The following is a 283,255-nucleotide window of genomic DNA, read 5'->3' as shown; positions in this document are numbered from 1 at the left end:
TGAATGTAATTACACACTCACTGCACTTGCTTACGGTAATCGAACCTCAGACGTCAGCGCTAGAGGGGCTTAGCAGCGGTGAAGTATTGGTTTTAAATTTTAATTAAGAACAAAAGAAAACCTCAGAGGTTCGATTCCCGAAAGGGAGTGAAGTGAGTGTCCGGCTACCTACCAGGTAAAGCTTATGGTCGGACAGCAAGTGACGTAACATCAGCCACGGTGCCTTCAGTTGTGAGAAGCAGATCATAGAATGATTGAAAATAGTTTTGCATTTACCTTTTTAGTAAAAGGCGAGCTTTTAAGCCTGAGAAATCACCCCGTAAATGCACACGTTTAATTGCACGTGTTAATATGTATGCTTACACAGTATTAAAAGACACTCAAAAATTAACGTCATTTACCATCAGCCACGGTGCCTTCAGTTGTGAGAAGCAGATCATAGAATGATTGAAAATAGTTTTGCATTTACCTTTTTAGTAAAAGGCGAGCTTTTAAGCCTGAGAAATCACCCCGTAAATGCACACGTTTAATTGGACATGTGTTAATATGTATGGTTACACAGTATTAAAAGACAGTGAACAACGTCAGTTACCTTTGTTCCCGCGTTTGATAAAAGGTGAGCTTTTAAGCCTGAGAAATCACCCCGTAAATGCACACGTTTAATTGCACATGTGTTAATATGTATGCTTACACAGTATTAAAAGACAGTCAAAAATTAACGTCATTTAATTAACGTCAGTTGGAGAATTAGTGATGAGTGAGTCAGTCAGTCAGTCAGTCAGTCAGTCAGTCAGTCAGTGAGTGAGTGAGTGAGTGAGTGAGTGAGTGAGTGAGTGAGTGAGTGAGTCAGTGAGGGCTTTGCCTTTTATTAGTATAGATTACACCTCAAATTTAACCTCCCATTAACACAATTTTTCTACTACTATCAAATCAGAAATTTGCTAAAAGGAACCTGCCCAATTTTCCTCACGTCCCACCCATTTCTATTCCAGAACCAAACTGGTTAGTCTTGAATACTCAGACAGCATCTCAACAAAGATCCTAGGGTACATTAGGGAAAGGATCTTTCATTTAACATCTCTGAAAAGGAGTGGAAGGCAGCCATGCATAGAATACACTCCATCTCCATGTTTGCAAAGCATTCAATTTAAAATCTTTTATCGAGCACATTTGTCTCATTTAAAATTGTCCAAAACGTATCCACGGCAAGATTCAACACGTGAACGTTGCAGTTTTGCTCCTGCCTCACTGGGCCACATGCTTTGGGTATGGACCAAATTAACCTCATCTGGACAAATATCTTTGAATGCCTATCAGACAGCCTTTGGTGTCACAATCACCCTTAATTCATGAACAGCCGTATTTGGTGGAATCCCAGATGTGCTTAAAGTGGAGAAGGACAAATTGATTGTAATTGCTTATACCACACTACTAGCATGAACACTTATCTTGCACAATTGGAAGAATCCCATCCTACCTGTTATAAGTCAGTGAGTATCTGATGTTTTATATTATTTGAAATTGGAAAAAAAAATTCTCACTTAGAGGATCTGTTCAAAACTTTAAAATATGGCAAGATAATAATAATAATAATTCATTACATTTATATAGCCTTTTCTCAGTACTCTTCGAATAAACATTTATATTGGGGAAAAGGACATTCTCCTTTCTTTGTTGTTTTTAAAGATTTGCTCATGTTATAGACTCTCCTATCTTTCTCTTGGGCCGGAGTTGACTTCTGGTTTGTTAAGTTTGACTTGATTGTATGGAATGTTGTTTTCTTCAAATAAAATCAATGGAATAATAATGTATGCAACACAGCACAATTTAACTGTTCCTATTAAAAGGTTTCTTTTGTTATGTTTTTCTTCTGTAAGTTTCTTCTCAGAAAAATAAATATTTTAGACATTCAACATATATGATTGTGTATTTCTTTAAACATTCCGCTGTATTCTATGTTTTACAGAAATTATCATACATTTTTTTGGAACCAGTTTGCCTGAAATGTTTAGTGGTAAAACTAAAAAGTAAACGAGCATAACATTCTCATTAAATACAGAATGAGATTGTTGTTCTACTAGTACTTTACATTCATTGAATTCTTGCTGATCCTTCTACAATTTCCATGTTTCTCCTTTATCAAAGCTTTTCTTTATTTGTATGACTAGGGGGCTTCGCTCGCCAACCCCCGGTGTTGGGAATGACAAAGAGCGTGATGTATGAATGAGATATAGAATAGTGTGACGGTGTAGATGATGCAAATAGAAAGCACACAATAAAGTGTGTGGCACAGTGTAAAGGTTTATTTGAAAATTTCTTTGTACACGCTGTTTAAGTGTAAAAGGTAATTCCAGCTCAGAACTTGTAAGGTCATTTAAGATGGTTATTGTTGTGATCAGAGTCAAGTTTGTCAGAGCTTAGAAAGAGTTGTGTCTCTCCAGGAAGTAATGGAATGACTTGGGTATTTATGTTTTCCACATTAATATTTTTTGGACATAATATAGTGCGTTGTGTTAAAAGGGGCATTTGGTCTAATGAGATTGCTGTTCCAAATCTCTCTGTAACTAAGTCGTCGCAGATAAAGGCTTGAGGAATTGTAATAATATGTGGCTGAAGTCCATCTGTATTGGTGAGTGTACCATCTCTCAGTTGTAATAAGCAATTGTTATGATCTGGTTCTGGACATCGTATCTTTTTTACTAACTGTATCTTTTGAAAGCAATGCCAATTGTCTGCGTATTTTAAGGTGCACTGAACCATAGCTGAGTGCATGGCATCTGGAAGAATAGCTAATCACTGTCTAAAATCTCCTCCTCATAAAAGTACCTTTCCTCCAAATCGAATATTATTATTCATAAACGTTTATAGAAGTTTATGAATGGTGTTGAGTAAGTGACTTCATGCCATTGAACATTCATCAATAAACAACATTTTTTCAAGTCGGATGTCACGTGCAGTGCCACCGTTAATGTTCATAGTGGATACCGATTTGTAGGATCTAATGTAGTTGATAAAGATTTCACTTTCAGGTACATCGTCAGTTATAAGCTTCTGTAGATATTCAGTATATGAATGTAAAGAAGGCAGTCTAATTTGACCCTTTTGACAACAACGTGTAAATGTATAACTTGTATTGCCAGTTGTTTCTTCAGGGAAGTGAACTGAATGAGAATGATTGCAAATGACATTCATTAATCCGAATGAATTTTCCTGGTGTATGTTTTGCTTGTGACGTTTGAGAGGCGCGTTGTTGCATGTGTAGTATTTGGGACGTGTTGTTTTGGAGCTGTAATCGATTTGCCTGTGCTGTGTGAGAAGCCCGTTGTAGCCTTCGCTGCCATTAACGTATGTCTGAGACGGGAGGTGTTTCGTTTTGAATCCGTGCCTGTTGCGATGCAGCACTTTGATTGATAGTTTGCGTCACGTGGATCTAGGATGTAGATTTGTGCATATTTGCGTTGTTGATTTGTTTCAGGGTGCACTGTTCCAATGCGATGCAGTATTTGTGCACATATGCGAAAGCAGTATGGGCCATTGCCTTTTGGTGGCCTGATATTTACTCCGGTAAATGCAAAAGCAAATGAACTATTGTAGGATCTAATGCAGTTCATAAAGTTTTTACTTTTAGGTACATCGTTAGTTAGAAGCTTTAGTTGAGCTTTGCGTTTTTGGAGTCGAGACATTTTTTCTTTTAGAAATATGGATAAGTAATAAGGAGTATTGCACTCACTGTTAATATGGAGCCTTTTCTGCGGTTGAACGGTTAATAGTGCCTTATTGTAATGAGATCCACCTATGCTGCATAGCCGTCTATTTTGTTGTTTCTTTCGTGTTCGTGTGTTTGTTCCTGTTATCCTTTCCTTTTCGTGTATTCATGACTTGTTTCTTTCTCAGCATGCGAAATATGGATAAGTAATAAGGAGGATCGCAGTCACTGTTAATATGTTTCCTTTTCTGCAGTTGAACGGTTAATAGTGCTTTATTGTAAGGAGATCCACCAATGCTGACACCTATGCTGTCTAGTGTGAAGGTGTTGATGTTCACTTTAGAATATGTGGCTTTGGGTGTCACTTCTTATGGATGTGTGTGGTTTGGGGGGGTTGAGGATTGTTGTCGCGCGAGCGACTTCTTTCTTTTTGTGTTCCTGTGTCTTGTTGAATCCCCCTCTTTGTGTGTGTCCCGTCCCTTGCTTGTAGGGTGTGTGGGGTGGTTTTGTGTTCTTTTTTTTGTGTCCCATGGGCTTGTTCAATCCCCCTCTTGGTGTTTGTCCCGTCCGGTGCCTGTAGGGGGGGGGGGGGGGGTATGGGGGGGTCGGCGGTGCCTTGCTGTTGTGCGCGAGCCTCTTTTTTTTTTTTTTTTTTTTTTTGGGGTCTAGTTTCGTGTGCAATGTGTTTCGTGCTTTGCCTGCGTATGACTACTTTTTTATGTGCCTTTCCCTTTTTCGGTGCTCGTTGCGCCTCATTTCTCCATTTTTCCTGTGCTCACTCCTTTTTTCTGTGTCTTGTCCGCCTCTCGCGGCCCCTTGTCCGCCTCTCGCGGCTCCTCAGCCGACTCTCGCGGACTCTTTTTGCGCCTGCGCAGTACGTCTTTTTGCAGCTACGGCCCATTGCCGGATGATGGATTGCGCCTCATTTCTCCATTTTTCCTGTGCTCACTCCTTTTTTCTGTGGTCGTCCGCCTCTCGCGGCCCCTCAGCCGACTCTCGCGGACTCTTTTTGCGCCTGCGCAGTACGTCTTTTTGCAGCTACGGCCCATTGCCGGATGATCCGCCTCTCTCGCCCTCTTTTGTCCGCCTTTCTCGGCTCCTCAGCCGACTCTCGCGGACTCTTTTTGCGCCTGCGCAGTACGTCTTTTTGCAGCTACGGCCCATGTCCGGATGTGCCTGCGTCCATCATCCGGTTTAGCATTCTCGGTTAGTAATATGGATTCTTTTGTCAAATTTATATCTGCAGGGCAATTATAAGAACATTTCTTAGCAGTTTACGGCACTGCTTTTCTTCTGCTCCTGTTCAGAGGTTATCCAAGCTGCCTCTGGACATTAATTTATGATTTAATAGTTTGTGTGACCTCCTCTTTCCTTTTTTCACTTGTAATGACAGGGACAGCCTGCTGCATGAGGATGAAGCAGCACTTAAATAGCTGTTAATTTTTTTTCATTTGTTCTTAGGACCCATAGAAACTTGCCTTACAACAAAATTGTTCCGTTTTGAGAGGAATCCTGACACCCCCAAACCCAAAGCAAGCATAGTGTTTGGAGAATCAAAGAGTTGTTGATGAAGTTCCTGAGGCTTAGTTTTTCATTAGTTTTTAAAGTGCTGTTCTAGGTATGTGGTGCATCCATAAACTGGAGGAATAAGCGCCTATGCTTAAAGTTTGTATTTGCAGAAATTGTGCAACGAAGTGAAACATTATAGAAAATCATAGCAAAAATGGTAAATATTCTACTTTCTTCTGCTTTGTATTTTGTTTGATTATATGTTATTAAAATTCAATATAATTCAGTGTCTTTTTGTATAGAGCTTTTTACTTAGTTTAGGCTCAGAGCATTATAACAGTTTCACAAGTAAAATGCAGTTACAGACTTTCCGAATTAATAATTTCATATACCTCATTTGTAAACATTCAGATTTGTTTAAACGTAATAAAACAAAGCAGTTCCAAACTGCTAAATATAAGAGTAACCCAACAATATCTGTTCATTAACATTATTATTGAGCTATGGACATTTGATGACAGTGGAGAGGAAAACAAAAACTTATTTCCTGAGGAAAATAAACATTTTGGGGGATCCCAGGGTAATTAGATCAAACAAAATCAGCTATCTTCACAGTCCTGGAGATCCCGAGCTGCACACCCCCTTCAAATCACTATACAGCAGGGCTGTTTAATTATGTATTTAGTTGGGCCAGATTTTCAAACCAAGAAATTTAGCTGGGCACGACATATGGTGAAAAAACATTAATGTTTTAAATTTGAAATTGACAGATCTTCAAGTGTAATAATAATTCTTTACATTTATATAGCCCTTTACTCAGTACTCAAAGTGCTTTGCAAATTCCACTCAGGGAGGACCCTGCATGCAAACCCTTGATCTCCTTATTGAGAATATGCGGTGCTACCATTACACCACCTGCATAGATGTACTGTACTACATAATGTTGTGCTTGATAGCTTAAAATTACATACACAAAATTTCCAAAATTAAAGAATATTAACTGCGGGTTAATAACATTCTACAAAAAAGCAAAGCAGTGCTTAATTTAACTTTTTAAAGAGAATTCCAGACGTTTTGCATGATTTCATCAAATGCAGTCTTTCTAATTTGTTCTTTGCTTTAAGTATCAATAGCTGTTCATCGTCCTCGTATCAGCCATGAATCTGCAGAATTGAAACGTGATTGGAGGGCCAACCAATCGTATGAAGAAAAGTGCGGAGACAGTGCTTGTCAGTAACGAGGCTCTCGTTGGAGTAACAATTAGATTTATTTGTGAAAACTCCTGTTCACACTCACTTAATGAAAGTGTAATGTAACTGAGACTCAGAGCACAATTAATTATAGTATAATTTCATATGTTGTCCATAGCATGACCAGCTGTTGCGGCTGAGGTGCCAGTACAGTGTACTGGTGTGTACATCACCAAAAAAAAAAATCTCGACATCGTAGACTACTACCACTTCTAGACACAAAACAGTGTGCTGCATTGCGGGTTGAATATTGTTAGGCTATACAGAGCATTGCATTCCTAGTCTGTACTACTGTAGGAATATATGTAGGTATTTCTAAAGGCTCGTGAAATGTGTTTTTCTCGGTTTTTCTCTGTGTTTTTGGTGGGACCACAGGCTGGGCAACTTAGAGGTTGCTTTTGGGCCGCATGTGGCCTGCAGGTGTCTATTTGAATAGCCCGGCTCAACAGTTTAAATCTGTGCTGAACCATTTAATATAAAGATTCAAATATGAAGACAGAGTCTTTCCATCTGTTGATTCCAAGGCTCCCAATATCACAGATGTCTTTCAAGGGCAGGAAAATGGCTTGGATGTATAGTTGTGACATCAAATACAACAGGATACTGATAAGGGATCAAAGTAGAGGAGGGCTAGTAATGGTTCATAGTTATTGTAATACTTATATTTTTATGCAAATGACAAACAGAATTGTGATATGCACAGCTAATCAACAACTTCAGTCAGGACTTGCAAGACTAAAACGGAGAGTAGATCGTTTCACCAGCTTGAAATGCTTCAACTTTCATATCATTTAAGTTAGTTGCCGAATGCACTTGAGTGTTATGCCATGTGTACATTTTTAGCTTGTTTACTTTTGCAGTATATAATAATTTCCTCCCATTTGTATTCATCTGTTGTCTAGACCTGAAAGTGGTGTTTTGTTTAAAATTAGGCAGAAATATGCTAGGTATATTTGACTTTGTTTTTTTTAAGTTAACCATTGATGGTCACACACAAGATGAAGAGGCTAAATAATTTTTTTATGCTTCCCTGTATATTGTAATGGTAATGAAAAAAGCTTGAGAGGTGTGTTGCTTTGTTGCAGGTTTTTGAAAGAGTTTACTGAACAAAGATTGATAAGCATGGTTGAGCTAAATGACCTGTTGTCATCAAAACTTTTTAATGTTACTTTGTTAGGGAGAAATGTGCTTGTATTTATGCAAAATATGCTTTACATATGTTTGCTTTATATGTGGACAGTGTCATGGATTTTCACTCCATCATACATTTGAAGAGGGTAGTGACCTACTTTGTGCTCACAAACATACACAAGTTGTATAAAAAAGCATTTGTGAAATTTGGTTATGATTTTTTTGGTTTTGGCTCATTGTTTTCAATATATGACCTATAGGGCTCTAGCCTTTTACTTTCTGAATGTCTTACTGTTTTGCCTGCAAAGTTTTACACTTGCCAGTTTTGAAAATGTTTGCGTATACAGTAATCCCTCCTCCATTGCGGGGGTTGCGTTCCAGAGCCACCCGCGAAATAAGAAAATCCGCGAAGTAGAAACCATATGTTTATATGGTTATTTTTATATTGTCATGCTTGGGTCACAGATTTGCGCAGAAACACAGGAGGTTGTAGAGAGACGGGAACGTTATTCAAACACTGCAAACAAACATTTGTCTCTTTTTCAAAAGTTTAAACTGTGCTCCATGACAAGACAGAGATGACAGTTCTGTCTCACAATTAAAAGAATGCAAACATATCTTCCTCTTCAAAGGAGTGCGCGTCAGGAGCAGTGACTGTCACAGAGATAGAGAGAAAAGCAAACAAATCAATAGGGCTGTTTGGCTCTTAAGTATGCGAAGCACCGCCGGTACAAAGCTGTTGAAGGCGGCAGCTCACACCCCCTCCGTCAGGAGCAGAGAGAGAGAGAGAAACAAAGTCAAAAATCAATACGTGCCCTTTGAGCTTTTAAGTATGCGAAGCACCGTGCAGCATACTTAAAAGCTGCACACAGAAGGTAGCCAACGTGAAGATAATCTTTCAGCATTTTAGACGAGCGTGTGTATCGTCTAGGTGTGCGAACAGCCCCCCTGCTCACACCCCCTACGTCAGGATCACAGATAGTCAGCGCAAGAGAGAGAGAAAGAAAAGTAAGTTGGGTAGCTTCTCAGCCATCTGCCAATAGCGTCCCTTGTGTGAAATCAACTGGGCAAACCAACTGAGGAAGCATGTACCAGAAATTAAAAGACCCATTGTCCGCAGAAATCTGCGAACCAGCAAAAAATCTGCGATATATATTTAAATATGCTTACATATAAAATCCGCGATAGAGTGAAGCCGTGAAAGGCGAAGCGCGATATAGCGAGGGATCACTGTAACCCTACTGCCTATTTTTAGTATTGTATTGCTTGTTATATGAGATTAATAAACTTATGGAGTTTAACAAACATTAAGGTAAAAAATCAATGTCTGAATACTCCAGCTCCCTTTTAATAAAAAATTGACATATATTGATTAGTAGTGTCCATTTCCCTCTAAACTGCCTCCATCATCCTAATTCAGGTTGCAAATTTTTTGTCTTCAATTTAATTTGTTAATCCAATGCAGTTTTTTGGATAAATGAATAATTTGTTATTGCACAGTGGTCAGCGCAAACTGTTTCATAGCTGTAGAGCCATAGGTTCAACCTGCCCCATCTACTATTTATGTAGAATTTATACATTCACCATGTGTCTGTGCTTGCTTTTCTTTTTATCCTCTGCTTTTCTTCTTGCGTCTGTGTCTAGTCAATTTTAAATTGGCTCCATTTAAGTGAATATCATTGTGTGTGTGAGTGTGTCCTTGATTTGCAGCCGAAGCTGTCAGAATAGATCCCAGTCCCCCACGATTTTAGTGTGTTTAAGAAGTTAGGCACCTTCAGCTGAAAATCATGATAATTAAGGACAACATTCACCAGAAATCATAATTCACATTTACTGTGTTAACCTTTTGTTTTCTTTTCAAAACATTATAAATGTTTACTCATTTACCATTGTATTTTTGCCCTCTTGTTAATGGTGTTAAATATAAAAATGCTACTTTTCATGGACAAAATTGTTTGTCACAAATAATTTATGTAAATTTTGAATATGCAGGTGTGCATAGTACTCTGATTTTTAAATATTCTGATTTACTGCAAATTACTTGGGAAGCACCTTGGTTATGAAATGCACATTGTTTCGTTCGTGTGGTAACTGACATAATCAGGAAACTTAAATTTATATAAAATTGTCAGGAGCTGCTGAGACGGCTTTTCTGGTTTTATTCTGAGGAAGCAGGAGTGAGCTGTAAGTAGTGCATTGCTCATCTTGTTCTTCTTTTAGCTGAGAGAAATCTTCCCAGCTTCCTTCTTTCACCGTTATGAAAGGAATATATCAATGACATAATATTTATAAAAGCACATCGCTGACATGGTTGTAACAAATAATGATACAAAACATTGACTATAATAGATAGAACTCTGCAACCTTGGCATATGCAAACTAATAAAATCTAAAGCAATAAAATAAAAATCTGTCCAACTTATCGGTTTTTCATTCTTGTTTACCAGCCATCTTTCAGAGATGGAATTTAAAAGCCAATTTCATGAGCACACATTTTTGTTAGTGAGTGGTTTTGTAATTAAGAAAAGGCCCAGTATGTCTGTATAGTATTTTTATTTAACAGCAACTTCATGTGTAAAACATCCCTGACAAGCAAACTTATATACACAAATCCATGTGCCAGTTTCTTTATATACGTATGTCAAAGCTTGCTTCCTGTTTTTTTACAACACTGTAGTGCCTTATCATTTGGAGAAGAAATACAACCCTTTTTATTCTTCTTCTCCTGAATTACCATGAAACTGTGCAAAAAATATGATTTATTCCAGTATGTTTTTAAAAGTGAACCTTGTGATCTTCATCTTTTCTATTGATTTTCAAAGATAGCAGAACTGCTTTTGTTGAGAAGATCACCATCCTCAGTTAAATGTTTGAGCTGATTCAAATTATTCAGTGTTACCATAGTATGTGTCCAAATATGTTATAGCCGCCATTAAAAAAAAAAAATACAAAATTATTCTGTTCAAGCATAATTTTTTGTATATTCCATATGTTGACCAGTCTTTGTAAACAGAAATGCTTATACTTGGGTTGTATTGTTTTGATTATTTGTTCAGCTTTATTGTAAATATTATTGTAGATTTCGCTGATTATAAGAATAAATCCACATTGTAAATATACAAATGAGTAAATTATAGATTATAAATGCTATCATCTTCCAATGCTAAAGTCATGAACTTCTGTTTAAGCAATGAGTTCTAGCAACTTTATTTTTTGTTTGTTCTTTTCTAGGTTTCTGGTATTCTGTATCTAGGGGATCCCCTGCATTTTCATGGTAACTGAGACAGATCAGAGGTAAGAGAATGCTAGTGTAATAAATCCACCAGTTTTATGAATCTGACTTATTCTTATTTGCAGCTAAATTAATATTGGGACTTTGGGGGCAATTTAGGAACTAGCCCTAAAAGAGTAACAAGTCAGTTCCAGAACTCATTAATACTGAACCAATTAAAAGAGTAACAAGTCAGTTCCAGAACTCATTAATACTGAACCAATCTGTTTGAGTTGCGGCAGAGAAACTGTTCCAGTACAGCTATGAGAAGATACCGCAGGCTTCACCTAGACATGAACTGGAGTGGGTTTCAAGCACCATCTTCTTGATCTGTAAGGCAGCAGCTGTTAACCACAGTACCACTTCTTCACCACCCTTGTAGGATTTATTTGACTTCTATATGAAATTATAATGTATTTCCTAATGTATCATTAATTAATTTTAATCATATAGCCATTTAACCCAATTTAAGTATCTGTTTATTCTATGTATAGACTCATGGTACCAGATCGTATTTTGGCTATATTGTAAAAATGCATCTATACTGCTAGGTTGCCTGCAGCAGGCATACTCCTCCTTGAAGCCAAGGCATTGATGGTTATAGATTGAGATGGACTAGGGCATTTGAGGAAACGGAACAACAGAATTGCTAAAGTGCTTTGTCCTATTTATTTTTCATTCATAGTGTCCAAATTAAAGTGAAGTGCAGTTTTCAATAAATAAATAATTCACAATAAAAACACAGTGCTGATGAGGAGGTAAAATCAATAAATAAAAATAAAGGGTAAAAATCACGGTTAGACTTGGTCTATAATATTACTCTTCCCATTGCTGAACTGTCTCTCTCTTAACTTGCTTAACTCACTCCTCATGATCACGTTTTCATGTGTAAACACAAACAGTCAGATTCCTCATTAACGATTCCACAGCCATCTATCTGGCTTTGTACCCACGTGCATCTACACTCACCCAGCCAGAGTACATGGATTTTATTTTAAAAACTTTGCATACTGGCACACACCACTAACTCACTTCACCGCAACATCTCGGAGAGGATGGTTGATTTAATGTTTTGTTTTAAAGTACAAAGTATAAAATTCCTAGCAAGGATTTTGTAACATAGTTTCACATGTGGTTTGGAAAACAAAAAGAGAACATAACACAAAGTAATCTTGTATTACCTTTATCAATCAACCGTTTATGAAATCAGAACACTTTAATCCAGAAAAATAAACTGATGGAACTCCAGTGCTTTACAAATATACTCTTTTCCTATTCATTGCCATTTTTTAGGTTTTACTAACACACCTTTCAGATTTGTAATTGTGCTGTTAGCCCCTACCAATAGATGATTTTAAAAGTTTGCAGTTTCTGAATGTACCTGCATGTGGTCATGTTTTTGAACAGTTGCTTGATCAATCAATAAATTTTGTGCTTTAAAATAAAAGGAAGGTAAAGCTATAATGAAGTTTTTCCTTTGTGTTTTTATAAACAAAATCATATTTTCTATAAATCTTGATTCTTGACTCAGACAATGTAATTTATTGTCTTTGTTATAGTGCCTTTTATATTTAACTCTGCTGAAAAAACAATTTTAGTGTCTAGCATGATGTCTCTGGCTTCACTTACGTATGTTGAGCTTTCGACACTAAAATTACTACCATCATTCACAGGGTGAATATCTGTTTTTAACAGTGTTGGTGTGCTAAGTGCATGTAAAATGAACAGATTGCTTGAACAGTCGATGAAGTGCAACTTGCTTATTGAGAAATGATCCGATTGAACCCAGCATTTGATTACTTTTGTCATGAAAAAAGTAAGAACAAAGAATTTGATAACTCTTGTGTAAGTGAATCTAGAACTGATGATATAAGCTGCTAACAGCATACTGTAGTTTGAACAAAATAATTACAGTGAAACACTGAGAAATATATTCTGTAAATATTACAAGATTTGATATTGAGTTATTTTGATTGTTAAAAATCTGTAATAATGTGGTTTCTTATGATAGCTACTTGCGATCTTTGTTTGCTTTGATATTTATTTGAACATTTAGCAGTAAAAAGCTCAAAGTTACCCCAGCACTGTAAAATGTTTGTTCTAAATACAAAAGCAGTGCATCCGATTTTTCAGATTATAAAGACATGTTTATTATATAGCCTGAAAAAAGTGCTGCATTATTTAGGTTAATTCTGCTCATAAACCTTGTGACATTGACCTTTCAAAAAGTGTAATATGGACTGTAATGTTGAATGAAAATAAATACATATGACAAACATAAAGAAAACACTACATTTTAATTGCTGTGTTTAATAATATTAACACACTAGGGGGTTTCGCCCCCTGCTCGCTTCGCTCTCCAACCCCCCCTGCCTGCGCTACACGCCAGCAACTTTGCATCTCTGCCGCACGTGTATGTGGATTTCACTTTCACCAAACAACAAATCTGTTGATTCTCGCTGATACGCCTCTTCATTGGGAAGAAACGCTACTTTTCACTGATGGCAACACGAATTAGACGATCTACAAGTCTCAGACTTAAAGTTTAAATCCGAACAATATATTCAATCTCTTTTCGCTGTTCTGTTATTTCACAGAGTAACAATTTCCGTTTGCTTGTGCTAATGTGATCTTTGTTATCATTTCTTTGAGACGTTCGAATTTTCGTACTTCCATTATCTCTTAACCTGCTTTGCATGTGTATTGCGCCAACGTTTTTGAATTCTTTACGACATTCTACTGTGTCATCTACTCTGCCTTTTATTTCTGGCCCTGGGCTTGGTTAAATCTCTTGGCACAAAGTCTTGCCTCGCAGGAAGTGAAAGTGTCTCTGTGAGAAAGTCACGTCTCGTCCCAAGATTTTTTTATTATAATTTTTATATTTATATATATACTAGCAAAATACCCGCGCTTCGCAGCGGGGAAGTAGTGTGTTAAAGAGGTTATGAAAAAGTAAAGGAAACATTTTAAAAATAATGTAACATGATTGTCAATGTAATTGTGTTGTCATTGTTATGAGTGTTGCTGTCATATAATATATGTGTATGTGTATATGTATATATATATATGACAGCAACACTCATAACAATGACAACACAATTACATTGACAATCATGTTACGTTATTTTTAAAATGTTCCTTTACTTTTTCATAACCTCTTTAACACACTACTTCTCCGCTGCGAAGCGCGGGTATTTTGCTAGTATATATATATATATATATATATATATATATATATATTTATATATGTATACACACACATACACACATATTATATATATATACACATATATATGTATACACACACACATATATATATATATATATATATATATATATATACACACACATACATGCAGTTTCAATAACATAGAAATCAATATAAACAACATTAACATCATTATCATATGAGAATATGAAGTAATATATAAGAAGCACATTTCATATAAATATAAATTATTAAACAGTAAAATCTTCTTCTGTAATTTGCTACCGTGGCTATTGGTTTGTCTGTCCAGGATTTTAAATCACCTGTAGCTCGCAAACCGTTTCACCTATTGACTTGAAATCTGGTACACATATAGAACGTCACGTCTACTATCCGCTTTATGGGTGATGATTGTATTACTCTTTTTATCCATCCATCCATCCATTTTCCAACCCGCTGAATCCGAACACAGGGTCACGGGGGTCTGCTGGAGCCAATCCCAGCCAACACAGGGCACAAGGCAGGAAACAATCCTGGGTTTTTATCTTTATTTTATTTTATTGTAGAATCAACTCCTATCTGCGCACACCAGGGCGGCCGTGGGCGGATGCGTATGGTGTATTCACTCCACGTTATCGTGCATTGCGCTGTCACTGGTATTTTGATAAAAGAATTTGAACAACATATAAGAAGCGTATAAATTATTAAACAGTAAAACATTAACATTTAAGAAGTAAAGTTACATTAAGTACTACTGCAGTGCCTTCGGGTATACCTCATTTTTTGTTTGCCCATTACATGCTTAAATGTATACATTTTTTGGTGCACCTACCCGAGAACACGCGACATATAACCGAGCGTGGGAGAAGCATGGATTTTAAACACGCGTTGAGTTCATCTGCTGGTCTCCCTCGTGGAATAACTGGTAATGTTTGACTAAAATCTACAGCGAGTAAAACGACATTACCTCCTATTTTGTTTTTACGATCTCTGAGATCTTGCTTTTTTCGGTTCAAGGCTACATAAGCTCTTTTATGTTCTATGGTGTACTTATCCCAACCCATCATCTTTGAATGTTGCAAGACTTTCGCCTTGTATGTAGATCGGGGTAATTACATTCATTGCATTCCTAGTCTGAATCACAATCTGATTGTATGGGTGGTTACCTGGCACTGTAGGGTTGCCACCCGTCCTTTAAAATACGGAATCGTCCCATATTTGAGAATGAAATTGCGCGTCCCGTTTTGAATCAATACGGGACGGGATTTGTCCCGTATTTTTTTTATCATTTTTTTTAAAGCAGCGTCTCATGCAAATCATCCCACACGCATTTTATGTAGATGCCTCCTTTCCTACTTTTCATTGGGTAATACTTGATGTCATCGTTAGTTTGATTGGTCTTTTTAACTGTCCAGTGAGGAGGGGCGGGTCTTTTAAGTAGAGTCTGCAAACTGTTGGCACTGGGATGTGGTACCCGCTGCAATATGCGTCCCTTATTTTTTTGTATTAAAAGTGGTAACCCTACCTGGCAGGTAACACTTATGTTTGGTCATGAAGTCGTCTAAAATCCGCCACGTGCCCTCTTTTAATTGTGAGAAGCAGATATATATAGCCAAATTCTCGCGCTTCGTTGCGGCGAAGTACTGCTTTTAATTTTTTAAAAAGAAAATAAAACCTTTTTAAACGGATCAAAAATATACCAATAACAATTTGTTAAGGATCTGTTTTTTTGTGAACCTCGCTTTTCACAGCTGTCCCGCTACAGCGTGTGTTTCGTTTATTTGACAGTATGTAGATCGTGGTAATTAAATTCATGGCATTCGTTTTCTGAATCACAATCTGACTGTATGGATGGTTACCTGCCAGGTTACGCTTGTGGTTGGTCAGGAAGTCGCCTTACATCCGCCACGTGCCCTCTTTCTGTTCCCAGAAGCTGATCATAGAATGGTTTTAATAGTTTACTTTCAAATAATGCAGAGTATGCGACACGTGTTTCTCCTTAATTCTGGGCTCATCAGGCATACACACTCACTGCATCCCCTCTCGAGAATCGAATATCGTCAGCGCCAGAGTTGAAGCCCCTAACGTTGCGGTCAGCAAGTGGGCTAACATCCGCCATGTGCCGTCTTTCAGTTGCGAGAAGCAGATCATAGAATGGTTGAAACTGTTGCCCCTAACGTTGCGCTACGGCGTGTGGTTCGTTTATACCTCGTGTCTTCTCATTAAACTTTTATCTCGCGAATATGTTATTGCAATCCGCAGCGGGAGCGTTTCTATAAACTTAATTTAAACTTACGTTTTACACCGTGCTTTGTTTCCCTTATGAACATGCTTGTATGCTTCACTCGCTCCCTTCTCAATTGTTTAATGAATTTTTTGTTCTTCGCTGTTTGCGGCTCCTCCTTCATTTGTCCCTACTGCGTTCACAGTCTTTTCACGTGATTACGTGGGAGGCGTGATGACGTGACACTCAACTCCTCCTCCCACGGCCATCGAGCTGCCGTCCATTACAGTATATTGTGAAAAAAGAGGTTCCAGTTATGACCATTACGCGTTGAATTTCGAAATGAAACCTGCCTAATTTTTGTAAGTAAGCTGTAAGGAATCAGCCTGCCAAATTTCAGCCTTCCACCTACACGGGAAGTTGGACAATTAGTGATGAGTGAGTCAGTCAGTCAGTCAGTGAGTGAGTGAATCAGTCAGTGAGGACTTTGCCTTTTATTATTATAGATTATATGTTTATATTTCTAGCCAAATTAAAAATGTTATTGCCGTGAGAATGTGATTGTTTCCATGCTACCTTCACTCTAAGCATTGTTTATAAAATATCATCAGATTGGACAGTCGTAACTACTGCTTCTGATAAATGTGCTCCAATATGTGACAAAATGTTCAGATTGTAAAAGTTGCTGAGATTTCTTGTAGCTATTGTATCTAATAGAATGAGCAACCAATCATTTTTATTTATGACTATAAGCATGGTTTATACTAATTGCTAATCATCCCAATGGCAGAATCTTTGCGGAAAGAATTGCTTGGCCCCACCCCCATGACCTTTTTTTTGTTACATGTATGCAACTGCATTCATTGGGATGGTGTCTAATACAGACTATGTAAACTATTGTTGTGTATTAATTGTTTTTTCTTAAATTATGTTTTCTAGCCTTATAGACTAAAGGTGTTTTTAGTGTTGTTGTTATTAAACTGAGAACATTACAGATGTAATATTTAAAGTTATGGCTGCCTCATTTGTCTTGTAGTCTTAAAGTCACTTCTATCAAAGCTGTTTGCCATACTCGTTACCTTTTAAATTTATGTTATGATATTTTGAAGTGAAGCTAATTAGATTCCATTTGGACTTTAGTGGCAAAGCAAAAATTAAATTAACTTTTATTTAAATGTATGCATTAAAAGTGGCACAGCTGGGTTCTGGGGCCTCTTCAAAATATTTTTTACCAAGGAATCCTTTTGCATGAAGATTGCAGCATTTCATTATTTTCCACATTGTCCATGTGTCTCTTGAAGGTGTGCAGAGAACCTTTGTAGAGAAGTGTGTCTTGTGATTGACTGCCATCCTGTCCAGGGACAGTTTCTATCTTGTGTTCATTCTGGGAGAAGATTAAAGCAACCAAACCCTAACCAGAGTGAAGCAGATTTGAAAGATAGAGAAAAGGGTTTAACTTTCATAGATTGCTAATTTAGTGTTAAGTATAACACTATTTAGTTTTTAGTTTTATTTTTTTCCTGACATTTTAATATGTCATTGGATTTTGAACACGTCATCTGATTATTTGTCTGTTTTTCTAGCCTGCTGTTAGAGATGAGTGAAAAAATCAGTATAAATGAATATATCTGTGTGATTTCTTATTGATGCACTGAGGGCAATATCATTTTTTTTTTTTTGGAACATATAGGCATGGGAATCTGGGCAGCATTGTGAAAGTTTACAAAATACCAACTGTTGGTATGTATTAATAAAATGCATTCAGCCATCTGTTGGAATGAAACAACTGTGCATCTAACATAAATAACAAAATACACTTTGACAGATTTAATTTCCTAGTTGTTAGCACTTTTGCCGAGATTTCTTCTGGAATATCCCTTTGCACATTTGCTTTATGTATTTGGGTTAATTTTGTTTTTTATGGCATTAAAATTATCTGGCGTTACAGTCAATAAAGAATGTAATAATTCAGTTTTGCAAGCATCCATCCATCCATTATCCAACCCGCTATATCCTAACACAGGGTCACGGGGGTCTGCTGGAGCCAATCCCAGCCATTACAGGGGCGCAAGCATTGTCAATTTAAAATCAAGTGCTTCAGTAAGTTGCAAACTAGGGCAGTCTGTCCAATTCTAGCCTGCAGAAGCAATTGAAGGCTGATTTATACCAAATTTAGTATACACAAATTGATGTAATCAAAGTTGAGAAGCAAGAAACCTCAGCTGAAATCATTTGTGACTTTCAAGTTGCTGCGAATCCATGTTAGCAAGTTGAATCTCCACAAAAGTTGCAAGCAAAAGAAAATGAGTCTAATGTCCTTAAAATAAAAAAGTGGATTTGAAGCATCCCTTACAGGATGTTGGAAGTTTTTATCAGTATCAGAGAGCTGAATAATTCAAAACATTTTGGTTGATTGTAAAAGTTTACTTATAAATGGAAACAAAAGGCCAGTAACTGACCTAAATGGCTTTGCATCCTCTCATCTTTAACTTCCCAAAGAAGAAGTAGAACACTTCCTATTAATTACTTATTGAGAGTGGAACAGCTTGGTGGTTATACATGCATGTTATGGCAACATACTGTGCATCTGTATAACCTCATGTCTTTGAACACACAATTGTTTTTATTCAAACTATTTTAAATATGAAATACTCAAGTATTATTTGAATGGTCTACTATAAATATTTGGACTCACCTTGATCAAAGTCAGATTGAGCAATAATGTGTATGTTACGTAGTATAACTGAATATTTACAATTTTACTGTGACACATGAAATTCATTTCCAGTATTAATAAAAAAAAAGTTGGATGGACTGAGTCAGTGTTTCTGGTTAGATTAGGGTTTTGATTTGCACTGTAATTTCAGTCGAATAAGAATTAGTGGAACAAATTCTAATATATCACAGGATTATATCTCAATACTTAATGTTTTTACAAATATAAAAAAAGTGTATTCTATTTTGACCTGGATTGGATCTTGACAATTGCCACCCCTTCTATATCCACATTTGCCATTAGAATATGCATAAATAAATAAAACATTCACAATTATCACATCTTCAATGTTGACTCTGAGTTAAGTAGCATGATGTAAGAATCAAATTTCAGAATCTGACATTTCACTACAAACAAAATGCTTCTCTGACTCATCCTTTCAGGGAAAACCACAGTTTTCTTAAATTTACACTAGTTGTTAAAATGCTGTGTTAGTTTAAATGCTTCTGTCTTCCTCTTGAGTCTTCATTTCTCCTGTTCCATATATCACTCAGGCTTTGTTCTAGACATGTGCTTTGCCTTTTTTGGCTGGCAGGGAGGAAGTTGGCATGGTGGTTGCTAGTGTGTGCTTCTGTTTGGTCTGCACAAACCAGCTGACATGCTGCAAGGAAGCTAGTATCAACCTCCCTTCTTCCTGTGATAGTGGGCGCTACCATGTCAGCCATCCGTTTTGCTCCTACCACCTACTTACTGACTGAAGTAGTTTTGGCCAGTGCCCTATGAAACTGTACATTGAGAAAGTTGGAGACACCAGTTAGGGCGATAAAATAACTTGCAGTACACGTGATGAAACTGTAGTAAGTTAATGGCGTCCGCCGACTGTTCCTAACTGATTTTTTTTCTTGACAGAAACATAGAAGCAAAAGTCAGGTAAGGGAATGAGACAGCTATTGCCTCAATATACAGTAGGTTAAATGTACGGTAGGCGGTGTTAGCAGAAAAGAAACGTGACTTATTTATTCTTTCCTTCCTTCCCTGTTTAGTACATTTTTGTACTTGAATGTGTGGTAAACACTACAGTAACTGTATATGGACAATATTAGCAATAGACCAAAGTCAGCCTTCTGATGTTTTTGTTTTTATTATACTGTATTGTCATCTTAACTTTATTTGTAGTAAGATTAATAACATTCTATACACATAACAATAAACATTTTAAAGATTTCTTTAATTATGTACTCTAAACTTTCTGCCCACCAGTTTAATATTTCTTTGTTACATGTATTTGTTGTCATGAAAATATATCCTTTAAAGCAATATTGAGCTTTTGTTTCTTGAGTATCCTGTGTACTTATGGATCACATAACTTGAGGCATAGAAAACGAACAGAATAAAATGACTTTGAACTTTCTGCTTTAAAGACATCACCCTGGAGCAGGGCAAATGAGTATTGGACTGAAGTTCCATTAGTTGGCTAGAAAACAACATATCAAGTAACCGTCATTCAGCATCAGACAGAGAACTTGCAGGTTGTAATAAGATGCTTAGAGCATTTTTTTTTATTTATATCTCTTAATAACACTTCATTTTCTAAAATCCTGAACCATACATAAAAATAAAATCCCAATTTTAACTCACTCTGGCCACCACCAAGCCTAAACTGGATTGTCTCTATATATCCAGGCAGTGATGCAGTGTTTTTTTCTGAATGCCATTTTAATATAGTGCCATGGTTCTACTCATTGCTTTAAGAGTCTATGTGTATGTATATATTTTTATATACATATGACACAGTTCATTAAAAATTATATCTCACTTTAGGGCCCTTTTATAAATCATAAAGGACTCTGCATTTGAATGCAGTTACCTTGAGTCACGCTGCAAGTGTTGCTCTCATGTTACAGCATTTTATTTCTCCCTTTTCCCCTCAAACATGCAAGCACTTCTGTCCAAATCTTGAATCATTCCTTATGCCTTCTTGAATTTGTGTGTGTACTTTTCATTTTGAAGTGCCCCCTTAATAAAGAGAGAACCTTGTCTTTAACATCTTTTTTTAACGTTACCTCTGCTGTATGTGTAATTTCAGAACTATGATTTCTGAAATTTAGCAGGTAATTGTATTTTCAATTTTTGTCATGATAATCAATAGTTCTTGCTTGGAGACTAAATTATTTCATCATATACAAGGGTAGTTTGTAATTTGCCTGTGTATTTTGTCGATGACAACAATAAATAAGACACATATATCTTACCAGTAACTGATTGATGGATACTTTTGATTTCTCATTGATTAATGTGGAGAGTCTAGTTCAGTCTTTTCAGAGTAAAAATTAGGTCAATATTTTGGTATATAACAAAGTCACACAAGTGTAGTCTGATTGAGGTATATACACTATAACCAACAGCATATTCAGTTGCTTAACATTAGTGTTTGAAACTTTAGGGCTATGTAATTGAAGTGGTGGCTATATTTGTCATCTTGGCCTTAACTCCTTTTTGTGAAGTTTGGGGGTGAAAAACCTAATTTCAAGATGTTAATCTTTGACAATTGTGTACTATGTTTCTGAATACATTAATGTGGCTAGAATAGAAAGATAGTCTGTTATATGTGCTTTGTTCATGTATCCTTGTCTTATTGCCTATGTAGCACTCATGTAAGCAGTATCACATTCTTAGCCTTCCATTGTTTGCTTACATACATATAGGCCATTAATTTGCTACAGCTATGATTGCCTCCCGATTAAAGTTGTTTTCAGACTGCCTTCTCTGCTAATTAAGGGTTTATTGCATTATGCAAGGAAGCATGCATTACAGTGGTTTATTTTTTATATTAATTAGATACTCTGTAAACAGTGAAAGATGTCATAACATATAGGTATGTTTTTAAAAGACTAATGTAATATTTAACTCTTTAAACAAAGACAATGAAAAATGCTTTTGCATGGAAACCAAGGAGTTTGTTTAAGTTAAACAAACACATTCAGGATATTTGGGAAAATAACACATATCAGCATGTGTGTTTTATTTGCTTAAGTGAAGCATGTCAATCTCCCTGTATATACATATGCTTAATAAAAACAGATTACTGTTCTTTCAATTAATAAACCAAAATAATTTTATGACAAATCTCCATCAGTACTCTAAATGCTAAAATAACAGAATCAGTGGGGGAGATCGATACAATTTCATCACAAAAATATCTCTAAATCAAAAATCCATTAATGTGCTTAATTACAAGAATCATATAATCCAAACAGAAAAATAATCATAAGTGACCTTTAATTAGTGCTTGAAACTTTCTTTTCATACAACCACTTGTTTACCTAAAAGATACTGTACTTTAAATATTGCACCTGAAAAGGTAACCATGTTTATAGCGATTGGAGTACTAAAATATACATATTTACCTGTTTTGGCCAAACAGTCAAGTATATATTGAATACTGTAGAAAGTGTATTGATTACCTAAACAAAGGTTATCTGCATCAGAAGCATCAAGTTTAAGTTTTTAGGTTAGTGGCTCAGTAGAAACAGTTATGACTGAAGTGGATAGCTTATACATGCATAAGGAAAGTGGTGATGGCTAACTGTACACAGTGACATCAATGGTAATGAGTGAGCTTTTCATCATGGATTCCTTTTGGACTGTCAGTGTTACCCTTATTTTAGACTATTTTATTTTTGTCTAAATAAGTGAAAGAAAGATATTAAAAATATTACAAAAGTAGTGGTTTTTATGTATGTTTTGATTGGTTCTTTTTAGAGATTATCTGGTTTTAAAATATACACACGTCTTGAGCAATGTACTGGGTTTATCTTCATTGTAAGACTGAAAGTAGTTGCTTATGGTGTTATTTCCATAGCCTTTCACTCGCTTGGCAATGCAGTTTTGGATGGAAATCATAAGTTTTTGTGATAGCTGTCGTCTATGCTGCTCTTTTATAATTTTAGTAGATTAGAAGAACACATTTGAATTTAGTTTGGAAATTAACTTTTTGTGCTTGGAAGATTTTTTTAGACTCATAGAAAAAAGCCTTAGGTTTATTCTAACAAGATTCAATAATATATAAACATGTTACTGGTGTAATTGATCTCATATGTTGAGAAACATGTTGGCAGTGCTTTAATTTGTTTATCTTAAAATTTTTGATTTAATAAATAAATAAATATACAGTCCCTACACAAACACTAATTGGCTCTGAGACTATGCCAAAATGGTGAATAAATGGAGGAGCCTCTAGATTTCAGGAAGCCTGTATTTAACCAGGGCATAAATAATAGAGAAATTAACAAAATGATGACATACAGTATGTGATAGAGGCTTTGAATGATACCAAACAGAAAATAAAGAATAAAGTGAATCACAAAAGTAAATATGGTTAGTGCTCAACTTAAAGTAAAACATTGTTAACAAGCTTAAATTTTACCTGAAAAAATAGATAATGCCCCTGACAAAAATGACTTCTTTGGAAAATAAATGTAAAAGAATTTTCAGTAAATTTATAAACCCCTAAAACCGAGCAAGAATGAAGAACATTAGAGTTCCTCGTATTTGGGAAGAATTATAATGTGTAAATAACACCAAATTTATTTTGGAATTATTCACAAAATGTTTTGGAGATACTGTTAAAGGAAAGCCTGAAATTGAAAAAGCTTATTACGTGTCTATTTCTTGAAAAAGAGAATATGATAGTCTAGGGACAGGAGAGGTTCTGCTTCAGAACAATCAGATCTGCATTTTCCTAACTTTCCTTGGTAGCCACTGAGTTAGAGGGCTGTGTAAAATGCTTTTATGTAATGGCTATGAGCTGCAGTACTAAGATAAGGTCTCTGTTTTCCCAGCAAAACTGATGGTTATGATCGATTCAAGGTTATGCCTACACATAGAGCATTCCTGAAAGGGCAGAAAAATAAATACATTCTCTGTCCCACTCTTTTTGAATTCTATATACAAATAAGCATTCTGAAGTAAGCAAAAGCTTTAAGTATTGCAGATTTCAGAAGACTTTAATGATAAGTAAACGTAACATGTACAGTATATGCTTTGCATTGTATGCGTCCTTAACTTCATCTGTTATATTTTAGTAGTTCACCTTTCTCAAAGTTACTTTGGTTTTTCTCTGTTTTCTTCCCTCTGTGTTCTTATTTTAATAGGGAAAGATACTCTTTTAAATGTTTGACTCGGGTGTATCTTAGTTTAGCACAAATTATTTATCTACTGTACTCTAGTCATTCCTTTTTTTTTTATTTACCTTCTCCTGTTATTTCTGTTTCTTTATTATTTACCTGATTCATATTTTTATTGTTTGACTGTTTTACTGATACTAGGGTTCACTTTATCAGACCAACAGGAAATGCACTATATATCTGCTTATCATTTGTAACTAGAATAATTTCTTTGTGAGGAATGACGCCAAAGCTTCTTCAGAATCTGGGAAGAATTTGTTAGTGTTATTCTAAAATAAGTCTGTTGGGCTACAACCTGCATTGTTTTTCTTTTGAGCAATGTTTTTCAACCACTGTGTTGGTTGTGGCTGCCACGGTAGCTTGCAAGTTGCCTTTGATACAGTGGTAGTCGTACATCACAAGAGATTGCTCTCGTGCCCCCAAAATCCATCATTGAACATTCCCACCCAGCTCAGTCAATCTCGCTCAGTTCCCCAAAGGGGACCATCCAACCCTAACACCCCCACCAAGCTCTCGCGATCTTTCCTGGTTCATGAATGGGGAGAACTCTGATGATCACGCTTGATCCTCTCAGGAGAAAGGTGAGTCGAGAAGACACTTGCATGGGAAAAAGTGGGTTGTGACACCAGAAAGGCTGAGAAACACTGTTTTAGCTGTATTAGTGACAATGCTGTACAATAACTTGTAATGGGCCTTTTATTCACACAGGTCTCTGAACTGTGTAGGGCTTGGGCTTTAACTGTTAATTATGATTTAATGTTAAATTTTCTTTTGATTTGGAATGTTTTAATGATTGTATTTTTGAGATGGGTGTTTTGCATGTTGCAATTTGGATTGTAAGCTTAACAAAATGTATTGAAAGATATTATGTAAATCACTATGTAATATTCATGTATATAAGAAAGACAATTGTTCATATTTTAATGTAAGGAGAAGAATAAATAGGTAAACTTGATAGCATGCTGAGTGTTATATTTTTGTATTGAAAAGAGAACTGCCTGTTTTAAGTTAATGTAATATACCAATAAATGCATAATTTAATGTTTTCCTCAGTATTGATAATCTGTGCATTCTGTGTGTCAAAAGTATAGTTTTCTTTAAAAACTGTACTTTGAGCTTTTTTGATACTGCCAACAAGACATGTTTAATTTGGAAAGATTTCATAACTTTTCTGGGCATTTTCAAATTCTAGTCCCGAATCCCCTTTATGACATGACTTATTTTTTTTAAAGCTTTTGCCCTTAATTTTATTTATTTACTTTTGAGAATGAATTATTTAAAAAAAATTAGTGTAAATGTAGCTGTATGTGGCTGTAATCCAAACCCATTAATCCAAGTCTGTGCTGTGTACTGTTGGCTTTTACTTGAGATGAATAATTTTCAGTGAGAAGTGGAAAACAAGAAATTCACACTGTAGATGAAAAAGACTGTCATTGACTTTGAGCACTTTTGAAGTCAGCATTTTTTTGTGATTCTAAAGCCTTGATTCCAGGGAGTTTTGTTTGTCTTAAGGATATTTGGCCATTCCTTTATCCTGTTCTTGCAGACTTATATGTTCTTTTTCTATCCATACTTGGTAACAGAGTTTCACATTTTACCTTTTAATATTCAAGCTCTACTTACATTGGAACGTATCATTTGCTGCTCTGAGCTGATACCTGTAAATTCAAGTATTTTGATTCAATTGACTGACTTTTAAAATCACTACTTAATGCAGTCACTTGTTGCCAGCAATTTTCTTTGATACCTTTTCATGTATACTTTTAATAATTTTCCTATATTTAATGGTGAAGTAATATTCAAGAAATTACCATCCATTTCTTAGTCAATAAGCTTGCCACAGGTGTTGAAAACTATGTCTGCCCAAAACCTTGAATGCCAAAATACAGTAAAGAGACAATCTTTTGATTAAGGATAGTAGAGAGTGTGCTCACGTACAGACTGTGTGTGTGGTACGGCAGCTGCACTTCCTCAGAAAAGAAAGCGCTCCACAGGGTCGTCAGGACAGCAGAGAGAACAATTGGTTGTACCCTCCCCACTCTGGAACAAATGTACACCTCCCGATGCCGCAAAAAAGCAATAGACATTTCACAGGATTCATCACATCCTGGTCATTGCCTCTTCCAGCTTTTGCCATCGGGCAAGAGATACAGAGCAATGAAAACCAGGACAAACCGCCTTAAAAACAGCTTTTATCCGAAAACAATCATGGCCCTGAACTCAGAATAAAACTGCTCCATATCATTCTACATATGTGCAATATAGACCTTAAGTCAACAAGTGCAATTTGTATATTTATTACTATTCGGTTTGTTATTATTTTCTCTCTTTTTGTCTTTTTAACTCTTATTCCTCACACTGAGTCGACTGCACCTTCAATTTCGTTGTTCCTTTGTAAAAGTGACAATGACAATAAAGATCTGTTTGTCTGTCTAAAACTACATTCAATAGGGAAAACTATGTTAAATTGGTAATGGTTTGCCCCTCTTTCTTAGTTTATCAAGATAATGCTAATTTGTGCTTGATATTTTAGTCTGCATCTCAGACAGTTATTTCCTTTGGTATATGGGAGTTTTATTCTGTTTTCTTTGAATTATGACTCTTTATTGGAAACTAAAGGTTCATAACAATTATAGCAGGATGGAAGAACATGTTTTATTTTTTATGTATTGTTTTCTCCTTTGTAATGCAGGTTATAAGCCATGGCAGTATGGATCCAAGCCCAGCAGCTGCATGGAGAAGCCTTGCATCAGATGCAGTCCTTGTATGGACAGCATTTTCCAATTGAAGTTCGGCATTACTTGTCCCAGTGGATAGAGAGTCAGACATGGTAAAAGAGTGGACTTGTGTATTCATGGCCACACCTAATAAGACAAATATACTAAATGTTTTTAATTTGTTTACATATGAATGTGGTAAGAGTTCTTTGGTTTATTTGTTTTATGCTCATTATGTTTCACAGTAATATGGCTTTTAAAAAATTAAAATAAATAAATAAATAACAAGACATCTATTATTTTTCTGAATTTGCTAATTCAAATCCAGGGTTAGTCACTTCTATTTACATTATAAAGAATTGTTATAAAATATTCTTAAAATTTAGTAAAAGAAAATACAATTATTATTATTATAATTACTTAAACTGAGCTAGATGTGCCGCATCACTAATTTAATTGTTTTATTTGTGTTGTCTCCAAAAAGTGTACAGGTAATGTTCAAGCAGGTTAATGAAAATCAATTCTAATATTAGCTTCAAAGAATAGTTTTTGCCATTATTCATTGAAATGAAATCATTTTCAGTAAAAAATATTTAGAACTAAAATGTAAATGTAGCTTGCCATTAATGTAGCATCACGTTCATTTTCACTCAACATTATAGAATAGGATAGCAAGGTGTTTAGTATTTTTCTCTGTCTGTTAGAAGTTGTTGGTATGTTTTCATAATTTTAACATATTGTTACATTAGAACTACTCTTGCAATAACTTTCCAAAACTTTGTGAAAAACTGTCTTACTAATAATTTGTTGGTTGACTGTGTTTTTAACTAGTGACCCAGTTTTTTTTTTACATAATAAATGAATTTCAAAGAGGATTCATTTCACATTTCTGGTTATATTTATGTGTCTTGCATTTCTTAATAATGTAAAATAAATGTGCACTTCTGACATAGCCTTTTTTTTTTTTTTTACTCGATAACATGAATTTTGAATTAAACATAAAGGACAAGTATAAACAGTTTAACCTTAAGTGCAACTTCTCATTTATTGACATGCTTAGCTTGATTTCTGTACTTCAGCAGATATTGATGTAAAATGTACTTCTCCTCATGTAGAGCTAAAAAGATTTAGGTTCAGTAAAATTGTATATAGACATGCACTAACTTTTACGAATTTCATTTGAATGTAAGATTTAAAAATTGCAAATGATTTGACTTGCTTAGGGAACATTGGTTTTCGTTTTTTACTGTTTGCAAATTATTTGGCTGTGTGCTTAGTAGTTGTGTTTACTACAGAAGGTTTTAGTTTTTGTTTCCTTTGGGTTATTATGTGATCTCACATTACTGTTAATGTTTTTAATTGGACATTTGCTACCTAGGGGATAGTGCTGTGCATGCAGAGGATTGAAAGCAATATTGTACCACTTGTTCCACTCTATTCTAAATCCAAGGCTACAAATATTTTTATATACTCTGTAACAAATTCTATAATCTTCCTCCTTCATTTGAAACTCCTTTTTAATATCCATCAGCCAAGAGCATAAAGCTATCATCTGTAGTTGCAGGCATTTGCCAAAATGCTTTATTCCTACCCAGCTTGTTAGTGGGAAAACTGGTGTGCTTTCTAATTGGGGGAAAAAACAGGTGTGCTGTTAATGCTGGGCTACAAGACAAATTAATTGTGAAGACTAACACTGTTAGTGTGTTGCTTTTGTCAGTTTTCACTCCTATTCAGTTGTGCTACCTAAATTTATATTAATTTGATTTTCATTACACCAACATTATCTGTCATAGAAGTAACTGAGCCCTGTACCTGTGAAGTACATTCTCTCATACTACAATTTTTTTTCCTTCTATTAATTAATATCTGTATTAAAATATATTTACATTTATGTGAGACTAATTTTTATATATTGGAATGTTTATAAATACATATTACTTTATAATGGTATGTTTTTCATTTTTTTTCTTATTAAAATAATAAATGTAGGGACACCATTGATCTGGATAATCCTCAGGAAGAATTCAGAGCAAAACGGCTGCTAGAAAATTTAATACAGGAGTTACAGAAGAAAGCAGAGCATCAAGTTGGAGAAGATGGTTTTCTTTTGAAGATAAAACTGGGACATTATGCTAACCAGCTTAAGGTTTGTGAATTCCTGTGGCAGGTATTAGGGAAAACTGTTGCTTTTTTATTGCCTTTCTTAAATCCTGTTCCTGGAGCTGAGTGCTTTTAATGTTTTCTCTAAAGACCACATATTATTTAGCTACTTACTGGGTTGTGAAACACTTTCACATTGTTTCTTCTGGTGAAATACAGATTGGAAAAAGTCCAATACCTTAATCATTCGTACTTTAAAAAAAAAAAAAACCAAAAAAAAAACATATACACATTTGCTGCACTTGAAGACAGATTAATTGCATAGATTAAATAGTCTTTATTTTTTTCTCCAGACAACCTATGACCACTGTCCCCTGGAATTGGTCCGATGTATAAAACACATTCTGTACACAGAACAAAGACTTGTGCGAGAAGCATCAAATGTAAGTCATTTATTAGTGTTCCCTTCCAAATGTCAAATGTGTTCATTGCTAGTATTTGAAGTAGATGGATTTCTTTATTTGGACTGTAAATGATTCTTTCTCATACACCATTTAGAGCAATTTCATTCACTTCTTGATATGATCCATGTGGGTCAGTCTTTATTCTTTTCTTCTTGTATAAGAGGACTTTCCTTCATTTGTCAAAGATGGCTTTAGACTTTAGAAAGTTGGAAAGTTAAAATGCTTAAAATTATCATCATCATTTAAAAGCTCTACCCCTATAAAGTCCACAAAACTAGGTGAGAAAAGGTCCATTATAAGGAGTGTAGCGTTGCTGCCTTGCAGTAGGGAGATCATGGGTTTGTGTCCCGGGTCCTCCCTGCTTGGAAGCACTTTGAGTAGTGAGAAAAGCGCAATATAAATGTTAAAGAATTATTAGTATTATTAGTATTACTATTATTACTGTATATTAAAATATATAAAGAAAAACTGAGCAGATGCAGTGGCCCATCAGACTTATTTTAGAAGGAGATTATTGAGTTTTTGACAATTTCTGGAGAAACTTTGCACTGTTCCTTGTCTAAAAAAATGTGTTATTTTCTGATTGTACTATTTTATTAAAGCAGAATATGAAATACTATTACATTTAAAATAAGACACTTTTCATAATTACAAGGCACAGTTCTAATAAAATGTTTGTAAGGTGTCTATCAATAAAGGATACAAGGCTAACTTAACGTTAAATTTGGTGCTTAATGTAACAAGCATATTGTTTACTAAGCAGCAAAGCCAAATTCTTTATCTGTAATTTTCTAATTCAAAATGTGAACTTCTGTACAAGGTTATTATAGTTTTGCCTTTTTATTTTAGTTTTTTTTTCTATATTTTTTCTGACCTTACTTGGAAATTCAGTTTAGTTTTAGTTTTCCTTCATTGTGTATTTTTAGTTTTAATTTAGTTTTTCTTTTACAAAGACATCTCTATTTTATTTATATATATATATATATATATATTAGTTTTAGTAATTATGGTACGGTTAAAGAGCTACTATGGTGTTAATTTTTGTGTCACAATGAGACAGAACTGTACACTTAACAGGTTTGTATATAATATGAGTTTAATGTTAGTGGAAGCTCACTACATACACTTACATGTTTTTTTGTATTTTTTTTTTTTTTGTTCTTTATTTCACCTTATACAATTTCTTGTATTAGGAATTTGTTAGTTTTCGCATACCCCATGGGGTCAGAGCGCAGGGTCAGCCATTGTACAGCGCCCCTGGAGCAATTGAAGGTTAAGGGCCTTGCTCAAGGGCCCAGCAGAGTAGGATCTCTTTTGGCAGTGACGAGGATTCGAACCGGCAACCCTCGGGATACTAGCGCAGATCCTTAGCCTCCGAGCCACCACTCCGCCCTAACTACTATTTGGTTTTGTCTGATAAAAACAAGCATAATCAAAACCAGGTACTGAATATGAAGAATTATACACAATTTTATAATTTTTAAAATAGTTTTGGTCATTTGTGGTGAAAAAATCTGCACTGACTGTTGACACTTTTTTTCTCTTCCTTTTATTGCCCAGAATGGGCCAATTTGTAATGAAATTTAGGTAAATTTTAATGATTGAGGGTTTTTTTAACTCTAAATGTCTACAGCACACAACATGTCCTGCTCCAACGACAATGTGCTTATAATGAATGCCTTCAACACTGCATTCAAAAATCTCAAATATTGGGCTTTCTTATTTTCTACCAGCCATATTGATCTGTGATTCCATCTCAGGCACAAACAATTTATAGACAGGATTTTGGCACCTGCAGGCCTGAAAAGATATAAAAAAATAGAAAACAGAATCTGCTGTGTGCTGACAGGTGTGACAATGAAAATCATGGGGGGTTAGGAAGAGTGGGGCTCTTAGGCTTGAATCAGTGTGCAGATCCTACCTAGCTATATTGAGGGAAACAAAGAAAAACATGCATTTGGTGACAAGGTTAGGGGTAGTGAGACTTAAATAAACCATCATAAGAACAGTAAACCCATAATGAGCATAGTAAGAGCAGGTAATAAGAGTACAGACAGGCACAAAATGACAGAGACGGCATCTGAGATTAAGAACAATATATGCATTATCTAAACCTGTTTATCCAGAGCAGGATTACAGGAAACCTGAAGCCTACCCCAGCAGGTTTGGATGCAAGGCAGGAAAAATCCCTGTTATACAATATGTATGATATGGCTGATGTTAAGAACAAAAAGAATATGATAATTTCAACTATCTATTGTGAGAGAGAGAGAGAAACATTGAAAAAATGGGGACAGATATTTTAAAACATAATTCTATTACTGAATTATTCTCACAATGTCAGGTATTTTGAGCTGTGAATATTAACTAAAAATGATAAATTAATAAATATAGAATAAATACTAAAACACATTAGTATGTTTAGCTTTTCATCACTTGGCAGACTCTGCTCGCCTACCTACCAGTAGTTCAGCAGAGACATTGCCAACTCAGGAATTTTACAAGGTTTGTATTGCTTCGTTGTTAAACGACATTTTTAAAGCAAAAGTGATTGGTCAACAACAATATGCTGATCTTGTTTGATGACCTTGTCAGTCTCTCGATCACTGCTGTTTTATTTTCAAAAATTGGGAGTGACCTCCCCTAGATTTTCTTGTGTACTCAGATATGGGGATGGATATTTGAGGAGTAAACCGCAAGACAATGATTATATTATGTACATTAAAGAACCATCAACAACAAATCAAATTAATAATATATTGAACAATTATTGTAAAAGTAAAGTTGAATAAATTGGACTCTGCAGCTGCATGGAATAAAAAAATCGAGTATGTGTTCAGGTAAAGAACAACGTCTGGTTAATGGATTTGGTCCAAAAGTTAATACAGATCTATAATTTTGGTGTAACAACCATGTGCCAAATTTTATCAATCTACTTCATTGTGTTTTTGAGTTATCATGCTTACACACACACACACACACACAATTCCAAAAAACAGTATTTTCAGATTCAGTCAGATATAAAACGTCAAGATTCATGAAAATCTTGATGTAGAATTTTTTTTCATGATTATTATACTTTCTCTATACTTCGTATGTGAAGTGGCAGGTGATTTTGCTGTCAACAAAAATCGGGCACCTGAGAAATAAACTGAAACGTTACTCACTTGTGATTTTTCAGTCCATACACTATAAAGTTTTTGTTGACCAGCACATTCCAATTTCAGGCCTTTTAAATTACATCTCGACATACAACAAGCTTAAAGAAAGGCAGCGCGTACATCACTTTCTATTCCACACACATTAAGCGCATATTCAGCTTGCTCTGTCACCGCAAATGCTATGTATACTGCCGCCCTCCGTCACCAGCCACTGTTCACTGGATGAATATGTGCGGGCAGCTCGTGGTGGATGACTTTCAATTTTAGAGTTAAAAGTTACAAGAGTTAACAACTAACAGCAAGAATATTTATTCAAAAATGAAAACTAAAATTATTTTTAGTAAATTATTATTTTATTTCAGTTAGTCTTTCCAGCTACTTTAATAGTTTTGTTTAGTTTTTGTTTTTCATTTCGGTTTTGTTAATTATTTTATTTCAGTTTATGAAAATGTTTTTTTAATAATAGTTTCAGTTTTGATTTTAGTTTTCGTTAACTTTAATAACCTTGCTGCTGTACTAAACACAAGCTCACTTACTGTCCACACTTAGATAAAAATTGTCTATTTTAATTCAAGGTCAAAATGAAAAGGCCTCAACTCACTAAAGGAACCTCTCTCTAAAATTCTGCCAAATACACACCTCTGTTTCCAATGCTCCTTTTCTTACACTTTCAAGTTCAGTGGGACAACATACTGCATATATCTGCCCTTTCCCTCTATGCAGCAGACTCCTCCGATTTCAGTTTATTACTTTCATTAAATGTGAAAGACAATTTTCTTGTCTTTTCTCTCGTCTAAATTCTGACTGTGTTATTTCTTACCAATAGGAAGTGCTGAAGAGCAGATCAAATATTACTATTTTATTTAATGCTTTCCAACATGTTGTAGAAAAAGAGTTTGACATTTCTTCATGACTGTGACTGTAGACCTGTAAATTGTTCTGAGGCAATTCTGGAATGTTCTCTAAAATAATGTTGCGCACAAGTGAGTTGACTGTAATGTTTATTCAAATTAATTTTGAACCCAGGGGTCAGTAGTACATTTAGTGCAATCAGCAATTGAGGAGTTTAAAACGAGTAATGAAGAGGACCATATCCTTCCACAAAGTGAGATTTTTTGTTCCATTCTTTTATTTATAGTTCAGTCAGCAGTTGGCTAGCAGTTGCAGAAAGCACTGATGATAATGTACAGCCCTATCCCGTTCAGAATTTGAATGTGGAGTAATCGGTTGGCTTAAGTAAAGTAACATGATCCAAACACAGATAATATATTCAAACCCAGATTTGTGTAGCAGGTTAGAGATATTCCCATTCTACTCTATTAAATGCTTTTTCTGCATGCAGAGTTAGCAAGAGCTCTGAAAACCTGAAATACTGAGGGAATGTATAATACATCAAACATTCGTCAAGTATAACAATAGATGTACAGTATGTCCAGTTTGATCTTGTGATGTCTGATTCTGTTAACTAAATCTTTTACCAATACCTTGATGTCATTATTCAGTATGGAGATTTATCTGTAAGGTGCACATGCCAGAGTCATCAATTTATCTAGGACATTGTTAATGGGCTTCCCCTTCTTTACCGTTTAATGTGATGTGTATAGTACTCCTTAAATATAGTAGTAATTTCTTAATTGTCCCTAAGTTTGGTACTAGTTACATTGTTAATCTCTGTAAATTCATAGTGACAGTAATAAAGTATCAACACACACACACAAAATGGTACATGCATATAATGAAACATATATATATATATATATATATATATATATATATATATATATATATATATGATTGTGTGTGGGTGTATTTTCAAGTACACTTATTTATTTTGTGTGTGTGTGTGTGTGTATATATATATATATATATATATATATACACACAGACCAATCCAGTTCTAGGATGTCTGCTGCCCTAGGCAAAGTTGAAAATGACGTCCCACCAACCCCTTTGCTTAGAGAGAAATCATCACTGCCAGATCTATACACTGAGATCTGGCGACAGGACTGGAAATAGCAAAGTATTTAGGACCTCGAATTTGCAATTTGAGAATGTTTTGTTATAGCAATGTCTGTTTACAAGACTGTCTCAGAAAAATATGCTGTTGAGGAGAGCCATTTTAGAAAGTAAATAGGAATCGGGCTGTATTAGTAGTCTGTCTTTATTGCTTTTAATGTGTCTCTAAAGAAAATGAAGATTAAAGAAAGAAGTTATTACTAAAACTACAGTTTAATTTCTATAATTATCTATTTAAACCACCAGCTAAATGTGTGCCTTTTGATGATGGTGACATTCTACATATGCATTTTTTTTTTACTAAGACATTACTGTAACATATGCATGTTGTTTAAATTAATAAAATAAATTGAAAACATAGCATAATGACTACATTCAGTGAAACTCAGAATATAATTATCTTTAAATAGGAATCTTTACCCACAATTCCTATTTACCCTATGATCATTTATGCAAATAATGCAATCTACCTATGCAAAAAAATGCATAACTGTTTTAGTGTGGCGAGAGTGAAACTCGCAAATGGTGGTGAGCAACAGAGGTTTTAACTGAAGTTTTAAAGTTTGTCCATTTGGAAGGCGATCATAGTTTGGGTTAAATCAGGTTTTAACAATTCACTCGAGCTACAGTACTGTTCTCGTTTAGATTGTTTAATTTTATTTTGCCATGTGTTTCTCTTCTGTACTGCAGTTTGGGGAATATTAATATTTGGCATCATCATCATTGTTGTTGTTTGTGTTATTGTTAGATTATGTAGGGCAGTGGTTCTCAATCTGTGGGGCGGGCCCCCCTAGGGGGGCGCGAAGTAACATAAAGGAGGGCGCGAAGATGTGAAAAAAAGAAAACAAGAATCAAAAATATGAAAAATACATCTATTGAAACCAAAACAAATTGACTTAAACTACATTTTGATACTAGAAAAATAAATATAGAGTTAGATAAATGTTGATAAAAGTTAAGTAGGTATAATAAAATATGCACCTATGATATATCATTAATTAAAAAAGAACAAATTGGTATTAGTGTGCTCCTTTCAAAAAACATTAGGGGGGCGCGATTAAAACTGTTATGAAAACTCTGTTCCCAAATACTTAAAGGTTGAGAAACGCTGATGTAGGGCATCAGAAGTTAAGACCGAACATTTTTAGTATACGAAAATAATATAAAACAATATAATCAGACATTCGGTTTCAGTCAGAGTGTTCGTAGAACTGTATTGTTTGAAAAAATGTTGCATCGCCCAGGGCCATTTCTGGGCAACAGATTGTGCTGTGCATAGTGCAGGCACTGCTGAGGCACACAACATAAAATTTTCTTTGTGGTCCGGTCCGATCCAAACACATTTTTCTAAACAAAATAAAGATGAGAATCTCTACATGGGGCTGCAGTAATGTACCCTGAACACTAGCGCTTGCCTAGACCACCTATGCCCAGAAACGGCCCTGCGTGGGTGTGTGTGTTTTTATATGTGTATATATGTATATACATACATACACACATTCTTACACTTAAAGTCCTGACACATGCAAAATTATACCATAAACACATAAATTACATACAGTTTGATACCTATAAATTTATTATTGAATGGTAGGTTTTGTCACCTTTATCACATGAATACCTTTGTAAATATTATAAATAAATATTACAAAAAGCAAATAATATGTGGGCAAATTCTTCTAATCACTTTTGTGATGCTGCTTTCAGTTAAAATCTGTCTCTCAGTGCCTGTAATCAATTTCAGAGAAAGCATCTAACTTTTCCATTTACATTCTAGTACTGTATACTGTTTATCTCCCTCTCTCTCTTGCTATAACAAGTCATTTATATATACCTGTCATAATGTTTAATTGTCTGCCATTGTCTATCGTGATTTTGTGATTCACGAAATAGGTCACCTATTATGATTTATATAAAGTAAGAATGGACACAGAAACGTATTTCATTGGCTGTTAAATCTTGGTTCTATTTTACCCATAATCTTCAGCTGGGGTCTCTCTGTTTGTTAATGTATGGCTGTTTTTAACCCCTAATTTTTTATATTTCTGGGAATTTCAGTCAAGCTCTTCTGGAGGTGGTCTTATAGACAGCATGTCTCAGAAGCATCATCAGATAAACCAGACTTTTGAGGAACTACGGCTAATGACTCAGGACACAGAAAATGACTTACGGAAATTACAGCATAATCAGGAATACTTCATTATCCAGTACCAGGAAAGCTTACGCATTCAAGGTGAGGACAAAAAATATATATTTTTATTGTATTGTGACTACTGTTTTTAATGAAATTGTATAATGTTCACACACATTTTTATTGTCTGGTAACTGTCTAAAACAGTCTGTAGTAAAACATGTTGTTGCTTTGTATTAATTACCCTGGGAATATTTTACCATTCATGATGCTAATTTGCAGATGTAGTTTAAAAGTTGCTGTCAATTTTACTCTCTTATTCCTATGGATTGAATTTCCTTTTTCAGATTCTTAAGTTGTGGTAGGTGTCATAAACAGTTCTTTTCTTAAAGCTGCTGCATAGCTGGTAATCAGGTTTTTGTTTTAACAAATGCATATGAATATTTGTCTGCATTTTTGGTAATAAACATAACCTGTCTCATACATGTGGTGAATGATGGTGCAGTTGTAGTGACTGTATTCCTGAGGCTAAAGCTAGGGAGGTTGAAATATTAAAAGTAAAAAGAAATGCAATGCCTAGAATGAATGAAGGGAAAGCTAAATAGCAGATATTCCAAAGCAGAACAACAGATATGCATTCCTATACATCAGGAAGTTTTTCTTACACAGTTCTGTTTTTCCATTTACCAAAAAGCTTCCTCGACGCTTGTCTTAGAACTTTCCCACTTTCTATCTATGTACTGTTAATTTAGACCTAGCTTCAATTCTCCTCTTAACTCTACACTTATTAGTCTCAAGGCAGCTTTAAACTCCTCCTGTGGGATCAGTGTCAGACTAGCCTCAGAATCACTTTTGGTACAAGAAATTGGCATACCTTTTCAAAATGGATGCCAGATTAGAGGTATCTCTCTAATTGTTGTACCTCTAGTTGTTGTATCTTATTTGATATTTATATAATTGGTTGTCTAGTGATAATAATTTGTCATTGCACAGTTTGAAAACTTCAAAAAAAAAAAAAAAAAAAAAAAAAAAAAAGCTAAGGTAAGTAAATATGAAGGAGTCATCTTTACTCTTCTTCTATTCATTTTATAAGCTCAGTTACTTTATCTGTGTGACATCCATTGCCCAAAATAAACAAAACCAGAGATGAATGCTTGCTTTTCACAAGTGAACTTGGATGCATAGCTGCCTTCTTTTATAGTTAATTAATTCTAGTATCAACCAGTAACTTGACATTTTAATTTTGGCCACGTTAGAGGAATTCCATTAAAACTGGTCTGAACACAGCAGATACATTCGGCACAGAGTAAACACCCTGCTGGTATTTAGATCCGAGACCCTTGAGTTTTGAGGCAGCAACACTTTTCATTCAGTCATGGTGCGTATGTAATGAATCCATCATTCTTACCTTCAGACATCTTTCTAATAATAATAACTTTAATGAATATTGTTTTTTTACCCCATTTTTTTCTATATTTTAATTTCTATTAGCAATTTTAATTTTCTCACAAGCCAGACACTTATAGTACATCATGATAAAAAGCATTATGTATCAGCTTAAATATATCAGCCGTGTATACTATATATATATATATATATATATATATATATATATATATATATATATATATATATATACTAATACTAAACCAATTTTTTTCCAGCCCAACTTTCCAGCTTGTCAGCTCTACCACCAGCTGATCGACTGCTCAGAGAACAGACTCTGCAGAATAAAAGAACAACAGTGGAGGCATGGCTGACACGGGAAGCCAATACACTACAGAAGTACCGTCTGGTAGGTCCAAGTATGGGTTTACGTTTAATTTTATTTTGCTTTGTAAATGATTTTAAGAATAATTACATATGAAGAAAGTTAATTTCTTTTATAAAGATTCACAAATCTGTTGAAATGAAAGTTGTTTTTACAACTGAATAGTTTGGAGATTTAAAATTTCTAGTATACCAAGTCTTCTCCTTTCGGTAAAATTAAAAATAAACTGATCAATGATGTCAATTTCATATTATAAATTTATAGCTAAAACATATATTTCCCCTAGTTGCACAATACACATACATGTCAACAGGGTATTACTGTCTCTTTAACATCACCGGGTGACATTCTGTTTGTTCACCAGTAGTACATGAACAGTTTGAGTAAATTGAAGGTTTCTGGAAACTGGTAACTCCTCCTTGTTATGGGAATGACAGATGCCTTTAAAGTTATTGTTGAAGTACTGAAATATTTATAGCTTCTCCACATCTCTTATTGGATATTGTTATGTAAAAGATGTCATTACAGATTTTATTGCTTTTCTCTTTATTAATAAAAATGTTACATATCCAAAAACTTTTAACCATGCTTTTCATCAAAGACGAACCCAATCAATTTTAAAATTCAACCTTAAAACAGTTCAAGACCTAGAAATTGTTAATAGCAAGGAACGGAACCTTAATGTTAGTTTTGTTTGTCATTCAGCAGAACAATTAATTAATTAGGTTAACCTTACTAAGTACCTAACCTTTTTTTTTTTTTTAATCTGGAATTTGTATGAAACTTTTCTATTTAAACTTTAACTGAGTTTTGTTTCAATTTTAAAAGGATCTAGCAGAGAAACACCAGAAGACACTTCAGTTGCTCCGGAAACAGCAAACTATTATTCTTGATGATGAGCTTATACAGTGGAAGCGTAGGCAACAGTTAGCAGGAAATGGTGGTCCTCCAGAAGGTGGATTGGATGTTTTACAGTCTTGGTATGTAAAGAACAGCATTCCTTCATGTATAGTGATATGCTGTCAAACACCATTTCATACGCATCAAGGGGCATTGTCTATTCGCATACATTGCAAAAGTACAAATTTAACTTTTGGGGCATTTTGTAAGGTCTTAACATCCCTCAGTCGCTGAAATTTTGATAGTTCATATTTTTTTTTTTTTTTTTTTTTACCTCTGAACAACTTTATTTCTTAATTTGCTCAAATTTAAGAAAGCTGTTAAGATGGCAGAACTTACACAATTGTTGAGCATCCTGAAGCAGGAACAGACTTGTAATCTAATGCATAAAGTTTGGTACATACTTTACCTTAGTTGCAAGTTTGAGAAACATAAATAGTGTTTTGATTTCAGAACTTAAGGGATTTACATTTGATTGATGCCATAATGTCATGATTTCCCCTGAAAATTTGTTCCAAAAAATTGTTTAAATGGATGCATAGTCAGTCACTCTGCATAATTTGATAATGTTTCTTTGAAATATTATCACTTGCCTCGTTTCTGAATTTTGCACAGTACAGTAAGTCTTGTAAAATTGCGTACATCTTCTAACACACAAAAATAAGCTGTTGAGAGTTTTATGTGATATGCCTCTGTGTGGATTTGCCATAGATTTTTAAAGAGCTTTTTATGACTTTACTGTATGTACCCAATCTATGCTGGTATGCTGATAGAGACCGCATTGAGTTCATTTAAAAAAAAAATCCACATACCATGCTTGCTTTTTGAATCAGATAGTTTTGTTGTAATGATAGGTTTCTTTGGAATTTTGACAGGGCAAGTCACTGTCATTGCACCACAAAAGAGATGCAGGTTCTTTTGGCTACAGCACAAAGCACAGCTGGATTCTTTGCCATTTTGACTGTATTAGAACTATTTAATTTCTGTGTAGCATACTGCAGCTATCTTTTATAAATAATTTAATGGCAATGGCAGGAATGGAAGAGCTTATATCATTATGTGTTGCTAAAAAGTTGATACCTTTTTCTAAAACCCTTAGGCAAATTGATTAATCTCTCTAAGTGTTAAATTAATGCACAAGTATTCTTTTCTATAAGTATGTTGGAAAATTATCTGGTAGTATAGCAAGGGACATTGGTAGGATTCCCAGTGTAACTGTTTTTGTTCTTGATAATAGGTGTGAAAAATTAGCAGAAACAATTTGGCAAAACCGGCAGCAGATCCGAAGGGCAGAGCATTTGAGACAACAACTTCCAATTCCTGGGCCAATTGAAGAGTTGCTCAATGATTTGAATGGAACGATCACAGATATTGTGTCTGCACTAGTAACCAGGTCTGCAACACTTTTTTAATGTTTAAGGAAGCATAACAAAGTTTTTACTTTAATACCTTCCTTTAGGACTTAAGTTTTACTGTATATGCATATGAAACACCTTTACTAGAATTCTTGTTAATACTTGTTTTCTAAGCAACAGATTCACAAATAGAGGTTTTAACATACATAACTGCATTTTAAAATATATAATGAACAATATACCAGAAAAATTCAATATACAGTAGCATGTACAGAATAGAAGCTAGTGCATGTGCAACCAGTGTTGGTAAAGATGGATTGCAATCAGTCATTTTAAGGCAACAAAGATGTTTGCTGCATGGCAGAAAAACACATTAATGAAAAGTGTTTGTTATGGCGTTGAGTGGCATTTCTTTAAAATGATTGCTTGATTCCCATCTCAAGCAAATATCCCTTCAGAGTGTATTTTTGTATGTAATGTGCTAAAGGATACTTGATTGTGATCTGTTTACAGAATTGATGGCCTTATGTTCCCCAGCCTCGGAGATGCTTTCTAATTATGCACAAGAAAACCTACTAGTTACAGAAGTTGCTTTTGTGTGATTATACCTAAACTGTGTGGTTCCATATTTGAAACTCTCTCTCCCGAGCTTACAGTTGCAGGTCAAGCAAATCCTAATAAATGGTGGCTCAACATACAAAGTTCTTTGTTTGAAATTGGTATAAATAGACCCTTTATCAGATATTTCCTCTCATAAGATTTAGCTAATAAGGAAGGTGCCTAGGAGGCTGATTGCTTATGTGTTTATTTTATGTTCTTTAATGTAGATTCTGTGCTTTAATTTTTGTTTAACTAGTTTTTGTGTTAAGCATTCGTTCATTATCTTCTTTGTTTTTATTAGATGTAATTAATTATTTGTATTCATGATATTGCATTCATAAAATATAAAACTCTGATTCCCTGGAGTTATTGACTTCATTCAGTAGGGCTTCTGTTCTTGGAAATTGAACATAATTAATTTAATTTACTTGTGCCTGGTGTGAAATAAATTAATAATATGAAAAGCATAACTTTTTTTGGACAAAAACTGTTGCTTGTTCAAAACATCGCAAAGTATTCGTATAGCATATATATGCACCTTGCAAAACAATCATCATCACCTGTCTAACATCCACTTTTCGGGTTTACCCAGATTATCCAATTCTTGCACCCCGATAAATCTGTTTACTCCTCTTTTCATTGTCCTGGAAATCCATTGGGGTGAATCCCATTCTGTTCACATGATCTGACGCTATTTCCAATCACATCTTATTTGGCCTGCTCCTTGGCCTCTTCCTTTCCACATCCATCTTGGTGCACCTAGTCCCCCAATATTTTCTGCTTTTCCCAGTTCTTTTCTCAACTATACGTTTATCTAACTCTCGCTCTTTGGCAGTCCACACATCCATTTCAACATTCTTATCTCTATTCTTTCCAACTTTGCTTGATGTTTTGCTTTCATCAATGATATCTCACTCTCATAAAACATACTATTTTTCACACAGTATTTATAAACTTTACCCTTCACTGCTAGAGAGATGACTTTTAGAGTCAGAATGGGGTCAGTTACTAGGGTTTCTTCCATGCACCTCTCACACTTGCTTGCACCTGCCCATACCTCTGTATACTGTATATTCACATTCAACATATCACCTAAGTAAGAGAATTTTCCTAGTTTCTCCAGAATAACAATAATGCTGATGTTTATATTCAGTCTCCCTATATCAGCATTCTGTATCTCAGTCACACACTTTCTAAAATCAAAATTGGCACTTTCTACCTAAAGGTTATCTATCCTTCAGTCCACCACCCACTTCCAACAAATATTTCATTTGGTTGAGCTTTTCTCAACATCTTTAACTCATATGGTCATGGAAAGACATCGTTCACGCCTTATGCCTCTTTGCTTACAACAATTGCTTTGGTCTTTCCTGCATTTACCTTTCACTTCCAAATCAATTTTCCATTTCCACATCTACTTCATTTCTATTTCCCACTTTCATTTTCCGTTATCCCATCTGCTGTCATGACTGCTGTTTGTTTTTTCATATACATTGATATCACTCCAGACATTAACCATTCACCCACACTTTTTTTAAATGCCCACCTCAACTTCCTGGCAGATGTATTCTCTAGATCTATATAGATATAATGCACCTTCTTCCCTTCATCAGATAGCTTTACTTTACTGACTGGGCTGAATTTATAATCCTGTGATTTCATGTTAGAATAAATCTTTATATCTCTTGTTTATCATAAAATGGGGCTAAAATCAGCCTTCTTCATTTCTGCTTCAGTACATCCTTGATAGTGAGATACAATGATGAGAGTTACAACCAGTATAGGCTGGTTACAGCTCATAGTGCCACATGGGTCCCCCCACCTGCCTATGACAGATGGAACTTGGCTGAACCACAGGCAGGGGAAATCAGTTTTATGATGGTCCTGAACCTGATTGAGTGGGGAGACTGCTTAGATGGCTGGGGATATGAACTTGAGTTAGTGACTAAGAAGTTTGAAGGAGTTAGTATAAGGATTACAGAAGGAAAAGTGTGTTGCTTACAGGAGAAAAGGTGGAAAGATGAAAGCTTAAGAATGTTTTTTGGGAATGGTGGGAGGTGCAAGATTGTATGGCATGTGGAAAAGTGCGGACAGTGCTGCAGTTGGCACACTTATGTCTGAAAAATGGGCAAAGTGGTAGAGGTGAAGAGAGTGAATGAATGTGTGAAGATGGTTGCTGAGAATTTGACTATATTCTCAGCATGTGTCCCACAGGTTGCCAGATGAAATCAAGTGAAAGATGAGTTTTGGAATATTTTGATGGTGGTGATATCTTGGGTGCCTCAGGAAAAGTGATTGTAATGGGTGTTGGCTTCAGTGGATGTCTTGGAGACAGGGCTGGGCAATACATTGGATTTTCGATTCTGTATTTAATAAAAATCAATACATAAGAGTCAATATTGCAAGGGTAAGCATTGTTTGCAGATGATTTGATTTTCCCATTATGACAGCTCAGGTAGTACAGAGTCTAAAGGTAAAACACACATTACTGCCTATGAAAAGACTATCCGGGCAAGTGATGCCTCAATAGGGCCCACTAGTCTCCATGGCAAAATGGGCCCCTGCTAAGCAAATTTGAAAAAAAATAAAAAATAAAAATAAAGTACTAGCTGACAAGCAGTGCAAGAAAAATTAACAGCTGCAGTGGCTACCATGTTGCACAACACAGTTTTACCTTCAGTTTACGGCCACAAAATACTCATACTTTGTCAGCGTTCAGATAAATACAGTAGCCAGTAATTTTCATCACACCAGAAGTGACACGTCCACGCAGTGTGCAAAACCTCATCTGTCCATTTCATGTGCATTTAGCTATAGAAATGCTACAAGCACGAATAAAAGCAACAGCCTTCCTGTTTTTTTTTCTTTCTTCAGTGTTCATATATTAGTTATGGGATAAACTGCATTACCAGGACTTCTTTTTCATGTTGAGTTTGTTTTTTTTTAGCTGGTGAATGTAGCTTTTTAATGACTGTGAGAAACTTTGATCCAAATGATTGTTACGTTGTTGTGTTGTCTCATCCCATTTAGTTTTTTTTTTGTCTTTGTGTTCTTAATGAACTTTGTGCATTGCTGCTTTAAGAAACTACAGTCTGCCACCTTGCAATGTTTAACTTAACACTGACATGTGTGTCTGTGATCAAATGTAACTATATATAGAATTAAAAATACACTTTAAGATTAGCTAAAAACGCATAGATTAGCTATGTCTATGTTTATAATGTTTATCTTTAGTTATATGTTACCTTTCTACCAAGCATTCATTCACATCTTTAAACGTGATATGTGAAAGCATTTGTGATATGGTGTTTTTTTGTATACATAAATGAGAGTTATTTTTCTACAGGTTCATTTTTAGCTTTATTTTGTGATTTTGTTTTAAGAACTGGTTGATAATGTTTTAAAAACTATTTTTACTTGAACTGTCAAAAGCACTATCAAGGTATTTTACTCATGATTTCATGTAGATTAACTGTTCTGTTTCATTATTTATTTTAGATCACACATAAAAATAAATGTTATTAGACTAAAAAACTGAAATTTTTTTTTGTTGTTGACATTTGTCAATAAAAGAATTAGATCTACTATCACCCTCTGTGCTTAATTAATTGACTCTGACTGGAGTCAAATATATGCAAATACATAATTTAAAATCATTACAAATTATGTAAAGCATAAAAATGCACATGTGAGGTAATTAAAAGCTTTGGCTTTCCATATATAAAACAAACAAACAGACAGAGGGCAATGTTTACTGACTGGCAGACACTGGTGCCGGCAAGGCAGGCAAGAGTTTAAACATAATACATACAGTGGAAACTCAAACAGGTTGAGAAGGCATACTAATGGTTGAAAAAAAAAGTCCTATTTGAGATGTTTCTTTGAGGCAAGGCTATTCATGAAATTGTTACATTTTGGGGGAAACAGTCTTCTTAATATTTCATATTAAGGTGTTTTGAGAACATACTGGGATATATTGAACATTGCATTTTGGCTCAAAATAATTGCAAATTCAATTTATTGTCTAGCCTTACTAGGAGCCAGGGTGCATGGTTATGAGGAAGTCCATGGTGGCTTTAGCTTTGGTGCCAGGAATGCTGAGAGTGAGAGGAAGATTCTGCCGTTTGGTGAGCAATAGAAATAGTTGTGTGCAGCTATCTATTTTTAAGAAGGAGGAACACATTTTATGGCATGGTTTTAAAATTTGTATCGCTATTAAAGATGAGGGTATACACCAAGTTAGATCAGAATATTATGAAGACCACCCATTTTTTTGTTGTCTAGTTCAAGTTTTTGGGGAGTCAGTGACTGATAATGGGACTTGGGCATAATTAATTAATCCCAGTTTGTGTTTGTTGTCAGAGCCTCTTTGAAGAGTACTGTCCAATTTCTTTTTAAATTTTTTATTTGATTAAAATAATCATAACACAAATTAAGTTCAGAAACATAATTGAAATGTGGCCTATTCACAGTATAAGGTTGGGGATAAAACTCCAATCAACAGGTGTAGTAGAAAGAATAAACCCCTGGGGGAGGGGAAAGTGTGAATATTCGGTTATAACAAAAAAATGAATGGGCAAATCAAACAAAGTCAAAGTTCTGATGAAATCAGCCAAATGGCTGCCAAACACTAATGTGCATTCTAGTATCATAAGTTCATACTGGACAGTGTCAAAAAAGGATTCAGTTGTTTTTCCATTGAATTCTAAATATCTCTTGGGCTGATTCCCATTGACACGAGTAACCTGGCATTGAAGCAGCTGTACCAAATGTAACCGAGTTAGGGTCATTGATAATTCAGAATGATTGGCAAGCACTTATTTTTAAGGCAGTGTTTAACAGTGTTTAGCAACTCCAAATAGGGTACTAGACTGAAATAAAGGGATTTCATCCTGAGACTGTTGGGGCTTGTTTTTGCACAAACACACAGATCAGCCAATACCTTTAGAGACTGCAGTAGTCAGTTCTTCTAGAAATGAATGCATGGATTGTCTTCTCTCTATCTTGCATATAAAGAAAATCTCATTATTTTCTTGTGTTTCGTGATGAAAAAAGTAGGTTTTGATTAGTGTAATGTGTGTGGTAAAACACTAGTGTCAAAGATAATAACCAAATTGCTTGCTGATTCAGGGAAAAGCCAAGCAAAATGACACCTTTTATTGGCTAACTAAAAAGATGATTACATCTCACCTGAAGAAGGGGCCTGAGTTGCCTCGAAAGCTTGCATATTGTAATCTTTTTAGTTAGCCAATAAAAGGTGTCATTTTGCTTGGCTTTTCTCTACATTCATAATGGCTAACACGGTACAACACCGTAGTATTGCTGATTCAGTAAAAACTAATGTTTAGGCCTACTGATTTAAAAAGTGACAGGATTTTTTTTGTTTTTTTTTTAGTATTCAAAGACCATTACTTATCAGTAAAAGGAATCTTTCTCTCTTTTTATTGCTGTTAATGAAAAGTAAAACTGAGTATCATCTTAATATGGGTGAAAGTGAATATTATATTTTGTGATTATATCTTCCAGTGGTAGCATGTAAAGTAAAACCAGTAACAGTCTTGAGTTCTGAGCCCTAAGTGACACCATATGTAGTGAATGAGTAGTATTCTCATGTTTCTGTGTCTGAGAATTTTGTTTCTTATAATAGATTGGAGTGGTCAGTTGTGTCAGAAGTTGTACTTGTATGTCAAATAAAATACTAATTGTAGTGTTTCAATTATCTTGACATAAAAATGTCATTGACAACATAAGTTCATGTTGTTTCTGTTTTGTGACCTGTGTAAAAGGCAGATTAAGCTTATAGTAAGGTGCCTTAAGCTTTAAGGGTGCTGCTGAAATTTATAATTGGTCTATTATTATTTGTCACTGAGTAAATTTCTAAAATATTTATTTGGTTAAACCTTTCACACTTTTAAGAAAGGTACCATTCCATAATCTATTAATAGTGCCATGAATGCATACCTGAACGTTGGTTTTGGTTGGGACTGGGTCTAAGAGACCGGTAGTAGCTTTCATTTTATAAGATGATGTCAATATACACAAGGAGAACCTTTATTTGACAATGTAATATTAACTTTGTGAGGTCAGTTTGTAATCTGGGATCTTAAAATATCTATTATACAATTAATGAAGTTTTTAAAATCCATTGAGGATGATTATTTGCAGAGTATGTATGTCAATTCATATTTCTCATTTCCCAAATTAGCAACTGTTCTAAACAATATATGAGGCTTATTTCTGTTGTCATCTTTGAATTTGAAGCAATATTCAGAGTGGGTCAGAAAATAGCTCTTTTTTTATAGTTTTTAACACTGCTAGTCTGTGTGGTTTGTAAAATGTATAACTTTTTTTTAATTCCTCTCCACCAACACTTTAGTATTCAGTATTCTAATTTCAGAGCTTAGCTGCTAACTTTTGTTTTTGATTTTGTATATTGTTTCTAATACCTCTTTTAGGGAAGTAATTATACTTGTATGTCAACTGATCTATATTGTTGAATTTTTACATATTCATATCCTGTCAGCATTGAATGTAATTTGGGAACCTACCTTGGGACAAGTTTTCAGTCCATCATAGACCACATTTGCCCATACTGGGTAAATTTAGAGTCATTAGTAAGCTTCTTCTGTACATCTTTAGAGTGTGGGAGGTAAAGACCCATTTAGACTTGTGGAGGACCTGCCAACTCCACACAGCCTGTGTCCCCTAGTAAAATAAGGTACCTCCGAAAATTAAGTATGCTGTCACTGATTAAAGAAGCAATCCATTTGTAGTTAGGATTATTTTCTTTAGGTTTTTGAAAAGCTAAGTCTAGAAGTCATTCCTTATTGACACAAAATATTAGAGGTCACTGTAGTAGACATAGCACATTGTGAAGCAGGTTACTATGGTGATTGTTAATGTGGTGCAAGTCTAAATTGCTATATAGTTTTAGAAGGTTTAAAATATTGTGTTCTGGCGTTATAGTTCCAAAATAAAATGTTCCTTTGTTTAAAGAGAACATAATTTACCACATTTTGTAAAATAACCATCATTTAAAGCATTGCTAATTGCCTTAAATAATGCTTGTTTTACTGTTTCCTTTAGTGCTGTATCTTATTAAACTGGTAGTCAAATTACCAGTATAACACAGTTCATTTTTTTATTTAAAAAAAAAAAAAAAATTCAATTATTATTACTATTTGAATTCTAAATGTCTGCATCCCTTGTGAGACATGCTCGAACACCACCAGACTGACACCACATCTTTATAAAAGTACACACGCCCCCAACACCAATCACCCCTACTTTTCTCTCACTGTCCGTGGGCCGCCTTTCCTCTCTCCATTGGAGCCTCGTCCTGCTCCCACTCCCGACTCTAGCTCCCCGATTGTAGGGAGGTGGCCCCTTTTATTCTCACCCGGACGTGCTCCAGGTGCCTGATGACATTCTTCCGGCACCACTTCCTGGTGTGGCAGAAGTGCTGCCCTTGCACCAAGAAGCACTCCGGGCGTCCCTGGAAGGGTCCTCATCCATCTTCCCGGGTGTGGCGTAAGTGAATGCCTCCTGGGCTCTCTGAGGCTCGGGGCGCCCCCTGACAGTGCCCACGGGCCCCAACGGGCTTGAGCCTCCTTGGTCCTCTCCTGTGGTCCTCTCCTGATCCAGGGCGGTTGCCCCCTCGTGGCCCGGAGGACGTATACACCACCTCCGGGTCCTTCCAGGCGTCCTGGCCGGGTCTGTCCCCCAGCCTCCTGTGACACCCAGTTTATCTTTCCAATTTGATTTCTTTCCACAGCACTTTTATAATTGAAAAGCAGCCACCACAGGTCCTGAAAACACAGACAAAATTTGCAGCCACTGTACGACTGCTGGTTGGAGGCAAGCTGAATGTGCATATGAACCCTCCCCAGGTGAAAGCTACAATAATCAGTGAGCAGCAGGCTAAAGCTCTCCTAAAGAACGAGAATACCAGAAAGTAAGTCCTTTTTGCATTGTGTGTGTATATTTTTTCTTTTTCTCTATAATATGCTGTACATGTCCTAATGTTCACTTTGCAATGGTTAAGTTTAGTCATACTGACCGATGGCCCTGAGCTTGATGAAACACTGAACATTCTGGATTAAGATTTAATTCTAGTTTTTAACTACTGATCGGTCTACTTTATTGAGACAACTGGTATGATTTTAACGTACAATCATTTGAACCCAGCATTTACAATAAGTTTAACATTTTCTAGCTTGCATTTTAGTTTTATGCATGACATGCTGTAGTATCATCATCATCTGGAGTTTGACTCCTAATCACAACCAGCAGCATCTGATGCAAACAAAGATCAATTTAAAATATGGAGGTTTTTTTAAATTTCACATGAATGTTTTTTGATTAAGAACCAAATTTAAATAAAAAATATTAGATACTCTATTGAATAAGGGCCAGAACTCAAAGTAAATACCTACTTAAAAGATAAAATCAAAATTTATTTTCGACAAACAACAAAAGAGATGCAGTTGTTCATACAAAGGTCGTTTGATAAGTGTGGTAAAAAAGCAAGTTCTGTGTTTTGGAAAAAATCGCTGCAAACATCTGTAAAATGTAGGCAATGTGTCACTTCTGGCTTAAATTTGACCTCACCTAGTTTGAAGAGTAATACTTGTTAGCCATGATGTCGCCAATTAATTGTGCCGCTATCTCGTAGGAATTTGCCAAACTTATCAAATGACCCTCGTATATGAAAAGAAATATTTATTAAGCTGATACAGCTTTTTTTCTCATATACAAGTATGGGTTTAGTTTAATGATATTAAGACTAAGGTGATTATCACAAGCCTAATAGTGTTTTCATTTTGTGCATTTAGAGAGAAGAAAATATAATCACACTGTTTTTTTCCTTTCAATTATAGTGATAGCAGTGGTGAGATCCTCAATAACAACTGTGTCATGGAGTATCATCAGACAACTGGGACATTAAGTGCTCACTTTCGAAACATGGTGCGTGATGTACTGATTTGTGTATTGAATGATTTATGTTGCCGATGTATTATCTAAATTAGTTTTCTATTCTAGTCATTAAAAAGGATCAAGCGTTCAGATCGTCGAGGGGCTGAATCAGTTACAGAAGAGAAATTCACCATACTCTTTGAGTCCCAGTTTAGTGTTGGGGGCAATGAGCTTGTATTTCAAGTTAAGGTAAGTGGAGAGAATTGTGAATGCAAAAAAGATATCATCGGTGTTGTTGAAATGCGCAAGAAATTTCCCCTTGTTTTTTAAATTTTAATCAATTAATGATTAAGCTGCTCTGTTTCTATGATTAGCAGGCATTCAGGGTCCTAGCAATTAGAACTGAGTGTGACAGGATCTTAATTGTTACTATCTTTGCTTGCTTATACATTCTGTGAGTAACAGTGTTAAGTTACTTTTGTGTGTCATTATCATAAGCATAGGGGGAAATGTAAATGTTGAAGAGTTCTGCTGTTTTGAATTGGTGAATGGAGAAGCACCTCCTCCCAGCATGTTCAGGAATTAGACGGCCATGAATATTGGCTACTGCTAAAAGGACTCCTGTTTTTCCCATCACCATTCCTTTCACTGAGCACACTTTTAAATTGTGAGCATGTTGCTTTCTAGGGTATTCTCTACACAGTAATGTATGCTAGCTTAGCCCACCCCATCTAGTTTAGCCCTGTTTCCACCAGCCACCAGCTGCATTGGGTAACTGGTGGAAGCATCTTTCATTTTTTTCACTTCACTCAATGGACATTAGTGAAGTGAATACCTAGTTGTGGTTTCCAGGCAGCTTCTGTGTATTCACTAACACAAGAATGTAAGTGAAGCAGATGCCAGGCCCTGTTTGTCAAGTGTCTCTATGTATTAACAAAGGAGAGTAAGTGAAGCACATCACATTCTGTAATTGTCTAGTGGCTGCTGTGTATTTACTTTCATTATGAAGTAAATAAATCCTTTCATTATGAAGTAATAAAAATCCTCAGGCTTTTAGGAATATCTGCATTTGTACTGTGTACTATCTGCAGGTGAAGCATGAAGAATATAGCTCAAGCAAAACTTGTCTGTTCTTAGTGGGACTTGAAACAGTTTTCATTTTTGCAGTTTGTTGTTTTCATTTGCAGGGTATGTATAGTAGAGAACCACAAATCAATGCTTCTGACCACTGGCTTGAAGCACAGTCAGAAGTACAATAGCTTTTACTTTTAGCTAACTTTTTGTAAATAATTGATCATTTGTATGAATGATTACAATAAAATTAATAAAATTTAAAAAAAAAGTACAATAGCTACATAATGCATGAAGGCAACTTCAGGAAATCATTGGCTGGATCTACAGAATCACAGCTAATCTACAATTAGGAAGTCAGCAATGTATTCTACAGCAACTTTACATCAGTGCCTTGTAAAAAATAGTAATTTGTCTGTTACAGTTCGACTGTTAAGTGTACAAAATTATTGATCTAGATTGACCATAAAAATCCAGGTAGTTGTACTCCTTGAAATTAAAATTTTTAGCAGCCAGTGAAATTAAGCGTTGTATTCCCTTTGTAGCAACACTATGATTACTGTGGTTTCGTACATAAAGAGAACAGATTGTACCTGCGATTATAAAATAAGCATGTTTTGTTTAGGTGAGGATAATAGACCTCTGCAAACTTTATCAAAAGGTGGACGTTTTGAGAAAATACAAAAAAAATAACAGTGTAGGTGCTGGTTTGGTCTGGTATGCATTCACAATTGCCAAATAGATTTACAGTATTAAACAGATAAAATTTTGTGAATAGCACAACGTTGTCACATGACTGATGTCAGTGAATTATTTAGTGGCTTTTTAGTTACTTTGGTCATGTTAATTTTAGAACTATCCCCTTAAATAAACATGCACAATTCTTATATGACGTTTTGGAATATTCTACAGTACTTCGACCATGATTTAAAAAAAAATTATTGCAAGATGGAACTGCTGTTATGTCTACTTCATTATGATAAATAAATAATTATTTTGATGTTTTATAGTTAATGCAGTCAAATTCAGCAAGATTATCAAAACAACTCTTATTTCTTTCCAGACATTATCACTTCCTGTGGTTGTGATAGTCCATGGAAGCCAGGACAACAATGCTACAGCCACAGTGCTCTGGGACAATGCCTTTGCTGAACCTGTAAGTTCTTGTTATTTTCCTGCCTTGTTTTAATAATGTAATCTAGTCTTTTTATCACTGATATGGTTTCCTTGTATAAATTCACATTTAATGTGCCATTTTCATTGTGATTTATGTAAACGTCCCCCCACTCCATGCAAAAAATGAATAGATGAACAGGTATTTTTAACAATGAAAACCACAATGAATCCTGCTGTCAGAGTTAATTGGATCCCTGGTTCAGGATATATATACTATGTAATATGTAAATATGTAAGTTGAAATATTATATACTACTATGCATGATTTTACAGCTGATTAGTCTGTAATAAACGAAAGTGAAGCAAGGTTGAGACGTTTCTGCAGCTTAACTGGAGTCCACCTGTGGTAAATTCAGTTGATTGGACATGATTTGGAAAGGCACACACCTGTCTATATAAGGTTCCACAGTTGGCAGTTCATGTCGGAGCACAAACCAAGCTTGAAGTCAAAGGAATTGTCTGTAGACCTCTGAGACAGGATTGTCTGGGGAAGGTTACAGAAAAATTTCTGCTGCTTTGAAGGTCCCAATGAGCACAGTGGCCTCCATCATCCGTAAGTGGAAGTTCGAAACCACCAGGACTCTTCCTAGAGCTGGCCGGCCATCTAAACTGAGCGATTGGGGGAGAAGGGCCTTAGTCAGGGAGGTGACCAGGAACCTGATGGCCACTCTGTCAGAGCTCCAGAGGTCCTCTGTGGAGAGAGGAGAACCTTCCAGAAGAACAACCATCTCTGCAGCAATCCACCAATCAGGCCTGTATGGTAGAGTGGCCAGATGGAAGCCACTCCTTAGTAAAAGGCATATGGCAGCCCACCTGGAGTTTGCCAAAAGGCACCTGACGGACTCTCAGACCATGAGAAAGAAAATTCCCTGGTCTGATGAGACAAAGATTGAACTCTTTGGTGTGAATGCCAGGCATCACATTTGGAGGAAACCAGGCACCGCTCATCACCAGGCCAATACCATTCCTACAGTGAAGCATGGTGGTGGCAGCATCATGCTGTGGGGATGTTTTTCAGCGGCAGGAACTGGGAGACTAGTCAGGATAAAGGGAAAGATGACTGCAGCAATGTACAGAGACATCCTGGATGAAAACCTGCTCCAGAGCGCTCTTTGGGCGACGGTTCATCTTTCAGCAGGACAACGACCCTAAGCACACAGCCAAGATATCAAAGGAGTGGCTTCAGGACAGCTTTGTGAATGTCCTTGAGTGGCCCAGCCAGAGCCCAGACTTGAATCCGATTGAACATCTCTGGAGAGATCTTAAAATGGCTGTGCACCAACGCTTCCCATCCAACCTGATGGAGCTTGAGAGGTGCTGCAAAGAGGAATGGGCGAAACTGGCCAAGGATAGGTGTGCCAAGCTTGTGGCATCATTTTCAAAAAGACTTGAGGCTGTAATTGCTGCCAAAGGTGCATCGACAAAGTACATGGGATTTCTCAATTTTTTTATTTTTAATACATTTGCAAAAATCTCAAGTAAACTTTTTTCACGTTGTCATTATGGGGTGTTGTGTGTAGAATACTGAGGAAAAAAATGAATTTAATCCATTTTGGAATAAGGCTGTAACATAACAAAATGTGGAAAAAGTGACGCGCTGTGAATACTTTCCGGATGCACTGTATATTACAGTCCAAGGTGTACAGGGTGAAGACAAAAGGAGACAGGACTGTCACAGTGAACATGTTCTTGGCATAGAATGCTTTACTTCACTTTATTTATCTTTTTCCTGTTTGTATAGGCTGTTTGTAATTGCTAATGCATTTTCTGTTGTGTTATATTTTAGGGAAGGGTGCCTTTCATAGTTCCTGATAAAGTGCTTTGGCCACAGTTATGTGATGCTCTTAACATGAAATTCAAGGCAGAAGTGCAAAGTAATCGAGGACTATCAGAGGAAAATTTGGTGTTTCTGGCTCAGAAGGCTTTTAGCAGTTCCAGCATAAACCCAGAGGACTATCGTACTATGACAATGTCCTGGTCTCAGTTCAATAGGGTAAGTGAGATTTTTACTTTTGCCATTGAGACCCAGCTGCTTATCAAAACATCATTGATGAGTACTTTGCATGTATTTCCTGTAAAATAGTTTTATAATAATTGCTTCACTATAGTCACCAAAAACCTTGGGTTTTATTGATCTAATTTTAAGTTTTCTAGCTGTAGGATTTTGTAATTTTGTTCATTTCTTTTGCTACTTTCATTAAAATGGAAGCTGTCAAGCAGAGAGCTGACTTACCCTGCAAGAGGAATTGTATCGTCCAAAGGCAGTTAACCCTGATTTTGTAGAGCTGCAGTGGCTATACAATTCAACTGCATCCACTTCCTTAAAGATTTATTTTTAAGTTTAACATTTCTTGTTTCTGTGCTTCTTTCTTTTCCTATTTTACAAAATGCTTCTGCATTTTGAAACGCTTAATAGTACAGACATATAATGTTAAGGCTTTTTAGTTTATATCAGTACCTTTCTCATTTGAAAAATGTTTAAAACTATAAACAGGTTTTTGAAACTGTCCTTTAAAAACTTGCTGTTTGCAGCATCAGACATATGGAGGCTTACGAGTTAACAGTTATACTGAATGTTAGCGCAAAAATTAAGACATGTTTATTTAAATAGGGCTTTTAATAAGCAGCCCAAGCATCCAGGTTGCTTATTGTAATTTAATGTTATTTGAAGAAACAGGTAATGAAAAAAGTTATCAAAAAAAAAAGTTACGGTTCGTCTTGGTTACATAGTCAAATGACACTAAATATATGTAATTGGTAATATTTTACAATATCTGCTTCAAGAAGTGTAATTAGAATGAGTGTAAAATATAAACCTGTACAACACAGGTGCTACTAAACATTAATTTCGGTAGGGGTAAACCATAAATGTCTGCAGTGAGTAATTCCATTTTTACATATTTAAAAAGATAGGTGGGCCTATAGTTAACATGGCAGTTTATCTTGGAGTATAGCTTCTTTTACGTTTTTGTGTTACTTGGCCATCTAACTAATGGTGATGGACTAAGTGGTGTAAGGTTTCAGATTACAGGAAGTTCATGTATTTGCTCTTGGCAATGCTGTCCAATCCTAGTTCTGCCAGTTAGCTCTTAGGACCAATAAAAATAGTGTCAGCTGTGCAATTCATAATTTATTGAACATCTTGTTGCTTATTGTCAGCTAAACTTGCAGCTTTGTAATATATTATTCCTTTATTTGTTGAGAATCCCAGGATTGAATTAAGTGTTTTTTATTAAACAGCTAATATTTTAAGACAATTCTGATTCAAGTTTGCAAAATCTTACTGTTCAGATTTACAATACATAAGGGTCAGATATTTATTTATTTTTAATACAAGTTTTGGTAATTCGAGGACAATTCTATGGCAGGTTGATTTGACAGACTAACACTTATTTCAGGTTGCTGCCTGAATGTGTTTTAGGCTCCCTGCAATCCACTTTTTACATAAGCAGGTTTGGAAAATTAGGAATTATAATAACTGGGTACTTTTGATCTTTATGCTAGTGATTGTACTTTTAAACAGTAACAACAAATGATGATAAGTAGAGTTAAGGATAAACTGATAATACTCAGTACTTTCAACAGGAGAGCTTACCTGGTCGGAATTTCACATTTTGGCAGTGGTTTGATGGTGTTATGGAACTTACAAAAAAACACCTTAAACCTCATTGGAATGATGGGTGAGTAATCATTTTTTTTCCCATTAAAGACACATTTAATTCAGTAATGAATCCTTGAGGTGATTGATTACCTTTACTAATGATTTGACATCTTTGTAGTTTGAACATTGAATACAGTAAAAGATCATTCACCCTTTCTCTTGTCTTTAACAAATTTAACAATCACAATTATGGTCCCATTGCATTTATGGAATGAAGACAGGTGATGTTTTTTAAAGTCTTTACCTCAATAATACTTATATTTTCAGGAACACTACAAAGGTTTGTGAAATTCCTGTCAATGTTAAGATCCAGTTTCACCAAATAATTAAGTTATTGCAGGAAACATTTAAGTGGTCAAAGCATGTACTTCAAAGGCATAGTAGAAAAAACAATATTTAAGTATCTTGATACTACCGTGGATGTCTCTTTTTTATCCTTGCTTTATCTACTATCATGTTTAATAATTTTTATGCATTTTTTCTAGGGCTATTCTAGGATTTGTAAACAAACAACAAGCACAAGACATGCTCATGTCAAAGCCAAATGGTACCTTTCTTCTGCGATTCAGTGATTCAGAGATTGGAGGTATTACAATAGCATGGGTGGCAGAAAACCCAAACAAAGCAGGTATGTTTGTTTACTGTTATCGAATAAAATTGACTGTATCTATGTGGTTAAAAAGCCCTGCTTGCGTTTGGTAGTAAGTTTTGACCCTGACTTAAGTTTCTTCTTCCATAATGTAAAGTAGCAAAAGATCAAATGTTCATTTTATAGCTCGATCCTTAGGAATTAATGCACATGTTCATAACAAGAGAACTTGTCTTGCTTCCCCCAAGGACTGGGTATAGCCTGGCATCTGGTTTATTTCCATTGAACGTTTTCCAAGTTTGATGGTTTGGTTTGTTTCTGCTCTGAATGTTGAACTCTTTCCTTCTTGTGAACACCTCAGTGAGGCTGTGGTGGTGTTGCAGTCAGTGATTGCTTTTGGCCCATTTCTTTATTCAGATGACCAACCTTTACTTAACCCTCACAACATCTTTGTGCCTTCAGGGTCTTTTGTTTCATGGAATGTAAAGAAACGGTACCCAAAACGAAGAGTAAAGTACACTAAAGTAGATGCATTGATAGGTATATAAATAAACAGTACTTGATTTGCCGCCTTCTTCTTCTTTCGGATGCTCCCATTAGGGTTTGCCAAAGCGGATCATCTTCTTCCATATCTTTCTATCCTATGCATCTTCTTCTGTTACACCCATCACCTGCATGTCCTCTCTCACCACATCCATAAACCTTTTCTTAGGCCTTCCTCTTTTTCCCTTGCCTGGCAGCTCTATCCTTAGCATCCTTCTCCCAATACACTCAGCATCTCTCCTCTGTACATGTCCAAACCAACGCAATCTCGCCTCTCTGACTGTCTCCCAACCTTCCAACCAGAGCTGACCCTCTAATGTACTCATTTCTAATCCTGTCCATCCTTGTCACACCCAATGCAAATCTTAGCATCTTTAACTCTGCTACCTCCAGCTCTGTCTCCTGCTTTCTGGTCAGTGCCACCGTCTCCAACCCATATAACATAGCTGGTCTCACTACCGTCCTGTAGACCTTCCCTTTCACTCTTGCTGATATCCGTCTGTCATAAATCACTCCTGACACTCTTCTGCACCCATTCCACCCTGCCTTGCACTCTCTTTTTCACATCTCTTCCATAATCCCCATTACTCTGTACTGTTGATCCGAAGTATTTAAACTCCTCCACCTTCGCCAACTGTACTCCTTGCATCCTCACCATTCCACTGACCTCCCTCTCATTCACACACATGTATTCTGTCTTGTTCCTACTGACTGTCATTCCTCTCCTCGCTAGAGCATATCTCCACCTCTCCAGGGTCTCCTCAACCTGCTCTCTACTATCTCTACAGATCACAATGTCATCAGCAAACATCATAGTCCACGGGGACTCCTGTCTAATCTCGTCTGTCAACCTGTCCATCACCATTGCAAATAAGAAAGGACTCAGAGCTGATCCCTGATGTATTTCCACCTCCACCTTGAATGCATCTATCACTCCTACCGCAGACCTCACCACTGTCACACTTCCCTCGTACATATTCTGTACAGCTCTTACATACTTCTCTGCCACTCCTGACTTCATCATAGCTGTCCTGACTTCCTCCTTGCTAATCCGTGTGCACTTCCTGATTCACTATCTCCACATCATCCAACCTCTTCTCTCTCTCGTTCTCTTCATTCATAAGCCTCTAAAAGTACTCAACACACTCACCTCGGTTGTGAGTACATTTCCATCTTTATCCTTTATCACCCTAACCTGCTGCACATCTTTCCCAGCTTGGTCCCTATGTCTAGCCCACCGGTCCTTTTCTCCCTCCTTAGTGTCCAACCTCTCATACAACTCATCATACGCCTTTTCTTTAGCCTTTGCCACCTCTCTCTTCACCTTGCGCCTTATCTCCTTATACTCTTTGTCTACTTTCTGCATCTCTCTTGACTATCCCACTTCTTCTTTGCCATCCTCTTCCTCTGTATACTCTACTTTATTTCCTCATTCCACCACCAGGTTTCCTTTTCCTCCTTCCTCTGTCCAGATGTCACTCCAAGCACCCTTCTTGCAGTCACCCTTACTACATCTGCTGTAGTTTCCCAACTGTCTGGTAATTCTTCACTACCACCCAGTGCCTGTTTCACCTTCTCCATAAACTCAACCTTGCAGTCTTCTTTTTTTCATCTTCCACCATTTGATCCTTGGCTCTGCTCTCACTCTCTTCCTCTTCTTGATCTCCACCGTCATCCTACAGACCACCATCATATGCTGCTTAACTACACTTTCCCCTGCCACTACTTTGCAGTATTCAGTCTCCTTCAGATTGACTCTTCTGCATAGGATGCAGTGTAATATTCATTTAAGTAAATGGTGTGTCAAAATTAACCAAAAAGACAGATGAAATTTAGTGTGCTTTTACTTATTTGAAATGCAAGAAATGACCATAAAAAGTTTTAAGAGTTAATATCCTATAGCTTATTTTATAGGTTATTAAAAAAAATTCTAAAGTTTTGTTGCAATATTGTATCATATTCGCTAATGAACTATTTCTACTAGCTGAATAATTTGCTTTTTTTTCTGTAGGTGAAAGGATGGTGTGGAATTTAATGCCATATACAACCAAAGACTTCTCTATTCGGTCTCTGGCTGATCGAATTAGTGACTTGAATCACCTACTGTTTCTGTATCCTGACAGACCAAAAGATGATGTCTTCTCCAAATACTACACCCCACCCCTCTGTAAGATGAGTTTGTTTACCATTCTTAAACATATGTTAACATTTTATAAGCAAAACAGGTAGATTTCCATTTTTAGGAAATGTTTATGTAATACTTGCATTAATTTTGGATGGATTTAATTTTTATCTGTCAGAAACTGCTTGTATCTATATCATAAGATTACATTTGCTGCTTTCTTTCCTATCATATTCTGAAAGAAGCATTTAACATGTGCAAAGTGACTCATGGAGTGACCACACCCTACATACACTTTATTAACAAGTTTAACAGTTTTATTTGGTTCTCAGCCTTGGTAAATGACAACTAAACCTTAAAACAGACTGAATAATAGATGGAATACTGTGACACATTACCTAGGATATTTGATTTTTGTAGATGTAATGTACAACTCAGACTCTGTGTGAGACTGATACAAATAACTTTATCTGCAAATATTGCAGTTGTAGAAATATCTATGAATTTAATATGTAGGTTATTTTGGATTAAACATTTCCTAGATATCTATAAAAGTATAAATGAAATACCAGCCTGCATACTTGAGAACTAAAGCTTTTACTGCTCTCTCTTACCACCCACTTTAACTCCTAAAAACAAACTAGCACAGCTCCAACCCTGGCCTGGTCACTAACTGTTCTAGAGTTTCTGTATTCTCCCTGTGTCTGAATTAGTTTTTTTTTCCAGGCTCATCCTTTAAATCCCACAATCCAAAAACAAATGTGAGGTTAACTGGTGACTTTACCATGTATGAGTGATTATGCCCTGCAGTGGATTTAGTGATTCATCCAGGGCTGTTTCCTTCATTGTTCGTGATGCTGCTGTGCTAGACTCGATTGAGGAGTTCTAAAAGTGGAGAAATTAAGTGATTACAATTTTGGCTTAATAAAATTTGATTGTTTCAAGGAGTATAGTGTGCAGAAACCACTTAAACTTTAGAATGCAGTTTTCAATTTGAAACTGTACCCTTTCTATGTATGTTTCTTGTCTTTAAAAAGTTTCCACTGTGTGCAGATATGTGCCTTCATAATAGTTCTCATTCTATTTTTCATTGTAGTATCAGACCTTGTCATTGGCTTTGGGGTTTTTATTATGTGTGTTTATATATATATATATATATATATATATATATATATATATATATATATATATATATATATATATATATACACACACACACACTGTGTGGAGTGACGTTACTCCAGCCCCACCCCCGTTGGTTCCCCCTCCTCAAAACAGTATGGGTCTACGATGGCAAACTCTGCAAGGCGCACCAAACTGTATCGCGCTCACTGTGCAAGGGTCTCTGATGAAGTTCACGAGGGTTGGTTTAAGTCCAATAGCGAAAGTTTTTACTTATTTACTCAACCATTCAAATGGAAATGTGCCTCGTTGCTGCACATGGCAATGGTATCTCGATGAACGGTTTGCAGAATGCTTGCGCACAACTGTCTACGGCTCTTCCAGTCTCTTTGTGAGTTTTTGCAATACCATCATTTTGTATGGATGGAAATTAAGGTCCTCATGCAAAATCCTCCTCAAAGATGTGTTGGAAATACCTAAGGCAGAAGCAGGTTTGCTTGTTGAACATCTAAGAGACTGCAAAATTGATGCCCTTTCAGCTTGGATGTTTTCAGGCATTCATACATTCTGAGGACAGCCTGGAGATTTTCTGTTCAATGTTGTTACCCATTTGTCTAAATTTAGCCACCCACTGAAGAATTGTGTTCCGATTTGGGACGTCACCGTTAGGAGGAATGCTGAAGTGTGTTCGGAAGGCGTGTTGCGTAGTGATGATGGATTCGTTGTTTTTGAAGAATGCTTCAATATCAAAAGCACAGTGCGCATCAAACCAAGGCATGTTGCTGACTGAAAACTACAAAGGATTGCCTATCAAAGGACCCCCAACCTACTTGGCTGCCTCTACCTCCCGCAATGACCTTGAGAAATGTAGTACTTCATTTTAGCTCACCCTGTATTTACACACAAAATGTTTTTACATTGATCGTCTCAGATTCTAAACTTATATTAAAGAAAATATTTTTCTCGTTGGTCTACAAAAGAGTGCACATTATGCCAACAAAAAAGAAACAAATTGAAAACCTTTCAACAGTTTGCTAAAAATAAAACTTTAAAATTGTAACATTTACGTATTTATACACTTTGCATATAAGTAAAGTAAGAATATATTTACAAAGTGTCACCTTACCATCGTAACCAATTTGTTAATGGTGTCCAACTGTGTAGGAAAAGGGTGACTCACCTGTTATCACTTAATTGATGACGATTATTCCTCCCTTTCCTCGGTGAGGTCTTTTAGTATGGTAGAGATTTTCACAAAGCAAACCAAAATGAAAAGTGTACACTCCAAACAATTTAGAGATGTAATTCTAAAGAAGCAAAAATCTGTGGAAAACTTTCAAGACCATTTCAAGGGCAGTAGAAAAAAATATATAAAATTAAAATATGAATGAATAAATGAAATGCCAAAAATGCTAAATAAGAATAAATCAATATACACTTAAATAATACAGTTGTTCAAATAATAGATAAAGCATAGCTACATTGTCTAGGTTAGGCTGCCCCTCTGAACTCACCGCCAGACAAGAATGGTACTTTCAGAAAGGCTACAATGGTGCCAAATGTTACTTTGACTGATTTGCAGAAATCTGTGACTGCGATTGGAGTGGATGTTCACAGTTCAGAATTTACCAAGAAAAGGACTAAATGGATGGAATGACAAGGAAGAAGCCCTGGATGGAATTTACAAAATGTCTCTTGGGAGATCCTGTCTTGTGGTCTGATGAGACTGAAGTGAAACGTTCTGGTTTAAACACTAATATCAGGCATTCATGGTGCAATTTATAGAAGTCGTGGTCAAGAAGACGACTCTCCATGCATGATAGAGTAGTCACTCGCATCTGTGCTTGAACTGTATGAGCATGTTTGGCCTCCTTGACATGACATTGGCTGTTTAGTTGGATGTGTGTTTCTATATGAAAGTTATCGTTTTGAAATGAAAAAGGTTAAAATGAGCATGACGATAATTCCCAGTGTACTGTGGTCATTGCACAATGAATTTCACGAAATTTGATGATGACTTCAGAAAAATGTGTCATCAGACTTCTTACAGTACAAAACCGCCAACAGAAAATTCTCCTATGACAGAAATTCTTCCGATTGTATGACAGCCCAGTCGTAAGATGCAATCAGACATTGCATCCCCTCTTATGCTGCACATGCAACGATGGCCAGTGAAGCTGAAATTTGAGCTGTCTCAAAAGATCAGTTGGTAACTGCAGATCAGGCTTCAAATCTTGCCAAAATTATTGAAATGCTGGTGCCATAACCTTTTAAAAATGTTTTTTTTCCAGTACTTTATCAGTACTAGTATAGCGTACATCCTTAACATACACAAACACTGAATCCAGAAAGTGTTCACAGCCCTTTATTTTTTTTCCCAGTTTATTTTGTGGCCTTTTGCTGTTTAATATTTTCCTTCACCAAGCTGCACTCAGTGTCATAAAGCATAAACAGGATTTTAGAAATGTAAATCTCACAATGACACAATTATTTCAACCCTTTACTCAGTACTTAGTTAAAATGCCTTAGGCAGTCATTACAGCCTGGCGTCTTCTTGGGTTTGACATAACAAGTTTTACACACGTGGATGTGGAGATTTTCTGCCATTCTTCTCTGCAGATCCTTTCAAGCTCGGTCAGGTTGTATAGAGACCATCTATGGATAGCTATTTTCAGATATCTACAGAGATGTTCGATTAGGTCTGGCTGGGCAACTCAAGTACATTCCCAGAGTTTTCCCTAAAGGAATTTCTGCGTTGTGTGTGGTTTGTTCTTAGGGTCTTCGTCCTGTTGGAAGGTAAGACTTTGGCCCAGTCTGAGGTCTATCTTGTGGGCTCTATAGCAGGTTTTCATTGAAGATATCTATGTACTTTGCATTTTTTCAGATTTCACTCAGCTCTGTCTATTTTCCCAGTCCCTACTACTGAGATAAACAACACCAATTACCATGGCCTTTCTCCCATGATTGTTCAGTTTGGCCATGTGACAATGGTCTAGGAAGACTCATGGATGTTTCAAACATTTATCATTTAAGAATTATGAATTATGTGCCCTCAGGAACCTTCAGTGATTCAGGATATTTTCTGTAGCCTTTCACAATTGAATTGACCATAGGGGGGCTGCAAAGAAGGTGTAAAAGCATCTGAATGATTTGTTAGTAGAATGGGATGCACCTGTGCCAGGTTTCAGGTGTCATAATGAAGGGTTTGAATACTGTGACATTTCAGTGCTTTATTTTAATAAATTTTAAAAATAATGAATGTTGTTTAATGTGGGGAAAAATGTGTTTAAATGATTTTAGCACATGGCTTCAACATAGCAAAATGTGAACAAAGTGAAGGGGTCTGAATACTCTCTGAATCCAATATGTGTGTGTTATTGATGGTATTTTTTTTAATTTGCATAGTTTCTAAAGCGTTTGTCTTTTGGTTATGTGCATTATGTACTGCCAGCAAATATGCATTTATCAGAAAAGCAGCGATTTTTGTGTTTCTGCAAAGTGATTTAGTTTATCTTCTTATTTAAATTTGGGATTTGCAGTCCCATAATTAACCTAATTGACCCAAGTTCAGACATCACATCCTGACCCATAGTTTAAGAAACACTGTTTTAGTCTAGTACATTATTAACTAGAGCTAGAGATTATTTCTACCCTCATCAAGCAGTAAGCAGGAAACAACCCTGGATGAGAGATCAGTCAGTTGTAGGACATGTATACATGTAATCTGTGCCCAATAGATTAACCTATTAACTTAACATAAACATTTTAGTTATCTGTGTGGAAATTGACTCACACACAGAGAGAATCTGTAAATTTTGTCTCGATGGTTAGGCTGATTACTGGACTAAGTACCACTGAGCTGTGTAGCAAAACATATGTTATCATAAACCAATGTGTAAATGAGTGTTAGTATACTGTATAATGGCAAATAGCTCCTATATAATGAAAACTGACAGGTAGGGTTGCTGGCTGTAAATTGCCACTCTACTTATTTGTTTGTTTTTTTTTTTTTAAACAGCTAAAGCAGTTGATGGATATGTGAAACCGCAGATCAAACAAGTGGTGCCAGAGTAAGTCTTTATAAGAAGCTATATTTCTGTTTTGCCTTGAAGCATAATTTATTTTTTATCTTAATGCATTCCAGCAATTTAACATGCATTAATGCTTGTAACAAAAGGATTCTTTATAAATTTAGGATAAGTATGCCATTCTTCTCCCATGCTTGCATCTGAGAGTGTTAGATAAAAAGTAGGCTATCTATAGCTCTTGTCAGATATTATCAGTACTGTAATAGCAGTAAGGATTGGCTGCAGTCATGTGCTGGCTGTTTGGCATTCTTTTTGACATCGTATCAGGATGTGAGATGGTAGGCATTGCAGTTTGAAGTATGTTTCGTGTTAGTAGTTTCAAATATCAGTGCTGCATCTTGCTATTAACATGCACTGGAAGCTGTGCAACTGACCAAATGTAGAATTGTTTTACTTGTTGTACTGCAGACATACCACCCCATAAAGTTATTCTGGTGTTGAAACTTGAGCATGCATCACCTTGAACAACTAAAATAGCTTTTCTTAACTGCATCATTTTTAGAAAATGTTTCTTAGAGGTTATTGTGAAACAATATGAAAATGCCATGAAAAGTACAACTGTTATAGTAAGATAATACACACTTTTATTATGGCAATCGTCAAAGCAATAATTGGATTAGATAACAAAGCAAAATGAAGAGTATTGTAAATAAAATGTCATCTTTCTCTAGGTGTTTTGAGTACGTTTAAAAATGATCTTACTTTCCCTGCCAGATAAAGTATACTTTCAGAAAATTTGAACAGTGCCTTAGGGAATTCCGAATTGTTTTAGATTTTTGAAAGCAAAGCAGTAAGTCATATGTTCATTCAGACGTCCCACCCAAGCAGAGTGGCAGACATTTCAGGCTGTAACTAGTTGATGCTGAATTTAATCAGTGTTTAGAGTGTCATAAACTCTGACAGACAATGGGAGAAGTGCAAAGCATGTGCTGTAAACAATCTATGCTTTTTGTTACTGTTTTAATGTACTGAGATGTTCTTTTGAGCTTTTTACAAAAGGTATTTCACTTATTTTAATTAACGTAGGTTTGCTGATATCAAAACTGTAATGTTCATATTAGCAAAGTTAGGTGTATAACCAGTCACCTTTAAAAATAATTTAATGAGTGCTTTTTGCTTTTTCCCTTCTTAAAATGATATGGATGTGTTGTTTTACTATATGTATGCAATCTCAAGATACAGATCAATACTTTACTTTTTTTTCTTGAAAAATGGAAGTATTCCGTACGTATTAAGGCTTTTCTTTATAATGGGACTGTGGTAGCCTTTAGTTCTATTATAAAGCACAAGTGTGGGCTAGCTATTTTTTTAAATTTATAAAATATGCCTCACTTTGGAATGTTATATATTCAAGTGTAGTCTAATTAATTCCTAGTCATAGAAACAAACAAATTGTTTGTCAGTTGCCATTGTATTGTTGTGGGGTGATCGGCGCTTTATAGATTTGTTATGGGTTGGCCTGCTCCCATCAATCATAAGCTTAAGGGCTAGCTTATATTTCACGCTCAGAATGCATATACGCACGCATCATGGCTGCTGCATGTTCCCAGCGTTCTTTTGCTCCGTCCTCTAAAGCCCATCATCAGAAATTAATGCGAAGCGTGTGCAAGTTGCATTCTCAGCAAAAATATGGGTGTCCGAGTTTTGGAGTGTGATGTCAGCATCATTATTTACTATAAACGTGACAGAAGGCCTGCAGCTCCAACTGGATCAATCTGCGTGCTTCGATGTTTGATGAATGGTTTGATGCGGTGAAGCAAATCATTAAACTTTAAATCCTGACATGCAAATGTCTTCATGGTGCTTTTCTTCATCCATTTCTCACAATTGCAATACATGCTTCACATATTCCCCATCATAGTGACATGTTACATTTAAAGGTATCACATGCTGTCTCGACATCCTGTGTCACTGTTTCCATCTTTTTTTTTTCTCTCCACCTTCGCAGCAGCAACTTATTTCTAACAGCTTTCTTCTTTCAACTTGCAACACAGCAAAACCAGATGTTTTCTGCCTGTGATGATTTCTCCGTTTTGACACCTGGTGGAATCCTCCATATTTACTTAAAGTACACACGCAAGTATAGACAGTACACTGCTTGCTTATCAGTAGCATCCTCAAGTTCATGCGTTGCGTAGCGTTAAGTACTGTATATCCTTGGACTAACACATTCCAAATGCATGTACGTACTTTAACCTTAAACACTGAATTTGAGTAATGCCTGCACAGCCTATTTAGTCTTTAGTACTCTGAAAAAGAACACCCTAGCTTTGGTTTAAGGATACCAAATGGGAGTCTCATTGAAACTGGGGGTAGATAAGCCTTATTTATTGCCATTGTGTGTAACTCTTTCCCATGCTGCTCACTGTTGGTGGTGTGTCTTCTCAACTGCTAACCCTGTGGGAGAGAAATGGCAATCTGCCCACACTAGATGACTTTTTTTTTTACTATATTACCTCAATCACTCAAGATATGCAGACAATGTATAGACATTTAAAGCAAATCAATAATTTATTGGCAAAAATGGATAATAGCAAAGCATAGGCATACATCCCTAATGAATGTATGCCCTTATTTCAAAGTCCATTATAAATGTTGAAAGGCAGTATCCAAAGATGCATCGCTGTGAAGGAGATGAGGGACACCTGCACTTGTTATTACCCAGAAGTCAAGCTGATAAATGGATAGTGTCTCTTGGGTCCAGCTGGATGGAGTCTCTCTCGCCCTCAGACAGTCTGTCCATTTGTCCCCATGTGTGGTTTGGGACTCCGTGATGATGTTCACCAAAAATTGACTAACCACTCTGATTGACAAAAAGCTGCAATCATGAAAGTGTGTGCAAAAAACCTTGTCAAGAGTGTATTTGTACTGTATCCTGTTTTTCACGGTTGGGTACATTCCACAAGGCCTCTGATTTACAGAGTAACTTGTCTACATATGTATATACAAAATAATAAACCAGAATAAAAAGCAGGCTACCACAGTCATTGGCCTATATATGAAACATCTATGAGAAAAAGTCTATTCACAGTTAAACTCTTAGTTCACTGAAACCTGTCTGAACAGCATAAAGCAATTTACTATATTTTTAAGCAAAATATCTGCAGTCACAAAATGGCAGTTTTTCTGGTACAACTATGAAAACTGGAGCTTTAACAGCAAATGTACATAAATATATATGTGATTACAGCCACTGGTCTCATGTCTACTTCTGTAGTTTCCTTGATCTGGTTAGAACATTTAATGCAATTAATTAAAACATTTAATCCTGTGGGGTTTTTAGTCCTGAAGTTTTCTTAATTTTGGTCAATGTTGGAAAAAGGAATTTGGCAGGCTAGACATTCTAGTCCAACATCCTTACCACTTTGCTAAATGAATTAATTTAATTTTTTACTAAGTATAGCTCTTTGCTTAAGTGCAGTTATTATTCTATCCTGGTCTTCCAGACCTATATATTGGTTGAAACTGGATTTATTTAACATACAGCAGTGCTTGCTACTCAGTCCATTTCTGAAGTGCTATTTTCTCCTTATGACTAAAGAGTGCACTATTTCTCAATTCCTCAACAGCAAATTATTTTTTTCCTCTCATCCTTCTTCGAAGTTGTTTTGTACTTCAGCACTTCTTGTCTGGCAGGTTTTTGTGTCCCAGGGATAGATCTCGAGTGCATAGTAAATACACGTATTTCATACTGACCTCACAGAAATGGTACCACCCAGTTTAAATTATGTGCATATTTTGATCATTGTAAGTGACTTGTATAGTCCTGTAATTTTCTCAATACCATCTATGCACAAGAAAATGGAAGAATCGGATAGTATACATTTTTGCATTGAGTTTATACAGATGGCCATAATAATAATAATAATAATAATAGTAATACATTTTATTTATATAGTGCCTTTCCCTTGCTCAAGGCGCTTCACAGAGTCTTAGAAAAAACAGCAAGGAAAATAACTGTGCTGTCATGAAAGAAACAAAGTGAGAGGTAGCTCACTCTAGGACATTACATTCAGAATGAAGTAACTACAGATGCCCAAACAAGTAAAATCAATTTCAATATGACTAAGAAATTTGGTAAGAGCAGGGAAGCAGGTAAAGACTAATTTAGCCAAGTTGGCTGAATAAGTACAATTCCTGGCTACTTTTTAGTCAAGCAAGCAATGGCATGTACTATAAAACTTGTAAGTTAAAAAAGTCTTAATTAACTCTTTTACAGTCTCTTATGATAAATGTAGAATCTCCGCTCTCAGTACTGTCTATAAACAAAAGTCCTCCAAAGCACAGTGAAAGAGACAAATCATGAGAAACAAATGCAGTGAGTGTTTCAAAACACCTGTGGACAGCAAAGAAACGATAAGAGCAGCAGTTCAAACTGCATAACTTTTGGGTATCGCTAGGGGATATTACTGTTTGAAAATATGAACCAACTTTTATGATCATCTGATTATTAAAGTTTAAAACGACCAAATACAACTTTTAAACAAAACAGCAAGCATGAATATATTACTAATGAATTAACAACCCCTCATGGATCTCTGCTGGCTCATTCCTCATTTTGTTAGTTATTTAATATGCATATTGTATTGGAAAATGTTACAAAACATGTGGCAGGAAGTTGGCCCACAGTCTGTGTAGCAAGCTTGGCTACATTCTATAACTCTCTAATCTACTTGCTTGGGCAAGCTTAGATGTTATCAGTTTTTATTGATCAAGTTACTTAACTGTCCTCAATGACATACCCTGTAAGCATGTCAACAAACTCACCTTTTATTGACACAGGACATGTTTTGTAATTAAATTGACCCAAGTGTAATATTGCTGTATTGCCCTAAGGGGTCTACGTGCAAGATCTGTCGTATTTTCATAGTGTTTTGTATACCCTCTGCAGTTCTTACTGTTGTTTTTAATAAAAAGGCTTGGTATGAACCATTGTTTTTTTTGTTTTTCCCCTCACTGTGCCTAACCATTAACACTTTTCACATTAACCATTATAGATTTATGCTAATTGTAAATTTTACTTAGATTTTCACTGGCCTCAAGGCAAGAAGATTAAAAATAAGCCTGGTATTGAACATCTGATACCATTATTTACAAGTCATGCAGAAAATAAAGTACTTTATATGAAGACATTTCACAAGATAATAACTTCACTGTACTGTGATTTTTATATTCTACTCTGAGTGTTGCAAAACTGCTTTAACTGTGAAAGTTGTTAAGCTTAAGCTCTATTTAGGTGTTTTGAACCTTAGACAGTCCTGTAAAAACAGAAGAATGACCTTAAAGGCATGGAGATTTTGAAAAATATTACCATATTTGAATTTGTGTGTCATGTCTGTATTTATTGATTATATTCCAACTCTGATATAACAGAAATGATAGACCATGACCTTGCGTTAGTAAGTCCATTTTTAGATAGTTGGGGCTCAGCTAAGAAATGCTCTAAGAAAAGATGGTGTTCATGTTATGTAATTCAGCAGAGAAGCTGGAGACTCGCTTGACAGTTACTAAGAAGTCAGTGTAACTGATTAACCATTATAAAAAAAAATGTAGCAGGACTAAACTGATAAAGACCATTCTGTGGAGGAGTTATACAGAAGATTTCCAAAAGATGCAACAAATTTTGTATCAACATGCCTAAGGAGTAACTGGGTAGTCATGGTGAATGATAAACTGGATGTCCTTATTGAAAGGTATCTTAACAGCATTTGCCCATGAGTAGTGGATGTGTTCTCTGAATTGCACTGCTGATGTACGGAGGAGCTTAATTGCAAACAACTTTCTAATCCCCAAAAAACTAGCCACTCTCCTCACAGCAACCAGGAGGAACAAGATGGGAAATTTTTTGATTATGGGAAGGCACTAAAGCGAATAGGAGAAAAAGCAAGGATTATTTGCTGATTGAAAACAAAACAGGATAAATAATATTCTGCAACATCAGTGCTACTGAATACACTTCTTTCATTTGGCCATTTATCCAGAAATGTTTGTGAGTTAACCTTATCTTACCATACATATTGATACAGCTGCCATTATTATTATTATTATCTTTATCTTTATTATAGATTAGTCCCTTGTTTCAATAGACTTAGTTTCTCATGGAAATGCATGGAATCTACTGATTCTAGTGATATGTCATGTTAGCTTATGTGCCGTGGCCTTGTGTTAATCTATTAAGTATAACCTTAGTCCATCTAGCAGTGGGTTGCTTTGTAGATCTACATATTTATTCTGACCTTATTTATTTTAGATAGGTTGCACTTACCAAATGTTTCAATTGTCATGTTAAATCAGTGAATCTTCCATCTCCAAACACCTACCTGTATGTCCTGTCACAAACAGGGCAATACATTCTCAATTGTATTAATGCAGCTGTTTAAAAACAAGATTGATTATGAAATCATAATTCATTTTTTATATTTTTGGTATGCCAAATTTTAATTTAAATGTGTTTAAATGTGTCTGATTAGCATCTATGCCTTGACTTGGTTTTAGTGATTGGCAGCAATGACATGATGTGACCAGCATCAAAGGAAGACAGTTATTAATTTCCTTGAAAATTTGTTTCCCTACACAGGAGTGTTGGATATCAGGTTTTCATTTTGCATTCTGATAGCCTTTGTATAGTACTCAGTATAGTATTCACTTTATTTTTAAGAGTTTTTTCAGGTATTTCTACTAGTCTCAATGACATGCATATTAGGATAGTTAATACATTTATTGTCCTGTAATGCAGTGCTCCGCAACCTTTTCAAACCTACGACACACCAAAGTTCTTCCTAGAATTCCGCGGCACATCAAAAGCTATAATATATAGCAGTGGCGTCGCTTTAGCGGGGGGGGGGGGGGGGGGGGGGGGGGGGGTTCGGCTCCGCTCCGAGCGCCAGCTATTTGGGGGCGTCCAAACTACGGTACTTTCTTTTTTTTTTGTTCCTTGAGGAGGCGCAAAAAAAAAAAAATTCTTTCAGCTTTGGGGCGTCAAATTTTTCACCGCCCCGGGCAACATGATCTCCAGCTACGCCACTGATATATAGATATGAATTTAATACACAAATATTACAATAAATTTTCATTTTTTATTATAAGTATACATTTATTATAAGTATACATACATAAAAACTATACTATATTAACTTTTATGCAATCTTAATAATTATTATAACATAATGACTGATTAATGTGATACCTGCGCTTGTTTCAATGAACACAAAAGTTTTATATTCTGCTCAATATTTGACAGCGCAACCCGAAGTTCTTGGTCAAGATCTTTTAAGCATGACCGCTTATCATTTTTAATTAACACAAGAGTTGTTTGTCTTTTTTGGCATAACTGGGATGGTTTGAATTTAGCTGGCGATTTAGTTTACTGGGTGCCATTGCCTCGTTTGATAGCTGATCGCCGCAAATGATGCATTGTGGCTTTGGAGCCGTTTCGTCACCACACCACGAGAATCCATATCGAATGTAGTCTTCGTTGTACTTCCTTTTCACAATCTTCTTTGGGTTTTTTTTGCAACACTTGTGCTGGGTTCTTCATCATCTGTACGTGAAGACGAATCTTTTCCACGTAAAAATTTATCCATATTTAAAGGGGTATAAAACTAAATATGAATCACACGAAGAACGTTAACCATACACAATTCAGCAACACAACTAATAGTAATGAATGATAACTACTGTCGCAAGACGAGTGAATGCGACGTAGCACGACTAATACGTCAGCTTGAATTGAATCTAGGTGAGGGCACGGAGCGATCTGCCTATCAAAGCATACTACGGAGTTGTCTGGCGACTACGTAGGGCCTACGTCGTAGGCGACAGGCGATGGGATTTATTATTTCAGAGAAATGACACATAAAATTATGAAACCTTTAAAAGGCTATTTACGCGAATATTTCATTGCACGTATTCTCGTTATTGTGTTTCTAAGGAGGACCGTTGAAATATTATTTAGTTAGAAAATTGTCTTATTTGACCGCGTCACACCTGTATCGGCTCACGGCACACCAGTGTGCCGCGGCACACCGGTTGCGGAGCACTGCTCTAATGGACTGGCATCCAATCTGAAATTGGTTCCTGTGTTGTTACTGATACTGCTGAGACAGATACTGGCTATCTGTGACCTTTACTTGGAATGAGTGGCTTCAGAACATAGAAGCCTGTGCATTTTTTTTGATCAGAGATGCTAAAAGATCCACATGTAGAATTCCAAATACTGTAAACATACATATAGCGAATGAATATTGTTTCTGTTACACATTTCCCAAGTATTGATAATAGATTTTATTTGATTGCTTTTTTATTGATAGTAGTTTTATCTTGATTATTTTGTTCTGTAGGTTTGCAACAGCATCCTCTGATTCTTCCAATGCCAACACATACATGGAGCATGCTTCATCACCAGCTGTTGGTCACTCACAAACATACAGCATATACCCTGCCAGGTAAGCATCCCTGATATTTGATGTATTCAAACAGATACATTTCATGAAAATGGAAAACATTTTATATTCTGAGTGCATATTTTATGTTAAATTCTTTAAAACTCATCCAGATCCTGTTTTTATTGTTTGTAGGTATCTATATGGTAGTGCAATATGTCAGTTTCTACATTTGTAGATCAGTCAGAAAAAATGCTCTACAGTACATTTTAAGACCGTTTGGGCCTGTCACATTCCTATTTGACTTTTGAATGTGTTCAGCTATGTTTGACAAATATTAATACTGTTATCGTTTTTTCGTGTCTGCCGTTTCTATAGGAGGGTGACAATGAGTTAAATTCCAATGGATGTTTTTCAAATGTTGACAAGCAATAAGCAAAAGGTATCGCAGAAAACCACAGAAAACAAAAACATCAAAAAAAAGCAGTACAAGGAAAGTTCGGGTATCGTTGTGCAAATGTGTACAGCTGAGCTGCGACCACAGATCTAACTGCTCTGTGGATGATTCATTCAAGCATTTCAAAATCACTTCGGTGTAATGAAAGTATCTGCTGGATGTACTTTGTAGTAACGAGATTTCTATAGACTCGTGTCATATGGGGAAACTGTCGGGACCATAAAATACTTTTGTTGTAATACTCTCTCACCTCGGTCTCTCTCCTCTCTCTGCGCCGCTGCAAAGCCCTGCCCGCCAAGCGTTCTGAAAAGTCTGAGTGAGTCTCCATTGCCGGCAGTTCTCTCGCGGCCTGGCTGTCAGACGGCTGCAACCCGGTAGTGGGCCGCGGACTGGGGGTTGGGGACCCCTGCTTTACATGATGAAGAAAGAGGAAAAAAAGACAAAATAATTAAAATAAGAGAACACTAATTAACATAGAATAAAAGTAAGGTCCGATGGCTAGGGAGGACAGAAAAAAAAAAAAACTCCAGACGGCTGGAGAAAAAATAAAATCTGCAGGGGTTCCAGGCCATGAGACCGCCCAGCCCCCTCTAGGCATTCTACCTAACATAAATGACATCAATCAGTCCTCATCATATTCAGAGTTCTCATGGAAGGACTTGATGATGACGGTCACGTGGACTTGTGGTCTTTAATCCATTGATGTAGGGACATCACGGTGCTTTGATTAGGTGGTGGTGGTGCAGATCGCCACCACAGAAAACCAGAAAAAGAACAGAAGAGAGAGTAGGGGTTAATACAGATTTTGATGCCACCATGAATAATAATGGTAATTAATTGAATATACAGAGCATCAGGAATTAACTAAGATGAAGCTATGGGAAAGCCATGTTAAAGTAATGTGTTTTCAGCAGTTTTTTTAAAGTGCTCCACTGTATTAGCCTGGTGAATTCCTATTGGCAAGCTATTCCAGATTTTAGGTGCATAACAGCAGAAGGCTGCCTCACCACTTCTTTTAAGTTTAGCTCTTGCAATTCTAAGCAGACTCTCATTTGAAGATCTAAGGTTACGATTTGGAGTGTAAGGTGTAAGACATTCTGAAATATAAGTTGGAGCGAGATTATTTAAGGCTTTATAAACCATGAAGTATTTTAAAGTCAATTCTGAATGACACAGGTAACCAATGTAGTGACATCAAAACTGTGGTGATGTGCTTGGATTTTCTTTTCCTAGTTAAGATTCTAGCAGCTCCATTCTGCACTCGTTGCAACCGATTTATGTCTTTTTTGGGTAGTCCTGAGAGGAGTGCATCACAGTAATCTAGTCGACTGAATACAAAAGCGTGAACTCATTTCTCAGCATCTTTCAATGATATAAAAGGTCTAAATTTTGCTATATTTCTTAAGTGAAAAAATCCTGTCCTAGTGATCTGATTAATATGTGATTTAAATTCAGGTCACAGTCAACAGTTACCCCTAAATTCTTTACCTCCTTCTTGACTTTTAACCCTAATGCATCAAGTTTATTTCTAATAGCCTCATTATATCCATTATTGCCAATCACTAAAATTTCAGTTTACTGTTTATTTAGTTTGAGACAATTACTACTCATCCATTCAGAAACACAAGTAAGACATTGTGTCAATGAATCAACAGAGTCAGGTTCATCAGGTGCTATTGATAAGTACAGCTGCGTGTCATCAGCATAGCTGTGGTAGCTCATGTTATGCCTGAGATAATCTGACCTAATGGAAGCATGTAAATCGAAAACAGCAGCGGACCCAGGATAGAGCCTTGTGGAACACCATATAGAATATCAGGTGTCATAGAAGTATAATTACCACAACTAACAAAGAATTTTCTACCTGCCAAGTGGGATTCAAACCAATTTAAGACACTGCCACAGAGGCCCACCCATTGACTAAGGCGATTTTAGTTTTCAGTTACCAACCTCTGTAGGTGCCACATCTTTTAGTTCCTAATAAGTTAGAAGGTAAAGCTTGAAGGCCTATTTAAGCTTAATGCAAAGCCAAATTTTGAATACTTTTTTTGTGCATGAAATGATGTAATCGAAAGTAAAGGAGTGTGTGCTAGGTATTGTAGGTCTCATTTTATCTGTTGATCACAGTGAGGCTGTAGAAAATTTGATACAAATGTAACCCAGGAAAAGTTGCTGCTTGTTGGTCAAATACATCACATATAATAATTAATCTGTTATTGTTGTTTGCACCCACACTTTTCATTGTGCAGCCACAGGCTATAGCACATAATGATACTGCTAATCTCTCTTCTTTTATTTAAACAAAGGCATTCCAAGTCTTTACATGTTTTTAAAAATAGAACGAATAAATGTATGTATATATACAAATAAATAGAATAGAACAAATAAATGTAATCATTGACTGCTTCATAATTATTATCTGTATATCATTCACCTTTACCTATGGTGACTTGCAATTAAATCACTGTAACAAAAACACAGAAGGCTTACTATTGCAGTATATCCCAAGGCTAGATATAAGTTGGAAATCTAGAAAATGACAGTTGTTTGATTATTAATACGGTCAAGTATAGCTATAGGTTCTGGATGAGAGCAAAAAAGTTGGAAACTAAGCTGTTCCAAGGTGCTTTGTAAGGAAGTTGTTTTTCAGTGTTCAAACATTTCATTCAAGCAATAACGTGCTCATTACAGGCAATTAATAGTTTCTGGGCATTTTGCTTGTCTTCATCCACACCAGCCAAAGTACACTTCTGTGTGGAGTAAAATTCTGCACTAAACTGCTGATAGAAACAAAGTCAAATAAAAGACATTGGCATTTTATGTGAGAATATGGAAGTTTAATTGGGAAAAGACCATGTAAATGATTTCCTTGTTAGTATCATGTAATGCATGTAGGAATGTTCTTGTAGATCCTATCATTTTTGAATCCATGTAAACATACTCAGACTAATGCATATCAGTTACTGATTCAGGTGACAGATTCAAGACCATTTATGTTAGTTTTCAGAATTTTTGTAAATTTACCACACTTTTTAAATTGACATATTAGGTTTATATTGTGCTTTGTTGGCCGTGCTAATTTTGAAAAAAAAAAAAAAAAAAAAAAAAATCTCCTTTATTGCTGGCTCCTTCACAGTGAAGGAAAGTTGAACAAACTGTCTTTATTTTTGTTTCCTTTTTTTCTCTATTTGCTTTCCAGTGGTGACCCAATGCTGGATGCAGATGGCGATTTTGACCTTGATGATACAATGGATGTGGCAAGACATGTTGAAGAGCTGCTTCGGCGACCAATGGAAAGTCAGTGGATAAGCCACACTCAGTCGTGACCTTTAACCTTTGCCCTAAAAGAATATTTGCAAAATTATCTGATGGTTTAATTCCATAGAATGTTGTTTCATATTTTTTTAAGGACCGTAATGTGAAATGTTAATAATAATGGTTGTGAATCTAATATTTGGAGCATGGCAAGCATATCACATTTTCTTTGTTTTTGTCTTATTGACTTATTACTTTTAATTTCTTTTAATTGCTTGTAATACAAAACAAAACTGTTGTTTTTACTGCAGTGATAAAGCATATGATATATTGTAAAAAGACAATTTGCATATTTTGTGTTTTAGAAAATGGAAGCCTACTGTACAAAGCAATCCTTTAAAGTTTTTTTCTTGGTTTGTTGGCACACAAATGTTACCTTTATTGAATTTCACTGCCTTGCCATGAAACAGGATTTTATTGTTTATCTTTTTTATTTCATAAAGGTTCCAAACTTTTGCAGTCATTTAACAAGATAATTATTCCTGTCAGTTTCTGTGTTTTAGAAATATTTGTGTTTTGTTTACGCTATGTGGAAACAGTGAACCCAGTTTTTGGCAGTGAACTGAATGTTTGATGAGGGTGCACTTTGACTCTTGATGAATGATAGAAGGAATCTCCATTAAGCAGGATTATGGATCTAGTGATACTAGCTTCTTTTTATGCCTACTTCTTTGTTAATTATACAAAACAGTATATGCATTTAAAAGATGGAAATAATAAGTTGGGGTTAAGAACTTTTTGCCCTTTGTATTAAATGTATTATGCATTTTGTAACATTTATTTTGTCCTAGATCCAATCCTTTTTCTCCAGTGGCCTTAGTATTGTCCCTACATTTGGTATTTATGAAATAGTTTAAAAGTGTTCCCACTAAAATGCTTTGAAAACTTACTTTGATATACCACATAGATAGGTCCTCACTAATAAGCCATAAGGATCTCAGGAATGTAACTGACTGCAGAAAACAATGTATTCATGGGTTTTGTAGCATTACAGTGTTATGAGTATAAAGAAATATTTTTCTCAAATATTATTTTCCTATCTATATACCTATTGCATACAGCTGTATTCCTGGACATATAATGAAAATTGTCCATTGAATCAAATGAACCTTGGAATAACAACATAAAAATGCCATACAAAAATCTTAAAGGTATACTGAAAGATGTAATGTTACAATGAAGCTTGTTAATGTGTTTTGTGTCTAATTGACTTCTTTCTTGAAAAGATACTCCAGGGAATTATATTAACACCCATTATTTCCAGTATATTGTAATGTAACTTAGATAGCTGGTCCAAATGAGCTGGGCTCTGTCTTTCTCTTTCTCTGTTTCTTTCTCACACTCATGTATGTATAAAATACATACACAAATGTATAAAAGTATAGGAGGAGCTGTGCTTTTTTTTTACGTGTTTTTATTCAGTTCTTGGACGTAAGTTTACAGAAGACATTAAAGTTTTTCATTAAATAAATACAAAATAAATAAATAAATGCATGTGATACATAGAAACATTTCTTCATGACAGAGACGAGGTGACCATGTGGGAGGATGAATGTTCAACTTTATTTAGTTTGTTTTTAAAACTGAAATATTTTTAAATGACGAGTGACTACAGGAGTTAAGTGTAATTATTCATGATGTATGTATTCTTATCAAGTGGAAGCAATTTCTTTCAGCCATTTAGAATGATTAATGGCATACCCCAAATCCTTAATTTCATTGAAATGTTAAAAATCTGAAGAAAAATCTATTACATGTTGCTTCTTTTCATTCTTTACACCATAATACCAATATTTATTTGTATTATTTCCATGGTGCTTGTGAGGGTTGCACTTCTAATTGTAAGGCATTTGTGTACTTGATATCATTCTCTACTTATATGTAATCATTGTAAATTTTCTATACAGCAGGACAATTGAAAGGATTTTCAAAATTAACAAGTGGATGTTAAAACTGAAAATCAACAATTATTAAACTCTCACTTGTTCCTAATTGTAACAAACAATGATAAAGGAAAAAGGAGACCATCCCCATGAAGCTGGAGCACAAGCCAAAACTGTTACACATGGGTTGTATTGGTTTAAAATTGACACATCTGTTCATTCTTCATTTAATCCAGATTTTTATAGAGGTTTTAGTTTTCATAATTACAGTCTGACCCCTGCCCTAGTGCCTCTTGGATATGGTAGATGTGTCTGATTCTATTTCAGCATTTTCAGAACTGAAATATTTTGCTTTGAACATTTTACTCAAAATAAATTATCAGGTGATTGTAATTCAAACCAAAATGTAACATCAGTCATCTACAATCCTTTTTTCCCAGAATTACTTAAGAATTGAAGTACAAGAAAATAATTTAAAACTATCAGAAAAATAAACAAATGTAAGCATAATGGCAAAAGCACTTAGAGTATAAACAAAACAAGCCATACGCTAAATTTGAATATGAAGCATTACTGTTTACGGATGTCTTTTTTTTTTTTTTTTTAGCTGTGCAATTCAGACATATTACAAAAGGACAGCACGGAATGCTGTGTAAATGCCCAAAGAAAGTGCACATATAATTACTCGAGTGATGTTCATACCTCTGGCATTGTGCCATTCAGTTAACTTGCCCTCATCATTATCACTTTGGGGTAGTGCACTTAGATGTACCTGGTTATTAATGTTTGCATTTCTTTCTGTTTTACTAAACTCTAAGTGCTGTTATACATTTAAAAGTACCACAGTGTGCACCTGTGTCCACTGTTTAATTTCTGGGCTTGCAAATGATTTTTCAGCAGTTTTCCTGTTAAGATTATCATGTTCCTTCATGGACTGTTTTAAATCACTATTTGCACTACACATTACTATTGTCTCTTGGATTTTTCTTTGATGTAATACAGTTAATGCATTGAAATAGGTATACATTTACAGTTCAGCTATTCATTTTGGTAGATGTTAAAAATATCAAATAATCTGTACAAATCTTGCTGCTGTATGTGAAATTAAGTACATACTGATGACTACACAAGAGCATAGCAGTTCTGCAATTTGTACTTTTCTTACAGGCCTTGGCCTTTGTGTCTTATAGACATTTGGAAAGAACCAGAACAGTATTCACTTATAAGATGAATATTTTAAGATAAATAGGAAACAAAATAACCTGTAACCTTGCTGTTATTCTTCAGTAGGAACACCATCAAGCATTACAGGTACTATATTTGTGTGTAGGCTATAAACACTTTTCCCTGAATCGTGGGCTCTAACATTTTATTTAATGATAATGAACCATTTGTTTTAAATGAGTTTGAAAGTGCAGGATGACATTTACTTCAGCTACTTAGTGTTTTTCTGCTGAGATGAACAGTAATCACTGGTTTGACAGAAAATAATGCCTTCATTTAATAAAAAGTTCTTTGTTAGAGCAGACTGGAATTTCTTTTCAAGCTTCTGTTATGTAATGGATTTGCAGGTTTTTATTCTGTTTTGGAAAAAACAGGCCTCTATTTCGTATTAACTTGTGTGTGTATACTTAGAAACATTCTTAAAGTTATTAAAAAGATGGTGTGGGATTTTAAAATGTAAAAATAAAGCTCACTCCTCATTTTTTTGACAATATGTATAAACGTGAAACTTTTTTTAATACATTGAGGCTGCCTGGAGGGTACTTAAGTTGCAACTCTATAAGCATTTGGGAGTAGGTTGGTGGTTTAAACAAAACTGGAGTGATGTAAATAATACAAATTCTAGCCAAAATAGCTATCCCAATAGTTCTACACAGTGTAATGTGTTTAATGATGCAGTTAGTCACATTTGCTTCTTGACTTGACAGGGTTCAAGGGTAGTGACATCAAAACATTATTGCAAATAATGCTTCACAGCACAGGCTTACCTGAAAGTCATTTTGTTAATGTATGTTTGTAATCAAACCCCAAACGATTTTACATGTGACACAAGACTAGGTGATCCAAAAGGCCAATTTGGAGTAGCAGGAAGAGTGTTCCAACAAAGTGACATTATTGTTGACTACTTTGCCAATGAAAAGTATCTATTTTCTTAACAGAACTCTTGTGACATACTTCTTTACAAATGTACTGCCACTAAAACGATATAGAAAAGGCAAACAAGTGCCTTCATTTGTTTCTTGCTTTTATGTCAAACCACGGCTCTCTTAGATCAATATAGAGCAGGCCCTAATTCATTACTCTGCACAGCACAGAAAAGGCTTTGTGGGCTGAGCAATGTACAGTAGATGCAATTTGACTATGCAAAGGCTGCAGCCTCTCAGGTGAGGAGCAGGAGGTAAAGTGACATTGGTGCACAGGAGTGCTGCCACCAGCATCTCTGGGCTCCTGGACTGGAGGGGATATGTCCTCCAGCCATAGCCTATATCCTGTAAAGTGCTTTCTTTGAATTCTTAGGAGTGTGCATATCTACTGCCAAAATGCTTTGGTTTTGAAAAAAAGTATTGCTTATGAGATGGGAGAAACCTTTTTTTAACAAATTGTGTTTATTAAGATTTGCTAATTCTGGCTTATGACAATCTAGGTGTATTGTAAGTGTATTTTATCTTGTCATAACATATCCCATATGCAATGCCAATGTCTTTTCACTTTCTATTTTGTCCTGGCGCTTAAGTAAAGGGATTATTTTTTCAAGCAATGTTTGCACTTCTCTTGTCTTTTTTGCTCATTGTATAAATGACATTAAATGATTTAGTAGGCAAGGTTTTGCTGTATGGAATCGGCTATAATTGAGATGTAGTTTTTTTTTTTTTTTTTATCTTAGTCATGACAAAAATAAGATCATGTTTAGATTCACACTGTAGATTTGATTAAATTAAGCCTACATTTTTAGGTAACAGTTATGAGGAAAAAGTCATACCAGCCAAGATCTTTCATTCTGGCCATTCTGATTAACTTAAAAGATATATTTAGCTTTAGATAAACTGTATTTTAATGTGCTTAATTTTCTTTTTTTTTTTTAAATGTCTATCCATATTTGTTACATATTTGTTAGAAGTAATTTGTTCATAGCCTCTTCCTCCTAAAAAGTTTCTTTAAAACAGCAATTTCTAATGAATGGATACTCATGTGAACAACAGGAGTGCTCATTGAGGCTCCTCAAGTTCCACTGATCAGGTAGGCCCAGGCATTGCTACATAGAAGAAAGCAAATCTCTGTATAAGTGATGTGTGGTCAGATAGTTCTCAGCTTGAACCTGAAAAGGAAGTCCTACGGGGATGAATTTGTAGCTGGCCGAAGATTAGCCCCTGTGTACTAAAATTTATGAACTACAACTTTTGTTTTGCATTTGTGGTTTATAGTGCATATTTTTTTGTTTCAGAATTGAGTCAACATAAATGCCTATGACCACAAGTTCAAGTTTTGTGCTCTTGTTGAATTTCTATTGTTAGAAAAAAAAAAAAAAAATGTGCCTTTGGATATTCAGTCTTTCCAAGCCAATGAGTACCAGGAACAGCCAGTACCTTTTCATATGCCACTGTTGGGAGTTGGCTGCAGAATTCAATCATGGCAAGATATTTCATCAAGATGAAGCTGGCCAGTGTTTGACATTGACCAAGGATGAAAATTTTATTATCATGCAGTGAATTGTAATAGAAAGTCAAAGAATCATGTCGCATGAGAGAGAACAGACACACTATAGGCCAGGTGAATCCAATCTACATGATTATTTAAAAATGAGCAAGGACTTGTCCAAATTGAGTGCCCAGAATGTCAGCTCTTGAAATGGAGTATCACTGCATACAGTGTTACGAGGAGAATCCCGATGTGATGTATTCAGATTGGGAGTGAGAAATTTGATAACTGAGAAGTTGAAACTTGGATGTATCACAATGAGCTGAAGTCCAAAAAAAAAAAAAAACAATGGAAAAATGGAAACATGGTGATTCTTCAGCACCACAAAAAGCCACTGTCAGCAAGATTGTGTGTAAATTATTTTTTTATATAGAATATTGGTTTGTATTGATTACATGCCTCAAAATGTCTACCTAACTGGTCAGTTTTAAGCTGATTTGCTTTGGTGTTTGTTGCTTTTGTTGAGGAACCACTACAGTCTGTCCATCATCGCCCCTGCAACTTCATGATTATGCCCTGCTTGCTGTGCCGAGGTGGCTCTGTGAAAGTGTGGGTTCCAAAAAATGACATCCCACCCTATTCTGCAGATCTGGTCCAGCATGACTACCATCTTTCCTGCCAATCTGAAGGACCACCTCCAATGATGAAGGTTCCATCTCAGCTGCTGCAGAGTACTTCCATGGCTGAGAGTGGCATAAAAAGCCTTGTGAACCTTTAAACAAGTATGTTGGTGTTTATGTGGATCATGATGCAAAATAAAACTTGTTTGCTTTTTACTGGCATTTCTTTTTGACACCCCCCTCCCTGGATTGTCTTTAAAAGCAACCGTATATTGCACTTTACGTTATAGTAGATAGAATGGAAATGGTAGGGCACGGTGCAAAGGAAAGTTCACATGCATTCTTGTGAAACAAAGAAAACAAAGTACACAATGACCTTGGGAGAATGAGAAGATATGGTGAAGAACTGACTTTATATACTTCATGATATGCCAGAAGGAACCAATACATTTTAATTTTTTTGTGTTTTTCCAGATTATTCTGAAAAGACACCTAAATAAACTGTGACATTGGTTTTGGGGACTGTTGAATGTATCAAAAACAAGCCAAAGGATTTTATGAAGTGCTGGAAACCATCTGCTGAGCATTCATTTATATATTGGGCACAAGACTAAAAAGTTCATAGAAACCAAGATAAGGACAGTTATGTTTTAGTGGGTCATGCTGCAGCCTCATGGGGTTTGGACAGTTTATTTTTTTTTCCAGTTGGGGTGCTGCCTGTCTGTAATGTGTGTCCTCATTTCTGGTGAGACTCCATAAATGAGCTCTCTAGTCCATTAATGGCTCCTTCCTAGCGTCCCGTCCAGTGTGTGTTCTCACTTTAGGGCTGTTGCTGATTTGACAGCATCACACCATATTTGGTTAAATGTCCCATGGCACATTTCACTTCCTTTAGACATTTCTGGTAGCCATTAAGAGGCTTTTGGCATAGTTTTGTATGGAAATTTGACCACTCTTTTTGACAGAATTAGTTTCAACCAAATTTGTTGGTTTCCTGCTTTGGACCTGACTTTTAAGCACAGTTTACATATTTCCAATAGGGCTAAGGTCAAGACTTTGGGAAGGCCATTCCAAAACTAGCTTTGAAGTGTGTGCAGGCACATTGTCCTACTGCAACCATGCAATTGTGACTTACTTTCAATCTTCAAGGTTTGAGGATATACTGAAGAATACTTCATACACAGAACATGAAGCTAACCTTAATTAATTCTAATTCTTGGCACAGAAAACCTCCCCTTCACTTCCCCAAACATGCTTCTGGTCATTGTAACCAAACAACTCAGGCTTTGTCTAACCCTGGGGTGGGCAAATTCATTCCTGGAGGGCCGCAGTGGCTGCGGGTTTTTGTTCCAACCCAGTTGCTTAGTTAGAAAAACAATCCTTGCCAATAATTACATTTCATGGCTTGTTAGTGCTTTAACTCTGCTATGTCAAGTCATTCTCATATCCTTGATTTTTTTTTCCATTCTAAGGATATCATCCAAATACTTTGAAGTGTAAAATGGATGGGTAATTCTCAATCCTTTACTTTTTTCTCTTCTCTTTCCTTCCAAGTATTTAATTAAACCAAATAGTGCACGATAAATACACACAGGTGTAAAGGGTAACAAGCAAAATGGATAACTGCTGCTTTCTTTTGTCATTTGCATCTTATTGCTAATAAGGAGCAATTAAAAACCGAGAATACAGCTGTTTAAGACTTAAATAAGCAATAAGGGTACATAATCTTAACGAGGGAGATAATTAAAATGAAGCAGAAGTGTTTCTAGAGCAATAAGTGCTTCTTATTAAGCAATTGGGTTGGAACAAAAACCTGCAGCCACTGCGGCCCTCCAGGAATGAATTTGCCCACCCCTGGCTAACCTGATCATAAAACTTTTTCTCCAGAAGGCATTTCTTTATCTATGTGATCAACCATAAACACTCCAAACTTGAAGGTGTTGGTTTAGGAGCAGGGGCTTCTTTTTTGGATTGCAAGCTCTCAGCCCATGGCGATGTAGCTTGTCTGTGGACAGTAGCACTGGTGTTTCAGCAGCTTGCAGTTCATGGTAGACCTGTTCCTTGCTGGTTTTTGGATCTGGACCAGTTTCCTCTCAGCAGAGTGACAGTTTGGGTCTTCTTCCAAACACAGGCTAAGCAAAACATGGAGAAGCTACCAGCTGGAATCGATCCCTATCACAAACGGTCATCCGGGTGGCACGGTAAAACACATTTTTGAACCTTCAGTGCCACTTGGTAATCGACAATAGGTGTATGGATGTTTTAATACTTTAAAATAATACACAATAAATTGCCAAATAACTTGCGCATTACGTTTCTGATATATTTTGGTTCTAGAGTTGTTCAGTTATTCCACTGAAAAAGAAGAAGTTTGTAAGAATAATTGGGCACTTTCCCACCGAAGCAACCCTGTTTTCAGGAACTAGTGAGTTTCTCTGTGATGGAGACCCTGGGTCACTTGTGGTCCCTGGCCACTTTCATGTGTTGCGTTCCCACCACGCAACAGGAACTGTAAACCTCATGCAAAATATGCGAGGTGCAAACTCGGGCGCGTTCAGAAGTTCACGGGGGACCACCGCATTGCTTTGAAGTGGTGTTTGGAATGGCATACCAAGGAGGTATCTGTGATGAGTGATGTGGTATGAAATGCGACGTTCCATCTTCACCCACAACTCTCCTAAATCCAAATTATTAACAGATTTGTATGATGACGCTTGTGATTGTAGTCGGCTAATCAGCACAGAGCTAGTCAATCCATTAGATGACCTAAGTAGTCGCCATCATCTGAGGGCCGCTGTTTATGAAAAGTAAGGGTACATGCACCAAGGCCATGACAATAATGTCGGTGAATTGTACACAAAGGTGAGTGTGATCCAAATGCAAAGTGGGACTTCAACCTCCTCAAAGCCCCCTCCCCACAGGTCATCGAAGTCTAATAATACAGACTACCTGCTATGGACAACGAGGGGCAATATCTGTCAAACCTGTTCTAAAAGGGCTTAGGCTGGCACTGTCTGCACCCTACTTTTGGTAGTTCTTGGTTGAATAAAAAGTATATAGTTTGAAGTATTAGCTACAAAAAAAGAGTACCAAGAACTACAAATGGCCAGAGTACATGCAGTGGGGATGCTACAGAAGTTCCTGAGGTTCTTAAAAGTTACTGGGGTGGGAAAGCGCCTATTGAAAGTCCGACTATGCACCGACATGTATGCCCTATCATATGAGTGGATGGGAACTTTCCAGCACAACTGTAAAAATGCAGACCTCGTGTAGTGATGCCTCTCGCTCAACAGCGTGGGGGCCGTGGGCTCAGCTGCTCTACACTTTAGCGACATCTAGTGTCCACTCGGCATTACAAGTAAAGTTGGACGATCAGAGGAGGGCGGTTTAAAGAACCACATCCCGGTGCGAAGGGTCACCGTCGTGCAGTGGAAAGTCGAAACATCCGTTGAAAAGAAATGCTTCCCTTTAGTTTTTAAGTAAGGCTATGCAGTCCTCGCATTTTTCCATATTTTCGGAGCTTGTTAGCTCGAGCTTCTTTTCAGTTGTTTTGTTTTCCTCCGATTTCAACTTTAAAAAACGGCTGCCACGTCGCGAATGTACCTTGTGTTGGGACAGGACGGAGTCGCCCTGACAAATCTTCGCCAAACTACAGCCGGGCCGTCGCGAAACACGACACGGAGCTTTCTGACCACTTGCTGCACTTTAAAGTGATTTAAAAAGTACCTGCCGTATGGGCCGGCCCTGCATTCCTGTTGGAGACTTCTTCGTGCCAGTCATCTGGACGTTGTTACCTGATTGGCTGTCAGCCTGCGAACGCCGTACGGGAAACCGCCAAATCACAACACGGAAGTAGACTTCTGCAGGTAACTCGTCGTCGTGGTCGTCTTGTTTTAATGTGCGGGTTCGCTGGTTTTATTCTCCCTTTACCTATCCGACGCTTTACTTCAATGGAACTGCGAATATAACAATGCCTAATATTCGTGTTTACGTATTTTTAAAAATGAATATGTCAGACAATCAGAGTCGCTGTATTGAATAGATGGGCTTTGCTGTGGTAGAGAGTGACGCGCGTTTCGATTCTTTAGATCTACCAATTTAAATCAATCGATACTTTTGCATAATTTAATCAGGGTTGTTCCTTCTGATTGCATCACAGATATATAAATGTATGGTTAGCACATATACAGACGTGGACGGATTTGTTGGTAACCCCTCCACAACAACCTACACTTGTCTCCGAAATAACTTGAACTGAACAAAAGTACAGGTAATTGGCATCCGTCATTGTTGTAAGTATTTACCAAAAATTAGACTTTGATTTAGATTTTTTAATTAAACAGAATATTTCAAATAACAGCACAAATGAAATTGGCACAGACAGAAATGATGGGATCCTTAATATTTTGTTGCACAACCTTTAGAGCAGTGATTCTTAACCTTTTTTTGAGTCACAGATCCCTTTAAGAATCTGATGAAAGTTATGGACCTCCTTCCAGAGAAATATTCACATAAACACAACTTGGCATGCAATGAATATAATGTATTTATTGAGATTTGATTGTCTCATACATATATGGCATACACAAATTATTATTAAACTTTAAACAATATAAAAAAACACTCATTTTATATGCAAAAAGTAAAGGCCATCCATAATAATTATGAAATACAATCCTCTTGTGCAAATTAAAACAGATCTACTACTACGCTTTCTACTAGCATTACTACTACTCTTACTACATCTCCTCTCTCGTTATCTCCTTTATTTCAATGAGAAGGTTGTTCTTGTTTGCCTTGAATAATAATATGAAACTGTGGAGTGGCCTTTGATAAGGTGACACACACATCATCTTTGACATCCAATCCATTTCGACTTTTCATTTTGATAGAAACAAGTGCTGAACGCCCTGCTTCACAAAGGGTATCGGAGCACTCCTAGCTCCCTTTACCAGACGTGGGTGGGCTTGTGTCAATGCCCACCAGAATTCTCCAAGACTCTTTGAGTTGAGTTCATATACAGCAGCGCTTCCCAATTCATTTTACCCTCGCACCCCCTGTGACGGACGAGGCCAATTTCGCACCCCCTTGGTTTGAGAAGAAGTATGAAAAAATTTGAGGTTAACGCAGAAAAACAGATCACCAATTGAAGCTTTATGAATAATGGATACTTTATTAACAGCTAACAAGAGGGTGGAAAGAGCAGCCTTCCACACCTCAACCACACAAAATACAAGTATGAAACGATGTTCTTTATAAAGAAATTTATAGAAGGAATAAATAGTTTGAGAATTTTATGTTGTTTAGGCTCTTTGACTTATCTCCTGCCTCTTCTTTGTAATTATCTCTTCGAAACGTGGTTCTTTAGGTGTTAATTGGATATAAGTAGGTTCTATTTAGTCGACAGAAATATCTTTGGTAGGAATGTAAGTTGAATTTACTCTTTAAATTTCTATGGTGAAGAAAAATTTATGCAATGACTGAATTTAACTTAACATTCCTACCAAAGATATTTCTGTCGACTAAATAAAACTTTAAATAGAACTTGAACAGATACCATACCATACCATTTTTATTTGTTAAGCGCTTAAAAACACAGCATTACAACTGACCAAAGCGCTGCACAGTTAAAACAAGCAAGACTAAAAGCAAAATATTAAAAACAAACATTAAGAGAGAATTAAAACAGAGACACTAAAAACAGGTCAGGGGACCCAATAAAACAGAGAAATAGCAAAAAGCAAGTGGAAATAAGACAGGTTAAGAATTAAAAGCCAATGTGAAGAAGTGCGTTTTTAGGTGTGATTTGAATGTGGTGACTGAAGTGGCCTGCCTAACCATTAAAGGTAAGGAGTTCCAGAGCCTGGGTGCACAGACGGAAAAAGCCCTTTCACCACGAACTTTAAAACGTGCCTTGGGAACGGTTAGGAGCTGCGGATCTAAGAACACGAGGGGGATTGTGACGATGGAGCAAGACACTCAAGTAGGCAGGGGCTAGACCATTTAGTGCCTTATAGGTTAAGAGGAGTATCTTAAAATCAATTCTGAAGCTAACCGGCAGCCAGTGTAGGGTTTTTAAAATCGGTGTAATGTGTTGGCTTCTGCTGCTTCCAGTTAAAAGCCTTGCAGCCGCATTTTGAACCAATTGGAGTCTCGAAAGAGTGGCTTTACTAATACCATATAGGCAGGAATTAGAATAGTCGAGCCGGGACGATAGTGCTAGTGATAGTATTATGAACTAAGTGCGCGTAAGAGCGGAAGTCATCCGTTTTAACAAGCAGCGTATTGCACTGATACGAAATGGCCTGCCCATTTAATGATTTAGGAATGGATAGATAAAAAACGTTTTAGTACAATTGTTTTTAATTTTTCTTCTCCTTGATGGATTCTGGCACCCCCAGCAACAGTTGCTCGCACCCCTTTGTTGTGCAAACACCCCCAATCGGGAAGCGCTGATATACAATCAATTATGGAGAATCCACTGCATCCACTTAATAGTATCATCTCCAGACAGAAGAGCAGCTTCAGCGACAGATTGAGGAGATCGTTCCTCCCCCAAACTATGCGACTCTTTAATTCCACCCGGGGGTGTAAACGTTAACATTTAACATTATACATAGTTATTGTCTGTTTTTCACCTGCATTATTATTATTCTTTAATTTAATATTATTTATTGTATCAGTATGCTGCTGCTGAAGAATGTGAATTTTCCATTGGGATTAGATAGATAGATAGATAGATAGATAGATACTTTATTATCTATCTATCTATCTATCTATCTATCTATCTATCTATCTATCTATCTATCTATCTATCTATCTATCTATCTATCTACAATGGTACCTTGAGATACGAGTTTAATTCGTTCCGTGACCGAGCTCATAAGTCACAATGCTCCTCTCTCAAATCAATTTTCCCCATTGAAATTAATTGAAATGAGATTAATTTGTGCCAGCCCCCCAAAAAACCACACCAATTTTTTGTTAAATGTTTTCAACATAAGAAAAATGTATTTATAATGAACAAATATTGTATACAAACAAAATAAAACCTAATATATAAAAGAGAATCTCAAGAAATATACAGATGTTGGCAAAGCCGATTAGCGTATTGTAATGGTTTTTTTCTTTCACTTTTGCTTAACTTAATTTTCTTCTTCACTAGTTTTTTTCTTTTTTGCCACGTTTTCCTCACTTTCATTCTCAAGGCGTTTCAATAGAAACCTGTCCAAGGAGCTTTGTTTAGTCCTCCCCTTTAGAATGTTTCTGAAATAAGTTAGGCGAGAGTCATTAAATAGCGCCGCTGCACAATCAGTTGTAACTTTTTCAGGGGGTTTCTTTTCTTTAAAGTTCGAAACTTTTTCCCACATTGCAAACACTTCCTTTATCTCACTTTAAGTGACAACCTCCTCCATGATACCGATCTCCTGCAGAACCTCCGTATGTCGCCGCGTCTGTAGTTCTGTCAACTCCTCCGTCGTCAGTTCCTCGGAATGTGCGGTGACAAGCTCTTTGAAGGCTTGTATTTCGAATTTTGGCTCGTAACTCAAGACAAAAAAATCGACCTGGTGACGGCACGTATCTTAAAAAACTTGTACGTTGGGGCACTCGTATCTCAAGGTACCACTGTGTGTGTGTGTGTGTGTGTGTGTGTGTGTGTGTGTATATATATATATATATATATATATATATATATATATATATATATAGTATGAATTATATATACACTATAGGCTGTATAGTGAATATAAATGTTAATTTTTTTTTTTCGGACCCTCACGGACCCCCTGAAACCTAGGGAGTCCACGGACCTCAGGTTATGAACCCCTGCTTTAGAGTTTACAGTCACTGCACTCATGCAAACAGTTCCTGGAGCTCTCCATGAGACTTGTGCTCCTGTCCGCAGGTTGTTTTGGCCCACTCGTCCAGCCGTGTCAGGTGTGAAGGGGGTCTTCTCCAAATGGCAAGTTTCAGTTCACTCCATAGATGTTCCATAGGATTCAATATCAGGGCTCATAGAAGGCCACTTCAGAATAGTGCAGTGTTTAGCTCTTCGCCATTCTTGGTGCTTTTAGCCGTATGTTTTGGCTTCTTATCCTGTTGGGGGGTCTGTGACCTGTGACTGTGACGGAGTTCTCAGACCCTGGGCAGGATGGTTTTTTTTTTTCTTCAGAATGTCTTGCTGGTCTTGAGATTTCATTGTTCCCCTGCACAGACCCAAGGCTGCTGCTCACGTCATCCTTTTTCGGTTTGGGGCGGGGGGGGGGGGGGGCACACAGCACTTTTCCCAAACACATTTGTGCATGTCTGTAGGTGCCATAGCAGTCACATGTCTGCACACTCCCAGTTTGGCTTGCTTTAGATAGAAAGTGAAACTTGTTTTTATTGAGACGTCACTAATTGGATTTTAAGCTACAGCCAAGACATTGCTAGTGTTGTTAAGAGTTATCACTGCTTAAAATTAAAAAATTTTTTTTTTTTTTTTTGACTGCAAAGCCCCCATTTTCATCCGCCGTTTGTTCTTTCGGCCTTCATTTTAGGACCCTGGGAGACACACATCAGTTTCATGTAGAGCGCTCAGTCAGCTTGCTGAATAATTAATAATAATAATTTATATAGCGCCTTTCTCACAACTCAAAGCGCCTTACATAGACGGGGGGGGGGGGGGGGAGTCATTTCAACCACTGCCATCTGGGTGATACAACAGCTGCTCACTGCACATTACCTGTCAGGTGGTCACAGGGTGATTAAGGGTTCCAGAATGACCAGGCTGTGGTGGGAAATTTAAACAGGACATCGGGGTATTCTGTACCCTTTCCAGGGAGTCAGGACCTCCGTTCTACATCTCATGTAAAGGACGGTGCCAGTTTTTACAGCACGGTGTGCCCATCACTGCAATGGGGGCATTGGGATCTGCACATAGAGCACAGGGTCAGCACCCCCTGCTGGCCTCACCAACACCTCTTCCAGCAAGACCCAAGTTTTTCTTAGATCAGGGGAGTCCAACTCCCAGTCCTGGTGGGCCGCAGTGGCTGCAGGTTTTCATTCTCACTCTTTTCCTAATCAGTGATCAGTTTTCACTGCTAATGAACTCCTTTTCCCTTCATTTTCATAGCCCTGTTTTTAAGGGTTCAGGCCTCTGAATTGATTCGTTTCTTCATTAAATGGCAGCCAAATAGAAATGAGATGTGAGACGAGCCTACAGATAAACAACTAAACTGGAACGTCAAAGTCCAACCAATTTCACTCCAACCAGTTTCTTAATGAGAAGCCAGTTCTTGCTGTTAATTATTGAATATCAGGACTTGTTGCTGCTCTCAGCAGACTGTTGATTTTCTGCTTTTTCTAAGACCACCGTCAAGATGTTTCGGTGACCTGAGCGGACCAACATGACTGAGACCTTCACCTTTCTTTATTTTCAGGTGAGCTGCTCATGTGACGACTTGTTTTGTGTCTCATTATTGTTTGGATGCTCATTGAGGATAAAGAAACAACTAAGGGGTCCGATTCACATCAATTAAAACAATGTTAATTAGCAGCAAAAATGGCTCTCTAATGAAGAAGATGGTTAGAATGAAAACCTGCAGCCACTGCGGCCCACCAGGACTAGAGAACATGAGAGCAACCATTAAGAAGGATATCAGGGAGGCTAAAAGACAGTTGGAGAGAAATATAGCAGATAAGGTGAAAGACAACCCTAAGCGATTCTTTCAGTATTTTAGTAATAAAAGAACAGTCAAGGAGGAGGTCAAGTGCACCAGAAATAGTAAAGGAGAATTAGAAGATACGGACAGTGAAATAGCGGATGCCCTAAACTTACATTTTTCTGAGGTCTTCACAAGTGGATAACCGCCGAGTGGTAACAGGGACTACTAAGGATGTGCAGAAGGATTTGTAAATTGTAAAGAGAGAAGAGCTGCTGAGATTAAATAAGATGAAATCAAACAAATCACCAGGACCAGAGAATATTTACCCTCGAGATCTTAAGGAGGCTGGTGAGTGCAGATAGAAATCCTTGGCACATATTTATAGGAAGTCTCTGCACACTGGAGAGATTCTGAAGGACTGGAAAATGGCAAACATCATCCCGTTGTATAAAGAGGGTGAGCGGGCAGATCAGAGCAACTACAGGCCAGTAAGCTTAACGGGCATCACAGGAAAATGAATGGAAGGAATTATTAAGGAGAAGATTGAGCAATGCCTGGCAAGGACAGGAGTTATTAGGAACAGTCAGCGTGGGCTCAGAAGAGGGAGGTCGTGTTTCAGTAACAGGCTGGAATTCTATGAGGAGGCAACAAAAGGAGCGGAGCTCATGATATTATAGATGTGGACTTTCAGAAAGTGTTTGATAAGGTGCCACTTGAGAGGGTGGGCATCAAACTACAAGAAGTGGCAGTTCAGGGTGTGGGTGCAGAATTGGCTCAGACACAGGAAGCAGAGGGTGAAGGTGTGAGGAACCTCATGAGAATTGGGTGATGTTAAGAGTGGTGACCAGCAGGGGGCAGTGTTGGGGCCGCTGCTGTTTTTTGTGTCCGTAAGGTGCTGCTGGAGTATGTGAATTTCCCCTTGGGATTAATAAAGTATCTATCTATCTATCTATCTATCTATCTATCTATCTATCTATCTATCTATCTATCTATCTATCTATTATATAGTGCCTTTCATATCTATCTATCTATCTATTATATAGTGCCTTTCATATCTATCTATCTATCTATCTATCTATCTATCTATCTATTATATAGTGCCTTTCATATCTATCTATCTATCTATCTATCTATCTATCTATCTATCTATCTATCTATTATATAGTGCCTTTCATATCTATCTATCTATCTATCTATCTATCTATCTATCTATCTATTATATAGTGCCTTTCATATCTATCTATCTATCTATCTATCTATCTATCTATCTATCTATCTATCTATCTATCTATCTATCTATCTATCTATCTATCTATCTATCTATCTATCTAATATAAATGAATGATTTAGATAGGAATATAAGGAACCAGCTGGTTAAGTTTGCAGATGATACCAAGATAGCTGGATTAGCAGATAATTTGGAATCCGTTATTTCATCACAGAAGGACTTGGACAGCAGACAGGCTTGGGCAGATTTGTGGACGATGAAATTTAATGTCAGTAAATGTAAAGAATTACACCTAGGAAGTGAAAATGTGAGGTTTGAATACACAATGGGCGGTCTGAAAATCAAGAGTCCACCTTATGAGAAGGATTTAGGAGTCGTAGTGGACTCTAAGCTATCGACATGCTGACAGTGTGCAGAAGGCGTTAAGAAGGCGAACAGAATGTCAGGTTATATAGCGCCTTGACGTGTGGAGTACAAGTCACAGGAGGTTCTGCTCCAGCTTTATAACACACTGGTGAGGCCTCATCTGGAGTCCTGGGTGCAGTTGTGGTGTCCAGGCTACAAAAAGGACATCGCAGCACTGGAGAAGGTCCAGAGAAGAGCGACTAGGCTGTTTCAGGACTACAGGGGATGAGTTATGAGGAAAGATGAAAAGAGTTGAGCCTTTACAGTTTAAGACAAAAGAAGATGAAGAGGAGACCTGACTGAAGTGTTTAAAATGATGAAGGGAATTAGTCCAGTGGATCGAGACGGTTATTTTTAAATGAGTTCATCAAGAACACGGGGACACAGCTGGAAACTTGTTAAGGGTAAATTTCACACAAACATTAGGAAGTTTTTCTTTACACAAAGAACGATAGACACTTGGAATAAGTGACCAAGTAGTGTGGTGGACAGTAAGACTTTAGGGACTTTTGAAACTTGACTTGATGTTATTTTAGAAGAATTATGTGGATAGGACTGGTGAGCTTTGGTGGGTTGAATGGCCTGTCCTCGTCCACATTGTTCTAATGTTCTAATGGAGTTTGACATCCATGCTCTAGATGGTCTCCTATCCAAATACTGGCTGGGCCCGAATGCGCTGACCTTCAGGTGGTATGGCAGCTGGCACAAGTGGGCATTGCTGCTGTATAAGGACTCTTTGCCTTTTCTTCCTCTTATTTATGCCGTCTCTTATCTGACGTGAGTCCCTTTTGTGTTCTTGTTGTTCTCACAGCCGCCCCACTGCCGACATGGTGCCCCTACAGGACGTGTGGCCCTCGGCGTGGATGCTGGCACCTCTTCTGCTGCTCCTGCTGACTGCCTCTGCACTGCTATGGAGGGGTCAGAAGCGGCCTGTGGCCAGCCTGCTTGGTCACTACCTGGCCACGAAGATGGTAGCCTGGCTGGGCCATCGCCAGAGGCGACTATTGGAAGCAAACACGCTGAACGTGCGGAGGGTCCAGGAGGGGGGCTTGTTGCGTCACTTGCGGCTGAACCAGCACACGGAATGGGGGCAGCAGCACAGGTTCAAGGAGGTGACAGGTGGGTGAGGAGGTGGCCGTCTTTATCAGAGACCTTTAGTCCCAACTCCACCCGTTGTTCACATTTTGCTCTCCTCTTCTCCTTCCAGGTGCTGACTCCTTTCGCCAGTGTCACCCCCTCACGCAGTATGCCGACTACGCTGAGCTCATCCACAGAGTCATCCAGGGAGTCCCGGAGGTGCTCACCGTGGAGAGGCCCTGCACGCTGACCCTCAGGCCGCCGTCCTCTGAGTGGGACCACGTGTACCTCTGCACCCCTGCAGCCAACGCATGCTTTTTCTTACAGGTGAGGCTTCTGACAGCCCAGGGTTGGTACAGTATGTCAGGCGCATTATGGTCATCCAGATGCCCTAAGGGATCCATCTGTCTCTCTCCTGCAGGGCTCTACCGTGTGGATGGACGCCGCCTTCCATGCCTTCCCCAGCACGCGGCTCCTGCAGAGAAGTGCCAGCTTTGGCAGGCTGTCATCCTGGAGGCGGGCAGAGTCCTGGATGCCCGCCGGAGTCTCGGTGGGCTCCTGGCTCTTCCGACGCTTGCATGCTGCCCCTTTCCAGATGGCAGACGAGCGAGATGCCCTCTATGTGGAGCTGCTGTTGGCTCTGAAGGACCCCTCCCTGGAAGTACTGGAAGCTGCCAGCGCTCGAGAACTGTGTGCTGCGTTTGCCACCCTGCAGGTAACCGAGTTAGCTAGAGCTGGGGAAAATTCTGGCAAACTTATTTTTTTGATGTAGTGCCTTACAAGTAAACACTCAGCAGGTTAGCCTGATGTTGTAAATTCCATTTTAGCCATCTAATCCAGACATGGCGATAGACACTGGCACAGAACACTCCTATAGATAGATAGATAGATACTTTATTAATCCCAAGGGGAAATTCACATACTCCAGCAGCAGCATACTGATAAAGAACAATATTAAATTAAAGAGTGATAACAATGCAGGTATAACAGACAATAACTTTGTATAATTTTAACGTTTACCCCCCTGGGTGGAATTGAAGAGTCGCACTAGTGGCACTAGTCTCATGGCATCTCACAAAGTTTTCTCTGGCCAGTCAAAGTCATTTGTATTTATGAAGAGTTTGAGTTTTGAATCATACCTTTCACAAGGAGCGCCATCTGAATATAGCGCCTTTCATAAGTCAGTTTATCTTGTGCTGTTTACGCTTTATATAGCGCCTTTTATTCTCATCCTTATCATAAAGTACTTTAAAAGCGCTGCGCTGTTATATAGTGCAAAAGCCATTCACATTGAGAACACAGCGATCTGTTTATAGTGCCTTTTGTCTCCGGCCAGTTCGTAAACATCTCTTTTATATAGTGCCTTTCATCTCACAGCACTCTGTATAAAGTGCTTAAGATCTTTAATCTTCATCCAGTTGTTTTATAGAGCAGCTGTTTGCTTTTTATAGCTCCGTTACCAATGTGCAGTTGGCACATTTCATATTAATCCTTGATTAACTTTATTTTAATGTCAACGCGTGTGAAATGATGAAGCCGCTTACCCAGACCTTCTGTATAAAAGCACTTTTAGAGAAACCCCTCATTCTAAACAGGCAATGTGTTTCGTTTGGTGCCTTCCTTAAGTTGGTCGGTGTATAGTGCCTTTCACGAGACGCTGTGCAGATGCCACTCAACCGCAGATGGCTCGAGTTGGCACTTTGTGTTTTACTTTCTCGTATGCGAAGTGTTGGGAAAGCATTGGAATCGTCGAAAAATTCCATTTTCTAGATTTTGGTGAATCTCTACGTTTCAGACCCCCCTGAGTCCGAAAATACCATTTTTGGAATTGTCTGTGTGTGTGTGTGTGTAAACACGATAACTTGAGTACGCTTTTACTTGGGTCAACCAAATTTTGCATACAAGTATTAAGGTACAAAACGCAGATTTCTATCAACTGTTGGGCTATTTCCGCTCACCGGAAGTGGTACTTTACCTTTTACTCATGCAGCCACGGAGTCCGATTTTATTCAACCTTTTATAATAATTGTTCAATATTAATTTGATTCGATTTGTTGTTGATGGTTCTGTAATGTACATAATGTAAAATTATAATCATTGTCTTGCGGTTTACTCCTCAAATATCCATCCCCATATCTGAGTATACGAGAAAGTTGAGGGGGGAGCGCTCCCGATTTTTTGTTTTAGACAGTGACATCTTCTGTAGAAGCCATCGTGTGTGTGTGTGTGTGCGCGCGCGCGCGTGTTGAATTAAATATTGCTCATTTCGCCGTTATATAATATTCCAAGGCGCTTTATAAGTATGCAGGTCAGTGGCGTAGCTAGGAGGGCCAAAAGGCTCTCAGTACAATTCGTGTGTAAGCAGCAGGGTTCGGAAAAATATCACCCATGAATCGAAATAAGTAAAATTCTCTGATTTTTATCCACAAATGCTTCAAAAATAATTTGCAGACTGGCCTTCTGTGACGGCATCAGACACAGCAGTTGAAATTTATGAGGCAATAACAAAAATAAACATAAACATTACACCGATAATAATTTCTAGGAAGATAATTTGTTTATTGTTTGTCTAATTTGGAGTGGTGGCTTTGAGGCTAGGGATCTGCACTGGCAATCAGAAGGTTGCCGGTTCGAATCCCGTAAATACCAAAAAGGGACTCTGCTCTGTTGGGCCCTTAAGCAAGGCCCATAACCTGCAATTGCTAAGCGCTTTGAGTAGTGAGAAAAGCGCTATATAAATGCAAAAAAATTTTAAAAAATAAAATTAATTAACAATTTCAAATTTCGTTTCGTTATCAATCTTGCTCTGCGCAGAAAACATCCCCACCCATCACTTGTACACTACACTGGTTCTGGTTTTCGCAGCGTAATTATATTAAACTAATAATCAGAACACAGCTTATCAGTGCGTTTATACTATATGCTTGTCTAGTTGATGCTTATAAATAATTATATGTGAAAATTATTGCTGTTTCTTTATATATGGGAAAATCTATACAAAATTGATCTTAATTTTTCTCTATACGTTATTTTAATTTTTAATTTACATAGGTTAACATATTCAGATATGTTGGAGAGGCAAATTGAAGCACCGCCCACCCTGAGCGGCACGAACTCGAGCTTCGCCACTGCTGCAGGTTCACCGTAATTGGCTGTTTTTACAAGTGGGCCCTAACTGTGTGAAGGGTCACGTGTGGAGTCAGAGGTGGGGACTGCACTGGCATCCCCGTGCTTACAGTTCAATGTCTTGGCCTCTCCACCTTGCAATTTCTTCTTTTTTTATTATTAATATTAACTAGCTGGCCCCCTTTTACCGTCCACATAGTAGTGAAACGGGACAAACTTTAAAAATCAATAAACAAGCAGATATCAGTAGCTAAGCGGAGGCAACGGTCCACTCCAAAACGTGGCCAGGGGTAGAGCGACTCGAACGGAAGCTGGCGCCTGAGTGAGTGAGGAGGGCCCCGCCCCCGCCCTCCTCCTGACGTCACGCTCCCGCCTCCCCTCCGCCCACAGCCTCTGTCCCTCGAATTGGCGCGAATATGTCGCTCCTGCAAGCGATCTATGATACTTAGCGCCATTAGAGAAGTCAAAATAAATCGGAATGCTCAAGCAAATTCTAGAAGAAAACCCGATTCAAATCCGTTAAGGAGTTCTCTCGTTCGTTTTCTAAGCGGATGTAAGATACGCCCCGAGGCTAGCGCAGGAGTGAGGAGGGCCCCGCACCCTCTGTTTCGGATTAGCGCGAATATATCGCTGCCGCAAGCGAACTATGATATTTAGCACAATGAGAGAAGTCGCAAAATCAAAATGGTCAAGCAAATTATAGAAAAACCCCCGATCTAAATCCGTTAAGGAGTTCTCTCGTGAAAAGCGGAAAGACAGACATACAGACAGACGGTGGATTTTATGTATAGAGAGATATGTCAATATTAGGATGGCATCAGGTCTCTGACTGTTGCTGCGCCCCTTTGCATTCACAGGAATGCTGGCAGCAGCTGATCGAAGACATTCGAGTGGGCACCCTCAGCCCACGGCTGGACCTGGAGCACGACCTGCGGCAGCAGGTTAATCGTTTACTCAACGCTGATGCCCACCGAGCCGATGATCTGCACCTGGAGTTTGAGAAGGGCTTTCGTGGGATCGCTCGCCGGCTCTGGCCCAACCTGAAGCTGGTGGCGGCAACGCTGATTGGTCCAAATCAGCTGTATGGTGCCATCTTGCAGAACTACTGCTGCCAAGACGTGCCCTTCTACTCACCAGTCTACACCGTGGCAGAAGGTCAGCGGAGGTGTCAAGTGAGGTGTTAGGGGTGATCTGGTTTGGAGGGACCACTGGACTCTGTGGCTCTCGTTTTCAAAGGGTAGTTGGCCTTTCCAAGCCTAAGGGGTCACCTGTATGCCAGGTTTCTGTCCTCAAGGGCCATTAGAATTTCAGTGTTTCAACTCCAAATCTGGAGAGCCATTGAGCTGCAAGTTTCAGTGCATAGGAGCCATAGAGCTGCCCACTGCTTGGCACTGAGAGCCATAAGGTTGCCCTTCTCCAGGAGCAGAGGGCCATTCTGGTGCCATCTTTTTAAATTGGTACTTCTTATTATGGATGGTCAATTCCAGTTAATGATGCCCACTGACCAGGCACCCACTTTGAGTCTGGAGTCCAACAAGCACTCTCTGTTCTCGATTTACACAATATAAACCCGTTGACTTTAGTAGACATCACCAAAGCCCAGGGGACCCTTTCGTCTCCTTCTTGGAATTTCTGATGTGCGGTGGTCCTTGTAGTGGAAGCACATGACCCCTCTGTCACTTACTGCACCAGCTTGGTCCCCCATACTGGTCAATCAGTAGTACAGGGTCAGGACTTTCTAACATCTGTCTTTTGTGTGATGTGCAGGGCTGGTTGGGGTGAACATCTGGCCTGAGAAGCCTGTCCCCACATACCTGCTGTGCCCAGGCGCCATATTCTGTGAGTTCATTCCAGATACTTGCTGGGAAGAGAAACAGCCCAAAACGTTACTCATGGATGAGGTGGAGGTGGACACTGTCTACGAGTTGGTGGTCAGCGGTGTCGCTGGCCTGTGCAGGTAGGCCCAGGGGTTTCGTTTCGTTGCCCTCTTCAGCTCAGCTGCTGTTTATGCTGTTGCTCTACTGTTGATAAAGATCTACTTGTATCCACTAGGTGGCAGCAGAGCACTGCTTCATTTCTATTTCTGCTCAGTTAAGTTTAGTGAAGCCCATCAACTGATTGAAATGCCAGATAGTTGGCACTAGATTGGTATCTGGTGACTAATTGGTTGATTAGTCAGCCAATCATATTTTAATTTCTAATTGCTCATTTTCTGACCCTTTCAGGTTCCGCACTGGCGATGTTGTGAATGTGACAGGCTTCCATAATCAGTGTCCCATAGTGGAGTTCAAGTACAGGTGGGCATCATTGCTGGCCAGATATGTGCATCATACCGGCCCCTGCATCCACGGGTCTTAATGGGTCTGAGTGGTGATTTCTTTTCAGACGTGGGCAGACTCTGAACTTGCGTGGTGAGCAGACCACCGAGGAGATGTTCGTGCAGGCCCTGCAGAGTGCGGTGAGACAGTGGGCTGGTGCAGAGCTTGTGGACTTCGGCTGTGCTGAGAGCAGCCTGGCAGGTGGGCACAGGTTCTGCTGGTCACATGTGCCCCTTTTTCGGATGGGTCAGTTGGGCCACCCTAAGCGGGTCAGTCACCCATTCAGCACTGTAGTGTGCCGCTCTGTTTTAGGCTTAGCTTTTGACTCTCGACTCTTTTCTAGGGTCTTTCTCTGTGGGGTCTGATCACCATTATGAAGTCTTTGTCGAACTGGTGGGCATCAGGAATCTGTCAGAAGACCAGCGGCTAAAGGTGCGTTGGAGTGGGCACCGAGAGCGAACCACAAAACCAGTGTGTACCCCATGTCATTGCTTATTATACTGCACAGGGACCATGCATTTTGTGGTACTGTCATGATGCCAATCTACCCCCTGTTGTGACTGCCAGGGTTGCAGAACTAAACTACCACCCTGTACTGAGGTGACATCCAGGTTTTGTTTTCTACTCCATTCATTGCATTGTGGCACCCACTATTGTCCTCCCCCATCCTGATGATGCCCATTGTACCCCATCTTAGTCTACACCATTGCTCATTCATTGATTTGTGGTGCCCTTAGTTTCCTCTCAATTGGTTTGAGGATGCCAGTGTTGCCCTCCTACTGGTTTGTAGCCTCCAGTATTGCACCTCTTACTGGTTTGACATTAGTACTCATTGTCAACAGGATGCCTGCCTACAGCACTGAAGTGCCCAGTGTTGTCTGCCCATCGCTTTATGGCACCTATGAGGTTTGTTTATTGGTTTCTGGCACTGCCCTCTCATTGGCTTGTGATACTTAGTGATACTGGCATATTTACCACTTGGGTGCCCTGCATTTCCTGCCCATTGCTTTATGATTCCCAGTGCTGCAGTGATACCCTGCCCTTGGTTTGTGGTTTTGGTGAATCATCTTTATAGACCACTCAGGTGCCCAACTCCATTTGCCCCTTTCTGCTTTGTGCCTACTGGCGCCCTGTCATTGGTGTGGGCTTCCCAGTATAGCCCTGTCATTGGTGGATGCTCCGGTGTGCTGCTCTGTCACTGGTGTATGATCTGCAGTGTTGCCCCCTCACTGCTTTTTAGTATCCGGTGGTGTCTGCCCGTGGCACTGAGCCACCCAATGATCCCTGCTCTCTGCTTTACAGTCCCCATAATTCTGATTCATTGGTTCCTGGCACTACCCTCTCATTGGTTTGTGGACCTTAGTGATACCTATATATACTCATATATATTGTTTAAGTGCCCAGCAATTCCTCCCCATTGCTGCCCTCTCACTGGTTTGTCCTGCCCATTGTTTTGTTATTTATATGTGATTCCCTGCCTTTGGTTTGTGGCTCTGGTGATTACTCTTCATAGGCCACTCAGATGCCCCTCTTATTGTCCATATTGCTTAATTGTGCCCTGTGCTGCCCGCTCATTGGTTTATGGTCTATGGTGTTGTCCTGTCACTGTTTATTTAGTGCCCACTAGTGTCTGCCTGTGGCACTGAGGTGCCCAGTGTTAGCAGAGTGTTGCTGTATGGCACCCATGACATTCATTGCTTGTCTTCCTGGGCTACTCCCTTATTGGTTTGCTATGCCCTGGTCAAACACTGCCTACATATCACCAAAGTGCCCCAACTGTGCTCACCCATTGCGTTGTAACCCCAGTTAATACCCGCCTCTTAGTTTTTGCTGCCGTCTCATTGGCTTCTGTTCTAAAGTGTAGCCCTCTGATTGGTCTGAAGTGCCTTGTGATGCTTGACTAATGCCAGAGGTGCCAATCTTTGTGTGTCCATTCCTCTGATGCTCACTCATTGGCTGGAGTATCCCGGTGATGCCCACTTCGATTGTCACAGCAGTCACTGGTAGTTCCCTTCATTGTGAGCATTGCCAATGCCAGCTGCTGGTGCCCCTGGATGATTATTGCAATGAGAATTTGCAGTGGTAGGCACTCGGGTGCATGTCGGTAACCGGGTGCCCAGCATCGTCGGCAAAAACTCCCTCGCCCCAGCGCCCTTTCATCTTGTCTCGGTTACATTTCTGTATTTCCTGTCACAGGAAGCTTGCTGGCATCGCCAAGCGCCAGTTTGTGTAGTAACTTGTGGCGTCTCTCGATGTCGGCCATGTTTCTCAGTCTTCTCATCCACCCGCCTCTTAGGCTGACTGCCCGCTGTTTGCTCCACCTGGGAGCAGGTGGGCTGAGGGAGGTCCTCACCTTTTTTGTTTTGCCCCTCAGATCCCCCCCCCCCATTTAATCCCACCCATTTCTCCCCCTCTCCCTACAGCTCGACCACAGCCTCCAGGAGACGTCGGCCACATACAAGTCGCTGCGCTTCAGGGGGAGCGTTGGACCCGCTCAGGTGCAGCTTGTCCGAGGCGGATCATTCCGGGAGCTTCATCGCCATCTTCTGAACGAGTGCCCAGGGAACCCTGCCAGCCTGGAAGTCCCCCGTGTCCTGCATCGAAGGGAGCATGTCTGTTTCCTTCAGAGCAGAATCATCTCGTAGCCTTGTGTGGAGGAAGAGGAGGGTGAAGAGTCAGGGCCACCATAGTCCATAAACAAATTGTCAGGTGTCCAAAACATCTGCACAAATGACAAGACCACCACCTGCTCCCACCAGTGGGTTTACTGGAATTGAACATATTGGGGGGCAAAATGTCCAGCAGGGTAAGGAGTGGCAGGGGTGTTGGCGGTTCAAGGCTTGCTGGGCACAGACTGGTGAGATGGGCGGGGGGGGGGGGGGGAGGGGCTCCTTACTGCTGTTTGGGCCACACTGGTCAGTATCCAGTAGCAGGAAGTGCAGAGGAGACCACCCATCCCTTTCCCACCCTGATAGTTTTACCTCTCAGCCTGGGGTTCTTGTAGGTGAGTTCATGGGACCAGGGTGGTCAATTGGGTGGACTAATGTGAAAAAAAAACATATGGACTGGGGTGGTCAGTCAGGGGGCTCAGAGCGGTCAAAAATGCAGACCAGTATAGCCATTTGTGTGGAACAGGGTGGTCATCGTGTGACCTAGTGGGGTCAATCATGTAAATCAGTGGTCAGTTGTAAGGACTGTTGTGGTCAATCATGTAGACCAGTGCAGCAATTTGTGTGGACCTGGGTGGTCATCTTGTGAACTAATGTGGTCAACTACATAGACCAGGGGTCACTTGTGTTGATTAGTCTAGTCAGCGGTGTGGAGCAGGGTGGACATTGATGTAATCCATTGTGGTCAATCATGAAGACCACTAATGGGGTGTATACATTAGTATCGCCAGTTCTGTAGACCAATGTGGTCAATGATGTACAGTCGTGGTGGTCAAAACATTCGAGAGTGACACAAATATGAATTTTCACACAGTTTGCTGCCTCAGTTTTTATGATGGCAATTTGCATCGACTCCGGAATGTTCTGATGAGCGATCAGATGAATTGCAATTAATTACAAAGTCCCTCTATGCCATTAAAATGAACTTCATCCCAAAAAACCACTGCATGTCAGCCCTGCCACCAAAGGACCTACTGACGTCATCTCAGTGATCCTCTCGTTCACACGGGTGAGAGTATCAATGAGGACAAGGCTGGAGGTCACTCTGTCATGGTGACTGAGTTAGGACAGAGAGGTGGAGAAGGCTTCAGGGCACACAAGAAAGTCCAGCAAGCACCAGGACCGTCTCCTAAAGATGATTCAGCTGTGGGCACTGTCAGGGCAGTGCTTGGTCAGGAATGGCAGCAGTCAGGTGTGAGTGAGGTGGAGACTTGTGGAGGATGGCCTGGTGGGTGTCAAGAAGGGCAGCAAAGAAGCCAAGAAAAACATCAGGGACAGACTGATATTCTGGGATTGGACTGCTGTGGACTACTGGGGTCAAGTCGTTTTCTCCGATGAACCCCCTTTCTGATTGTTTGAGGCATCCGGAAAAAATGCGCTACCATCAGTCCTGTGTCATGCCAACAGCAAAGCATCCTGAGACCCTTCATGTCAGCCAAGGCAGTGGGCTCACTCACAATTTGGCCTAAGAACACTGCCATGAATAAAGAATTGGACCCAAACATCCTCCGAGAGCAACTTCTGCCAACCATCCAAGAACAGTCTGGTGACCAACATGATGGAGCACCGGGCCATAAGGCAAAAGTGAGAACAAAGGGGGCTTGAGGAAGAAAACATTGAAATTTGGGGTCCATGGCCAGGAGACTCCCCAGACCTTTAATCCCATTGAGAACTAGTGGTCAAGAGGCGGGTGGACAAACAAAAAAGCCACCAATTCTGATTCTGTAAGAATGGGCCGCCATCAGTCAGGAATGGGCCCAGAAGTTGATTGCCAGCCTGCCAGGGTGAATTGCAGAGGTCTTGGAAAAAAAAAGAAGGGCCAACACTGTAAAGATGGACTCTTTGTATAAGCTTCATGTCATTGTCAGTAAAAGCCTTTGAAACTTCTGAACTGCTCATCATTCTACTTCAGTACACCAGAGAAACATCTGACACAAAGATCTAAAAACACTGAGGCAGCAGACTTTGTGGAAACCAACACTTGGGTCATTCTCAGAACTTTTGGCCACGGCTGCAGATGAGTGATCAGTCGCATAGCCGGGTGTGTGGATCAGGGTGGTCATTCGTCCTCAAGCCCACTGTTTTTTTTTTTTGCCGGACAGGGTGGTCCGTTTGCCCTTTTTATGCCTGTGCTGGCAGTTTGTCTGCTATTGCTTCTCAGACTCAACCTGCCCAGAATCGCACAAATAAAGTAAAGCTGATTTATAATGTGCACAGATAAATAACCCTAATTATGCTTTGTTTTTATATAGCGCCCTTCACAGGACTTTGCTTCATAAAAATGCAAATGAAATAAACTGGGTTGGCATGTGATGCACGGTAAGTCGAGTTGGATTGACACTCGGTGCTCATCCTAATTTGTTTCTTTTTCTGTTCCATTAAAAGGCGGCTGATGAGTTTGTTACTTGACAGTAAGGACTACTTGTGTGAAAATGTCCACCCTGAATTTATTCCTTACAATGAATGCCACAGCCTGTGCCAGCAGCTGTGGGCACAAAAACAGCTAGATAGGATGCCAGTCCTTCACAAGTCACCCACCCGTTCCAGTTGCCAGTTAATCTAACACACAGTAATGTGAGGGAAAGGCCGATGCCAACATTACTCGGGCGTTAAACCCATGTTCCTACAGCTGTGGGGCAGGGACACTGGCATGTTTTGACCAATCTTACGTTTATGGTGTAAATTAGGGGCTGATCGGGTGCACAAGTGGGACAAACCTGAAGTGGAATGCCAGTTTGTCATAGGCACTGTCACACAGCCACCTTCTGTCACAGCGGGTCGAGTCAGGGTCACTGGTTGGCCCAGCACCCACACATTTGGGGGGATCAATGTGTATACACCACATATGGCACTGACCAAGCCAGGAATTGAACTGGGGTCCTTGGAGCTGTGCCACTGGACCTCTGACCACAGTGCCACAGCACAGATCACAAAAGCAGAATCTGATTAACTGTGTGTGCCTGGAAATGGAAAACTAAAATAAAATGAACTTCAATGAAGGACGTGCGGGAATGAAAAAGAAAGAAAGAATTGAGGAGGCGGCTTTGTGCAGACTGGCTGTGACCTGCAGCCCCAGTGACTTTGTGCTGCTTTCTGTCACCTGTGCCTGCTGCTGCCGCCTGAGGTGTGTGTGTGTGTGTGTGGTTAAAGTAGTAGCTGGGTCAACTGGGGGGCCAGGCCTCCCTCTGCTTAATGGGAGTTGAGTGGGTGTGGCTGTTGTTCTGGAGGAGGGGTGATGACGAGTGGGTGTGGCTGATGTTCTGGAGGAGGGGTGATGGTGAGTGGGTGTGGCTGATGGTCTCTAGGAGTGGGTGGGTGTGGCTGTTGTTCTGGAGGAGGGGTGAGTGGGTGTGGCTGATGTTAGGGGAATGTAGGTGTGGCTGTTTAAGGTGAGTGGGTGTGGCTGTTCTCTGGTAGTGAGTGGGTGTGGCTGCTGTGATGGTGAGTGGGTGTGGCTGATGGTCTCTAGGAGTGAGTGGGTGTGGCTGTTGTTCCAGTAGGAGACCTCGGTGGGTGTCACTTGTGTCCCAGCACATGGAGGCTAGAGGGGCTGTTCTGATTGTGCCGGGGGTCAGTGTGGCTTTTGTACACAATAAGGGGTGGGGGGTCACTGTGACTGTTCTGTATGTGATGAGGGGTGGCAGGGGGGTGCGGTCAGTGGGAAGGTGGCTGGTTGTTTTACTGACCGGTGGGGGGGGGGACTCATGTACATTGACTGCTCTGCTTACTGCTGAGTTCAGGGAGGTTGTTCTAGGACAGGGTGTAGCTTTTGCTGCAGGGGGAGGGTGGCATGGTGGGGGGTCATGACTGCATGATGATGCCAGGTCTCAGAGTTGGCAATCAGTGTGGTTGTAATGTGAATGTATTGAGTGCGAGGGGTGGGGGGCTGTTTTTTGACTGTTTACCAGTTAGGGGCAGGGTGAAGGGCCAGAAGTTTCCAAGAACCAGGGGGGCACTTTTGGATAATCTCTTAAAATGGAGGTTTGGCGTTGTGGCTGTCTAACAGTGGGACTGTTTTGACAAACCTTGGCGCAGTTCCCCCTTGGTGGTACTTCTAGCAGTGGGTTTATTCTCATTTCTGCATTTGCGTCATGCTATTTCGGCACACGCCTAAGTGACGGTCACACCCAAATGTCTCCGAGCCTCGTGATGCTTTGTTTCCACAAACATGTTTGCAAAGTGCCACTTGCTCAAGGGGCGTTGGTCCACCACCAGAATGGCGTGCACTTAAGCTCCTTAGTAGGCCCTTTGAGAAAAACACCAAAAGCAGAAGCAGGTGAGCACATCGCGCTGCCTGGTGCTGAAGAACGTCTCCCATCCTGTCCTTAAACCGACTGCCCCCCCACAAGCCATGATGTCAGTTGAACAGCAGTGGGCATCAGGTGGCACTGCCCACTGCAGTCTCCCTTGTGCAAGCCCCCGAAGTCGAGCATTTCCATATCTGTCCCCCAGCTACCCCTGGCACCCTTCAGTATGTGGGCGATGTGCCCTGTGGGCACCTGCATGTTGTCCTTCAGAACTGAGTCTGACTGGGCATTGTGGGTCACCTGACACCCACCACTGGATACATGCTTGTTGTACTGGCATCATGGAGGGGGCAAATCTAGGACTGCACCCCTCCCCCCACCCGGAGACTGGTTGGCAGCAAGTGGCAGACAGCAGAGCCATGGGGGGCAGTTGGGCGAGTCGACTTTTACTTTGTACAAAGCAGCTTTCTCTGTCATAATTAGTCACTGCTGTTAGTTTTATTGTCTCTAAAGAACTGACGTGACGTTACTGTTGTGCTCTGAGCCCACCTGCGCTGATAACCCCCCACCCTAACCTCCCCAATTCTGACTTGAAACTCTTCGAAAGCGTGGGCACGGTGGTGCAGTGGTGGCATTGCCACTTCACAGTAAGGAGACCAAGGGGGTTCACGTTGCCTGCATGGGTTCATCCTGGTGCTCCCGTCACCTCCCACAATCCAAAGACCCCTCAGGTCAGGTGGACTGGCATTGCTAAACTGGCACTGCTGTGTGTCTCTGGGATGGACTGGCACCCTGTCTGGTGTGCTTGCTAAGATGGGCTCCTGCTGGCCCCTATGGCTCAGCTCAGGTTTGGAAAATGGATGGGAGTCTTAGAATTGGACTGATCTGGGGGGGGGGGGGGGGGGGGGGGGGGGCTGGCATCCCATCTGGGGTCTCTGCCTGCCTTGAGCCCCAGCATTAGAAAAACAGACAGCCTGAATAAAAAATAAAATAAAAATACAAAGAAGTGTGCATGCCAATGTCGTGACTCACGTTGGTATTCTCGTTATTGGCACAGTTCCCCCCCCCCCCCACGTGATGTGGAGTGACTTAGTGTGGGGGGCTCAGGGTGCAACTGAAGGCCTCTCGCCATCAGTGTGGCGTCTGCTTGTCCCTCCTCGTGTTCTCTGATTTGGGTGTCACTGTGCCCTGTGCTGGACTGGCACCCCCAAACTGGATCAGCTGTTGCCTTTGTGAATACCGGAGGGCACGTCAGACCCCCCCAAACCCCCAGACACAGCTGCTCGTTTTCTTGTATGCTGTCTTTCCACTGGGCGATTCTCCTCTGCTCCTCATCCTCGTCACCCGATTTCAGTTGGTCTGCCAGTCCCAGGAGTGCTTGATGTTATTTTGGACAATCGACAGTGTGTTGTGAAAAAGTATTTGCCCCCTTCCCAATTTCCTGTAATTTTGCTTATCAAGAACACTTCGCTGTTTCTGATCTCCAAACAAATTCAGTACAATACCAAAGAAAGCCAAAGTGGGCCCCCTACATGGGTTTTCAATTATCATTTGATTTATTGAAGGAAAAAAGTTCACCAGCATCTCATCCTTCATTCATTTGTTTGTTCGTTCGTTTTCCACCTTTCATCTGAAGACGGGTCGCAGGGGTCAGCAGTTTTAGCCGTCAGGTCCACACGTCCCTGTCCTCAGCCACACTTGCCAGCTCACTCCGTGGGATCCTAACGTGATATAATCCTCCCAGCAAGCCTGGGGTCTTCTGCGGGGTCTTCTCCTAGCTGGTTGTGCCCGTGAAACCTCCACAGAGAGAGAGTGGTCCATGTCAGATGCCTGAACCTCCTCCATTGGTTCCTCTCCTGGACGTCTGCACTTGCCACCATCGCTCTAAGGGAGAGCCCCGCCACCCGGCTGCTTGTACCCGGTGGTCTCGTCCTTTCGATCCTTACCCAAAGCTCGTGCCCCTAGGTGAGGGTAGGAACACATTGAGGGCTTCACCTTCTGACTCAGCTCCTTCCTCACCACTATGGAGACCACCTAACTGCACTCGCCGCCCCCATCTGTCTGTAAGTTTCACCACCCCCCCCCCCACTTGTAAAGAAAGACCCTCAGGGACTTATATCACCCTTGTGAAAATGTCATTGCCCCCTCAGTGACTCAATCAACCAATGACCCAACTTTAAGTGGTGAGTTTCTCCCAAGCTTGACTGGTTCCTCAGTGGAACCTTTCCAGCAATGTGAAGTGGGCTTAAGGGTCTCAACAAGCAGCCCACCATACCTCTGAAACAAAAAAATCTAGAGGCCCTCAGAAAGAAACTTTCAGAAATGTATCGGGGGGGGGGGGGAGAGAAAGGGGTCACTGAGCAACCTCTAAAACCCTGGTTCCCCAGGGCTATCATCTCAAATTGGAGGAAGCTTGGAATGGTGGGAGATGTGCCAAGGAGTGGACGGCCTGGCAAAATGACTCAGAGAGGGCAGAGAAAACTCAAGAGGAGGACCCAGATGAGCATCTAAGGGGCCTGCAGGCCTCCCCCAGCTCAGTTCAGGATTCCACCATTGGAGAGAGTTAGAAAGTGAAGACCACTGAGGAACAAAAGGCCTCATCTACCGTTTGCCAAAAACCACTTTGATTACCAGTACAGTCCAACGTGGAACTTCTTTGGAGGACGAGGGGTCCTGATCCACCTGAGGTGAAGCTCACTCAGCTCCCCCCGAACCCCCCATGGCCAAACATGGTGAGAATGTGATGGTGATGAGGTGGGGGGGGGGGGGGGGGGGGGCTTCAGGGGACTGGGTGACTTTCAGGAAAATACCGAAGGAGAATTTTGTGACCCGAGTCTGGAATGTGAAGCTCACTTGCCACTTGCATAGGCAGCAGGACAAGGATGTGACACCCAAGAGCAGGTCCACCTCCGATTGGCTCAAATGATACAGAAGGGGGTGGCCTTGTCAACATCTTGACTTGAATCCCCATTGAGATGTTGTGGTGGGACCTTAACTGGGCGATTCATAGTTGAAAACCCTCCAGTGTGGCCGAATGAGAACATCCCTGTAGAGAAGAGCGGGCTGAAGATGTCACCGCCGCGACGTCAAAGACTGACCTCCTGACTGACTGCAGCTGTTGATTAGGGGGGCAATTACTATTTCACATGGGTGGTGACATACTGTAGGTGTTGGTGAACTTTTTTCCTTCAAAAAATGAAATGATCTTCTAAAAACTGTGCAGTGCTTTCACTCGGGTCGACTTTTGTATGTACTAAATTTGTTTGGAGCTTTGAAACAGTGAAGTGTTACGAATGTGTGAGAAATCAGGGAGGGGCAAATACTTTTTCACGGCACTGGGGGATGAATAGGATGGTAGAACCTGTTGGGCTGAATGGTCCGATCTTGTTGCAGATGTTCTAATGTTCTGTTTCCAGTACCACAGCCTTTGGGTTGGACTACAACTCCCATCAGTCCTGCTGGTGTGTAGTGGACCCCTGGGCAAAAAGGGGGGCTGCCAATCAGCACACCGAGGAAGCCCTGGGAAGTGGGCTCTCTCTCTCTCTCTCTTCCACCCGTTCTTCTAATTAAATTTCATCTTAAACAGAAAACGCCGCACACCAGCTGTCTATGGGGACCATCCATTATCATTATCATTATCCTGGCCAAGTAAGGTCCCATTGGCCCCAGCTGCAGTGCCAGGCAGGCCATATCCTTCATTATAACTTGCCCATCCCACATTGCCCCCTCAGAAAATCTGGGTTTGAACAAGTGGATTCATCGAATTGATTACTTTTATTATTATATATTATTTGGCTGGTGTGTTTATCCAAAGTGACTTACAGTACAACATCTGAGATACAATTGGTGACATTTCCTTTGTCTTTCCAATTGGGGCACAGGCAGGTGAAGGGACTTCCGCAGGGTCACACAGTGGTATCTGTAATGCGATTTGAACCCACAACCTTGGGGGTCACAAGTCCAAAGCCATGACCACTGCACCACACTGCCTGATTATTACGCATTTTGTTTTGAATTTGTCCTCTTAATATAAACAAGCTGTGCTGCCCGTCTAAGTAATCAACGTAGACTTCAGCTTATTCAGTGACACCATCTGTTGGAATGCATTTTATAATCCATGTAGTAATAAATGCATTTGGTTTTTCATTCCAACAGATGGTTCATCACAAATGTTTGCAGTAATAAATATGTTGTATTATTTTTTCCAACAGATGGCGCATCACAAACATCACTGCTGCTTTTACAAATCCCTTACCAAATGGCATATAACAGAGATGACTCAACCAGACACACACACAGATACGCAGACACTGGTCCTTTTATTAAGGTGGATATTTTAAGATTTCCATTTATATTTTCTGTGGATTTTTGTAACCCACTTCTTCAGTACAGGATCTCTGGGCTCTATGGGGGCGCCAATCCCTCACTGACACTTCACGCTGGGCCAATTAAACTAATCTGTTCATGTAATTGTATCCGCAGTGCTGCAGCTCTGTAAAAGTAATTATTGCTATTTAATCTGTGCTCATATTGTAATGCAATTAATGCGATTTGATTATTATTATTTTTTTTTCTGTGCCGTCACAAGGCACCATCCAAATACAAATCGAATAATCAAATCCTCCAACCGGCCTAATCCATTTAAGGGTTGTGGGGCTCTGGACTTCATCCCATCAGGGCAGGAAGCAACCCAATGAAAGGGGTGCCAGTCCATCGCCAGCCCCCCCATCGGGCAAACCCACAAGCGGCCACCAACCAATCCGAGGTCATGAGGCATGTGTGGGGGCGGAGCCTGAAAATGTTGAGCCGTCAGTCACAACATTGATCAGAATGCTGACTGGATGCAGGAGATGAGTGACAACTGAAAACGGGCGGGTTTAACAATTAAATCGCAGCAGCTGATTTAAAAAACAAAGATGCAAACTTAGCACTCTGCTCATCCTGATAGATAGATAGATAGATAGATAGATAGATAGATAGATAGATAGATAGATAGATATTAAAAGCACTATAATAGATAGATAGATATGAAAGGCACTATATCATAGATAGATAGATAGATAGATGTTACGAGGGTCCGCAGCGTCGCCTTGTATCCTATGATGTGCTCCAGCAGCCTGAATTCACCCATCGGACACCACAACCCCAGAGCATTGAAGAGCTCGGCCTGGCCGATAGAGGGTGCTGGTGACTCGCATGAATGCAAACAGGCCACTTTGCTGAGATTACTGCGCTTCACCGTGGGGTCCGTTTATTCAGCAACAATTTATCCACATAAAAAGCACACGCACAAAGTCCACAATTTGCTAACTTGAGAAAACTTTTGCATAGAAATGAAATCACCTACTGAACCCACTTAATTCAACTTATTTTCGTGTGTGCAGCTGTGCTTATTCCAGCAGCATCTGGGGAAGGCAGGAGTAAACCCCGGATAGGAGATAACGGGGAAAAGTAGAAACGTCAAAGCAATGCATTTTTCATTTTTCCAAATACATGCTGCTTTAAATCTAATATTTAGTTTCCGTTAATGACCTAAATTTAAAATAATATAAATACGCTTTTGCATGTAGTTGTAAAATAAACGGTTTCCACAGCTCGGGTCCCATTTCGACACACTTGAGTACCGCGGTCATCTCACGATTGTTTACACGCCACAGTTTCCTTATCTGGGTTTAGCTGATTTATAACGGGATGCAATCAAGTAAAAATAGTAACTAAATAAATCAAATCCCTTTGATGTGCCAGATATAAAACGACTCCACGCTTATTAATCATTTAATACAATGCAACAGTAGCTTGACTGGCGGAGCTGTGTCTGTGCCAAGTGCTCGGAGGCTCTGTTGGCGATTGAGATCATTTATTTCGCATAAGAAACCTAAAATGGTGCCAAAAAAAAGGGTCCGCGTCCGTTTCCGTAGCATTTAGAACTCCATTAATGCGGCACGTGAAGTCAACCGGCAGACGCGCGAAAATCTGCATTGTTTTCGCCCAAAGGTCCACCAACTTAACGAACAAAGGAATCACCGCGAGAACTAATTTTTCCAATCATCCATTTACTGAATTAATCCAATTTTAAGGTCGCAGCAGACACTATCCGGACAGCACTATAGGCATAAAGCAGGAACCAAACCTAAACGGGACGCCAGATCCGCGCTGCTCCTAAAGAGCGCAAATTCCGTCCCATTTTGCTAATTGGGCTAATACAGGATTGGGAAAGGGACCCTGCGTTGATAGCGGGGGAGACATGCAAATTCCGTGCCAACGCTCAATAGCTTGATTAGTTAGTTTATATGACGACATTTACTTGATTTACTGCGACTTAGATAGATAGATAGATAGATAGATATGAAAGGCACTATATGATAGATAGATAGATAGATAGATAGATAGATAGATAGATAGATAGATAGATAGATATGAAAGGCACTATATGATAGATAGATAAATAGATAGATAGATAGATAGATATGAAAGGCACTATATGATAGATAGATAGATAGATAGATAGATAGATAGATAGATATGAAAGGCACTATATGATAGATAGATAGATAGATAGATAGATAGATAGATAGATAGATAGATAGATAGATAGATAGATAGATACTTTATTAATCCCAAGGGGAAATTCACATACTCCAGCAGCAGCATACTGATGCAAAAAAAAAAAAAAATTAAATTAAAGAGTAATAAAAATGTAGGTAAAAACAGACAATAACTTTGTATAATGTTAACGTTTACCGCACCCCCCTCCCCCAACCCAACCAACCATACCCCCCAGGGTGGAGTTGAAGAGTCGCATAGTTTGGAGGAGGAACGATCTCCTGAGTCTGTCAGTGTATTAGGACAGTGACTTTGTGCAGGTGGTGCATAGGGATGAATGAGCAGCGTGGACACCTGCAAGTATAATTAAACATAATTTATATGCCAATGTATTTAATCATTTTATCATAGTTCTGTGTCATAAAAGTATCTTCTGACGGTGTCCACGGTGTGAGCGAATTGACAATTCGGGATTAATTACGTGAGCCATATCATCAAATGCCGAATTTGAATGTGCTCAGTGCCCTTTATCCGGACACAGCCGTCAGACCATCTTTTTTATATATATATATATATATATATATATATATATATATATATATATATATATATATATATATATATATATATATATATATACACATGTATATATATATACTGTATATATATTTGTTGTTTTGTTTTGTTTTTTGCTGTTTCCATCCAGCAACCCACAACTTTAACGAAGCGGTGGATGCTCGGTGGCGCAGCCGTTACCGTGAATCTGGCGATCGAATGGGGTTTGCACGCTCTCGCCTTTTCAGCTTTTATTTTCCATATCTGAATCTGTAGTCTAATTTTGAATTTTATTTAAAGCACCTTAATTGTTCGTGCTTTCATTTAATATACATGCATACAATTGTCGCTCTTCTGGTTATTCTTTCAATAGTTTTTGTTAAAGATGCAGGTCACTCTACGATCACCATGACATACTTTAAACTCTCCTAAATAAATGGTCGACCATTTGAAAGTACTTGATGTGAAGCAAACGTCTGATGGGACCTGTCTTGTCCAAGCGTCCATTTACTTCATTTCGCCCATCCTGGACGGCCCACACTGAGCCACTTCAGATTGCTCTTTACACGAAATAACACAAACTGCACAGACTTTTGCTCCCGATCTGCAGCCCTTCCCACTGCGCCACTCAGCCGCCTCAGTTTACCAGTAGAGTGGGACGTCAATCCTCTAAACACGGCAGTGAAGCCAACGAGGGACTCCAACTGTCGAATATGCAGGACGGAGCCCAGGAGGTGACACCACTAGGACACTGACCTGAATCCCGGATGGGACCCCAATATCCTAACACAGTGGGCTAAACCCAAGATGTCCATTTAGTACACCTAGTAAATAATGGGCATCAATTTGGGTGGACCAAGTCCAGGATGGGATGCCAATTTCCAAATATTTTGGACCAAACTGAGGACAGGACGCCATTTTCTGATATGTTGGACCGAATCCTGGGCCGGTTTCCAGTTTTGTAATATTTTAGATTGAATCCACATTGCGCTGAGCCCAACAGGGGACGCTAATTTCTGAATAAACTGAACTGAACTCAGGAGGAAATGCCAACTTCCCAATATGTTGGAGCAAACCAAAGATGGGATGGCAGTTTCCTAATATGTTAGACTGAGTCCTGGGGATGAGACACCAACATCATAACACATTGGGCCAAACTCAGGATGGGGTCCCAATTATTCAGTACATTTGGTACTCCAACTACAAGACGGGACATCAGTATCCTAAAAGAGCGGTCCAAATCCAGGATGGGGTGTCAGTTTCCAGATAGGCTTGACCAAATTAAAGATGGGATGCCATTTTTTGAATATTTTGGACTGAACCGAGGATGGGACAGCAATTTTCTAATACGTTGGACCGAGTCACAGACAAAATGGCAATTTTGTAATACCCTGTACATTGGATTGAATCCAAGGGTGGGACAACAATTTCCTAATATGTTAGACCGAGTCCTAGATGGGACACCAACACCCTGACACATTGGGCCAAACCCAAGGGTGGGCGGGGGGGCAATTTTCCACGCCAATTTTCTAACATATTGTACTGAACCCAACAGGGGACACTAATTTGCAAATATACTACTGGACTGAACCCAGGATGAGACATCGATTTTGTAAGAGTGTGGACAGAGCCTGGGACGGGACGCCAATTCCTAATATACTGGACTGTACCCGGGATGGGATGCCAGTTCTCAGAACCAAAGATGAGACTCGAATATATTGGAGTGAAGTAAGGATGGGACGGCAATTTCCTAATACGTTAGACTGAGTCCTGGACGGGACACCAATACACCAATACCCTAACACACTGAGCCAAACTGAGATGGGGTGCCAGTTATTCAGGATTGTACAAGAAGGGGCATTGATTTCCTAACAGAGTTGACCGAATCTGGGATGGGAGGCCAATGCTTGAATACTTCGGGTAGAACCGAGGATGGGACAGCAAATATCTAATATGGGACTGAGTCCTGCAGGCGGGATGCCAGTTCTGTAATACATTGGACCAGGGCCGGATTTTCCTATAGGCTAACTAGGCTTCAGCCTAGGGCCTCAAGATCAAGAGGGACCTACATTCAAATTGTTAGCAAAATTTTATTATCTCTCATGTAATTTACAAACTTAAAAATGGAAGGTGAAAGGGCCTCATAAGTGGAATAGCCTAGGGCCTCTTTTCATATAAATCCGGCCCTGCATTGGACCGAATCAAAAGATGGGATGCCAGTTTTCTAACACATTGCATTGGACCAATGTTCCCTCTAAGGAGTAGCATATAGTGAGCAAAAAACATTGTTTATGAGCGACATTTTGTTTAAGCCAAAAATTTATGAGCACCAACTCCGACGGTCGGAGTGAGCGAGCGTGCGATAAGTACGAGCGACGCTCTGAATTCGTGTGAGGGAACATTGCATTGGACCCAATGGGAGATGCCAATTTTCGAATATACTGGATGGACTTGCTGTGGGATGAAATGCCAATTCCTGCAATACTGGACTAAACCCAGAATATGATGCCAATTCCTAAAATACTGGACAGAACCTGCGGACAAGACCCCAGTTTCCTAACCCAGGACGGGATGTTGATTTCTCAGTAGGGTGGACCAAACTGGAGATCCCCCCCCCCCCCCCCCCATGCTGTCCTGACACCCGTGTGATCGCATGTCCCGTCCACGGGTTGCTCCACCTCCCCGGTTCACGTCACGGATGGACGGTTAGACCCCCCCCCCCAATACCGTTAGGTGCTCTGTGGCCCCCTTGTGGGTCCGCGTGTATAAATAAAGCAGAGCGGAGGGGCTGCTAGGCAGGCAGGCGTCTATTTCCAGAATCGCCCATTAGGACAGACAGTAAAAGCCGGGGGTGAGCGCGAGGACGCGCGGCTCTATTTTTATTCCGCCTAATGTGTCTGGCTCCTTCATTAAATAAGCATTAGTCATCGCGTGCAGGGGCACAGGAGCGGAGGATGGTGAGGGAGGGGGGCAAGAAAGGGAAAGTGAACATAAAATGGAAAGAGATCATGGAAGGGTACAAAAGGGGGCTGGGGAGGGCACTAGAAACAAAAGGATAAAAGGAGGCCGAGACACCGGGGGGGGGGGGGGGGGGGGGGGGGGGGGGGGGGGGCATTACCAAACAAAAAAGAGGGACCCCCCCCCAACCAACCGTGGGGCGGCAAAAAACTGTCAAGAATGAGTTTAGCAATAACATACAGGAATGGGAACTGAAAGTAAAAAATGAGCATGTGGGGGTGAAAATTAAAGTCTGAAGAATTAGGGGGGTTGGGGGTGTGGCTGAAGAAGGAGGAGGGCTAAAGAGAGAGAGAGAGAGAGAGAGATAGAGGAGGAGGAGGAGCAGGAGGAGGAGGAAGGGGCCGAGGCGCAGGGAAACACGTGGAAGTCGGAGCCTCCGGAGTGACTGACAGCGCGGAGACGAGACAGCACAACACCGCACTCCACCGGACGGCGCGACAGATTGACAGGCGCCGAGAGCACAGGAGAGAGAGGCTCGTCCGGACGGACTGACGGGCGTAAGCGATCTGCACCACCCGCTCTACCGCCTGAATCGGAAGTCTCGTTCGCCGAGCTGCTGGAGGATTTCTTCTCGGGGGATTCCTGGCTGGGGTGCCTCGCCCCGCCCCGGCCCGCGTGATGGCTCTGTCGGTCTGTTGAGGATGGCCGAGGACGCTGGATCTGGAGGCGCACCGGAGCAGGACAGTGCGGGAGCTGCCGCCACCGCGGAGTACCCGGTCTCGAATGGCCGCTGCGGGGCGGACGGGAGCCCGCAGTCCTGCCGCGTCGGTGGCGGCGGCGGCGGCAGTAGCAGCAGAGAACACTCGGCGGAGCGCAACCCGGCAGCCGCGGCACCTCGCAGCAGCATCATGAAGGTCAGTATCGTCGCCGAGGGGACAGGGACAGGGGTGGGAGTCGAGGAAAAAGTTTACAGGGATCGGGGCGGGGGCATTGAGTGGCATAGACAACAACAAGGGAGGCACGAGCCGCCAGCGCGCTGTCCCTGTACTCCTCCTCTTTCTGAATGTCTCAGCTCGACGTCGCTCGCTTCTTTGCTGCAGAGCGGCACCGCAATAGCGGCATTAATATCACATTTCTCATTTGACCTCCAACGGGAACGCAACCTTGCGCACGAAATGCGGGCAAAACTCCTGACGGCAGCAGCAAGAGTCGCCACTCGGGCCGGAAAACCGAGACGGGTGTCCGCATTCACGAGGGCGGCGGGCAGCACAACCGGTCCGGCAAGCTCGACCCCTGAGGGACCTACGGGGCTGCGCTGAAATCTGTTTAACTTACTCGCTCCTTCTTAGACATATAGCGCCTTTTAACGCGAGTCGGGGTCTCTCCAGACATCTGAGTGACTTAGCGCGGTGGGCTCTTCTATCAGATTTGGGGACATTATGACAAGTCAGTGACTTTAGTGACTCTCTCGGAATCCGTGAGTGGTCGTCCCGTCCAGAGCGGGTCCTGACCCAGAATTGTGGAGGCTCGCAATATGAGGCACGCCATTAACATTTGATGGGAAGGACCCGTAAGCCCCCGGTGTCAGGTGCCGGAGCCTGGCCCGACAGATCAGAACGCAAGCCAGTCAGGCAGAGCCAGTTTAGAGTCGCCATTCCACGTCTTTATGGGGGCACCGGAGGAGGTTAACCCAGAATGACCAGTGTGCCGCACAGTCAGACTTCAGGCAGGTAGCACCGTATAGAACATGAGAGACGCTCGAGTACATAAAGAGACCCCCTCACTTATACGTTAGTAGGCCTGGGGGGGGGGGCTCAAAGCTTATTCTTCCACTTTGTGTTCTCCGTTTGTTACAGTGAATCAAACCCGACCACCGCGCGTTGTGCTCTTATGTTATTTCCACAGTTTTTTTTTTATCAGCGGAGCTGCCCGTTCACAGTTATGAGCCGAAACGCCGAGGGGGGTCCGCGTGCCCACCGCCGAGGGCATCGATCTGCCGGGCACCGAATGTCAGACGCGCGCTGAGCCTGGCGAGGCGGTTCCTGTCGGCTCCTCTTCGCCCGCTTGGACCACAGACGTCACGTGACAGGGGACTCTTATTTCTGCCGCTTCTTTTCTCCCCGAACTTTCACAGGAAATTCCATCCTAAGAATATTCCCGTTTTCATTGTATGCTCCTGTACTGGAACTCCTTTCAGGCCAATTCGCAGTCCTTAACATTAATCGATCCACATTATTGAGCACATCCATGGTGTACGCGCTCTCCGTAACGTTAACATTAAGGTTTCTATTCTATACAGCGCCTTTCATAGGAAATCCCATCCCCATTATGTTCACGTTTGTTTTCATTTTATAGTGACTTTCATGGTGGAAATCCAATTCCCGTTGTTTTCAGTTTGATTGTTTTGATTTATCACACACCTTGTGCCCTGTGTTGGCTCCAGCAGACCCCCGTGGCCCTGTGTTCGGATTCAGCGGGTTGGAAAATGGAGGGATGGATTTTATCACATGGCCTTTCATGGTTATTCCCAGAATTTTATTTAATATTTCGTTATCATTGCTGATCCTTTTCCCCTCCCTTTAACGTTTATCTTTTTATTTATGTATAGCGCCCTTCACGGTAACCGCCGTCTCCGTGATATTAAAATTCATGTTTTCATTTATAGAGAGCCTTTCATGGGAAATTCCCATTCCCGTTATATTCAATTTGATTTTTTTCCCTCATTTTTGACACCTTTTATGGTGGGTTACATTTCCCTGATATTTAAGCTGATTTTTTTTATAGCGCCTTTCATAGTAAATCTGGTAACAGTTGTATAAATGCCAGTTTTCCTTTCTCTTTACATTCAAATAAATATTTGTTTATAGCGCCTTTTTTTAATAAATGCCACCCTCATCATCTCCAAGTCAGTGTTTTCATTCTTTCATTCACATTTCGTTTGAAATAAATCTTTATGGGCAGCATGGTGGCGCAGTGGGTAGCGCTGCTGCCTCGCAGTTAGGAGACCTGGGTTCGCTTCCCGGGTCCTCCCTGCGTGGAGTTTGCATGTTCTCCCCGTGTCTGCGTGGGTTTCCTCCCACAGTCCAAAGACATGCAGGTTAGGCGCATTGGCGATCCTAAATTGTCCCGTGTGTGTGCTTGGTGTGTATGTGTGTGTGTGTCCTGCAGTGGGCGTGCACCCTGCCAGGGGTTTGTTTCCTGCCTTGTGCCCTGTGTTGGCTGGGATTGGCTCCAGCAGACCACCCGTGACCCTGTGTTCGGATTCAGCGGGTTGGAAAATGGATGGATGGATGAATCTTTATAGAGTGCCTTTCCTCAGAAGTCCCATTCCAATTAGTTACGTTTTTCTTACTTTATAGCGCCTTTCATGGTAAAGCCCACTCCCCTTATATTAAAATGAATCTTCATATCGGGCCTTTTCTGGTGAATCCTTTCCCAACTATATTTTATATAGTGCCTTTCATTATAAATGCTATCACCATTATGTTAAAATCAGTGTTTTCTTTCTATATAGTGTCTTTCATGTAACATCTTATTTCCATCCATCCATTTTCCCACACGCTGAATCCGAGCACAGGGTCACGGGGGTCTGCTGGAGCCAATCCCAGCCAACACCGGGCACAAGGCAGGAACCAATCCTGGACAGGGAGCCAACCCACCGCAGACATCTTATTTTTGTTTTATTAAAATTAAAAAATTATATAGCATCTTTCTGGTTAGCCCCATCTCAAATTTATTAATGAAAACTTTCACTTCATATAGTGCCTTTCCTACTAAATCCCATCCAATTATCCACCCATCCATTATCCAACCCGCTATATCCTAACTACAGGGTCACGGGGGTCTGCTGGATCCAATCCCAGCCAACACAGGGCACAAGGCAGGAAACAAACCCTGGGCACGGTGCCAGCCCACCACAGGGCACACACACAGCCAAGCACACACTAGGGACAATTTAGGATCGCCAATCCACCTAACCTGCATGTCTTTGGACTGTGGGAGGAAACCCACGCAGACACGGGGAGAACATGCCAACTCCATGCAGGGAGGACCCACGAAGTGAACCCTGGTTTCCTAACTGCGGGGCAGCAGTGCCACCGTGCCGCCCCCATCCAATTATGTTAATTAAATTTGTATTTAGTGAATTTCCTGCTAAATCCCATTGTCCTTTTATTTAAGTGAACTTTTCTCTATAGCGCCTTTCACATTAACGCCCATCCTCATTTTGTTTTATAAAGCGCCTTTCATCCCAGCCTGCTGTTTTGTGCCAGCCATGTCGGCTGTCCAGCTCAGGTGCCCACAGAGTGGCTGGCCGGCCTCTCTTGCTGTCCCTTTACTTGGTGACCAGACCCCCTCAGTTTTGCGTTTGCCCCTTGTGGTGGGTCACTTGTGACGTGTTTTGGCTGAGACGGCGAAGGCGTTGCATCAGAGGGACGGACAGCTGATGGTTGTAATGGCCGAGTTCAGCTTACAGGGGGGCTGCTGGATGTGACCTGTGGATGGGGGGGCTACAGGGTAAGGGCTGACCGAACAAGAATTGTCCATCCGTCTGTTTGGTGATGCCAAGGGTGCGGATGACCGCGGGTCGTCTTCTCTTTGTGAAGTGTTTATGGGGAGGTCATGTCCACCTTGTATAGAAGTTACGGCCAGCACTAGGGGGGCTTGTGTGTTTAAACCTGTGGTCAAGTCCAGGGTGGGGTGGGCTGCTCATCCTGGGAGGCTGGAGTGTTTATGTTGGTGGCCAGCATCAGGTGTTTGTATTTGATGGTCATGGCGAGGGGAGGCGAGGGGGCCGCTGTTGAAGCAGAGAGAGCCCACCGTGACAAGAAAAGGCCCAAGTGGTGACCTGTGTTTTGGAGGGCAAGACTGGCCAAGCCGGCAGGATTCTGCCCACTGAATCAGAGGCCGGGGTATCAGCGACTTGGTCATGCCCATCTCTGGACTGGTCAGAGTGCCCGTGGTGTTTATATTAGAGTCTGTGCCCACCTTTCAGGGTGGGCATTTACGTTAGATGCTGTGTCCACCATCCGGTCGTCCTGTGTGTTTAATGTTTACTTTTGGGTGTTTCAGAGGTCTTAGCCACCTTTGGGTGGTCATATTGGCAGTCACCCAATATGAGTTTTGGAACTTCAAAAGTTTTCCTTGGCACTCCTGTCCATCTCTGAGGCTGGGTGGGTGTTTTGCCAAGTGGCGATGCCCACCTTTAACCTTATAGGTCACGACCACTTTAACAGGTGTCCAATTCAGAGGTCACATCCATCTCCTGGGTGGCTGTGTATCTGAGCTCAGGTCCACTTTGCTGTCACCTTCTTAGCAGCCACGTCCACTTTGAGGGTGACCCGGGTGTTAGCATGACAGGTTGTGCCAGCGTTTAGGGGCTACTTGAGTAGTAAGAGCCCAGATTGTGTCCCCCTTTGAGGTGGCTTTGGGGTGGTGTCCACCTTTTGGATGACATGGTCACTTACTTCAGGACAACCTTTGGCCTCACTTGATTATTATTTTTTGTCCAGTTTTTTTGTCACTTTGGTGTGATGGCCACCGCAGGAGGGTCACTTTCATCTGAAGGGTACCTGGCTGTGTTTTTAAAGCTCAAGCCGTCCACCTCAGGGTCGGTGGCTCTTTAGGGATGTACCTTGACGTTCCTGTCCACTCCTGAAGTGGTCCTTTGTATCGGCGGTCATCTCCTGTTTTTTTTTGCGTGTTTACATGAGGGGTCATGCCCACCTTTAGGGCGACCTCTGTGTTCACATGGACAGTGGTGTCCGATTTAGAGGTCACCTTGTTGACAGATCCATTCGGTGCCCATTTGGATTGGTGGTCCTCCTTGTCAGGTGTGCCCCCTGCTGGTCAGGTTTGGCATTTCACTTCATGCCAGTCTGTGTTTGGCCTCTCATGGGATGCTTTCTCTGCTGCCCCTTGCTGTGCCCATCACAGGTCACTCACGGGCCACGTCTACTTGTAAGTCACGTTGGCGCCTTTCCAAATGGCATGCCTTCTTGGCAGCCATGGCCAGCCATGCCAGTCTGGAGACTTTGTGTGATGGTGCCCACTGTTAATGTTGAAGCGCTACTCATTTTTAATTAATTAATAATTTTTTTTTGTAATGAGTTGATTTATTTTTTTCCATGAATTTGTATAATAAAATGGATGCTGGCATCCCAGGGTGGCTTGTTGGCAGCCCACAGGATTAGCTGGGCACCAGATGGAGTTTCACAGAACAGCTCCATGCAGCTCATTAGTGATGGGGAAATTAGCATTTGAAAGGTGTGGGCGTGTGGCACCTTCAGGGTGCCCAGGATAAGGACATGGCACTCGGATACCACCTTAGCTGTCCACAGTGGTGCCCGCAGTCTGCCTTTCCCCCACCATCAGGCATTGCAGCAACGGTAGAATGGGAGCGGGCATGAGATTCAGGTTTGGGAAACTGCTGGCGGAAAAGGAAGACCCTCGTCCTCCCTGTCTGTCCAGGAAGTCCAGCGGCGTGAATTGAGCAGCCCACCCTGCACAGTGGAAGTGGGGGTCCGGTGGGGGGGCAGGGAGCTGGAACTTTCCAGACATCCTGTTTGTATGAAGCAGCCCTTGCTGACCTCCAGGCTGACGCTTGGCTGTCCCTGCAGGAGGAGCTGCCTTGGGTGGCCATCTTGAGGGGTGCCCGCCCTTTGTGCCCGGTTTATCTGCAGATGGCAGCCCTCTTCTCAGAGCTTGCAGCTTTGCACTTCATTTTGATTCCGTTTTCTGCACGTCGGCGTGGTTGGCTTGACGTCCTCGCGGCAGATGAAGTGATAAGCTGGCGCTGAGGGCGGCACGGTGACACGTGGGAGATGGTGCGAGCGGGAAGCCGGATGAGTCACGCCTCGCGTGTGCGGTGCGGGGTAACTTGGCAAAAACGGTGGCATCGGTTGCCCTTGACAGCTGCCTCCCAGTGGACAGCTGGGCATCACAAGTGTTGGGCTGGGCTCGAGCCTCTCCAGGTCTGTAAGTGTGCCAGGAGCTCCTGGGCACTTGGAAGATGGAATGAGTGGTTTGCATGCTTGGCCAGTAGGGGGCACAGTGCCCAGCTGTAGTTTCCCTTACCTGACAGACGGCGTGTCCTGCTGTGGCTGATTGAGTTGCCCCCCCTCTGTCTCTCCATTATGTTAATCCGCCATGGCAGGAGGTCATTGTGAGGCTCCTGCTTGAAGGCAGTGGGGGCACCTCTGCCCGCCATTGCCCTCCCTTTGCCCATGCCTGCCTGTTTATCCCAGTAAACATTCTCAAAGCTGTCACTAGGGGTGGCTCTGATGTGGCTTAGCGTGCAGGCAGTGCCCTCCTGGTAAAACGCGGCAGCAGTCTGGACCCTCGGGGGCCGTTGCCACTGAAGCAGCCGCCTGTGAAATCTGTGCCACCTGGGGACTCGACGCCTTTGAAGGCTGTTTATTATGAGAGGCGAGCAGCTGGCGCCGTAAAGAGGAAGGCACCCGTCTTCAAGTGAGCAGATGGGCCTGAGGAGCGGCATCCTGTGCCACGCTCCTATTCAACAGACGTGCAGCGGCCTCGTATATAGCACCTTTCACACGGAGTAGCAAGCGGTCTGCCCACCAAGGACCCTGGGGTCTCTCAGGCCGGCTCTCCGGATGCAGGCATTAAGATTTAGGCCACGAGGCGCAGGGTTAATCTTGGAGAGGAATTAGGACAGTGGCGGCCTTACTGAGAGAAGATCAGCGGGCCGATGAGAGACGGAGCGGCGGCTTTTACAGGGCCTGCCTTGAAAGGAAGGAGATTATCCTGATTGGCACGCTGCCCGAACGGTGTAACTTGTGAAACCAAGAAAAGCGAGTAACGCGAAACCCGTGGTGCATCTAGTGAATTAGAAGATAAATTGGCAGGCAGAAGATTAAGAAAAGGGGTCAAATGCCACCTTTAGAAAGCTGCGGGCCACAAAGGACTCGTAGGATCAGCTTCCCAGAATACAAAGTCGCCTTCCACGGAGAGTCCTGAGTATCAGGGCTAAATGGGAGCGAGATCATCCAAAATACGAGACTGCAGCGTGGGGCAAGCGTCAGGCTAGTGAGGTCTAGTGGGATCAGTCTCGGGGAACGCAAAGCTATTCTCCACGGAGACCCCCAAAATATCAAGATGGCAAGAGGGCAAAGTGGAACACAATTCTAATCATACCGGCTTAGTGGCAGGCCACTGCTGACTTGTAAGGTCAGTCTCCCAGAATGCACTGCAGTGCTTAGATAGTCCAACATGTCACACTGCATTTAGGGCAAGTGGCAGGCTAATCAGATCTAGCGGGGTCAGTCAATGCTACTGTCCTCCGAGACCCCCAGATATCAATTAGGATCTGATTGTGTCAATGCCTGACACGGCAAAGTCGCACGTCACTGGGGTCTTGTGAGGTCAGTGCTTAGATAGTCCAACATGTCCCACTGCAGTTGGGGCAAGTGAGATCTAGCAGAATCAGTCTCGGGGAACGCAAAGCTGCTCTCCACGGAGACCCCCAAAATATCAAAGTGGAACACTATTGTGATCTAATCTTAGTGGCAGGCCACTGGTGACTTGTAAGGTCAGTCTCCCAGAATGCACTGCAGTGTTTAGATAATCCAAAATACCAGAATACAAATCGACAGACCTGCAGGTCACTGACATCTGGTGGGATCAGCCCTTTAGAGTGCAACAGAGACCCCCAGAGACCCGAAAATATCAAACTTACAAGAAGATGAACACCAGTCAGATCTGATCATAGGGCACTCCCAGATAGTGAAGATCTAGCAGGATCAGTATCTATCTATCTATCTATCTATCTATCTATCTATCTATCTATCTATCTATCTATCTATCTATCTATCTATCTATCTATCTATCTATCTTATATAGTGCCTTTATCTATCTATCTATCTATCTATCTATCTATCTATCTATCTATCTATCTATCTATCTATCTATCTATCTATCTATTATATAGTGCCTTTCATATCTATCTATCTATCTTATATAGTGCCTTTATCTATCTATCTATCTATCTATCTATCTATCTATCTATCTATCTATCTATCTATCTATCTATCTATCTATCTATCTATCTATTATATAGTGCCTTTCATATCTATCTATCTATCTATCTATCTATCTATCTATCTATCTATCTATCTATCTATCTATCTATCTATCTATCTATCTATCATATAGTGCCTTTATCTATCTATCTATCTATCTATCTATCTATCTATCTATCTATCTATCTATCTATCTATCTATCTATCTATCTATCTGTTATATAGTGCCTTTCATCTATCTATCTATCTATTATATAGTGCCTTTCATCTATCTATCTATCTATCTATCTATCTATCTATCTATCTATCTATCTATCTATCTATCTATCTCTATCTATCTATCATATAGTGCCTCTATCTATCTATCTATCTATCTATCTATCTATCTATCTATCTATCTATCTATCTATCTATCTATCTATCTATCTATCTATGTCAGACCACAGATATCCCAAGCTGCAGGCGACTGAGACGCATCTGTATTGCTATTCGGACTTTCTAAGCTCCAGGCCGGCGAGGTGCAGTAAGATCAGCCTCCTTATTCGGCCCATTCCGAGTGCGTCAAAGCTCCACTTCTTAATTCCGCCCAGCCGGGGGCTGCTGTGTGGGATTTTAGCCTCAGTTCACCCAGTCCGTGGCTCAGAGCCGAGCGTCGTGCAAACAATCAGTCCTGACAGCAGGCAGATTATTAGTGGAGGAGATGAGGGGGCGGGGGGTGGGGGGTTGGGGGCTGATGCGCTTTGGTTTCCCCTAGCAACGTGATAGATAGATAGATGGATGGATGGAGGGGATGTCCAAGAATTGGCCTCTTTGAGATCCCTGTCGCAAAGGCCACATGTTTCACCTTGGGACCCTCAGCGACAAGTGGGTGTATCCGGACGCGACAGGGTTAACTCTGAACGACGCGATCAGTCCGCTGCGTCTCGGGCCTCAGAGCGCCTCTTATGCAACGAAGAAGAAGAAGAGGAAGAAGAAGCAAGGCTTTCAGTGGCTTACAGCAGAGTGCGGCTCGATAAGGAAAACGCGGAGATCGCCGGTCCGCACGTCCGCTAACTTCCCCTATTTAGGCCTCCTGTGATGCTCCTGTTTAATTCACGATGTCCTTTTTTTAACGAAGGTGCTTTAATAATCCCAGCCCGTTTTTTTTTTTGGGGGGGGCATATACCTCGGCTCAGGTGCAGTTTACTAATCATCTCTTATTCTGGCAGATGGTGCTCAGGTGTCCTTCCATCATTCATTGAAAGGTTCCTTCTGCCTTTCTCGGATGACATCCTAATCGCAGTAAAGTGAGTGCGCAGTTCACGGAGAAAAAAAAATGAGTCATCTGAAGGGGCTTTGAAAACACCGCGCTAGGGGGCGCTAAGCTTGAGTGATCCGGAGTTCCAACCCTGCATGAGTCGAGAACGAACGTCAAATACTTTGAAGGCTTGGTGCGTTTTAAATAAGCAGGGGAACTGGCGCTGCTGCTGCTGCTGCTGCTGCGCCTGCGCCCTGAACTGAACTTTTTACAGTTGGTCCCCCTAGGAAATGCGCATTATATACCGCCTTTCATTGCGTCTCAAAGAGTCCAAGCACTTTAATATCTAGTGTGTTTTATGCCATATTCTTTATTATATAGCGCCTTTTATAGCATCTGAGTCCCAACATTTTAATATCTAGTGTGTTTTATGCCATATTCTTTATTATGTAGCACCTTTTATAGCATCTCAGATTCCAAACATTTTAATATCTAGTGTGTTTTATACCATATTCTTTATTATGTAGCACCTTTTATAGCATCTCAGATTCCAAACATTTTAATATCTAGTGTGTTTTATGCCATATTCTTTATTATATAGCGCCTTTTATAGCATCTCAGAGTCCAAACATTTTAATATCTAGTGTGTTTTATGCAATATTCTTTATTATATAGTGCATTTCATAGTATCTCTCAGAGTCCAAGCATTTTAATATCTAGTGTGTTTTATACCATATTCTTTATTATGTAGCACCTTGTATAGCATCTCAGAGTCCAAACATTTTAATATCTAGTGTGTTTTATGTCCAGTTCTTCATTTGATATATAGCGCCTTTCATTGCGTCTCAAAGAGCCCAAGCACTTTAATATCTAGTGTGTTTTATGCCATATTCTTTATTATATAGTACCTTTTATAGCATCTCAGATTCCAAACATTGTAATATCTAGTGTGTTTTATGCCCAGTTCTTCATAATATAGCGCCTTTCATAGCATCTCAAAGATCCGAAGTATTTTAATATCTAGTGTGGGGGTCCCCAGCTCTGGTCATGGAGGGCTCCAGTGGCTGCAGGTTTTCATTCTAACCCTTTTCTTAATTAGTGACTGCTGCTAATTAACTTCCTTTCAAATTCCAAAGAAAATTTCACTCCCACCAGTAAGCAGGTGTCGATTCTTGTTGTTAATTAAACTCGTTCTTTAATTCCATGGCTTGTCGCTGCTCTCATTGCGCAACAGCAGACATTTCCGAAATTGTGGATTTTCTTTTTTCTAACAGCACTGATAAAATGTTTGGGGGTCCTGAGCAGATCAGCATTCCTGAGACCTTCATCTTTCTTTATTTTCAGATACTGTATGACGGACACCAGTTGTTTTGGCTCATTTTGGATCTCATGATTGTTTGGCTGCTAATTAAGGAAACAGAAACAATTAAGGGGTCCGAGTCTTCAAGAGCAAACCAATTAAAATGAATTCAAAAGAAGATACTTAGCAGTAAAAACAGGTCACTAATTAAGAAAAGGTGTTAGAATGAAAACCTGCAGCCACTGCGGCCCTCCAGGACCAGAGTTGGGACCCCCGATCTAGTGTGTTTTATCCCAAATTCTTCATTATATAGCGCCTTTCACTACTTGCTCAAAACACAGGTAGTGTGGTGCAGTGGTTAAAGCTTTGGACTTCCAACCCCTGAGGGTTGTGGAATTCAAATCCCCCCGCTGTCACTGTGTGACCCTGAGTAAGTCACTTCGCCTGCTTGTGCTCCAACTGGAAAAAAACAAACCAGTTAATTCTCTGATGTAAGTTATCTTCGAAGTTTTCTAACTGGCACTTTATTTCACAAAATCTTCTCTCCGTCCACCGGAGCTCAGGGTCACAAGTAGCCAATGCCTGTCTGTCAAAAATGGGCGTGAACCAATGAAGGGCGGAGCCCCGTCTATCATAGACCACGCCCACCCACAGCTAGTTTACATAACAAAACCCACTGAATCCAAAGTATGCATGGCGGCAAAGCGGGAACCAACCCTGGAGAGGACGCCTGGACAATTTAGAATCGCCAGTCCACTTCACCTGCTCGTGTTTGAGGATGTGGGAGGCACAACTACAACAGCACCACTCACTTCTCTAATCGTGCACATTTCTACATGAAGGTGCACCAAAGTTATAGAGTTACACCACAAAATAAAACTAAAGATCAGTCATTTCTAACAGGTTATGTAAAATACGAATCAAAACAAGCAGAATCCGTGTGGACAATAACCTGTGCCCAGGACGCTGGCTCCGTCACGCTGGAGGGCTGCCCACAGTGCCACCCCTCCATTAATTTATGGCCGTCAGTCGCACACAAAGGGTTAAATCCTGATGAACACAAAGAGGATGTGTGACCCCCACGTGCCGCGATTCCAAGCCCCACTCTCCAGGTGAAGTAGTCGTCAGGTAGCCAACGCTCACCTCTGAGTGGGCCTTGTGCCACAATCACTAGCTGTTGTGTTATATAGCGCCTCCTACCGGCTATCAGCATTACAGAGCACTTCAGAGGAATCGGGCACCACGTGGCTCTTCTCGTGCTACGCCAGTCGAGCGAGAGAACATTATAAAAATTTGGACCAGAACAGACCATCAGGGAGAGGTCAGGATCTGTAGAGTGCCAAGGGACCACCTGAGACTATGGGGTGACCTGTCAGTGCAGCTGAAGTGACCACCTGAGAGTTATACAGTCACCTATAATAGCAGTCCAAGTGACCACCTGAGCGCTATGGGGTGACCTGTCAGTGCAGCTAAAGTGACCACCTGAATGCTATGGTGTCACCTATCGGTGTAGTTGAAGGAACCTCTTGAGTGCTATGGTGTCACCTATAATTGCAGCTGAAGTGACTTCCTGAGCGCTATGGGGTCTCTTCAACTGCAGTTATAGGTGACATCTTAAATGCTATGAGGTGACCTATAATAGCAGCTGAAGTTGACCTCCTAAGCATGTGGTCACCTATAATTGCAATCCAAGTGACCCCCTGAGCACTATAGGGTCACCTGTCACTGCAGTTATGACTATGAGGTGACCTATAATGGCAGCTGAAGAGACCTCCGCAGCACTATGGGGTCACCTATCAGTGCAGTTCAAGTGACCCTTAATAACTGTAATGATAATAAGAACACATTTCATTTATAGACAGATAGACAGATAGATACTTTATTAATCCCAAGATGAAATTCACAATATATTTATATTATTATCAATCACAATATGTATTATATAGCGCCTTCCCCATGCTCAAGGTGCTCAGCAGAGCTCCACGCAGATCTAATGGGCAGCTCAGTTGTTTACATCCTTGTCTTTAGGACGATGAAAGGAGACAACGGGGGAGACACAACGCCAGGCAAAGGAACATTAACATGAAAGCAGGCAGCAGGCGGGTGAAGTGGTAGAGGTGCCCCCTACAGGCTGCGATTGGCACCTGCGCTTTGCGTTCCCAGATGGGCACCTCCATTACTGCCCAGAGTTTTTTGGCGGCAGGCTCCCCTACCGAATGATGCGTTTGATGTCCATTCTCCTGTCCTCGCACGCTCTCAGCCGCTGGGGTCCACGGGGCTCGTTATCCCCGACGTCTAAGAGGAAGTTGTTAGTCCGAGGCGGCAGCAGGAGGAAACGCCATTGTGTTTGTGGAGCTGCTGGAAGTGGCGCCCAGCGCACATGGAGGATGTAGTCTTGTCCTGCCTTTGTCCGGCCCGGCCGGGTCCTCCATGTGCAGCAACGTGTCTGGTGAGGGAGTGGGAGGAGGAAGAGGAGGAAGAGGAGGAGGAAAGAGAGAAAGAAAGAAAAGAAGCAGGGGTGATGAACACATGAGTTTATATCATATATCATATCATATCATATCATATCATATCATATCATATCATATCATATCATATCATATCATATCATATCATATCATATTATATTATATTATATTATATTATATTATATTATATTATATTATATTATCCATCCATCCATTTTTCAACCCGCAGAATCCGTACACAGGGTCACGGGGGTCTACTGGAGCCAATCCCAGCCAACACAGGGCACAAGGCAGGGAACCAATCCTGGGCAATATGCCAACCCACCGCATTATATTATATTATATTATATTATATTATATTATATTATATTATATTATATTATATTATATTATATTATAGAGGATTCTGCTCTGGATTGGGTGTGTCGGTGTATTTTTTTCTAGTTCTGAAATCCACAAAAGTGCCGCACTGCTGTAACCCCCCCCATCCCAAAATACAGCTAGTGACAGGGGGTGGTCAGCCGGTCTTCCGGGCCATCTTCTCTCAGCTTTGGAGGGAAAAGATGAGACAAACAGCGACGGTGACCACCATCTTGAGGTGCCCACCTGATCATAGCCGGCAAGGTGGTCCTCGGCTCCGCATGTCTGACATAGTATGGCAGCAGATCAAGAAAACCTGAGCTGGGCCTGTCTGATCACATCCGGCGAGAGTCGTTTTAAAACGGACGGGACAGATTTAAACACCACCCCTTACCCCCCATGTGGTGACCCTTGCCGCTCCCTACAAATGGTCATCCTGGCCATATATGCGTGAACAGCTGTCGAGCTGTGGGAGTCTTTCTCACGGGTCGAGCAGGCAGTGTGAGACGACCCGTCTGGCCGCTCCGAGGCGTCGACTCATCCGAAACAGAAGAAGAACGGGCAGCACGCGTCCGTCAGTAGGTCAGAGCAGTTGGAGGGCACTGATCTGAGGGGGTCCTGCCCTGCAGCTGGGTGACCAGCATCTAAGGGTTTCCATGATGTCCATCTATGGAGGCCTTGCAATTTGCACTGAGGAGGTGGTGCCCCCTATCTGGTAAACCGTGAATCTCATGGTCACCTGCTCACCCCACAGGGAGCCGTGACTAACAATAATAATCATATTACCTTGTGGAACCTGACCCGGACACAGACAGGCAGAAACGTTTGTATTACCCCACACACGTTTATTGAGGTACTCCATTATATAACAAGTCACACTCACAGACCCAGTACCCCACAGTCCAGGCCAATATACAATGCCTTTGCTTCTCTGTCTTCAGACCGCCTCCTTCTCTCCTCCAGAGACCTCGTCCACTTCACTCCCGACTCAAGTCATCCACTGAAGGGAGGCGGCCCCTTTAAATAAGCACCCAGATGTGCTCCAGGTGCGTCCCCACCAATCTCCCACCGACACGCCCCAGTGTATCCCTGGAAGCTCTCCGGGTGTCCCTGTTCCTATTCCCCCCAGCACTTCCTGGTGTGGCAGAAGTGCTGAGGTCCAGGGTCCTCCAGGTATTGGGGTCCCAGCTCTGTACCCATGGGCCCCCAGGGTGGTCACCCCCTCAAGGTCTGGAAGAGGCACAAGCCCTCCTCCAGTCTTCTTGGGCATCCTGGCTGGGTACCACCCCCATCCGGGTACCACAACCTATATAACAATAAAAATTAAGAATGACACGTATTATCTATAAAGCGCCTTTCCCATGCTCAGAGTGTGATTCTCAGGTGGCACTGTCCCTGACCTTGGTGGCTGTAATCTTATGGAGTCCCTCATCTGGGACTTTGCTGGGGTACCTCATATTCTCAGCGTGTACACATTTTGGGGGGATACCAGACCAGAATTTCAAGCTGGTGGACGCCCCTAATCTCAGTTCTGTCCATCTCTGCTGCCTCTGTTTAGGAGCTCGTTGGTTCTTGGGATGTTCTGCACAGTTGGTCTACTTCTCAACTAAGTTATCCCCCCAATTCTGAAAGTGTGTCGCCTGCTGGACTGGAAAGAACACTATAATCTTACGTTTACTATGGTGCCCATCCCATAACGAAGGGGGGCTTTTCTAATTCTGAGGTGCCTTGTAGTCCTTAATCTTGGCGTGTCCCACTACTCCCTAAATCGGTGGCTCCAATTCCTAGCTGGAGGACGACAATCTTAAGGTTATCTGGATGTCCCATCATGTCGGTCTGTCCTATCTGGAGACCCCGCAGGTGTAGCCATTTTGAACCCAGAAGTTTTATTTTGTGGTGTAACTTCACCCTCATACGTATCATGGCATTTCACTGGGGTGTGTGGCTCCTCGTTGCCATTGCTTGACACAGAGCCGTTTCATGCTGGTATCGTGGAGTGGGGTCTTTGGTCTGTGAGAAGGTCCCTAATATGTGGACTAAGCAGAAATCAATATTGTCTAGTAGGTTACTTACAAGGGGTGGCTTGCAGAGCCTCAAAAATAGTTGGGGTGCCAGGTGGGCCTCCCCATTTAACAAATACGAACAGAAGGTAAAGTAATAAACAGGTGAATGGGGTGGGGGGGGGGGTTGTTAGACTAGAAAATGGGGTCTTGACCAGCACTTTTTTTCAGGTTGGGTATAAAATGGAGGTCTGTCCTGCTGAGAGTTTGACTTGCCAGTGAGACGCCTCCATCCCGGGACGGCCGTTTTTATACGTTTCTGTCGGGAAGGGGGCGGGGCTTTTGGGAGTGATGGGGGTGTGGCCAGTCAGCCTTCTGGGTCATCTTCTCTGAGCTTTGGAGGGAAGGGACGAGACTATTAGTGATGGTGCCCACCCCTCTCATCTCGAGGTGGTACTGCATATCTGAACGGAGCTGGCAGGGTGGTCCGTGGCTGCGCATGCGTGGCACAGAATAGCAGCAGATGAAGAAAACCTGAGCTGTGCCTGTGGGTTCGCATGTGGTGAGAGTGGTTTTGAAATCAGGAAATCTGTTATCATCTCCTCACGCTTATTTATGGAGCTGCTGATCTAAATAAATGCAAGTGTTTTCTGGAACCTTCTTGTGGATGGTTCTTTTGGCAGTCCCTCTCTGAAGAACCTCTCGGGCGCCTTTAATTTTACGCGCTCAGGACGCCCCAGTCAGAAGTCGTGAGCTGCCGGTCAAACATGGACGCATACCAGTGACCTCTTCATTGAATAGGGGTGGGGGGGGTTAGGGGGGGGGGGGGCGCCACATGAGACGTTGGTATTTACACGCAGGCAGCGTGAGCAGTGAGACGCTAATAAGCCGTGAAATGAGCTTATTAAAGCCAAAGCCGTAATCCAGCAGGCTTGTCAGCAGATTGGTGTCTGATCTCGGGATTTGGCCAATTCTCTAAACATTACCTTAGGAGGAGAAGAAAAGCCGGGAAGCGTTTAGTGGAACAGAAAAGATCTGCGAGGGTACAACTCTCGAAATCAGAGCAGCAAATCGGCTTGTGGAGCTCGCAGCGGTGCCAAAGGCAGAGATAGATGCCCACATCCCTCCTAAGTGACACGTATCTCGAATTTCAAAAATGCTCTCTCCGGCTTCTTGGAATCGGCAGTCACGTCTGTCTGTGGTATTCTGGCAGGATCAGACTTGTGTTGTGTCAATGCGGGCCAATGGCTCGCGGGCGTCACTCTTTCTTTATCTCCCTTAAAATGGACTCTGGTGCTTCTCCCTGTGCCACCTCTCCTGGTGTCGGCTGCCCTTTTCTCCACGGTGCCCTGCTCTCTGGTTTTTGGCTCGCATTAATTCTAATTCCCTCCTTGTGGACGTCAACCCAGAGTTCTTCTTTCTATGTCATTCACGGGTTTCAGTTTTTATTTCACTTATGATTTGGTAAATGACTGTAAGTTTATTTGAGCTGTTAAGCCTCCCGTGCTTGTGCATGTAGTAAATGGCACTATATAAGATACAATTGGAAAAGGCCGAGTCTGGGAAATGTCAGAAATGTGACAAATGAAAACATTCACTTCCTATCCATTGAGGTCAAATGACACACATTTGGAATCGGACGGGTTGTGACTGCCATAGCAGAACGTGCAGGCCACTTGGGGCCAACAGGATCAGAACCTTCCATAGCTGTAGAAAATGTTTCTGCATACACATGAGGTCTAATTGGACCAAACACCACAGCACTATACGATCAGGCACCAGGTGGTTTAGTGGGGTGTGGTACTATAGTTCGAATGGTGGGAGCAGAGAGCAGAAGAAGAAGAAACTGTGATTTGGCTGGATCAAGGCATTCTAGATCTAAGGTAAGGTCTGATGGGATGAGATATCAAGATGATACGGCCACAGAAAGCTGTGATCTGACAGGGTCAGGCGCCTAGCTCTTAAAATAGAGTCGGATTAGGTAGGTTAAGAAGATGTAATGGCTGCAGGAAGTTGTGATCTGAAAGGATCAGACACCATAGTCCTAAAACTGGGTCTGATGAGGTGAGATAAGAAGGTGACATAGGTGAAAGAAAGTGTGATCTGTCTGAATTGGAATTATTCTCCAAGATGATGTAGATCAGAGAAGATTATGTCACATCCCTCTAAGTCCTAGGTCTGGTGAGGCGAGTATCAAAATGGTAGAAGTGCAGGAAGCTGTGATCTGGCTGGATCAGGCGACATAGTCTTCAAAGTAGCATGATAGGGTGAGATGTCAAAGAAACTGATCTGGCTGGATTAAGGCACTCTAGATCTAATGTAAGGTCTGATGGGAAGAGATATCAAGATGATACGGCCACAGAAAGCTGTGATCTGACAGGGTCAGACGCCTAGCTCTTAAAATAGAGTCGGATTAGGTAGGTTAAGAAGATCTTATAGCTGCAGGAAGTCTGACAGGATCAGACACCGTAGTCTGAAAACTTGGTCTGATGAGGTGAGATAAGAAGATGACATAGGTGAAAGAAAGTATGATCTGTCAGAATTGGAACTAATCTCCAAGATGATGTAGATCAGAGAAGATTATGTCACATCCCTCTAAGTCCTAGGTCTGGTGAGGCGAGTATCAAAATGGTAGAAGTGCAGGAAGCTGTGATCTGGCTGGATCAGGCACTGTAGTCCTAAAAACCTTGACCTGATGGAATTGACCTCTAAGGTGCTATAACTCAAAGAAGAAACTGTTTTGTGACAGTATCAGGCACCCTAGTCCTCAATTAGGTCTGACAGCATGAGATTTCAAAGTTGTATGGGTGCAAGAAAATGTGATTGAACTGTATGGGGCACTACAGAACTACAGCAAGGTCTAATTGATGAGATATCGCCAATGGCTGCAGAAGCCTGTGATCTGGCTGTGTCAGGCACTGTAGTCTTAAAGCTAGGCCTGATGGAATGAATCTGTAATGTAAATCTGAGAAGAAACAGTGATGTGACAGGATCAGACGCCATACTCCTAAACTAGGCGTGAGATATCCAGATGGTATACTGCAAGACATTTGTCTTCTGACTGGACTAGGCACCACAGTCTTAAAGTTAAGCCTGAAGACATCAATCTCCAGGTTGATTTAAAGTTCTAACAGGGTCAGGCACTATAATGTTCAAACTAGGTCTACTTGGTATTAAGAAGGTAGAACTAATGGAAACTGTGATCTGACAGGATCAGGCGACATAGTCTTCAAACTCGAGTGATAAGGTGAGATGTCAAAGAAACTGTGATTTGCCTGGATCAAGGCGCTCTAGTCCTAAAGGTAGGCCTGATGAAATTGACCGCCATGTTCTGTAACTCAAAGAAGAGACAGTGACGGGACATGATCAGGTGCCATAGTCCTAGGTCTGATGTGGTGAGATATCAAAATGTTGTAGTTGCCAGAAACTGTGATCTAAGAGGTCCAGGCACTATTGTCCTCAAGAGAGGTTTCAGGCGTTAAGATGTTTAAGATGTTATGGCTGCTCAAAGCTATGACCTGACTGGGTCAGGCCCTGGAGCACATGCTATAGTCTTAAAACTAAAGCTATTGGAATTAACCTCCACTGTGGTGTAACGTGAAGAAGAAACATAGTCTGATGATTTGAGATATTAAAATGGCAACTAGGTCTGGCAGCATGAGATATCAAGATGATATGGGTGCAAGAAAATGTGATCTGAGTAGATCAGGGACTACAGTCTTAAAGCTAGGCCTGGTGGTATGATCCTTCAAGATGGTATAACTGCAAGAAGTAGTAGTGCAGGATCAGACTTGCAGGCTTGCAAAGATTCAGGCACCGAGTTCTTATAATAAAAATCTGATGGATGAGAAGACGTCAAATAAGGTCACACACCGTGGTCCTAAATTGAGGTCTGCTGGGGTGAGGTCTAATACCATGATGGTATAGACACAAGATAAGACACCATGGTCTTAACGCTAGGCCTGATAACGTGGTGTAACTCTATGAATCAATGACGCTCTAACAGGATCAGGTGGCATAGTCCTAAAACTAGGTCTGATGGTACAGCTCTAATTAGATTTGGCAACATTGTCCTAAACGTAAGCCTGGTGGGATTTAAAACCAAGGTATACCAAAGGTGTAACTGAAAAAGATTGTGATCTACCAGGAGCAGATTTCATAGTCCTAAAGCTACCGATCTGACCAAGTTAGGCACCAAGGAGTCACAGTCACCAAAAGGAACAATGACCCAGCAGTATCAGGCACCATAGTCCTAAAGCTGAGTCTAATGGAGTGAGATATCAAAATGTGAGAAACTATTCTCTGACTGGATGAGGTCCTGTAGTCTTAAAGTTAAGCCTGATGGGCTATCCCCTCCAAGGTGGTGTAACAGTGATCTGACTCTGTAGTCCTAAAATTAAGCTTGACGTGGTTAGGCCCCAAGAAAATGTGGCTGCAATATCCTGTTCCACCAGAATCGAGCACCTTCGTCCTAAAGCTGGGTGTGAAGGGATGAGACATTGAGGACACAGAATGGGATCAGCTCTACAGTCTTAAACCCAGGTGTAATTGGATCATCCTCTAGCGTGATGTAAGAGACGATGATCTGACAGGATCAGGCACTATAGTCATACAGCCAGTACCAAATGAAATCAGGCACCAAAGGAAAAGCTTGTCCCACGTGACCCCTGACAGGATCAGGCAAAAATCTGATGAGATCAGATTTTGGGTAAAGAAAAATATGCGACTGAATCGGGTGCTGAGATAGTGAAGTTAGGTTTGATGGTTTCAGGCTCCAAAGAAATAAAGCTGCAGGCCTGTGAGATCTGACGACATCAGACTCTACAAGAATCTCGCTTCATGAAAATATACTCCCCAATAGGATGTTTATTATTCTTGTGTTACATTCCATGGAATGTGACTTTGAGAAGGGAAAATCTGCGGGTAGCGGAACCGCAAGCGGACCACCTTTCATACAGTAGTCCTAATTAGTCCCGCAGATCTGGGAAACCCAGACTGGAAAGAATACAACTGCAGGCCACTGATTTCAAGCGTAATCAGGCTCTCTTCAGGTAGATCTGACTGGATCAGACGAGCAGTAAACAAAACTGTGGACTGCTGGCATCTGAGGAAGTAAAGCTACGGGCCTCTCCGCTCTGACAGGATCAGTCTGGCCAATCGGAAAGGAAGACTGCCTTCATTTTGGGATCTCGCAGGATCAATGGGAATTAGTGCTTCAGGGTCGAACAGGATGAACAAAATGCTTACATCTGAGGGATATACCGCTAGTCACCGGGTTCTGAGGGTATCGAACACCGAAGAAGTAAACTGTTAATCTGCAGGCGTCTTAACAGCATCAGGAGAAGATAAGCCAGATGGATTTACAGCAACAAAAATGACAGGAATGTGGAGTTTGTTAGATGAGATTGCAAGGAAGAAAAAAAAAAAAAAAAAGCTTCAGCTTACAGGGTTGAAAGACCCCAGATAAGAAAATACAGAGGCAGGGAGCTGGGATCTGCCCGAATTGCTAAAAGTTTGATCTGATATGGTCAGTCCTACCAGCATCAGACCTTAAAAACGTATCTTTCAGGGCATTCTAGGTTTGAATATAAAGTATGGCGCGACCGGCCTGTGAAGACCTAACAGCATCAGCCTCCACCAGAGCAGAACTGGAGCTCCATGACTGCTCCGACTGGATCAGACCCCAAGGAGAGACCCAGCCGACGCGATAAATCTCCCAGAATCGGGATCAGAAGTCTTCTGACAGGAATCAAGCTTGAAGGCCGGACCGACAGTGATTCATGCCAGTGTGTAATGCCAAGGCCCTTCAGGTCACGCTGACCTCGTTTGCTCAGCACCATATACAGTAATAAGGCAGACCTGCTGTTTTTGATGCTGCTTTTGCCATAATTGGACATGTTATGAATGTGCCTCTTTGCTCGGAGAGACTTGCAAACCATTTGTCTCTCTGATTGACTGGCATCTCAGTACCACATGCTACGCGTGATGCCAGGGTGAACAGCTGGTCAGGTACAGCACCTGACAAAAGCCTTGTCTTTCCATTGGTACTCTGCATGGTATATTGGGATCACCGTTTTGCTGAGGCCCATGGGAGTTGTGCCCGTGGCGCTTTCCACCCATCCATTTTCTACCAGCAGGTCCTTCAACTTGCAGGGACAACTTAGGGGTTGGTGGCAGGATTGGTACTCCAGCCACTGTGTGGTGCTGAGGTGTCGCCCGTCACACAGCTGCACTTGGGGTCCCAATCCTGGTTTTGTTGTGTGGCTCCCAACCTATCTGTCTGGTTGCAGTGTAAGAACATAAGATGTTTGGCAGACGAGAGGAGGGCATTCGAGCTCGTTTGACTACGCTAATCGCTGAATTGTCCCAGTTATCTCATCCAGATACTTTTTAAAAGTTTGTTTCAGATTTGTATCCAGCAGGGGGCGCTAGCTCCCTGAGAATGCGTTCTTTTGTAATTGTGACGTGTTACATGACCCGAAACGATATAGATATGATATAAAAAGGTGATACCCCTCCCTTAGTGATATGGCGGTAAGAAATCACATAGGAGAAATAACTTCGCTTTGCATAACAGACAAAGGAAGCCAATGGCAAGGACCCAATGTGTAGAGTCTGCCATTTTCGTTGTTGCAGTGGAAGGATGACGTTATCTCCCATCCGTCCGTCGGCTTCCTTCATCTGTTATGCCGCGTAAGCCATCATTAAACAAAGCGAAGTTATTTCTCCTATGTGATTTCTTACCGCCGTATCACTAAGGGAGGGGTATCGCCTTTTTATATCATATCTATATCGTTTCGGGTTGTGCAGTTACAAAAGAACGCCCCCTGCTGGATGCAAAATTCCCACAATTCCCTGGGCGAAGAAGCACTTCTTGGCTTGAGTCTTGAATAAACCCCGCCCCCTTATTTTACACCAGTGTTGGTGTGGACGCACACAGGTGACCGTCATTTACATGAGGCCCGGTCCGAGTGACAAGTTCTCAGACGCACACCCACATCTTTGAGACGTTGGAGGAGAAGCCATGCAGGCTAAGGGGAGAAGTACAAACTCCACATTGGGCAGCGTCTGGGGGTCTTGATTCAGACCAGGCACCTGGAATTTGCATCTTTTTAGGACGAGCTCTGTGTGAAGATGAAGTAATGAAAGCAACAGGGCGTTTGTGACTGAGCAGCAATTACAGGGCAGCAGACTTCACTTGGCGAAGCGTTGCTGTTGTTAGAGGGGGGGCTCAGTTCGGCAAACAAATGGAGGCAGCGGCGGCCGCCGTACGTCAAGGGTCTGAGTAACCGCGTGCTTCACCTGCTCATTCGCCCAGGCTGGCTGTGTGTGGTTCATGGTTGAGGTGGCGGGGGGGGGGAGGTGATGGGCTACACTATTTTTGGAGTGTCCTCACATGTCGCCATCCCGTTGATTAACCTCTCTGGATCTCACTTTTTAACCCATTCGAGTTCCTTCCGCCATAGCCTTTCGAGTTTCCAGCGTGTGAATATAAAGTTAGGACACACGGGTCATGATTGTAGCCCAGTGGTATACAAAGATTACTTCAAAGAGCGGGGCTGGGGGGTCCGATGACTATGTCTGAGGTGCTTGAAGGCAACCATTTACTTCCAGTACCAAAATAAGCCCATTTTAAAGATTTTGGTTCAGTACCCGTAAGCCTGGGGGTCCGTAAGAATAAACAACAATGCATGGGCAACCCTCTGTGCCCAAACAGAGAGATAAGACAGGGGGCTGACTTGATTAAGGATGCCAGTACCTCCACAGCAAGACTTGAGTGAGAGCCGCAGCATGGCCAGCCTTCAACCACATTAAGCTAAAGGATCAAACAGCCCAAAGTGACAGCAGATACGTGTAATGCTGTGGTTTTACCGTCAGTGACACAGGTATGGAATCCACGCAAAACAAATGTGGAGAAGCTTCGAGTCACCCAGCGTGCAATAGAGAGACGAACACTGAAAGTCTCAATCAAAGAAATGTCCGCGTATAACTGGCTTCATAGACGTCATCACGGTGGTGTTGAAACAAAGTACACAGGCGGCAGGACGTGTGGCACTCGTGTCTGATGAAAGCGGACACGAAGAGTGGCATTCTGGTGGCCCTACAACTTCATGTGTCCGGTTGGTAGACCCCCAGTGAGATGGTGAGATGGACAATGGAAAGGCTTCAGTCCTGGCTGGGACATCATAGCAAAGGGCTGATCAAAATATCAACAACTCGCTTCAGAGGGGAACCCATCCAGATGGAAAACAAGGAACAAAGTATCGACCTACCCAGAATCCTCTAGTGTATCGTGCTGTACAGTTCTCTAAATCCTCAAGGCTGTGATTCTGTTAAATGATCACGAGAACCCCCAAATCCTAGAGTCTTCCATCATGGAATATTCTCAAAATCCACCAGACTGTCAGCATGTAATAGTATCACACGTACCCAGAATCCTCCAGTGTTTGTTCATTTTATGCCGTCATGGGTACCCGAAATCCTCCAGTCTGCCATAAATTCACAGTAAATTTATCACACGTACCCAGAATCCTCCACTCTTTATTCAATTTAAGCTGAAATGCATACCCAAAATCCTCCAGTCTCCCACTGTGTAAATTTATCACACATACCCAGAATCCTCCACTCTTTATTCAATTTAAGCTGTCAGGCGTACCCAGAATCCTCCCATCTGTCACTGTGTAAATTTATCACACGTACACAGAATCCTCGAGTGTTTGTTCATTTTAAGCTGTCACATGTACCCAGAATTCTCCAGTCTCCCAGTGTGCAAATTTTTCACACATACCCAAAATCCTTGAGTCTGCCACTGTGTAAATTTATCACACATACCCAGAATCCTCCAGTCTGCCACTGTGTAAATTTATCACACGTACCCAGAATCCTCCACTCTTTTTTCATTTTACGCTGTCAGGCATACCCAAAATCCTCCAGGCTGCCACTGTGTAAATTTATCACACGTACCCAGAATCCTTCAGTCTGCTACTGTGTAAATTTATCACACATTCCCAGAATCCTCCACTCTTTATTCAATTTAAGCTGTCAGGCGTATCCAGAATCCTCCAGTCTGTCACTGTGTAAATTTATCACACGTACCCAGAATCCTCGAGTGTTTGTTCATTTTAAGCTGTCACATGTACCCAGAATTCTCCAGTCTGACAATGTGCAAATTTTTCACACATACCCAAAATCCTTGAGTCTGCCACTGTGTAAATTTATCACACGTACCCAGAATCCTCCAGTCTGCCACTGTGTAAATTTATCACTCGTACCCAGAATCCTCCACTCTTTTTTTCATTTTACGCTGTCATGCATACCCAGAATCCTCCAGTCTGCTACTGTGTAAATTTATCACACATTCCCAGAATCCTCCACTCTTTATTCAATTTAAGCTGTCAGGCGTACCCAGAATTCTCCAGTCTGTCACTGTGTAAATTTAGCACACGTACAGTACCCAGAATCCTCGAATGTTTGTTCATTTTAAGCTGTCACATGTACCCAGAATTCTCCAGTCTGCTAGTGTGCAAATTTTTCACACATACCCAAAATCCTTGAGTCTGCCACTGTGTAAATTAATCACACGTACCCAGAATCCTCCACTCTTTTTTCATTTTACGCTGTCAGGCATACCCAGAATCCTCCAGTCTGCCACTGTGTAAATTTATTAGATGTACCCAGAATCCCCTACTCTTTTGTTATGTCAGTTTTATCCAAATCTCACAGCCCTTCAGGAGTTTAACTTGTTGAACATACAGTACCCAGAATGCATTGTTTTATATGGTGCCTTTCTACAAAGATTGCACCCAGAAGACTCTGCTCTCACAAGCCACTCTCTTGACTTTCTTACAAGCGCGCTGCTTTGTTTATGGCCATCCTTTCTGGTTACTGTGCCCCCTTTCTGCCCCCACCCATTACAGTTTTCACATGTGCCCATAGCAGTGCCATGATGTCTGTGCCAAGTTTGCATGACCTCCCTGTGTTTGTCTGTGTGTGTTCTTCCTGGCTACTCCAGTTCTCCCCTTACATCCCCAAATTGTGCAGGCTTGCTTAATAAGCAATAATTGATTACATTTTTACAGTGGGGTGCATCGCTAGCTGCTCTTTAAACGCTTTATATAGACAGTGGGGGGCCACTTCAACCATCACCAACATTTTATGCCAGTTGGCTCAGCACACATTAGCTATTAGGTGGTGAAGGGATGAGAGAGAGAGAGACAGGGGATGATTAGGGGGCCAGATTGGACATGCCAAGGTGGGCAATTTAGCCAGGACATCGAGGTATATCTGACTCTCTTCGATAGATGATCAAGGGTCTCTTACGACCAGAGAGAGTCAGGACTGCAGTTTTACATCTGATCTGATGGTTGGCGCCATGTTTACAACACGCCCATCACTGCAATGGGGCATTGGGATCCCCACACAGACCACAGGGTAAGCGCCCCCTGCTGGCCTCACTAACTCCCCTTCCAGCAACAAGCCAAGCTTTTCCTAGTTGGTCTCCCACCCAAGTACTGGCCAGGCTGGTGGATGACTTGTTCTGAAGTGCAGGTAGTGTGGCTACTCTGCACTGCTAGCATGGCATTCCACCCAGTATGGGTTCCTGTCTTGTGCCCAGTACTGCCCGCTTTCACTGGCCCTATAACGGGTTTTGAAAATAAATTAATCGATAGACATTCCTTTTGTCTTTTAAATTTTTTGTCCCACATTCTCAGTTATACAGAGGGTCCGGCTTACCACATGTGCCATAAATGCCCCAAACGTTTGTTGTGTATAAATGCGGGGGTGGGTGGGGGTATCGGAGTACCCAGAATATTGTACTTCGAATTTCTGCGGTGGGCCAAAATACCTTTGCACTTTCACTATTTTTGTTTCTACTTCAAGATCTTTGCTTCTTACCCTTTTGCCATTAAGATGCCCATCCATCATGTGCCCTGATTGTGCCACTTCCATTACGAGATCTATATTCCAGTTTGCAAAGAGTCATTGTGGCCGTGTTGCACATTTGAGGTGCCACAGCTATGTGAGTTCTGATAGGTAGGTATTTATTTCAAGACCCCTTGCCAGCCTGACGTGTCTGCCGGCCCCCTGTCATGTGAAGCTGTTCTCAGATCCCTGCCATCCTCACTCACCATTCCAGCTGCCAGCTCTTCAGACAAAGTTCTCTTTATTGCCACCATTTGGCCAGGTGCCAGTACTTGGATTCATCCGCTCCGTCTTTATCTCGGCAGCCCACAGATCCCTCTGGCGGCTTTAGAATTGCCTGTGGGAACCCCCAAAAAAACCAAGATGGCCTCTGGAGTTGCTAGTCAGTGAGCAAAAGATCCGGATTTATTTATTTTGCAAAAATGTTTATTTACATGCATAAATTAGGCATAAATAAATAGGCAGTAGTCCATGTAACATCATGGCTTAACAGCTAGGTGGCGCTCTGTAATCCGACGATATATCTGTATTGTGTTATAGTGCCTGATGACCTGCACCACATGGTGGACCCAATATGCCACATGAGTGGCACTGCCCTGTTACAGAATACACACACACACATTCCTGTGAAAAAGTAAGTACACCCCTTGAAATATTTTTGTTTCTTTTTGAACATATGTGGACATATCAAGATTTGATCTTTATTTAAACAGGATCTGTAGATAAGGTGACATAACTGAAATGAAAAACAATGAAAATTTGAATTTGCAATAATTTAGTCAACAAAAAATAAACAGGCCCGCCAACTCTCTAAGTGCCTCTAAGAGAAGGTAAGGCTCCCATTGGCAGAGACAACCTACCTGAAACTGTCTAGCACTCTCTGAAATCCACTGGCAGACAAAGTTCCTCCATCTCCTCCATGCAGAACTCTTTGATTTGTGTGGTGATTGAGGGGTCTCTGACCTGCACAGCCCATTTCCAGTCCTCCCACGGCATTTCAGATTTGGGCTTTGTCTGATGGACATTTCCAGAACTCACCACTTCTTTCTTTTCAGTCAATCTTTAGTGCACTTACAGGCATGTTTAGGGTCACGGTCATGTTGCAAGGTCCACTTTTTTGGTTGAGTGTCAGTCTTCGGACAGATGTTCTCACATTGTCCTCAAGTCCCCTCTGGTGCATTGAAGAATTCCTAGTGGATTCTGTGATGGTGAGCTGCCCAGTCACCAACCAGAACATTTCCACCACAGTGCTTTGCTGTTGCTGTCAGATTCTTCTGGCCAAGTGCTGTCTTTGGTTTGTGCCAAACGTGTCTCCTGGTCCTGAGGCCAAATAACTCTGTCATTGCCTCACCTGTCCTGGGGCACACTGTTCCAGATGTTTATGGGCAAACCTTAGTGTCTTGTTCTGATGTTCTGGTGCCAAGAGCAACTGACAGAGACCCGCCCACCAACTCTAAGACCATGGGATACGTCTCGCAAACTGTTTTACATGCTGCATACAGCGATTCACATCTGTGACAAACATGCTTCTTCTTAGATGGTCCTGCGGCGCCCACCCTCGCACTTGAAGCATACACACCGCCTGGTCATGTGCCCGCTCGCAAGAGCAACTGACAGAGACCTGCCCACCAACTCTAAGACCATGGCGTGTAAAACAGTTTGTGATGGTGGACGCGGTCGTGCGTCGTAACCGAAAAGAATAATGAAAAGTCAACGTGGCTCAGAGGTGCATGTGGAGTGTAGCAGAGACGAACGCGAATGACGGCCTGTTTTGTGAGTTGCTGCGTCCGAGTTGGTGGGCGTGGCTCTGCGAGTTGTCGTCGTATCCAATGGTCTTAGAGTTGGTGGGCGTGGCTCCGTCCTGCGTGCTCCATGGGTGTCTTAGTGAATTATATATATAGATTGACGTCTTGAGCGCTGCACTTTATTTGGACACTATTTGATTTGTTTGGTTTGGACTGTGGGCGGCACGGTGGTGCAGTGGGTAGCGCTGCTGCCTCGCAGTTAGGAGACCCGGGTTCGCTTCCCGGGTCCTCCCTGCGTGGTGTTTGCATGTTCTCCTCGTGTCTGTGTGGGTTTCCTCCAGGCGCTCTGGTTTCCTCCCACAGTCCAAAGACATGCAGGTTAGGTGGATTGTGTGTGCTTGGTGTGTGGGTGTATTTGTGTGTGTGTGTCCTGAGGTGGGTTGGCACCCTGCCCGGGATTGGTTCCTGCCTTGTGCCCTGTGTTGGCTGGGATTGGCTCCAGCAGACCCCCGTGACCCTGTGTTTGGTTTCAGCGGGTTGGACAATGGATGGTTGGATGGTTTGGACTGTTTCACTTTGCACCTTCCCCTTGTTTCGTATGGTGTCCTCATTGTTCAGCTCATCCGGTTCCATTACTGAAGGTGTTGGGTTTGAAGGCTCCCAGAAGAGTGGTGGGAGCAGGGAGCAGACCCCACATCGTCACCACAACAAAATGTAAACGTGGCCTGATGTTTGTTGTATTACATCACCTTTATCCTGAGATACCATTAAAATGAACAGCAAATCCACATATGTGGAATGAAAAAAAAAATAAATAAAATAAAAAATATTCTGTGGGGTGCATTTACTTTTTCACACGACTGCAAATGTATTAAAACAATGGGGGTGGTAAACAAGGGGGCTCTCCTTCATCCTCCACACTATCCTGGAGTGAACTCTCCAAGCAGGTTGTGGTGGCAGCTGGACTGCCATCCCATCTCCCGTTGGCACGGAGTGCTACCTTGTAAGCCAATTTGTGTCCTTCACATGGCACATGGGTGCCAGGATACAGTATTTAAATTACAGAGTGGCAGAAACGTCTCCTCCTAGGTACACAGCTTCTTAGTTCCTGTGCCAGGACATTCATCAGGGAGGCCCGTGGCAGCCAAGCGTAAGGTGACAGCGCCTCAGTGTTCTTTTTAGAAGAACTTCCCCTACTCCAAGGTGCTGGAGGAGGTCGGGGTGAACTCTGACCCTGGCCGCCATCACACAAGATTATTTGTTATCTCCGATGCCATCTTAGAGTTTCAGCAAGCAAGCGGAAAGAAAACGCTCTCAGTTGGGAAGGAAACGAGAAGCAGGCACTCGTGTTTATCAAGCTTAGAAAGTGGAGCAGAGATAATCGTCGGGGTCGAGGTTAGACGCAGCCAGGCCCCTCCGCTGCACATGCTGCTTGGACAGGGTCTCACCCCAAAATGATCTTAGTGTCACTAACTGGGTCCCCTATAAGAAAGTGCCCTCTTGTAGATGGGACAGCAGTGAATCCGAGCAAGGGTGACGTTATCGGAGGAAGAACACAGGCCTTGTCTGTCTTATGCCGCCCCAGGAAACTTCTGCCATGAAAGGGGGGGTCATGTGGGCGGAGCTCTCAGCAGTCTGTTTTCCTTTTCAGCCAATCCCCTGCTTATCAGTCTGTCAGTCATTTATGAATGTTGAGCGACTTCAGTTAGGGATTAGCTACAGTACTTAAAAATGATTGACAGTTCAGCTTTTCCGGCACCCTCCTACTGCTTTGAAAATCTGGGTAGACCAAACCCCCCCTGCCCTGCACTAAATGATCCTGGGCCGTCGGATTTGACTTTATTTAGTTTTGTAAGTCTCTGTGACTTCCGGTGTCCCACACAGTCTTTTGGGGTAAGAGAATGAACCCAGTAGGCAGTGGCCGCGCCAGCATGGGGTAGAAGAACCAGCCACATCAAATGAGGGGACCCCCAGGCTCAGAAACTATCCACTGCAGTAAAAAGACGCCAATTAATCCCCCAGAACCATCCTCTGCAACTGATCACTAAAGCCCCCCGACCCCACCCCAAACAAACCATCCCCAATGTTATTGTTATGTTTCAGCCAGGGTTACGTTCCTCGTGTTTTGTGAGTGGTCCCCCCAGGAGGGGAGGCCACCCACCCATCACTTCAATGAATGCTGAGGGGAAACCTCACAGTCCTTTGCGGTTCATTGAATGCACTTGTGCTGCTGGTGAGGTCTCCAGTATTTGTGCTGTTTTGATCATTACTGGCTTTCTGGCTTTGTGTTTTCGTGGATTTCGTTTTGAGACTGTTGGATTGCCTTCTGTTTCTTTTGTGCTTTCCGGAAGCTTATTTTGTTACAGAGCATTGTTGTTGTTGTTCATAAATGTTTTTATTTATAAAGATTCCACGCTGCCCTTATTGTGACTAGCCGGGATTTGGCGGATTTTCCCCCTCTAGAGAACTGAGGTCCTCTAGTGGGAATTTTAAGTCACTGTCTGAGACCTAGGCACTCTCTAGTTCACAACAGTCACAAATTGGCTTCTTTTCTTACTTTTTTCCGTCTTTTCTGTACTAACTTCAGGGTTGTGACCCTTCTTTTCTGGGGGTGGGGGGGGCATCGTAGATTAAGATTTATTTTTGATTTGCTTATATGTTTTAACTTTAATTTATTATTTTGATGCGGTTCCACCTCCATTTTGTTTTTTGCAATCGTTGACATTTTGGGCTTTCCTGTTGCTAGGGGCAGCTGCCCCTGTTGTTAGGGGGCGTGTCTTCGGAGGTCGTTATTTTTGAATGATGGCACAACGAGTTAACAAGTCAGCCAAGAGGCCGTTTCCTTACCCAACACCACACTGCCGGCACAGCGTCTTAAGTGCTAGGGAGCTACAACTGCTTCATACTACAATTTTAACATTTGATCAGCTAAATTCATCCACCCATTTTCATACCCGTCTAAGCCAGTTTAGGGTTGTGGGGTGAATTAAATCACAGTGCAGCAGATACCAATGCCACTGCTTAGACATTAGCTTGATGTCCGTGTCAGATGATTTCTCTGTTGTTCCTCCATTGTCCAAATGCTCCCCCCATCCAGTGGACTGGATGATATAAACTTCCTGTTGGGTAGAGTAATTGTGAATGGCTTTAAATAAACAGGCGCCCCCTACTGGTTAAAGCATTACTGTGACTTCCTGTCTTATCCTTGCTGAAATGATGGACCTCACATTGCTGACATACAGAAACAAGTGTGTCGTATATTCTTGGTATGCTGTTTTCTTTGAAAGGCACTATATTGGGGGGGGGTTAGGGGGGTGGGAGCTGAAGGAATAAGTACTCAGTGTGTTCTGGACTGTGGGTTTATTCTCTGCCAGCGGCTGCAGTGGCATCCTGAATGGGCCACTTTAAGGCCAGTCCTCAAAGTGTGACAGGTCAATTAAAATGAAGAAGTCAGCCAATGAAAATGGATGAAATATCACTATAATAAAGTATAAAGTATCCATCCCTCCTTTGCCAACCTGCATGATCGAGTTCATTTAGGAGCATTAAAGCCTGACCCAGCAGTACAGGAAATGACACTGTGTGAGACGACAGCTCAAAATCACTCCATTAAAATATTAGAGCTCAAAGAAGTGCCAGTTTATTCAATAATCGGAGGAAATAATTTAAGACTTCCTGCTACCGTCCATGGTCTCTACCGGCTTCCTTTATTAAACTAGCTGTGTGACCTGTCAAAGTTGGGTAGACGTCTAACGTCTTAACGTTTGCAGTGCTCCATCTATTGGAATGTATTTCACAATACTAATGTAATGCATTGAATTTGTCATTCCAACAGATGGCACATCACAAACATTTGTAGACGTAAATGCATTACTACATCTGTTGGAATGACAAATTCAATGCATTTTATTACTACAAATGTTTGTGACGTGCTGTCTGTTGGAATAAGTACAATGCATATGGCTCTGCTAGATGCCATTTGGTATGGGATTTGTAAAAGCAATGTTAAAATCCGTGATGTGCCGTGGGTTGGAATGACAAATGCAATGCATTTCATTACTACAGATGTTTGCGATATGCCATCTGTTTGAATGACAAATGAAGGGATACTTTTCTGTTATATGCAATTTGGTATGGGATTCATAAAAGCAGTTTTAATGTTTGTGACGCACTGTCTGTTGGAATGATAAGTGCAATGCATATGGCTCTGTTATATTCCATTTTGTATGGGATTTGTAAAAGCAGAGGTAAATGTTCTGATGTGCCATCTGTTGGAATGACCAATGCAATGCATTTTATTACTATAAGTGTTTGTGATGCACCATCTATTGGAATGACAAACATAACGCATTTTAGTACTACATACATTACAAAAAAACATTCCAGTAGATGGACATGAACACTGAGGTCTATATTGATTACTTCGATTTCAACTGCATCTTAGAACAGCAAGGAAAACATCTGCTGGAATGACAAATGCACTGCGGATGTCTCTGTTATATGCCATTTAGTAGAATTTTTAAAATCAGTGTTAATGTTTGTGATGTGCCATCTGTTGGAGTGACAAATACAACACATGTGCCTCAGTTATATGCCATTTGCTATGGGATTTAAAGCATCGTTAATGTTTGCAATGCACCATCGGTTTGAATTATAGTGGCAACAGATACACAAATACTTATCCTTTTTTTTTAAGGTGAATGTTTGCAGGAAGCTGTGTCCGAGGCAGGGTCCAGTCGTGACTGCGGCTCCACGGGACACACGGAACTCTCCAGCTGGAGCCCGCGATTCACTTAACGCGCATGCGTCTTTTGAGATGTGGAAGGAGGAAACCAGAGAAAAGCCACGCATACATAGACTTAGAATAAACGATTTTTTAAAAGTAAGCTCCCTTGGGAAACACAGTGGAAAAAAAATATAATTTCCAGCGTTAAGAATCCTTAAAATACAAGCAGTCGTATGAAGTAAGCAGGATAAGGAGACAGAGCCCGTCCCGACAGCATCGGGAGAAAGACGAAATCAAGGAAATCGAGTCCGGCGCGTTTATTCGCGGTCACTCCCACGCTGCCCTTTGCATGCTATAAAGCCTCGAGTTTAATTTCTCAAAATGAAAAGACACTCCAGTTTAGATAAAGGACCAGGTGCATTTGCAATAACCCAGTTTAGTTAAGAATAAAAGTAAAAATATGACAAGGTGATATTAAACGGTGTTAATCCTCGCCATTTCCATCACGTAATTACGATTTGAATGAGTTTTGTGTAATTTCCGCACGTCGCTAATCTTGGTCGCAAATCTCTGGAGGATATTTCAATCTGACCCCGATTGAGGCGGCCGGGATTAGAGCGGCGGATTGATTTGCAAGTGCAGGATGAAAGTTATTGGACAAGGATTGTGGGCGGGGTTTGGTTCGGGTTATTCTACTGGAAATCCTTTTAGATAATCCGAGACTCGTTCCACTGACAGGGTAAAATGGGGTCGGTTCCTTGGCATATTACCTCTGTCGTTTCCACTCGTGTCTTTGCCAGACACCAGGCGCTTAGACGACCACCGGTAGGAGAGACAGAGTGCAGTGTTCCTGCAAACAGCCACTCAGAAGTTTTTTTGTTTTGCTTCTCACATCTGATTTGTCTCCTTTTATGTGATTTTGTGCAGTCGAGATCTCTGGTCTGTTCGTTCAGCACTTTTGACCACCGGCCGCGGTCCACTTCCCTGTGTGGGTCTGCGTGTGATTGTGTGTCAGACAGGAAAGACGGCAGCCCTTCCCGCTGAACCAGCGCTTCTCATGCGTGGGTTAGAAGGGGCTGTTGAACCCGGCAACCGGCGCAAATATTTACCCTGACCACCCCAAAAATAATACAACTCTGTACAGGACGCCCACGTGCTTTAAACAGTCAGCCGTAGTATAGACTCTGTTAAAGGCGCTATAGAAGATAAGGACTGACCAAGCATTCAAAGAGGAAGTCTGGAGTGCCAGAAGGAGAAGGCTGTATAAATGCCGTGTCTATGGGATTGGGGTGGGGGGGACGGACTTTCTGTCACCGTATCGCCTCCCATTTTCCACGTCACCGCCCCCTTGATTCTTCTACAAGACGCCGCTTGTTTGTAACTCTCGAACTCTGTGTGAACTTGGCGGCTAATCTTTGTGATAAATTACAGTGACGAAGGGGGGCTGGATGTGAAAGGCTGGCAGACATGAACGGCACTATATAATACATAGATCTAGATAGGCATGAAAGACACTATATAACACATACATCTACATAGACATGAAAGGCACTATATAACACATAGATCTATATAGACATGAAAGGCACTATAGAACACATAGATAGATCTGGATACGCATGAAAGGCACTATATAATACATAGATCTAGACAGACATGAAAGGCACTATATAATACATAGATGGATCTAGATAGATATGAAAGGCACTATATAATACATAGATGGATCTAGATAGATATGAAAGGCACTATATAATACATAGATCTAGATAGACATGAAAGGCACTATAGAACACATAGATAGATCTGGATACGCATGAAAGGCACTATATAATACATAGATCTAGACAGACATGAAAGGCACTATATAATACATAGATCAAGATAGACATGAAAGGCACTATATAATACATAGATCTAGACAGACATGAAAGACACTATATAATACATAGATGGATCTAGATAGATATGAAAGGCACTATATAATACATAGATCTAGATAGACATGAAAGGCACTATAGAACACATAGATAGATCTGGATACGCATGAAAGGCACTATATAATACATAGGTCAAGATAGATATGAAAGGCACTATATAATACATAGATCTAGACAGACATGAAAGGCGCTATATAATACATAGATCTAGATAGACATGAAAGGCGCTATATAATACATAGATCTTGATAGACATGAAAGGCACTATATAATACATAGATGGATCTAGATAGATATGAAAGGCACTATATAATACATAGATCTAGATAGACATGAAAGGCACTATAGAACATATAGATAGATCTGGATATGCATGAAAGGCACTATATAATACATAGATCAAGATAGACGTGAAAGGCACTGTATAATACATAGATCTTGATAGACATGAAAGGCACTATATAATACATAGATGGATCTAGATAGATATGAAAGGCACTATATAATACATAGATCTAGATAGACATGAAAAGCACTATATAATACATAGATCTTGATAGGCATGAAAGACACTATATAACACAGATCTAGATAGGCATGAAAGGCACTATATAACACATAGATAGAGCTGGATACGCATGAAAGGCACTATATAATAGATCTAAAAATAGGACAGAATCACTTTTATTCAGTATTATATAATACACAGGAATTTAATTTGGTAACTTTGGAGCTGCTTATAACAGAACACAACATCACAGACAAATTCCATAATAAATGTAATTTAACACAATATTCATTATAAACAGTGCAGTTATAAAGGAGATGCAGGGATGTAAAGTTTGTGTGTACGTATGGAGTCTATGGACAGAGACTCACATGTGCTTATGCATACTCACATAGATAGATATAAAAGGCACTATATGATATGAAAAGTGCTACAAGACAGATACAGTACATTCAGAAAATATTAAGACCCCCATCACTTTATGTCCACCTTATTATGTTGTAGATTTAATTTTAAATGGATACATTTGCTATTTTTGGCCATCAATCTAGACTCAATAACCCATAATGTCAAAGTGATAACCTGTTTACAGAAAGGCTTACATTTTCATTAAAACTTAAAAACTGAAATCTCTCATTCTTGTAAGTATGCAGACCCTTTACAGAAGCCCGTTTGGCAACACTTCCAGCTTTGAGCCTCCTTGGTAAGTCTCTGCAAGCTTTGCACACCTGGATTTGGGCAGTTGATGCCATTTTTCCAGGCAGAGCCCATCAAGCTCCGTTAGACTGGATGAGAAGTGTCTGTTAACCGCCATCTTCAGATCCCTCCACACATGTTATTCTATGAGATTTAAGTCTGTGCCACTCCAGGACACTCAGAGACTCATTCCAAAGCCATTCCAGCGTTGTCTTGGCTTTCTTCAAGGACCTTTCAGTAGTTGGATGCATTCATCCTTCCTTCAATTCTGACCATTCTCCTTGTCCCTGCACCACCATAGCATGGCACTACACCATTATGCTTCACCGTGGGGATGGTATCAGGGAGTAGATGAACAGAGCCTGCTCTGGGTAACTGGCTTAGGAAAATGGATGGATGATGCAAAACATAACAGCACTTGGCTGTTTTTCAGATTCAGAGACTTGGGAACTGCACGTGTCACACATGGAGTCAAGTGAAACTGATGGGGCGGGCGCTTTATAAATGCACCAATTATAATGCAATGCCAAAAACAATGAACCATCCATTTGCAGTTATGGAATGTCACTGGTCAAAATTATAATGGGTGTCATTTGGGTGTTTGTACCTTGTCAGCAGCCATGCCACCTGCCCTTCAGAACAGATCAACCACCTGTAGCTAAGCATGTTTGGGCCTGGCCAGTACTTGGATGAGAGGCCATCTTGGGAAAAATCTCGGGTGGCTGCTGGAAGAAGTGTTGTTGAGGCCAGCAGGGGGCGCTTACCCTGTGGTCTGAGTGTGGATCCCAATGCCCCAGTGCAGTGATGGGGGACACTGTGCTGTGTATATGGCGATGTTATCCAGCTGCACTGAGGTCCTGACTCTTTCTGGTCATTAAATATCACTGGGCATCTTTTGAAAAGTGTAGGGTGTATCAAAATATCCTGGCTAATTTACGTATCGCAGCCTTGTCCATTTTTGGCCGCCCAATCGCCCCCTGACTTTCTCTCTTATTTCTTCACCACCTAACAGCTAATGTGTGGTAAGCAGGCTGGCACATTAATGGCTGCCATTGCTGCATCCAAATGGGTACTGCGCATTAGTGGTGGTTGAGGTGCCCCCCCTCTATGTAAAGCACAACGAGTAGCAACAAAAGCTCTTTATGAATGTAATGAATTATTATTATTTGCCATGGGCTTGTATCCTCGCGAGTATCACGAGAAGATCGCCAGGCAGTTTATTTTCACCATTTGTAAGTTGATTTAAACTAGAATTAAAACTAGACCTGCAAATAAAATAAACTAACTGATTACCCCATTTACTTTGGAATGACTGGACCTATAAATACTTTTTTACAAAATATTTTATTAAATGAATAGATATTTAACACTGCGGTGGGTTGGCACCCTGCCCAGGATTGGTTCCCTGCCTTGTGCCCTGTGTTGGCTGGGATTGGCTCCAGCAGACCCCCGTGACCCTGTGTTTGGATTCAGTGGGTTGGAAAATGGATGGATGGATATTTAACAGCGGGGCAGGTTTTAGGATGTCTGACGGGTGGTCAGGGTCAGGTCTACAATACAGGCAAATAAGCAGTTTTGGGGCCGCAGCATTTTAGTCAGCTGTAATCCGCGGCTGATCTAACACTGTGGGTGACTGCGTCCAGAAATCACTAATGGTGACATCCCGATCTTAGGTATGACATCCGCGAACGACATCGCGCGACACCTCAAAATCGATTTACCCCACCCGACCCCATCGATCAGCGATCTGCAATAACGCGTACAGCGCTCGCCTTCCGTGGTTTGGGCGCGACATTTTCACTTTCGCCTATAGGGCACCCAAGCTCGTGCCAGTGTTCAGACGATTTGTCCTGCCTTGTCCAAATATGCTACACATGCAAATATACACGTCTAAAAATCATAACGTAGAAATGAACAGAAGATTTATGGTATTACTTACCATCAGCCAACGTTTTTTTTCTGAGGTTGCAAAACGAATCAAGTTCGGCTTACAATAACAACAATACTGGACAAAAACACTGAGATTAAAGATGGGAAACGCATTGGAACCGTTTGCTTCTAATGGCTTAAACCAGGGGTAGGCAACGTCGGTCCTGGAGTGCCACAGTATGTGCAGGTTTTTGTTCCAACTCATTTCCTTAACGAGAACTCAATTATTGCTGATGAAGCACATATTGCTTAAGTGACATTTTAATGCTTCATTTTAGTGGTCTCGCTTGTTAAGGTTCTCCAACCTTAATTGCTTATTTCAATCTTAAACTGCTGCATTCAGTGTTTTAATTGCTCCTTATTAGCAATAAGATGTAAAACAGGGGTAGGCAATGTCGGTCCTGGTGAGCCGCAGTGGCTACAGGTTTTCATTCAACCCAATTGCTTAATTAGAAACCAATCATTGCCAATCTCAGACCTTATTTAATTTTATGGCTTGTTAGTCTGTGCAATGTAAGGCTTTATCGTAGATTTTTTTCATTTCCAAGGATATCATCCAAATGATTTGAAGCCTAAAACAGATCATTTTCAGTCTGTCACATTTTTCTATCAAGTGTTTTATTAAATCAAACCATGCATGATGAACACACACAGATGTAATTGGAAAAAAGCTAGCTGGAGAACTGCTGGCTGCTTTGTCTTTTACATCTTATTGCTATGGAGCAATTAAAACACTGAATGCAGCAGTTTAAGATTGAAATAAGCAATTAAGGTTGGAGAACCTTAACAAGCGAGACCACTAAAATGAAGCATTAAAATGTCACTTAAGCAATATGTGCTTCATCAGCAATTGAGTTCTCGTTAAGGAACTGGGTTGGAACAAAAACCTGCACATACTGTGGCACTCCAGGACCGACGTTGCCTACCCCTGGCTTAAACGACAAATAGTAATGGTAGATAGGTCAATTTGAATTAATTTAATTATATTTATTTATTTAAGTAACTTATTTATTCACTGATGTTTTAGAATAAATTAATATTACGCGTGCGCAGAACAGCTGTGCTCATTTCGATATGTTGCGTGGTTCGATAGAACACCGGACCCCGCTGGTTGATGCACCCGAAACTGTGGACGAGCCAGAGAGGGGTATACTCTGCGTGCGTTTTTAGCTTTGCATCTTTGTTTTTCTGATGACAAACGGCTGGGTGTCTAGTTGTGTCTCCGTATCTCTGCTGACCTGATTCATTTCTTACCTTGGTGGCTATGTACACGAGCGCAGGCCCGCCGTTTTGAGTCTTGCTTTACGATTGTCGTTGCGTGTCACTGAAGACCTCTCAGAACCGCTCGTGGCTTCTCATAATTGAATTTCGTCTCTGCAGGAAATCGCACGGGGTCGCGAGGGGGGCGGGGCCGGACTACCTATAGGCGCCTCTTTTCCCGCTCATTTCGGTAATTGGATTTAACTGAAGGAAACCCAATTAGACGGCTGTGTCTCTCGAGCTCTCCAGACACTCGCACAGCCATCTCGGCGCTCGCTTTCGGGGACACCGGATGGCCCGCGTCGCCTTTATTGGGCAATTAAGTGCGGGTGGCTTATGTGACTTGGGCCAGGTGGAACTCTGCTGCTGGTGGCCCCAGTTTGTCCTCTCTGAAATGTAATGGTGCTGCATTGTTGTTACTTTAGATTGTCTTCCCTCTCTGTCAGACCCATTCTATCGATTGGTTGGGCATTGTCGAGTTGAACTACCGTAGCGCAAATCGATAGCTTGGTGTATATACGCAAGTTACACACGCAGATTAGGGTCTGAAGTTAAATACAATAATTATGTCGAAGTCCCATCCATCCATCCATTATCCAACCCGCTATATCCTAACTACAGGGTCACGGGGGTCTGCTGGAGCCAATCCCAACCAACACAGAGTACAAGGCAGGAAACAAACCTCGGGCAGGGCGCCAGCCCACCGCATATGTCGAAGTCCCCCTTGGAGTATTTCAGATGTCAGGGTGGGAGTGAGAGAAATAGTGGTACCCCCTTGGGGTCCGAGTGGGCTGATATGCATACACTGTTTTTGCAAAGGGAAAGCACGTCAGGAGTGCCGGTGTTCTGACGATTTGTCCCACTTTGTCGAAGTATCCTACCGTAGTTTATTTATGGAAATGTTAACATTTCTCAATTTATTCTATATGCATCATTTAATCCCCGAAAGAGACACCGCCTGATGCAAAGATTTCACAAGACGGTCATTACTCGTGCATGGATACAATGGGCTGTACAAGATTAAAAGTCACACATGCAAAATATACAATTTATAAAATGTTGACAGTAAATACCTATGCAGTAAACTGTAATAAATGCATTCATGTAGTAAGGCTAAGAAAAGCATACATATTACTGAAATACAGTAACACCTCAAACTTCAACACTAGGTAGAAAGTTGCGTAATTTTGGTCTGCGCATGCGTAGTATCAGTGAGTAGATCACTTCGATGGGTAGGATGTTTCGTTAGAACAGTTGTTTTAATTTTGGTATGCGCATGCGTAGTATCAGTGAGTAGATCATTTCGATGGGTAAGATGTTTCGTTAGAACACCTGTGCTCCTAAGCCCAGAACTGGAAATATCGCTATAGAGTGCATATGAGCCCACCTCAAGTACTTGACTTGGACAGAACGCCCCAGTTGCAGGGGCTAAAATGCATATGTGTTACGTTTATGCGTTGAAGTGAATAGGTGCAAACCGGGCTTGTAGTGAGCCAGTAAGCACCAGTATACTGTTAATGCATCGTTACATGGTGCCCACCACTAAAGATTTTTTTTAAAAGAATACCTTTATCTATATTGAACCTTTAGTACGTGCTTTTAAAAACGTTATACAGTATTTTGTAGAGCCTTTCATTTGAGTTTCACGTAAAAATGAGTTCAGGCTTGTCATTTCTTAAATACTCTGGTGGTATTTTTTTCATCCAAATCCTTTAAGATTAGCATTTGTACGAATCGCTTAAATTGGCGTTTCAATACCGAAGGACTCCCGTGAACAGCCAGAGTAGATGAACTCCACGATGAAAGAAGGTACGCTGTAGCTCACTTTTCAGATTCATGGCGCTCTCTTTTTTCTGCTCGCCTCCTTCCACACAACTGAGGACGGGAGCAAACACGAGGCTGTCCGATTACAGCTTGCAGTTTGAACAACAAGCCTCTTCAGAAGTGCATAGAACATTCCGTTGTATAAACTGTTCTCATAAAAATGCATGAAGTCATCTCCAGTGGAAAAACCAGAAGTGTCGACCGCCGGCACGTGAGAGACGGAGTGCCAGTGACGGACACGTGCAGCAGCCGTCAAGATGACCAAAACCAGCGCATTCATCAAACAAGCGGGACGTGAGCAGAGCGCCTTTACTGTGCACGCGTTAGATAAATACTGTATATTGATCTGTAGTTTATATAGCGGGCTTCATGAGAAAAATCACATTTTACAGCACATTTTCCTTTAAATCTCATTTCATAGTAAACAACACTTTACACTTTACTGAATCCTATGATTGTCAGCACTCAGCATCTTCATGTAGCGTCTTTTGTTAGCACTCACGGGAAACCCATCTATCCACCCCTCCATTTCCCAAACCCGCTTATCCAAAGCAGGGCTGCGCGGAAGCTGGAGCCGATCCCAGCAAGCACTGGCCGCATGGCAGGAATAATATCAAGTCTTTATATATGGCACATTTTATTGTAAGCAATGTATAGCCAACCGGCCTTTTTATTTAGCGTCTTTTATAGTGAGCACTCTGTAACCAGATCGATTTGTAAATAGTGTTTATTCAGAGTACTATAATTAGTTACGGTGGCGCAGTGGGTAGCTCTGCTGCCTAGTAGTTCGCTTCCCGGGTCCTCCCTGCGTGGAGTTTGCATAGCGCCATTTGCTGTAGTAGGCCTACTGTATACGCAATATAATAATTTTAAATAAACAATTGACCCTGTCATGCAGCGTTGTTTGGGGACACTGTACAGCCACTCATGTTATATTGCGCCTTTTTTGTAGGCGCTGCGTAAGCAGTTGACTTTCGTAGGCAGTGTCTTCTGGAACAATCTGCAGCCAGTCTTTTTACATAGCGACTTTTGTTGTAATATTTGGGTAAACAGTTGAGTTTGTTAAAGAGGTGTTTTTTTTTTTTGTGGAACTCTCTGCAGCCTGTCATTTTCTACAGCGGTCTTTATTCTGAGCACTGCGCAGTTCATAATAAATTTTTATATAATGCCTTTTATTGTGACCACTGCACAGGCAGCCTTTTTATATAGTGCCTTTTTTGTAGTGAGCACAAATACGATCTGTTTTTTTATAGTCTTTTATTGTGAACACTGTATAGTCAATTCGATTTTGATACGGTCCAATTTACAGTATAGCTAACCGTTATTTTGTATAGCGCCTTTTATGAGACCAGAGTGAACATCACTAACCATAGTGCAAAACTGGATGGGCTTGGAAAGGAATGGTCTCAGGCCCCCAGAGTGAATACTGCCCATAAAGGATAATTTGTGAAATCCTGGACGGTGATCTCTGAAATATTCCACATTGACCACTCGTATTATCCATCCATCTATTATCCAACCCGCTATATCCTAACTACAAGGGCACACACACCCACACACCAAGCACACACTAGGGACAATTTAGGATCGCCAGTGCACCTAACCTGCATGTCTTTGGACTGTGGGAGGAAACCCACACAGACAAGGGGAGAACATGCAAACTCCACGCAGGGAGGACCCGAGAAATGAACCCAGGTCTCCTTACTGTGAGGCAGCAGCGCTACCTTTAAATTTAAAAATAAAGAAACGGAAGTATTACCTTTCGCATTTTCGGTTGCTCACCGCCCTGCCCAATTCCCCCTAAATGATCAGCCGTGAGCCGCCCCGGATGCCCCGACAATTCACGTTGCGACTCTCGTTTTGTGCTACAAAGGAGCGCCGGCCGCAGTTCACACGTGGCTTCTTTGTTTCTCCGCCCTGCCGACCTCTGAATTTTCCTTTTTTATTTTTATTTTTTTCCACGCCTGCTGAAAGCACTGATATGAGTCACGTCCGTCACGTGACTCGGTCCGCTCCAGAAAACAAAAAAACAAAATAAGAACTCGAGGCGGCCATCCAGGCACGCAGCGCCGCCTCGCTTGAAGTTTGGCGCTGGCACAGCTCGCCCCACAAAACCCAAATGTTGGCTGAACGTCGGCCTGGGCAGAACTTTTTGTACCCTACCGTGTGCCAAGTAGTGAGCTTGCGCTTTTGGAATTTAAAAGAGAGGTTCTGGACTGTGACCGAACTAAATGCCCGATCCAAGCGTCGACTGCTTTGCTTAATTTTCGGAAGAAGCAGCCAATATGCCCGTCAAAGTCAGGAGCTTTTCTTCAGCAGGAGGATTAGAAGAGCTTGTTTTTCATTTTGCTTCTCCCCCGCATGTCTTTCTTGATTTATCAAGCTGATTGCCAGTAAAATTTGGAGATGTTCCACACACGACAATCCACAGCTTTGTTTTCCAATTGGGATGAGCACATTGCGTTAGTTCTTTCTAATTACCGAGGCTCAGTTTGCCCACGTGCCAGGCGATGTGGCTTAGCGGTTCTTATTTCTATGCTTGAGTCCCTGCGTGAACTTCAAAACGTTTGGGGTTTTAAATGTTTATATTTATAGCGGCTTCAGAAATCAAAACATAGGAATCTTGACTCTATATAGCGCCTTTCAGGGTTACCGCTTTCCCAGGGTGTCCTTTGTGATTTTAGCCCAAGGTTGCAACAGCCCAAGATGTAAAACAGTTGAAGGGGCCAGAGAACTTTCTAAAGGTTCTGTATACCAATTGTACTTGCCTTTCTGAACACTTTAAGTTTATCTTGAAAGGCGCTATATAAATAAAATGTCTTTATACTATACATTTTCTTTATATAGCGCCTTTCAAAGTAAACTCAAAGTGTTCAGAAAGGCAAGTACAATTGGTATACAGTGCCTTTAGAAAGTTCTCTGGCCCCTTCAACTGTTTTACATCTTGGGCTGTTGCAACCTTGGGCTAAAATCACTTAAATTAATTTTTTTTTCGTCATCAAGCAACACTCAAACACCCCCAGAATGACAAAATGGAAACAGGATTTTAGGAATTTATTAAAAATAATAATAAATAAAGATTCAATATTGACAGAAGTATTTCATCTTTTTTTATTCAGTAGTACCATTCCAGCCTGGAGTCTTCTTAGGTCTGACGCCATAAACTTCACACACCTGCCATTCTGGAGACTTTCTGCCATTCTTCTCTGCAGATCCTCTCGAGCTCTGTCAGGTTGGACGGAGACCCTCAGTGGACATCTATGTCCGCAGAAATGTTTGATTTTTAAATCCGGGCTCTGAGTGGACCACTCAGGAGCATTCAGTTTTATTTTAACATTATTGCTTCATGTGTGCGTGTATGGTGGGTGAGGCAGTCACCTGTTTAGTCCTACCTGTGCTTTGTAAATCAAAAACAGGCCCTCATTTATTAAGCGTCTCACTATAGCTCCCGGGGGCTGCATTAAAAGTCTGACTAGGATGAGAATTTGTCCCACATCGGAGTAGGTACCGTGAGAAGCGGTTTACACCAAATCTTACCGTGGAGCAGAAGTTCGCGTTTGAGACTGAATGACGCCACGATTTTATTGCACCCCTTGCTGGAAATTGATACTCCATGATGACGTTTTGTAGTTTTTCACGAAGATGATGATGAAGATTACTGATAATAATAATAATAATAATGAAGAAGAAGAAGGAAAACGCAGCAATGAAGGATATTGTGTTATGCTGCACAGAATTATTGCCACTTCGCAACCAGAATAATACTGTAAGGAACACCAAGATGGAAAGAGCGTCACACACACACAACGAATGAAAGTTAAGTCTGACAACTGGCACTTTCATTTAGCAATGAATGATCCACAGCAGCCGTGCTTCCCAGATGAATCGCCTTCTCGCTGTTATGTCATTTACGGCAAACGCCTCGTAAAGTAACATTGTCTGAAACAAGCCACGGCTATACCAGCGCGGTTACTGAAGTCACGTTCACTCTTTCGGTGTCCCCGATCTGCCGTTATTCTCTCCGTGATCCGCACGTATTTTCTCCCATGCCTGCCTTCTTGAACGGGGATGGGCTTATAAACTGTAACGCAGATATTCCAGGGGTTTGTCCCTAGTGTGTGCTTGGTGTGTGTGTGTGTGTGCCCTGCGGTGGGCTGGCGCCCTGCCCGGGATTTGTTCCTGCCTTGCGCCCTGTGTTGGCTGGGATTGGCTCCAGCAGACCCCCGTGATCTTGTAGTTAGGATGTAGCGGGTTGGATAATGGATGGATGGATGTAGAATTCAGAGCTCAATGTGCCTCTGTGACATTCAGCTGTCAATCACTACTCTAGCCCCGCCTATCTTCAGGTTGATAGGCTGGCGACTACACAGCAGTACGTATCCGTGACCGCCTTTCAGCGTCTGCGATTCTCATTTGTGTGCTCATCCAAAACTGGTGCGTTAATCTTTATGTGCGTTCTTATTTGAATGGATGCAGCCTGCTTTAACATCGCCTCATTTGGCGTTCTGGACATTCATAGTTTGGTGGTAGCTGTCCTTCAGAAGGACCCTTGTTTTTTTCTCTGGTTCCACGTGCTGCCAGCCTCCTACTCTGCCCTGTTGCTTGGTGTGTGGGTGTGGGTGTGTGTGCCCTGCGGTGGACTGGGATTGGCTCCAGCAGACCCCGTGACCCTGTAGTTAGGATATAGCGGGTTGGATAATGGATGGATTACAAAATACATTCCTAAAGGTGGTGCACAGCAAACATTAACGCTAAGGTCTATATTTGATCACTTAGATTTCAACCCGTCTTAGATGGCTATTACAGGTAGTCCACCTTAGTACAGTATAAGGATTAAGTGTCTGTGTGTCTGCCGTGTTGCTATGTTTCTGTCATTCCAACAGATGGCGCATCACAAACATTAACATTGCTTTAACAAATTCCATAGCAAATAGACACAGGCACTGCATTTATCATTTCAACAGATGGCGCATGTAGCAATGCTTTTTATTACAACAAATGTTTATGATATGCATCTAACAAAAGGATTAAGTGTCTATGTGTCTACCCTGTTTCTATGTCTCTGTCATTCCAACAGATGGCACATCACAAACATTTATAGTAATGAAACACACTGTATTTGTCATTCCACCCCTCTCACCCCATCGTCCATGTTTGCCTTTATCAGACTTCTTTGACTTCTTCTTCGTCTTTCAGCTTCTCCCGTTAGTGCCCACCTATGCACACTGCCAGCCCCAACTCGCTTCACCCACCTGGGCTCGGAGGCAGCCCATCTGCCACACTTTTTCCAACTCCAAGAGCCAACCCAAGGCCAGGGTCCAAACCCCAAGCCCCCTCAGCAGCCATGCACCCTGCACGCAATTGGACTTTTGCAGTGAGGATCGCATCTTGAACTGCTGTATCTGCTCCCCTTGTTAGGAGCTGCTTTTAATGTCCGGCTTCACCCGGTAGCTCTGCCCCTTCTGACAGTCCTCGTCCACCTGGGGAATGTCTCCCTCTCAGGACATTCACAGTAAACATGACCTCAAAACTACTGTAATTATATTAATGATTTTGCTTTAGGTGTCAAAGACAGAAATGGAGAAATAGATCATTGCCAAAGACAAGTACAGAAGTCCAATGTGAAATCAATGGCATAAAATATGGACTACCTACTGAACCCAGAAGCCTAACAACTGCAAAATACATTGTAGAATAGTAAAGAATTAAAAACGTTGACCCTTGTGTGAGGTTCTGCTCATTTCCAAAAAAGCCTGAACCCTAGGATGGGCGCTTCGAGAATGGAGCTGAAGTTCAAAGAACTTCAGGAATCCGAGGATTTCTTCTCCAAAGTTATTGACCCCTCGTCACTGTGGCATGTGCACCATTCTCATTGCTCGATGCCCGTCTTTACATAGGTCAGTCCCAACAGAAACTCTCCCGGTCAGCTTTAAACACGTCGATATTTATAACTGGTGCCTCTTGTGGTGATACTGCTGGTCACTCAGGTCAGCCCCCCATCACTTTGTGGGTTGCATTAAGCACTTGTTTCAATAAGACAGTTATGGCGTAGTGACGGCTCTCTGGTATGAAGTCCACCACACTGATCTGTGAACTGTGCATCTTATCTGTGGCTTGTTAGCTCTCTTTCACTGAACACGTTACACTCGGAGATCTTTCATTGGTATTAAGGGAGTGGTGATACACGGCTGGGCCGGCGTGGGTGACCTCATGAGCTTCAGTCAGAGGGTTGCAGTACACCACGATCCGATGTGCCACCTTAACCCCGATCTCTCTTTTCTGATTGCAGGATGGCTCACGGCAGAAGCAGGCACGGAAGAAGACCGTCTCCTTTAGCACGATGCCCAACGATCGCAAGATGAACAGCACTGCTGCCTGCCTGTCCTTCATGATGGAGGGCTGCGAGATGAAGAAAGTGCGCTCCAACTCCAGGATGTACAACCGCTTCTTCATCCTCGACTCGGACATGCGCTGCCTCCGGTGGGAGCCCTCCAAAAAAGATTCGGAGAAAGCAAAGCTGGAGATCAAAGCAATTAAAGAGGTGCGGCTGGGCAAGAAGACCCCGGTTCTCCGCAGCAATGGGCTCTCGGACCAGTTCCCGGAGGAGTGCGCCTTCTCCATTATCTATGGGGAGAACTACGAATCCTTGGACCTTGTGGCAAGCTCGACTGATGTGGTGAACACGTGGGTCATGGGTCTGCGGTACCTCGTCTCCTATGGAAGGCACCCCGTGGATGTCATCGAAGCCAATCAAGCTAGCCTGAGGACCTCCTGGATTTCCTCAGTCTTTGAACTCGCTGACATGGATAAGGAAGGTCAGATCCCACTGAGTCGGGCAGTCCACATCATCAAGAGTCTAAACCCTGGAATGAAGGCTTCGAGGATCGAGCTGAAGTTTAAAGAACTCCAGAAACCAAAGGAGCTCTACTCGGAAGGTATCACCATCGAAGTCTTCACTGAAGCCTACTGTGAGCTCTGTACTCGGCCAGAAATATTCTTCCTCCTGGTCCAGTTTTCAAGTAATAAGGAGTACCTGGACTGCAAAGATCTCATGATGTTCTTAGAGGTGGAACAGGGAATGGAAGGGGTGACAGAGGACATGTGTCTACAGATCGTTAGAAGGTATGAGCCTTCCCAGGAAGGCAAGGCCCGGGCTTATCTCTCCATTGATGGATTCAACCACTACCTGCTCTCTCCGGAGTGCCACATCTTCGATCCAGCTCATAAGTTCATCTGCCAGGACATGACCCAACCGCTATCTCATTATTACATCAATTCTTCCCACAATGCTTGCCTTTTGGAAGACCATTTTTGGGGCTCCTCAGACATCGGTGGCTACATCCGGGCTCTAAAGATGGGCTGCCGCAGTTTGGAGCTGGTTGTGTGGGATGGACCAGACAACGAGCCCTTGATCTACGTGGGCCGTTCTGTTTTGTCACAGGTCGCCTTCTGCAAGGTAATAGATGTTATCAATCAGTACGCCTTCGAGGCCTCCGAGTTCCCTTTGATCCTCTGCTTGGTGACCCACTGCTCCGTCCAACAACAGAAAATCATGGCTCAGCATCTTAAGAAAATCCTTGGAGATAAGCTATATGTGGTCCCCCCAGATCCTGAGGAGAATTTTCTGCCTTCTCCAGAGTACCTCAAGGGAAAGATCTTACTCCGGGGAAAGAAACTGCCATCGAATTACCCCGATTCGGAAGGAGATGTCACCGATGAAGAGGAGGGCGTGGAGATTGCCAGGCGCCTGGGAGAGCAGGACAGTGACCAGGTGAACGGCATCAGCTTGAAGAGGCTCCGGCTCTGTAAGGAACTTTCTGAGCTGGTGTCGTTATGCAAGACTGTCCAGTTCAAGGACTTTGAGACCTCAAAGCGAAACCAAAAATTCTGGGAGATCTGCTCCTTTAATGAAGTGCAGGCAAACCAACTCGCCAACGAGAGCCCAGAGGACTTTGTCAGCTACAATAAGAGGTTCCTGTCCAGGGTTTTCCCCAGCTCCCTGAGAATCGATGCCAGCAATATGAACCCCCAGGACTTTTGGAAGTGTGGGTGTCAGATGGTAGCTATGAACTACCAGACGCCCGGCTTGATGATGGACCTCAATATCGGTTGGTTCCGGCAAAATGGGAACTGTGGCTACGTGCTGCGCCCGGCCATCATGCGAGAACATGTGTCCTACTTCAGCGCCAACGCCAAGGATTCCTTGCCAGGAGTCTCTGCTCAGCTGCTCCAGATCAAGATTATCAGCGGCCAAAACTTGCCCAAACCCAAAGGGTCTGGTGCCAAGGGTGACGTTGTGGAGCCTTATGTCTACGTGGAGATCCACGGCATTCCTGCTGATTGCGCTGAGCAGAGGACGAAAACCTCCTCCCAGATCGGAGACAACCCGTCCTTTGATGAGACCTTTGAGTTTCAGATCAACCTTCCTGAGCTTGCAGTCTTGCGCTTTGTAGTTCTGGATGATGACTACATCGGTGACGAGTTCATCGCACAGTACACCATCCCGTTCGAATGTCTGCAGCCCGGTTACCGACATGTGCCCCTCCAGTCACTGAGCGGGGAGTTCCTGCCCAATGCCACTCTGTTTGTGCACATCGCCATCACCAACCGGCGCGGTGGGGGCAAAGTTCAAAAGCGAGGCATCTCAGTGAGGAAGACAAGGAGGAAGGAGTACACCTCCATGAAGGCTACAGGCATCAAGGCTATTGACGAGGTCTTCAGAGGGGCCACCTCACCTCTGCGGGAAGCTGCTGACCTCCGCGAAAATATGCAGGTGGGTTTCGTTGGGTCCAGTTGTGGTCTCCTATTCAGTGGGGTGGAGGCCTGGGGCATGCGTCATTGGTGGGGCTTTCTGTTAGTGGATGACGGGTGGGGTGCCCACTTGTACCTTCTTTTTTTTGAGAACTTGGACATTATTATTCAAGGGAGGTTTGCAAGCATGAGAACAAAGCCCGCGCCGAATACGACATTTGGAAATCCTGATGAGATGTGGATGGTGCTTGGGAGGGATACCAGTGATTCCTGGCACCATAGACTGCAGGCTCCTTGTGGACGCCTGCTGGCATCTTTTTTACATTTTTGTCAAAGAAGTGATACAGAGTAATGGAGATTGTGGAAGAGAGGTGAAGAAGAGAGTGCAGGCAGGGTGGAGAAGACTGTCAGGAGTGATTGGTGACAGACGGATATCAGCAAGAGTGAAAGGGAAGGTCTACAGGACGGTAGTGAGACCAGCTATGTTATATGGGTTGGAGATGGTGGCACTGACCAGAAAGCAGGAGACAGAGCTGGAGGTGGCAGAGTTAAAGATGCTAAGTTTTGCACTGGGTGTGACGAGGATGGACAGGATTAGAAATGAGGACATTAGAGGGTCAGCTCAAGTTGGGAGACAAAGTCAGAGAGGCGAGATTGTGTTGGTTTGGACATGTGCAGAGGAGAGATACTGGGTATACTGGGAGAAGGATGCTAAGGATAGAGCTGCCAGGGAAGAGGAGAAGAGGAAGGCCTAAGAAAAGGTTTATGGATGTGGTGAGAGAGGACATACAGGTGATGGGGGTGACAGAGCAAAGGACAGAAAGATACGGAAGAAGATGATCCGCTGTGGTGACACCTAACAGGAGCAGCCGAAAGACGAAGAAGAAGTCAAAGAAGTGATTAGAAGTAATGAGTCTGATAAAGGCAAACATGGACGATGGGGTGAGAGGGGTGGAATGACAACTACAGTGTTTTTCATTACTATAAATGTTTGTGATGTGCCATCTGTTGGAATGACAGAGACATAGAAACAGTGCAGACACACGGACACGTAATCCTTTTATTAGATGCATATCATAAACATTTGTTGTAATAAAATGCATTGCTACATGCGCCATCTGTTGAAATGATAAATGCAATGCCTGTGTCTATTTGATATGGAATTTGTTAAAGGAATGTTAATGTTTGTGATGCGCCATCTGTTGGAATGACAGAGACATAGCAACAGGGCAGACACACAGATACTTAATCCTTATACTAAGGTGGATTAGCTGTAATAGCCATCTAAGACGGGTTGAAATCTAAGTGATCAAATATAGACCTTAGCATTAATGTTTGCTGTGCACCACCTTTAGGTGGTGTATTTTGTAATCCATCCATTATCCAACCCACTATATCCTAACTACAGGGTCACGGGGTCTGCTGGAGCCAATCCCAGCCCACCGCAGGGCACACACACCCACAACCACACACCAAGCACACACTAGGGACAATTTAGGATCGCCAATGTGCCTAACCTGCATGTCTTTGGACTGTGGGTAGAAACCGAAGCACCCGAAGGAAACCCACGCAGACACGGGGAGAACCCAGGAAGCGAACCCAGGTCTCCTTACTGCAAGGCAGCAGCGCTACCACTGCGCCACCGTGCCGCCCTGTATTTCATAATGCATGTAGTATATCAATCCATTGCATTTGTCATTCCAACAGATGGCACATCACAAAACTTTGTTGTAATAAAATGCATTGCTACATGTGCCATCTGTTGGAATGATAAGTGCCTGTGTCTATTATATGCCATTTGATATGGGATTTGTTAAAGCAGTGTTAATGTTTGTGAAGCTCCATCTGTTCGAATGAATGTAGAGAAAAGCCAAGCAAAATGACACCTTTTATTGGCTAACTAGAAAGATTACAATATGCAAGCTTTCGAGGCAACTCAGGCCCCTTCTTCAGGCAAGATGTAATCTTACATCTTGCCTGAAGAAGGGGCCTGAGTTGCCTCGAAAGCTTGCATATTGTAATCGATTACATCTTGCCTGAAGAAGGGGCCTGAGTTGCCTCGAAAGCTTGCATATTGTAATCTTTCTAGTTAGCCAATAAAAGGTGTCATTTTGCTTGGCTTTTCTCTACATTCATAATGGCTAACACGGAACAACACCCTAGTACTCTGTTCGAATGACAAAGGCAGTGCATGTATCTCTGTTATATGCTATTTGGGATGGGATTCATAAAAGCAGTGTTAATGTTTGTGATGCTCCATCTGCTGGAATGACAAATGCGATGCATTTTATGACGACAAATGTTTGTGGTGCACCATTTGTTGGAATAACAGAGACATAGCAACCCGATGGACACACAGATATACAGTCACACAGACACTTGCCCTTTTATTAAGGTAGAGAGTGAAGTAGTGCGCCACCAGTGGTCAATGTGTTACACTGCAAACACAGTGGTGTTTATTTCAGGAGATGCCGTTGATTGCAAGTTAGCAACTTAATCATTTGATGGAAAGATGTTATATTATGTACTCTGTATGTATGTTTTTTTTAATGTAATGGATGTGATGATGCCACCCTAAGATTTTAAGAGGTGAGAAGGTAACATCTCTCTGGCAAACTCCCTTCTGAAAGGGGCGTTGGTCATTTCTGCCCCTCTTTGTAAGTGTAAACGGCAGATTCGTATCAGACTAGCGGCCATCAGGTTTTGACAAGCTAATCGACCTCGGCCTGCCATAGTTGTTCTCCGCTATCACAGATGCCACTGCACTGGGGTGAGCCTGGCACGCTTACATCATTCTGGCATGTATACCAGACTCTGTTTTGTGCCACGGTGGCAGCTGGCAGTGTGTATGCGGCTGTGAGCGGATTGTGCGGGAGGAGGTTCGTTCCCTTCAGTTTTCTGAGCTGAGTAGGGCGGGCGTGCGGCGATCAACCCGCTGGGAAGATGAAAAATGCAAAAACCAAAATGATGAAGTAGGCAGAAAAAAAAGGAAAAAGGGAGAGAGAGAGAAAGAGAGGGGGGGGGGGGGGGGGGGGGAGACAGTTTGGCCGAGTACAGCCATTCAGTTGGAATTAAAATTGCATAGGGGTTAGTGACCCTCCGAGGTATCCCCTCAGGAAGCAAATATATTCGCGAATAAAGAAGAGGGCTCCCGCGGCGGCCCTCTTCAGCTGCTAAATGATGTTCTATTTCGAGTCCCCCAGCTGCTCCCGAATGCGGAGAGGACTGAGGAGGGGGAAGGAAAAATGAAAGTAAGCTTCCAGCTGAAAGAAGCATGATGGAAAAAAAACGGGTGGGGGGTTAACCGTGTTCAAGTAGACATCATCACCACACACCGGGATAATTACCAGCACGAGCCCCCCAGATCTGTCCGGCAGCAGCTGCTAATGATTGACCACGACAGAGCTAACCCGACTTGACGGATTCTGTGGGTGGGCAGCACACGATGTGCTGCAGGGTCGTCCGCTGACACCTGGCCCGCTTGGGGTGGGCAGATCAGGCAACAGCTGTCTGCGGCACTTTATTTACCTTTCTGAATCCTTCATATGGCGACCTCTATATGCAGAACTTTAATTCAATCCATCCATCATTTTGTCAGCCGGTGGCTATCCGGGGGGAAACGGCAGTGGATGAAAAGTATGCCGAGGGGCGAGCGCACGCACGGCGTGGACAATTTGGTGATTGATAATCAATCTCGGCACGTGTTTTGGGAGGAACCTGGAGAGACTGCGAACAAAATCATAAAACATGAATCATAAAAAAAAAAAAATCAAAGAGTCTGTATACAAACTCATTCCCTGTAAAACACTTGAGAATGAAAGTGATCACAGCCTCCAAATGGATCCCCGTGTGACACGCCGAATTAACACTTAGGAAGATCTCTGACTGCATTTTAAGACATAATTAGAGATTTCTGAAAATCTATTTATTTCAAGATTTGTAACGTCTCGGCATGAAATAAAATGATATGCTCTGGAAATCCATTTCCAGACATCTCAAATGCAATTCAAAATACAGTACCTTGAAATAAACTCCCGTTAATTCTAAGAGGTTTAAAATACGATACCTTACTGGCATTGTGAAAAATGGGAAATGAAATTAGAAATCTCTTCAAATCACTTTTCATTTTACAATATCTTGAGAATACATCGGGTTAATTACGAAATATGTCAAATGCCTTTTGAAATCTCCCGACATCACGACCATTTTAAGAGATCTCGTTTTGATTTTTGAGATGTCCCAAAACCTTTTATGTTATCCGTGACGTCAAGCTAGCGCAAAACGTTCCCTTAAAAATGAGATTCCATGAAGAGAACAGGAGGCGATCTCAGGATATCTGCTCTTCAGACCGCTGGAAACTCATTTCAAGATGGTTTAAAACGCGCTACTTGACATTATTCGATTTCTTAAATACATTTTCAAATATCTGCCTGTTATGGCAAGCCGAGTTAATGGCAAGCAGAGTTATATTTAAAGAGTTCTGAAAATTAATTTCAGATATCTTAAAGTGCATGCAAGGTCAATTGAAAGTATCTCAGAATGAATTTCAGATATCTTAGAATGCTGTTTACTTTTTATAATACATGGAACTCGTTTCCAGATCAGTGGCGTAGGGACACCCTGATTGGCCGCAGTCCCCGCCAATCAGTTCATTGCATGTAACGTTTTCCGTTACATTTTCTAATTGATTGGGTTTTTGTTATTTTATCTTTCCTTTGGTTTCGAAGTAGTATTTCAAATCCCATTAGTTAACTGAATTTTCAATAAATAAATAAGTGGGGCGGTGTGACGGTGTATGTGTAACCTGTTAGATCGTCAACAGAACGTTAAGTTGCTTCATTGAGTATTTTCGACAAACACCAAGAGACAGTTTCTTATTTTGAAGAGATTATTTCTGACATGGCAAAACAAACTGAAATATCAAAGTCAAAAATATCAAATATCAATGCCTCATTGAACTATTTGAAATAAAAATCCAGGATGCAAGAAATTAACAGAAAAGTGGAAACAAAAAAGCAAAAACTGTCATCTCTTTTGGAGGTGGTTGACAACTGCCCTGTGGACATTTTCCCCAAATGTTAATATTCTGTTGCGAGTGAGTGCTGGTCACATTTTCAAGTACAACTTGCAGCGTTGAGAGAGTTTTTTTTCCATCTGTAGATAGATAGATAGATAGATAGATAGATAGATAGATATGTGAAAGGCACTATATAATAGATAGATAGATATGTGAAAGGCACTATATAATAGATAGATATATACTTTATTAATCCCAAGGGGAAATTCACTGTAAATCGGATCAAGACGCGTTTGAGATCAACATTGTCATCAGTCCTCCTCAGCAACTCGTCGGTCTTCCTGAAAATCGAGATCGTGACGAAATCATCGACCAGTTCAATCTAAAGTCTGGCATAAAACTTTAGAGGACAGGTAGGGACAATGCCATTTGATTGCTTTGATCATTTTTGCGCAGCTTTTACATGGTCCTATGTTATGTGATTAAACCACAGTATGAATAGATGGATTTTCTTTTTGGAAAAGCGCCCTTAAACGGTATAGCCTACTTAAAACTAGAGCAGCCATTTTTTACACAGGCCCTTCCTAAAATCTATTGCCTCTGTTCCAGATGCCTCAAGATACCTGTGTTTGCATTCAAGACAGCTCAAATACATTCGGAGATATTTCCAATTGGCCTGCACTTTCTTCTTCTTCTTCTTCTTCTTCTTCTTCTTCTTCTTCTTCTTCTTCTTCTTCTTTCAGCTGCTCCCGTTAGGGGTTGCCACAGCGGATCATCTTCTTCCATATCTTTCTGTCCTCGTCATCTTGCTCTGTTAACTCCCATCACCTGCATGTCCTCTCTCACCACATCCATAAACCTTCGCTTAGGCCCTTCCTCTTCTCCTTTTGCCTGGCAGCTCTATCCTTAGCACCCTTCTCCCAATATACCCCTCATCTCTCCTCTGCACATGTTCAAACCAACGCCATCTCGCCTCTCTGACTTTGTCTCCCAACCTGAGCTGACCCTCTAATGTCCTCATTTCTAATCCTGTCCATCCTCATAACACCCAATGCAAATTGTAACGCCTTTAACTCTGCTACCTCCAGCTCTGTCTCCTGTTTTTTAGTCAGTGCCCCCGTCTCTAACCCATATAACACAGCTGGGCTCACTGCCGTCCCTTTCACTGTTGCTGGTACCCGCCTGTCACAAATCACTCCTGAACTGTATTTGAAATATCTTAAATGGTTGGTGCGCACCAGATTAATTCCTAGAAGAGAAACACACCATGTCCCCTCTGGGGCTCCGTACAGACAATAGTGAAGCTCAATATGTCTTAAATGGTTTTTTTTTTTTAGATCTATTCATATCATATCTCAAATTCCTTTCCTGACATCTTATAAAAGCTTCCTGTGCATTTTCCGATCTCTGAAATGCTTGTAAAGATACCTCAAAATAACTTCTTGCTCATTTCGCGATATCTCGGATTCTTTTCATGATCTCTTAAAATAGACAGGAAGTCCGATTGAAAGAACAGGAAATTTTACAAGAAGTCGTTTGGAGTTACCTTGAAATGAATTTCGGATATCTTACAATACATGCAAGGTAAATCTGAAATGTCTCACCATACGCACGCGGTTATTCTGACATACTGTAACATCTCAAAATGTGCCGATATCTTAAAATGTATTGGAAAAGAGTCGGTCAGGCTGCCTATATATAGGGTGCCGTCATTTGAGGGACTCCATTTATGAAAGTTGAGGCGGGCGGGCTCTGGACACCAAAGGGGACCTTTTACCCGCTAGGTGCTGCTTATGGCAGCGCGCGCAACTTAAAGTCCTCGGTACAAAGGGGGGCGCCGTTTGTGCTACTGGAGGGGCGTGCGCTTCGGACACTGACGTCGTCAGGGTTTAATAAAACCGACTACCAGGAGCAGACTGGGTCTCAAAAACGAAGGGCATCCTTCAACGAGTGAGGTGACGAGGTTGACCCACTCGGCCCATTATTCATTGTCATTTTCTTAACATACGCTGTTAATAGAACATTACTTAATTCAATGCCAAATAATATATCTATGGTGGTTAGGCGGCCTAAAGCAAAGTAAGTGATTACAGGTATGAAACAATTATTTTCAACTCGATAATCAAACTGCAAATTTACAATGGAATAAATGACAACCAAGGTTATAATGAAAACCTCAAATGATTGAATTGTTCCATTAACTTAACGATAAAATATAAATGTTCCGTCCTAATATGAAAAATTCCTATCCTGTGCTTTATAACTTTATTTCATCATACTAATAATCGCAGCTGAAAACCACTAATTATCGCTCACGCCGACGACCAGAGAACAATAAGATGCATAATACATAATCTAACCTAATTATTAGTACCGCAGAATTTAAATACTAGATATGAGATAAAATAAATTGCAGTAATGTATATGCTAACCGAAATATAGCGGTATCGAAACAGAAATCTGCAAAAGGCAGTTTTGACCAAATGTTTCGCTGCAATGTTGTGTACTGACAACTAAAACAACTTGATGACGTAATAAGGTATATTATATGGGACAGTACCGGACGGATAATGTTTAGTAGTTTAGAAAATGAATTTTAATGTCAAACAGAAACTAGTACATAAAATTTATTTCATGAAACGGTCTGCTCATGACCAGACCAGAGTCCGTGGCACGCTGGGCGTTGCCCTAATGGCCAGTCCACTCCTGCCGACTACATGTTACGGACAACAAGGAGCAACGTCTGTTCACCCCAACTACGTTTCCAAATGGACTTTGACCGGCACTGTATAGGAACCATATATCCATCCATTTTCCAACCCACTGAATCCAAACACAGGGTCACGGGGGTCTGCTGGAGCCAATCCCAGCCAACACAGGGCACAAGGCAGGAACCAGTCCCGGGCAGGGTGCCAACCCACCGCAGGACACACACAAACACACCCAGCACACATTAGGGCCAATTGAGAATTGCCAATCCACCTAACCTGCATGTCTTTGGACTGTGGGAGGAAACCCACGCAGACACGGGGAGAACATGCAAACTCCACGCAGGGAAGACCCGGGAAGCGAACCCAGGTCTCCTAACTGTGAGGCAGCAGTGCTACCAACCTATTTAAAGATATCTGGGAACGAGGAAAAACTGATGTAAAATTGTCCAGTACTTGTTACTGGTGCCCTGTCCAGGGTTTGTTCCTGCCTTCTGCCATATGTTAGCTGGGACAGGCTTCAGCAAACCCCTAAGGAGGTTAGAAAATGACTGACTGACTGCTTGTTACTAGGTGTAATTCATCGTGTCAATTCAGAACATGGGTGGCACAGTGGCACAGCGGTTCACTTCCTTTGTCCTCCCTGCGTGGAGTTTGCATGTTCTCCCCGTGTCTGCGTGGGTTTCCTCCCACAGTCCAAAGACATGCAGGTTAGGTGCATTGGCGATCCTAAATTGTCCATAGTGTGTGTGTGTGTGTGTGTGCCCTGCGGTGAGCTGGCACAATCTCCCAGCAGCGCTACCACTGCACCACTCAGTTTACATCCAACAGGCATTCAGCAGGGCCATCTTAACAGTGGGGGCTGGGTGGTCCTGTGGCCTTGGAACCCCTGCAGATTTTTTTGTTTTTGTTTCTTCTCCCCCGGCCATCCCACCCTACTTTATTCTTTATTCTTTGTTATTTAATATTGACTAATCTTATTTTTTATTTTTTTTTTATAAACTTTCCTTTCTTCATCTTGTAAAGCACTTTGAGTTTTGGTGTGTGTGTGTGCCCTGCAGTGGGCTGGCGCCCTGCCCGGGTTTATTTCCTGCCTTGTGCCCTGTGCTGGCTGGGATTAGCTCCAGCAGACCCCCGTGACCCTGTAGTTAGGATATAGCGGGTAGGATAATGGATGGATTTCAGAACATCTTACAGAGAAAAGCCAAGCAAAATTACACCTTTTATTGGCTAACTAGAAAGATTACAATATGCAAGCTTTCGAGGCAACTCAGGCCCCTTCTTCAGGCAAGATGGATTACATCTTGCCTGAAGAAGGGGCCTGAGTTGCCTCGAAAGCTTGCATATTGTAATCTTTCTAGTTAGCCAATAAAAGGTGTCATTTTGCTTGGCTTTTCTCTACATTCATAATGGCTAACACGGTACAGCACCCTAGTACTACAGAACATCTTACATAATGTGTTGAAAATTAATCCATAGTATGTCAGGCATGCAGTGAGCTCTTATTATTAAGGAATTCCATATAAGTGTGATAGTTCGATGGGGAAACTTGAACAAAGTGTTGTATCCAGTCTGAGCAGCAGCCGTGACTTTGCATCCGAAGACGCTTTATCACAAGCCACGCCCCCGATGAAATCACAATCCCTACCCCTGATGAAATCACAAGCCCCGCCTCCAATAACATCACAAACCCCGCCCCTAAAACTTTTAAGGGAAGCTGAGCAAGGGAAATTTGAAGTGAATGGTCACACACCTCCTTGCCCCCACGGACTATAAATGTGAGATTTGAGTGTGCCGTCCAGGACAGGTGATCGCCTTGCAGCCGATGCTGAGATGGGCTATTTACTTCGTACAAACATTGTATTGTGAATCTTGAAGACGTTTTCGATACACAAAGCATTCACAGAGTGCGATCAGCATGCCGTCCATCCTGTCAACAAGCGAAATGAAGAATAGTGTCTGCTGTTCTTTATTGACTTTATATGATTAATGAAAACTGAGCTGCTGCAGACCACAAATATGGAGAAAGATGGGCTGTGCTGAATCATGGAAGGATGTCCTTTACTACAAAACAAAAGCTCGTGTTCAGAAATCCAGCCAACTCCGTTAAGTCGTCCTGCGCACGCTGAGCTCCAGTTCAGTTCACTACCCCGGGTGTGGTATCAAACCACAAGGTCACAGATGACATTATTACCTCAGACTTGACTGTTTGAACTCTAACAAGTCATTTATGTTCCTGGAACGCATGCCTCTTGTAATGGCGATTAGTACAGAAAGACGGAATTTCAAATCCCAATGTTGTACATTTAGTCCGCTGTACCACTGACACATGCGGCGAACCCAAATCCCTTCATCTCTCCGAGGTCTAATGATGATTTATGAAATGATGAGCTCTCAAAGTAAATCTCTGATCGACAGACAGAATCACATTGTACGAAGGTGGAGGCATTTCACCATAATCAAAGAAAGGTGCCAAAGCGGTTCTTCTGAGTGATGCCATAGGGGAGCCATCCACGTGAAGGTGCCAGAAGGAGCCTTTGTTTATTTAGTTCCATTGACAGGCTCCATTAATGCCCATGAGTAGATGATTTGTGAAATCCTAATGGGTTCCTGATTTTAACAGGACTCTCGCTACATTCAATCGTATGGGCCAAGTTCAGGACTTCTTGATCTTGTTGTATCCTCCTTGGTTGCCTGCTGGGCGTTAAAGAGTTTGGTTTTATTGGCATATTAGGAACATTTTCAAAGCTCAAAGAACCAACTTCATGTGCAGAGAACCCTTCACTGAATGAAATTGTCCTTTGTTCGGGTCTACAAAGAACCACACAGCCCATTAAAGAACCATCATCTATTAGAGTGGAGAACCATGGAGAATGTGCACCTCTACACACGGACAACGTGGATTTCCAACCCAGGAAACTAGTATGGTGGTGGTGTGTCCCTTACCGGGTGCCCACCTTATTACAGAGCTGGTGAGCCACACGCACTCTCTCTGAGGATGTGAAAGCTGCGATCCACTCTGCCAGGTCAAGCTTTGTGCCAGTGACCGAGAAGACTGAGAAGCAGCCGTGATCCTCAAGAAGTGAACTTCAGCGTTCACAGTTTCGTGCCAGAAAGAGGAACACTTTCCCCTATAAAGCTGGGCAAAAAGCCCAACTGAGAAAAGTACAGAACATCCCAAATAAAGAGACGGCGACACAAGGAGAACCCTTCACTTGAACCCAGAGGAGCAAGAGCCGTGCAGAAACACCGGATAGCAGTGTGAAAGTGAAATTAGAACTTGGAATGGGCAGCAAACAGCCGGCCTCTTCTGTGCTACGTGTTTGTCTGCCTGCTGTGCCATCTTCATGCATTAGAACGTTAGAACAATCAGACGAGAACAGGACATTCAGTCCAACAAAGCTCGCCAGTCCTCTCCACTTACTTCTTCCAAAATAACATCAAGTCGAGTTTTGAAAGTCCCTAAAGTCTCACTGTCTACCACACTACTTGATCACTTATTCCAAGTGTCTGTGGTTCTCATGTGTAAAGAAAAACTTCCTAATATTTGTGCAAAATTTCCCCTTAAGTTTCCATCTGCGTCCCCATGTAATTGATGAACTCATTTTAAAAAAACAGACTCGACTCACTGGACTAATTCCCTTCATCATTTTAAACACTTCAGTCAGGTCTCTTCTTCATCTTCTTTTGCTAAAACTGTAAAGGCTCAGCTCTTTTCATCTTTCCTCCTAACTCATCCCCTGTACACCTGAATCAGCGTCGTCGCTCTTCTCTGGACTCTTTGTTAGATACAGTAGATAGATAGATAGATAGATAAACACGTGAATGGCACTATATAATAGATAGATATGAAAGACACTATATAATAGATAGATATGAAAGACACTATATAATAGATAGATACTTTATTAATCCCCAAGAGGAAATTCACATACTCCAGCAGCAGCATACCGATAAAGAAAATATTAAATTAAAGAGTGATAACAATGCAGGTATAACAGACAATAACTGTTCCGGGTGGAACTGAAGAGTCGCATAGTGTAGTGGAGGAACGATCTCCTCAGTCTGTCAGTGGAGCAGGACGGTGACAGCAGTCTGTCGCTGAAGCTGCTCCTCTGTCTGGAGATGATCCTCTTCAGTGGATTCTCCATGATTGACAGGAGTCTGCTCAGCGCCCGTCACTCTGCCACAGATGTTAAACTGTCCAGCTCCATGCCTACAATAGAGCCTGCCTTCCTCACCAGTTTGTCCAGGCGTGAGGCGTCCTTCTTCTTTATGCTGCCTCCCCAGCACACCACCGCGTAGAAGAGGGCACTCGCCAAAACTGTCTGATAGAACATCTGCAGCATCTTATTGCAGATGTTGAAGGACGCCAGCCTTCTAAGAAAGTATAGTCGGCTCTGTCCTCTCTTGCACAGAGCATCAGTATTGGCAGTCCAGTCCAATTTATCATCCAGCTGCACTCCCAGGTATTTATAGGTCTGTACCCTCTGCACATAGTCACCTCTGATGATCACGGGGTCCATGAGGGGTCTGGGCCTCCTAAAATCCACCACCAGCTTCTTGGTTTTGCTGGTGTTCAGTTGTAGGTGGTTTGAGTCGCACCATTTAACAAAGTCCTTGATGAGGTTCCTATACTCCTCCTCTTGCCCACTCCTGATGCAGCCCACAATCGCAGTGTCGTCAGTGAACTTTTGCAAGTGGCAGGACTCTGAGTTGTATTGGAAGTCTGATGTATATAGGCTGAACTGGACCAGAGAAAGCACAGTCCCCTGAGGCTCTCCTGTGTTGCTGACCACAATGTCAGACCTGCAGTCCCCGAGATGCACATACTGAGGTCTGTCTGTAAGACAGTCCATGATCCATGCCACCAGGTATGAATCTACTCCTATCTCTGTCAGCTTGTCCCTAAGGATCCAAGGTTGGATGGTGTTGAAGGCGCTAGAGAAGTCTAGAACTACACCCAGGACTCCAGATAAGGTCTCACCAGTGTATTATAAAGCTTGAGTAGAACCTCCTGTTACTTGTACTCCACACGTCAAGGCACTATATAACCTGACATTCTGTGAGCCATCTTAATGCCTTCTGCACACTGCCTGGCAGTTGATCGTGTCAAGTTCTCTATGACTTCTAAGTTCTTCTCATAAGACGTATTCTCGATTTTCAGACCTCCCATTGCACTTATTGTATTTCTGTAACCCTTGTGTTTATCAATCAATTGTATTATTCTGTTTCTTAAAACAAATTGGCTTCAGTTATCTTGATATAAGTCTAATGGCTGGAGACCACCCTGTACTGAGAAATGGTAAGGAAAATAAAGTGGGGTCTTACTGAATCACTGGATTAGTTACCGGCATTGCTAAAGGCAAAATTAATAATGAATTAACTGAAGGTTAAAATTCTCTTCTTTTTCTGCACACTGAATAATTACGGGGACAGACCTCATAATTAGAAAGGCAGATACAATGATAATGACAATAAATAAATAAAAGATACATAAAGTGTTAGGCTCCGTGCTCATTTACTACTAAACAGGCGCGTCCCCCGCTTCCTTTTCTCTCAGTTCAGTTTCGCCGCCACTTTCCTGCCATTATGTGCAGTGCTGACAGCGTGCTTATAAAAAAAATAAGGACTGCAGGTGCTAACAACACAAGAAGTGGCAATCACCCCGCGACGATTCCACAAAGGAAAATAGAAGAGCAATGTTTATAATAAATAACGGAAAGAAACAATAGTTGCAATGGGATATGTGCATAAGCAAACAGTTTTCAGATTCCATCCCGGGGGAACACCCAGGGTTGCCGGTTTCCCTCCTGGACCAACTTCTGCTTTTATCTTATCTTCTGCCAGTTACCTTTGTTTGTCTTTCTTTTAAAAGTGAAATGATACACTCAATGACAAAAATAAACACTTTTATTGTATACAAATTGGCTTAATAATTTCTGAAAACATTTCATTCATTCCTCTCTCAATCTCTCACACACACACACACAATGTGTTTACGTCAATATATACAGGATAGGATCTAAAATCCATGAAACAGAACTGTCTTACTTTTTCCGTGTGTTGCCACTCTGTAATTTGAGAGTATTCAGTCTGGCAATATGGTGCAGCCTTAGTTTGTGGAAGACAAACATAACTAAAGACATGAGCATAAAATGATGGTTGTCAATTTCAAACTGTGTTTCCTCGATGTGCTCCTTGAGAAAAAACACATCATCTGAACCAATCTCAGCCCGAACAAACTGACTGATCAAAGATCCACTGACAGCTTGTCCTAATGTCGACTGTCGGATAACACGCTCAGCTACTTTGACCACCTTGACTGGACCCTCAGAAGGAATCATCAGACCTCCTTTGTTTTTTAATGTGAGTGAGTGGTAGCTTTGATCATATGACGCCGGTGCAGCACCTGTTACCAAACTAGCACGGCACACATCACAGGACAGCTTTCTCAAAATCCTGTCTAAGGGCTACCTGACCTCCCACTGCTTCCTGAGGGGGATTTCTTTGGGAAACTTTCAAAGTTTGAGAAACGTTAACAGCTAACAACGATCTACATAGTTAGTGACTAATACGTTTAGCCAAAATGTTGTTTGGAGGCTCACTTGAGCACATAAATGCATAGCTTTGCTAGCTTAGCCTGGCGTAGCTAAAGTTAAGATTATAAAACAGGATTTTCTAATGGCCAAATATAACCAAAACAATTGTTCAGCTTTACCTATGAAATGTAATCCCTGTGATCTGGTTTGGAGCGTACAGCGGTTTGTACAATCCCAAGCAGCACATGCGTGAGGCGTCTTTATCAATTACTTCACTCCACAGCAGTGCCACTCGCAATATGGCGGCGACGTTGACGTACGATGCTGCTGGTCATGAGGCGTCTAGTAATTCTGTGTCTATGGTTGCAACACCCACCACACGACGAAGCACTTCAGCACCACACTGGAACAGTGTAAGTTTTTTTTAAGGTGGTCGGAGTGCCAAGCCTGCCACCAACTCCCAAGTTTTTCCTGTAAATCCGAGGACCTGCTTGGTACCCTGGATGCAGGTTAACGTCATACCCACATGCACCTGAAGTATCTGCTGTAAATGTGGCATTTGAAGGTTTAACTCTGGTGTACCGACGATTCACCAATTAAAATGCAGCATTCGCTAGTGCCCGCCCTCTCAGCTTTGACGAGTGAAGGTGACAGTTTTAAATTCGAGACGTATTTCACATTGTGCTTAAAGGAATTTTACGAACAAAATAAGTAACAAAAACATATTTCGTGACACATGTATTTATTCATGCTCACATTTCATGCTTTTTTTCTTTATTTATTGTTAAATTTCATAATACTTCTATTTATTTGCGTATTTTGTCTGAAATACTCCTCCATATGATTTAACATAAAATAAACCATTGTTATGTACAAAACTCTGCTATATTATATATTGTATATTGAGATTATATTTGCATAAAGCCCCGCCCCCTTTTGTTACTCTGTGATTCAATGGAGCCCGACGCATTTTTACGGTTGTTAAGAACAGTCCGTTACTTTTATCAAATTGTGTTTTCTTTTTCTTCGCAATGCCGTGGATTCTGTGTGCTTCTGGAAGCTGATTATTTTTTTTTTTTGATACACCGGCAAACTTGTCACCCATTCTACATCACAAAACCTTCTTTGTGCTCTTTTGTTCTTTAAGAAAATAAATACCGTTTATCGTCACGTGGACTTTACGAAGCGCGCGTCCCTTTCATAACCAGCGCACCTAACGGATTGCCCGGCTCAGGCTGTAATCATCCATCCGAATTTTTATTTTTAAGACTACCCATACTTTAATCTTTCACTGAATCTGCGTTACCGTGTGGTTTTTCGCACCGCCTCGCCCTAATCAGCTATTACCACTGTGTGAAAAATTAGAAAACGATAAACAGAATCACCTCCTTCCGTTTGATGTGGAAGAGTCATCATCTAAACCCGATCTCTCTTTGTTCGAGTCGCGAGGAGCCCATTGCAGCAGCATCGGGAACAGGAAATGTAGCAACCCCGGGCTAACGCACAGAACCAACCCCTCGAACATCGCCCGTCTTTGGGATGTGCTCGTCAGGGAACGCCCGCTAACATGATGAGAACCCACCGGCTGAGAGAAATGAGTCCATATCCTTAAGGTACGAAGCTACCCCTGCGCCACCTTACCGCACCTTGACAAAACACTTTACAAGGCAAAAGCCGCATATACGCGAATTTAAGGCAAAATCCTTTTCCTTCTTCCTGGGGAAGATGCCAAGTCAGTGGCTTTGGAATGCTCTCAGGAGATATGAACTCATCGGACCACAATTAATCTTGATGCCACTGTTTACATGCCTCAATGAAATTAGATGCACTTATTTGCAGTCTACTGTGAGTTTCGCATATGGCGCCCCGTCCAGGGTTTGTTCCTGCCTTTGCGCACGATGTTAACTGGGATTGGCTCCCTCCTCCGACGCGTCCCGGGTCTGGACTAAGCGGGTTACAAAATGACATGACTTTCATATAGGAGGACTGTTACCGAGTGACTCAACAGACCTGTCTTTATTTGATATATCGCCCTTCGTAACAACATAGAGCTCGATCGGGCTTCGCTAAAGTGCTGAGAACAGGACGCAGTAGCCGTCAACGAGACTCACAATGGGCCCATTTATAAGACGACTCCAAATCCCAGTGGAATGAGATGATAGTATCTCGGCGCTCTTTGCTGACATTCAGTTTTGAAAACTATACAGTACATCTTCTTTCTGAGATGGCGTGCAGGGGTGTGAGGGGCTGGGGAACGGGACGTGTCCTACTGTTCCCATGTCCCTGCTTGACCCCTGAGGGGCAGCAGCTGTTTGCTTTTAGTGTCACACAAATTGTAGCCATCTGTAATTTCCCCGTAGTGATGACCAGGGTGGCCGCCAGGCTGATTAACTGCCCATCAGTTTCCGGATAATCCTTTTTAAATGTGGTGTAGCAAGACAAACGAACTGCGCGATTTACTGAAAGGCTCCTTAATAAATCGTCTTCTGTCCGCTAATAGGATGCAGACATCAATTATCTGACCACAGCCCTGGCTTGTCTCTTTATACTCTGATGTACTTGCGACGCCTTGCTTGCCTTCATTTTTGCTTTACAAAACACTCAAAGATAGCATTGTGAAAGGCGCTATATAACAAAAATAAACAAATAATTTAGAGGTGGGTAATAGTATGACCGGAGCTCAAATAAAACCAAAGAAGTGTCATAATGTGGCTAATCCAAAATCTCACCTGTAGGAATATGAAAGTATCGCGTACCGAATTATAACGGAGTAGACTTAGTCTTTGATGTCTACTGCGACATTTTCTTCTCGTGCAATCAACTACAACCGAACATTTGTTTTATGGATTTCTTTTGCTGGAGAGAATAACCGCAAATCATTTTATATGATAGCATGTTGTATAGCGACTTTCAATGAGCCTTGTTTCTTAGTAGCTGTTCAAACTGTATTTAACAAATGTGAGTGACATCAACGGGACAAGAACAGGACATGAAAAAGGAACCAGCGACCTTGTGATCTGCAACTGGTCTGGGGGGCACAACTATGTGAATTATTCCTTTAAATATTATACAGCACGTCCAGGGTCAGGCACATTATAAGGACAATACAACGAACTGTCTGACAGATGACAGTCACTTCCTCAACTTTGCTTATTATGTTAGTGGTGGGAACTGAAGCTGCAACCTTGTGATCTACAACTGGACTGGGGGCTGCACTTTCCTAAGACCATAACCACAAGTCAGTGAATAATTGTTTGTTTATATCTACTACAGGGCTTACCCCCTGCTCACTTTGCTTGCCAACCGCCCCAGCCTGCGCTAGCGCCAGCCAATCCGCGTCTCTGCCACTCGCGTACGTGGACTTCACTTTCACCAAATAACAAATCTTTTAATTCTCGTGGATACGCCTCTTCATTGGGAAGAAACACTACATCTCCCTGATGACAACAGGAATTTGACAATCTACAAGTCTCCGAAGACCCGGGTTCGCTTCCCGGGTCCTCCCTGCGTGGAGTTTGCATGTTCTCCCCGTGTCTGCGTGGGTTTCCTCCCACAGTCCAAAGACATACAGGTTAGGTGGATTGGCGATTCTAAATTGGCCCAAGTGTGTGCTTGGTGTGTGGGTGTGTTTGTGTGTGTCCTACGGTGGGTTGGCACCCTGCCCGGGATTGGTTCCTGCCTTGTGCCCTGTGTTGGCTGGGATTGGCTCCAGCAGACCCCCGTGACCCTGTGTTCGGATTCAGCGGGTTGGATAATGGATGGATGGATGGACAAGTCTCCGACTTAAAGTTTAAATCCGAACAATATATTCAATCTCTTTTCACTTTTTGTTTCACCCCCGGGAGGTTAAATTTCTTGGCACAAAGTCTCGTCTCATGGGACGTGAAAGTGTCTTTCTGAGAAAGTCATGTCTCATCTCTCTTCCCAAGATTTTTTTATTATAATATGTGTGTATATATATATACTGTATATATATATATATATATATATATATATATATATATATATATATATATATATATATACCTACCAGGTAACCCATGTGGTTGGTCTGCAAGTCGGCAAACGTCCGCCATGCCTTCTCAGTCGCGAGAAGCAGATCATAGAATGTTATATAGTTTTACTGTCAATTATTGCAAAGAGTATGCGACACGTGTTTTGCCCTTATTTGGGCTCATCAGGCGTACACACTCACTGCACCCCATACGATCAGATTGTGTTTCTGCTTCTCGCGACTGAGAGGGCCCTGTGGTGGACATTTGCCGACTTGCAGACCAACCACATGCGTTACCTGGTAGGTACCCACCCATACAATCAGATCGAGATTCAGACTACGATTGCTATGAATATACTGTATATAAGAATATGAAATACAACATGTCCACAGTAAAGCACTGTATATGTACAAAAGTGGTGGGAAATGAACCCTCAACCTTGTGGTGTTATATAGCACACTTCACAGTGAGCACCTTTCATATCTATCTATCTATCTATCTATCTATCTATCTATCTATCTATCTATCTATCTATCTATCTATCTATCTATCTATCTATCTATCTATCCATCCATCCATCCATCCATTGTCCAACCCGCTGAATCCGAACACAGGGTCACGGGGGTCTGCTGGAGCCAATCCCAGCCAACACAGGGCACAAGGCAGGGAACCAATCCTGGGCAGGGTGCCAACCCACCACAGGACACACACAAACACACCCACACACCAAGCACACACTAGGGCCAATTTAGAATCGCCAATCCACCTAACCTGCATGTCTTTTTGGAATGTGGGAGGAAACCGGAGCGCCCAGAGGAAACCCACGCAGACACGGGGAGAACATGCAAACTCCACGCAGGGAGGACCCGGGAATCAAACCCAGGTCCCCAGATCGCCCAACTGCGAGGCAGCAGCGCTACCCACTGCGCCACCGTGCCGCCCATCTATCTATCTATTTATCTATTATATAGTGCCTTTCATATCTAGCTATCTATCTACATTTACATTTACATTTACAACATTTAGCAGACACTCTTATCCAGAGCGACTTACAACAGTGCTTAGTAGTCTACGACTGTTCTATCTATCTATCTATCTATCTATCTATCTATCTATCTATCTATCTATCTATCTATCTATCTATCTATATTCCCTCCTCTTTCATTCCTCCAGCAGGTGTTGCCTCCTTCCTTCTGACTCTGACTTTCAGAGACTGGCAGGATGGCCCTTTTTTTATATTTTCCCACCCAGATTGAAGCTCCCAGAAGTTTTTTTTTCTTTTCTTTTTTCTGATAGTTGCCCCCATAGGAAACCCAACAAGGCTGTGTTCCTGAACTACATGTCCCAAGTATCCATGCAGGTGTTCCAACTGGAGGTCTCCCAGGAACACAGTTCCACCTAACGTACTGGGGCACTGGCTGTTCTTTATGGGGCACATTCCCCAGTTCATCCATTATTTCCTCACCTTGATTGGAATGCCCACCCAAGTAAACTGTTTTCCTATAGTGGCCTCCTGGCCTGGTCAGTGTCCACCATTGTTCTTAGTTGGGACAGCAGTCCATCCATTTAGTTTATTTTTTATATATATAATTCCCAGTGTTGTGTAACCACAATCCATACATGTGCTGTCCCTCCACTTTGTCTTACTGGTAGTGTTTTTTAATGGCACTGATCCACCTGAGCACACTTCATATTTTTCTTAGTCCTGATCGACTGTGCACTTAGCTGTGTCATTCATCTCATCACACAATACATTCAGTGAAATAGCACATCATTCTGTTTTGATTATGTAATTAGATGGAGATGCATATTAATTAGACAGATGTGAAGTAAAGTGTGGACGCTCTACAGGTGTCGATTATTCAGCTCCATTCAGGACGCCACATCAGCTGGGATTTAACCTCTGGGGCCGAAGGAGCCTCACTCAGGACACTCGGAGACATGACGCTGCTATGCCATAATCACTACCACGTGCCCCCTGCTCCGGTTTTGGAGAAAGCGGGCTTTGTTTGCTGATCTCTCTTTACCTGCCCCCCACCAAAAACAGACTGGGGCATGGGGGGGGGGGGGGGGGGGGGGGGTTGGTATAGTAATTGAGTGCTCTGTTTGTTTTCTATAATGCTACCCAGTCAGATAGCATAATGGAAGGCTGCAAATTGGCTTGTAACAAGATAAATATGTGTATATTAAAAGGGGGGGGGGGGGGGGGTGGGGGGGGTTATGATTTTAATTGACCTGCTAATGGATGGCATGTGGACGGCATGTTTGTGACCAGGCCTCTGTGGAAACTAATGAAATGAAAAACTGCATCAAGGAGCCAGTATTGATTTTGTTCTCAGGTCTGCAGTAGAAGTCGGATTGCGGCATACAGAAAAGACCCCCTGCACTCCTCATTTGATAACTCAATCCCAACGCCCGGCTAGCAGAGAGGCGCTGGCTTGTACATGACCTTTGGTTTTGGCCTTCTGGCGACTGATGGGGGGCTATGTGGTGGGGCGCCCTCTTTTTTTTTCCTTTCTCATCCTATAGAGATGTTTTTAGGGGATGTTGACAGGCGCGTCCATTTTAGCATCAACCACTGCAGGGAGCACAAGCAGGCCTGACAACACAGACAACAGGACTCTGCACCAGTCCAGTCAGGGCTTTCTAACTGAGGATCTTCTTAGACACCGAGACGGAGAGAGAAAGAGACAAGTGCAGTGTGAGAAGGGACACTCGACGGCCAAACGTCTGTGTACGCCCCTCCAAATGACTGAGCTCAGGGGCTTCATTGCTCAATCAGCACATGGCTGTGCCATCTCGACTGGTGGTAGAACACGTCGCCCTGGAAAGCTCGGTGACATTAAACGTGGCACTGATAGATAGATAGATAGATAGATAGATAGATAGATAGATAGATAGATAGATAGATATGTGAATGGCACTATATAATGATTGATAGATAGATAGATAGAAAGATAGATAGATATGTGAATGGCACTATATAATGATTGATAGATAGATATGTGAATGGCACTATATAATGATTGATAGATAGATAGACAGATAGACAGATATGTGAATGGCACTATATAATGTTTGATAGATAGATAGATATGTGAATGGCACTATATAATGATACATAGATATGTGAATGGCACTATATAATAGATAGATAGATAGATAGATAGATAGATGTGAATCCATCCATCCATTTTCCAACCCGCTGAATCCGAACACAGGGTCACGGGGGTCCGCTGGAGGCAATCCCAGCCAACACAGGGCACAAGGCAGGAACCAATCCCGGGCAGGGTGCCAACCCACCGCAGTAGATATGTGAATGGCACTATATAATGATTGATAGATAGATAGATATGAAAGGCACTATAAGATAGATAGATAGATAGATAGATACTTTATAATCTCAAGGGGAAATTCCCATACTCCAGCAGCAGCATACTGATAATAACAATATTAAATTAAAGAGTGATAATAATGCAGGTATAACAGACAATAACTTAATATAATGTTAACGTTTACCCCCCCGGGTGTGGGGGAGGAACGATCTCCTCAGTCTGTCAGTGGAGCAGGACGGTGACAGCAGTCTGTCGCTGAAGCTGCTCCTCTGTCTGGAGATGATCCTGTTCAGTGGATGCAGTGGATTCTCCATGATTGACAGGAGTCTGCTCAGCGCCCATCGCTCTGCCACAGATGTCAGACTGTCCAGCTCCATGCCAACAATAGAGTTTGCCTTCTTCACCAGTTTGTCCAGGCGTGAGGCGTCCCTCTTCTTTATGTTGCCTCCCCAGCACACCACCGCGTAGAAGAGGGCACTCGCCACAACCGTCTGATAGAACATCTGCAGCATCTTATTGCAGATGTTGAAGGACGCCAGCCTTCTAAGGAAGTATAGTCGGCTCTGTCCTCTCTTACACAGAGCATCAGTATTGGCAGTCCACTCCAGTTTATCATCCAGCTGCACTCCCAGGTATTTGTAGGTCTGCACCCTCTGCACACAGTCACCTCTGATGATCACGGGGTCCATGAGGGGTCTGGCCCTCCTAAAATCCACCATCAGCTCCTTGGTTTTGCTGGTGTTCAGGTGTAGGTGGTTTGAGTTGCACTATTTAACAAAGTCCTTGATTAGGTTCCTATACTCCTCCTCCTGCCCACTCCTGATGCAGCCCAGCAGTGTCGTCAGCGAACTTTTGCATGTGGCAGGACTCCGAGTTGTATTGGAAGTCTACTGCCATACTATACCCCATTTGCCATGAAATTTCTGCTCCAATTGATCTGCCCTGGTCACCTGTAAGTGCCATTATTGTGAAGCGTCGAGGAGCAACAGCAGCTCAGCCGTCAAGTGGAAGAACATGAAAACTCACAGAGTGGGGCCGCCAAGTGCTGAAGCGCGTAACAAAGGACTCCATTCTGTGGCATCACTCATGACACGAGTTCTGGAAGCAGCATCAGCAGACGAATTGTGAACCTGGGGATTCATGAAACGGGCATCTCTATGGCAGTGACTTGCGGTGCGGTTTATGGCTGGTGAGGCACCAACTCCTTCAAAGTCAGATATGCAAATATATGAACCCTAAATAGTCGCGTATTCACTATTCAAATGGCAGCTAGCATGCACACTGACTACTGGTTAAGTTTCATATCTCATCAGCATTCGTTACACACAGAGGTGAGGTATACACATTTGGATAAGAAAGAACGTCACATTTATAGCGGCAGGAGAGAGCGCATTTGCTCCTCACCCTCCATGTGTTCTCAGTTTACTGTTGCAATTCCACAATTCATACTCATTCAATACAAATGAAAGTACATAAAAACGGATTTCAATTTTGACCTTAATCGAAATATTTATTTATTTTGAAAAGCTTTTAATTCAGATGTTGTAATCAAATTTAATGCGGACTGTTCAACAAAAGGATAACAAGAATAACAAAAGAATAGTTTGAAGCAAACCTTTTAGCTCCGGTGTTGGTCTTCCATCATTTATCACCTCCTGTTTAGACTGAGAGTCACGTTTCGAGAAATTTTTAAGCTTGGATATGTAATCTTCCATTTTGCCATTCAGTTGGAACAAAAAATAAAAATAAATGGACTGCTGCAGTGCACTTGACTTTCTGATATCACTAACTTATCGGCGCCAAGCGTCTGTGTAGAAGAGCAGCAGCCACGAGCACCTGTTGAGCTCACATGCGCCACCTTCAGGGCGGCACGCTACTGTCTGCCTCACCCTGTGCCTTTTCACTGCGGTTTTATGTCTGATCAGCAAGACTAAATATGTCACACACATTCATTAAAGATATTAGAAAGTCAGGGTGTATAATAAACGTGTCTGCACACCTTATATTGGCGACATACAGAGAGACAGTGACAGGCGCGCGCCACTCACATACATCAATCCCGTGTGTGAGGAGAGCGCAGTCCGAGGTGAGGGGAGGCGCACCTCACTTTCTCTCTGAGCAGGAAATACGCCAGTTCAGCAATTTTGACTATAAAATGATCAAAATTGTTGGAATCATACAGAAAACAAATTTATAGCACAGACCAGTGGACACATTTATTTTATGTTATCATTATTATTTTTTTTTTACTTTTCATGATGACGCCTCACCTGACCGCACGTCTCTGGTCCACAGCCAAGATCACCGTGCGCAATGCCAAGCGTCAGCTGGAGTGGTGTAAAGTGGGGTTAAGCAACGTCCGTCCTGGAGGGCTGCAGAGTTTTTGTTCCAGTGCAGTTAATGACAGCTGTTGAAGCGCTGATTGGTCAAGCAACATTTTTCTGCTGCATTTTAGTGGTCTGGCTTGTTAAGATTTCCCACCCTTAATTCCTTATTTTAGTCATAAGCAGCTGCATGCTCTCTCTTTATAATGGATCCTTATCTATATTACTAAACGAAGGTTGTATATATGCACGGATGCCAGACGCACCGAAGGCGCACGCGCGCAGCACCTCAGCGCCCCAGAGTCAAACCCAGCGGCTTCTCAGAGTCAGTAGATGGCGCCCAAACAACACAACACAACCTGTAAACTAAACCTGAGGTAAAGCGTGCACACCAGGTTGTATATATGCACAGATGCCAGAGGCCACAAGCAAGCCGCACACAGTACATCCGCCGCCCGAACGCGACCACGCACACCACCGCATATACCACCTTCGTTTAGTAATGTAGCCCTCCAAGCCCGGATCCGCCGCCATGGTCACTTCAGCACGCGAATCCGCCGCCGCCAGCAAACGACTTCTAGCTAACAACACAGCCATAGAAAAACAAAAACAAGACCGCATGGATAAAAACAATGAACGAAGGCTTCTGAAACACCAGAACCAAAGGAGTCACGGCTCCAAAAAGAAACAGCTTTAGTACAAATATATTTATTTAATTAAATAAAAACTTTCCCAGGACGCACCCACCCTCCATGATTTTTCTTCCCTCCATATATCAGAGGAAACAGAAAGTGATTGCCATTCTTGGATTTGCGATTCTTTCGAGAATCGCAGGTTTGCTGGTTAGCACTAAGATGCAGAAGACAAGAGAGCCAGCAGTTCTCCATCTCACCTGTTTCCATTCTTTCTCAGGTCGGACTGAGGAACATAGAGTGTTGCTGCACCAACCACACGACTTAACAGCTCAGGGTCCCGGTTGGCAACAGGGGCAGACACTTACGGCCCATTCCCAACTTCCAGAAATGACCATCTATCTGGTGTTATGTAGGTGTCCTCTTGGCCTGGTCCAGCTGCTCGGGCTCTCAGCATTGTCTCAGTCCTGTGAGCCGGATCACCCTCGGGTAATCGTACCACATGGCTGTAGTGTTGTATCTGACACAATCTGTTCACAATGCAGGTCATGTGCCTCATTCGGGACTCTATGAGCAACTGCTCACTGGGCCGTCTTAACATATGGGCACAATTGGCACTGGCTGGGGGGGCCCACAATGTTTCTGTATACAGTGGTGTGAAAAACTATTTGCCCCCTTCCTGATTTCTTATTCTTTTGCATGTTTGTCACACAAAATGTTTCTGATCATCAAACACATTTAACCATTAGTCAAATATAACACAAGTAAACACAAAATGCAGTTTTTAAATGATGGTTTTTATTATTTAGGGAGAAAAAAAATCCAAACCTACATGGCCCTGTGTGAAAAAGTAATTGCCCCCTTGTTAAAAAATAACCTAACTGTGGTGTATCACACCTGAGTTCAATTTCCGTAGCCACCCCCAGGCCTGATTACTGCCACACCTGTTTCAATCAAGAAATCACTTAAATAGGAGCTGCCTGACACAGAGAAGTAGACCAAAAGCACCTCAAAAGCTAGACATCATGCCAAGATCCAAAGAAATTCAGGAACAAATGAGAACAGAAGTAATTGAGATCTATCAGTCTGGTAAAGGTTATAAAGCCATTTCTAAAGCTTTGGGACTCCAGCGAACCACAGTGAGAACCATTATCCACAAATGGCAAAAACATGGAACAGTGGTGAACCTTCCCAAAATTACCCCAAGAGCGCAGAGACGACTCATCCGAGAGGTCACAAAAGACCCCAGGACAACGTCTAAAGAACTGCAGGCCTCACTTGCCTCAATTAAGGTCAGTGTTCACGACTCCACCATAAGAAAGAGACTGGGCAAAAACGGCCTGCATGGCAGATTTCCAAGACGCAAACCACTGTTAATCAAAAAGAACATTAGGGCTCGTCTCAATTTTGCTAAGAAACATCTCAATGATTGCCAAGACTTTTGGGAAAATACCTTGTGGACTGATGAGACAAAAGTTGAACTTTTTGGAAGGCAAATGTCCCGTTACATCTGGCGTAAAAGGAACACAGCATTTCAGAAAAAGAACATCATACCAACAGTAAAATATGGTGGTGGTAGTGTGATGGTCTGGGGTTGTTTTGCTGCTTCAGGACCTGGAAGGCTTGCTGTGATAGATGGAACCATGAATTCTACTGTCTACCAAAAAATCCTGAAGGAGAATGTCCGGCCATCTGTTCGTCAACCCAAGCTGAAGCGATCTTGGGTGCTGCAACAGGACAATGACCCAAAACACACCAGCAAATCCACCTCTGAATGACTGAAGAAAAACAAAATGAAGACTTTGGAGTGGCCTAGTCAAAGTCCTGACCTGAATCCAATTGAGATGCTATGGCATGACCTTAAAAAGGCGGTTCATGCTAGAAAACCCTCAAATAAAGCTGAATTACAACAATTTTGCAAAGATGAGTGGGCCAAAATTCCTCCAGAGCGCTGTAAAAGACTCATTGCAAGTTATCGCAAACGCTTGATTACAGTTATTGCTGCTAAGGGTGGCCCAACCAGTTATTAGGTTCAGGGGGCAATTACTTTTTCACACAGGGCAATGTAGGTTTGGATTTTTTTTTCTCCCTAAATAATAAAAACCACCATTTACAAACTGCATTTTGTGTTTACTTGTGTTATATTTGACTAATGGTTAAATGTGTTTGATGATCAGAAACATTTTGTGTGACAAACATGCAAAAGAATAAGAAATCAGGAAGGGGGCAAATAGTTTTTCACACCACTGTATATATTTTTTATTAATTTTTATTGTAATCATTCCATACAAACAGATCAATTTATAACCAAACAAAATTGAAGACAAATCAATCCCCACCCCTGAGAAGGAGAGCTTAGCTAAAGGAGAATTGCTTAGGGCTTTTTAATAAGACAACAATAAGCAAAACCCACAATGTTTCTGATGCCTATGTTTGTTCCTGTTTTACTATCAAAACAGGGGCTCCAGCACGTTACTTTTCCAAAGGGGGGGGGGGTGCTCTAATGCTCTTAAGACAGCCCTGTGAGTTGTTTGACACAAAGTCAAACCAGGGGTACCCAAGAGACTCTCCAAAGAGACACCAGGAGTCCAATCTTCATCTCACGCCTCTAGATGGCATCCGTGTCCACATAGCCACCTAGCAAGACAGCAAGCACCAGGACTGTAAAGACTTGGACCTTTGTCCTTTTGCAGAGATATGGGGAGCGCCACACACCCCCCTTTCCAACATGCTGGTACGATCAATTATTTTGAAAGAAAACTGGAGAGAAAAAAGTGATGGACTGGAAATGACTCCTGCGTTTGTAGGCTTCGGTTCATTTGAATGGCATCCTTGGGAAAGAAAACAAACCTGTGATCTGAGAATGAGCTGACATGGCAGCGTTAAGACACAATCAAGACGTGAGGGTTTGGATGAAAAACCTGCATCCATTGCGGCCCTCCGGGACCAGCGTTGCTCAAATCTGGTGTAAAGTGTTCTGGAGGATTGGAGATGTGGAGTGATGAACCACACCTCACTATCAGGCAGTCTGATGGAAGAATAATCCGGGTTTGCTGGAAACCAGGAGAACAAAAACTACTGGGCATGTAGAGCCTACAGTGAGGAAGAGGAGGAGGAGGAGGGATAATGGCAAGGCCAGGACTCAGACCCTTGGACCTTTTAGACAATTGTGCACTTCCAACTTTGTGGCCCCAGTCTATGAAGACCCTTTTTGTGGTCCAGCATGACTGTGCCGCTGTGCACCAAACCAGGCCCATAAAGACATGGAGGAAGTGCACAGAGTCATCCTGACCTCAACCCTCTTGAGTTGAATCGGAACGCCGATTGTGAACCAGACCTGCTCATCCAACATCAGCACCTGACCTCCCAAATGTCCTTTTGGCTGAATGGACACAAACTCCAAGAGACTCACTCCAACACTCTTGCAGAAAGAGAAGAGTGGAGGTTATTAGAGCCGTAAAGTGTGGGGTGTGTGTGTGTGTTTTCGCAACTCCATATTGATGTCCGTGGCTTTGAAATGGAATATCTAAGAAGTTCATAGATGTGTGATGGTCAGGGGTCCCCAAACCTTTGAGCATTTAGTGTGTGAGAAAAGACACAAAACAACGTGAAAGAGTTGGGGAACCCACCCCACGTACTTGAAAACTGCTGGTTATGAAATACGTCTTTACAGACAGGTGTCCAGAGCAGAACTGAAGAGTTTGACAAAATGGCCGACATATATAATCACAAAACAGGAAGTGATGTAATAGTAGAGTAGCATCTTGGGACCTGATATGACATCAGAAGTTGGTGGGTTCTTGGGACCGGAACAGGAAGTAGTGCTAGGTTTTCTTATGGGAGTTGGAAGTGGTGTTAAGTTGAAGGTTCATTGGTTGTTTGGTAATGAGAAGAGGAGAAAGAGTTAGAGGACAGCGCCAACCCCTGGTCTGGTAGGAACATGAACTTATTTGAGCCCATACACTGCCTCCTAACTGCACATGTGTGACAAGTGTAAGTCGTGAAGGGCTGGGGTGTTTGATGCTTCTGTGTAAGCTCTTAGCTGAACATTCCTGTTCTCAATCTGTTTTAGGGGGCTTCAACCATAAGTATAGTGGGGTTTGGGCGACCTACGAAGATACTAGAAGATGAAGAAAAGCTGGACTCGGCCGGTGGGATTGTATGCCGTAAGAGGTCCTTCAGTGAGCCAGTGACACTTTATAAATCTGATCTCACCCGTTTGTGGATATTTGTAGAGCCTGTTACAGGTCTAAATCAATAAGGGCTCTTTCTGGAACCTTCATTTAGATGGTTCTTTTGGGGACCTGAAATGGTTCTCCTATGGCATCGCTCTGAAGATCCACTCTGGCACCTTTGGTTTTTCAGACTGGTCTTGTGATGGACTGCAGCCGCATGAGCCCGCCATTGGCCCGTACCACGTGGGACACCTTATTGCTTCTCTTGATCAACTGTATGAAAAGCTTCCAAAAGAAAGAGAACAAGAGAGGCAAAATTTACTAATCTGTATGGGACAACATGGCCTTTTGTCATTCCTGCCAGGTCAGAGAGTGGCTTACAGCCCATCCCAGGGTGATGGCGTTATTCCTGTCACCATCCTCTCCTTTCCTCCCCACAGAAGAATTTGTTTTTTTATTCTGTTTGGAAATGGAAGGTATATGACCGCCACACCACACGAGCAGATGTCACTTCCAGATGCAAAGTCTGCTAGGTGTGTGTGGACATGACAGGAGAAGACATTCAGGGCTTTCCTCGGTCTATGACTGGATATGACATTAAGTGTGATGTTGATGAAAGTCTCTGACCAAATGCAGTGGACAGGATGGCTCACCAATCTGCTGGTAGTTGCATGTGTTGTGCTTTCAGCTGCTATACTAGACACGAAAAAATGTATACATGATGTGACCTATTGTCGTCTTCTTCTTCTTCTTCATCTTCTTCTGGTGGCTCCCGTTAGTGGTCGTCACAGTGGATCATCTTGTTCCATATCTTCCTGTCCTCTGTATCTTGTTCTGTCACACCCATCACCTGCATGTCCTCTCTTACCACATCCATAAACCTTCTCTTAGGCCTTCCTCCGTTCCTCTTAACTGGCAGCTCTATCCTTAGTAGCCTTCTCCCAATATACCCAGCATCTCTCCTCTGCTCATGTCCAAACCAACACAATCTCACCTCTCTGACTTTGTCTTCCAACCGTCCCACCTGAGCTGACCCTCTAATGTCCTCATTTCTAATTCTGTCCATCCTCATCACACCCAATGCAAATCTTAGCATCTTTAACTCTGCCACCTCCAGCTCTGTCTCCTGCTTTCTGGTCAGTGCCACTGTCTCCAACCCATATAACATAGCTGGTCTCACTACCATCCTGTAGACCTTACCTTTCACTATTGCTGATACCCGTCTGTCACAAATCACTCCTGACACTCTTCTCCACCCATTCCACCCTGCCTGCACTCTCTTCTTCACTTCACTTCTCTTCCACAATCCCCATTACTCTGTACTGTTGATCCCAAGTATTTAAACTCATCCACCTTCGCCAACTCTGCTCCCTGCCTCCTCACCATTCCCCTGACCTCCCTCTCATTCACACACATGTATTCTGTCTTGTTCCTACTGACCTTCATTCCTCTCCTCTCTAGAGCAGATCTCCACCTCTCCAGGGTCTCCTCAAGCTGCTCCCTACTATTGCTACAGATCACAATGTCATCAGCAAACACCACAGTCCATGGGGACTCCTGTCTAATCTTGTCTGTCAACCTGTCCATCACCATTGCAAATAAGAAAGGGCTCAGAGCCGATCCCTGATGTAATCCCACCTCCATCACTCCTATCGCAGACCTCACGACGGTCACACTTCCCTCCTACATATCCTGTGCCACTCTTACGTACTTCTCTGCCACTCCCGACTTCCTCATACAATACCACAGCTCCTCTCAAGGCCCCCTTTCGTATTCTTTCTCCCGGTCCACAAAGACGCAATGCGACTCCTCCTGTCTTTCTCTAAACTTCTCCATCAACATCCTCAGAGCAAACATCACATCTGTGGTGCTCTTTCCTGCCATGAAACCATCCTGCTGCTCACTAATCCTCACCTCACTTCTTAACTGAACTTCCACTACTCTTTCCCATAACTTCATGCAGTGGCTCATCAGGTTTATCCCCCTGTAGTTACTACAGTCCTGCACACCCCCCTTATTCTTAAATATCGGCACCACTACACTTCCTCTCCACTCCTCCTCATCCTCTCACTTTTCAAGATTCCATTAAACAATCAGGTTAGAAACTCCACTGCCATCTCTCCTAAACACCTCCACAAGTATGTCATCTGGACCGATGGCCTCTCTGTTCTTCATCATCTTCATCGCTGTCCTCACTTCCTCCTTGCTAATCCGTTGCACTTCCTGATTCACTATCTCCACATCACCCAACCTTCTCTCTCTCAAATTCTCTTCATTCATCTGCGATGCTTCAATTTGTTTGGGTTTTTTAGTTGATTGTACAATGAGTGACATGGTGGTCTTATGGGAGGGGGCATATGCAACAGTTATGGCGGCATGAAACCCTTTTGGGTGAAGTATGAAGGTTTTTTTGTGGTTAACTGAGGTGGCTCAGGTGTGTTTTGTAACGGATATGGTGGGAAGAGTTTTGATTAAGTGGACATTGTGGGTATTTGGACAAACCTGAAAACACTTGTAAAATAAACTTGTAATGTCCTGTAGCTTTGAAGTGAGATGGCAGGTTATGGAGGTCTCTGTGGACTGTGAGATGATTTTCCAGGCGTACTTGTATAGAGTTCAGTTGAGCTTTGCCAGCTGACTTACTTTTTTCTTCCTGCTGGTACTGAACCCCAAGTGATGGGCTCACCTCTGTCCTCTTCTGTCCCCTCTCTACTCCAGAATGCCGTGGTGTCCTTCAAAGAGCTCTGCGGACTGACCCCCGTGGCTAACATGAAGCAGTGCATCCTCGCCGTGTCCACCTGGCTCCTCAACAGCGATAAAGCCCTGCTGGTGACAGTCAACCTGAGCGAGACGTACCCCGCCATGGAGGCGCAGGGCCACGTACCTGAACTGCTGCGCAAGGTGCTCTCTGCCTATGACACGGTAAGAGACGCCACACCGAAGGGCTTCAGCGGCTGCCGTGCCAGTGCGGCATCTCCTTGAGGGCGTGTCTCCTTTTCACAGTGTCCTGTAAAGCAGGGGATCCAACTCCGGTCCTGGAGGACCAGCACGGCTGCATGTTTTCATTCTAACAGTTTTCTTAATTAGTGACCTGTTTTTGCTGCTGGGGTTGGAAGACCAAAGCTTTAACCACTGCACCACACTACCTGTGTTTTGAACAAGTAGTGAAAGGCGCTATATAAAGAAGAATTTTGGATAAAACACACTAGATCGGGGGTCCCAACTCTGGTGCTGGAGGGCCGCAGTAGCTGCAGGTTTTCATTCTAACCTTTTCTTAATTAGTGACCTGTTTTTACTGCTAATTAACTTCTTTTGAATTAATTTTATTTGACTTGTTTCTGAAGACTCAGACCCCTTAATTGTTTCTTTGTCCTTAATTAGCCGCCAAACAATAATGAGATACAAAATGAGCCAAAACAACTGGTGTCCATCATGCAATATCTGAATATAAAGAAAGATGAGGGTCTCAGGAATGCTGATCTGCTCAGGACCCCCAAAACATTTTATCAGCGCTCTTAGAAAACAGATAATCGATAATTTCAGAAATATCTGCTATTGCAAAACGAGAGCAGCGACAAGCCATGGAATTAAAGAACGGGTTTAATTAATGACAAGAATTAGAGCCTCATTAAGCAACTGGTTGGTGCAGGGGTCCTCAATCACGGTCCTGGAGGGCCGCAATAGCGGCAGGTTTTTGCTCCAACCCAGTTGCTTAATAAGAAGCCCTTATTGCTCAAGTTACACTCCTGCTTCATTTTAGTTGTAGCTCTCATTAAGATTTTGAACTCTTATGGCTTATTTTAGTCTTAAACAGCTGTATTCTTGATTTTTAATGGCTCCTAATTAGCAATAACATGCAAATGACAAAGGAGACCAGCATTTCTCCATTTAGCTGGTTACCATTTACACCTGTGTGTAAATATCATGCACTGTTGGGTTTAATTAAATACTTGGAAGGAAAGTTAAGAGAGAAAAATGAATGACTGAGAATTACTCCTCCATTTTAGCCTTCAAATCATTTGGATGATATCCTTAGACAGGGGAAGAAAATCAAGGATATGAGAGTGAGCTGACATAGCAGAGTTAAAGCACTAACAAGCCATCCATCCATTATCCAACCTGTTATATCCTAACTATGGGGTCATGGAGGTCTGCTGGAGCCAACCCCAGCCAACACAGGACACAAGACAGGAAATAAACTATGGGCAAGGTGCCAGCCCATCACAGGGCAGTGGATTCTCCATGACTGACAGGAGTCTGCTCAGCGCCCGTCGCTCTGCCACAGATGTCAAACTGTCCAGCTCCATGCTAACAATAGAGCCTGCCCTCCTCATCAGTTTGTCCAGGCGTGAGGCGTCCCTCTTCTTTATGCTGCCTCCCTAGCACACCACCGCGTAGAAGAGGGCGCTCGCCACAACCGTCTGATAGAACATCTGCAGCATCTTATTGCAGATGTTGAAGGACGCCAGCCTTCTAAGGAAGTATAGTCGGCTCTGTCCTCTCTTACACAGAGCATCAGTATTGGCACTCCAGTCCAGTTTATCATCCAGCTGCACTCCCAGGTATTTATAGGTCTGCACCCTCTGCACATAGTCACCTCTGATGATCACGGGGTCCATGAGGGGCCTGGGCCTCCTAAAATCCACCACCAGCTCCCAGGTTTTGCTGGTGTTCAGTTGTAGGTGGTTTGAGTCCAACCATTTAACAAAGTCCTTGATTAGGTTCCTATACTCCTCCTCCTGCCCACTCCTGATGCAGCCCACGATAGCGGTGTCGTCAGTGGCAGGACTCCGAGTTGTATTGGAGGTCCGATGTATGTTGGCTGAACAGGACCGGATTAAGGCTGTGGGCTTCAAACCCTGAGGCTTTGGGTTCAAATCCCAGGACTGACACCACTGTGCGACTCTGAGCAGCTCACTTGACTCTCCTGGGCTCCAATTAGAAAAAGAAATGGAGCCAAGTACATCATAAATGTCATAAATGGATGAAGGTGTCAGCCAAATAGAGAAACGTTCATTTAGTCAGGACAGTTGTCTGGTATCTGCTGAGATGTTGGGCAGATAACTTTAATAAAAAGGTTTGTTGTTCTGAGGGCTGCAGTGTAGGTCAGCGTAGGGGGGCCGTTGACCTTTCTGTACTACTGATCGGCGTGCCGCTGGTCAGCTGCTTCCTTTTCTCATTTCCTGTTCTTCCATGTGGCTAGGACCTGATCTGTTTGACCAGAGAGTCACCTCGGGCCACTAACCACACCTGTCCTTTTAATTTTTGTCTTCTCAGGCTCGTATCCTCATAGCAGTACAAGACACGACATTTCCAAGATTCTTACTTCATGTAGTGTGAAAAGACATCAGGATGTGGCGCTGACCCTCCTCAGTGCTTCAAACTGGAATGATTTCCATCTGCTTGTTTATTTGTTAAACCTGCCTATCCCTGGACTGGGAGCCAATCCATCGCAGGGTGCACACACACACACTCACACACATCAAGGGCTAATTTAACTGGAGCCCCCGGAAAAGCCCGCAGAGAGAGGATGAAATCTCCCAGCAGCGCCACCACTGTGCCACTCAGTTTACATCCAACAGGCATTCAGCAGGGCCATCTTAACAGTGGGGGCTGGGTGGTCCCATGGCCTTGGAACATCTGCAGATTTTTTTTTTGTGCTTCTGTCCTCCCAGCCATCCCACCCTACTTTATCCTTTATTCTTTGTTATTTAGTATTGACTAATCTTATTTATTTTTTTTATAAACTTTCCTTTCTTCATCTTGTAAAGCACTTTGAGCTTTGGTGTGTGTGTGCCCTGCGGTGGGCTGGCATCCTGCTTGGGATTTGTTCCCGCCTGGCACCCTGGATTGGCTCCAGCAGACCCCCGTGACCCTGTGTTAGGATATAGCAGGTTGGAAAATGACTGACTGACTGACATTTGTATGAAAATGTGCTATAGAAATAAAAAAAATGTATGGGCACAATGGGCACTGGCCGGGGGCACCAGGAGCACAGGGGCCCACCATGTTTCTGATGCCTACGTATGTTTTGCTATCAAAACAAAGTACTGCTTCGCCCTGGGATCCTATAATGCTGGTAAGACAGCCCCGGCATTAAGTGACGATTTTAAAAAGTGTAAGGGTATATGTGCTCTCCAGGGCACTGGTTCTTTAATGGTATTTTATGGTTCTTTATTGGTTCCTCATAGAGCCATTGCTTGACAAAGCACAATTTCATTCTGGGATGGGGTCTTTACATATGAAGTTGGTTCCTTGTGCTTTGAAAAACTTCCTAATATGTAGAAAAAAAATCTTTAATGTATGTACAGAGTAAGAAAACCTAGAATTAGTATCTTATGCAGCGAGAGTCCTTACTGTTTCACAAATCTGTTACCATCTATTCATGGTTATTCACTGTTACAGATCTAAATAAATAAAAGGTTCTTTCCGGATCCTTCATGTGGAGGAGTCCATTCAGAAACATAAATGGAGGGTCCGCAGTGGCTGCAGGTTTTTGTTCCAACCCAGTTTCTTAATGAGAAGTCAATTATTGCTGATGAAGCCACTTTTTACCTAAGTGACATTTTGATGCTTCATTTTAGTGGTCTCGCTTGTTAAGGGTCCCCACCCTTGATTATTTATTTCAATAGCTTTCACTATTTTAATGGCTCCGTATTAGCAATAAGATGTAAATGACCAAGCAGCCAGCAGTTCTCCATCTCGCTTGTTGCCATTTACATCTCTGTGGGTTCATCCTGCACTGTTTGATTTAATAAAACACTTAATAGAAAATGTGACAGACTGAAAATCAAACGTTTTAGGCTTCAAATCATTTGGATGACATCCTTGCAAAGGAAAAAAAATCTACGCAATATCGTTATTTTTTTTAAACTGTCTCCTCGAGATAAGACTAATTTTATCGCGATCTCGAGAAAACGAACTTTGTTTTCTCGAGATAAGGGAATAATTTTATCGAGATATCGAATAAATCCACACGAGAGATATCGAATAAACGAAACTTAACCTTTGCTCCTGGCATCAGGCTCGCTTAGATTGTGACGCCTACATGGCTGAAGCCTTGTTATAACCGTCTTCTTAAATGACGGACACTAACGTTATCTATATTACTAAAAATATATGCACGGATGCCAGACGCCGGACGCAACGAAGCGCATGCGCACAGCGCCCCAGAGTCAAACCCAGCGGCTTCCCAGAGTCAGTAGGTGGCGCCCAAACAACACAACCTGTAAACTAAGCTTCAGGTCACAATACAACCGCTGCCCGAACGAGCACACCACCGCATATAAAACCTTCAGGTCACAATATAACCGCTGCCCAAAGGGAGAAAGTGATTGCCATTCTTGCATTTCTTGTGAATTTCCCATTGGGATTAATAAAGTATCTATCTATCTATCTATCATTTGCGATAGGCCACAAGCAAGCCGTACACACTACCACCGCCGCCCGAACGCGACCGCCCACACCACCTTCCTTTAGTAATGTAGCATGCCCGGATCCGCCGCCATGGTCACTTCAGCACGCGAATCCGCCGCCGTCAGCAAACGACTTCTAGCTAACTACACAGCCATAGAAAAACAAAAACGAGACCGCATGGATATAAACAATGAATGAAGGCGCCTACAACACGCTTCTGAAACACGTCACGGCTCCAAAAAGAAACCGCTTTAGTACAAATATATTTATTTAATTAAATGAAAACTATCCCAGGACGCACCCACCCTCCATGCTTTTTCTTCCCTCCAAATATCGGAGGGAACAGAAAGTGATTGCCATTCTTGGATTTGTGATTCTTTCCAGAATCGCGGGTTTGCTGGTTATTTTCTAAACTAAGGCATAAACATATTTCAGCCTGCATCAGCCCATGATTGAACAAACACGTGACGCGCTGATCAACGCAGTTCTACTCTTCTGCCACTGCAAACAGGATTTGGCTAATTTCATAATTTCGAGAAAACAATATCTTTTGTTTTATTCCGTTATCTCGAGAAAACAAAATTCGTTTTTTCGAGATCTCGATAAAATTAGTCCGCTATCTTGTGGAAACAATTTAAAAAAATAACGATATTGCACGTCCTCTCTCGGCTTCCGTACATTGCAGACTAGCAAACCATAAAATTAAGTAAGGTCTGAGGTTTGCAAGGATTGGTTTCTAATTAAGCAATTGGGTTGGAATGAAAACCTGTAGCCACTGCGGCTCACCAGGTCCGACATTGCCTACCCCTGTGATAGACAGACCAAGCTCAGGATTTGGTGAATGGATCTGAACAACGCCATACGAGATATTAAACAAGGAAGTAAAAAAGAAAAAAGAACTTGAAATGATGGGAGATTTGGAATGACGTTAGTTGCTAGTGCCTCGCGACAGACACTGTGGGAAACGAGAGCGGTCCGTCCTCTTTTGGCTGCTCTCGAGATGAGGAGTATAGTCTGTGACGCTTAACACGAATCTGTGCTGGCACTGCTAACGACGAGGCTTTTATTTATCTGCGAAGCGTAATGAAATAAAAACGGAACTGCAGTCGATCGATAAACTTTAAAGCCGATGTCAGGTTATGTGACTTTGTGACGTGGGCTCTGTTAGATTTGCCGATCTCAGTCGCTGATCTCGTCACTCCGCCGTGTCAAATTGCAATGCTGAAAAATGGCATTGTCTTGTGACAGACTGCAGCCGCTTGAGCCCGTCATTGGCCCGTACCACGCAGGACACCTTATCGCTTCTCTTGATCAACTGTATGAAAGGCTTCCAAAAGAAAGAGAACAAGAGAGGCAAAATGTGTCGGTCTGTGTCATTAGATGGGACAACGTGGTCTTTTATCATTCCCACCAGGTGACAGAGTGGCTTACAGCCCATTCCAGCATGGGATTTTATTATTATTTTTTTTTTTTATCGGCGAGAGCCGATGTCAGGTTACGTGAATTTGTGACGTGGACTCTGTCAGATTTGCCGATCACAGTCGCAAATTACAAAGTTGAAAAATTGCAGGGTATTCAGGGCTGTCAATAGTATCATAGGCCCCCTGGGACAAAGTAGTGCACTGGGCCCCCTACTCTGATAGCAAAACAGAAACATACATAGGCATCAGAATCATTGTGGGCCCCTAAGGTCCTGGAGCCCCCGGCCAGTGCCCCTTGTGCCCATGCATTAAGTTTACTGAATGAGTGACGATCTTCTCCTCCTTTTCCTGACAGGCAATAGCGTGCTGCCACACAGTGCTGGCGCTTTACTGAGTGTTAACCGCTGCAGCAAGTTCATCTGCAATCTCGGCCCCATTACAGTGGACCCTTGACTTACGAACTCAATTCGTTCTCGAGGGCTGGTTGTAACTCAAGTTGGTTGTAAGTCAAGACTATTTTTCCCATAAGAAATAATGGAAATACCCATAATGCGTTCCGAACCTCCCACTGCAACACTTACTTAACCTTTTCATAATAAAAAAGGGTTGTATAATGTGCATAATTTACCAAAACACCAATAATTTTTCTAACGTACTAACCAAAAAGTAATAATAAGTGCCTAGCCTACCAGAAACAACAATTTCATACTGTACTCACCATTTAATTTGATATCTTTGGGCTGCAGGAAGGGAGGAGGATGATAATGAAACTGAAGGCTTTTTAAAGGCTTTCTTTAACTTGCGCTCAGGCATTTGCAATCATTTCAATAGCTTCTTTTGCGTTAATTTTAATCTCCTCCTGCCTACAAGTTATTCTGACGAGAATTTTTCTCAGCATTTCCTTGCGATGATACAAGGAACTGTTTCTGAACTCTTCTGAGAACCCCCCCCCAATGGGAACGACATGCTGAAGTGCGTCCTGAAGCGCGACTGTGGAAGCTTGCTTGTCCATTGCCGGGCAGGGATATCACATGAATATCACCCATCGATATCTTTTCTGTTTGCTTTGGCTGAGAGACTCAGCACAGCTTTAAGCCGGCTGTTGCCCCAGCAACAGATAAACAGTCTTCCATACGGAGTTTGGACTTTGGCATGTCTTCTAGTTGGGGGAGGTCCCAAGAGAGTTTACAAACCTATCATTTTATTGAATGAGTGCCGCATTAATAGGAATGTTTCTGTTTGTTTACAATCGCGCAAGCGGATACACGTGACCGCATTCAGGTCGTAACGCAAGATGTTGGTCGTAAATCAAAATAAAAATTTTGGTCGTAAATCAAGTTGTTCGCATGTCAAGCCGGTCGTATATGAAGGGTCGACTGTATTTCTTTTCTCCGTTCAGTTATGGTATGTAAAATACGAGACATCCCACATACGCGCTTCTCTTCTATTTTGGAGGTCCGCCTGACGAAGCCGGTGCGGTATGAAGGGGGCTCAGCAGCAATCTCTGCTCCTTTATTTATTTGTTCCATTATGGTTTGTAAAATACGGGACGCCAAACAGATGGACTTGTCTTCTTTTGGTGAGGTCCACGACCCCACAATGCCACCTGACGGAGCCGGCGCTGTATTGCTGCTCTGTGCAGGGTTAATAGCTGCGATGCGTTCAGCCGCAGACTCACCACTCGTTTTCTTTTTTCCATTCTCTTTTAGTACGTGAAACACGAGACGTCAAAAGGACAAGCGTTTGTTCTATTTTTTTTTATTCAAAATTTTATCAGCAAAGTATGTAGAGAAAAGCCAAGCAAAATGACACCTTTTATTGGCTAACTAAAAAGATTACATTATGCAAGCTTTCGAGGCAACTCAGGCCCCTTCTTCAGGCGAGATGTACTATCAGCAAAGTATAAGTCTTAAACAATTGCAACAGCTCACAGAAAGGTACATTACACTGGATATCTCTTCTATTTAATTGTTTTTTCCTTCTGGTGGTCTGTGGAACAGAGGCGGCCTTTGGGGGTGGCGACTAGGGCAATCGCTCCAGGCCCCGCGCAGAGCCGGCCTTAGGGCGAAGCGACCGCTTCGGGCACACAGCTGGCGGGGCCCACTGCGCCCAAGGTTATTTTTTCTTTCCTGTGATGCGCGACGCTGCAGCGGAGGGCCCAATGGAGCAACAGACTCCTTCACTCCAACCTCAATTACTAATTTTTTTTATATATATAATTCACGGGCAACATATTCCATCACCTAATTACTCCAGGTTGACATCTCCACTCAGCACCGTAATCTTCATTACGCTTCACTCAGGCCCGCGCGCCTGTTGCCGCCTCCACGGCTGTAAGTTATTTTATACAGAAATCTGAATATCTCGAAAGTATGAAAACAAGCTTTAAAACCGAATAAAAATGTAAAAACAAAATAATGTGGATCTCATCTTAATAAAATAAAAAAAATATATAAAAAATATAAAAAGCAAAAAAAAAAAGTGCTTGGCCAAGCTATTTACCTCCACATGCTGCCTGGTGGAAACAGCAAAAGCTGGCTAAAATGTAGCTTTATCTGTTAATGTATCGTCACTAAAGACATTTATGTGGGCCCGCTCCGACCTCCATCACTCATACCCTTCACTCAGGGCCTTGTACGACAGTCTGCAAATTTGGCTCCTGTTAGTGTGTTACGGTTGTCAGTGTCAAAACGGAAATCGTCAAAAAGTGATGGTTGTAGATGCCGGGAAAACGCATTTCTGCAGCTCAGAATCAGGCCCGGTCTTAGGTATTATAGGGCCCTAGGTGAAAGGGGGGTCCAGGAGCCCCCTTGGAAGCTCTGTGAAATGCGTGAAAATTAGACCAAGGAGTCGATCCGGGGCCCTAGGCGGTCGCCTACTTCGCCTATGCCTAAGGCCGAGCCTGATTGGGACAAATAATGCTGTAGTGTATTTAAGTATATATGACAATTGCTCACTCGGACAATTTGTTTTGGGGGCCCCCAAGAAGGCGGGGGCCCCAAGCTATAGCTTGTGTAGCTTATACATAAATCCTGCACTGCTCAGAATGCAGGAAATCGCTTGGCGGCCGGAACTCTGTCCCGGACCCCCTAGCTGCAGGGGTCGGGCTCGGTATCAGTTTGCTTCGGGCCTGAAATTGTCTAGGGCTGGCTCTGCCCCGCGCCTGAGGGGGGCCCCGCGATAGGAGCTTCTTTTGTCACCGTCAGCTCATCATACAAATATGTGGGGCCTCTGCAAGACATTCAAATCCATTATAGACTGAAATACGGTACGTGGTGGATTTCTTCTAATTCCTGTGACCGTTGCGAGCGCAGAAAGAAGCTTTTCAAAGTTGAAACGTATCAAAAATTATCTACGATCAACAATGTTGCAAAAGAGACTGTGCAGTTTAGCTATTTTGTCAATCGAAAAGGAACTTGCCTCAACATTGGACTACGAGGATCTTATCAACGATTTTGCTCAGCGAAAAGCCAGAAAAGTGGACTTCCGTCCGTGACTGTCAAAGCAGCTTTGGTAAGTGTTCGTTTTACTACAAGTGTTCTGGTTGTTCGTAATTGTGAATTTCCCATTGGGATTAATAAAGTATCTGTCTATCTATCTATCTAATTAAATTTGCCGATTGATAAACGACTGGTATCTAGTTTGTTAATTTTGCGTGCAAAATGTTTCTGAATCATTAATTAAGTTGGTTAAAGGCCACTAGATAGATAGATAGATAGATAGATAGATAGATACTTTATTAATCCCAATGGGAAATTCACACTAAACCAATACAAGAACAATTACGTAATGTTCGTAATGATATACGTAATGTAATCAAACGGCCAATGGTACCTACATAAGGCACCACGTTTTTTAACAATATAATAAGGCGTACAGCATTAGAGGCGGACAAGCCCGTGAGCGTGGTGGTACGGTATATAGCCTACACTTATGGCTCTCGGCTCCGCATATGACACTCGCCCAAGGCCCCGCGTACTCCTAAGGCTGCCTCTGCGTGGAAGATGGGAAATAAAAGGTGTTAGTACCGTTCATCAACCTCTGGCTGTGTACCTTACTCCCAGTTAACCCCTTAGACGGCCTTCCATGTGCACACACATTTTGGACCATCTGCAGTGGCACGACAGCACCAGAGGGTCCTCCTGCTAGTAGTGAGTTTCAGTAATCCAGACGTGAGAAGACCAAAGCCTGGAGCAGAAGCTCTGCTGACTACTGTACTTAGTCAGAGATGTCCTGAGACCCGAGAGACCATACCCACATGGTCGCGGAGGAACTGTTGATCATCAATCACCACCCCAAAGGGTGAATCTGCATGATTGTGAGCCAGAGATAGACAGGTGCTCACCTCAAAGCTGCACACTGACTTGGCAGGTGTTGGTGACAATGAGCCAAACCGTATGGTAATGGGAAGTCCAACAGACTGGTTGGCCAGGATAACAAGAAGCTCCATCTTTGTCATGTTGAGGTACATATGAAAATCGGGTCTTGATATGTGGACCAAGCAGGAACCTTTAATGTAGTATAGTAGGCAGAATCCTATCAGACCAACTTAGCCTGTGTGATTATATGCAGTTGGGGGGGTTTCCTTCTAAAATGAGGAGCCAGCTGGGATTTCACAAATCGTCAATCTGTGGCTATCTATAGAACCTCTTAGGTCCTAATTTGGGATCCTGAGGTGGATCGTCGTGTGTGTATGGGGGGCTGGGGGGTGGGCAATGCACTGTATCAGTGCAGGCTCCCAACTTTAAAGATCCATCCATCCATTATCTAACCCGCTGAATCCGAACACAGGGTCACGGGGGTCCGCTGGAGCCAATCCCAGCCAACACAGGGAGCCAATCCCAGCCACCCAGGCAGGGTGCCAACCCACCGCAGGACACACACCCACACACCAAGCACAATTTAGAATCACCAATCCACCTAACCTGCATGTCTTTGGACTGTGGGAGGAAACCCACGCAGACACGGGGAGAACATGCAAACTCCACGCAGGGAGGACCCGGGAAGCGAACCTCAGGTCCCCAGGTCTCCCAACTGCGAGGCAGCAGCGCTACCCACTGCGCTACCATGCCGCCTGAACTTTAAAGATTTCAAATAAGTTAAAGGTTCGCTCTGCAACCTTCAAATCGATGAATCTTTTGGAACCATATAGCACAGGGGCGTCACTGGCTTCAGTACTTATTAGGGGCTTCCCCCCCCCCAACCCCAACCCGTTAATATGTGTTAGATGGAAAGCCTTAGGGAGGTTGGAATCTTCCGTGTAGTCGGCTATGCATCTCAGAACATGGGACAGGAGGATGAAGATTCAGGGGCTCAAAGCCTAAATCTATTGAACTGCTTGAGGGGAGCTCTCCTAGATTAGGGTCTAAAGACCTAAAAGCCCCCCCCCCCCCCAAAGATGTCACTGCTACACAGAATCACTACGGCAACCAGTTCAGAATGCTCCTCTATAGTAACATGAACATCTCTGGGTTGTAGGTGGGAAAAAGAACGTGAAGACGATTTGACTCCTAAAGACGTTGCTTCTTCAAGGGCCATCCCAGCAGGAGGAGCAGATGAAGTCCAGAAACGGCAGAGTCAATGGGGTAAAAAAAAAAAGAAACACTCATCAAGGTTGAACGTCCAGTTTGAATTCGACTCTGCATCCGATGGACGCATTATCAGATAAAAAATACTTATGATATTAAAGAAGCTTTGAAATTCGCTTCTGTAATAAAAGTAATCTAGTAATTGGTAAAGGAATTAGAGGCTTTATGTAAGCGCTCTGATGAGGCAGGACGGAGATACCCTCACGCGTGCTGAGGTGATTACCGGAGCCATCCACACGCACTTCTCAGCATCCCCATAGAGAACATCACGACACACAATACCCTCAGACCTGCTTAATCCAGTTTTGTGATGAACTGGCACCCCATCCGGGGCAGGTTAATGCCTTACATCTGGGGCCAGTCTCCTCTCCACCCAAACAACCAGGCCCATGCAAGACTTTAGAAATGTATGTTTATGGTGAATTATAAAAGAAGTACATCACTGCACCTCATTACAATTTGGATCAGCCAATGAGGCCTTGAGGTGGTGACCCCATCCTCAATGACAGACCCCGACAGTGCGACTGAACCCGTCGTGCCCGTAGCCTTTACGCTAACCCCCTTGCTCTGTCAGGCAGCAAAAGCGGGGCAAGCTTGGAAATGTGAAGCTGTGCTCAGGTAGTTGGACGCGTCCTGTGATAACTTGTCACGTAAACTGACACACTCGGGTGACGAGATCAGCCGCAGTGGTCGTCAAGTTTGATACCCACCTCCGACGCGGAATGTGACATCGGCTTCACTACCACTGTAGGCCTAGAGAGGCTTTGTTTTTCTTCCAAAACGTACTCCGCTGTCTGCTTTTGGAGCTGTCTGGGGTCTCATTTATAAAACTGTGCATACCCCAAAAAACAGGAAAATGCGTACACAACCAAAAGAAAAAGAAAAAAAACGTGACATTACTACGCAGTTTACCTTTTTAAAACCACAATCACCTTGTAAATGTGTGTTAGGGAATGTGCCTCAAACCCCGCCCACTTGCCACCCTGAACCAACCATATATGGACTATGCTAATTGAACTTCATACATAGGCAATCACGATGCTGCAGAACCTCATTGGCTGGTAGAGGAGCTCCCAACATGACATATCAGGATACCACCACCTGCATTTAAGGTGTCTAATGTGGGGGGCTTTGGGAGTCAAGACCCCCCCATTCAGAAGCCATGATTTATGTTACCCTGCAGTGTGGGCTGGCGCCCTGCCCGGGGTTTGTTTCCTGCCTAGTTGCGCCCTGTGTTGGCTGGGATTGGCTCCAGCAGACCCCCGTGACCCTGTAGTTGGGATATAGCGGGTTGGATAATGGATGGATGATTTATGTTAATTGTCAACTGTCCATCATTTGACAAATGATAACACTTGAAATTGGAATGGAGGGGAACAGTGCCCACTCACAACTCAATGATAATCAGTATGTCAAACCCACAAGCAGCCCACCCATTGTGGAATACCTGGGGTGTACAGCTTTCCAAACCCAGACACAGACAGAGACACAAGTCCAAGGCAGCGCACGTTTATTTCTCGTGGGGCTGCGCTTATTCCCACTCTCCACTACAGAGCACAGCACAAAAGCACCAGCAGTAATGCTCAGCCCCTTCTCTTTTCTTCTTCTTCTTCTTTCTTTCTTTCTCTCCCAGCCAATTTTATCTTCCACCTCCTGACTCTGGCTCCCAGAGTCCTCTGGACTGAAGCTGCATTTCCCCACTTGATCAAAGGGTGTCGTCCTTTCCCACTTTCTTCAAAATGTTGCGCAGCACTGGGTCAGAGCTGCGGTAAATACCATATACACGCTAAATCCCGACGTCGGTGTGGGACTTTGCGCACACACATTTCACTCCTCATTTTGTGTGGTCCTAATTTTAATAAAGCCTAGTAGCTACAGAGACTTCCACGATCCACGTCGTGTCTTTGCTGCCCCTTTCAGTCCAACCTGGCACCAGAGGCGTAGCTAGGGTTTTCAGTGCCCGGGGACAACTGAAGATTTCGCGCCTCCTCCTGTTTGCCAAAATGCAATGGGGAACATCAATTCGGCGGCCCCTGGATTCTGCGCCCGGGGACAGATGTCCCATACCTGACACCCCTGACCTTTTTTATTACTTTCTCGTTTAAATAGCATAGAGAAGTATAGGAATCGTGAAAAAAAATCGACCTCGAGTTTTTAGTGAATCTTGACGTTTTAGACCTTCCCGAGTCCGAAAATACAATTTTTGAAATGATGTCCGTCTGTGTCTAAATTCGAAAACGCTTTGACCTCTGTCTGTGCTTTATATCAAAAACAAAGGAGTCCTATCAACTTTTGTGCCACTTCCGGCAACCTTTAACTGAATCTTTTCGCGAATTTTCAAGTAAACTATGGTTATAATTACAGATGGATGATTCAAATTTTGTATAGATATTTCTAATGATAAAAAGCAAACAGAAATGAAGTTTGAGAAAAATTACTCAACCGGAAGTAGTATTTTATTTAAACAAACATCCAATTTTTTTGTTTCATGGAAATTTAACTGCGGTGGGCTGGCGCCCTGCCCGGGGTTTGTTTCCTGCCTTGTGCCCTGTGCTGGCTGGGATTGGCTCCAGCAGACCCCCGTGACCCTGTAGTTAGGACATAGCGGGTTGGATAATGGATGGATGGAAATATAAACGTGTACATGATATTAAAAAACTGTATTCAATTTAACGCATGTTCTTTCAATAACTATTATTAATTTTATTTTAATTTATAGTTTAACGATAACGTGTAAACATTGAACATGTAAAGATGTAAGGGGAACAATAAGCTGCTATGTCCCCGTTGTGTTCCTGGTAATACATAATAATAATAATAATAATAATTCATTACATTTATTACATTTAATTTTATGATTTTTCTTTTTTTGGAATGGAATTCTCTTCCCTCTCATATCCGTCAACTAGACTCAATAATAACACATTTTTAAACTGCCCTCAAAACTTTTCTTTTCAAACTGGCATACCAATTATGAATTTAACACTTGTTACTGCCTGTTATTTTTGATGTTTGCTACTCTGTACCATGTTACTATTTGATTTTATCGTCCTCTTTGTTTTTATACCTTATTACTGTTGTTTAATTTCATTGTAAGGTGACATTGAATGTTAAGAAGTGTGATTATACGCAGTTTGGGGTCCTTCTAAAATGAGGAACCAGCTGGGATTTCACAAATCTGTAATCGTCGTGGCTATTTATGGAACCTCTTAGGTCCTAATTTGGGATCCTGAGGTGGATCGTCGTGTGTCAGTGGAGGCTTCCACCTTTAAAGATTTCAATTAAATTAAAGGTTCTATCTGGAACCTTCATGTGGATGGATCTTTTGGGACCATAGCACAGGGTTGTCACTGGCTTTTGTACTTATAGGGGCTTTAAAATGTTAATGCAACATACTGTATGTGTTAGATCTAAAGGCTTAGGGAGGCTGGAATTTTCCGTGTAGTCGGCTATGCCTGTCAGAACGTGGGACGGGAGGATGAAGGGCAGAGCTTTTGAAAGCCTAAATCTATTGAACTGGTTGAGGGGGGCTGTCCTAGATTAGGGTCTAAAGACCTGCAAGCCCCCCTAAAAATGCCACTGCTACATAGAACCACTACGGCAAACGCCAACGGATCTATAGTAACATGAACATCTCAGGGTTGACCTTGAGTGCTAAGAAAGGCTCCTATTAAATAAAATGTATTATTATTATTGGGCGGCACGGTGGCGCAGTGGGTAGCGCTGCTGCCTCGCAGTTGGGAGATCTGGAGACCTGGGTTCACTTCCCGGGTCCTCCCTGCGTGGAGTTTGCATGTTCTCCCTGTGTCTGCGTGGGTTTCCTCCGGGCGCTCCGGTTTCCTCCCACAGTCCAAAGACATGCAGGTTAGGTGGATTGGCGGTTCTAAATTGGCCCTAGTGTGTGCTTGGTGTGTGGGTGTGTTTGTGTGTGTCCTGCGGTGGGTTGGCACCCTGCCCAGGATTGGTTCCCTGCCTTGTGCCCTGTGTTGGCTGGGATTGGCTCCAGCAGACCCCCGTGACCCTGTGTTCGGATTCAGCGGGTTGGAAAATGGATGGATGGATGGATGGATTATTATTATTATTATTGTTTATTTCTGCCATCATTATCATAATTAAATGTAGCTAAATGCAATTTTACCTATAGCAATTTATTGCAACAAATATTATATAATGCTAACACTTTTCCTATGTTTTTAGGTGACTAGAACTCTCTTTGCACGTAATCGACGTAACGCACCGTTTCGACCTCCCTCAGTGCGAAAACATCATTTTAATCTAAAGTTTGATTATAAATAGAGATAAATGATTGTGTATCGATGTTATCAATGAGTTATGATGAGAAACAAATATATATATTTGAGAAATATCGTGCAACTAGAAGTGGCTCTGGTGACCTTTTCCTCCATCTCCGTATACGCACTCGCGATTTTTTCTTCCTGAATAATCAAACGGGGGTGGCACGGTGGCGCAGTGGTAGCGCTACTGCCTCGCAGTTAGGAGACCTGGGTTCGCTTCCCGGGTCCTCCCTGCGTGGAGTTTGCATGTTCTCTCCGTGTCTGCGTGGGTTTCCACCGGGCGCTCCGGTTTCCTCCCACAGCCCAAAGACATGCAGGTTAGGTGGATTGGCGATTCTAAATTGGCCCTGGTGTGTGTTTGTGTGTGTCCTGCGGTGGGTTGGCACCCTGCCTGGGATTGGTTCCTGCCTTGTGCCCTAAATTGGCTGGGATTGGCTCCAGCAGACCCCCGTGACCCTGTGTTTGGATTCAGCGGGTTGGAAAATGGATGGATGGATAATCAAACGGCCTCTTTGCTCAGCATTAACGACGATCGTCTTGCTCGGATGCGGCGGTGTTGTCTTTGTTGTGGTTTTCAGAATTTTGTGCTTCCATGCCAAGATAAGGGGGGAGTGTGATAAGGGGTCTCTGCAGTTTGTGGTGACATGACAGCTTGGCTCTGCTTCTTCCACCTCTGGTGTTTATTTCTCTGTGCAGAAGCTCAGCAGTTCAATGCAGCGAACACCCAACCGCTCTCACATATCAGACTGACCGATCTGAACTTCTGAGGTTTCCATGTTATCAAAGTCCGCCAATCTGTGAATGAATGTGGCAATTAAAGGTTGACTTTTTTTAATTCTAACGAGTCCTCTGAGGATTTGACAAACAAAAATAAAAAGAACATATAATCTTAAAGCGGCAAGGTGCAGAAGCAGCACTCAGCGTGTCATCGGGGGTTAGAAAGTAAACGGACGGTATTGGGAAGTGTGGGAACGCTCACATTAAAAATTTACCAGTCGAAGAACGTCATTCCCGACAGTGCCCGTTCACTTCGAACATTGCCAGTAAATTAAAAAAAAAAGAGAGAGAACCACATTATGTAATTGTATTCATGCTTGGAAAAAGCGCGTTGTGCTTTTATGGGGTCTGGTCACTGCTGTAGCACCCAGTCTATCAATCAATGAATCAATCAATAATTTGATAACGGACATATCTTCCTAGCAGTCACCGTCACAAGCTGCCATTTTAGAGCAGTGTTTCATAAACTTTTTTTCTGTGGTGGCACACTTTTTGTAAGGAAAAACACCCCAAGGCACACCACTGTGCCAACCACAATCACGTTATATCTCATACACGTACTCCACTGGCAGAAGGGGAGAGGCTACTGGAGAAGCTGGTTAAAAAAAAAAAAAAAAAGCAGCTCTGTGATCAGCGCTCGCAGACACGACACAGAGGAGTTGGCACTCTGGTGGCATTCCCAGCTGTTTGGTTCCTTTGTCCGCTCCTTTCTGCCTGCTGGCGACCACACACCTCGACAGATGGACTCTAAGCATTCAGGCGTCCAAAGTGCCAACACAGCGATGGCGCAGGTTTCTTTCTGCCAGCTTCTAAAGATAGTCCGGCCCTCCTCAGACAGGTCTCGACCACCTAAAGAGCTTTTCCTTCTCAGGTTCAGACCAAGGTGCACTACACTACACTGCTATTTCCACGGCCCACCTGGGTAGCTCTCACGGCTCAACAAAGACGTTATGAGTTTTTCAGTGCAAATGTCAGAAGCCTAAAAATAAAACAAAGGCTGCTCAGTTTCAGGGGTGGGGCGTCTTTATGAAGTCCTTAGCCCCGCCTCTCTGTTAAAGCGGAATGAAAAGCGCGGTTGGAGGTGGGAGGAGTTTTCGTGTGGTTGATAAGCGTGATGGAGAAGGGGGCGTGGCTAACCCTCTCGCTGTGTCCGTGCTGTAGACGAATCTTAAAGTCAGCACAACGAAACTTCATAAAGAAGGGCTGGGCTTACGAACCTCGGGGGCTACAATCCGAAGTGTTTTCTGGAGAAGTGGGGTTGTTTTAGATGGAAAAGGGTTGAGGAGGCTGGTCTATGTGGAGTTTTCGACCAGTCGTCTAGGCATGCCAGAACGCAGAACGGGATTGACTATGGGTGAGTCGGGTTAGGGTGACGGTTAGAAGGGCTGGGCTCTCGAGTTAATTGTTTTTTGGGGGGTGGGGGCCTCTCTTTGATTAGGGGCTCAACACCAGAGTTCAGCGGCTAAGACCCCAGAAGTGGAACAACGCCACTGTAATTTGTTCTTATAGAAACCTTGACAACCTTTTATGAAGAACCCGGATGAGATATTGAGACAGCTCAGCTTTGCGCTGGGGTCCTAATTTGGGATCCTGATGTGAGTCGTGTGGTGGGTGCGGCAGCGCGCTGTATGAGTGCATACTCCCAAACCAGGGCCGGATTAAGAGCTTTGGGGGCCCGTAGCACATTTCAAATTTGGGGGCCCTTTTGGTCTGCATCATCTGAAGTTTAGATTCTGAACAGTTCAAACCGGACTAAATAATTATTTTACTCTCGATTATAATAAGAATCTTATAATATTTATGTGAATTTTATGTGTTGGGCCCCTAAAGTTTTGTTGTGTAAGAAATTTACAGTTTAAAAACGTAAAGATAATATTTTTAAAGACCAGTTTTTCAATGCTATACTTTTTCATTAAATATTGGGTCCACCATTTGGGGGCCCCCGAAATTGCGGGGCCCGTAGCATATGCTACATGTGCCTATTGGTTAATCCAGCACTGTCCCAAACACCTCTTCCCCCACCTCAGTTATTAGCTTGATGGACTGAGTGGTCTCCTCTTGCTTGTCAAATTTCTTATGTCCTTAGGTGCTTACAGAACCTGTCCCTGAGGATGTAAATTCTTTTCACAAGCAATCCTGTAAATGTGTGTTGTCCACTATGTGTGTGACCCCCTTCTTTTTGACACCCACTGCAACAAAAACAACATTTATTTATATAGCACATTTTCATACAAAAAGTAGCTCAAACTGCTTTACATAATGAAGAAAATAAAAATAAAAGACAACATAAGAAATTAATAAAAGGCAACATTAGTTAACATAGAAAAGGAGTAAGGTCCGATGGCCAGGGCGGACAGAAAAAAACAAAAAAAAAAACTCCAGAAAGCTGGAGAAAAAAATAAAATCTGTAGGGGTTCCAGGCCATGAGACCGCCCAGTCCCCTCTGGGCATTCTACCTAACATAAATGAAATAGTCCTCTTTGTAGTTAGGGTTCTCATGGAGTCACTTGATGATGATGGTCATACAGACTTCTGGCTTTTAATCCATCCATCATTTTTGGAACATCATGGTACTTAGAGTAGATGGTGATGGTGGTGGTGCAAGCCACCACCAAAAGGACACCGGAAAAGGAAACAGAAGAGAGAGTAGGGGTTAGTACAGATTTTAGAGCCACCATGAGTAGTTATTATAATGAATTGGATGTACAGAGTATCAGGATTCAATTACAGTGAAGTTATGAAAAGGCCATGTTACAGTAATGTGTTTTCAGTAGTTTTTTAAAGTGCTCCACTGTATTAGCCTGGCGAATTCCTACTGGCAGGCTATTCCAGATTTTAGGTGCATAACAGCAGAAGGCCCCCCGCCTCACCACTTCTTTTAAGTTTTTGCTCTTGGAATTCTAAGGAGACACTCAATTGAGGATCTGAGGTTGCGATTTGGAATATAAGACATCAGACATTCCGATATATAGGATGGGGTGAGATTATTTAAGGCTTTATAAATCATAAGCAAAATTTTAAAGTCAATCCTGAATGACACAGGTAACCAGTGTAGTGACATCAAAACTGGAGAGGTGTGCGCACGCCCAACCTACCTGGAAAGGGGTCTCTCTTTGAACTGCCTTTCCCGAGGTTTCTTCCATTTTTTTCCCTACAAGGTTTTTTTTTTTTGGGGAGTTTTTCCTTGTCTTCTTAGAGAGTCAAGGCTGGGGGGGGCTGTCCAGAGGCAGGGCCTGTTAAAGCCCATTACGTCACTTCTTGTGTGATTTTGGGCTATACAAAAATAAATTGTATTGTATTGTAGGGGGCAGCACGGTGGCACAGTGGGTAGCGCTGCTGCCTCGCAGTTTGGAGACCTGGGTTTGTTTCCCGGGTCCTCCCTGCGTGCAGTTTGCATGTTCTCCCCGTGTCTGCGTGGGTTTCCTCCCACAGTCCAAAGACATGCAGGTTAGGTGGATTGGTGATTCTAAATTGGCCCTAGTGTGTGCTTGGTGTGTGGGTGTGTTTGTGTGTGTCTTGCAGTAGGTTGGCACCCTGCCCTGGATTGGTTCCTGCCTTGTGCCCTGTGTTGGCTGGGATTGGCTCCAGCAGACCCCCGTGACCCTGTGTTTGGATTCAGCGGGTTGGACAATGGATGGATGGATGTATTGTAGGGGGCAGCACCCATCCAGTGGCTGCTGACCCTTGGGATAAACAGCCTCTCTTCTTTAACTATTGAGACCCCCTTGGGTTGTCCTTTTTTGGATGTGGTGCCTGAGGACAAAACAGTTGACGTTGGTTCTTGTTTACCTATTCCAGCTGTCGGTGTTCATTTTCCGTTGGGTTTTGGGGTAAAATGAGGAAGGGCAGTACTCATATGGGGGTACACTGGTTCCCAGCTGATTTATGTTTTCCATTTGCCCACACAGATGATCCAGACCAGCCGGACACTCATTGAGTCTGCTGATGCAGTTCACGCCAGGGTCATCCAGACACAGCGGGCAGGTAGGTGGCCATGCACAGCTATCTTTGTCTATGGAGTAAAAGGGTCGTTCTCTTGCTCTATCATTACTAGTTCATAAAATGTCTTTATTGTTTCTTTTTATTGAATGCATTCCCAGGCAGATGGCTTATCTTTATCTCCTATAGCGCCTTTTAGGGTAAATGTTCCCCTGAACTATTTAGATGTTGTGAGGGTGTGGGCAGAGCTTGGTGAGACAGGTGACCATATTGCATAGCATCTTATTATTTTTTGGCGTGAGGGGGGGGGGTAAGGGATGTAACATTACATTTAGTGCAACTTAAATTAGTGGAGGCCACCTGCTGCTGCACCTCTGCCATTCATCACGCTCAGCACTTCACTTCCATTGAACATCTCTGGGAACTTCTGGGTAACCTAGTGCTGAAAATGAAAGATTTCCCTTAAAAAATAAAGACGAAAAGGAGCCGCACATGTGTCAGGATTGTTCAAGGATGTGTCGGGTACCCTTTCTGCACTTGCAGAAAGGCGTGAACTCGTTATGGCGTTCATCTTGTCAGATAATTAAGGACCTTAAATACTTAACGTGTGCATCTTGTGTTATTAAGGATGCAAATTCGGAGTGTGACACTGGGGGCTGGCCCAATGTGACAGCAATTGCAATGGAAAAAGAAAAAAAAATTTGCGGTGAAAGATCAAAAAGAAAACACATTGCAACGTGCAGCAAAGGAAACGGCTGTGCTGAAAACAACAACGTGAAAGGGAAACCCTGCTGAGATCTGGAGCGCGGCAGCTTCACGACTGCGTCTCTGACTCGGCCGAGTGCCATGAAAACCACAACAGGGGGGATTGAAGTGCCATCTCAGTCCCTGACTGCGTAGTTAGGGTAGACATTGGACGCAACAGGCTCTTTTTTAGAACAAAGCTTTGCTCTTCTACGGACGGGTTAGTCAAAATCAAGGTGGTCGTCCTCTTGCTGGTTTCACTGGTGGTCTGCTTATTCTGTTTAGGGTGCTGAATTTCTTTGCTTGCTAAGCCAAAACTCCTCCAACTCCACCCAATGAATTGAACCCAGCGGGTAGACCTCATCAACCACCAGCTAAGCAGTGAGCTGAAAGTTGAGTGAATTAGAACTCCAGCTGAGATATGAGAGAACGGAGAGACGCTAAAAAACAAAAATGTCACATATTAGAAGTCAATGGTGACCAGTGATGAACAACAGCAAACAACAGGAAAAAAATCTCCCACAAGTTATCCAGTCGTATGCTCAAAATGTGCACAATGCATGCTTTTTACTTTGCGCCCCCCCCCCCCTTCCCCATCATAACTTATCATCTATGGGAGGGGGGAACGGAAGCTTTTGATTCGTCAAAAATTTCAATCCCCGGTTTTCTACGAAATCTCGACGTTTTAGGGTCCCCTGATACCGAAAACATCTCGATGATGGCTGTGTGTCTGTTCCTGTGTCACAGTTTCTTAAGGACGGAAAAAGAGCAAACTCGAAACGTAAGCCCGTTATGAGGTGACGGCGTGGTGATTAGTTTTTGAGCGAAATCATGCAACAGAAAGAGGCGCTCGAGAGGAGCCCTCAGATACCATAATTCTGCAATGAATTATGAATTCTTGTCATCAGTTGCTATCGTAATGACCTCTTTTAGGATCAGAAAGATCAGCGTCAGAGATTTAAATACTTCCTGAAATGTTAGAGAAGAGTTCGGGTAACTTGGTTCCGAGGGCACAAAGCCGACAGACACTCACGTCCGATTTCTTTTGTTTTTGCTAAAATATTGTTGCCAAATCAATATGCGGACAAAGATGGTCTGCTGTGGCAACCCCTAACGGGAGCAGCCAAAAGAAGAAGAAAATTGTTAAATAGATACTTTTGGGAAAATAAGTATCCATCATAAACAGGAATCTAAAGCTTTGTGAACTGAAGATCCTTCCCTCCCAACGTCCTCCAGTTTATTGGTCCAGAGTCCTGTCCTAAAAACCAAACAGGCAAACATGAGACAAAAAGAGGAACCGTGGCCTGACCACAACACGTGGTTCATCCATCCATCCATCCATCCATTTTCCAACCCGCTGACACGTGGTCCACGCAGTGAAATTCATCCTTGCATTTCCTACCAACTGTGGCGGCCGGCCGGCTGCTCAACCCAGCCGGGACGCCCGAAGAGGAGAAAGATGGGGGAAGGCATCTACTCAGGGACACTGCCTCCCCCAAGACGCCAGATGGTGAGTTCCCTGCAGCGTAGCGGTGCCCCGATTACCCGTAGGGCATCATAGACTTTGTAGTACGGCATACCAGCCCTGCTGGGTACCGTGGGTGCCACCAGTAGACGCTGCAGGAAGATTTAGGGATTTGTATTTCCCATACAGCCCGGAAGTACTCTCAGGTCATGAGGTTGGAAGCCCCAAAGTACAGTGGTATCTTGGTATATACGTCCTTAATCCGTTCCAGATCCTTGGACTAATACCAAACAGGACGTATACCAAATGAATTTTTCCCATAAGAAATAAAGGGAAAATGATTAATCCGTTCCCATGAAAAAAAATCCTATTGTTATTGGCATATTAAACATTGATGGGGTTATATAAAATAATTTAAACACGGCTTTATGCTAAAATACATAAATATAAAAGCAATTAGATGAAATAAATGAAAATTTAACCTCACTTTACTTTTTAATAACGTCTTTGTTTTTCACAATTGTTCTCGGCATACGGTATGCAGCAGCCAAGTCTCGGATACGCATGCCACCTTCATACTTTTCAACTATCAATTCAAATTTACGCGAAAAACACAAAATCACGTGAAAATTCATAGAGAGTTATTCACTGAATACTAGCAACTGGCGTAGTGACGCTCGTGGGCAGTCGTGGCTTCGTCTCGAGAGAGGTAAACAAGGGTAGCGTGCGGTGTTCTAGCACGCGAGTCGCATTCCAAACAAAGGTCGTATACCAAGCAAAATTTTTCATGCGCAAACAGGACGTATACCAAGTTGGACTTATTCCAAAGTGGACGTACATATATGAGGTGCCACTGTACTTCCAGGCTGAAGAAAAAACTCAAGTTGTCCATCTGACCCGGAAGTGCTGGCAAGCGACGGGGGAACAGAAGAGCCGAATCGCTTCCAGGTCAAGAACTATATAAAGGACTATGGGAGACCCAGCGAGTGAGCCGGAGTTGGGAGGCAGTAGGGCAGAGCTTGCTGGGAGGAGTGGAGGAGATTATTGTAATTATTGTGTTTATTTATTGCGTTTATTGTGGCTGTGGTGCTTTGGCGGCACTGTTCAGGAAGAAATAAGTAAAAGGAATACTTGTTGGTGCTTTTACCCCATGTCCACGTCTGTCTATTGGGCTTAATGGGGCGACAGCGACCCCTAGCATTCTTACACATCATATAACTGTGGTATGTGAATTTCCCCTTGGGATTAATAAAGTATTCTATCTATCTATCTATCTATCTATCTATCTATCTATCTATCTATCTATCTATCTATCTATCTATCTATCTATCTATCTATCTATCTATCTATCTATCTATCTATCTATCTATCTATCTATCTATCTATCTATCTATCTATCTATCTATCTATTTCAGCGAGGATTCCTCTCCCTGGCTTTGATTTGTCGTTAATGTTACTTTTATTTATTATTTGCTTTATTCCTCATACTTTTGTTATGTACCTTGGGTTTTCTGGGTCGTTCCCCAAGAGGTGGGACCGCCTGGCCGTCACTTCAAGGGACTGCCCTCAGCCCCGCAGAGGCGGGGACAACCTACAGTCCCTTGCGGTTCATTCGAATGCTCTTGGAAACTGGTGAGTTTCTTGGTTTACCATTTTTCCGTTCTTCTTGTGAATTTGCTGGATTTCTGTACCCCGGATTTTGCGATTTGGACCTTGTTGGACTTGTTTGCTCTTTCAGGCAATTCCTTTTGCCTTTTGTGCTCCACAGAGCTTGCTATTATTCAAAGCATTTTTTTGTAAGTTATGAGAAGAAAAGACTCTCCAGACATGATAAAGGTTTGGGGCAGCCCACCCGTATATTACATCCTGGCTGCAAAAGTTTGAAATTATTGAACAGAGATATTCACAAGACTGAGTCCAAAACAGAACTGAATACTTGGAGGTAAGATGGTGGTTTTAAGGGCTGATGGAGGAAATGATGTCATCTATGCCAGACCCGGAAGTGACATCATTAGAGGTGCCGGAACCTGGCAAGATTTACCGGGAATGGTCTGCAAGGAACTGAGAGAGGGAGAGAGACAGTCAGCAGACTCTGCCACCCCCTGATCTGGTGTGGTATTACATTTACTCAGGCCCTTTAGCTGTCTCCTACTCGCACGTGTGTGACAAAGTACAGTTGACCCTCAATATACGACCGGCCTGACAGGCGAACAACTTGGGTTCACAACCAAAATTTTTGTTTTGAATTATGACCAACGTCTTGCATTACGACCCGAATGCGGTCACGTGTATCCGCTTATGCGATTGTAAACAAAGAGCCGAGAGCGTTTGTAAGCGTCAGTCGGAGCCCAGATACGTGTGTTTGTGGACGTAATTTCGGTCAGTGCAGTGATTTATATAATTTATTTTGGTAATTGCTAAGGAAGGAAGAGAAGGTAATGAAGTTAAAGTAAGCGATCACAATCGAAACGAAAAAGGAAATTGTGCAGAAATATGAGAGTGGTGTTCGTGTGACCGATCTCGCTAATATGTACAGCATGTTGAAATCCACCATCTTGACAATTTTACAAAGAAAAGATTTGTATAAGGAGGCTCCTTCCAAACAATAACCACCTTCCATTTCATTCTCCTCCTCCCTTCCTGCAGGCCAAAGATGTCAAATTAAATGGTGAGTACAGTATGAAATTGTTGTTTCAGGTAAGCTAGGCACTTTTTCTAACTTTTTGGTTAGTACATTAGAAAAACTATTGGCGTTTTGATAAATTATGATAGATAGATACTTTATTAATCCCAAGGGGAAATTCACATACTCCAGCGGCAGCATACTGATAAAGAACAATATTAAATTAAAGAGTAATAATAATGCAGGTAAAAACAGACAATAACTTTGTATAATGTTAACGTTTACCCCCCCGGTGGAACTGAAGAGTCGCATAGTGTGGCGGAGGAACGATCTCCTCAGTCTGTCAGTGGAGCAGGACGGTGACAGCAGTCTGTCGCTGAAGCTGCTCCTCTGTCTGGAGATGATCCTGTTCAGTGGATGCAGTGGATTCTCCATGATTGACAGGAGTCTGCTCAGCGCCCGTCGCGCTGCCACAGATGTCAAACTGTCCAGCTCCATGCCAACAATAGAGCCTGCCTTCCTCACTAGTTTGTCCAGGCGTGAGGCGTCCCTCTTCTTTATGCTGCCTCCCCAGCACACCACGGCGTAGAAGAGGGCACTCGCCACAACCGTCTGATAGAACATCTGCAGCATCTTATTGCAGATGTTGAAGGACGCCAACCTTGTAAGGAAGTATAGTCGGCTCTGTCCTTTCTTACACAGAGCATCAGTATTGGCAGTCAGGTCCAGTTTATCATCCAGCTGCACTCCCAGGTATTTATAAATCTGCACCCTCTGCACACAGTCACCTCTGATGATCACGGGGTCCATGAGGGGCCTGGTCCTCCTAAAATCCACCACCAGCTCCTTGGTTTTGCTGGTGTTCAGGTGTAGGTGGTTTGAGTCGCACCATTTAACAAAGTCATTGATTAGGTCCCTATACTCCTCCTCTTGCCCACTCCTGATGCAGCCCATGATAGCAGTGTCGTCAGTGAACTTTTGCACGTGGCAGGACTCTGAGTTGTATTGGAAGTCAGATGTATATAGGCTGAACAGGACCGGAGAAAGTACAGTCCCCTGCGGCGCTCCTGTGTTGCTGACCACAATGTCAGACCTGCAGTTCCCAAGATGCACATACTGAGGTCTGTCTGTTAGATTGTCCACAATACATGCCACCAGGTATGAATCTACTCCCATCTCTGTCAGCTTGTCCCTAAAGAACAGAGGTTGGATGGTGTTGAAGGCGCTTGAGAAGTCCCGAAACATAATTCTTACAGCACCACTGCCTCTGTTCAAGTGGGAGAGGGATCGGTGTAGCATATAGATGATGGCATCCTCCGCTCCCACTTTCTCCTGGTATGCAAACTGCAGAGGGTTGAGGGTGTGGCGTACCAGTGGCCTCAGGTGGTGAAGCAGCAGCCGCTCCATGATCTTCATCACATGTGATGTCAGAGCGACAGGCAGGAAGTCGTTCAGCTCACTAGGATGTGATACATCTGGGACTGGGGTGATACAAGATGTTTTCCAAAGCCTCGGGACTCTCCCCTGTTCCAGGCTCAGGTTGAAGATGCGCTGTAGAGGACTCCTCAGCTCCGATGCACAGACCTTCAGCAGTCGTGACGATACTCCATCTGGACCCGCTGTTTTGCTGGTACGAAGTCTCCTCGGCTTTCTGCGTACCTGCGCTGCTGTAATTATGGGTGGGGATGTCTCTCCTATGCTGGTATCAGCAGAAGGATGGGTGGAGGGTGCAGTACTCCGAGGTGAGAGTGGGTTAGGGTGGTCAAACCTGTTAAAGAAGTTGTTCATTTGGTTTGCTCTCTTCACATCTCTCTCGATGGTGTCACCCCGCTTCGAGCTGCAGCCAGTGATGATCTTCATCCCATCCCACACTTCCTTCATGCTGTTATTCTGCATCTTCTGCTCCAGCTTTCTCCTGTACTGCTCCTTCTCCGCCCTGAGGTGGACTCGGAGTTCCTTCTGCACGCGCTTGAGCTCATGCTGATCACCACTTTTATATTATACATTATACAACCCTTTTTTATTATGAAAAGGTTAAGTAAGTGTTGCCGTGGGAGGTTCGGAACACATTATGGATATTTCCATTATTTCTTATGGGAAAAATAGTCGACTTACAACCAACTTGAGTTACAACCAGCCCTCGCGAACGAATTGAGTTCGTAAGTCAAGGGTCCACTGTATACATCTTTTATTTGGTTTGCGGGACTTTGGGGACTTTCAAACTTTTTTTGACAAAGTAAATGGATAGGACTGGCGAGCTTTGTTGGGCTGATTGGCCTGTTCTCATCTAGGAGGAGGAGGAGGGTGGGAGCATGCTCTGATTAAAACTCGTTGCCGCACCCACCACATTGTCGTCCAGATTGTTGTAATTCTTACTAGCCCCTTCTTGTGGGCATTTTTGGAAGTTTTTGGGACTCCTGGGCTCATAACAGTAACACATCGCCATAGTCCAGCACCAGGAATACCGAGAATGGCGTAAAATACAGAACTTAATTTTAATTAATAGAAAACACAAATCAGCCGAGCTGATGCATTCCTCTGCCCCATTTCTCTGCCCTCATTGCCTGAAATATTGTAGATAAAACTCTGGACAGGTAATTATGTCTGGCTTTGTCAGTACTCAAAAATTGAAACTGCTCTGCAGAGACGTGAAAGTAAGAATTCCATTCTACTGAGTGACAATAAACTGGAACCTGACCTACAATTTGGGCTCCTGCACCCACCTTCTACTTTGGGCTCCGTATGTAACGGATTGAGACAGTATTCAGACCCCTTCACCTTCTGCACCTTTCTGAAAACATGTTTTCACTTCGTCATTATGGGTTACAGAGTGTAGATTGATACGCAAAAATGGCAAGTTTATCCGTTTCAAATTAAACCTTTAACACGATGAAGTGTTCAGAAAGTGACGAGGTCTGTGTACAAGATTGGAGCCATGGCCAGAAGCCTTAGTTTTTTCACATGCAAACTATTTCAAGCTGGGAAAATGCAACTAGAACGGGTTGTTCTTTATCACCTCTACAATTTGCATTAGTCATTGAACCCCTAGCTGTTTGCTTTCAAGGGTTTTAAAGGGAGAGAAAAGAGTAAGGGAGTCTCCTATAAAATGACAAGGGACTGCTTCTGTGTGCCGTTGTAATCCAGATGTTGCGTGTTTGTGTTGGATTATTGATCAGGCAGTTAAGCAGGCAGCAAGGGACCTGGTGTTTAGGTGCAGGAAGGTCCGCTAGGGGGGTCGACCCAGGAGTTGCAGGAGGAACTGTATGAAATAAATTCACAACTTACAAATTGGCTCCATCTGAGCTTAGAAATATTGATTCATTCTCACTTTTCAAATCTAAACTGAAAACTCATTTATTTAAGACTGCTTTCTCTCTTTGACTACAATTGCTCTGTCTGATTTTAAATTTTGTATAATGTGTGTTTCATCTATTGTTCAATGTCCTTGAGTGTTTAGAAAGGCGCCTACGGATAAATAAAATCAGTGGTTTATGGAAAAGTCGCCCCTCACATTTCACCCCCAACCATTCATTTCTCCTTCCACAATTTGCCCCCTGTAGATAACGCACCTAATTATTTTTTTTTATGTCTTCTAATTTATTTTGGTTTAATAAATGCACATGTTAAAATGGCCAATAAAATTAACCAAATACGTGAAATACAAATAATACCCGGAATTTTAAAGTTAACAAAAAGCATATGAAATATATTTAAGTAGTGCTCATTAAGACTATTATTTGTGTCATATAATGTTTTGAACAATACATCAGAGTTTCCATAAAAATGACAATCCCATTTTTGCTTTAGTCTACAGGCCAATTGCACCAGCTATACGTTAAAGTCGCCATTATCTCTGTAGTCAAAACAAATTCATTTAACATCCGTCCATTATCCAACCCGCTATATCCTAACTACAGGGTCACAGGGGTCTGCTGGAGCCAATCCCAGCCAACACAGGGCGCAAGGCAGGAAACAAACCCTGGGCAGGGTGCCAGCCCACCGCAGGACACACACACACCAAGCACAATTTAGGATCGCCAATGCTCCTAACCTGCATGTCTTTGGACTGTGGGAGGAAACCCACGCAGACATGGGGAGAACATGCAAACTCCACGCAGGGAGGACCCTGGAAGCAAACCCAGGTCTCCTAACTGTGAGGCAGCAGCGCTACCACTGCGCCACCGTGCTGCTCCAATAACATTGTATTACTGCAAATGTTTGTGATGTGCCATCTGTTGGAATACCAAATGCAATGTATATGCCTCTGTTATATGCCAATTAATGTGTGATTCGTAAAAGAAGTGTTCATGTTTATGCCATCTGTTGTAATGACAAATGGTTAATGGCGGTTACGGACCCTAACAGGGTTAAGCTTCAAAGCTCCAAATCTGTGGCCCCAATGCAATCCAAGAGGGGGGGGCTGCCCTTTTGTACCTGCCGTATACGAGATTGCCCCTCTTCTGGTCCTTCCCTTCTTCAGGCGTCCCGGTGGGTCAAGGTCCTTGGTCGTCTGCCACAGTATCTTCAAAGTAGTTTTCAGTCCCCATGGCTTCATTGGGGAAGTCATCAGCTTCAACTAAATCTTCAAATGCTGGAATGACATTAGCAGGAGGAATAAATGGCAGTGCCAGAGTCATGCAGATCCAACGAGCAAATTCATGGTCTTGTTCATATTGGTGTCAAATGTGGGGGGGCAAATGTTATGAGCAAAATGTGGGGGGTGAAATGTGGGGGGGGGCCAAATATGAGGAGCGAAATTTGGGGAGTGAAATGTGGGGGGCAACTTTTCCGGATACCCCAGCAGTTGTGCCAGCTGTGATGAGTCCGCAGCCATGGAGTTAGAGATTTTCACTGGGACAGCTAAACCAACAAGCTGGACGGACTGAGCGGTTTCCTCTCATTTGTTAAATGTCTTATGTGTGTTTCCATGCTGATCACGAGGCTTTGTCCCATAAAACCACTCGTCCTCGGCACCCAAACCTGAAGAAAGGAATTTTTTAGGTCATGAAGTCTGGCAGATTAAAAACTGGAGAAAAGCCACGTGGGCATGGGGAGCAGGTGTGCCCTGGCGTGGGAGGTGAACCCAAACGCCCTGGCTGAGCACCCTGCCACCCAGCTGTGATCCAGAACAGGGGTGTCAAGTTCTGACCCTGGAGGGCTGAAGTGGTTGCAGGTTTTTCCATTCAGCCATTTTCTTAATTGGTAGTTAGCTAATGTCTTATTTTGCCGCTATAATGCAGCTCCATTAACGTTGGTGGTAGGCTTGGTCACTTATGGAGAAAGTGGCAATGAAAACCTGCAGCCTCCAGGATCGGAGTTTGACACCCAAGAAACATAAAACCTAGCTAAGCGCAATAACTCTTATGGATTGCGCTCTTCACAGATCAAATCTACAAAAACAACAAAAAAAAAATGACTTTGAGATGATTGTAAGCAGCTTACGGTGGCAGAGTGGGTGGCAAGCTGTTGGCAGGCTTCTTGCAATTTAAATTAGTCAACAGATCTGCCTGACTGATCCTGAAGGCCCTTTTTGGATTTTGCACCTTGGTGTATCGGCTTCCCAATCACCGCCACCCCTTCATTTTCTGCTTTAAACCCGGCGATTAGCCCTTAAAAACATTGAAAGTACGAGAGGGCAGAATGTGGCCCTCATGCCCTCTAACCTGCTCTTGGTGGGTTTCCACCACTGTTGGCATAGAACGACTGACTGCGGCTGTGGGCTCCCCGGGGCTTCGTGTGGAGATGAAAAATGAAATCTTACATTATGAAGAAAAGCCACACCCCTCCTTCTGCCCATTGGGCCGGCTAGCTTCTTTGACGACCACCCGGGGGGGGGGGGGGGGGGGTGCACATTTTCTGGAACGGGGATTCCTGGCTTAAGTTCGGGAGACTCTCTGGTGGTTCGGCTGGCTGCAGCTCACTTCACTGCCTTCAGATGAAGTCATCAAACTTTCTCATTGCAGTGTGGGAAAACACCAGGCCAAAAGGAAAGAGAGGAGGAAAAACACACACACACACACACACACACACACACAAACCACCCACTTGGAGCGTCCTACTTTTATCTATTTTTAGATTTTCTGCTGGCCCCTTCAGCGTGTGGATGCATGAGGGGGAGACGATTTGAAACAGTGAGCCATTGCATCCTGTGGTAAAACTGCGGAATACTGTGATTAAGCAGAATCCGTCTCCAAAGCATAAGCCTCGTTTGTTATGGTGATGTAACGTGTTCAGGCATCAAAGTGTAAAATTATGGAGTTCTTTCAGGATCACACTCCCAAAAAGTTGATATACCGTATATATATATATATATATATATATATATATATATATATATATATATATATATATATCCATCCATCCATTTTCCAACCCACTGAATCCGAACACAGGGTCACGGGGGTCGGCTGGAGCCAATCCCAGCCAACACAGGACACAAGGCAGGAACCAATCCTGGGCAGGGTGCCAACCCACCGCAGTATATATATATATATATATATATATATATATATATATATATATATATATATATATGGTTGAAATAGTTTTACTGTCAAATAATGCAAAGAGTACGCAACACGTGTTTCGCCGTAATTCTGGGCTCATCAGGCGTACACACTCACTGCATCCCCTCTCGGGAATCGAACCTCGAACGTCAGCGAACCACACGCCGTGGCGCAACGTTAGGGGCTTCGCCTCTAGCGCTGACGTTCGAGGTTCGATTCCCAAGAGGGGATGCAGTGAGTGTGTACGCCTGATGAGGGCGAAACACGTGTCGCGTACTCTTTGTATTATTTGACAGTAAAACTATTTCAACCATTCTATGATCTGCTTCTCACAACTGAAAGAGGGCAGCGTGGCGGATGTTAGCCGACTTGCTGACCAACCACAAGCGTTACCTGGTAGGTAACCACCCATACAATCAGATTGTAATTCAGACTACGAATGCCATATATATATATATATATATATATATATATATATATATATATCGTGATGGATGGCTGGGGGTCCTGCCCGGCCGGGACGTCCTGAAGGAGGAAGGACCGGGAGAGGGACATTACCTCCCCTGGGCCATGAGGGGGCAGCCTCCCTGTTCTGCATGTTCAGAGCTTAGAACCTCAACCCTGTTGGAGTCCGTGGCCACCACCAGGGGGCGCCCAGAGGATAATTACAAAGCCATGGACTGCAGCACTTCCACCACACCAGGAAGATCATGACGGAGCACCTGGAGTGCATCCGGGTTATTATAAAAGGGGCCGCCTCACTCCAGTAGACGAGCCGGAGTCGGGAGGAAGAAGATGGAGCTTGTGAGAGGAGGAGTGAGGGTGGCAGAAAAGAAAGATTTGAAAGAAAGAAGGGACTGTGAGAGAATTGTGGCTATTTAAGGCATTGTGTGGTGTTCTACATTGAAGAATATAACTAAACGTGGGTGTTTTTGGACATTTGGTGTCTGTATGTGTTCGGGGGATGAATTACCACAATATATATATATATATATATATATATATATATATATATATATATATACACACACACATACAGTGGGTATAGAAAAGAATCCCCCCCTTCGAGATATTCCCATTTTTTTTGCTTTATTATTGAGATTTGACAGGATGCAATTCCAAAGTGTAAACTTGAAGGTTTTTTTTTTTAAAAGCTGACAGGATCAGACTCCATGCTTCTAAGACGAATGTTGATGAGTGCTGACAGGATCAGCCTCCAGAACAATAACTGGCAGGCTGCTGATAGCTGAAAGGGTCGGACTGTAGGAATCATGCTTACATGTGATGGAGAGCAGACCATATTGATGTGATCGTGCCTTATTTACTACTTTGCTAAGTTTCTTTTTCAGTGTAGGTTGCCATTTTGCTGTTTTATGCGCGCCACACTGTTTTGGGTGCCAATTGTCTACACACTAGCTGGTTGCTGTGGATGTGCCTTTGCACAACATGGCGTGTGACATGTTATATACTGGCACAACTCTCGCCTTGCTATCCGTGTTTGGATAAACAAAGAAACAACCTTTAATACGTATCGCTCTTCTTTATGCTGTTGTTCTGCCGTGTCCTTTTGACTCAGATCTTGGGTATGCATTTTCGGCTTAGTTGCTTTTGATCTCTGTGTCCTTTCAGTAATGACTCTTGTTTTGTTTTTCGACCTGATTTCACTTCCTGGTTTCAATACCTGTCCTCTTCTTACTAGTTTGGCTCCGCTCTTGTTACAGTATCAGATACCAGGAAATAAAGTTGCAGGCCTTTCAAATCTGACTGGATCAGACGCCAACTTGATAAGCGTGTTTAGAGGATCAGACATATCAAAGAAACAAAGCAGTAGGCTGTTGAGGTCTGAAAGGATCTAGAAAGCAGTTGGTTTTTGTGATCTGACAAAACTCTCCCAATATCAAAGCTGTCGGATTTGACAGGATCCGATTCCAAAGTGGAAACTTAAAGGGTATTAAAAGCTGACAGGATCAGACTCCACGCTTTTAGGCTGAATGAATATCAAGATCAGCCTCTACCCCAGTAGTAACATCTGTTCAGAAACCATATTTTCAAACCAAAATGTAGCTCAATGTGAATCACAAGGAGCCAAAGAATTACAATTACAAAAAGTACAAATAAATACATATAAATGGATGTTCAATGTGAATCACAGAAAGTCAAAGAAAGAATTACAATAACAAAAAATACTATAAATGGATGAAAAATAAATAAGACTGTTCCAATAAACAAATCAATAGATTACAAAGTTGTTTGTTATGCTGTAGGATACTGAGAGCTGAGAGGATATTTATTTAATGTGCTAACCCATAAGTTTTTGAGATCTGACAAGATAAAATTCAAAGATGCAGGCCGAAGAGCTCTGACAGAATCAGGCACCAGGACACTAAGCGTTAGGCTGACTGGATCAGATTCATGGAAGCTACACTGAAAGTTGTTGGGACCTGATAGGATACATTCAAAAAAAAAAGTGCTATAAAGTAGATGATTGAGATTTGACAGATTAGAATTCAAACAAAACAGCTCAGTGAGTTCTGACAGCATCAGACACCAAGATACTAAGCTGTAGATCCTGGAGATCTAACAAAATTGGATTCCAATGAGCTAAGCTGTAGACTGTTTGGATGCAACACTGTTAGAGATGCAGTATGAGGGGGCAAAAGGTAAAAGCGGCGGGCTGCAGGCAGCTTACAGGATCAGCCTCCTTGATGTTATACTGTAGGATGCTGCAAGCGGACAGGATACACTTTGAATATGTTGAGATGTGGGTTGTTTACATCTTACAGGGTAAAATTCAAAAATCAGAAAGTGAAATACTATGCTGTGTGTTGTTGAGAGCTGACAGGATAAAATTCAAAGATGCAAGCTAAAGAGTTCTGACAGGATCAGGCACCAAGACACTAAGCCTTAGGCTGACAGGATCAAACTCCTGGAAGCTACACTGAAAGTTGTTGGGACCAGACAGCATAAATTCTAAAGAACAAAATGCTATATAGAAGATGGCTGAGATTTGACAGTTTCAAATTCAAAGAAGCAGGTCAGTGAGTTCTGACAGCATCAGACACCAAGATACTAGCTGTAGATGCTGGAGATCTAACAAAATTGGATTCCAATGAGCTGAGCTGTAGACTGTTTGGACGTGGCTGTATACAACACTGTTAGAGATGCAGTATGAAGGGGCAAAAGTGGCGGGCTGTAGGCAGCTTACAGGATCAGCCTCTTAGGTGTTATACTGTAGGATGCTGGAAGTGGAGACAGTATACTGTGGATATGTTGAGATGTGGGTTGTTGACATCTTACAGGGCAAGATTCAAAACTCTGCGGTGTGTTGTTGAGAGCTGATAGGATCAGGATAACACACAGATTGTTGTTATATGACAGAATACGATTAATAGCCACAGAGTATTGAGTATGCCAACGGGATGAACCTTTAGGATGCTGTGCTATAGGGTGTCTAGAGCTGACAGGATCAGCCTCCTAGGTGACACTCTGCATACCATTGGAAATATGAATGGAGAAAAGTCCAAAGTGCCAAACTGCATGGTGTTGAGAGCTGACAGAATCCGACTCTAAGGGAGGCGGTTGCAGGCTATTGAGGTTTGACAAGATCAGACTTCAAGTGCCGGAGGTGTAGCCTCCTGAGGTCTGACAAGGGACCAAGACTGACGGCCACTGCACTTTCAGTCGACAAGGAAAAGGTCCTGAAGTGTAAAGCTACGGGCTTAGCATTGCAAAGAACTGATAAGTTTATAACAATATCTGTCATGGTAACACTCCAGTGAAACTGCAGGCCTTTGAGATGTTACAGGATCGGGCCACAAGGCTATGAGGTTTATAATACTCCAGTCTGGCAGCAGCAGGTTGGAAACAATCGGCCACTAAACTGTAAAGCTGTACGTTACTCACCACACACACACACACACACATGTATTTGAGGAACGCAGACGCCCATGATCTTGAGCTCTGACAGCATCAGGCTTCACTTTAAAAGCCCATTGTCCCCTGGGTCCAAGGCTCCATGTGTACGGTAAACAATGAGACCTCTCGATGGAAATGCAGACTCTGAGTGGCTTTTGTAGAGCGGGGGGGCGGAGGAGATAAACAATGACAAGCACGTCGTCACTCAGGGCCGTGAGATGAGAACATCAGGGCCGAGAGAGTTTCCTATTTAGCATTTTAATTAAACGCCCTCGGCCCTCTCATGTCCTCTCCCTGAGAGCATCCTTATCTATCATGAGTAGCATGCCGCTGCCACCTTGTGACAATGGGCCTCCGCTGCCATTGCCATTGCAACATGTTTGTGTGTTTTAAAGCCTGCTGCTTTGTTCCTCATCGTGTTGTATAATTGTGTGCATATTGTTGAACTCCAGGGATAAAGGCGTTAAGGGGGCACTCCTTAAACGTTTCCATAGAGCAGCCAGTGGCTGATTCTGAATTGCGGGTGGGGGGGGGGGGGTGCCGTGCTTTCTGTGTTCATTACCTGTTTTCTGTGAGTACCCCAACTCTGTCAGTTGGCTCCCTGGACTCTCAGGAGTCAATGGCCTTTTATTCATCATCCGCCTCTGATGGACGTTCACTTTGCAGTTCCATCGGCGTTGAAAATGCCCTTTGGGTCAGCTCTGCCCTCGCACACATACTGCACATGAAGACCTTTCAGTCCTAACACTGACTGTGGCTCAAGGTGTGTGCAGGCTGAACTTGTAGGGGGGGGGGGGGGGGGGTTTTGCCCAGACTTTGGTGCAGGACTTCTCCACAGAGGTGTTTGAAGATGGAACACAACGCTGGTTGGGTTTAGTTTTCAGATCAGTTAACACTACATAGAAATCTATAAGATGTTTGATTAGACGCCGACACATCAATCCCACCGCTGACACCATTTCTGACCCTCGTGTGAGACCCGGCATTGAAGAGAATTGTGTCGTTTCGAGTGTCTACGATACTTTAGGGTGGCCCATGCATCCTTTTTCAGACACACTTGACCCAGTTTAGGATCACTGAGCAGGACTGGGTGCTCTTTATAAAGGTGACTTGTTTGGGACACCCGACTTGCTGTCCTGATTTTATCTATTTTTATTTTTTTTCTTTAGTAAAAGCTTTTTTTTTTTATCACTTTTTAATACCTCTGTGTTATCACATTAGCCTGCCGGCCTCCCACCCTTAACGTGCACCTTATCCCCCCCTGGTGTTCACCCCTCCGCCCTCATGAGATAAGCAGGGTGGGGTCCTAGGATTGACTTACAAGCCCCCTGCTGAACGCTTGAGATTATCAAGTGCTTTTTTTTTTTCTGCCCTCTGTCATGCCTGATGGCCCCCCGAGTAAACACGCAGACTTGTTGCTATGTAGCGCCTTTCCGTAGCCACCACTGCCTCAGTGAGCACTTGTGACGCCTCTGTATTCTGTTTCCAAACAGGTAAAATACAATCCATCCATCCCTCTATATCCTAACTACAGGGTCACGGGGGTCTGCTGGAGCCAATCCCAGCCAGCACAGGGCACAAGGCAGGAAACAAACCCCAGGTAGGGCGCCAGCCCACCGCAAGGCACATGCACCCACAAACCAAGCACACACTAGGGACAATTTAAGACGGCCAATGCATCAAACCTGCATGTCTTTGGACTGTGGGAGGAAACCCACTCAGACACGGGGAGAACATGCAAACTCCACGCAGGGAGGACCCGGGAAGCAAACCTCAGGTCTCCTAACTGTGAGGCAGCAGCGCTACCACTGCGCCACCGTGCTGCTCTAATAACATTGAATTACTGCAAATGTTTGTGATGTGCCATCTGTTGGAATACCAAATGCAATGTATGTGCCTCTGTTATATGCCAATTAATGTGTGATTCGTAAAAGAAGTGTTCATGTTTATGCCATCTGTTGTAATGACAAATGGTTAGTGGCGGTTACGGACCCCAACAGGGTTGAGCTTCCAAGCTCCAAATCTGTGGCCCCAATGCAATCCAAGAGGTGGGGGGGGGGGCTGCCCTCTTGTACCTGCCGGGAATGAGATTGCCCCTCTTTTGGTCCTTCCCTTCTTCAGGCGTCCCGGTGGGTCAAGGTCCCTGGTCGTGTGCCACTGTGCCGCCCCAAGACTAAATATGTCACACACATTCATTAAAGATATTAGCCAGACTGTGGAAAGTCAGGGTGTATAATAAACGTGTCTGCACACATTATATTGGCGACATACAGAGAGACAGCGACAGCCATCAACCCCGTCAGTGTGTGAGGAGAGCGCAGTCTGAGGTGAGGTGAGACTTGTCGCTGCCACGCCTCACTTTTCTCCCCTGTAGTTGAACAGGAAATGCGCCAATTCGGCGATTTGGACTATAAAAATGATCACAATTATTGGAATCATACAGAAAACAAATGTATCACCCAGACCAGTGGACACATTTATTTTATGTTATCGTTATTAGTTGTTTTACTTTTCATGATGACTCACCTGACCACATGTCCCTCCAGAAGACATTTGTGTCGAGTCTTTAACTACATCACTTAGCGAGCAGAGAGGTTTGTCCAGCACACTAATTGGATTTCCATCCATCCATCCATCCATCCATTATCCAACCTGCTATATCCTAACCACAGGGTCACGGGGGTCTGCAGGAGCCAATCCCAGCCAACACAGGGCGCAAGGCAGGGCGCCAGCACACTGCAGGGCACACACACAACACCAAGCACACATCAGGGACAATTTAGGATCACCAATGCACCTAACCTGCATGTCTTTGGACTGTGGGAGGAAAGTCATGCAGACACGGGGAGAACATGCAAACTCCATGCAGGGGGGACCTGGGAAGTGAACCCAGGTCTCGTATCTGAGAGGCAGCAGCGCTACCACTGTGACAATACATTACAATACAATTTATATTTGTGTAGCCCAATGGGCTTTAACTGACCCTGCCTTTTGACAGCCCCCCAGCCTTTACTCTCAAAGAAGACAAGAAATAAACCCTAGTAGGGAGAACATGGAAGAAACCTCAGGAAAGGCAGTTCAAAGAGAGACCCCTTTCCAGGTAGGTTGCGTGTGCAGTGGGTGTCAAAAAGAAAAAGAGGGTCAATACAATAAAATACACAGAACAGAACAGTATAATAGTAAAATAAAAATATTACAAGTACAGAGCAGAATTTAACCGTAGATGATATCCCATAATAGGATTTGGATTGGTTCAGAGTCCTGGAGACCTCAGCCCTCAAGCTTCCTGCCCTTATTGGCCATCCCACAGCTGAGTCAGTGCTGGGCCAGCCAATCCGATGAAAGGACCCCTCTACCTGACGAAAAGTGGGTAGCTGGTAGTCTCACTGTGTTTTGGGTCTGTCACCCGCTGTTCTTATTTAGCGTCTTTCCATAGTGGACACCATCCTCTATTTCTAAAATGTAGGCACCGCCAGCTGAAATGATTCAGTCCGTGCGGCGCAGAGCGTCAAGTAGTGGCGATGGAACCTATGACCTTGTGGTCTTACTGTATATGGCACCTTTCATTAGTGAACTCCTCTTCAGGCTGCTTTAAGGGCACAGAGCACAGTTGTGCATCTTTCAACATTGTAAATACTGAAAACAGTGAGGGGATTACAGCAACAGAGTGAGTCAGTGCCAACCTTACTGGTCGTATATAGCGCCTTTCTGTAATAAACACTACCCAGAAGGTTCTATATTGTGCTTCAAAGTCTGTGAACCCTTTAGGATTTTCTATATTTGATATTTGAAATATATTTCTGTATAAATATGACCTAAAACATCATCAGATTTTCACTCAAGTCCTAAAAGTAGATAAAGTGAAACATTTCTAAAATGTAGGCACCGCCAGCTGAAATGATTCAGTCCATGCGGCACAGAGTGTCAAGTAGTGGCGATGGAACCTATGACCTTGTGGTCTTACTGTATATCCATCCATCCATCCATTTTCCAACCCGCTGAATCCGAAAACAGGGTCACAGGGGTCTGCTGGAGCCAATCCCAGCCAACACAGGGCACAAGGCAGGAACCAATCCCGGGCAGGGTGCCAACCCACCGCAGGACTCTTACTGTATATGGCACCTTTCATTAGTGAACTCCTCTTCAGGCTGCTTTAAGGGCACAGAGCACAGTTGTGCATCTTTCAACATTGTAAATACTGAAGACAGTGAGGGGATTACAGCAACAGAGTGAGTCAGTGCCAACCTTACTGGTCGTATATAGCGCCTTTCTGTAATAAACGCTACCCAGAAGGTTCTATATTGTGCTTGAAAGTTTGTGAACCGTTTAGAATTTTCTATATTTCTACATAAATATGACCTAAAACATCATCAGATTTTCACTCAAGTCCTAAAAGTAGATAAAGAGAAACCAGTTAAACAAATGAGATAAAAATATTATACTTGGTCATTTATTTATTAAGGAAAATGATCGAATATTACATATTTGTTTGAGGCAAAAGTATGTGAACCTTTGCTTTCAGTATCTGGTGTGACTCCCCTTTGCATAAATAACTAAATGTTTCCGGTGACTGTTGATCAGTCCTGAACATCGGCTTGCCCATTCCTCTGTTGAGAACAGCTTCAACTCTGGGATATTGGTGGGTTTCCTCACATTAGCTGCTCGCTTCAGGTCCTTCCACAACATTTCGATTGGATTAAGGGCAGGACTTTGACTTGGCCATTCCAAAACATTCACTTTATTCTTCTTTATCCATTCTTTGGTAGAACGACTTGTGTGCCTACAGTCATTGTCTTGCTGCATGACCCACCTTCTCTTGAGATTCAGTTAATGGACAGATGTCCTGACATTTTCCTTTAGAATTCTCTGATATAATTCAGAATTCATTGTTCCATCAATGAAGGCAAAGCCGTCCTGGCCCAGATGCAGCAGAACAGGCCCAAACCATGATACTACCACCACCATGTTTCACAGATGGGACAAGGTCCTTATGCTGGAATGTAGTGTTCTCCTTTCTCCAAACATAGCGCTTTTCATTTAAACCAAAAAGTTCTATTTTGGTCTCATCCGTCCACAAAACATTCTTCTAATAGCCTTCTGGTTTGTCCACGTGATCTTTAGCAAACTGCAGATGAGCAGCAATGTTTTTTTTGGAGAGCAGTGGCTTTCTCTTTGCAACCCTGCCATGCACACCATTGTTGTTTAGTGTTCTCCTGATGGTGGACACATGAACATGAACATGAGCCAATGTGAGAGAGGCCTTCAGTTGATTAGAAGTTACCCTGAGGTCCTTTGTGACCTCGCCGACTATTACACGCCTTGCTCTTGGAGTGATCTTTGTTGATCGACCACTTCTGGGGAGGATAACGATGGTCTTGAATTTCCTCCATTTGTACACAATCTGTCTGACTGTGGATTGGTGGAGTACAAACTCTTTAGAGATGGTTTTGTAACCTTTTCCAGCCTGATCAACAAGTCTTTGTCTGAGGTCCTCAGAAAACTCCTTTGTTTGTGCCATGATACACTTCCACAAACATGTGTTGTGAAGAGCAGACTTTGATAGATCCTGTTCTTTAAATAACACAGGGTGCCCACTCACACCTGATTGTCATCCCACCGGACTCGAATTCCACCTTCAAACTAACTGCTAATCCTAGAGGGTCACATACTTTTTTGCCAATCACAAATATCTAATATTCAATCATTTTCCTTAATAAATAAATGACCAAGTATAATATTTTTGTCTCATTTGTTTAACTGGTTTCTCTTTATCTACTTTTAGGACTTGAGTGAAAGTCTGATGATGTTTTAGGTCATATTTATGCAGAAATATAGAAAAGTCTAAAGGGTTCACAAACTTTCAAGCACAACTGTATATTGTGCAGTTTCACTTGTGTCCATATTTCTTTCAAATAAGAGTTGAAGATTACTCAGCGTCACACAGTGAGTCACTGACTGGGATACGGCGTGTGGCTGGCTGAATATAGCGCCTTTCTGTTGTGAACACCTTCTCAAAGTGCCGTATTGTTCACTTACACTTGTTTTCATATTTATGCTCTAGCAAGTGAGGTAATTTGCTCTGAGGTGATTCAACCTGTCACTAAGTGCTCTTATATAGTGCCTTGCCACAGTAAACAATATTCTAAGCTGTGTTTTAGCTCCAGTATAGGTGTTTACTGTACTTGTAGAATATAAGTACCGAATGATGAAGGAATTCATTCACGGTCACACTGTGAGTCGGTGATCTAATTTTAACCTCTTATCTTGTGCTCTTATTATATAGTGCCTTTCTACTTATATACGTTGTCACAGGGGTTCTTGTCCGGCCGGGACACCTCTTCATTCTATGGACCGGGGGACCAAGCCTGGTCAGGACAGTACCTCCCCCGGAATGCTAGATGGCAGCCCCCCTGGGTTGCATCGGGGCCACAGGCATGGAATTTTGGAACTCAAGCCTGTTGGGGTCTGTGGCCACGACCAGTGGGGCGCTGCAGTGGTTCTTCCGCCACACCCAGAAATGGGTCATCAAACAGCTGGAGCACCTCTGGGTGGGCTATAAACGGAGCCAGCAGCCACCACTCCGGGAGCTCCAGAGTCGGGAGGAGCGAGGGAGACAAAGCATGCCGGAGAGGAGTGGAGGATAAAGAGAAGAAAGTATTGGTTTTGTGTGCAGTTGTGCTTATTGGAACTGTGCTGTGCCTGTGGGAACGGGGAAGACGTTACCCACAGGCAGAAGAAAAGAAAAATAAAACATTTATTTGTTTTATAAGTGTGCCTCCCGTGTCTGTCTGTGTTGGGTTGGGCGCTCGTGTAGTGCCTTTGTCACAACGTCAAATACACATCCTTATTTCTTCAACACTTGGATGATTTATACAGGGCCGCACAAGTCGTCAGCGTCATTTATAGCTCCTTTCCCTCAGGTGCTTTATGGGTAGTTTTAGTATTAGGAGTAGCCGCTGTCATATTGTCATGTGTACAAAGGACAGTGACATTCTTCCTTGCAGATCTGGTCACATCCTCGCACCTCCATACGTATCTACTGAAAGGGCAGCAGTTCATTTAGGGGCAACAGTGAGTCAGTGACTTCAAGTCTTATGTAGTACCTTTGACATTTAGACAGCAGATTTACAATCCGTGTCATACTGTATATACTGTAGGTGATAAGGCCAGGGAGTGGTATTTGTTTCCACTATATAGTAAATATTCATTTTATATATATATATATATATACCTTTCACATCATTATCAATTTTATACTGCCTTTTATATCTATGTGATAAGGTTATATAGTGCTATCTCTTATCTTTATATACTAAATATTAATTTTATATAGTGCCTTTCATTATTTAACAATTTGAATGTTAGTGTATATAGTACCTTTCACGTCTATATATTTTTATATCTCTTATCTTTATATACTATATACTAAATATGAATTTTATATAGTGCCTTTCATTATTTAACAATTTGAATGTTAGTGTATATAGTACCTTTCACGTCTATATATTTATTTTATATCTCTTATCTTTATATACTAAATATGAATTTTATATAGTGCCTTTCATTATTTAACAATTTGAATGTTAGTGTATATAGTGCCTTTCACATCTATATATGTATTTTATATTTCTTATCTTTATATACTAAATGTTAATTTTATATAGTGCCTTTCGTTATTTAACAATTTGAATGTTAGTGTATATAGTGCCTTGCACATCTATATGTGTATTTTATATTTCTTATCTTTATATACTAAATATGAATTTTATATAGTGCCCTTCATTATTTAACAATTTGAATGTTAGTTTATATAGTGCCTTTCACATCTATATATGTATTTTATATTTCTTATCTTTATATACTAAATGTTAATTTTATATAGTGCCTTTCGTTATTTAACAATTTGAATGTTAGTTTATATAGTGCCTTTCACATCTATATATGTATTTTATATTTCTTATGTTTATATACTAAATATTAATTTTATATAGTGCCTTTCATTATTTAACAATTTGAATGTTAGTGTATATAGTGCCTTGCACGTCTATATGTGTATTTTATATTTCTTATCTTTATATACTAAATATGAATTTTATATAGTGCCTTTCATTATTTGACAATTTGAATGTTAGTTTATATAGTGCCTTTCACATCTATATATTTATTTTATAGTGCCTTTCACATCTATTTGATAATGTTCTATAGTGCTTTTTGTTACCTCAACTGTATACAGTAAATATTAATTTTACATAATGCCTTTCACATCTATATATCCATTCTATACTGCCTTTCATATCTAATAATGTACTACTGTACTGTTTGTTATCTATTTGCATTGTCTAAATGTTAGTTTTATATCACAAAAAACAAAGTCATATGAGCTCTGACCTTATGATCTTATATAGTGCCTTTCCATGATGATTGCAATCCAGAAGCACTTTTTAGATCACACCCACTTACTTCCATAGTTCAGCCATGAAAGGGTGGTGATGCATTAAGGGTCATACAAAGAGTCATTGACTGCCAGTACCGGTCACTCTAAACCCCAATATGAAGCCCTGAGTGGGAGTGGGCCCCCTCTGTGTCTGGAGTGCGAGCCCCTTGAGTTATTAGAACTGGTGGCCCTCGGTTTCCATAGTGCAGACGAGAGGAGTTGGGGAGGAAAATGTTCAAAGTGTGCATTCAGTAGTATTAGACTTCAAGGAACCAATGCAAGGTGGGGGTGAACTTTACCAGGGGGAATTCTGAAGCACTTACCACTTTTAAGTTACATAAACCGGGCCCCTCAATGTCTGGAGCAGTCTCTACCCCCAGGTGAGGGCACCCTAGGTGGCTACCTGTGTTGCCTGATAGATTGACAGGCTTTGAGGGCTGGAACCTTATATAGCGCCTTTCCCCAATGACATGCGGCTTAAGTCATGTTTCACTTGATTCTATTTTTCATCGATGTGAACCCCAGCAGGTCCAGCGTTTCCCTCAGAGTCGCAAGTATATATCTCTGCAGACTGGAGCCTCAAACCTAGAGCTCCAAGTAGGAGGAGTTGAATCAAATCAGTGTTCCAGGTAGGTGGAGTTGACTCCAATGGGCGGCCCAAGTAGGTGGAGTTGACTCCAATGGGCGGCCCAGGTAGGTGGGATTGACTCCAGTGGGCGGCCCAGGTAGGTGGAGTTGACTCCAATGGGTGACCCAAGTAGGTGGAGTTGACTCCAGTGGGCGGCACAAGTAGGTGGAGTTGACTCCAATGGGCGGCACAAGTAGGAGGAGTTGCCTCCAATGGGTGGCCCAAGTAGGTGGAGTTGACTCCAATGGGCGGCACAAGTATGTGGAGTGGACTCCAGTGGGTGGCCCAAGTAGATGGGATTGACTCCAAGGAGTGGCCCAAGTAGGTGGGATTGACTCCAATGGGCGCCCCAGGTAGGTGGACTTGACTCCAATGGGTGGCCCAAGTAGGTGGAGTTGACTCCAATGGGCGGCCCAGGTAGGTGGGATTGACTCCAATGGGCGGCCCAAGTAAGTGGAGTTGACTCCAGTGGGCGGCCAAAGTAGGAGGAGTTGACTGCAATGGGCGGCCCCAAGCAGGAGGAGTTGACTCCAATGGGCGGCCCAAGTAGGTGGAGTGGACTCCAGTGGGTGGCCCAAGTAGGAGGAGTTGACTCCAATGGACGGCCCAAGTAGGTGGAGTGGACTCCAGTGGGTGGCCCAAGTAGATGGGATTGACTCCAAGAGGTGGCCCAAGTAGGTGGACTTGACTCCAATGAGCAGCTCAAGTAGGAGGAGTTGACTCTAGTGGGTGCCAATAGAGTCTCGTCGCAGACCTCCAGAGCTCCGCCCACTTACACTGGGTTAACCTTAGGGTTGTGGAAGGGTAATCTGACTGAATGCTCTTCTTTCCAGTTGCAGTCTAGAACATTAGCCACTAGGGGGAGCTCATGACGTCTAACGGTGTCTTTACACTGTCGGAGTCCTCACGATACTCGGTTTGCACTTTTGCTTTGGAGGAGTGGGCTGCGTGTGGTGAGGCATTTTTTGTGGGGATGGGGTATTCAGCCCAATAACCTCTGACCTTACCAGTTTTTAAATTTTTTAAAATTTTCTTTAAATTTATCTTTTTGCTTCACATTCTCACCTGCTTGATTTATTATTGACCTCGTATGTCTCACCATCCTCCTCCACTCTGCACCCTGAGCGACCACTTTGGGGCGTCCGGCCATTTGCCTGCTCACCGATTTACAGTTAATGTGTCATCATCATCATCATCACTGCATTACAATGGAAGGTTCATCAAGATATTAATTGAATGGAGGAAATGTAATGCTAAAATGGAGCACCAGCTAATGCTTTTCAATCTGGCTTAAAAGCAGCCAGGACAAACTCATTTCTTTTATTGCACATGACAGCTGCTCAGCCTTTAGACTTTCATGTGTCACTCAATTGATATGCGGTTTTGTGATGCTGAGCCAGAGATCTGCAAAAAAAGACCCCAGCAGACATCCTAAGTAGGGATGGGAGGCAAGCAGAACCTCAAAAATGACTGAAACCCAGGAAAAGGACATGAAAGGCAAAGATGATGTCCGACCCCCCCTGTCTGTTGACACTGAACTGCCATACGGCTTTGTGCTCTTCTTGCTCTTTCCCAGAAGAGTCTAAAATAAATGACAATACCGGTTGGTGCACATCTGACTTTCTGGAGTTGGCTGCAGTCGAAGTGTCCTTCTGTGCTCGGCTCGCTGCTCTGAATGTCCCCCCCTGGTGTGGGGTTGTGCACTTAGCTCGCTGTCAGATCTGTGCTCAGCTTACTGTCCTGAATCTTCACAATTCGGGGAACTGAAGGGGGATTCAGAACACATCTGAGTTCGGCTCAATGTCCTGTTTGGTCACCGTCAGCTAGTGATGTCACATTACACGACTTCTAGTCATGGGGTATGTCAGACTTGCGGACTGTGTTTGCTTTACACAACTGAAAATCACAGGCCATGTCAAATCGCTGGATGTGTCCTGCTTGCCCCTTTTTTGGACTGTCAATAATAGCGTCTTGCCTTGACGGAGCCGGTGCTGTACAAAGGGTTAACTTGTACCACGAGTTCAGCCGCAATCTCATCCCATTTCTTCGTTTTTTCTTTCAGTTGTGGATCGTAACACACAAGACATCAGACTGCTGAGCTCCTCTTTTGTTTGAACCCGCGGTCCTTATTCCCCATCGCCGCATTCTATGCATTGTACTTCCAGATGAGCATTCATTGGTTGACAGCCCCCATAAACACAGTGCTGCCCCTGCGACTGAACGTAAAGTCATGGACTACTTGGACTGAGTCGCTGGGTATGTCAGACTAGACAACTGCCATCATAGGAGCGCACTGCTGACTGCCTTGACTCATTAAGAGTTTGTAAATGAAGGCTACAGTTGAAAATCGCCAATGTGACATGACCATAATGTAACATATAGCAGCTATAAATATGTTTACACTGGAAATAACTACACGTAACACCATACATCCGAGCTCCACTCGAAAAACACTAAGAGACAGATAAATATCTGTGTGGGTCAACCTGTAGAAAGTGGAGCGTATCTGAGTTCAGCTAGCTGCCCTGTTTGCTCATGAGGAGTTGATATAATTTCATAATAATCCACCTTAATAAAAGGATAAGAGTTTGTCCGTCGAGTTGCTATGTCTCTGTCATTCCAACAGATGGCGCATCACATACAGTTATAGTAATAAAATGTATTGCATTTTTCATTCCAACAGATGGCACATCAGAATCATTAACACGGCTTTTACGAATCCCATATCAAATGGCGTGTAACAACAACAACATTTATTTATATCGCACATTTTCATACAAATAATGTAGCTCAAAGTGCTTTACACAATGAAGAAAGAGAAAAAAAAGACAAAGTAAGAATTAAAATAAGAGAACACTAATTAACATAGAATAAAAGTAAGGTCTGATGGCCAGGGAGGACAGAAAAAACAAAAAAAAACTCCAGACGGCTGGAGAAAAAAATAAAATCTGCAGGGGTTCTAGACCATGAGACCACCCAGCCCCCTCTAGGCATTCTACCTAACATCCATCCATCCATCCATTTTCCAATCTGAACACAGGGTCACGGGGGTCTGCTGGAGCCAATCCCAGCCAACACAGGGCACAAGGCAGGGAACCAATCCTGGGCAGGGTGCCAACCCACCGCAGGACACACACAAACACAACCACACACACCAAGCACACTCTAGGGCCAATTTAGAATCACCAATCCACCTAACCTGCATGTCTTTGGACTGTGGGAGGAAACCGGAGCGCCTGGAGGAAACCCACGCAGACACGGGGAGAACATGCAAACTCCACGCAGGGAGGACCTGGGAAGTGAACCCAGGTGCCCAGGTCTCCCAACTGCGAGGCAGCAGCGCTACCCACTGCGCCACCGTGCCGCCCTTCTACCTAACATAAATGATCTCAATCAGTCCTCATTGAATTCAGGGTTTTCATGAAAGGACTTGATGATGACGGTTACGTGGACTTCTGGCCTTTAATCCATCAATGTAGGGACATCATGGTGCTTTGATTAGGTGGTGGTGGCGCAGGGTGCCACCACAGAAAACTGGAAAAAGAACAGAAGAGAGAGTAGGGGTTAGTACGAATGTATTATAAAAGAGACACATGGTGCAGTGCAAATGGTAACACTGAGGCCTGCGTTGATTTCTTAGATTTCAAACCATTTTAGACAGGCAACACAGCTAGCAAAAGGGCACTGTGTCTATGCATCTGTGTATCTGTGTTTCCGTTCAGTTGCTATTTGTCTGTCATTCCAACAGATGGTGCATCACAAAAGTTTGTAGCCATAAAATGCATTGCATCTGTTATTACAACAGATGCAATATCACAAACTTAACACTGCTTTTATGAATCCCATGCCAAATGGCATATAACAGAGTCCTGTGCATTGCATTTGTCATTCCAACAGAGGACGCATCACAAACATTTGTAGTAATAAAATACATTGCATTTCTCTTTCCAATAGATGGAGTTTCACAAACATTAACACAGCTTTTATGAATCCCATATTAAATAGCATTTAACAGACATATGTATTTCATTTGTCATTCTTACAGATAATTAGATACTTTATTAATCCCAAGGGGAAATTCACATACTCCAGCAGCAGCAGCATACTGATACAAAATACAATATTAAATTAAAGATTGATAACAATTTGATAGCATTTTATTACTACAAACGTTTGTGATTCTCCATCTGTTGGAATGACAGATGTAATGCATTTTATTACTACATGCATTACAAAATACATTCCAGTAGATGGTGCACTGCAAACATTAATGCTGAACACGCTGAGCTCCATGTCGATTGCTTAGATTTCAACCCATCTTAGATATGCAGCACAGCTAGTCCACCTTAATGAAAAGGATCAGTGTATCTGGGTGTCTGTTCAGTTGCTACGTCTCTGTCATTCCAACAGGTGGCACTTCACAAACACTTGTAGGACTAAAATGTATTACATTTGTCATTCCAGCAAATGGCTCATCATAAACACGAACACTTTATTTACAGATCACATACTAAGTGGTATATAACAGAGATATATGCATTGCATTTGTTATTCCAACAGATGGCACATCACAAACATTTGTAGTAATACAATTTTATTGCTACAAATGTTTGTGATGTGCCATCTGTTGGAATGACTGATGCAAGCGCCTTGAGCATGGGAATGGCGCTATATAAATAAAAAGTATTATTATTATTGTTATTATTAATAATGAATATAATTACTACAGGGGCGGCACGGTGGCACAGTGATAGCGCTGTTGCCTCGCAGTTAGGAGACCCGGGTTTGCTTCCCGGGTCCTCCCTGCATGGAGTTTGCATGTTCTCCCCGTGTCTGTGTGGGTTTCCTCCCACAGTCCAAAGATGTGCAGGTTAGATGTATTGGCGATTCTAAATTGCTTGGTGTGTGTGCCCTGTGGTGGGCTGGCACCCTTCCCGGGGTTTGTTTCCTGCCTTGCGCCCTGTGCTGGCTGGGATTGGCTCCAGCAGACCCCCATGACCCTGTAGTTAGGATATAGCGGGTTGGATAATGGATGGTGTGGAATATGACCCGGACACAGACAGGCAGACATGTTAGATTTACCCCACACACATTTATTGAGGGTTTCCATTGTACAAATTCAGCTCACAAGCCCCCAATACCCTTGGCCAACACACAATGCCTTCAGGCCGCCTCCTTCTCTCCTCCAGAGACCTCGTCCACTCCTCCACCTGACTCAAGTCATCCTCTGAAGGGAGGATAAGCACCTAGATGTGCTCCAGGTGTGTCCCCGGCAATCTCCCACCAACACGCCCCAGTTAAATAAGCACTCCGGGTGTCCCCTCTTTTCTTCCCCCCAGCACTTCTGGGTGTGGCGGAAGTGCTGAGGTCCAGGGTCCTACTGGTATTGGGGTGCCCCCTGGCAGTGACCACAGGCCCCTACAGTGTCGAGCTTCCCAGCTCTGTACCCGTGGCCCCCTCCTCCGTTCTTCTAGGGTGTCTTGGCTGGGTACCACAATGGATATATTACTACATGTATTACAAGATACATTCCAATAAGTGGTGCATTGCAATCATTAATGCTCACATTGTTGATTAGTTAGATTTCAACTTGTCTTAGAGGGGTAGCACAGCTAATTATAATATAATATAATATAATATAATATCCATCAATTTTCCAACCTACTGAATCCGAGCACAGGGTCACGGGGGTCTGCTGGAGCCAATCCCAGCCAACACAGGGCACAAGGCAGGAACCAATCCCAGGCAGGGTGCCAACCCACCGCAGGGCACACACAAACACACCAAGCACACACTAGGGCCAATTTAGAATCGCCAGTCCACCTAATCTGCATGTCTTTGGACTGTGGGAGGAAACCGGAGCGCCCGGAGGAAGCCCACGCAGACACGAACTCCACACAGGGAGGACCTAGGAACCGAACCCAGATCTCCCAACTGCGAGGCAGCAGCGCTACCCACTGTGCCACCGTGCCACCCTATAATATAATATAATATAATATATCCATCCATCCTCTTCTGCTTATTCGAGGTCGGGTCACGGGGGCAGCAGCTTGAGCAGAGATGCCCAGACTTCCCGCTCCTTGGCCACTTCTTCTACCTCTTCCGGAAGAATCCCAAGGCGTTCCCAGGCCAGCCGAGAGACACAGTCCCTCCAGCGTGTTGAATAATATAATATAATATAATATAATACAGTTGTACTTTATCTGTCTGTAAGTTTGCACTGGGTTGACCGTCAGACCTCCCAGCAGATCCGTGCCAATGGGTTGAACTGCAGAGGGCCCATCATTTCTGGGCCCGGGTGGCTGCCCCGTCTGCTCGCAGGCTTCTCTACTTCAGTACAATATAACACTGAGGTCGTTTAGCTGGATATATTTTTGCATTGGGGTGAACTCAGGACAAAATCTCACATTTGAGGTCAAGTCTCTGCTCTGTCCGGTCACACCAGGCTCAAACACAGCTTGGCATGCAGATCTGCCCTCAGCTGGCTGCCCTTTTCGTTCCCTTTGGGATGGAATACACCGCACATCTGGTGTGTCCCGAGCAAAATCCTGGAGCCTCTTAGGAGTTGGTCCCCATGACACTTCCTTAAGCGTCGAGTGGGCGATTCCTCAGATTTATTGCCTGCTGTGCTGACTTCCTTGTCATTGTTCATGGGCTGACAGCTGGGGAGAAGTTCACAGGACAGCAGCCAAAGGAGAAACAAATGACCAAGGTGTCGTAGTCAGCAAAGTGGCACCCCCACCTTCAGCCCGTCTGTGGTTTTGTTCGCACTCCCCTTGGGCCCCACAGGCACCCAGGAGAGATGACACAAGAAGGACGTGCGTCAATGGTAGAGAGCCACGCTGTCAATATTCCCACCTCACCAGCTCTCTAACAAGTTCAGACTCGCTGAGGAGTGGAAGTGAACGGTGAGGGCCCTTTTTTTTTTTTTGTCACACATGTGTAGTTGGGGCTCAAATGGAATGAGACCACTGGGGAGGAAGGGACATCCTTGCAGTAAGAAGCCCACTTGGTCACTGGAGTCCATGGAGTTCTCCTTTGGCTCGATGAGCTAAGATGGTGTCACTCCGTGCAGAGTGCAGACCTGACTTGATGTCCCAGGAACCCTGTGGGTGTGGCTGCCGGACCAAAATGCAGAAAAGGGAGGCGTCTTTTCCAGTATGTGTTACCATAATTGATACCCAGTGTCATCCATTAACATGGACCACCTCATCCCTTGAAGAGCCTGACCTTTTATTGTGAAGGATTTCCACTCAGAACCTTGTCAGTGGAGTTTGTCCTAATGAGCTTTTATAATGGATGCCCATCCCTTTTATTCTTAGTGAACCCCTGGTCTCCTGTCAAATTTGGTAACGGGTGACCAAGCTGATCCATGGCAGTGGACGTCTGCAAATGCATGACATTTGTCATTCCAACAGATGGCGCATCATAAACTTTAACAATGCTTTTACGAATCACATACTAAGTGGCATATAACAGAGACATATGCTTTGAATTTGTTATTTCCAACAGATGGCACATCACAAACATTTGCAGTAATACAGTTTTACAAGTCTTGTTTGGCAATGGCTGGCCCCTCTGATTTAAATTAGTGGACTTCTTTCCTCGAAGGGTCTGTTTTGTGTTTTGTGGTTCTTGGGCTCGGCAGTTTTGAGCCTATCCTATGGATTGCTTGACTCCAGACTGTCATAACAGATTGCAATGCCAAGTACCTGTGGGTGAGCTGGCACCCTGCCTTCAGATCCCAGTTTATCTCCATATGCGCCTTTCTCTTTGCGGCTCACAACTTGGCCAGCACTAAACATGCCGTGGGGTTTGTATGGCGAGGGAGGTGGGCTGTGTGCCCACTGAGCTGCAGTCAGACAGCCACCAGCCCGGGTGGGCCAGATGCTCGCTTTTATTCTGCAACGTGAAGTTTTTTAGCAATGTGCCCCATCTTGACGTTGTACATTCTCCTGTGAAATTTGCCACCTTGCTTTCCGTGGTGCTGAAAAGTCTTTGCTTATGACGTGCTGCCAGGTCAAGCCATCTGGCTGGTGGTTGCGCTCTGCCAAAAATTATTTTCGAGAAACAGCAAACCTCCCTCAATTTGAGGTGTGGGTGGCTGCTTTACCTCAGCTGACAGATTCTTTTCCCATAGATGTTGTTTTTGGAAGCCTGTGCCAGGGGCACGTGCCAATTCCTTTGCCCTGATGTGTTGATCTCCATGCTTTGTTCCAGGGATGGATTTCCATGAAGATCTGCACTCCATGGGGGTCCGAGAGGGTCTGAAAGGCAGAAAACTCCAGAAAGCCCTGGAGAGCTTTGCTTGGAACATCACTGTGCTCAAGGTAAGCTGCCCTGCGTGCCCGCGGCTTCACTGTCTCGGTGCCCTCTTGTAAAATGCGGCTGAATGCCCGCTTAGACTTCACAGTCTGTTGGTATCTGATACACTTCACTCTACGAGTAACAGAGCGGTCCGTGGTTATGGTCTGGCAGCACTTTGTGTTTGTGCCCACTCTGAAAGGCATTATATAGAAGACGGGCATCGTGCCATGTAACGCACTTTGTAAAGGTACTAATCATTAAAGAAGGCGGAGCAGACGGTAACGCTTTTGCCCGTGTATGTGGAGTTTACATGTTCTCCTTGTACGTGTGTGCGTTGGGTGGTGGGTGGTTTGGGGGTTGATGGGTGGTCCTTTCATATCCTAAAGAGCTGCTGATAAGGTAAAGTGGCGACTATGAACTGTCACCGAATTACTGAATGTGAATCTATGAGAAACGGGCACAAGTCCCGTCGTCCACAGTGGATTCCGACTTTATGTCCAGTGTGACCGGGGTTGGCACTTCTCGTTTTAAAATGCATGGATATTTTATAATGGAAAATTATATCTTAATACATAATTCGCCAGCCTCCTCACTCACTCACTCACGTCCGTCCGAAGCCGAATGCGCAGTCGCCTTCTGCGCACGTCCGAAGCCGAATGCGCAGTCGCCTTCTGCGCAGCTGCACGAAAAACCTTCGAGGCAGGCGGCGGATTTACGGCCGCAAAAATTCAGAGAAAGGCGACTTCGATTAAAGCTCTAGAGGCCTGAAAGGCGATTTCGACTACAGCTCGATGCCTAATTACGCATTCATTCAATACACCAATATCAGGTTTTGTGGTGCTTATACTTATTACTATTCCATATTGTACTGGAACATTCATCATTTAATATTATACTATAGGCCTGGAAAATTCATCAACTAACCGTACAAACATGTACAGTAATGAGTAAAGCGGACGACAATCATTACAAAACAGCTTCTTCGTTACTTATCACATGTTCTTCATACACTGCTGACACAAACTCGTGCCCGTTTCATCTTACGTTTTCGAAAATTGGAAAGGAGCAGATTTATTGCAATAACGAAAATACAAATGATACCCAATGGGCAACGAGATCAGAGACTGGCCGCGATTATTCGTGCACATCACCAGGGGGACTGAGCGCCAGAGATGAAGGTCTTGAGCCTCTGAAGACCCCCAATTCCCGGCGCCACTGGCCATTTCTAAACCCGTTCCGTGTTCATATCAGTTAGGGCAGCAGCGGCTTTTCCGTGTTGTTAATTAATTCAGAAAACCGTTTAGCTGCAGGTTGATTACGTCGGTTCTTCACAATAATAATGTTGTTCAATCAATTCGGTCTTACATATGCTGGCCTAACTGCTTCCCACTTCCATTTATCTCCACAGAGGGGACTTTTTTTTTTTCTTCCTCCTCTTAGTTAACTTACCTAAAGCACCAGGCGAGGGCGCTGCTCTTTGAGATGTTTGTGCGCGTGCGCTCTGCTCCGCCCGGCGTCTGACGGACTGGCATTGGACATCCGAGCGGCTGTCGGACAAGTGAAAGAAGAAAAGAAATCTACAAAATATACAAGTTCTAGCAACATCTCGCGTGTGGGAGGTATTTTCTACAAAAGAAGTAAATCCATCCATCCATTATCCAACCCGCTGAATCCGAACACAGGGTCACGGGGGTCTGCTGGAGCCAATCCCAGCCAACACAGGGCACAAGGCAGGAACCAATCCCGGGCAGGGTGAAAAGAAGTAAATGACAGTTAAAATTATAAAATGAAAATGCTGTCTCTCTTTTGCCATTTTCATTCTAATTATGACACTGACACAACAAGTTAATAATAATAATTCTTTACATTTATATAGCGCTTTTCTCACTACTCAAAGCGAGTTGGTAAGCCACCTGTGAGGATAATTTGGGGCCAGCACGGTGGCGCAGTGGTAGCGCTGCTACCCTGCAGTAAGGAGACCTGGGTTTGCTTCCCGGGTCCTCCCTGCTTTGAGTTTACAGGTTCTCGCTCTGTCTGCGTGGGTTTCCTCCCAAAAAATTGTCCTAAAATTGTGCTTAGTGTGTGTGTGTCCTGCGGTGGGCTGGCACCCTGCCCGGGATTTGTTCCTGCCTTGCGCCTTATGCTGGCTGGGATTGGCTCCAGCGGACCCCCGTGAACCTGTGTTAGGATATAGCGGGTTGGATAATAACTGACTGACAAAAAAAAAATGAAAAGAAAAAAGAGTGATTTAATTTTATTTTTAGAAATGTCACAAATTACTCTTCTGTGTATTTTATTTTATATTTAATTTTTGCAGCATCCTTACGCGTAGTCTTTGGAGAATAAACGGCAGAAGAGAGACTGCATTTTAATTATATACTTTTCATTTTCTTTTCTTGCAGAAAATACTTCCCTTACACGCAAGGTATTCGCGAAACAGTAAACCTATTTCGTACTTGAAGTCTCACAGAACGTTTCTCCGTTTTAAGATGGACGAATTCGCAAATTCGCTAATGCAGGTCAATGGGAAATTTTGAAACTTTAAAATTTTATATACATCACGATCTATTCGAGATCATCTCAACGTAAATGGAACTGTCTCGAAAATTTTCCTTTAAGAATAAGTGTGCCACGTCTCAACGGTAGTGGTCGACGGGGGCCGAGTGGTTTCATGTGGATGTGACGGACAGACATAGGTTTTCGCAATAGGCGCTTCACGCATAAATAATAATAATAATAAATAGTATTGTTGTTCATGTTATTTATATAGCTCCTTTCCCTTGCTCAGGGCATTATGCGAACGCACATAAAAATGCCTTCATTTTTTCAGAGGGGACTGGGTGGTCTCGTGTCCTGGAACCCCAGCAGATTTTATTTTTTTCTCCAGCCGTCTGGAGTTTTTTTTTTGTTGTTGTTTTTTCTGTCCCCCGTGGCCATCAGACCTTACTGGTTTTCTATGTTAACTAATGTTGTCTTATTTTAATTTCTTATTTTGTCTTTTATTTTTCTTTTCTTTTCTTCATTATGTAAAGCACTTTGAGCTACTTGTTTTGTATGAAAATGTGCTATATAAATAAATGTTGTTGTTGTTCAAAGGTCCACCTCCCTAATAAAACGGCGGTGCAGTTAGTAAATAAAGTCCCCGGATTTTTTTGGGCCGAGGGGTGGACGTAGGAAACAAGATGATGTCCCCAAATGGAGAATCTGTGCAAAATGTGTCGGAGATTTGCGCACCGGACAAACACACATTCGGTTTTCCATATTAGACTTGTACTGTTAGTGGCGCGTAAAATAGAAGATAGATTGCTTTAAAATGTTATTTCCGATCATTTTCACTGCCAAAGGCGTTATATATAACAAGCATTACTCACTTTTCAATGCACGATTCCTAATCATGTGAACTTTCTAGTAAAGCCGTCTGTGACGCAGTGGACTATAAAAGAACGAGATCCAGTTAGTAATGAGATAGAACAGGTAGTGTGGCGCAGTGCTTAAGGCTTTGGACTTCAAACCCAAAGGCCGTGGGTTCCAATCCCGTTACTAACATTGTGTGACCCTGAGCAAGTCACTTCACGCCTCTGTGCGCCAGTTCTTAAAAAAAAATGGAATCAACCGTATCTCTGATTCTGTAAGTAGCCTTGAGATAGACAGATAGATAGATAGATAGATAGATTATTAATCCCAAGGGGAAATTCACAAGGCATCAGTAAAGGCATCAGTCAAATAATAAGTGTAGTGCTTCTTGGGGATACCTGTAGTGAAAGGCGCTATATAATATACACATTAAAGGCGCGGTATATTAAAGAGGTGGGTTATTTCTAGGCGCCATTATTTTGTTGGACGAGATCCGCAACCGCAGAGAAACGTTTTAGATGGACCGTGAAATTGCGGAGAAAGGAGCCAGCCAAGCGATGTTAATGCTCTTTCAGGTTGGTGCAGGGATGCGACGGTGACTGCAATCCAATGCGGGAAAATATTTATAAGGGGTGAAAGTGGGGCGGGGGGGGGGGTGGGGGTGGAGCTGGGATTGCCGCAAAAGTACTAACGGTAATCTCAATAACTGGACAATAAAAATTAAAAACGACACTCCATAACGGCCCCACATCGGAAGCAACTAGCGGTCCAAGGCGTTTGTTCTGTAATGTTCCTCGCATTGATGCTATAATAACGAGAGTAAAATTACTTATTTGATTTAAGTTCTATAAAAACGAACAAATAACTGTAGTAGAGTAGTTTACTGAGGTGAATAAAACAGATGCAGTGAGAGGAAGAAAGAAGACAAGACGGAGAAATTCGGGAATTCAGTTTACCTTTCTGCTTCTGGATTTTGTCGTCAGTGGCTGCCCTCTAGTGGCGAGAACGAGAGCGACAAATAATACATTTGAAATAACTTCCTTCTGATTTGTTTCTTTGTGTGCATACTCTGTATTTGTATGTATGAATATGTATGTACGTGTGTGTACCTATATGTATATGTATATGTATATATATATATATATATATATATATATATATATAATATATAAAATAAGGGGCGGCACGGTGGCGCAGTGGGGGGTTCGCTTCCCGGGTCCTCCCTGTGTGGAGTTTGCATGTTCTCCCCGTGTCTGCGTGGGTTTCCTCCGGGCGCTCCGGTTTCCTACCACAGTCCAAAGACATGCTGGTTAGGTGGATTGGCGATTCTAAATTGGCCCTAGTGTGTGCTTGGTGTGTGGGTGTGTTTATGTGTGTCCTGTGGTGGGTTGGCACCCTGCCCGGGATTGGTTCCTGTCTTGTGCCCTGTGTTGGCTGGGATTGGCTCCAGCAGACCCCCGTGACCCTGTGTTCGGATTGAGCAGGTAGGAAAATGGATGGATGGATATATATAATATGGGCGGGACAGTGGCGCAGTGGGTAGCGCTGCTGCCTCGCAGTTAGGAGACCCGGGTTTCCTTCCCGGGTCCTCCCTGCGTGTAGTTTGCATGTTCTCCCCGTCTGTTCAGTTGCTATGTCTCTGTCATTCCAACAGATGGCACTTCACAAATACTTGTAGTACTAAAATGCATTACATTTGTCATTCCAACAGATGGCACGTCATAAACATGAACACTTCTTTTACGAATTACACACTAATTGGCATATAACCGAGGTATATACATTGCATTTGTTATTCCAACAGATGGCACATCACAAACATTTGCAGTAATGCAATGTTATTGGAGCAGCACGGTGGCGCAGTGGTAGCACTGCTGCCTCACAGTTAGGAGACCTGGATTCTCTTCCCCTGGTCCTCCCCGTGTCTGCGTGGGTTTCCTCCCACAGTCCAAAGACATGCAGGTTATGTGCATTGACGATTCTAAATTGTCCCTAGTGTGGGTGTGTGTGTGTTTGCGCGCCCTGCGGTGGGCTGGCGGACTGCCCTGGGTTTGTTTCCTGCCTTGTGCCCTGTGTTGGCTGGGATTGGCCCACTAGGATATAGTGGGTTGGTTGATGGATGGATATACTGTATATAATATATATATTGTGAGACTTGCCCGGACACCATCAGACAGACACCACATCTTTATTTTTAGTTCTCCAACACACAACACTGTCCCGCACAACACACTGTGCTCCTTGCCCTAATCACCTTTACACCGGGCCTTTCTCTCACTGTCCGTGGGCCGCCTTTTCCTCTCTCCACGGGAGCTTCGTCCTGCTCCCACTCCCGACTCCAGCTCCCTCATTGGAGGGAGGCGGCCCCTTTTATTCTCACCCGGATGAGCCCCAGGTGCTCTGCCTGACGACACTTCCTGGTGTGGCGGAAGTGACAGGAGAGCACCCGGAAGCACTCCGGGTGTCCCTGGAAGGATCATCGTCCATAGGTGTGGCAGAAGTAGATGTGTCCCGGGCTCCATGAGGCTCGGGGCGCCCCCTGGTGGTGACCAGAGGCCCCAACGGGCTTGAGCCTCCCTGCTGCCCCTTCCGTGGCCCTCTCCTGATCCAGTGTGGTTGCCCCCTCATGGCCCGGAGGACGAACACACCACCTCCCGGTCCTTTCAGGCATCCCGGCTGGGTCTGTCCCCCAGCCTCCTGTGACAATATATATACTGCATGTATGTGTATGTGTCATATAGCTGGGTTAAGTCCCCAGCCCCCCAGACCATGCTGTTGGCTACACTGATTGTCGTTTTGTTTTTGGACTCTTATCATACCTTGCCCACCCCCTTTTCAGACATTCTGGAGCCTGGTCTGAAGCTCACTTGTTCTTTATTTCTTTGTCTCTTTCAGGGTCAGGCGGATTTGCTCAAGCATGCCAAGAACGAGGCGCTGGACACCCTCCGGCAGATCCACAACGCGGCCCAGTCCTGCGGTTTGAGTAAGAACGGCTCAGCCTCACCAGAAGTGTTCCGTGCGCGGTCCGGAGGAGGTCTCGAACCGATTCTGGAAAAGGAGAATGGGAGCGACACCGGCTCTTGCTGATGGAAGTGGAAAAGCTGTCCCTTGGCCTGATGATCCATTTGGCACGTGGTCCTTTATCAAAGAGGACTTCCCAGCCCCTGGAGGGCTAAAGAAGATGTACAGCTCGAGGAGAAAAAGCAAGCCAGCCGGACCCCCACCACTCACTCACCCTCCCCTCCTTCCACCAGAGATAGCTGTTGTAGTTGAGCTGAACTTCTGCACGATCCGTGTGTGACGCCTCCTCACAAAGCAGCAGCTCAGTGTGGTTAAGGACATGAAGCAGGGCCATGAAGAGCGCCGAGTACAAGAAACACTGGAAGGTGACGGCAATAAACTGGAACTTCTTTTAATAATGTAATTAGTCACGTGTTCCTCCGCCCCGTCGGTCCTCAGACTCTGTTTAATTTAACATGCTGGTAAACGGGAGCTCACCTGTCTTAACCCTGACTTTTACACTGTTTATGGCTACTGTGAACCTTGTCTGATCAACAAATTATAGCAGGTCTATTAAAACTCTACCAAACTGGGCTGCCTTTGCTTGCTCATCTTCCTGTCCGAAGCCTTCATAACTAGACGGTCCTCCCTGCGGGATGTGAAATGGGGCGGGGTCAGCTGTAGGCGGGACTGGATAGCCGAGTGTGACCATATAAGACTAGATGTTTGTTGATGGGGTGGGGTCAGCTGTAGGCGGGATTGGATGGTCAGCTGTAGGCGGGATTGGATGGTCAGCTGTAGATTGTATTGGTCGAGTGTGACCATATAAGACTAGATGTTTGTTGATGGGGCGGGGGTCAGCTGTAGGCGGGATTGGATGGTCAGCTGTAGGTGGGATTGGATGGTATTGGCCAAGTGTGACCATATAAGACTAGATGTTTGTTGATGGGGTGGGGTCAGCTGTAGGCAGGATTGGATGGTCAGCTGTAGATTGTATTGGCCGAGTGTGACCATATAAGACTAGATGTTTGTTGATGGGGTGGGGTCAGCTGTAGGCAGGATTGGATGGTCAGCTGTAGGCGGGACTGGATAGCCGAGTGTGACCATATAAGACTAGATGTTTGTTGATGGGGTGGGGTCAGCTGTAGGCGGGATTGGATGGTCAGCTGTAGGCGGGATTGGATGGTCAGCTGTAGATTGTATTGGTCGAGTGTGACCATATAAGACTAGATGTTTGTTGATGGGGCGGGGTCAGCTGTAGGCGGGATTGGATGGTCAGCTGTAGGTGGGATTGGATGGTATTGGCCAAGTGTGACCATATAAGACTAGATGTTTGTTGATGGGGCGGGGTCAGCTGTAGGCGGGATTGGATGGTCAGCTGTAGATGGTATTGGATGGTATTGGCTGAGTGAGACCATATAAGACTAGATGTTCGTTGATGGGGCAGGGTCAGCTGTAGGCGGGATTGGATGGTCAGCTGTAGGCGGGATTGGATGGTCAGCTGTAGGTGGGATTGGATGGTCAGCTGTACATGGTATTGGCCGAGTGTGACCATATAAGACTAGATGTTTGTTGATGGGGCGGGGTCAGCTGTAGGTGGGATTGGATGGTCAGCTGTAGGTGGGATTGGATGGTATTGGCCAAGTGTGACCATATAAGACTAGATGTTCGTTGATGGGGCAGGGTCAGCTGTAGGCGGGATTGGATGGTCAGCTGTAGGCAGGATTGGATGGTCAGCTGTAGGCGGGATTGGATGGTCAGCTGTAGATTGTATTGGCCGAGTGTGACCATATAAGACTAGATGTTTGTTGATGGGGTGGGGTCAGCTGTAGGCGGGATTGGATGGTCAGATGTAGATGGGATTGGAGAGCCAAGTGTTGCCATATCAGACTAGGTGTTTATGGATGGGTTGTGGCCAGATGTAGGAGTGACTGGATGGCCAAGTATTACCCTACAAGACTAGATACAGGCAGTCCCCGGGTTACGTACGAGATAGGGACTGTAGGTTTGTACTTAAGTTGAATTTGTATGTAAGTCAGAACAGGTACATTATTTTAATAAATGTTATTGTTGACCGAGTGTAACCAAGTGCTCTGCTAATGAATGATGGAGTTTCACCTCTCTCGGACCTTTTTATTATTTCTACTTTATTTTCAATGGTGATGGTTTTTCTCTTCTTTACTGTATCACCAGCACAGATTTGTGTTTCAGAGACATTCTTGAAGGGTGAAGACAAAAGGTTAAGATGAGCTTGGTGTGGCCAAAGGCGGGTAGTGAATCACCCACCATCGCCCGAAATTCAACACGCAGCCATCCGAGGCACACTACAATGCTACCCCCCCGCCGCCCCATTCACACTAAATGGCCTCCGTACAGCCACAACCGGGTCACCGCTTGCAGCATTACCAGCCGCCCACCGAGAACGAACGGGGTAGCCGTGTGTGGTGGGTGGGCAGTGAAATGGCTTGCCACCAGGAGCTGCCCGAGGGTCACTACACTGCGTGAGCAGCGAAATCGCCCCCCTCCAGCCTCCGTCCAGCCACCGCTTGCAGCGTCCCCAGGCCGAAGATGACGGAGCGGCAGTTACTGAGGCGCATGCATCACAGCTGTGGCCCCATTTGTAAGTCGTAGGTCGGATGTACTGTAGATGGGATAGGATGGCCAAGTTTGACCGTTTAAGACTAGGTGTTTGTTGATGGGGTGTTGTCAGATGTAGATGGGATTGGATGGCCGAGTGTTACCATATAAGACTAGATGTTTGGTGATGGGGCAGGGTCAGATGTAGGTGGGATTGGATCACCTAGTGTTACCATATAAGAGTAGGTGTTAATGGATGGGTGTGGCCAGATGTAGGTGGGATTGAATGGCCGAGTGTTACCATATAAAATTAGGTGTTTGGTGATGGGATGGGCTCAGATGTAGACAGGATTGGATTGGCCGAGTGTAGATGGGGGTGTGGTCAGACATAGGTGAGATACCATATAAGATTAGGTGTTTGTTGATTGGGTGGGCTCAGATGTAGACAGGATTGGATTGGTTGCGTGTAGATGGGGGCGTGGTCAGATGTAGGTGAGATACCATATAAGATTAGGTGTTTGTTGATGGGATGGGGTCAGATGTAGGTGGGATTGGATTTATTTTTCGTCAGTATAATTTTACTACTTACTTTATTTAAAAATCTTGCACAACGTTTAAAGGTTATTTCCATGCTGCAAAGGAAGAAAGGTTAAAGACAGGCAGTTTGGCCCTCAGGTGTGAGGTGTGCAACTGAAAAGGAAAAAGTAGGTCATGTTAATAGAAGGAGGAAACAAAGCAGGCAAGTGAAAAGGAAAAGGTGAGTAGTTGGTGACAAAAAGCTGCCATCAGAGAAGATGAAGGGAAAGATGAAAGTGTTAGTCAGTGATTGAGACCTGGAGAAATATGAGAACCTGGCCGAGAATGAGCTGAGCTGCTTCTGCTTTTCTTTGAAAAGTGTCTTTGAAGGCCTGTGAAAGAACACAAACAGAGAGAGCAGTGTGGCTAAGATCAGGGAATGCGAAGTGACCTACGGCAGGCTTTGTGGGGGCTTTGATCTTAACAGCTGAAATGTGCTCCCTGAAAGGGTCCGCTAACTGTCTCCCCTCTCTAGATGGCTGGACACATCCAACAAGATGCGTAAAATCAGATTTTTAATAATAATAATAATAATAATAATAATTCTTTGCATTTATTTTAGACGGGCAAGAGGCTCCTTGTTTAATACGGAATTTTCCAGAAGGACCAAATTAGCAGGGTATTGGGGGTAACCTGTTTGCAAGTTCCATAGTGGTTTCTGTTTTAGCTGAAAGTTCCTGGTGAGGAAAGTGCCGAGAAGTTTGTGTTGGTTAATGGAAGGAGATTGAGGGAGAGATAGGAAGAAAGACTCCTGTGGAACGATCAGGTCATTGGTTGGATGATCAGTGGGAGAGAAGGCTTGTTAAGGGTGGAATGGGAGGACCAACTGGATGAGAGCATCATCATCCTTCTTTTAGAGTGAAAGGTCTATCCAGGCTTGATTGAGGGTCCTGTCCACAATATGGTTTTTAAACCCAGGAACACATCCAGCCTTGACCTGGCTTGCACACTCACAGACACATAAAACTATTAATGGAAGGTTTCTTCAACTGTGGGTCATGTTTTGTTGCCAGTGGGTCGTGATGATTTGCACAGTGATTCGTGGTGGGTTGGCACAGGTTGATCCGATGATCATCCTCGATTAACCTCCCAGCTCTGATGATCGCCAACGATTCTCCAAGGGATGTGCTTTGACAACCATCTGTGATTGTCCAAGGAGAAAAGCACTGATGATCGGTGATGATTCTACAAGGAGGACATACCAACTCCCCATCTCTGATGAGCGCCTGGGCATTTAACAAGGAATGGGTCTCGGTGACATAAAGAAGGACAAAACTGCAAAATCCCAGCCAATGTCCCCCGATGGTGATAATTGTTTAGCTAACAATGAATAAATGAAACCCAACAAAATACAAGGCACAAAATGATCAACTGTAACTCTCATAACACCGTCCAGAAACGTCCAGTTCCACAGGTGCAGATGATGATGATGATGATGAGGAGGAGGAATGGTGGAATGAAACTCCTTGTGAACGGGTGTCTGAATGAAATGCAACGTTATGTTCTAACGTGATGCCAAAGTATATGAAGGTTTGTACTGACTAGGAGCGCTCCACTGACGAAGACGTTTTTCAAGCCAGACAAACCACACATCCAAGTGGACACAAGACAAGAACATGAATCCAGAAAAATTGTAATTGAAATGGATTGTAATCCGGTTGTGGGGTGAATTGTTGTCACAAAAAAAGTCCTCCTTGCTGTTCTTCAGCTCCTTTTAATAATTGTGAGTGCTCCCCCCTGGACTTTCTCATATACTCAGATACAGGGATGGATATTTGGGGAGTAAACCGCAAGACAAGGATTATATTTTCATAAACTGCTCAAAAAAATTAAAGGAACATTTTGAAAACACATCAGATCTCAATGGGAAAACAAATCCTGCTGGCTATCTCTACTGATAATGGACTGGGGAACGTGTTAGGAACGAAAGGATGGAAGTGAAAATGATGAACCTACAGAGGGCTGAATTCAAAGACACCCTGAAAATCAAAGGGATCAAATGATGAGGCAGGAAGGCAGGCGAGTCCATTTGGCCGAAATTTCACTGCAGCAACTCCAAATCGTATTCAGTAGTTTGTATGGCCCCCACGTTCCTGTCAGCGTCCTAATGACATGATGGATGGTGTCCTGAGGGATCTCCTCCCAGATCTGGACCAGGGCATCACTGAGCTCCTGGACAGTCTGAGGTGTCAGATGGACCCAAACATAATGTCCCACCCAGAGGTGTTCTGTTAGATTGAGGTCAGGCGAGTGAGAGTGGGGGCCAGTCAATGGTATCAATCTATGCTTGCCACATGAGGCCGGGCATTGTTGTGCACCAGGGGGAACCCAGGAGCCACTGCACCAGCATTGGGTCTGACAATGGGGTCCAAGGATTTCATCCCGATACCTTATGGCAGTCAAGGTGCCGTTGTGTAGCCTGTAGAGGTCTGTGCGTCCCTCCATGGATATTTCTCCCCAGACCATCACTGAACCACCACCAAACCAGTCATGCTGAACGATGTCACAGGCAGCATTACGTTCTCCACAGCTTCTCCAGACCCTTTCACGTCTGTCACATGTGCTCAGGGTGAACCTGCTCTCATCTGTGAAAAGCACAGGGCGCCAGTGGTGGACCTGACAATTCTGGTATTCTATGGCAAATGCCAATCGAGCTCCACGGTGCCCACTAGAGGATGTCGGGCCCTCAGGCCACCCTCATGAAGTCTGTTTCTGATCGTTTGGTCAGAGACATTCACACCAGTGGCCTGCCTGCTGGACGTCATTTTGTAGGCTCTGCCAGAGCTCATCCTGTTCCTCTTTGCCCAAAGGAGCAGATACTGGTGGGTCCTGATGATGGGTTAAGGACCTTCTACAAGGGACACTGTCCAGCTCTCCTAGAGGAACTACCTGTCTCCTGGAATCTCCTCCATGCCCTTGAGAATGTGCTTGGAGACACAGCAAACCTTCTGGCAATGCCATATATTGATGTGCCTGCCATCCTGGAGAAGTTGGACTACCTGTGCCAGCTCTGTAGGGTCCAGGTATAGTCTCATGCTACCAGTAGTGACACTGAGCATAGCCAAATGGAAAACGAGTGACAAAACAGATGAGGAGGGAAAAATGTCAGTGGCCTCCACCTGTTAAAGCATTCATTCCTGTTTTGGGGGTCGTCTCACTGTTGCCCCTCATGTGCACCAAAGGAGCAGAAAGTGATGAACAAGCCCTTCTGCTACTTAACTGAGCAGATCAACAGCCCACAAGTTTCATTGGCTTGATGCTATACTCGGATTTAAAAGTGGTCTTTTAAATTTTTTTGAGCAGTATATTATGTACATTAAAGAACCATCAACAACAAATCAAATCAAATTAATGATATATTGAACAATTATTATAAAAGTAAAGTTGAATAAATCAGACTCTGCAGCTGCATGAATAAAAGGTAAAGCACCACTTCCAGTTAGCGGAAATAGCGCAAAAGTTGATAGAAAGCTATGCTTTGTACCTAATATTTGTAACACACACACACACAATTCCAAAAATGGTATTTTTAGACTCAGTGTGGTCTAAAATGTCGAGATTCATCAAAATCTCGACATCGAATTTTTGAACGATTACAATACTTTCCCTATAATACTCTGTATACGAGAAAGTAAAAAAGTAGTACCTCTGCTTGTTTCTTCCCAGCAACCCCTGTGCAAATCCAAAACTACCCAATGGTGTAGTACTCCTCGCTTGCTGGGATTTACAGTCCAAGTACGCAGTGCTTCTCTATCAATGAAGATACTCCTCATTCTAAAGTGCTTCATTACAGAAGTCACCCTCATCACTGCAGAGGCGGCCGAGTCTAAGAAACTGTGAAAGAAGTCGAGAATTTTTAGTATGGAAGGAGTTGTAGAGAAGGTACCAAGGGGAGTCGGTTGGCTTGTAATAGACAGAGGTGTGAAGCCCTGGAAAGCTGATAGAAAGACTGATATTTAAAAATTGAGTTGTGATGGAAACATCAACTGTCACAACCTGAGAGATGGATGGAAACTGGTAAAGCCTTTAATGAATTCCTGTAACTGGCTCCAAGAGCAAGAGATGGCACCAACACAACCATCAAAATGTATTTTTGGGACTGGTTCAGTATACGTAGGAAGATAAGAAACACTCCAGCACCCAGCCAACAACAGATATCAGCACAACTCGGTCCCATTCTGGTAACAATTGCAACACTCCAGACTTGGTCCAAAGAAGTTATCATCAAAAGAGAAGGTGCCAAGTGTAAGAGCCAGTTCTGCCAGTCTGATGAGGGTGTTCATGGGAGGATCCTGGACCAGACATGTGTTGAATGTCTGTCTGAGCTGCACAGTGGGCCCCCAGGACCCCAGGAGTAGGGGTCCCCTGCTCTCGAGTGCCTCTTTCTCTCGCAAGATTTGGCTCAAAAACTAATCAGCACATCGTCATCTCACGACAGGCTTAAGTTTCGAGTTTGGTGTTTTTCTGTCCAGTCGTTTTAACTCTCGACTGTCCTGTGAAGCACAGACACAGACACACACCCATCATCGAGATGTCTTCAGTATCAGGGGACCCTAAAACGTTGAGATCCGCCGAAAACCGAAGATTGAAATTTTTGACGAATCTAAAGCTTTCGCTCCTCCCCGACGATAGGTGATGGTGGGGGACGGCGCGAAACAAAAAATAGTAAGTTGATCCATTGAAATTTCAATCGACAACACAATAAAGAGTGGAGGAAGTGAAGGAGATGAATACGTTCTGAATCCACTGTACTTGCATTTTTTACTTTGCAGTAGAACAAAGCGAAAAAAGCCTGAATTAGTGTAAACCCCCCTAATTCGGGGTGTTCATAAGAAATTAAATCATTGACTTCCTGAGGGGGCGGCATGGTGGCGCAGTGGGTAGCGCTGCTGCCTCACAGTTAGGAGACCTGGGGACCTGGGTTCGCTTCCCGGGTCCTCCCTGCATGGAGTTTGCATGTTCTCCCCGTGTCTGCGTGGGTTTCCTCCCACAGTCCAAAGACATGCAGGTTAGGTGGATTGGCGATTCTAAATTGGGTGTGGGTGTGTTTGTGTGTGTCCTGTGGTGGGTTGGCACCCTGCCCAGGATTGGTTCCTGCCTTGTGCCCTGTGTTGGCTGGGATTGGCTCCAGCAGACCCCCGTGACCCTGTGTTCGGATTCAGCGGGTTGGAAAATGGATGGATGGATGGATGGACTTCCTGAGGTAGAACTACAAAATAAACAAGAACAGTTGGTTAAAATACTTGAAATATTAAAATGTGTGCATCAATTTAAACATTTAGTCAAAATATTCCCGTTTGTAATAGAAATGTGTCACTTGTCACCCTCTGATACAGGTCCACAGGGTGCTAGACTCCTAGTAATGGATCAAAAATCAAAAACAACCTCATATTCATAATCACTGACTTGAAATAGTCTAAAACGATACCCTACATGCTTATGTTTGAAATGTATCGTTTGTAACCTCCAGGGAGTGGCTCATAGAGGGCTAGGACCACCAGGAAAGAATCCATCCATCCATCCATTTTCCAACCCGCTGAATCTGAACATAGGGTCACGGGGGTCTACTGAAGCCAATCCCAGCCAACACAGGGCACAAGGCAGGGAACCAATCCTGGGCAGGGCGCCAACCCACCGCAGGACAAACACACCCACACACCAAGCACACACTAGGGCCAATTTAGAATCGCCAATCCACCTAACCTGCATGTCTTAGGACTGTGGGAGGAAACCCACGCAGACACGGGGAGAACATGCAAACTCCATGCAGGGAGGACCCGGCAAGCAAACCCAGGTCTCTCAACTGCGAGGCAGCAGCGCTACCCACTATGCCACTGTGCCGCAGGAAAAAATCGGATAGCAATAATATGACCTTATTCATGATCAGAACCCTCAAAAACAACACTCCACATTCCTACTAATTTGTTTTTCCAAAGTTTTTTGAAAAGGAGTAACTTTAACTTTGAGCCCTCGTGAACCCATAGGGTCTGTTGATGTGACCCGTAGAACCTCAGGACCTTCTGATCATTTCGTGTTTGTTCTTCATCATAAGGGTGTCATTTCCTGCACAATATATTGTCCAAAAACGGCCTACAAATGAGGGGTTTTCGAGTCTAGATGACCACAAGTAATGGGGAACCCGAGGAACATCAGCTTACAGAGTCAGGGTACCCCGTTTGCCCCTAGGCAGACCCATTATCGTCCTCATCATCCAATCAATCACAAGTGAGAAGATGATCGGTGATAGGAGGCAGTCATGTCTAACTCCAGTATTTACACTGAAGGCTTCTGACAGATCAGCCCCTTCATCCCCTTGACGCTCTCACATCCCTTACTCCTCGTTGCTGCATGATATACGTTGCAATTCTGGACAAGCTTTCATCAACTCTCAGCTGTCGAACCTACGACTAAAGACAAAACTAAACTTGTTTGGACCGAGTCGCTGGATATGTCAGACTACATGACTGTCATCATGAGAGGGTCCTGAGATTATAAAAGTGAAAGCTGCGACAAACAAAAAAAGAAAACGGAAAAGTCACATGACCCTCAGTTGGTCACATGGTAGATTTTTGGAGAAAAATTTGTTGAATGCTGCAAATTGGCTATGAAAAAAATCCATCCATCCATCCATTTTCCAACCTGCTGAATCCCGGGCAGGGTGCCAACCCACCGCAGGACACACACAAACACACCCACACACCAAGCACACACTAGGGCCAATTTAGAATCGCCAATCCACCAAACCTGCATGTCTTTGGACTGTGGGAGGAAACTCACGCAGACACGGGGAGAACATGCAAACTCCACGCAGGGAGGACCCGGGAAGCGAACCCGGGTCTCCTAACTGCGAGGCAGACAGTGTTACCCACTGCGCCACCAGGCCGCCCTTATGAAAAAAAAATGCCTCGGCAAATTTCGCCGATCAGTAATTGTGGGTAACAAATGCTTTGCTTAGTTTCAGCTTAGTTCAGAGAAAACCCGAGAGGCGTTCTTTTAAGTGAAGGGGTAGCACAATTTTCAGCCATGTCTGTATCTCCGCCACATATTCTTTAGCAGGTTTGAGCAAACAATTTTCCCCATAAAATGCAGAGCGTTGTATCGGGGCGAGGGGGCTGCCACGCAGATGTCAGACATATGGTCACGATGTTTTAACCCATCCGTCCATTTTCCAAAACCGCTTATCCAGAGTGGGGTTGTGGGAAAAGTGGAGCCCATTATGGTTAGCAGTGGGCACAAGGCAGGTGCCAGTCCACCGCGGGTGAACACCAAGCCTGCATTAAGATCCCGAAACCCCAAGAATGGCGTAGCTTCTTAACACAAGAGTTGATCATTCTTTTATAACAATGCGGCATTTTTTTAACAGGCCGGATTTTCCTATAGGCTAACTAGGCTTCAGCCTAGGGCCTCAAGATCAAGAGGGGCCTACATTCAAATTGTTAGCAAAATTTTATTATCTCTCATGTAATTTACAAACTTAAAAATGGAAGGTGAAAGGGCCTCATAAGTGGAATAGCCTAGGGCCTCTTTTCATATAAATCCGGCCCCGGCGGCATGTCATTTCCCACACTTGAGTGGATTTGTGCAGTCACCGGCCCCTGGGTGGGCAAGCAGATCGCCTTAATGGTGAACACACTCGGACGTAAACGATCACTCGGCCCAATTTAGCGTGTTTTTGGACTGTGGAGCACACAGAGGGAACAACTCCACGCAGGGTGACCCCCTCGTCCCCCCAGCCCACCCGGGTTCCTTACCATGAGGCGGATGTACCACCGCCGTGCCTCCCCAGTGTTTTAATGTGCGCTACTTTAGCACTGGCCGTTTTCCTGTGCAGCTGCCCACCCCAAAGTATTATGGATAAAGATAGCAATGAGACCGGAATGAGTAAAGTGTCACAAAGCACATAACAGCGCATCTCTAAGGCGAGAGTGGTATTTTGGGAGGGTAATTAGAGGTTCATTATCCTCTAATAAGATCAGTCCTCGAGATCAGTGAATAGAAAAAGAAACCTCATTGCGGAGATGACAATGGACCAGAGCTCCGGGAGAGTGCGGTCCTTCGGGGAGCCCGGGTGATGACAGCAGAACGGACCTCATTAAATCAGTCTGGGACAATCGCAGCCTTTTGTATCGTCACTCGGGCACATAGCAAAGGGGTCGCTTAGTTGTGTGGCAGAGAATATAAAAAGAAAAAGGGTCGCGGAGGAGAAGAGAGTGGAGAGCCAGTAGCGAGCTGCCCGCCATCGAACGACATGTCCGCCGGTATGCTGACCACGGAGTCGCTGGGTGCCAAGGTAAGTGCCGTATCGCCGAATTGACAACGGTCTGTTTGTGGCTCCTGCTTCGAGATCGCCGATCTTAAATTAATATTTAAAGTCTGTATGTGAAATCAAATATACACGCTACTTAAAAAAATGATTCGTTAGAGGATCCGAATTCAGTTGCGCGTATGAATCAAGTAATCCAAAGTCAGTTCACTAACATGCAGAGTGGAAAGAATCAGATGAACATAACTTATTTAAGTCGCTCAAGATTATTTAAACTATTTAAAACAGTTTTGTTAAACCAAATCACTGAATGTTAACAGACGTTATCAGACTTTATTTACTGATCATTTTCCAACAATTTAAAAAATTCTGAATTCTGAATTGGGCGATGGTTCATTCATGAGATGGAAGAACGTAATAAGTAAGAACAGTTAAGCCAAATATTTGAACTATTAAATATGCCCTACAATTTTAAATGTCTGAAGCCTAAATATTCTCGATTGTAAAAGAAATGTGTCATTTGTCACCCGCTGACAGAGGTCCATAGAGGGTTAGATGCCTAATAAAGGATCAAAAATCCAAAATAACGTCATATTCGATTCACCTCACATGCTTAGGTTTTAAATTTTGTCATTTTTAACCTTCTGGGCAGTGCTGGTCGAAGCTCACTTGGAGCCCCATAGGCAGGTCAATAATAATAATAATAATAATAATAATAATAATTGTTATTTATATAGCGCCTCGCCCCTCGTTGTCCATAGCGGGAGGTCGGTGTTGTTAGGGCGCCCCTCGGTTTACGTACCACGGACGTTATTATCAAAGTTCTACAAGCTGTAAAAAAAAGGCGGTTTAACGGTTAATTGACGGGCAGTTGAGCTGCCAGTCATTTAACGGTTAAGAAAAATAGGAACGTAAATCAAGGGTACTGTTTATCTCAGTAAAACGAAAGCAGTCGACAATTATAATTGTATTATTTTACTATTAAATCGAACTTTTTCATTATGTGCAATCAAACCAATTCAAGCTAAAGAGCTCAGTAATGTAACTTTGAACTTATAATTTACCAAAATAACGCAGTTAGTTTACCTGCATGAGATTAACAACGTCACTTATATACAGAAAAAAATGTGAACAGGCAATAATTTTAATCATTTGATGTAAATCAATGCTATTCATGGTGCCAAGTGGAGAAAGAAACGTCGTTTTTCAGAATATCAAAAATAACTCCACATAAATCAGGCTCCATAACCACAAAAAAATACTTGGAACACACACTGAATAAATGATCTTGCTAACCGTTATTAAAGTTCAGCTTTTCACCACGCATAAATATGGAAGGGTGGGGCTTCACTTCAAGGGGGCGTTCCCATACGCAAATATCCTAACTTTATGCAAATAGAATTTGCTATCATTATGAGTTTAGGGCAGGGGTAGGCAACGCCGGTCCTGGTGAGCCGCAGTGGCTACAGGTTTTCATTCCAACCCAATTGCTTAATTAGAAACCAATCATTGCCAATCTCAGACCTTATTTAATTTTATGGCTTGTTAGTCTGTGCAATGTAAGGCTCTTATATCGTAGATTTTTTTCCTTTCCAAGGATATCATCTAAATGATTTGAAGCCTAAAACAGATCATTTTCAGTCTGTCACATTTTTCTATTAAGTGTTTTATTAAATCAAACCGTGCATGATGAACACACACAGATGTAATTGGAAAAAAGCTAGCTGGAGAACTGCTGGCTGCTTTGTCTTTTACATCTTATTGCTAATAAGGAGCAATTAAAACACTGAATGCAGCAGTTTAAGATTGAAATAAGCAATTAAGGTTGGAGAACAAGCGAGACCACTAAAATGAAGCATCAAAATGTTACTTAAGCAATATGTGCTTCATCAGCAATAATTGAGTTCTCGTTAAGGAACTGGGTTGGAACAAAAACCTGCACATACTGCGGCTCACCAGGACCGACGTTGCCTACCCCTGGTTTAGGGCAATGCAACATTTATTCGCAACATTAAAACAATGAATTGCTATTGAGTGAGAGGCACGGTGGTGCAGAGGGTAGCGCTGCTGCCTCACAGTAAGGAGACCTGTGGTTCGCTTCCCGGGTCCACCCTGCGTGGAGTTTGCATGTTCTCCCCTTGTCTGCGTGGGTTTCCTCCCACAGTCCAAAGACATGCAGGTTAGGTGGATTGGTGATTCTAAATTGGCCCTAGTGTGTGCTTGGTGTGTTTGTGTGTGTCCTGTGGTGGGTTGGCACCCTGCCCGGGATTGGTTCCTGCCTTGTGCCCTGTGTTGGCTGGGATTGGCTCCAGCAGACCCCCGTAACCCTGTGTTCGGATTCATCGGGTTGGAAAATGGATGGATGGATGGATATTCTTTCATTTTTCTTGTTATCCTTTTGTTGAACAGTCTGTAATAAACTTGATTAATGCGTCAGAATTAAAAGCTTTTCAAAACAACTAAATATTTCAACTAAGGTCAAAACTGAAATCCGTTTTTTTTTACTTTCATTTGTATTGAATGAGTATGAATTGTGGAATTGCAAAAGCAAATTGAGAACACATGGAGGGTGAGGAGCAAATGCGCTCTCTGCGCTCTCTCTCGCCGCTAGAAATGTGACGTTCTTTCTTATCCAGATATGCGCCTCACCTCTGTGTGTGTAACGAATGCTGATGTGATATAAAACATAACCAGTAGTCAATGTGCTGGCTGCCATTTGAACAGTGAACAAGCGACTCTTTCAGGTTCATATATTTGTAAATCTGACTCTGAAGGAGTCAACGCCTCACCAGTCATGGACCTGACCGCACATCACTGCCATGCAGTGCACAGAAGAGACACAGCAGCACAAGAGAAAGTCCATCGGAGAGCCACTAGGCTGATTCCAGGACTACGGGGTAAGAGTTATGGGGCAAGATTGAAGATTTAGCAAACAGAGATTAAGAGGTGACACGACTGAAGTGGGGAGACATTTTGGCACAATGGTAACGCTGCTTCTTTCATCGTGAGGGCACCAGGGTTCACTTTTGGAATCAGGCTCCATAATCACAAAAAAATACTCGGAACACACACTGAATAAATGATCTTGCTAACCGTTATTAAAGTTCAGCTTTTCACAACGCATAAAACTAGAGGGGTGGGGCTTCACTTCAAGGGGGCGTTCCCATATGCAAATATCCTAACTTTATGCAAATAGAATTTGCTACTATTATAAGTTTAGGGCAATGCAACATTTATTTGCAACATTAAAACAATGAATTGCTATTGAGTGGGCGGCACGGTGGCGCAGTGGGTAGCGCTGTCTGCCTTGCAGTAAGGAGACCCGGGTTTGCTTCCCGGGTCCTCCCTGCCTGGAGTTTGCATGTTCTCCTCGTGTCTGCATGGGTTTCCTCCTGCAGTACAAAGACCTGCAGGTTAGGGGCACAGGTAATGTGTGTGTGTGTTCACCCTGTGATGGACTGGCATCTTTTCCAGGGGATTGTTCTTGCCTTGCATGCTTTGCTGGTTGGGATGGACTCCTACCACCCTGCTCGGGATAATGTAGCCTATGCCAGCTCGGATAGTCTACTGCCCCCCTACCCCCAGTGACCCAGGTCTGGATTAAGTTAAATGACATGATTATTCAAAGGCATTGCCCAATAAATTACACTAAGCTAATTAACTTATTATTTTACCGCACTTTGTCACAAGGAGAAGAGTTTGCTCATGTGGATTAGGGTGGGCGGCAGGTTTGCCACATTACTGAACTCAAACACACCTAACGCCACCTTCATTGCCACACAAATCCTCGGCCCATTAAAGTGCTGTTATGTTCTTGATAACAAAACTGTTGGCATCTTTTCATGCTGTTAAGGGTCTAAAAAAGTCTGGAGTGGTCTCCACTGGACTTTCTCATATTTGAGGAGTAAACCGCAAGACAATGATTATATTTTTATATTATGTATATTAAAGAACCATCCATCCATCCATCCATCCATTTTCCAACCCGCTGAATCCGAACACAGGGTTACGGGTGTCTGCTGGAGCCAATCCCAGCCAACACAGGGCACAAGGCAGGAACCAATCCCGGGCAGGGTGCCAACCCACCACAGGACACACACAAACACACCAAGCACACACCAAGCACACACTAGGGCCAATTTAGGATCGCCAATCCACCTAACCTGCATGTCTTTGGACTGTGGGAGGAAACCCACGCAGACACGGGGAGAACATGCAAACTCCACACAGGGAGGACCTGGGAAGCGAACCTCAGGTCCCCAGATCTAACAACAAATCAAATCAAATTAATAATATAATGAACAATTACTATAAAAGTAAAGTTGAATTAATCAGACTCTGCAGCTGCATTAATAAAAGGTAAACTACCACTTCCATTTAGCGGAAATAGCCCAAAAGTTAATAGAAATCTACATTTTGTACTGAATACTTGTATGCAGAATTTGTTGACCTAAGTGAAGGCGTACTCAAGTTATCGTGTTTACACACACACACACACACACACACACACACACACATACATCCAGCCATCCATTTTCCAACCTGCTGAATCCGAACACAGGGTTACAGGTGTCTGCTGGAGCCAATCCCAGCCAACACAGGGCACAAGGCAGGGAACAATCCTGGGCAGGGTGCCAACCCACCGCAGGACACACACAAACACACCCACACACCAAGCACACACTAGGGCCAATTTAGAAATGCCAATCCACCTAACCTGCATGTCTTTGGACTGTGGGAGGAAACCGGAGCGCCCGGAGGAAACCCACGCAGACACGGGGAGAACATGCAAACTCCATGCAGGGAGGACCTGGGAAGCGAACCCAGGTCCCCAGATCTCCCAACTGCGAGGCAGCAGCGCTACCCACTGCGCCACCGTGCCGCCCACACACACACATACACACAATTCCAAAAATGGTATTTTCGGGACTCGGGGAGGTCTAAAAAAATCGAGATTCATCAAAATCTCAAAATTGAATTTTTGGACGATTCCAATACTTTCCCTATACTTCGTATACAAGAAAGAAAAACACTTGGAACCTTCTAGTCGATTGGCTCTTTAGGGGACTGATGATCATTCCCCTATCACTCTTAGAAATTCTATCTCTTTAATGACACTTGATAGTTCTCTCCAGGTTGTGTGATTCCTCGGAACTCCATTGCTTCATGATGAACCATTCCATTCTGGGACAGGGTCTTTGCAGATGAAGTTGGTTCTTTGTGCTTCCTAATCCATCCATCCATTTTCCAACCCGCTTAATCTGAACACAGGGTCACGGGGGTCTGCTGGAGCCAATCCCAGCCAACACACAGCACAAGGCAGGAACCAATCCTGGGCAGGGTGCCAACCCACTGCAGTGTGCTTCCTAATATGGGGGGAAAAAACCCCACTGAAATCTTTAATGTATGGTGGGCTACCTAGCAGGACACAAACAGATTTAAAAAGCCTACATTCAGCCTGTGTAACTGTACATAGGCAGCAAGCATCCATTTTAAAACCGGGGACCGTCGGTAGTTCACAAATCTGTTGCCATCAAATCCTGTAATGAGGAGTCAAATAAAATGACACCCAATATTGGCAAACTAGAAATATTACAATAAACAAGCTATTGGGGCAACTCAGGCCCCTTCTGCAGGCAAGATGCAATCCTAGGTCTTTGGAGTCCCCGTCCCCTCAGCTGAACCATGAGATCCTGGAGGCTTCGTGAGATTAAACAAGAGGATTGTCCGAGGTTAATGGCATCTTGCCTGGAGAAGGGGCCTGGGTTGCCTCAAAAGCTGGCATATTGTAATCTTTTTAGTTAGCCCAGCGCTTCTCAACCCTGTAAGTATTTGCTACCCGAGTTTTCATAACAGTTTTAATCGCGCCCCCCCCTAATGTTTTTTGAAAGGAGCCCACTAATACCAATTTGTTCTTTTTTAATTAATGATATATCATAGATGCATATTTTATTATACCTACTTAACTTTTATCGACATTTATCTAACTCTATATTTATTTTTCTAGTATCAGAATGTAGTTTAAGTTCATTTGTTGTGGTTTCAATAGATGTATTTTTCATATTTTTGATTCGTTTTCTTTTTTTAACATCTTCGCTCCCCCCTTTTTGTTACTTCGTAGCCCCCCTAGGGGGGCCTGCCCCACAGTTTGAGAACCACGGAGTTAGCCAATCAAAGGTGGCATTTTGCTTGACTTCTCGTTACATCCATAATGGCTAACACGGTACAACACCCTAGTACACTAAATCCTGGTTATTTACTGTATGGAGCCTGTTACAGATTGAAATCAAGAAAGGGTCTTTCTGGAACTTTCATGTGGAGGGGTCTTTTTGAGAACCAAAAATGACCCCCCCCCCCCCCACCCCAAAAATAGCATCACTTTGAAAAATCACTCTGGCTCCTTGATTTTTAGGGGTATGTAACTCTGGTCCTGGGGTCCACCGTGACTGTAGCTTTTCACTCTGACCAGTTTCTCCAGGACTATAACATATAGATAATGAAACTTGGGGTTGAATGATACCATGTGTTGGTGTTCTCATGTTTTCAAGATAAAAAATGTATATTTGTTTTGTTTTCTGGGAACTTTATCTTTACGTTTTGAGCTCCTTTCCTTCTCTCTCATTTATTTATTTGAGAGAGAACCATAACAACAACTGGAACAACATTTCCTTCTACAGCACATTTTCATACAAACAATGGAGCTCAAAGTGCTTCACACGATGTCAAAGAGAAACTCACAAGAAAAACGAAAAAGATAAGGCAATAAATCCATCCAACCATCCATTATCCAACCCGCTATGTCCTAACTACAGGGTAAGTTGTGAATTTCCCCTTGGGATTAATAAAGTATCTATCTATCTATCTATCTATCTATCTATCTATCTATCTATCTATCTATCTATCTATCTATCTATCTATCTATCTATCTATCTATCTATCTATCTATCTATCTATTATATAGTGCCATTCACCTATCTATCTATCTATCTATCTATCTATCTATCTATCTATCTATCTATCTATCTATCTATCTATCTATCTATCTATCTATCTATCTATCTATCTATTATATAATGCCATTCACCTATCTATCTATCTATCTATCTATCTATCTATCTATCTATCTATCTATCTATCTATCTATCTATCTATCTATCTATCTATCTATCTATCTATCTATCTATCTATCTATCATATAGTGCCATTCACCTATCTATCTATCTATCTATCTATCTATCTATCTATCTATCTATCTATCTATCTATCTATCTATCTATCTATCTATCTATCTATCTATCTATCTATTATATAGTGCCATTCACCTATCTATCTATCTATCTATCTATCTATCTATCTATCTATCTATCTATCTATCTATCTATCTATCTATCTATCTATCTATCTATCTATCTATCTATTATATAATGCCATTCACCTATCTATCTATCTATCTATCTATCTATCTATCTATCTATCTATCTATCTATCTATCTATCATATAGTGCCATTCACCTATCTATCTATCTATCTATCTATCTATCTATCTATCTATCTATCTATCTATCTATCTATCTATCTATCTATCTATCTATCTATCTATCTATCTATCTATCTATCTATTATATAGTGACTTTCATATCTATCTATCTATCTATCTATCTATCTATCTATCTATCTATCTATCTATCTATCTATCTATCTATTATATAATGCCATTCACCTATCTATCTATCTATCTATCTATCTATCTATCTATCTATCTATCTATCTATCTATCTATCTATCTATCTATCTATCTATCTATCTATCTATTATATAGTGACTTTCATATCTATCTATCTATCTATCTATCTATCTATCTATCTATCTATCTATCTATCTATCTATCTATCTATCTATCTATCTATCTATCTATTTATTATATAATGCCATTCACCTATCTATCTATCTATCTATCTATCTATCTATCTATCTATCTATCTATCTATCTATCTATCTATCTATCTATCTATCTATCTATCTATCTATTATATAGTGACTTTCATATCTATCTATCTATCTATCTATCTATCTATCTATCTATCTATCTATCTATCTATCTATCTATCTATCTATCTATCTATCTATTATATAATGCCATTCACCTATCTATCTATCTATCTATCTATCTATCTATCTATCTATCTATCTATCTATCTATCTATCTATCTATCTATCTATCTATCTATCTATTATATAGTGACTTTCATATCTATCTATCTATCTATCTATCTATCTATCTATCTATCTATCTATCTATCTATCTATCTATCTATCTATCTATCTATCTATCTATCTATCTATCTATTTAATGAGAACTGTGGCGCATGCAAGCGCTGAGAAAATGTTAAAGTGCGTGCATGCGCCATCTAGTGGCGGTGGTTGAGCATGAGTAGAGCGGACAGCTCCATACACACACACACACACAGTTTATATATGTCAGGTCAGGTCAGGTCGGGGAGCATGTACTGGTACAGCACGTGACAAAACACCTCGGGATCCTGGTTAGCGACCCCCCCCCCAGGCAGACATGCGGTTCTGTCCCACCCTCTGGAAATGACCCTGTATCCTGCGAGCTCACCTTCGGGGAATCTCGCCACATGCCCTAAGTGCTGTTAACTGACGCTGCTTCACAATGCAGGTCATGTGCCTCATTTGGGACCCTGTCAGCAACCCAAAGTCAAATCAGCGGTGCCCAAGGATCCTCTGAAGAGACACCAAAGGAGTCCAGTCTTCGTCTCAGGTCACTGGATAGCGTCCATATCTCACAAACAGGGAGCACCAGGATTCTAAAGACTTGGACCTTCGTCCTTGTGCAGAGATATCGGGAGCGCCACACCCCCCTTTATAGAGACCTTATGACCCCCATGCTCTCCCAATCCGTCTACTGACTTTATAAGAAGAGTCACCAGAGACATGAATGCCACAGCTGAGGTAAGTAAACCTCTCGAGGAAGTCGACACTCTCTCTGCTGATGGCTGTGCCCAGGAGGTCATCTTGGTTTTTATCACACGCCCAGAAACTCAGTCTCTGAAGAGCCCCGATCAAAGCCTCCATTGACTGCTTTTATTATTTTTATTATTAGACATACTGTATATAGAGCCAATGGAGGCTCCGTATATGTCTAATAATAAAAATAATCATCATATCTTATCACGCCAATGCCGTATCCTGGTAAGAGCGGCGTCATTAGCATTATTATTAGAATGTTAATAAAAATAATATAATAGAATGAAAAGAGGTTAATGGTATATATTAATCTTGCGAATGCAACAAAATTAGAATCTGGTCACCGCTTCACGGTCCATCGAGGCTCACGTGATCGCTCTTCTTTTGGTTGTCCCGTTCATGTCGTCCACTGAGAGAGAGGGCAGCTCATATCTATGAGGGGGCACTAAAATCTTTTATTGCCTCTAGAGGTCTTAATCCAGCACTGTCGGGCTCTAATGTGTGAATTTCCTCTTGGGATTAATAAAGTATCTATCTATCTATCTATCTATCTATCTATCTATCTATCTATCTATCTATCTATCTATCTATCTATCTATCTATCTATCTATCTATCTAATGAAGAAATTCCAGGACCGTAACTGAGTACCCCTGCCCGATGGTATCGTTCTGACGAATCACTTTGACACCATTTTACCTTCAAGGGTGCAGTAGCGTTTTCAGGTTGTGGAATGCTGTCCTCCAGCCATTAAGAGTTAACCTTCTCTCTCTCTGGTTCTCCCCTCAGAAACTCCACAGCTCCCTTCTGTTCCTGCTTCTCGCGATCCTGCTCTGTAACTGCCAGCCCGTCCCCGACTGCTGCCGCCACAAGACCTGCTCCTGCCGAATCTACGACCTCCTTCACGGCACAGGCAACCACGCCGTGGGCATATTGACTTTGGGCAAGAGGAAAACATCTAGCCAGGCTTACCAGAGCCGGCTCTATCAGCTCCTCCACGGCTCTGGGAACCACGCTGCGGGCATCCTCACCATGGGGAGACGGGAGGAAGAAGAGAGCCGAGATGACATCGGGATGGAGGACAGAGATCCGTACATCACATTCCCGTGGTTCCCAGAATTATCTGTCCAGGACAGCTCGGTTAGCGCCGACCCTACGCCGTGTGACCACCTTAGCCCCCAACTCGCCGAGCCACTTAACGCGGAACCCCCCGTGCAGGACCTTCTGCGGAGGTGCTTTGTGAAGAGGGGGGAGGCACAGATGAACTGAGTGTGGTGGGGTCCAGTATTGGTGTAGCAGGGGGATTGGTAATGCATCTGTAAAATGAACGCCCTTTCTAAGAGTAATTTAAGATAACGGCAGATGAATCGTTTTATTTAATAATAAAAAGAAGTATGTCGACATTATATATTTGCTAATTTTTAATGTGATATGTTAATTAACTGACGGCCCCTTTCTGTCAAATTTCAAATATTGCAGCTTTGTCCGGGGGTAGAGGGCGGAAAGGGGTGAGCAGGTGAAGCTGAGGGGATACAGAAAGTTCTGGAAGCTCCGTCCACCAAAGATAGCAAAGGATTAAAGTGAACTGAAAACTAACGAGTGTTATAACTTCATTGACTTTACCTTCAAAAATCTTATAATGGATGTTCTCCTGTTCAGGGAGTAATTCCATTTTGAAAAGTGAAGTCTCATTTCTTTGCAGGAATGTGTTTTTTGTAAATTTATGTAATAAAGGCAAATAAGGCAGGGAATGGCTGACTTGATTCCTTTGAATTTTCATTTATGCAGCACAAACACAACTTTATTATGCTGAAGCAGTACATTTTGTCTCCTACATTCATAAAATAAATAAATAAAATAAAAATAGAAAAAGTAATGATCGCTTAGTCCCAGTAGTCCTTGCAATGAAGTCTGGCGAAACAAGCGCTGCAGGGAACTGGCGAGAAGCCAGAAGGCGGAGTTCAGTTTTAAACGAGTAGGAAACCACGCCCACGTGGTAAATAAAACAAAGGAAGCTGGTTTAAACTGACACGCCCGTCGTCTTTAAAATACACGCCCACTGGTCCAATATATTAGAAATTGGAAAACGACAGCTTTACGCATCTGTAAACCACGCCCATTCCGGCCACGCGATAGAGAATGGTTAAACTGACACGCCCACTCATCTACAGACGGCCGTGCAGGTGAGCTGTGTGCTAAACACCTACAGTGGGAGGGCGTGTTGGGTATTAGGAAACTCTCTTAAAAATATGATTTCCTTACTGGCTGGTGTAGCCATTGCTTGACAAAGGAACATTTTTACTCTGAAAAGGCGTGTTTGCATAAATTGAGTTTTGGGGCTTTAAAAAGGACAAATACCTCTAAGGTAAAGCAGGCTACCTCGCAGGATCAAGAGAAGCTGAACTTGGCCTTTGTTATTGTATGCAGTCTGAGTTCTTTTAAAATCAAAAACTCATTGGTATTTCACAAATCTCTCATCAACTATTTATAATTGTGTATGAAGCCTTTTACAGAACTAAATAAATAAAGGGTATTTCTGGAACTTTCAATGTGAATGATTCTTTAAGGATCTAGAAATGGCTGCCCTACGACATTGCTCTAAAGAACTACTCTGGCACTCTTTGAAGAGTAATTTAAAGAGTTCAGTCCTGTTGACAGAATATCATATCAGTCTTCATTTTTATAGCGCCCTTCCTAGTAAATGTTGCCTCAGTAATGAATCACTAAATCGTTATATCTGTGGCTGATAAAGTATAAAGTATATTGTCTGGTTTGAGAATTTCTTTCTATGATAACAATTATAAAGGAGAACATTACAGATAGATAGATAGATAGATATGAAAGGCACTATATAATAGATAAATAGATAGATACTATATATATATATATATCCATCCATACATTTTCCAACCCGCTGAATCCGAACACAGGGTCACGGGGGTCTGCTGGAGCCAATCCCAGCCAACACAGGGCACAAGGCAGGAAACAATCCTGGGCAGGGTGCCAACCCACCGCAGTATATATATATATATATATATATATATATATATATATATGGTTGAAATAGTTTACTGTCAAATAATGCAAAGAGTACGCGACACGTGTTTTGCCCTAATTCTGGGCTCATCAGGCGTACACACTCTACTGCACTCCCTCTCGGGAATCAAACCTCGGCGCCAGAGGCAAAGCCCCTAACGTTGTGCCACGGCGTGTGGTTCGTTTATTTGACAGCATGT

The 283,255-nt window shown here is 42.5% G+C and overlaps 4 protein-coding genes across 9 annotated transcripts in view; all 4 read left to right on the top strand.

Moving 5' to 3' along the window:
* stat5a (signal transducer and activator of transcription 5a) overlaps positions 1 to 78,348 on the top strand; it is a 234,063-nt gene extending 155,715 nt beyond the window's left edge. For 3 of the 5 annotated variants that reach the window (XM_028819816.2, XM_051918838.1, XM_051918837.1), the window contains 19 exons: positions 10,828 to 10,890; positions 26,894 to 27,031; positions 28,908 to 29,064; positions 29,372 to 29,461; positions 36,718 to 36,892; positions 38,455 to 38,585; positions 39,390 to 39,541; positions 40,699 to 40,854; positions 49,191 to 49,370; positions 50,296 to 50,383; positions 50,459 to 50,581; positions 52,467 to 52,559; positions 54,366 to 54,572; positions 56,165 to 56,259; positions 56,726 to 56,868; positions 59,384 to 59,539; positions 64,635 to 64,686; positions 73,044 to 73,148; positions 76,742 to 78,348. In XM_028819816.2, the coding sequence (XP_028675649.1) occupies positions 26,904 to 27,031; positions 28,908 to 29,064; positions 29,372 to 29,461; positions 36,718 to 36,892; positions 38,455 to 38,585; positions 39,390 to 39,541; positions 40,699 to 40,854; positions 49,191 to 49,370; positions 50,296 to 50,383; positions 50,459 to 50,581; positions 52,467 to 52,559; positions 54,366 to 54,572; positions 56,165 to 56,259; positions 56,726 to 56,868; positions 59,384 to 59,539; positions 64,635 to 64,686; positions 73,044 to 73,148; positions 76,742 to 76,868 (2,358 nt within the window). In that variant the 5' untranslated portion in view covers positions 10,828 to 10,890; positions 26,894 to 26,903 and the 3' untranslated portion in view covers positions 76,869 to 78,348. The remainder of the gene's footprint in view (positions 1 to 10,827; positions 10,891 to 26,893; positions 27,032 to 28,907; positions 29,065 to 29,371; positions 29,462 to 36,717; positions 36,893 to 38,454; positions 38,586 to 39,389; positions 39,542 to 40,698; positions 40,855 to 49,190; positions 49,371 to 50,295; positions 50,384 to 50,458; positions 50,582 to 52,466; positions 52,560 to 54,365; positions 54,573 to 56,164; positions 56,260 to 56,725; positions 56,869 to 59,383; positions 59,540 to 64,634; positions 64,687 to 73,043; positions 73,149 to 76,741) is intronic. The other 2 variants (XM_051918839.1, XM_051918840.1) reach the window with 1 other exon arrangement.
* An 8,026-nt stretch (positions 78,349 to 86,374) lies between these two features.
* ghdc (GH3 domain containing) lies at positions 86,375 to 103,582 on the top strand. 2 transcript variants are annotated; one of them, XM_028819821.2, is made up of 10 exons: positions 86,375 to 86,478; positions 95,091 to 95,398; positions 95,487 to 95,683; positions 95,778 to 96,071; positions 99,340 to 99,637; positions 100,250 to 100,439; positions 100,708 to 100,779; positions 100,868 to 101,001; positions 101,144 to 101,232; positions 103,224 to 103,582. In XM_028819821.2, exons 2-10 carry the CDS (start codon positions 95,107 to 95,109, stop codon positions 103,443 to 103,445), a joined length of 1,788 nt encoding a protein of 595 aa, XP_028675654.1. In that variant the 5' UTR covers positions 86,375 to 86,478; positions 95,091 to 95,106; the 3' UTR covers positions 103,446 to 103,582. The 2 variants fall into 2 exon arrangements, with proteins under 2 accessions (XP_028675654.1, XP_028675653.1); XM_028819820.2 differs by having other exon boundaries at positions 86,411 to 86,865.
* Positions 103,583 to 118,329: 14,747 nt separating this feature from the next.
* Positions 118,330 to 260,211, top strand: plcl5 (phospholipase C like 5). Its single transcript, XM_051918831.1, has 6 exons — positions 118,330 to 118,686; positions 166,016 to 168,499; positions 199,924 to 200,127; positions 220,611 to 220,686; positions 253,177 to 253,286; positions 259,513 to 260,211. Exons 1-6 carry the CDS (start codon positions 118,474 to 118,476, stop codon positions 259,702 to 259,704), a joined length of 3,279 nt encoding a protein of 1,092 aa, XP_051774791.1. The 5' UTR covers positions 118,330 to 118,473; the 3' UTR covers positions 259,705 to 260,211.
* Positions 260,212 to 270,730: 10,519 nt separating this feature from the next.
* On the top strand, positions 270,731 to 281,614 carry hcrt (hypocretin (orexin) neuropeptide precursor). Its single transcript, XM_028791259.2, has 2 exons — positions 270,731 to 271,060; positions 280,809 to 281,614. The coding sequence occupies exons 1-2, from the start codon at positions 271,019 to 271,021 to the stop codon at positions 281,286 to 281,288; spliced, it is 522 nt and encodes a 173-aa protein (XP_028647092.1). The 5' UTR covers positions 270,731 to 271,018; the 3' UTR covers positions 281,289 to 281,614.
* Positions 281,615 to 283,255: the final 1,641 nt, after the last annotated feature.

This window comes from Erpetoichthys calabaricus, chromosome 14 (genome assembly GCF_900747795.2).
Source record: "Erpetoichthys calabaricus chromosome 14, fErpCal1.3, whole genome shotgun sequence".
Taxonomy (NCBI): domain Eukaryota; kingdom Metazoa; phylum Chordata; class Cladistia; order Polypteriformes; family Polypteridae; genus Erpetoichthys; species Erpetoichthys calabaricus.
Note: the sequence above shows the minus strand (reverse complement) of the source record. Positions and strands in the feature narration are given on the sequence as shown.

Bases quoted from the DNA above. Each gene is read 5' to 3' on its own strand.
- plcl5 (XM_051918831.1), top strand. From the start codon at position 118,474: ATGGCCGAGGACGCTGGATCTGGAGGCGCACCGGAGCAGGACAGTGCG. The intron at 168,500-199,923 runs GTGGGTTTCGTT...TCTCTACTCCAG, and splicing joins ACCTCCGCGAAAATATGCAG to AATGCCGTGGTGTCCTTCAA. The intron at 200,128-220,610 runs GTAAGAGACGCC...TTGCCCACACAG, and splicing joins TGCTCTCTGCCTATGACACG to ATGATCCAGACCAGCCGGAC.
- hcrt (XM_028791259.2), top strand. From the start codon at position 271,019: ATGTCCGCCGGTATGCTGACCACGGAGTCGCTGGGTGCCAAG. The intron at 271,061-280,808 runs GTAAGTGCCGTA...TTCTCCCCTCAG, and splicing joins CGGAGTCGCTGGGTGCCAAG to AAACTCCACAGCTCCCTTCT.
- ghdc (XM_028819821.2), top strand. From the start codon at position 95,107: ATGGTGCCCCTACAGGACGTGTGGCCCTCGGCGTGGATGCTGGCACCT. The intron at 100,440-100,707 runs GTAGGCCCAGGG...TGACCCTTTCAG, and splicing joins GGTGTCGCTGGCCTGTGCAG to GTTCCGCACTGGCGATGTTG. The intron at 101,002-101,143 runs GTGGGCACAGGT...ACTCTTTTCTAG, and splicing joins TGCTGAGAGCAGCCTGGCAG to GGTCTTTCTCTGTGGGGTCT.